The 288,358-nt window shown below is 42.4% G+C and overlaps 4 protein-coding genes and 2 pseudogenes across 7 annotated transcripts; 3 read left to right on the forward strand and 3 right to left on the reverse strand.

Annotated features, from left to right (window-relative positions):
• The first annotated feature begins 52,257 nt into the window (after positions 1-52,257).
• On the forward strand, positions 52,258-87,642 carry LOC147905171 (uncharacterized). The gene is made up of 4 exons (XM_087390810.1): positions 52,258-52,580; positions 54,393-54,616; positions 61,543-61,622; positions 87,301-87,642. The coding sequence occupies exons 1-4, from the start codon at positions 52,379-52,381 to the stop codon at positions 87,407-87,409; spliced, it is 615 nt and encodes a 204-aa protein (XP_087246936.1). The 5' UTR covers positions 52,258-52,378; the 3' UTR covers positions 87,410-87,642.
• Positions 87,643-109,554: 21,912 nt separating this feature from the next.
• LOC147905172 (uncharacterized) lies at positions 109,555-110,388 on the reverse strand (annotated as a pseudogene).
• Positions 110,389-111,213: 825 nt separating this feature from the next.
• Positions 111,214-112,242, reverse strand: LOC147905173 (uncharacterized; annotated as a pseudogene).
• An 11,726-nt stretch (positions 112,243-123,968) lies between these two features.
• On the forward strand, positions 123,969-182,942 carry LOC147905174 (protein ORANGE, chloroplastic-like). The gene is made up of 8 exons (XM_087390787.1): positions 123,969-124,402; positions 156,240-156,384; positions 156,542-156,652; positions 156,824-156,910; positions 157,034-157,110; positions 157,193-157,320; positions 182,118-182,251; positions 182,480-182,942. Exons 1-8 carry the CDS (start codon positions 124,143-124,145, stop codon positions 182,555-182,557), a joined length of 1,020 nt encoding a protein of 339 aa, XP_087246913.1. The 5' UTR covers positions 123,969-124,142; the 3' UTR covers positions 182,558-182,942.
• A 12,219-nt stretch (positions 182,943-195,161) lies between these two features.
• LOC147905175 (histone-lysine N-methyltransferase) lies at positions 195,162-207,108 on the forward strand. Of its 4 annotated transcripts, none has more exons than XM_087397027.1 (8): positions 195,162-195,176; positions 195,414-195,520; positions 201,507-201,568; positions 202,034-202,117; positions 202,243-202,297; positions 205,648-205,783; positions 205,881-205,931; positions 206,487-207,098. In XM_087397027.1, the coding sequence occupies exons 2-8, from the start codon at positions 195,439-195,441 to the stop codon at positions 206,584-206,586; spliced, it is 570 nt and encodes a 189-aa protein (XP_087253153.1). In that variant the 5' UTR covers positions 195,162-195,176; positions 195,414-195,438; the 3' UTR covers positions 206,587-207,098. The 4 variants fall into 4 exon arrangements, with proteins under 4 accessions (XP_087253153.1, XP_087253146.1, XP_087253166.1 ...); XM_087397020.1 differs by lacking the exon at positions 195,162-195,176 and adding an exon at positions 195,199-195,308; XM_087397034.1 differs by lacking the exon at positions 195,162-195,176 and having other exon boundaries at positions 195,315-195,520; positions 205,881-205,930; positions 206,494-207,108.
• A 41,781-nt stretch (positions 207,109-248,889) lies between these two features.
• Positions 248,890-251,722, reverse strand: LOC147905176 (pentatricopeptide repeat-containing protein At5g27110-like). The gene has a single exon (XM_087397050.1). It carries the CDS (start codon positions 251,466-251,468, stop codon positions 248,988-248,990), a length of 2,481 nt encoding a protein of 826 aa, XP_087253176.1. The 5' UTR covers positions 251,469-251,722; the 3' UTR covers positions 248,890-248,987.
• Positions 251,723-288,358: the final 36,636 nt, after the last annotated feature.

Consider the following 288,358-nt stretch of genomic DNA (forward strand, 5'->3'; position numbering starts at 1 on the left):
CTCCCAGGTATGTGTAGGATTGTACAATCTCAACTGGTTGGCCTCGGTATAGGAAGGGACTGGTGGGCTATGATAATCTCAATAGTGCAGCAGGGGAAGTATTGAAGACCATAATCTTGGTCTTCCCAAGATTAACAGACAGATCCTGATCGAGGCAAAACTCCTCCAAGTGTCTTTGTAAGCCCTCTGCTGAAGATGATAGGAGAATAATGTCATTTGCATATAGTAGGATCTGTATCATCACATTAGTCAAAAGTGATCCCTCACCGCCAAGCCGGTCAATGAAAGAGGTAATCTTGTCGATGTAGAGGCCAAAGAGAGTCGGTGAGAGTGGGCAGCCATGCTTAACTCTAATAGTGCTCTCTATCTAGCCTGACAGGCCTCCTGGGGCACGGACTCTACCTTAAACAGACTCATATAGGCACATGACTCCCCAAATAATACTGTATGGTATATGCATCTCTTGCAGACGTCTGATCAAGCGAGAGCGTGGGACAGTGTCGAAAGCCTTCGTGAAATCCACAAAGCAAGCATAGACCTTTTGGCGTCGCGACCTCGCCTCCTCAATGACTGCTCTGAGAGTGAAAATGTGGTCGAGGGTGGAATGTTGTCTGTGAAAGCTAGCTTGTCCAATGGCCCATAAACCGTGTGCCTTAGTGTAGGTGTTGAGCTGCCTCTCTAGAACCGATCCATATATCTTGGCCAAGGTATGACCAATTATTAGTGTGTGGGAGTTCTCTAGGGCCATGGAGTCACTTGCCTTTTATATGGGTATAATGGTGGAGGTACTCCAACTGGGTGGGAAGCCATGGCATACAACATGATTAAACATCTGTGCTAAAATCAGTGCTAGTATTGCATGTCCATGTGCAAAATGCTGTGTACGCAGTCCTTCATGATCCTGTGCTCTCTGGTTATGAAGCCGGCCAAGTGCTTCACAAACATTCTGTGTAGTGAGTAACTGACAGGTGGTGGGGCAAGGAATGGATGACATATTAGGTGGAGTCTGATATGGTACATCGTATAGTGAACATGCATATGTATACCAAACCTTTGGATCTGTGATAGGGATAGGTAGCTTTCCCTCTGACAATAGGCTCCACCCAAACGTGGGATCTCCTCCACGAAAAGAACGGATCACTCTTCTACTCTGTGTGCTGTAAAGGTTCCTCGCTTATAGCGGGTCATGCGTCGTAATCTTTTGTGCCTCCTATGTCAACATGTGGCCCAATGCTCATTGGCGTATCAAGTGAGACCTCAATTCTCTGCATTCACCATCAAACCAGGGGTGCTACAGCATAGTCCCAGTACGAGCATGTGTAGAAGACTTGGTGGTGGGAAAGGAGCTAGTGGCAGCCTCGTGTATCACTGTGACAAGGGCATCTGATGCACGGCCAAGGTCTGTCTTTGTGCTGAGCACATCAATCCCTTGGGTGAGGTGGTTGTCATAGACATGGTCAAGTGCATGATCAAAGTGGACATGTGTACGGGGCTGCATGTGGAGGGCTGCGTGTGGGGTTGGTGTAGTAAAAGATAGATAGGAATGATCAGCTCCGATAGGGGGAAGGGGGCACATAAAAATCTTGAACTCGTGACATAAATGAGAGGGGACCCATCAAGTAATCCACTGTACTACTCCCTCCACCATGTGGAAAGCATGTAAGTCCAACTTTTGTAAAGAAAGGAGTCTAGTTTTTGTGGATTGCTACAGATTGGTACAGTAGGAACTTTGTACTTGAACTTCCTTGCAATTAATACAAACCCGAAAGGGGGGATCCAGAGATGCAGTTGCCCTGGATCCTAATCGGGGTGTGGTGTACCTTTCACATGTATGCTTGAGCAGGAAACTGAGGAAATGAAACAGTAAAGAAAAAGAAATGGTCGTGCTGTAGATTGTGATGATTCCTGTCTGTAATTGATGAAATGAAGCTGACTGTGTTGTTATAATATCCTTGTTAGTAAAAGTCTCATTGAAACCACCTGGATCAGACCATAGAGTGCCATTACAATTCCACACAGCAATTCTAAATTTGTTACATGCATTTATCCCCGTGTTCTGACACTGTCATAATTCAACATTCTCTTTCTCCTCAATTATTCACTCTTGTCAAATTTTTCTGGAATGATAACTCTACCATCTCGATAAATGGCCCATTTTCTAGCTTCTCTAGCTGCCATCTTTTTCTTTAGGCCTTTCCGCTTATGTTCCTGTTGTAGTAGGGTGAGGTCATCATTGAGATAGATCTTTGTGCCCTTCAGTACAGCCCGCATGCTGAGGAGAGTAGATCTATCTGTGGCTGTCCGTAATTTCATTACTAGTGGATGGTTGGGAAGCTCTACTTTGCCCACTCTCCATGCGGATTTACACGTGAGGTTGACGCCCATTTTAGTGAAAAGGGTTTCAGTATCTGACATTGGTGTGTCTTCCATTTCCAAACCTCGTACGAGGAAATTTAGTGCCTTACTATTCCATCTTTTATCTTCTTCCAATGATTTATGGAATAATCAAATTTGCGCTTCACACCCTCGTGTGTATGAACTTTCTGTGTGTAGCAGTTGTAGAGTTGGTTTGTCGAAGGTTGCTAGAAACCGGTGTTTGTGTTTGCACAGTGAAATCTGGGAATGTCAACTCTTGAAGTCGGTGTAGTGTGGAGTTCTTGCAGGCATAATATTGTTGCACCAAGCATACTATTGCATTGAATAATGTCTTCTGGTGGCATGGAAAAGACCTTCTGTTAAGCTTTGTATCATTGTAGTGCTTCGGTAGGTTTTTTCCAAGTTGGACTGGTCGAGTAGCCATTGGTAGGTTGTGGTCAGTTGTGCAATTTCTTGGTGTTAATTTTAATATTATTTTGTTGTATTGGTGCTAAGTGTAGAGGTTTATTGGATCGCAAATGCATGATAGTGCAGTGTAAAGAAGTCCATGAGTTCTAATACCTTTAGTGTCAAATGCAAGAGAGTCCATTGAGAGTCCTTGTGATCTGTGCACCGTTCGTGCAACGGTCAGTTGTGGTGGGAATTGTTGATGGCTGACAGTCTTCAAGTGATTCTTCCCAATTTGAAATTCAGGGGTCGAAGCCATGAGGAGAGGGAACAAAGATGCAGATGGCTCAACCCAGGGAGGAGGCGATGGTGGAAGGAAAGGGGATGCTGCCCACGCTCAAGAGCCAAGTGAGACACAACTCACACTCACGATGCCCATAAAGCAACTCAAGAATGCACAGGCTCACGAGCAGGTCACGCACGAAAGCAAGGCAAAGGCGAGGCACGAACAAGCTGTGGGTGAGCATAGGGATGAGTCGCAGAAAATGTGAGCAAGTCATGTGGCTGTGTACAGGTTGCGGAGCAAGCCACGCTATAGGCGCAACAAGGAGGAAGCAAGGGGGGAGGGCGATGATGAGGAAGGTGAGGCTCTGGTGAGGTGAGCTCATGCGAGAGAGAGGGGAGGTAGATGGAAGGGGGAGCGGGAGTGAGCTCACAATAGTAGCTCATGTTAACATTATGAAGTATTGAAACTAGGTATGATAATCAAAATTTGCACTGGAAATCTCGTCACCTTTGAGGGAATAGTCAACGGTGCGGATGGAATTTTTAAAGGATCTAACATGATTGCAAAGCCTCCCTTCACCTGGATTGAGTTCAAAGACATTCAAGTTAGTGCTCAAGCTCGAGCAACAATTCGCCCCTTATACAATGTCAGCATACCGAACACATGGACACCAATTTCCCAATTTGTGTGAGCTTTTAGTTTGTCCCTTCGATATGGTGGCTTCAAGCTGGGAGCCCGTGGCCCGATAGGATCCCCTCCTCTTCAAAGCCTATCAAGTTACTTTGACAAAGCAACAGGTTATCATGTTGAGGAGAGGCACCACAGACTCCATAGGTACTTCGGTGTATGGGCGTGTCATTGGATACAGGGGATTCAGTGCCGATGACTTCGATTCTTGTTTCCACAAATCACCCTCCATTTTCCTGGCTTGGCGGCCGAGCTTCGCCCCATTGTTAGGAATTGGGGGGCACACTTTGGGTGGGTCATGTAGGATACTTTGGCAGATGTAGTGGCTGCTGCAAGTGTCCGTTGAGTTCGTTGCTTGATCCCTCTACTAGTTTGCCTTCGGAGCTAGAGATAGTGAATGCTGCGAGGGCTATTTCTCAGAGTCTTCTCATCATAAGACTTCTCGATCAGTGCTTGAGGTGCCATGGATTTGGGTGCTAGGCGCGATCATATCCTCGCTTCATTAGAAAAGAGCCCCCTCTTCCTAGCCATTCGAAGTCGATAGCACAGGGCGCAACCCGCCAAAAGACTGCCCCACCGGATGGCGAGGGATGGATGAAGGTTTTAGGAAAAAAGTAAAAGAAGAACAAATAGAAAAGCAAGCCTTTAGAGGTTGATGAGGAGGTGGAGTGTAGTAGACGTAGTCGGAGCTTCTCTCCCCGCTCCCCTTAGCCCCCTCCCCAACCACCCCCACCCCCTCCCCACCCAGCTCCCCTATAGAGGAGCCAGTGATTGCAACCCTACAAGATGTGCAAAGTACCCCCTCCACCCCACTAGTTGTCAGCACCTAAGCAGGAGAGGAGGTACCTGTCACCATTGATTGATATCCCAAGGTTAATAAAGTGGTTTAACCAAGTTTTGACTAAATTTGACTTTCGTCAAAGAATATTTTTAATGGTCAAAGTTATATTGACTTTTAATTAATGATTTAATTAAAGTCAGAGAACTCGGAGGATTCCGAAAGACTTAAAGGATTCTAAGTATAAAAGGGGAGGATTCCCAAGAAGCACATTTAATGTGCTAGTGACCCGGTCAAAGTTAATGACTTGGAGGATTCCAAGAAGTGGGGCACTGGACCCAAGTGGTTTAAATTCCAGAAAATCCCGAAGAAAAAGGAATGGAACCCGGACCCAAGTAGTTTGATTCCAGAAATCCGGAGAGGAAAATAAAAAGGGGCACTGGACCCTAGTGGTTGAAATTTCAGGAAATCCAGAAGAATAAAGAATGGGACCTGGCCCAAGTGGTTTAATCCAAAAATCCGGAAAAGTTAATGGGAACCGAAACACCCAGGTCTGTGAGAAAACAAACTAACTTATGTTAGCTGCTTTTTGCGCTTGATGCGCAACAAAAGGTATCCAAGGCCAATCGTGCCCTCTCGAGCATGCTGTCATCATCTTGCATGTAGAGAGTTGTGTCGTCTGCATACTACAAGTCAAGGAGTTCTGTCACATCTCAAACCAGAAGATGAACTCCTTGTAAACATGTAGTAGGGGCAAGGAGGGAGTAGGCCATCGCCTCCGCAAAGAACAAGGAGAGGGTGCTCCACTAGGTCTGACCCTGTTTCTGTCCACCAAACCTTCCAACAAGTGGCAAGGACACATGTGAAATTGGCCTTCAATACATTTTGGAATGAGGCTGCTGCAGCAGCACTGTGAAGGAAACATGGCAGGAGTGGCAGCAGATGAACTCTGTCAGATGATGTGTTTAAAATGACGATGGGCAGCAAAGGCCCCTCTTATAGGGCTTAAGGGAGTGGCCAATCAGCCCCTTGGTTGGCCAAGTACTACCTGGGCTGACCAGTCATGGTTGGTGAATAGGGCAGACCTGACCAGCCCTGGGGTTGACTTGGCTATCAACCAGTTTTGGCTGGCCTTTAGCTGGGGTTATAGGCCTACCTTCTATCCCCCTTTTTCTTCCTTTATGTAGGTCACTTAGGCATCTTTTCTACAAGCCTATTTCCTGGCCCCTGTGGCCTTTCTTCCCCATCCTCCTGGTCATGTGGAACGGTAAACTCAATCACGGTCTTACACCTAGTGAGTAGAGCCTCCACCTGATCCCTTGTACAAGTTTCGAGAGTTTCAATCTTGTTCTTTCAGCGGTTTTTCTGAAGTCATTAAAGAAGCAAAGCAACAGAGTATCTTTCTCTAGAGGACCTTCTGAAGTTGCACTATTAAGAGCTGCTTATTGCCTATGAAGTATTTGGGCATAAAGCTTGTTTTAAGCCCAGGTGGAGATTTTCCTCAATTGAAGTTGTGTACTTTTTCTGTAAGGTTAATTTCTTTGCATATTAGCTGATTCTTTTGTTTAATTTTACACAATTTTTTTTTGGGTTGGAATCCATTTACTATCATATTACAAGAGGCATTTGTCAGTAAAGGGAGATGTAGTTACAAAATCAGAAAATTTTCATTGTATGACAAGTAAGTAGGATACTCCAGAGGCTAGACCTTCAAAACAATCGAACAACAATTGGCATAAAGATGCCCCTGAAGAAAGGATATTTGGCAATGGGGGGATCACCAAAGACTCTATGTGGGTGCATGTACACAAATATACATGTATGCACTTAGAGATAGAGATGTATATAATAAGGTCTGCAGGGAGGGAGATGTATATAGATTCAAGTGGACCTTCATGCCACTGAAAATGGAAAACGAACTCAATACGAGATGCTGAAGGTTTATATAGTATAATGATCTTTGAGGAAGAAAGAGACATGCGTAATATTTTGGGATGAGCTCAGGAAGATGGTATACTTAGTATCATTGAAGAAATCATATTTTCTTGCTTCAGGGGTAAACAAAAGCATGGTCGGACACAATCCAGGGATGGAAAGAGGATTAAACAAGCGAACGAGCAAGACCTTGCTGATGATGATGTTGATGGCGGGTCACGATTATGAGTAATCTTCAGCATGGAGACCAATATTTACTGAAGAGTTCCCCCTCTTACATCTTGGGACTAATAAAATGTTAATTTAGGTTGTGCAAGCTAGCTCATAAGTAGTAAGTTGAGTAAAGTGTCTCGTTTACTATATCAAAGTAACCCAAAAGTAGACATTTCGGGCCCATTTATGTTGCTTATTATAGGCACATCCACCTGATGCAAAGTGTTCGGTGTTCCATTCCACCTGAACCTGGTTCATTTCTGTTTGTGTCAGCAGCTAGTATGTTTTTTGCTTTGATAACAATCTGCTTGACGTTTGTACATTTGTTTTGGCAATAGAAGGTCCTGGAGAACTTTATACAGGTGCATGCAAAGGGTGATAGAAGAATGGTTTTTATTATGAAGGGAGTAAAGGTACACTACATAATCTTTACTGTGTGTTGATCATGTGAATTTATTTGTACCATATTCTGCTCATTGTTATTGCATGGTTTCAAATGTTATGGGAATTCACAAACTTCAAGTCTATTCAGAAAGAGAGGCTGACAATCATACGAGCGACAGCGATTATATCCTAGCATGCATCACGAGATATGTGGCGCATGGAGAGTAAGATCTTATATATATATATATATATATATATATATATATATAGAGAGAGAGAGAGAGAGAGAGAGAGAGAGAGAGAGGATATTATATTATATGATATATTAAGAGTCTTTCAGGATCTATGGGACTGGCGACCGCTATCAACAAATAGTGATCTATAACTAGTACTTGTTGAGCCAGCTTGTGTGCTAGTTCAAGTACTCGGTTGTGGAGTAGCTTGTTGCTCTAATAGATTTTTCAGGTTTCCTTTTTTTCATCACAGCTTCCTTTGATGTGTGCATATGGTCAGCATCTTAGGCATTTTCCACCTCCCCTGTGGGGCAGAATCTGCATATGAAGTAAGTAAAGGTACACTGCATAATCCTTACTGTGTGTTGATCATGTGAATTTATTTGTACCATATTCTACTCATTGTTATTGCATGGTTTCAAATGTTACAGACAAGGATTATAGTCTATCTTCCTTTCCAACCCCTTTCATAGATTATGTAAAAGGCATGGTCATGAAACAAGTGGATTGTAGTGATGGTGAAGACTCTAATCAAGGAATTTTGGACTGGTTAGGTGTCTTTCCTGATGTGGGAGTTAATGTGGTGTCCTTGTTGTGAAGCTAAATTTTGGAAAATTATATACAACATTAGGTTTTGCTTGTGCAAGTCCTTAAAAGACATCCAGCTCCATCTTCTTGTCATGGGCATAAATGTTGCATCGATTCTTTTGAACTTATGTACATTACAGTACATGCTCCATGCAAGAAGGTTTTGTTATAGGAATGGTATGTGCCATTGTGGTTGTGTTCCCATTTGCACATCCGTTGGTGGAAAATTATTGGTTTGAGATTGTTTGAATCCACCTTTTTTTCTTCGAGGGTGGTTGTCCACCCAACACCACATTGTGTTGTTGATAAATTTTGTTAAGGTGTGGACATCCATAATATCAATCATTCTTAGTCCCTGTTTTTGCATCTCCCCTATCCATGTACAGAGATCTGCTTGTGACTAGAGATCCTAGAATGTATAGATAGTTTTCATACATTCTTTTGGAGGTGGTTCTGCTTGTTGCAGTGTTGAAGTTTCATCTTCATTTGCTTTTGTAGGAAAGTCCTCAAGTAGTTTAGGAAAAAATTGTTTTGGTGCAAGAGCAGCTTCAGAATTCATGACAAGGGGTTGGAGCATTTGCTATACAAAATAATGGATATCCCCTACGTCATGTGTTTGTTTGATGATGGTCATCTCTTCTTTTCCTTTTCCCTTGTCCTACTATTTGGGTGTAGAGGCCGTTGCAAGGGTGTGTTCAGCAGTTGAAGGTTGGCTAAGGAGGGAAGTGTGGCATGTGGTGGTGGAGTAAGTCTGAAGGGAACTAGGGTTTATCCTGATTGGGTGGGTGATAGGGTTATCAAGATCTTCTAGAGGAGTTTTGAGAGCTGCAAAAATTACCCATTTGGCATGTTCTTCTTCTATGGTTTGGCCCTCTGGGTAGGCTACATGCAAGGTATCATAGTTATTTGTATAGGTAGTGTACATTGTGTTGAGGCACTCATAGACTTTATTGTACAAGATAATGATGTTTAAGGGATTATATTGTGTTATTCCCTGATGCAACAAAAACTGATGAGACCTACGATCTTCTAGCCCCACCCCTAGCTCTACATCCAAAATTGGCTTGAGGTGGATCTTATAGCATGAAAGATCCTTCCTTTAGTGTGAATGAACTATAGATTCTCACCATTCAAGACAACTGTACAATAGTAACATCAGTTTGACAACCATCTTGACCTTTATTTCTATCATCTTGCTAACCTTTCCTCGACCAAACTTGCAAAATCTACAACCTTCCAGTATCCAAGGCCTCCTTATGCTGAAGCACTAGTTTTTTAATAGGGACATGGCCTTGATTTGCTCTTCAATGGCCCTAACTCCGTGCAACAGATCTCTCCAATGTGTTATCATCTATACGAGTCGGCAACTAGTGTAGTCTACTACTACAAGACCACAAAGCCCATCACGTGGATACAAGACCCATTGATTCCCAAGTGTTCAGAAGAGGGAATTCTATCAATGCACACAATTTGCCTTCCTCCAGGATCTTAAGCTAGCTGCAGCTCTGATACCATAGTAGAATTACTCATGCATGGGAGAGGAAGCAACACGAGCTCAAGGCAAGGAGATTGAGCATCAAGCTTCCCTTCACCTATGTCTCTTGCTTTGTAGATGTGCTCTTGTTGTTATCTACTCCCTTCTACATGTGCCACATCTATGATCTATTCATGATTCACCATGCTCATGCTATGGTCCTCTCTCTTCTCCTCTTCTCTCTATTCAACCTCATCTCGTGGAAGTCTAGATGAGTAAGAACTAGGAGCAAGATTGATGCTCTTGACTATTGATTGGTGTCGTTACTCTCAACAAGAGAGTTGATGCAAAGGGACCTCTTTGCAAGCCCATTGCTCATGTTCCCCAATGATAATTGATTCCCAACTTAACATTTTTGGTGTCGTTGCCGGGAACCAAGGCATGTAGCTTACTATGCATTATAATCTACTAAAGTGCCCCTAATTATTGCCTTAGCACTAAAATTGCAAAATTTCATCAAACAAGTCCCCTCCAAGATCTTCGACTGGATCATGATGGTGGTCAACCAGTGCCTGAATTTATTCTCATGGTCAATAGAATACTACTTTGAATCGAAACCATCACATAAAATCATCACAAGGTTTATTTTAGGATTATCTCATGGATCCTGAAAGGCACCTTCAAGCAAAGGAATTTTCACCCAAATTAGTAGTTTGGGTAGAAACCCTTTAAAAACTAATTTTAGGATCCTCATGAGGATCTTGAGCAGGTCCAAACAATTACAAGAGTAGTAGAACTACCTATGGGGTAATAGAAAAGCACTTAAAATACACTTGGAATATTACATGCAATTGAGGTACAGATGGGTGTTAGGGGCTGATCTTGATCCTAAAGAAAATGATTCAAATAATGGATTGTCTAGATAACTACTAATTTTTGCATCCTTAAGGTTGGGAGCTCCCATTGTAAGTTCTTCGTCTACTGGAGCATCGACAACTCCATGAGTCCAGATAGCAATATGGACAATCCTCATTAGATAAGAGTCTCGGTAGCCCTCAATCCCATGTCAGTGGAAGGGCAAACACCTACACCATCAATAGCCACTGGATTGTATTAAGGATTTTCTAACATGATGGGTTGGGATTTTCAGATTTCCAAGAGGTGGTTAACCCATTTGTAGGGAAAATGACAAATGCGATGGAACCTCATGTAGTAACTCATCCCCTCGTCATCATATAACTAATGAATAGGGACACAATTATATGGCTGCCTCATGATTGCTATCCAAATGATTCCAAGTTGATATCCTTCTAAATATGATATCATTGTATTGGAGGTTGATAGGATTTGGCACTGAAAAGCAATTGTACTCACCTTGTAGGGGCTGATTCTACTAACTTATAAATGAGTACCATGTTTAGTTCAATCACTAGTGCCTTTTTTGCTTCAACAAAAGCATAGAATTGTTTTATTCAAGTCTAATATCACAAGTACACACAGAGAGAGATGGAGAATGCATCAACATTGAGGAGCCCAAAAAATTTGCCAACCCAAAAGTTGTTGACCATGCCAACCCAAAATTTTGGTAGTATCAAGCCAATGGTCTTTCAATGCACTTCACATGTATCACAAAATATGCTTTGATGGTGTATGTGTAGGAGGAATCACTTGGAGTGCACCATATGAACACATGCATTTAGTAGAGGACTTATTTTTCGTAAATAACAAAGTGAAACTCTTAGTTTCATTGTCACAATAAGGGCACCATCCCATGCAACTAGACAAACCAAATAGGAGGATCAAAGTCATAGCCTTCAATTATGGCCACTTAGCCAGCAAGGAACATAATACATATTCTCTCATATTGTACATTGTTCCATGGGCTTAGAAAGCATTGAATAGTTGAGAATCTGAGGTAGGGGTGTTCAAAAAAATGGACCTAAGAGATTACATGGAACTTGAGAAAAATACTTTTTATTCCATAGTGGCTGTTTACTTCAAGAAGCCTTAACTTGCAAAAGGGACTCATTGTGAGAGGCTCTTACTTAAGTTATCTTCCATGAAAAGATAATATGTCTAATCACATAAGAAAAATAAGCATTTATGGAAAAATCTAATTGATGAGAGCAATAGCTATCTTCACACAACTATTATTTCAGTACAATGTGATGTTAGACTTTATTTATATTTTTATGTTCATCCTTGCTCAGTAGAGGTAACATGCATTGAAAAGACACATTATATTTTTTGCTAAACCAATGAAATAAAATTGTGTCAAAATCAAAACGATTACATGATATGTGCCATGTCCATCTATGTCATGAACTTAGCCAACAAATTCATCATGGGAATTCCATTAACCTTTTAAGTTAGCTTAATTCAAGTGTGTTGAGATATCAAGCTCCACCCCTGATGTCTTTCCTAGGTGACTCATTTATGTCACTATCTTTTCTTGGGTGCACTTGTGGCATAGTTAGATGTTTGGATTGGCTTCACATATAAACTATGTATTCTAGGGTTATACATATAGTGAATACCCATCTCTCATTGTATTGTTGTCGTGCGCTAAAGTGAAGATAGGCTTCAGCCTCCAACCTTATGTCCTCTCTCTTTTGTGAGTTGGAACAAAATTTTAGTCGAGTCTCCTCCCTCTCTCTCCCTACTTCTTTACATGGTATCAAAGCTTGGTTCATTGGTGAGGAGCTCAAGCAGCAAGAAGAGGCAAGCAGAGATCGTGAAACCTTGGTAAGAGGATCGGCATCTCCTTTCTTCCAAGCTTTTGGGAGCATACTGGTGTAGGTACATCATCATGAGTGCAAAGTGCACAGCCTCAGATTGAGGCACACTTCATTGTGAAGCACGAAAGCATTATATGGAAAATTTAAATTGCTTTGTAGTTTATATTGTCGCAAAAAATTCCATTCTAAGACAATTTCGGCCTGCATTTGGCATCGCGAAGTTTCAGTAGGCACTCGAAGAAGTGGCCATTTTTGATTGTGTATGCCCATTTTTTGCCATTGAGCGAAGTTGCAACATAAAGGTTGTTGTGTGTCCCATTAAAGCGATTCTGAGAAACATAGGCCAATTTTGGGTTGTTGTATCTATGTATTCTTCTCACTTGGTGTGACTCATGGTTGCTTACCACTAGTCTTGTTAGGTAGAATTTTTGGTGATGTAGAATTGTTGTTGTTTGCCCTTGTGAGGCAGAACTCTATTCTTCAAGATTGCAATCATAAATTTTCACTTTGCAAAATATCTGAGAATATGTCCACTATTGTTAGAGAAGCTTGAGAAGACAACTTCCAAGAATGGAAGTTCAAGATGAGAGACTTCCTTATGGGAAAGGGAGTATGGCCATTCATCAATGGTGATGAGAAACAACCAATTTTGGGTGCTACTCCTACTGCTACATATTTGATGAATGATGAGAAACAACCAATTTTGGGTGCTGCTCCTATTGTTGCATATTTGAAGAAATTTAAATAGTGGCATGAAAAGTCCAGGATGGTCATGTAGTGGTTGTCTTTGAATGTTTCAAACTCCATGATTGTTTATATATAGGATGCAGAGATGCCGAAGGAGGCATGGGATGCATAAATGAACATGTATAGCACCAATACCATTGTGTAAAAGATGCAGCTCAAATAGGAGTTGCATAATGTGTAGAGGAATAAGCTGACATAAATGAGTATTCCATGAAGGTTAAAGGCCTTGCAGATTCTCTTGGCTCAATTGGAGCACCTATTGATGATGAGGACTTAGTGTCTGTGACCTTGAATGGTCTTGGGAAAGAAAATGCACAATCTTGGACATCCATTGGAGTCTGCAAGACGTTTCTTGATTTTTAGAAACTTGTTGCTCTCTTGTTGAGTGAAGAGCAAAGGAATGGAGGTTCAGCCATAGGAAGTTCTGAAGAGTCTGCATTCTACTCAAATCAGAATAAAGGTAGAGGTAGAGGAAGAGGCTGTTTTGGTGGCCATTCACGAAATCAAAACCAATAGCAATAATAGAAGAGCTAGTTCTTTGGAGGAGGACGTGGTAAGTCTAGAGGCCGGGGGAGCCAAAGAGGATGTAGTTCATGGCAAAGGAGTTAACAAGTAGATAGCAATATAGAGTGCTATTATTGTGGGAAGCTTGGACATAAAGAGAAAACCTGTTATAAAAAGCAGAATGATATCAAAAATGAAAAGTTGCATCAAAGCAACTATGCATCATCCAGTAGGCATGGTGATGATAGAAATGAGTGCCTTTTTGTTATGCAGCACATGGTGAACATGACAAAAAATGTTGTAGATTACAAAAATGTATGGTTTGTTGACTTAGGTGCTTCTAACCACATGTAGAGTCATGGTGATTAGTTTAGTGATGAAAAGAGTTCACATGCATACATACATAAATCTCGGAAACCTTTCATAACATGATTACCAAGCAAGTGCACATTGTATCCATCCAAAGAAATACGAGCTCTCAATTGCATATCAAAGTAGTCATCCATTCATGTCAAAAATTTCAGCATAACCACAGCATAGAGATCCATAGTAAGCATGCTTTCACGTCCTTTTCGTGACAATTACCAAAGCAAATGAGTATTCCGTAAAAAAAACAAAACATGATTCAACCTCCCATACATGACAAACCCGGGGCACAGATCCAAGACTAAAAGAGGCTAAACACTTAAAACTGTGCACCAATTCTATATTCCAACCAGCACCAGATGGGGTGCATTACCATGCCAACAAGAGCCTGAAAACCACCACAAGAAGGCCATATTTCCATGCCTAGAGGCTAAAGTGCCTTCACACACAAGCTTAGGACATGAACCTTAGAAGAGGCATTAAGCAAAGTTGTAAAAATAAAAGAAATGCAAGCTTTTCTATGAATGTTCATGAACGGAGACTAGTAATGGAGAAGAAGATCGATTCATGGATTTGTAATGGTTTTACCCGCTGTCCCTTGTTTCTTGGAGCGAGCAACACATGGAGGGGGTGAAAGATAAGATCTAAACCCTCGGTTTGAGAGAGGCAACAATCAAGACATAACTTGCCAACGTGTGAAATGAGGTAGTACATGAGATGAGATAGCATATCCATCAATAGCCACAATGTAGCGACCCATTTATGATGTTCATAAGGCGACATCGCCATTTTTAAAGTCATGACTCATGGATAGCATATGGGCCTAGTGCTACAACCGTTCTCCGCGACTCATGATAACACAAGAAATGCAACACGGTAACACAGTAGTTGAGTTCAGCTCAGAGAGCAGTGATAAGCACACGCGTAATTATGGAGGAGAATCAATACTTCAACGTACATTCCCAAAGTTATGGATTAACAGAGCTCTTTTGCAAAATTAATCGATTCTAAAGTGTGGTGATCAAGTGGAGTGTCGACTCTTCTTGAGTCTAATTTTCTGTTCCAAGTTTGTTCACGACCTCCATCAATCTCACATCTCTCAGAATTTTCTTGCCCTTGTCCTCTTCTGGTCATCACTTTGCCAATACACCACCACTTGAACACTCGTCCACGCAAGCAAAACTGCAAGGAAAGCCACGAACGCTCCCCTTCTCTTGATACAGTAGCTGTGGTGTGGCATGCATAAGCATACTCACAATAGTAGCGAAATGCTTTCCACCGTCGACATCGTCAATGTGTTTTCCACTTAAAATATGCATTGATCCCATTAGACGAGATCGTCTTTCCCGCAGGCTTGCACAAGCTGTGCCACACTGGTTTGATGTGTCCACGCGATGGTCAAAAAGGTGTAGGTAGGTAAGTGTGTCTACGGGCTTCCATCTCTTTTGTGTGGTAAGTACGAGTAGTAGATTATGTGAACTTGTAATAGCGGCCTCCTCATCCTCCTGTGGCCAGCGTGCATGCCAGTCACTTCTCTCCTCCACCAAGGCTCTGATCTTCATCGCTACTGGTGCACTCCTCTCTTCAACCACCATCTCTACGTCTCTCCTAACATTTTGCAGCAGGAAGGCATTGCATCACCCTGCATCTTTGTTTTTGGCCGTTTGAACACCGCTCTGATCCATCTTTGTTTGTATTATATCAATCTGAATAGCTTGAATTGTTAAAAGTTGAGTATGGCAACTTGTCTTGTATTTCTTATCTTGACCTTCGTTTTTCCTTACAAACCATGGCTCGAGCTCTTGAAAATTTAAAGGACCTCATGCAAGCCGAAGGTTTCACATACGTTGGCCTTTCAATCGAACAACAGCACGCTCAATTCAAGCTTGATGTTTGTGGTTTGCCAGTTGGGTCTAAGTGCACTGTCACGGATCATGGCTCGCACCACTGGAAGAAGTACTACAATGGGGACGCACTTCCTCACTTTATGAAGCGAAATATTCGATCGTGCCAGGAGCGTTGCACTCACCCCCCGCCCTTGCCACCAGCCCCGGCTCCTGCTCCTGCAGGCCAGGGTGGGCGTACGTAATTAGAATTAGTTTGGAACCCATGGGCTGCACTTGAGGATTTTGTAACTTTTATCTCCCTGGAGTTTAGAAATATGGCTGGAACTTGATTTGTTTGAGTGCAATAACAATGTCATTTTAACTTTTAAAAGTTCCGGAGTCGGGTTGCTCAAGAGGTGACACTCCCATCTCTTATATGCATCCAAGAGCACCACAGACCTCCTGCACCGTTGGAAAAACTACCTGTGTTAAAAGACACTACGAATAGTTCTAAAAATTTAAATTATAGATAGAACTCAATGCGACAGAGTACCATCATCACTTACGTCATTCTTGCTAGGCTGGTTCGTCATCTTGAGTTTAGATTAGCCTCCGATTATTATTTCACGTGTACCCCAAGCACATTGTTGGATTTACATGCTCAAATGGGCACACGGTAGGAACTATTGATTGATCTTTCTGAAGGTGGGGGAGGAAACACAGAGGGTGGAAATTTCACATTGGGAATTCGAAGCCATTGACTGAACAACTTTCTAATCTTTTCCAGAAATGTTATGTTTCCATTTTTGAGTCCGTCCCTCTAACTAATGCACAAAGAAGCGTTACTGTGATTTCCATCTATAGGCTAGTGGTGCATCTTTATCCATGCACAAAGGGCTTTAAATTGTGTGGCACAACCCTTTAACATTGATAGGATCCCTTAAAACTTCCAAATACCCTTATGGATGTCGTGTTGGCTGAGGCGTTTCCAAATTTTATGCACAATATCCAACATGAGACTCAAGAGGCGTGCCACATTGCCCTAGAACCCATGTAGAGATAGATGGGGAAGAAATATAAGTTGCAATGTTCTTGTTTTGCTAATATTTGCAAAGCCTATGGAAAGGAGAAGTACGTCTGATTGACCTAGGAGATGGAGGAGTTATTTGCAGATTCGAAGGACTGATCGACAGAATTTCTCATGATTCCTCTTGTAAATTGATGCCCTGTAGAATCCACAATGTTTGATAACCTTCTAGAAGAGATGCGTATTGTTTGAGCTTACAATTTTTGTTGTGCTTTCTTACATAACTCATTTTCCAAAGAGTCCAAAGAATACAAACTAGAACCTTGAATCATGTAGTTATAACCGTATCCTTTGCTCCAAGATACTACACTTGGAAAGATTATGATGTTTTCCCTTAAATTAACCACTGAGGACAATAGACTCATTTTGACTGAAAGTAGCATTTAGTTCCATTGCATCCCTTATTGGAAATAAGACACTAAAGTCTAAAGAGACAAACAAACAATCAAATACGAAGAGCTATAGCCATTCGTAATAGTCACAAGTTGTACTACATAGTTGTAACTACTTCATTCAATAAGTGTATTCCGATTATGGCTTCTACATGAACTCTCTCTGTGTGTATTCTTGATTCCAACATGGTATCAAGCCACCCTTCCTGGTGTGCCTGTGTGTGCTCACTATTTAGATGCCTACCCCTCTACCAAATTCTCAAAAGCGACAATGATATGCAACCAGCCTAACAAGATGACACAATGGCCCTCCTCTAAGTGTGGCAAATTTTTCGGCCAAGATGTGAAGCCTGTAGTAGCATCCTCTGAGCCCCAAACTCCTAATTTTGGCCAAGATATGCACCAAATGCGATCCTTTGAGCCCCAAATTCCTAATCTCGGCCAAGATCTGCAACACAAAAATCAATCCTTAGAGCCGTGCAACACCAAGCCAGACAGAGCAAAACTGCTCAAAAAAGGCAAAGAGCCTGAAGATGAAGAACCAAGCAATGGTCAAGAAAAGGATGTTGGAATTTAGAGTCACGTATAATTGGTTATATGTATTGATCAGAATAGTTGAATACATAGATGATAGCTCGTAATGGTTAGAGGAGTTGCACCTCTTCACATCACATGCTAAGTGCATATGTAAATATGACTTTGAGTCTTACATTTCTACACTCCCCCTTAAGACGAAAAGTCTTATGAGTAATAGAGTGAGGATGCTTGACTGTTCTTTTGCAAAGAAAAATAAGAGATGCATCCCCTTTTGTGATGCTTTGCAAAGTTATTCTATATGCTATAATGTATATACAAATATGCGATACAAAGAATGTTTATCTAGAATCTAGGATAGACTGCATGAGGAAGAACACTTGTAACTCTGATTTCATTTTGAACTAAGCCTTGTGTAGTAGATTGTTTATCATCTCATGAACTTGAACTTGCAAATACTTTCCACAAGCTTGTATTAGGACATTCCCCCTCAAGATGTGTAAAAGCAAGTGAAAGGTTGTACCCATTGTGACATCTGTGTCTTTAGCTGCATCGTTTGTTTTATCATGTTCTTGTTGATCTTCATAAGGCTGTGAATTTTGATCTCTATCTTCAACATTTCCCTTGATCTTGGGTGCAGCCAGATTTTGTTCATGTTCTTGATCATTTCTAAATCGGTCTATTTCATGGCAACAACATGTATCATTTGCAAGTGGTTGGATTGCCTGAATTGGAAGCGTATTACCAACTTTCTCCTCCATATGTAGTATCACAGGCATAGTTAAAGAACCATTTTCATCATGATAATCATAACTGTAGACTATACCATGGTAATCTAGTTTGCTTGTAGGATCTTCCGCCCCTCTTTTTGCTTCTAAATTACCCATCTTTGGAACAGTGCCATCTACTACATTTTCACATTGCTTGATGTCATCGACGGATGCAAGGCAAAAATCATAGCTATTTGCAAGAGTTGTTGAACGATTATCATCTTGTTCAAGCTCATCATCTTTGTCCCATTCATTGTTTCCTTTGTGAGGGTTGATTAGCATCAGCATGGGCCTCGACATTGGCATTGAGAACGGGATTTAGAGAAACTGCATCGTCTCCTTTGTGGGTAGGGATAGCTTCATTATTAGCATTGGCATGTTCATCACCGGGATCACAACAATTATCTGCCTTCTATTTGGCATTCGCTATTGCTTCTTCAATGACTGCTTTGTCTTTCTCTCCCGGATGAAAGGATGTTTGTATAGTCGTGCACAAAAGAAGGGATTTCTTTTTCACCCTCGTATGGGGTTTGAATAGTGTTTGCATTGTAAATCTATGAGCACGATTGTAGAATGCATTCTGATTATAAAGATCAAGGATGCCGCCTCCTTTTTTTGTGGCATGTAGTATGCAACCACAAAACATTTATTTTGATGCGGTTGGCTTTTCATCCATTTCTTTGCTTGTCATCACAAATTCGCCCTACATTTCGGGCCTGATGTTGTAGAAGTTGATGTCCGCTGTTTGTGGGAAATTTTTTATCCCCAACATCTTCTCTCTTGGGTGGGAGCAGACCTGTGTTTTTCAGGGTCTCTTGTATGCCCTATGTTTCTCCTTTGTTGGTCGAGATTCCACCTTGATGCACGTCTTTGTTATCTGCGTATTGATTTTAAGGTAGTAGGTCATCGACTTGCTGTTCTCCTCTTGATGTGGGTGGGAGGGTGCCTTCACTAGGGTCTTCGTGCCCTTCTCCTCTTTTTATGGGCTATAGACCTCACTCAGCCTCTCTCCCCTCTTCAATTCACCACCCTCCTCGAAAAGCATACATATTACATCCATCCAATTTTTGCTATGTCATTTTTTCGATCTTTGATTGAAATGGCAAGGATGGCTTCTAGAAGTGGGGATGAGGTCAAGATGTTGATGGGAAAGTGCATTTGGTGCAGTTTGTGTAATCGACTGACATGGCTATCGTAGTGGTGTGAATAATGTGTCTATGAGTGGAAAATCCTTCCATTTCCCAAAATATATGCAAGACAAATTGGTGAAGCACTTTGGAGTGTTGTGAAAATGTTGGTTTTAATGAGCCAATGGCTCCACATTGTTTGCCACGTGTTGATCATCGGTTGGTCCACATGTCAAACTCACAGGCCACCACGTGTCATTTACCAATTGGTGGGCTCTTAACAAAGGTCTTGACAAAGGTTTGCAAAAAAAAAGACTAACCTTTGCGAAAGGACCGACGGACTGCATCCATCGACGGAACGCACGACGGAAAGAGGTGCCGCGATGGAATCACGCGCGTTAGATGTTGGAGATGTCGTAGATAGGACTGTTGACTAGTTGGTCGATAGTTTAGCTCACAAAATGACGGAGCTATGAGCATACGCAATTGACGGAAACGTAGGTGATGGAATTGACGAATGAGGTGACGGACGACAATGGAGTTGATGACGGACGAAACGAACTGCCGACGGAGTTGAGGATAGATTCATGGAGCTGTTAAGTGACAAGCATCGCAGATAAGCAAGAAACGAATGCTTGAGGACATGGCTAAAACTGTGATGAGATTAATGCCAAAACTACATGAAATTGATGTCAAAACTGCAATGAAATTGATGTCAGAATTGGTGATGGAAGTGCTCATGACATAATCGGCTACACTGGCATACCAAGAGCTCCCAAGACGAGCTCCAAACAATTATTACAACCTATTATCAATCGAAGTTCTATCACCACAACACGGTACTCCTCAAGAGAATCGGCATAGTTGAAGGTTGACACATGAAAGGAGTTGCTCGCAGTAATGGGGTGAGTACTTGAGTTCCAATGTTCGCAATCATCTAAGCAGGGATTACGTGGAATGCAGCAAGAATCTCTATCACCAATTCAATAGTCGTATCTGAGTTAAGGCGTCGAGACATAGAAGAGGGATTGCTGTATGTCTAAGAAACCTTGCTCACCATGGATGCTGAAAACTTCTTGTTTTGTGCCTCCACGAGAGGGGATCCTTCAAGTATGCATGAAAGAAGCCGAATGCAACAGCCATCAGACGGGTTGTTGTTGAAAAGAGAGGAAGGCACAGTCTTTTCCGATAGGCAGGTTTAGGAGAAGAAGATGAAGATGAAAATGAAGGTGCAACACTGGGCTAGTAGAGCAAAAGCATGAAGAAGAGTTGGCAATGGGAAGACAAAGAAGGTGAAGCTTCTTGTAGCAAAAGATGAAACTCATCGTGGGGCTGAAGATGAAGCTTGTTTCTAAGGTAAAAGGAGAAGGGAACTTGGAGAAGATGAAGGATCTAAATATGAAGCTATTGAAGTTACATAAGGAGGTGAAGGAAAAGCTTCTGAAGCAACAGATGGAACTGGAGAGGATGAAAAGCTTCAAAAACCCCCTCTACAATGATGCCCCCAAGTCGAAAAATTGCCTCCCCCAATGAAACAAAGACCCTTCCCCCAATGACATCTTCCCCCCATCCTCTGCCAAGTGGTGAGTGGTGGGAGGGGATTGGGGGATGGATTTTCCCCAAGATAATCCCTAATCTCCCTTATCCACACAAAACACCACACTTTTTGCTATCTTTTGAATCTCTCTCGACACTCAAAAATTGTGCCTCAATGCGTACACTTGTGGCCACCGCATCGGGTCGAGGTTACCCCAATCTGTCACGAGTACCCATAACAATATGTCGACCACGGATGCTACCGAACTTCTGTCACTCCAATGCGGCGCAATGGCATGCCCCGTGCAATCCCAAATCGGATCATAATTGTCCCACATGGGCTCGGATCGAGATCCCGTAAAAATAAAAATGTAGCCCACATCCCATCTGACAACATCGTACCAAATATCTCCACACAACATCGTACCAAATATCTCCACATCGGAACTGATTCGGTGCCCATAACGATGACATCGACTAAAAATAATCGCATCAAATGCTCGCATAAATCCTTACAAATCTCGGCACCTCAACTCGGATCCAGATGCAATAAAAAGGAAAAGTGTACACCTCAATGAGACCCACCTAAAATTTGTAAGAAAATTTGAATTTTAGTCGATTCTCGAGTTGAAAGTCTGTCAAAGAAAGAGTCACAAAGATCTTGCCAAGATCTTTGGAAAGACCTTGAAGATCATGGTGTGGATCCTATGTTCATGTACAACCTTACACCTATGTTCACATACAAGCTAACACAATGACCTATAACTTGTTCCATCCTGGCATCCACCTACCTCTCTGACATTAGTAAAAAATAGTCTAGAATTCAAGATATTCTGATAGCTTTTGATTGTATCTGAATTGTCACCAAGTTTCAATTGTGGATTTCCTAAGGCATTTTTTCATCTTTGTACTCTTTTCAGTTAAGCATTAGGCCAAGTCAAGATGCTCATGTGGATCATGACCTTGCACCAAACTACCCATTTTGTATCTTTTCTACCTCTTAACAATGTTGAGACTTTTTTTATCACTTCTAAAGCTCATCTCAAGGTCCTTGCACGGATCCTAACATAATGTTATAGCACCATTTTGATGAATTTTAGGTTTGTGCCCTCGCTCCTTTACACCTGAAAGTGATTAAGGAACCAACTAATTGGGTTGAAAACAAATTTCAAGGATCTTTCACTGAGAGTCAAAACATCACCCGCATACAACAACAAACCCAATGACCATTCCAATTCAGTATCGGTTTGGATCATTTCTAGGATCCTCACAAAGATCATGAATCCAATGCAAACTGATACCAGAGAAACCCAAGTGACCCAAAAGTGCTCCTCATTATTGCCTTAATACTAAAATTGCAAAATTTCATCAAACAAGTCCCCTCCAAGATCCTCGAGTGGGTCATGAGGGTGGTCAACCAGTGCTTGAATTTATTCTCATAGTCAATAGAATACTACTTTGAATCGGAACCATCACATAAAATCATCACAAGGTTCATCTTAGGATTATCTCGCGGATCCTAAAAGGCGCTTCCAAGCAAATGAATTTTCACCCAGATTAGTTTGGCTAGAAGCCCTCAAAAAACTAATTTTAGGATCCTCATGAGGATCTTGAGCAGGTCCAGTCAAGAACCAAACAATTATGAGAGCAGTAAAACTACCTATAGGGTAATAGAGTAGCACTTAAAATACACTTGAAATATTACATGCAACTGAGGTACATATGGGTATTAGGGGCTAATCTTGATCCTAAAGAAAATGATTCAAATAATGGATTGTCTAGTTAACTGCTGATTTTTACATCCTTAAGGTTGGGAGCTCCCATTGTAAGTTCTTCTGTTCTAGGGCCAAGACTACTAGAGCATCGACAACTCCATGAGTCTAGAGCAATATGGACAATCCTCATGAGGTAAGAGTCTCCGTAGCCCTCAATTCCATGTCAGTGGAAGGGCAAACACTTACACCATCAATGGCCACTGGATTGTATTAAGGATTGTCTAACATGATGGGTTGGGATTTTCAGATTCCCAGGAGGTGGTTAACCCATTTGTAGGAAAAATGAAAAATGCGATAGAACCTCCTGTAGTGACTCATCCCCTCGTCATCATAGAACTAATGACTAGGGACACAATTATATGGCTGTTGAATGGAGGACATTAAAGGTAATCCAAATCCATAATCCAATTATGATTTTTCAATGGTCCAAATTTCAATAGTTTGGGTGATGACTGGCTAAGTAAAAATAATTTTGAAAGCTAGAAGAATTTGAACAGTTTACCAATCAATAATATTTTTATGATCCTATTTTTCAATGTTGAATGTTCTCTTTTGACACATGGATAATGATTTGGCAAGGATAATCCAAGTGATGAAAATGATATGGGTGTTACTAAGTGCCAATCGAAGGGGTTCTTTGAACGAGTATTTTCAACCTAATTCATGATTCATGGCTATTTTTTGAATTTGTTTCAAGTGCATTGTCAAGCCAATCTTATCTTGACAAAAAAATGAAGCAAATATGCACTTTCCATTGAATCAGAGGTATTTTCTAGATCTATTTCTAATTCGGATCATCGTGGGAAAATTTTAGAAGAATTGGACCAAGCATTGTTCTATTAGGAAAATTTTGGAGTAAAAAAGGGCCTCATAAGGAATTGATTAAGGAAGTGCATTAGGACTAATTAGGCCTTGGAGAAGGTAGAACTTTTGCTTTAAACTCTGGAAAAAGAGAAGAGTGATTTGCTAAAAGAAAGAGAATTATTTCAACAATAGATTGAAGCATTGAATACAAAGCTTAACAATATGAAAGAAACATCTCTTGGTTTCAAATATAGGCATAGGGCTCTCCAACCAATGGAGAGCTTGGTGGTTGCTGGTGGTGCGAGGAAATGTAGAGTATAAGCCACACGGTATACATGTAAGAAAATAGTACGCAGTGGAAGATAACAACAAAACGCAAGTGCACGATGGAAAGCTGGAGAGAATACAAAAATTCTAATATACCAAACTGCTGATACAACTGATGGCTGGTTGTCCACCCGTGTGCTCTACAGACAGAGCTTCGATGGCGATATAGACAGATGCTGGATGGAGGACTATAAGTGTGAAGAACTGGTGATCTGATGATACTGGACAGGGGGTGCCCACTATTATATAGTGCGTGTCGGTTGACAGTCGGCCTTGTAATAGGCAGTCAGCCTGGAAGACCAGCTCACCCTTCAGAAAACATGCCGGCGGGTAGATGAAGGACCCTGCCGCTGGGGGCTTTGCCCCCAGACCTGCACCGGGGGGGCGCACCCCTCAGACCCCCTACTATCCAGGGGGCTATCGCCCCCCCGAACCCCCCCTTCACGAACGGGTATCTACGCTTGGCTCCTAAGCCATCTCATAACCATCTGGTCTACTCTACACCTTCTAATGTCTAAACTGGGGATCCCTCTCAGCATCCGATACCCATCATGGCTTCTCCTCATATGGGGGCCTTACAACATTGGATACACGGACTATTGGTGGGTTACATGAGAGGTGGACATTTGAGCTAACTCTAACAATACACCTAATAAGTTTGGTGTTTTTAATTGGTGCTTTTCTTTGTAAATTCATTTTGCAATATTTTCTAGGACTTGATGGATGTTCATGTAAATTGTTGGAAGTTTATTGGAGATGTTGTTGGAAAGAACGCATATAAAAAACTTATTGTGATCAAACATATCATTAAGAAAAGAGACTTCATTTCAATCTTAAGGGATCCAAGGTGGCATGCATTACGTCTTGCTGTTTTGCAAGAGGTGATCAACGATTTGATAAGAAACTGAATGAGATCGCCACTAAGCCTAGGGCAATGCAAGATTAGTGCAATGCTATGGAGGATCAAACCAAACTAAATAATCCATGAGAGAGATACACCAAATAAGCAACACTCAACAATGTATTCCAATGCTTTATGAACAATACAATAATAGACCTCTTATATAGAGAGTCTCAAGGCATAAGCCTACTATGTGGCATCCTCTGATCCACATCCAACTTGTGTGACCAATGTCCCACATCCATTCATGTAGTCCACATCCTCTTGTGTGGCTACCATAATTCCCACAATGATACCCCTCTAGGGTACCAATACAATATCCCAACAATTGGACATTGCACATTTCAACACCCCTCCTCAATGTACAATCATATGTGATCATCTCACCTCTCACCCCTAATGATTTGGCATTGCCAAACTCACTCTCTTAACACTCCTCCTCAATGACAAATTGGAGTGTTCAACAAATATGTGTGCGTGTCTACCAATCTAGACACCTAACATCCACTTTGCACACCATGCTGTGCGGGCGGGACACCCAAGTGCTTTTTAGACACCCCATGTGTCAGGGAGAAGGAACCAACCCAAGTAGTGCATCATCAATGTACACTACTCTTGCACACCACAATTAAATATCTTTTTGAGCACCCGTGGGCTCGGGTAGAGGGATCCTCATAAACATGGGTGAGAGAAAATTACATCTCTTTTCATGCTCTCAAGGAAAGAACAAGACATCCACAAACAAGTGGTAGCCCCATAAACCTTTTTGTGGCATACCCTATGCAGATATCTATCCTCTATTTCAGAGCTAAGAAGAGTGGTGATTAATCAACTGTGTGATACATCAAGGCGTAAGGATTTTTCATGGCATATAAGAGAAAGAGATAAGGAGTGAATCTATGACCACAAAAAATAAGCAGCTAAGGTGGCCTCACAAAGTAGGGTTTCCACCCTAAAACATGTGGAAAAAACTGGATCTTCATCTCCTTATTCTTGACAATGGATCCAAGGAAGAATTCGATGATCTGGTGTTCCTTGATGGGCAAGGAGAAGAGATAGATCTATTCTAGGGATCGGATTTTGCCATCTTTGACGAGGCGACCGAGCTTGGTGACAAGTACCCATTTCTCCTCCTCGTCACGATGAGCTCCACGACAAGGTCCTTCACGGTCTCTTCGACCTCCCCGATCTCCTCGCGAGCATCCAAAGCCTCTCCTAAAGCCTCCTCGATCCCCTCCTACTGCTCCTCTATCTGTCATAGCTACCCTCCTCAAGTAGAGCTTGAATGCTTTTGATTGCATAGAAAACTCTACTGCTTCTATGAAGAATTCAAAGAGAAGTCACAAAAACTCACCAACCATGATTGATCTTTTCTATGCAGTAATTTCTTGCATTCTTTGAACCAGCATCTTTAGTAGCAACAAGTCTTTGGCTTTCTTGAGAAGTAACTTACATAAGTATCATTTGCACACACAGCTCCTTTGTAGCAGGAGTATCTTTCCTCAGCAATAGTTCCTTCCTTGCAGCCTCATCTTTGATTAGCAACTAGGGAATTTTTTTCTGCAGCAGCAATTCTTTGATACCACCTCTTCCATGGGTAGCCCCAAAACATAATCTCTCCCTAATCAAATGATAAAGAGTGTTGCCATTTTTTTTTCTATACAAAAGATATGAAAGAAAACACACTAATCTACCTAAGCTTGTGGACTACTAGCTCTGATACCATGATAAGAAATTGAATGAGACCACCACTAAGCCTAGGGCAATGCAAGATTAGTGCAATGCTACGGAGGATCAAACCAAACTAAATAATCCATGAGAGAGATACACCAAATAAGCAACACTCAACAATGTATTCCAATGCTTTATGAACAATACAATAATAGACCTCTTATATAGAGAGTCTCAAGGCATAAGCCTACTATGTGGCATCCTCTGATCCACATCCAGCTTGTGTGACCAATGTCCCACATCCATTCATGTAGTCCACATCCTCTTGTGTGGCTACCATAATTCCCACAATGATACCCCTCTAGGGTACCAATACAATATCCCAACAATTGGACATTGCACATTTCAACACGATTTGAAGTCCATAGTCGATCCTTTCGAGGTAGTGCAAGCTTGTGACACATTGGACATTAACAAGCAAGGATACATGGCAATGTATAGTGTCTTTCTAAATGCACTTCGTACTCGTGGTTTAAAGAATCCATTGTTACCGAGACTATATCATGTTAAAGAATCAAGGAAAAGCTCAAATTCTGATGTGCAAGACTTGTTGGGGGGTCTTATTCATATAATGGATACAATGGAGATATGCAGAGCTCCACTTCCAAAGAGCATAGGATGACAAAAAAAGTATAAGAATAAACATGCCAATATATTTCAATACATAGAGTACAATAATGTTTTCTTAGATGTGCGAAAGGTTCAAAATGTCATCGTCAACTTCTATAGAATGAAAGTAGGAGGTGTGCAACATATTTGATAATGTGTTTTCACAAGAAATCTTGTTGATTTTCATATTTATACATAGAATTGATGGCTGTTTATTGTCTCTTTAGATTGCAATGGAAAATTAGTGTTTGTCATTAAGTTGGATGAGTGTGAAGTAGTGAAAGGTCATAAGTTGGAGAGAGTAAGCATCTTAACTTTTGCCTCAGCCTTTTATAGTGCTTACTAGTTGCACTTTGCTTCCACAGTTATTGAATAATACTAATCTTTCTAGATGCATGGTTAAATGGGTAACTGAATTACAGGAGCATTCATTTACCTTCTTTATTGAGGACTCTACCAGGGCATCACTAGCTGATTTGCTTACATATAAAGATGGTCCAATTTTAGTAAAGGAGATTGAAGAACATACAGCTAGGGAGGAAGAGATACTGCAAGATTCTCATGTTTTATTTTTTGATGGTTCTTTCTGGAAGAGTATAAATCAAGCAATAGGCGGCATTGTTATCTATGACCCTGGGGGTAAGCAAATTCAAAAAAGAAGTATTCAGCTAAGGGTGGGCAGCAACAATGAAGCAAAGTACTCAGCTTTGTATGAAGGACTAAGGACCTGTATTAGCTTGGGCATTAAGAGATTAGTAATCAAAGGTAATGCTTTATTAATTGTCAAGCAAATCTTAGGTGTTTGGAAGACAAAACATTTACATCTTGAGAAATGAATGAATATTATAAAAAGATTGTTGGGTCAACTTGATGCTTGGACATTGCAACATGTGATGAGGAGTCAGAATGCGAAGACTCATGATGTTGCCCAAGGATTAGAAGAGAAACATGTGAATGCAATCAAAGTGCTAGAGCCACTTTACAAAGGAAAAGACTTCTTGGTTAAAGAAGAGTATTTTTTTATGACTGACAGAGTTCCAGATGAAGTTCTGAAGCAGAAAATATATAGGTTTTTGAAATCATGCCAACCTTATTGTTTGATAGATGATGTCTTGTTTATGAAAGGGGCTGATTTAATTCTCAAGAGGATACCTTGGCATGAGGAGATTTTGCACATACTAGAGGCCAACCATGAAGGTATTTGTGGGAGACATTTTGCCTTCAAAATAATGTTAATAAAAATTTTGACAAAAGGATATGCCTTCTTTGTAGAGAGACATCTGTCATTGGTGTAAGTCTTGTTTTTAGTGTCATCAGATGGGGAAGAGGGTTTTTCATCCAGAACTTAGAAACATTATAATTGCATATAACATTTTTGATAAATGGGAAATTGATGCCATTAGGCCTTTGCCCATGATTGCTAGAGGGAATTGTTATATACTTATTGTAGTTGATTATTTGTCTCGATGGGCCGGAGTAAAAATAATGCGGGCAGCAAGTTTTCAAATGCTTTGCAGGTACAGGAAAGAGGCAGGACTCAGCAGAAGGGGAGATCTGCTAGTAAGTCCAAATCCCACAGTCAGTCCCGTGGTAAAAAGGATATTGAATGCTTTTATTGTGGCAAGAAGGGACATGTGAAGTCTAAGTGCTTCAAGTTTATACGGGATCAGAAAGCCAAGAAGGCTGAAGCAAAGGATGCAGGCAGTGGAAGCAAAGGCAAAGGCAAGGCCAAGGTAGATGACTTGGATGCAGTGAATGTTGCAGCAGAGGACAGTGACAGTGACAGACATGAGGTATTATGTTCTTCTGCTGGTTATTGATGGCCATGACATGCACACCTGGCTCTTGGATTCAGGTGCTTCTTTTCATGTTACTCCTCATAAGGAGTGGTTTACTTCTTACACAGGTACTCATGGAGTTGTTCACCTTGGGAACAACTATGCATGTCAGATTGCAGGGATTGGCAGAGATGGCTTGATAGAATCAACCACACCATGCACCAAGAAGCCTTGTCATGAGCAGACCCAATGAAACTCCAATGAGACACCCTCAACGCTGGACTTCCTCAATGTTTCCACCAAAATGCTCAATAATTTACTGACGATTCAGTAGCACAATTAAAGATAGCACAAGCTTTAGCAAACAACTTCCTCATTTCAGAAAACACCTTTTAGCTCCACAATGGTCCCTTCTCTTCATGATCGACAGAAACGTTCAGTCACCTTCATCTTGTGTACACCAATAAGCATTTCCCTCAACTATCTTCATGCGTGGATAAAATCCTAGGAAACTGTTTTACTCCTCAAACAAGATCAACAATCATTGCTTGTCTTCAATCTACATGTGATCATCTTCGTTGATATGAAACATGGATGAAGTCTTCTCTGCGCAATCACATCATCACGTCTCTTTCCTCTCGATCATTCTTGCAGGAGACTCTCTTCACACTCTACCCACTCCTCCTAGTTGCCTCCTCTGAACCCATCATTCTCCAAGAGTATTCTGTTTTTTTCAAGCACGGGCAGGCCAACAAAATAGCAGATGATCCTTTCTTACTTCCCCATGCATAGGTGCGAGTGCTCAGAATTGACTATCTCCAAAGGAAAGGAAGAAAAAAAATCACATCACTCGTCGATCAGTTGTAATTCGTATGAGACGTCTTTGTCCACGAGATTCTCCACCTTGACATTCTTCATTGCTGTAGGCCCCCACAAGCTTACTTCCATTATCCTAACATTGTACTTCTTCAACCGTAAACCATTTACCCTATTTTTGTGCATGGCTCCATCCAAATCTTCTAGTTAATATGAACCATGGGTAAACTTTTTCTTCACCTGAAATGACCCCTCCCATTTCATCATAAATCTTGTCTTGAAAGTAAAATCTAGCTTGCTATCATACCGTAGAACTAAATCTCCTTCTCTGATTTCCTTATCTTTGAACTTTTGATTTGCTCTTCATTGATTCCTCTCTTGAGGTAATGCATAATGCTCTATAGCTTTTAACCTATCCAATTGCGCTTCCTGCATATCCAACAATCTATTTTCATAAGCAACATTTGACTTCTCAGTTAACTTCATCAACATTTGAAGCGCTGGAATTTCCACCTCTAGTGGTAGTAATGCTTCTTTATCAAACACTAAATGAAATGGTGAGTACTGCATTCCTTCTTTTATTGCAACCCTATATGCCCATAAAGCCCAAGGCAAAGCCACATCCCAACTTTTCTCGTGCGTTTTCATCATTTTGCCAATTACCTTTGTCACTTCCCAACTAAAATATTCATTCATAGCATTGCATTGTGGATAATACGGACTAGCATACATGTGTTTGATTTTTAGCTTATCACACAACATGTCCATCAATTCACTTCTAAAACCAAGTCCTCTATCAGAAACCAGCTCCAAGGGTACACCAAACCGGCAACAAATATCCTCATAGATAAATTTACATATTGACTTGGCATTGGTAACCCGTACTACTTTGGCAGCTCGGTTATGGCAACAACATGATTACCCACACTGGAAACATAAAGAGGGTACAAGGTATCACTCTTATAACCCTCAGCCACTACAACCTGGCCATCAGTAATCACCCATTTGGAATCTCCAAATGTGGTGTGGTAACCACTGTCATCCAACAAGCCAGTGCTAATCAGATTTTTCTTGATTTGCGGCACATGGCGAACACCATCAAGCATAAATGACCGTCCATCAGGGAATACATGTTTTGGTCTTTTGTTACTATGGTTTTTTTGTACTAATACGAAGGTGACTTATGAGGTTATTATTTTATGATTCTCCATCAGTCTTGATCATGGGAGTCAGCGTCACAGTTATTTATGTTATGGTCTGGATACCCTGCCCCGGTCAGGAGCATGTGCTCATGCCTTATTAACCTACACTGAAGCTGATCCCTCAAAGATTTCTGACATCAATGGCTACAAAAAAAAGGTTTTCTTATTCTCTTATGTTTGGATATGATTTTATCACTTGGGCTTGACAATGAAGCAAACTTAGCAGCCTACCTCCTTGCTACCATTGCTTGCTCTTCTATTTGTTGGGCTTGCCTTCATTGCTTTAGAAGGGTACGAATGGCTAGAGAGCGTGCGTAAGCAACCTCGATAATAGTGCTATGAATTGGTCGACCTGTTTGTTTAGTTTTTGCCATCCATGATTGTGACACTGATGTGTGAGGTGTTTGTCTTATATAGGTGTTAAAGGTTAAGTCCTTAGGTTTGAGGTTTAAAATGGCCCCTATATATAAGGCTTTTTACCTAAAGGTCTACCTTTTCATTAAAATCTAACAAATTAAAAAAGCACAAGTGTAAAAATAAAAACAAGTTCATATCATTCCCAAATGTAGAAACATTGCAATATCATCACAAGGATTTCTTGCAAAATTAAAATAAATTTATCTTCAAAAAATTGGTACATATTTATAATTGCAATTGCAAAAAAACAAGTGTCAACTAGGAGCTTGAGTCCATCTTTTTCCAGAGTGAACTGTTGTTGCTACCCATTGTTTAATTCTCTCTAAAGCACGTGAAGCTTTTTAGAAAATCCGCTTCTTGTTTTGATTTGCATCATTAATGGCTCCACCTAGTTGCTCTACAAGGCTTTCTCCCTCTCAAGTGAGGAACCAATGATTACATGGTAAAACCATTCAAACATTTCATGCAGTGCATTGCTTCGAACCACACCACCACCGTGACATGTACTTCCAAAATATGCACATCTCGCGGTGTAATATGACTTTTCCATATCTTGTGCACTCCACACGTGTAAAGATCCATACTTTTCTGCAAACCATGGTGCGTGTGCAAAAAGAATATGTTGCATTGAAAAAAAGAAGACATGGGAGGTCAATACAACATTGCAACAAATAGTTTGAATTGAAGGTAAAGAGCTTGGTTTGCCTGACCATGTAATGTGTGATGTGAGTTACACCCCACTCCTCAACCATGGCTTGAGTGAACTCGACAAGAGCATCCTTAAGCAATTGCACATCATCGTTGGTGATGGAATGTTGTCTCAATGACCCCAACCTATATTCTTTCGATTTCGTTCGTGATTGGATAAAAATCTTCATGCCTTTACACCACCCATGGATACTTTGGTGGGCAAATTTCCTGAAGCGCCTGATAGCTAAGCATCTTTTTGAAACTTCACGTTCCCTACATGCAAGCCAATACTAGACAAGAGTTCTTCTACTTTTGAAACACAAGATGCTTTCATATTCCAAACATACACCATGTGCAAAAAGAGCAATTTGTCCATCAAGTGCATCTCCACATGCCACACACAAAAGTGCACTCTTTCCAATGGGATGTTGAGAATTGCATCCCATTTCTCATCCAACTTGTCTTAATTTGGAGCAACAGGCTGATCACAACTCGTGACACCATTGGCCCATTCATACATTCCATCAGCATCAAGCTTGTCAGCATGTCTCTTATTGTGCAAACATTGTGTCCACATGTAATAAATACATGGACGAGTTGCATTCGCACATGTCTCCACTCCAAACGTGCACTTCAATGTTTTCAAATCCCTTGACATGTGCCACTCAATGTTGAAGGATCCAAATCCTTCAACATGAAGTAACTCTCAGTTTAATCGAGCATTTATAATATCAGGATCAGGGACCACTCAAAAACCCACTTCAAGTTAGAGTGCGTCTCTTTGGGGACTTCAAATGCTACAAGCCACCATATGTGCTTTTTCGACTGAATGCTAAACTGCTCAACAATAGTGTTACCTTTTGTATGCTCTAAGGCCTTTATCTTCAACATGCATATACCAAGCTGGTGAGTATCAATTCAGCAGCTGTATATTTCTTCTCTCCTTCATTCTTCACTCTACTTGCATAATAAACCAGCCTCATATATCTAGAACTATTACCCTGCTGCATAAGTATGGCTCGAATGGCATCAAACCATTGAAGGGTTCACATAAAAAAGCTTTGAAAAGTCTAGAGCTTTCACACTTGACACTTGACTTAACAACTCCGTTAAAACTGTAAACATGTCCTCACACTCATTAGTCCATTTTAAAGGATCATACTTAACTACTTGTTGAAGAGGAAACAACACTTGAGACAGCATACTGATAAACCGTGACAAATACTTCACCTTCTGAAGGAAAGTATGCAATTGGTTAGTATTTGTAGGAGAAGGCAACATCACTAATGCTTTAATCTTATCAGGATCATGGTCAATTCCATTTTTAGAAACAACATGCCCTAAAACCTTAATGCTATTCCTTGCCAAATGACTTTTCGCCTGCTTGAAGTACTTTTCGCGCTGTGGTTTCTGCTGCGAATTGTCCTCCTGCTATTCCCGAGTGAGCCTTGTCTAGGATGAGAATGAACTCATCTTCCCTGACGCATCTACGCATCACTCCATCTTTTCCCTGCTTATATAATTGTCTTGCAATTAGTTGATAAGGAGCAACATCCCTAATCAACCTTCTCACTTTAGCCATATCTACAGGTGTATCTGTGGGTAACCCATTGGTTAGATAATGACATATTTGTTCCGCCCACTCTGGAACTAAATCCACTAGAAACAAAGGTGCATCTGGTAGATCGTTGTCCACACCAATTGGCTTTTCTCCGTTGGGAATTCGTGACATATGGTCGACAAGAACATGTGTTCTTCCCTTCCTGACTGCGACTGTGAAGTCAAACTCCATCAAAATCAACAGCCAACATGTAATCCTTCCCATCATGCAGGGTTTATTTACCAAGTACATAAGTGCTTGGTGATCCACAAAAAATACAAATTTGTTTGCCAATAGGTAATGCCTGAATTTCTTCACCGCATATACCATCGACAAACCCTCTCTTTCTGTAGTAGTATACTTTCTCTTTCGCCGGGTTGAGCTAACATACATCCTATTGTGAAGTTTGATGCGTCAATATGAATATGGAATATCACATCCCAGTTCGGTGATCGTAGGATTAGTGTTGATGCTAAAGCTCTTTTTAAGGCATCATATGCCTTCTGGCATTCATCTGTCCACGTAAAGTTAATTAACAATCGGTATAATGGTCAAGCTAGATCTGCGTACATATAGATGAATCTTCGGTAATACCCTGTGTGTCCGATGAATCGTTGAACACCTTTAAAGTTCGTTGGTGGGGGTAGTTTCAAGATCAACTTGATCTTATTGAAGTCTGTGGAGATTCCATTTCTGGACACCACATGACCTAGGATAACACCATGCTTTACCCAGAATTGACATTTCAGTGGCTTTTATGAAATCCTATATAATCTGCAACGATCAAAAACCATTCATAAATATTTTAAATGTTCTAGCCATCGCGAATAAATGCATAAGTCATCTAGAAAGATCTCTAGCCAAATTCGCAAGTACTCTTTGAAGGCTGTACTCATAAGTCGTTGAAACATTGCTGGGGCGTTGGTTAAACAAACGGCATCTTTCGATATGCGAATACTCCCCATGTTGTGGCAAAGGCTGTCTTATGTTGGTCCTTGGGATCAATGGACACTTGGTTGTATCCAAAGAATCCGTCCAAAAAACTATACGCTTCATGACCTGCCACCCTTTCGAGCACATGTTCTGTGAATGGCAAAGGGTAGTGATCCCTTATTGTGGCTACATTGACCTTTTTGAGGTCAACACACACTCGTATTTTTCCATTCTTCTTCGTTACGATTACAATGGGGGATACCCATTCCGTATGCTCGATTTCATGTATGAATCCCGCATCTAGGAGTTTGTCAATCTCCTCTTTCACTATCGTTTTATACTTAGGATTCATGTCATAAAGGTGTTGTTGCACTGGCTTCGCATCATCACGTATGGGAATTGTGTGTTGCACCACTTCTGGTGGCACACCCTTCATATCCTCATAAGACCAGGCAAAACAATCCTTATACTCCTTCAGTAAAGTGATCAAGTCACTTCCTTCCTCTTGTTGAGGTCCACTGACACAAAGACGGGTTTAGGCGTCTCTCTAGGCCCAGCTAGGTTGGCTTCATTGACTTTTGCAAGCCCTTCATAGACTCCATTGTCATACGTGTCTGCTATATGCTTCGCTTTCTGACAAATATGTCTCGGTCTTGAATAGTATAGGACTTGAAACATCCCGGGACATCCTTGTGATCTTCTTCTTCCAACGACTTAACCGAAGCTCATTCTAATAAAGACGGTCGAGACTTCTTATTGTTCATGGGCAGACTTTTATGTGTTGGTTTAGGCCATGTTTCACATTGTGTCTTACGTGAGGTTTCAATAGATTTCTTGGGTTTTCTAGCCTTCGGCGTTCTTTTCTCACCTCTATCTTCCTCCTCCTTTTGCTCTTTTGAAGACGAATCTTCTATCTTCAGGGACCCTACTAGAATCAGGATCTCTTCCATCCTTCTACCCAATCTTCTGTAAACTCGTGATCAGCCGTGGTCGTCTCGACATATCTTAACCATTGAAGGTCAGATTCCACATGTGCTACCCCGTCCTCACCCATTTTAGTTGTGGTGTAGGAAGGAGTTGGTATTACCTTCCTTCGCTTAACATGCTGTAAGTTTGGCTTCACTGGTAGTGCACTGCTAAGCTTCTTCTCGTGTTTGACTAGGTTGATCGTGCGGAGTGGGACTATCGTTCCCTAATGTTACAAGTTGGGGAAAAAAAAATTATAAATATTTTGCAAGGAATCTTTGATGGAAAGTGATGATAAAGCAGTGTGGTTGCATATATTACCGAGGTTAAAGGGTATCCAAAGTGACGTCAATGTGGGAATGTCGATGTGCCACTAATATTCTTTCGTCATTGTCACATCTTGTTCCCGTTTCATGGTGGATAATGTGTGCATCCATGGTGATGGTGTTAAGTTTTCTTACTTACTCTATCATTGGGTTTTTTTTATGGTCACTCATGTGTGTGCATGCAACAAAATTGTGCATGGGAATTTTGTAAAAAGGTTATGTGATGGTGTAGGGTCCTTTGTGCATTTATTGTGCCTTGGTGTACTTTTTTATGTGGATTTGGAGAGTGGCTAAATGTTTCTGAAGAGGTGGCAAGAAGGTTGTAGATTGATATGCTGGAGGGTTGCCCATGCAAGACATATGTAAAGGAAGTTCAACCTGCTTCAGGAAAGTGATTGTTGCCCATACATGAAGAAATGGTAAGGATCTTACTAGAATTTCCAGAAGGGGGTACATCGTGAGGATGGCGGAGGAAATGTGATGAATTTGGAAGGGAGATCTCTGGAGTATGGAGGAAGCTAACGACGTGTAGGAGAAGGAAGGATTCCAAGATGGGGAGAAAACGGGTCTGCAAAAGAGGAAGCAATGGGAAGAGATGAAGGGGGACAAATGCGAAGTTGCACTTGAAGAGGCTTGACGGAAGTTTGCTGAAGGGAATCGATGTTCAACAGTGAAGCGGAAGGGAGCTGTGTAGAGGGATCTTGGTGAAGAATTTGACGAGTGCTAGAAGAGCATTGTTATGCAAGTAACATAGTCCATTCATTTGTATTCCATTCAATATAGGCTATGGGCCAACAAAGAGAGAAAGGACTAGAGGGCTAGGCCCCATTTTAGGGTTGAACCTCCCTTCAAAAGGTCATTGTATAAAAGCCAAGGGTGTTGACCTTGGTCTTCATTCTTCCTTGTTGAAGGTGTGGAATAGAGAGCATTGCTTCTTTCACTCTTGTGTTGTGTCTTGCTTCCTTCCTTCCATTTGCTTTCATTTGTTGCTACACATATGATCGATTCCCATTCACCATGCTCAGGATTCTCCCCTCTACTCTTCTCATTCTCTCTCCTCCTTTGGATCGCGTAGTAGCGTGAGTTAGAATCCGAGGATGGTGCCTGTGACAATACCATGATGACTTTAAGTGAACCAGCTCTCACAAGGAAGTGGCTTGGAGGTTGAGCACTCTCAAGCGACAATCTGCAAGATCCCCATGACATGTTGGTCTCCTTCAAGAGGACTTAACAAACTTCGGTGCTGTTGCTGGGGAGGTAGGCAGCTTTGTTTAGGTTCTTGTTGTTGTTTTCCTTGCATTTACCCTTTCTAAACCGTTAGTTGGTTGCAAAGGAGAGTAGGGAAAGAAGAGTGGCCATGGGGCTAAAAAAAGCAAAAACGAGTTTTCAAGTTGTTGTTTTTTGTTGTTTTGAGTTTAGATCTGGAAAAAGTAGTTCTTCTACATGAAAAAGGACTTATCACAGTCATCTTTTGGGCAAGAAATGACCCAAGAAGAGGCTTGTGAGGTCAAAAACTCATCTTCTTCATTTTGAGTTTTTTAAGTTGTTGTTTTTTGTGTTTTTTAGCTTCAAGTAGTTAAAAGAGCACCTACACATCACTGTGCACAAATCACATATAGGAAAAAACACCAATAAATGGGTCTAACAGCCAAAACTGAGGTCGGAATCATGGACGCTGCATTAGCATTCTAGGGCACTGCATTAAGCCCCAACAGTCACTGACAGCTGTCAGCACCTGTCAGAAAATTTAATGCACCAGCCTGTCAGCATTTATTGTATCGGTGCTGCATTAACTTAAAGTTGACTTTTTTGAAATTAGTCCTGATTCGGTGAACCCGAATCTTTGAACATTTAATTCATCACCAACCTGTCAGTCAGTATGTTATTGCATCGGCGCTGCAATAATTATTGCAATGCGACCAAGTGAACTGACTTATCCTTAGGGACTGGAAGTGCTTGCATGAAGGGTTTGTAGTCAAAATCATAACAAAGGTCAACCAAGGTCAAAATTCCAAGTCGTTGCATTAATTATTGCAACACGTTGCATTAATTATTGCAACACGCTGCATTAATTCCGGAGTATGCATTGATCCTTTAGTCACTTCACCTTGTCAAAATAGATAGTTGTGATCACTCAGAAGTGTGCCAGAAGTCCAATTGATCAGGGCGCTACATTAATGTTATTGCAAAGCGCTGCATTATCTTAGTGCATCAGTCAATAGTGAACAAACCATCATTAGTTAAGATTTCCAGAGCACAAGTGCACTGACCAGTCAAAGAGAGTGAGAAACCCAGAAAAGTCAGGGCGCTGCAATAATTTCCTTCACCAAATCTGTAGAATTTGACTGTGACAACCTGAACACATTGACAGCTGAACCCAAATCCAACTCGAACCTTAGAAATATACATGCACCTTAGGTCCGGACACACATTAGGACCTGAAATCGTTCCAGAAGATAGTGCTTCAAACGTAGACTTAGAGGCTATTTTGGGCTCAAGTCTAACTGCCAGAAAAGGATCTTCATTGAACAGCACGTCATCTGTACTAGGACCATTGTTTGAATATGAGACAAGTACAGACGAGACGATGAGCATGGAGGACAACATGTCCAATCAAAATGAAATTCAATTTTCCATTGCTCCGAACACAGGGACTCAGTCCCCTACGCAGTCAACTTCCAATAGGATTTATGAAAGAATTACCAATTTCTTTGGAAGGTTTGACCCCTGAGTTCAACTGTTTGAGAATACGGATGACATTAATTTGTTGGCTCGCACAAACACAGTGACTTCAGGACTTCCTGATGTTACAAAACACACGGTGAGGGTGATGACATCACCCTTCGAACATGATCTACATTCCCAGAACCTACACGTTGACGGTGGACTAGTATTTCGATTTGATTCGGAAGCGGGACCATCTGATCCTCAGGGGAGTTATGGATCACATATGAACACACAACAGATGGATGCAAATGCCCAACAAATGCCTCAACCACTAAGACCTGTACAGCATTTCCAAGATAGGCCTCCAATGGCATGACCACCAATCACGACTATGGCTTACCAAGGGCCGACACCTAGGTTTAACCCAGTGTCGGTAGGACCAACATTCACGCAAGCTCATCCAACGGTGAATCCACCACATGAGACACCAAGCACATCTTATTTTGTGGATCAACTACAGTCGCTGCCAATGTTCTGTTGTGTAGTGGCTGTGGTATAGACCATTTCTACATAGATTGTTCAATGAGACAAGCAACTGTTGATGCTTCAAACCCAAGAACAATAAGTCTTAACTTGTTAGGGATTGAACGCAGACGCATTGCGAAGGTCAAGCTGGAACGTCACATAATCCAAAACCTCAAAGCAACCCAACTAAAAAGCAAGCAATCAAAGTGGGTAAGGGTAAGGATAAAGTGATAGTGCAGAGTGGTTCTGACGAGGACACGGCCACAGTAGCAACCTCAGAGACCACAGGAAGCTCAGAAGGCAGATCTAGCCAAAGAGGTAAAGGAGAAAAAGGTATAAGAGAAGAAGAAGCAAAAGAGCCCAAATCAAATACACCGAGTGGATTTCACGAATACCCTTAACCAATTCATGAGAAGGAAAATTTGGTGAAGGCCAAGGCTCTTGTAGAAGAATGTCAAGTGACACAGGATGAAACCAGAGTGCCAATGGACATTAAATTCCCGTCAACTCAGAAATACCCAACTAGTAGAGCACCAATCAAAGTACCTTCCATCATAGCAGAAATGAATGAAGACAGAATGTCGAATGATGAACCTCTGCTTATGGATCGTATGTTTGACGAGGATTCGGATATGAAAACATTGAGACGAGAAGGTCTACACAACTTTCATGATAACCTAGAGAGATAGTCTGACGGCATTATAGTGCCAGGTGGACCTAGGGATGTCGTAGGACTTGCTGCATTCTTATCCATGGAAGTCAAGATGCCTATCGCTTCATTGCTAAGAGGAAACCCGACATTATGGCATGACTTGTCGGACTGGATGAACGGACACCTCGACTCAATGAGACGGAAGCTCATGAGGAGAATTGGATGAAAGTGGAGTCAACCTTAGGAGACGATACGCCAATGGTACCTATCAATAAGTTAGGCCAATACTTTGAGAGTGACGACTCTAATGCTGTCATTCTGATATCTTATCATCAAAGCAAGGTGGAAGCCATCCTAGATGGTAGTGTCGGAGTGAGTATAATGACAAAACAATGTTGGGAAAAGTGGGGAAGCTCGCTCATGGAGAAAACCTCATTGGTAGTTAAGTTGGCTGAGGGAACCACTACAAGGCTGGTGGGGGTGGTAAAGGACTTAAAGGTCAAAGCCTTTGGTATCACTTATCACGTGTGGTTTGTAGTCATGGACTTTAAGAACCCAATTGACTCGTATGACATTATCCTAGGAAGACCGTTCTTGAGAACAGCAGGAGTAGTGCATGATTGGTCATCCAACACGCTCTATCTCAGGAAGGATACTTCAGTGACAAAAGTGGACTTAACGACGTGGAAATCTCGTCCACTAGGTGGTAACTTATTTGCTGCCAAATCAAAAACAACCGCTAGGACCACAACTGTCAATCAGTTTGAAGCGGCGAATGAGAAGATAACGGGAGGTGATGCAGATGAAACATGGTATGCATCTCCACCTGAGCCAGAGTACTCGCATAATTGGATGCATTTACTTGCAACCATAGATATACCAGAGAAACGAGGAACTCACATGGTTAAGAATGAGAGTGGCTCGGAGGGAACGATAGTCCCACTCCGCATGATCAACCTATTCAAACACGAGAAGAAGCTTAGCAGTGCACTATCAGTGAAGCTAAACTTACAGCATGTTAAGCGAAGGAAGGTAATACCAACTCCTTCCTACACCACAACTAAAATGGGTGACGACAGGGTAGCACATGTGGAATCTGACCTTCAATGGTTAAGATATGTCCAGGCGACCATGGCTGATCACGAGTTTACAGAAGATTGGGGTAGAAGGATGGAAGAGATCTTGATTCCAGTAGGGTCCCTGAAGATAGAAGATTCGTCTTCAAAAGAGCAAAAGGAGGAGGAAGATAGAGGTGAGAAAAGAACGCCGAAGGCTAGAAAACCCAAGAAATCTATTGAAACCTCACCTAAGACACAATGTGAAACATGGCCTAAACCAACACATAAAAGTATGCCCATGAACAATAAGAAGTCTCGACCGTCTTTATTAGAACGAGCTTCGGTTAAGTCACTGGAAGAAGAAGATCACAAGGATGTCCCGGGACGTTTCAAGTCCTATACTATTCAAGACCGAGACATATTTTGTCAGAAAGCGAAGCATATAGCAGACACGTATGACAATGGAGTCTATGAAGGGCTTGCAAAAGTCAATGAAGTCAACCTAGCTGGGCCTAGAGAGACGCCTAAACCCGTCTTTGTGTCAGTGGACCTCAACAAGAGGAAGGAAGTGACTTGATCACTTTACTGAAGGAGTATAAGGATTGTTTTGCCTAGTCTTACGAGGATATGAAGGGTGTGCCACCAGAAGTGGTGCAACACACAATTCCCATACGTGATGATGCGAAGCCAGTGCAACAACGCCTTTATGACATGAATCCTAAGTATAAAACGATAGTGAAAGAGGAGATTGACAAACTCCTAGATGCGGGATTCATACATGAAATCGAGCATACGGAATGGGTATCCCCCATTGTAATCGTAACGAAGAAGAATGGAAAAATACGAGTGTGTGTTGACCTCAAAAAGGCCAATGCAGCCACAATAAGGGATCATTACCCTTTGCCATTCACAGAACATGTGCTCGAAAGGGTGGCAGGTCATGAAGCGTATAGTTTTTTGGACGGATTCTTTGGATACAACCAAGTGTCCATTGATCCCAAGGACCACGGCCTTTGCCACAACATGGGGAGTATTCGCGTATCGAAAGATGCCGTTTGTTTAACCAACGCCCCAGCAATGTTTCAACGACTTATGAGTACAGCCTTCAAAGAGTACTTGCAAATTTGGCTAGAGATCTTTCTGGACAACTTATGCATTTATTCGCGATGGCTAGAACATTTAAAATATTTATGAATGGTTTTTGATCGTTGCAGATTATATAGGATTTCATTAAAGCCACTGAAATGTCAATTCTGGGTAAAGCATGGTGTTATCCTAGGTCATGTGGTGTCCATAAATGGAATCTCCACAGACTTCAATAAGATCAAGTTGATCTTGAAACTACCCCCACCAACGAACTTTAAAGGTGTTCAACGATTCATCGGACACACAGGGTATTACCGAAGATTCATCTATATGTACGCGGATCTAGCTTGACCATTATACCGATTGTTAATTAACTTCACGTGGACAGATGAATGCCAGAAGGCATATGATGCCTTAAAAAGAGCTTTAGCATCAACACTAATCCTACGATCACCGAACTGGGATGTGATATTCCATATTCATATTGACGCATCAAACTTCGCAATAGGATGTATGTTAGCTCAACCCGGCGAAAGAGAAACTATACTACTACAGAAAGAGAGGGTTTGTCGATGGTATATGCGGTGAAGAAATTCAGGCATTACCTATTGGCAAACAAATTTGTATTTTTTGTGGATCACCAAGCACTTCTGTACTTGGTAAATAAACCCTGCATGATGGGAAGGATTACATGTTGGCTATTGATTTTGATGGAGTTTGACTTCACAGTCGCAGTCAGGAAGGGAAGAACACATGTTCTTGTCGACCATATGTCACGAATTCCCAACGGAGAAAAGCCAATTGGTGTGGACAACGATCTACCAGATGCACCTTTGTTTCTAGTGGATTTAGTTCCAGAGTGGGCAGAACAAATATGTCATTATCTAACCAATGGGTTACCCACAGATACACCTGTAGATATGGCTAAAGCGAGAAGGTTGATTAGGGACGCTACTCCTTATCAACTAATTGCAAGACAATTATATAAGCAGGGAAAAGATGGAGTGATGCGCAGATGCGTCAGGGAAGATGAGTTCATTCTCATTCTAGACAAGGCTCACTCGGGAATAGCAGGAGGACAATTCGCAGCAGAAACCACAGCACGAAAAGTACTTCAAGCAGGCTAAAAGTCATTTGGCAAGGAATAGCATTAAGGTTTTAGGGCATGTTGTTTCTGAAAATGGAATTGACCATGATCCTGATAAGATTAAAGCATTAGTGATGTTGCCTTCTCCTACAAATACTAACCAATTGCGTACTTTCCTTCAGAAGGTGAAGTATTTGTCACGGTTTATCAGTATGCTCTCTCAAGTGTTGTTTCCTCTTCAACAAGTAGTTAAGTATGATCCTTTAAAATGGACTAATGAGTGTGAGGACATGTTTACAGTTGTAAAGGAGTTGTTAAGTCAAGTGTCAAGTGTGAAAGCTCCAGACTTTTCAAAGCTTTTTTATGTGAACCCTTCAATGGCCTGATGGCATTCGAGCCATACTTATGCAGCAGGGTAATAGTTCTAGATATATGAGGCTGGTTTATTATGCAAGTAGAGTGAAGAATGAAGGAGAGAAGAAATATACAGCTGCTGAATTGATGCTCACCAGCTTGGTATATGCATGTTGAAGATAAAGGCCTTAGAGCATACAAAAGGTAACACTATGTTGAGCAATTTAGCATTCAGTCGAAAAAGCACATATGGTGGCTTGTAGCATTTGAAGTCCCCAAAGAGACGCACTCTAACTTGAAGTGGGTTTTTGAGCGGTCCCTCTGATCCTGATATTATAAATGCTCGATTTGTGAAGATTGTGGGAGAGAGGGAAGGAGTCTCACTTGCGGCTTTCTCACATAAACAATTGGGGGAATACACACAAAGGTGGAGGCTGAAAACACTTAGTTGTGAAAGCCAAAAGAACTCTGATACAAAGAAATAGAAGAGCCCTATATGTGGGTCTCAAACCAAACTCAACTAACTAAGGTGGCATACTAACTGAGCCACGAACTAGTGTAGATAAGGATAGCTGTCATCCAGCTATTATTCGTGGGCGATGTACCAACCGCATCTCCAGCTACTAACAAGTCGGTGACATAAGTACACAACGGTCACCCTGGCATATCTCGAGTGGAGCTCGATATCTCAACACTCCCCCTCGAGCTCAATCCCAATTCCTGCACACCAAGCAGGTCTCTGAACTTGCGCAGCTTCTCTGCGCCCAATGCTTTCGTGAATATGTCAGCTACCTGATCCTCTGTGCTGACATAAACTAGATCAATAAGACCTAGTAAAACCTTCTCCCGCACATAGTGATAATGCACCTCAATGTGCTTTGTTCTCGCATGAAAGACTGTGTTCTTTGCCAAGTGTATACTGCTCATGTTGTCACAATAAATGACAACCAGCCCATCTGTAGACTGATGCATATCATAGAGTAGCTTATGCAACCAAGCTACCTCACATGCAGCCATTGCTGCACCCCTGTACTCAGCCTCTGTGCTCAACAAGGCAACTGTAGGCTGTTTCTTGCTGCTCCAAGTGACTGCAACACTCCCAAAAGAGAACATATATCCATTGGTAGATCGTCTATCTGAAATGCTACCAGCCCAATCAGCATCAGTGTATCCATGCAATTGTATCTGAACCCTAGCCTCATAAAATAGTCCATACTGCAATGTGGACTTCACATACCTGAGTATGCGTCTAGCCGCATCCAAATGCGGTTTCCTTGGAGCCTGCATAAACTGACTTACCAACCCAACAGCATAGCTCAAATCTAGCCTGGTAATAGTCATGTAAATCAAACTTCCTACTATGCGTTTGTACATAGTAGGGTCCTCCAGAAGCTCACCTGCATCTGCGCTCAGCTTCACATTCTGCTCCAAAGGAACTGAAATAGGCTTACAGCCTCTCACCCCATATTTGGACAGCATGTCCAATCCATACTGCCTCTGCAAGAGCTGTATCCCACTTGGTGATCTAATCACCTCAATGCCCAAGAAATAACGCAGCTCTCCCAAATCCTTCATGTCAAACTTCTGCCTCAATAGCATTTTCACATGAAGGATATCTTCATCACTATCACCTGTGATGATCAGATCATCAACATAAATGACCAGCAGCATAATCCCTTTCTCTGTTTTTCTCACATAGAGTGAAATCTGCCTTGGAAATCTGAAAGCCAATAGTGACAAGATACTGTCCTATCTTGTCAGACCATGCTCTAGGTGCTTGCTTCAAGCCATACAAGGCTTTCTTCAACCTGCAAACAAACTCAGGATGAATAGCATGAACATAACCTGCTGGCTGCTCCATAAAGACCTCTTCTTGCAAATCACCATGCAAGAAGGCATTCTTTACATCCATCTGATGTAAAGACCATCCCTTTGATGCAGCCATAGCAATGGCTACTCTTACGGTTGCCATCCTTGCAACCGGGCTGAAAGTTTCTTCATAATCAATGCCATATGTCTGTGCATACCCCTTGACAACTAATCTTGCCTTGTATCTATTCACAGAACCATATGCATTGTGCTTGATCTTATAAACCCACTTACAACCAATTGCATTCTTGCCTTTAGGCAAAGGCACCAATTCCCATGTAGCATTAGCATCCAAGGCATCCATTTCTTCATCCATGGCTTTCTCCCATTTTTCATTTCCCATGGCTTGCTCAAAAGAAGTGGGTTCTGGTTCCTGTATCACTTTGACCATATAGGCATAGTGAATGGCTGTAAATCCATCATATTTCAGCCTATCCACAGGATACCTATCCCTGGTAGACTTGCGCAAAATAGGCTCACTTCCAGGTGCTCTCAAAACATCCCTGGTCTTCCTTACTCCAGGTGTAACAACAGAAGGAATACCCAACTCATCATCAATGCTCTGTTTTGAGCCACTGGATTCACCATCCACACAAGAGTGACCTGCATTCACATCAAACATGGGCTGATCTACCTTCTCTTTTCCTTTTCGTGATACCTGCGTACCACTCTCTGCATTAGGGGATTCTCCTGATCTCAATCTGCCTGTCCATGGCGAAGTATGTGAACCACTGGTAGAGGACACTCCAGGTCCACTGATATTTTGTGATTGCTGCTGTACATTCTGTGCAGCATTACCATTTTGTGCATCTATATCAATCATCACATTTACTTGTTTATACCAGCTGCTCATCTCATCAAAAACAACATCTCTGCTCACTATGAACTTACGTGTAGAAGGGTTATAGCATCTATACCCTTTCTGCTGCAGAGAATAACCAATAAAGATGCACTTCTCAGCTTTTGGATCCAACTTGGACCTCAACTCATCTGCCACATGGACAAGGGCAATGCAACCAAAAATCTTCAAATGAGAAATATATGGTTTCCTACCAGTATATATCTCCTCTGGCGTCATGCCATGTATTGCTGCAGTGGGAGTCCTGTTCATTATATAGACTGCTGTAGCAACTGCTTCAGCCCAATAATAATCTGGTAGATCTTTTTCATTTAGCATAGCCCGAGATACCTCTCCAATATGCCTGTTTTTTCTTTCTGCAATTCCATTTTGCTGTGGGGTATGACTGCATGAATATTGCTGCTTTATACCATGCTCCTGCAAGAACCTTGCAAACTCATTTGAGAGGTACTCTCCCCCTCCATCTGACCTTAGGCATTTTATTTGTAGGCCTGTTTCTTTTTCAACCATAGCTTTGAAAGCTTTGAAGTGCCCAAACACTTCACTTTTCTTTTTCATAAAATACACCCACAGTTTTCTGCTGAAGTCATCAATAAATGTGACAAAATAGTGACAGCCTCCAATAGATGCAGCTTTTGTAGTCCACACATCAGAGTGGATTAATTCCAATGGCTTTTTACTCTCTTGAACATGCCTAGGAAAAGGTTTCCTTGCATGTTTCCCAAATTGACAGGCTTCACAAACCTTGTGCATTTCTGCAACCTTGAATTTAGGCAATCTTGCAACAATATTTTGGGCTTGCATTGATTTAAGTCGCTGTATATTAACATGACCAATGCGTTTGTGCCAAATATCAATATCTGCAACTACACCGGTCCCATGTGCAAACATTGCTGCACTCAATTCAGGCATGTCTGCATCCAACGTAAACATCCTGCCCTTCTTCTTTCCTTTTGCTATCAAGCGACCATTATTTTTCATATCCTCAACAAAGCATCCATGAGGATTAAATCTAACCTGCAAGCCCTACTCAACCATTTGACCAATAGAAACCAGGTTCTTGGTGATGTTCAGGACATGAAATACGTCAGACAAGTATTTCTTTTTCCCATCCTGCATAGAGAAAGGAATTTTGCCAATCTGCACAATAGGATGTGCAGTATCATCACCAGTCTCCACAAATCCTGGTTTTTCCATTTTTCTTGCATCCTGCATCCATTCAGCGTGACCTGTCATGTGGTTTGATGCACCTGAGTCAACATACCACACATCATTTTGTTCTTCTGCACTTGTCACAGAATTGGTCATATGCTACACCATAAATAGATGCTCATTTCTGTCATCACCCTGCCTGCTAGAAGATGCATAATTGCCTTGCTGCAATTTTCCATTCATAATGTCATTCTGCTTTTTGTAGCAGTCCTTAGCCATATGACCCATTTTGCCACAATAGTAGCATTCAATATTGCTGTTTGCATTTTGGCCTCTCTGCCATCCACCACGACCTCTTTGGCTCCCCCTGCCTCTAGAGTTACCACGTCCTCCTGCATAGGACTGGTTTTCTTGCGTTTGCTGCATATTCTAATTTCTACCACGGCCTGCAGATCGGCCTCCTCTACCTCTGCCTCTACCTCTGCCAGCATTTGAGTAGAAGACAGTTTCTTTTGAAGTTCCTGCTGAAGAAGATGCACCACCGTTTCTCTGCTCTTTGGAAATTAGAAAAGCAATCAACTCCTCAAAATCATGAAATTTTTCACGGGCGGCAATGGATGTCCGGAACTGTGCATAATCCTTTCCTAGACCATTCCAGGTCACAGAGACCAAATTGTCATCATCCACTGGCGACCCAATGGAAGCAAGTGCATCTGCAATTTTCTTCACTTTCATGTGGTAGTCATTTATGCTCAAATTTTCTCTCTGCACATTGTGCAACTCCTGTTTGAGTTGCATTTTCTTGGCTTGCGTATTTGTGCTGTACATTTTTGCCAAAGTATCCCATGCCTCCTTTGGCGTATTCGCATCCTGAATATGCACAATCATGGAGTCCGAAATACTGATAGACAGCCAGTACATAACTTTCCTGGCTCTCTCATGCCATCCTTTGAATGCCTGCATTTCCTGTTGACTGGGAACATTAGGAAGAACAGGTTCTTCTTCATTTCCTGTAATGAATTCCCAATAGCCTTTTCCCATCAAGAAATTCGTCATTCTAAACTTCCATGCCTGGAAGTTGTTCTTGTCAAGCTTTTCAGTGACAATCTGTGAAAGAGAATCAGATGCCATTACAGAACACTGCAAAATATTCTGTCACTGCAAAAAACACAGCTTTTGCCTCACACAGGTAGATCTGCAAAACTGACGAAAGTGGTATTTCACTACACAGTCACTTCCTAGTGACGATTTTGCATCAACAGGCAACAGGCATGAATCTGCAACTCCCAATATCTCTACACACAGGCATACAATGCAATTTCTGCGGCACCTTTCCACCGACTAGCTGTGCAGTGGTCGCACAGCAAAAAATAGGGCCTTTTTCTAAGTGCCTGCGAAGAACTCCCGCCTTCAAAACGGGCCCCGAAATGGCCTCAAATCTGAAAAATAAAGCCACACCGCGAAGGGTGTCTCAATCTGAGACAGTGCACTCTTGCACTTCCGGCTGTGCTACTTGCAGAGATTTGCTCCCAAACTCGAAAAAGGAAAGCAACACTGGTCCTCTTACCAGGACACTGCGAACTTGGTTTGCTTTCTTGAGCTCCTTACCACGAACAAGGCTCTGGTACCATGTGAAGATTGTGGGAGAGAGGGAAGGAGTCTCACTTGCGGCTTTCTCACATAAACAATTGGGGGAATACATACAAAGGTGGAGGCTGAAAACAGTTTTCCTCTTCTTAGTTGTGAAAGCCAAAAGAACTCTGATACAAAGAAATAGAAGAACCCTATATGTGGGTCTCAAACCAAACTCAACTAACTAAGGTGGCATACTAACTAAGCCACGAACTAGTGTAGATAAGGATAGCTATCATCCAGCTATTATTCGTGGGCGGTGTACCAACCGCATCTCCAGCTAACAAGTCGGTGACATAAGTACACAACGGTCACCCTGGCATATCTCGAGTGGAGCTCGATATCTCAACGCGATTAAATTGAGAGTTACTTCATGTTGAAGGATTTGGATCCTTCAACATTGAGTGGCACATGTCAAGGGATTTGAAAACATTGAAGTGCATGTTTGGAGTGGAGACATGTGCGAATGCAACTCTCCATGTATTTATTACATGTGGACACAATGTTTGCACAATAAGAGACATGCTGACAAGCTTGATGCTGATGGAATGTACGAATGGGCCAATGGTGTCACGAGTTGTGATCAGCCTGTTGCTCCAAATCAAGACAAGTTGGATGAGAAATGGATGCAATTCTCAACATCCCATTGGAAAGAGTGCACTTTTGTGTGTGGCATGTGGAGATGCACTTGATGGACAAATTGCTCTTTTTGCACATGGTGTATGTTTGGAATATGAAAGCATCTTGTGTTTCAAAAGTAGAAGAACTCTTGTCTAGTATTGGCTTGCATGTAGGGAACGTGAAGTTTCAAAAAGATGCTTAGCTATCAGGCGCTTCAGGAAATTTGCCCGCCAAAGTATCCATGAGTGGTGTAAAGGCATGAAGATTTTTATCCAATCATGAACGAAATCGAAAGAATATAGGTTGGGGTCATTGAGACAACATTCCATCACCAACGATGACGTGCAATTGCTTAAGGATGCTCTTGTCGAGTTCACTCAAGCCATGGTTGAGGAGTGGGGTGTAACTCACATCACACATTACATGGTCAGGCAAACCAAGCTCTTTACCTTCAATTCAAACTATTTGTTGCAATGTTGTATTGACCTCCCATGTCTTCTTTTTTTCAATGCAACATATTCTTTTTGGACACGCACCATGGTTTGCAGAAAAGTATAGATCTTTGAACGTGTGGAGTGCACAAGATATGGAAAAGTCATATTACACCGCGAGATGTGCATATTTTAGAAGTACATGTCATGGTGGTGGTGTGGTTCGAAGCAATGCACTGCATGAAATGTTTGAATGGTTTTACCATGTAATCATTGGTTCCTCACTTGAGAGGGAGAAAGTCTTGCAGAGCAACTAGGTCGAGCCATTAATGATGCAAATCAAAACAAGAAGCGGATTTTCTAAAAAGCTTCACGTGCTTCAGAGAGAATTAAACAATGGGTAGCAACAACAGTTCACTCTGGAAAAAGATGGACTCAAGCTCCTAGTTGACACTTGTTTTTTTGCAATTGCAATTATAAATATGTACCAATTTTTTGAAGATAAATTTATTTTAATTTTGCAAGAAATCCTTGTGATGATATTGCAATGTTTCTACATTTGGGAATGATATGAACTTGTTTTTATTATTACACTTGTGCTTTTTTAATTTGTTGGATTTTAATGAAAAGGTAGACCTTTAGGTAAAAAGCCTTATATATAGGGGCCATTTTAAACCTCAAACCTAAGGACTTAACCTTTAACACCTATATAAGACAAACACCTCACACATCAGTGTCACAATCGTGGATGGCAAGAACTAAACAAACAGGTCGACCAATTCATAGCACTATTATCGAGGTTGCTTACACACGCTCTCTAGCCATTCGTACCCTTCTAAAGCAATGAAGGCAAGCCCAACAAATAGAAGAGCAAGCAATGGTAGCAAGGAGGTAGGCTGCTAAGTTTGCACAGGCACAGGGGGCCTCACAAAATAGACCTGAGAGTATTCATGCACATGAGAGTTAGAGTAAGAAGAGAAAGAAGCATACCGAAGAGTGCCGCAAGGTGAGGAAAGAAGCAGGCCTATCTCCAAGGCCATGGGGTGCCAATCCCCACGATCTTCCCTGTGCTAGGCCCACCACAGGTGGAAAATGATTACCTCTTGAAGGCACGAGGGCCTACACAGAATAGGCTAGACTGCGGAAGCAACATGCATGAAAGAGTGTCAAATGATGTGGAGGTGGCAGCGGTGACAGTGGGAGTGGGGAAGGGAACAATCCACCCTAGAGAAGGAGGCAACATATGAAGCCTAAGCGGAGAGCACTTTTGGAAATCAGGAAGTTCTAGAAGTCCATGGATTTGTTGATTCTCAAGGCTCCTTTCACCTGACTAGTAAAAGAAATTTTGTATTCCTACAAAGATGAAGAGCTAAGTAAGGAAGGACTAAACTTAGAGGATGACACTCCAATGGTGCCTATCAATAAGTTAGACCAAAATACAACCTACCTAAGACCTTGAAGGAGACTGAGCTCTTTGAAAGGGGTATTTTTGAAACACCTAGGGATTCCCTCTATGTAAAAGCAATGTACGCCTTGAAGTGTATAGGATTTCATGGTTTTCCACGATAAGGTTTACAAAAAACAATGCTCTACCAACATGGAGGTAACGATTGCCTTTGCTAAGGCATATGCAAAGCAATTAAACCTAGTGTTATTGAGCAAGTCAAATCCATCGTGTTTGCACGGGTAGTATTTGCAAAGAAATATATGGAAGAGTTTGAGAAGAGTGGCTATTTTAATAGCCACTTCAGGAAGTGCAAGCTTGACAATGAAGGAACGAGTATGTTGCATAAGACACATGTCAAGAGGGAGACCATAGAGGATGAATCTCGACTATTTGATGACATTCTTGCCACATGGGGGCTGGCTTGAAGAAACCCCCATTTCTGCCAAACAATCTAGAAGGCATACAACATACATCAACTTTGAGCTTCGTATCAAGTAGGTTGTCGAGCTCCTAAACATGGGATCGAAGAAAGGAGCATGGTCCATCACCCAAAAATTCATGTCCATTACTGCCTCTTTTCCTTCACGAATCAAGCTAGAATCGGAATCCAACACAATTTGGCAATGATATCAACGTGCGGGTGTCTAGCAAAAATTAGTGATGAGAGCCCTGAAAAATCACAAAAATTATTTTTGTTTCTTAAAACCACTATGGCCATGCATAATGCCATGTGTGGCATCTAGAATGACAACAATCAGAGAAGTTATTTTCATTTCTTTAACACTAAGGTGGCTAAAGCACTATGGCCATGCTTTTAACAAACGTCCATAAATATTATATAAATTTCAAGGGAAGGAAAAGAGCAAGTGAAAGTGAATAAAGATGGGCCAAAGCTTAAATATGTATGGGGACTTAAATCTCACATAAAAAGAAAATACTTCACTACACCTTAAATGTAAGGCATGTTTCACAAATGTTCAGACTTCACACCCATCCGACGACCAAGGCTAAAAAAACGAGGTGGATGTTAACTCACGCCCTAGGCAACCATTTTTGCAGGCGAGTAGGAAGCGCGCGCGCGCGAGAGAGAGAGAGATGGTTGTCTTGAGATCACTGAGGATGACCGGCACTGATAACGCATTCCTTCCTTACAAGACCCGGCCACCCACTCAGCATGGGAGCCTCTGGTCCTTCTACTTCATGTGCGTGATGAGCTTGGAGCAGCAGCACGAGGAAGAAAAGAAAGAAGACCAGTGGCCTCCGTTTATGGCCCTTATCGATACCTTTAACTTTTCTGGTAAGTTTTCGTAACATGGATTGTGCTTGAAAAAGAACAGACGAGCGACGAGAATCATCCAGGCCACCGTCTATAAACATCATACGCATGCCAAAATTAGATCATATTGAACATCGCTTCATGAATCCTGGTCCGGAAACGTGCGGAATAAGCATAGGAGTGAATCCTGCCTATGCAAGTCAAAGCCAAAGGTCACGCATGATTACTCTTAATTCTCGGAGGCATAGATCACAGAGTAGTTTTTTCACACACAACATGCACATAACTGACGTTACATACGGCAGATCTCATAAGACCCTGTATATGCGAATTAGTTTGGATTATAAAAAAAACGAGCTGCACCTATTGCCACTTACAGGGCATGCCAACCATGAACTTTGATCTGTAGATCTTGGCCTGCAGGAGGCAAGAACCAGGACAACCGAGGACCAGGAGCAAGGAGCTGAAATCAGGACCAACTGGGCCTGGAACAGGTCGCCTGGGCAGCACGAGAGGCTGAACCTGGAAGCAGGAAGATTGGAGCGTTGAGAACTTAGGGCCTTCGCATTTTAGTCCCTTGTCTTCGCATTTCTTGTAGGGCCTTATCTACAGATGACTTCTGAGCCATACGTATAAGCACGGGAGGCTGAACCTGGAAGCAGGAAGAGCGTTGAGAACTTAGGGCCTTCGCATTTTAGTCCCTTGTCTTCGCATTTCTTGTAGGGCCTTATCTACAGATGACTTCTGAGCCATACGTATAATATTGGTGGATTCTAGACTTTCGACCTTATCAATGAGAACCATAATGATTCTGTTAAGATTTGCAATGACTTCCGACTCTTTGCTTTGTGGTGCACTTGTCAAGTAGGTATTCACTGCATTATCCAGTGCTTGTTTCCCCCATACATCCTCTAAAGATCCTCGTGTAGGCATTATGCTTCAGCAATTTGCCAAGTATCCAATGCATTCATACTGATTGGCATTTGTCATTTCCTCATCTAAGCTCATAGCAATTCCTGCATAGCATACATTGGTAAACAGTACTTGCTGCACCCAGTCAGCAATAGGCTATCTGGGGCAGCCTAAAAGGGGGAGGCCCGTCAAAACAAAGGGGAAGGAGCCTGCACAGAACTAAGAGAAAAGGGGAACAGTTTTGCTGTATGAAGTCTCTGAGAAGCCTCCTGTGTCAGACCGTAAAGTCCCATTGCAATTCCAGACAGCCATTTTCAATCTCGCAGTGCATCTAAACCAGGAGGCTGACACCGTCATAAACCCCCATCTGCTGACTCTTCTCGAGCTTTGCCCTCATCTGATAGATCTTCCTGATCTTTGCCTCCCTTGTTGCTTGTCTTAACTCGGATTATGATTTTCCCATTTCTGTATACAGCCCATTTCCCTGCATTTCTGGCCTCCATGACTTCGGCCATGCCTTCCTTTTTATGCTCCTGTTGCATTAAAGTGAGATCATCATCTAGGTATATTTTTGTTCCTTTTAGACTGCCTCTCATACTCATAAGAGTGACTCTATTTGCTGCTGTTCTGAATTTAATGACAAGGGGTCTTTGGGACAGCTTCATTTTGCCAGTCCTCCAAGCTGAGTCACAGTTCTCTCAATGATTGGAGTATGTCATCTCAATAAATCTGCCATCAAATGCTGTAAGACATCCCCCATGTGAGACAGAGTTTTCTATATTTTTTTCTACGCCACATGTAAGTATTTGTGTTCTTTGGCATATATATATATATATATATAGATAGAGAGAGAGAGAGAGAGAGAGAGAGAGAGAGAGAGAGAGAGAGGTTCCAATAGGTGATAAGTATTCTAATTTCTAGGAGTCGGTGACAGTGCCAGGGAAGCGATTGAAACAGCTTGCAAGCAGTTGTGGTCTTGTATCATCTTGGAGTTCCAGACGGGCAGGAGGTGTATCGGGCCGAGATGTGGAGCTAGTGAGATTGAGATGGTCAGGATGCTGGACAAGATACGGGCTGAATATTCATCCTTCAAGCCAATGGACATTCATTTGTATCATGTCTTTGCAGAGTTTGACCCTGCACATGTAAATTTTCTCTGCACATGTAAATTTTCTTATATATATATATAGAGAGAGAGAGAGAGAGAGAGAGAGAGAGAGAGAGAAAAAATGATTTAGTAACATCTACAAAAGGCCAAAATGACCTATGAGACCTAGAAACATAAGAAAGTCTAGTTACAATCCACTTCGGGGTGCCCATGGCACAAAAACAGCATCACTAAACTAAACTACTTTCAGGTGATAGGGGTGCCCACTGCATCTCCTCTCCAGCTTACTAAAAAAAAAAATCTATGATCTATGCTCATCAGTGAGTGGCCTTTTGTATATCAGTGAGGCTTAGCTTTACAATCTCTGATTAATGACTTCAAAAGCCGTTGCGGGACTAGGAGGCAAAAAGCACAACCAAAAAATCAAGGAGTGCCCATGGCAACTCAATTGGAGATTATTTATCACATAGCAAAACAACATCTACATTCTAGATCCTATCGTAGGGTGGCCTTCATTACATCAGTTTAAGATGGAGAGTCTTTAGGCTTGGATATAAAATCCCTAATCATTGCTTCTACAGTCTGGTAGGCAGCCCATTTTCCTGCTTTTCTGGCTTCTTTGACTTTGCTGAGTTCCATGTTTCTTTGTTTGAGCTGAGTCGGAGTGTTCGATTGTGGCCGAGTCTGCCCAGAACCTTCAGAGATTTGACATAAATTCAGTATGCAGACCTTTGTATGAATGTATGCTCTTGTGCGCTTGTGTGTCTGAGAGTATATATTGATAAAAAGTTCTCCCTCTACGCCTTTTCAGTTCTCTCTCTACCTCTATCTCCTACCCCTTTCTCTATACCTTTCCTCTTCTCCCTCTTCTTTCTTCTCTATGTTCCCCTCTCCCTCAGCCATCCTTGGCTTTCCTCCCCTTTCCCTTGCACTCTTCATTGCACCTTGTGGAGGCATTCAACCACCCATTTGCTTGAATATTGGCTTTGATAAGATCTCAGTTCAGTTGCAGCTTTGCTTGCATTTAGAGTTATTTCTTTCTCTTTTGCTTGCTCTGGGGATCTTCTTTTCAGGTTGCCTGTGTCGATCAGGGAAGAGTAAGAAAGATCCTTATGCATGTATTCCCTATGAGAAGGAACTATTGTGATGCGTAAGAACACAAAAGTGCAAACGATCCCGATTCTGCAAGAGAGAAAAGGATCCTGATATGCCCGCAGTTGCATGACATAGTTTTGGGTACGGCTGTTCCAATCTGCCGATTAGCCAAAAAGAAATAAATTCAGTGGTGTATGGGGTCTGCGATGTGATTTCTGGCCAGATATGTTGACTGAAGACGGAATGTTTACGGAGCTATTGAATTCCACCCTCTAAAGAGAATCGTTGATAATCCTCACAGACGACATATGAAATTGGTACAGAGCAAAGATGGATTCGACTTGGGGCAAATAACCTCGTCATTGTTGGTTTTAACGGATTTTCCCATTAGATAAGGCAAGTTCACAAATTTGTGACGTTTGGGATAATTGTCAGCATATGCGATTGTGTACGCAGCTGAAGATAATGTCGTCTGTAATTGGCATGTGGAATCATCTGTTTGATAATCACGTTACTCTTGCTGCATAGAAACTAATAGAGTGGCACCCATGATGTCAAGATTGAGATGTTCATAAAAGAACAAAACTAAATTGAGAACTTTTTGGAAAAGAGCTACAGGCTTCGGATCCATAGGCATATCAAGTTTTCTTGACTTCTGCCTACAACAGTTTGTTGAATACGCTGGGGAATTTAAGCCAATGTAAGCGAGAACGGAATAGTCCATGTCGACAAGCAGTTTGTGCAAGTATGCCTTATATAGTAAAGTTGGATCTCAGACTGAAAGAGGAGACAAAATGAGTTCCATAAGAGACAAGAGGTAATTGCAAGCCACAAATTTTAGAGAGCAACCAAGAATTAGCATTTTCGAGATCAAAAGACGCGATTTGGGTATCGCCCCTATAAATCAGCTAAAGCCGTAAATACTACATGAAATTGCTGAAGGGAGCATTACTATATGAATTAACGAATACAGAAGGGTAGCTGCACCAAAAAGAAAGAAAAAAGAAAATTTTGCTTGAGAGTAGCATAGGTGGTTCCTTGATCTATCATGTTAGAACATAAACAAAGACAATTTCTGGACAGATCAAATTGTGCATACGTTCCTACAATATTGAGAAAGGTGTAGACAATTACCAAGTTGTAAAGCACAGTTTATGCCTCTAATGGTGGACAGAGAAGTCTACACTAATGCATGCTAATGCAAACAACAACAGGGGTAGTTGAAGAAATAAAAATCTAAAATAGAATGCATATGTTGATGGGATAGATGCAACTAGTATCCCTATATAGTATATTGTTGAAAATTTGCAGACACAGTTTATGCGTAACTTGGGCGAAAATTTCACAAATGGAAATTTGAATGTCCGCTAATACGGCAAAAATATATCCCTAGATGAATTCAGGAACATGCCCAAACTCATCACATGAAAATTAAAAATTTTAAACAAGAAGTGCAATTTATAACTTCATGGTAGTCATCAAATCAATTATAAACCATCAACTCCATCATGCATAGTAGGGACTAGTTACCATGACATCCCCACTAACGTCATTAGCGCCCAGTAGTGGGTGTAGAACTCTGTATCAATATATGCTCTAACACACACACACGAGCATACATTCATACAAAAGTCTACATACTGAGTTTTTGACAAAGCTACGGAGGTTCTGGTCAGACTCAGCCATAATGAAGGCTAGCACTGAAGGGAGAAGGCTAATCAAACCATAGTCCAAACTTATTATTTCATTTTAGTCTCAACACGCCAATGTAAGCTCAATACTTCCAATTTGCAGTGCTTATCTGAATTGAGAAGCTCTTAGTAATGGACCATGCCACCTTTATGTTGGTTAGACCTCAACCAAAAGTAACAATTTCATTCTATGAAAGAGACTAAATTCATCTATTGTCGAACATTTAACCCTCTTCTATGGCTCAACCATTGCTTGTTCATACAAAGAAGAGGGACTCCACATTTCATAAAACATACTTTAATGTAGTAGTAGCACATGCAAATCTTTTGTTTACAGCAATAATTATCTTAGATACCTCGAGCAAATTTGTCCACTGATCTTCGTCCCCATTGCACTCCTCATTCCTTTTCCAAATCATCAAGCCATCAATAACATTTTTCTAGTATATTTGGTATTTGGAAGTTTTATGTTAAGGAGAGTGGTTGTGTGTAGTTGGCTTGTAGACAATGAAAATCTGGCTATTGTTTGCTTGTGGCTATTCTGGAGTTGCTCTAGCCTCCAGCCCGTGACATTGCTTAGGAAGATGATGATGTTGCCTTGCCCACGCCAAAGCTCTCACATCAATGTGACATACACGGAGGTCAAACAAGAGAGGTGAACAAGAGCAGTTTGAGAATGGAGATGTGAAAGATGATCTAGTTCCACCTTTGAAAATAAGTATACTTTCAAAACAAGATGTGTTCATTTCTCCGACATCTATTGATGCTTCACAATACAATCCTACAAATCAGCAATCCCATAGGCACTGATAATGGGAAAAGAGAAACAAGCTGGCTTTAAAAAAAACCAACATGTTCCAAGAGAACTCAGCTCACATCCCAGGGAACTCCCCATTGCCCACATGCGTGCACACAACATAAACATATATTGGTGGGTCATTCCAATTCCATTGAACAAGGTCAAATCCCTTTGACCAAGATCAATGTCTCTTGACTGAAGTCAATACTGGGTTCTCAGGTGACCGAAGCCAATCACACAACTATCTTGAGGGCACTTTTGAGACTACAACGTTACGTGTTGGTGGGTGAGATTTTGAACTTAAGACGGGTGTGCACTCGTGTCGGATTTTTTTTGGGCGTAATGATTGCCACACTTGTGCAATAATGGCATACAATTTGTTAAAATTCTTAGTTCTAAACACGACTGAGCTCGACACATGTCATTAGATGCATTTACTCCATGAGCATCCATGTCACAACCACTATGTATTTTGTCAAAAGCCTCCTTGTTCTGAACTCCACAGAGCTCTTCACCTATTAATACATGAACACTAGAGAGGTTGACACACGTCGCTACATGCATTTTGTTATTCTCATGCCAACTCTTTAAGCACCATCACCTAGTCTAACCCTTGGGCCGGTTCCCGTATTCTCCCGAGTTTTTGGAATTGCTACTGCCAATCCACTGGGCCGGTAGTCTCGTTTAATATAATCTGGTTCCTTGGACTTAATCCACTGGGGTCCGATTCCCCTTCACTTGGATTCCTCCAAATTCCTTTAGGACAAAGTCAGTGCTTTGACTAAGTCCTTTCACAAAATCTTTGGTTGATTAATTAAATTCTTAATTAACAACTACCTGGGTCTCTAATCCTGAGTCAAGTCCTTGACTGGAATCTGCCCATCTTTGACCATTAAATAATGCATTGATTCAAATCAAACTTTGATCAACTTTATTAATCCAATGATTAATTATAAGTGGTGACATCCCCTCGGCTTCTAATCTGTTGTCCTCAACAAGCTTCCTTATAGATGTCCAAGATCTCTAGATGGTTAGACAACATGTCTGCATCCATCCACTTGGCATGTAATGCCGAATAGTTCTAAAATTTTACAAGGTATCTGTAAAATTTCCTGCCTTGGGGGCCCTTATGTACAGTATGGTACACAATTTGTTTTGGTTGGAGGATCTCCTCCAAATCTTCCACCACTGGTGGGTCTTCCAGAACTGGTTCCATTGGTTTTGGTCCTGGTACTTCTTGAGAAGACTCACATGAAAGGCATTGTGAATCCTCCAGCGATCTAGCAACTCCAATCGGAAGGATACTGGATTTATCTCATGTATGACTTTGAATGGCCCATAGTACCCGGGGAATAGTTTAGCATACGCCTTTTCTTTACCCTTCATCTTGGGGAGCCTTGTCTTCTCAAACCTTAGAAGTACCCACTCTCCAACTTTGAGGTCAAGCTGCCTTCTATGTTTATCTGCAGCTTCCTTTTGCTTTAACTGAGACCTCTCTATGGCTGTCCGTACCTGGCTGAAAGCTGTCTCGAGATCTCTGACATACTCATCAGCTGCAAAAATCTCATCCTTTGTCCGAAGGATTGGGGGTAAAATTACTTTTCCTTAGATGACCTCAAATGGAGCTTTTCTTGTGGAGCTAGGCATTGTATTATTATAGGCAAACTCCACCAATGGGAGATACTTTTCCCACTTAGTTTTTGCTCAGCCAGGTAACATTTAAGCAAATCCAATATAGTGGAATTTGCTATCTCACTTTGACCATCTGTTTGAGGATGAAATGAAGAAGAAGAATTCAACTTCGTCCCCAAGTTGTCAAACAAAACTCTCTAGAATAGGCTGGTCATTTTGGGATCACGGTCACTTACAATGGACTTAGGCATCCCATGGTGCTTAAATATCTGTGCAATAAACACCCTTACCATATGATCTACCTTAATTGTCTTTTTATCTAGAATGAAATGAGCTTGCTTAATAAAGCGCTCAATAACAGTCCATATCCCATCATTCCCGTTTTTCAATCTTGGCAGATCAAACACGAAGTCCATTGCTATACTTTCCCACAGTGCCTTCTAGTACTGGGAGTGGCATCAAAAGACTAGGTGTCTTATGCCTATATACTTGACCTTTTGACAAGTTAGGCATTCTGTGACAAACTAATAGAAATCTTTTCGCATTCTTGGCCAAAAGAAGTATCTTTCCAAAGCTTGGGTGGTTGAGGCAATCCCTCTGTGTCTTGCATAGGGTGGTGCATGACATTCTTCCATGATTTTCTGCCTTAACCCTCGGGTGATGCATAGGCAATCAGCTTTCATGAGATATCCATCTTTCATGGAGTACTGACTAGAGGACTGTCCCTCAAGCATTTGCTGGAGAATTTCCCCAAAGTTTGGATCCTTTGCATATTGGGACTGCATATCTTGTAAGTCTTGATGATAGGCAATAGTGACATTATGCACTTGAGGTCTCCTAGACAGAGCATCTGTTGCCTTGTTCTCTACTCTTGGTACATACACAATCTGAAATGAAACATGGACAACAAATTTTCCCATTTAAAGTGCTTTTCAGATAGCTTTGTTTGTGTCAGAAAGTACGAGAGACTTTGGTGATCCGTCTTAACAACAAAATCAGCTCCCAAAAGGTCACGTTTCCAATTGGTGAGACCATGGATCACAGCCAATAATTCTTTTTCATAGACCCCTAAATGTAATTCCGCATCACGGGGCCTTCTGCTGTCGTATGCTACCACATGCCCATCCTACTGGAGCACTGCTCCAATGCTGTCTCCGCATGCATCACATTCAACAACAAAGGCCTTGTATAGATCAGGAACCACTAAAATGGACATCCTGAGCTATAATTGGGGCCTCCTCTTGGGCAAATAGATGCTGCAACCGAGGATCTTTCCTGAAGGCCTCCATTTGTTGCATCATTTCCCTGATAGTTTATGTCTAAAGCACCAATCCAAGATTGGCCTTCGAGTGCCAGTTCCAAGAAGGGGGCTTTACACTCGGAGAGAGAGAGACCACTTCAAGAGGGAGGAAAGGGGGATTGGGAAATGGGGCAATGCTGCATGAGAGGACTCCAATGGGGAAGAAGGGAGGTGGGGATTCTTTCACATTGCAAAACTGATTGATCAGTCGTAAACTAAGCATTCTCTATTGTTGATTAATGCAATATATGGTGCATTGAATTTGTGAATCTCAAACATCCTATGTGTAATTTGGTTTCTCCAAGTAAAGATGATTGGTAGTAGTAAAGAGAAAGTTCTTTGTGCACTTTTTGTTTTATTAGCATTAATACTTAGTAAGTCGATCATAAACTTTAGTGAAAATTATTAAGAGTATGTGATTAAAAGTTGATTATTTTGCTTATCAGGCACAGATAATTCAAGTTGGCTGGTTCGACAAAGAGAAGGGGTTTTGGTACCTGCTAAGAGAACCCAAGTTCTTGTCTTTGTGTGTACCTTCTATCCCAACGCCTCAGGATGACACACACACACACACGCAGAGAAGTAGACGTATATTATTGTCCACAGGGGGCAACAGACCCATGGGACTAGAGAGAGAGAGAGAGAGAGAGAGAGAGAGAGAGAGAGAGAGAGAGAGAGATTACTAAAATTTTAGGAGACCGTGAAGGTCTATAAGATTAAAGGTGACTGATACAATGGACATGACGGTGGTGGTCTCAAAATGGACTATCGAGACCGTGTCTACCCTATATATATATATATGTATATATGTATGTATGTATGTATGTATGATGGACGGTGGTTCTAGTCCTGATACTGATACTGATCTTGATGCAAAATACAAAATACAAAAAGTGTCTAGCAATCTCCAGATTGATCCGCAGATGATGTGGAAAAAAATGGTGCACTAGATTGATGGTACAAAAAAGGGGGGAGGGTAGGGCGCAAAGGCCAATCAGAGTGGGGCCGTCGGATGGGTTGAAAAGAATCTTGCGATGGCTGGTTGGTCTCTGACATCGTGCTGCCTGGTGGCGGTAGCACATCTGGGGCGATGGGGGGCCCTATGACGAATGTATGCAACGGTGACCCCAGTTGGGCGATCTGATATGAGAGAGAGAGAGAGAGAGAGAGAGAGAGAGAGAGATAGTTTATCAAAGTCTACGGGAGACAAAAGGCCTATGAGACAATCTTGTACAATGCACTAGGCGGGTGTGGTCTCAAGATGGACCCACAATCCCGTAGCAAAAAAAAACAAGTAATATCACGAAGGATAGAACTATCCATGTACATCCATATGTCTATAAATCTATAAAAATATATCAATAGATAGCTAGATATCAATGATTCTCTGGTGTTGAACAGGGGTGCATAAAAGCCATGATGGAGGGCTGTCCTCTAGAAGTCTGTCGTCGCTAAAGTCGGCGGGAGATGACTCAGTGTCGAACTAGTGCCACAAAGACATTGGTCGGTCAGGTGTCGGAACTAGAGAAGAAAGCAGGTATGTTAGTGCGCAGAAAAGTAAATCAGTCCGCTGTCTCATCTAGTGAGGCTTTGGCTCTTGATCCCGTGTATGACGTCGGGTCAGTTGGGGTGTTGGATTTGGTAGTCGGAAGAAGTTGGTGATGGGCCTCTAAGCAGGATCTGGCTGCCCCGACTGGTCACGCAATTGAGCACGCATGAGTGTGGCTCGATATTGAGTCATCTCATGTAGGAAGGCGGTGAGACATCGCTGGTCTGGGTAAAGTAGGAGCCAAGTAAGAGGTCCAAACCCGTCGCGGAAGAGGCAGTGGTATTGACCTCGGATGGCATAGTAGATGAGGCATATGGTAGTGAAATGCTCCTCGGACTCAATCTCGTGTAGATCACAAAAGGTACAAATGCGACTCTCTCGTGGAATGCCCTCTGCTCGTCCGCTCTCGATGCGTAGTCGATGTGAGGAGACCCTGAACTGACCAAGAGAAATCCAAAGTGCATGAGGGAAATGTAGTTGTATGTATCCTGGCGGAATGATGAATCCCTCTGGTGAGATCTGGAGACAAGGTGTGCGGTAAAACTCGAGCTTCACTGGAAGCTTAGGGGGGGCCAACCATGTCCTAAACCAATTGGAACCAATGCGGACACGTCTTGGCACCCTCTCATATAAAGCCACCACAGCCCTTATAACCCCCTGTCCATAACCCAAATCCTGGAGTTCTCTGATGAGTCGGGCGCGTGGTATTGTGTCAAATGCCTTGTGGAAGTCCACAAAACAGCAATAGACTCTCTGTCTCGTGTGTCTAGCCTCCTCAATGATGTATTAACGTCGTCAAAAGCCCTCGCGGGGCTATGCAACAAAGAGCGCGATAAGAGATCTCATACAAGCTACATGGGGCTGAAACTGAAAATTTTTTAAAAAAGGGGTAACAATAAGAGAGCAGTACCATAAGCATCTACTGTTTGCGTGGGTACAGAGAGCAATATACAAGATATCATTAGGATGTATCGTGTCGATCGGGTGCCAAAGTAGCTTGATGAGTAGAGAGGATTTCTTGTATCAATAGCTATCGAGTAGAGCTATGGCGTGGGGGTGGACGAGGTCTATGTGTATGGCGGATTTTGAGAGACATATCAGCAGTGACACCATGGCTAGAGCGATGCTCTCCAAAAAGGGAGGGGATCAGGCGAGCTCGGATAGTGTAGGCAGCAGGCTTGTGATGTCGTCTCCAATCGGCATGGAGCTCAGAGATCACCTCATCAGCTGAGTCAGAGTGACCCAGTACAATCTCAAGTGTGAAGAAGTTAGTAACATGTCGCTGTCTCCTATCTATCTAATCTGCTATGGTCTCTCGCTGCTGCTGTCTCGTTTGTCGTATGAGCATGTCTCTGTGTCTCCTCATCTCTAGTAGATAAAGACCAACACAAACTTGGTCATAGAAATGGATCAGTCATGTGAGTGGACCAAAACCAGAGTCCTCCAGGAAGAGTCAATGGTATCGTCCACGTATCTCGTAGTAGATTGGGCAAAAAACATAAGAAGTGCTCCTTTGTCTCGATCATCCCTGTGGTGCATAGTCTACAGAGTCGTCTCTCTCTAGGGATCCCTATTGCTCGCCCTGCCTCAATCTCAAGCTGATGTGACGAGACCCGCATCTGTCCGATGGCAATCCTCAAGGCGTGTAATACCCGCCGGTCCTCAAGGTACTATGGTCTAGTGATGAAGCCCTCCTCACATATCTTCGAGAATTGATCACGATAGAAGCGAGTTTTGGTAGGAAGCTCATGGGCTTCGATCTAAACTCTGGATGTATGTAGCTGGAGGAGATCTAACCGAATGATAAGGTTAATCTCATCTCGTGAGGGGAGTAGTGGGGGAGGGGCATCCAGAATGTACTGAAAAGGAGGCAGCCGATCAATATGTATACCATGTCTAGTAAGCCAAAGGGAGACACGTGCATACCACCCTGTGGTGTCGCCACTCTCTGCTAGCCGCATGGAGGAGACTAGTGCTGTCACCAACTTGTAATCAAATCGGACTGACAATGGTCATGCCTGAAACGCGGAAGAACATGGGACTACCGGCCCACAGGATTGACATTGGTCATGCCTGAAATGGGGAAGAACATGTAACTACCGTCCCACAGGATTGACATTGGTCATGCCTGAAACGCGGAAGAATATGGGAACCGGCCCAAGGGTTGTACTTCGGTCAACCAGGAATCCGGCTTTGACTTCGGTCAAAGGACATTGATCATGAGGATTCAGATCAATGAGGGTTGGATTGACCCAGCAGTATATGTTTTATGTTGTGTGTACACACATGTGGTCAGTGGGGACGCCCACACGTGACTAGGATTAGTCAAAGAAAAGAACATGCAAATGAATGGCTAACATTCAACGAGTGCCATGATTGGTGCTAGCTTAAATGTGCAGGTACCAGGTAGGGTTGGATTACCCTCTTGTACATGGAAGTTGCTGGCGATATTTAGGTGCTAGCGATGGCACCTAGCTAGGGGCCGCGCACCCCTAGGATCGAGACTAGTTAGAGACGGCTTTAATTTTTAAAGCCTAGCTAGCCTTTGAGGATAGACTTTGACTAAAGTTGAGCAATAGAGAATTGCCATGTAATATCATTCTAATTGTAATGTCTATTGCGACCTATCCTCACATAGAGAACTCTACCTGTGCATTATGGATGATCTAACTCTCCCACAGGCTACTTTGTAACTGAACTGAGTTTTCGAGTGGAATAAAAACCTTCGGGGGGGTCCAGCCAGCGTGTTGCTCTGGGCCTCAGTCGGGTGTTGAGAGAGGGAGAGAAAAATCTACATTTCAACGGTACTTTCAATTCAGCATACTGTTTCTCTAGCATGCAACTATGGATGCTTGTGCTCACAATGATGTTGCAGAGATTTCACAGGTGCAGGTATAATGGGGGCAATGATGGTGGTAGATTAGAAAGCAGGTAATATAGGGGAAAGCCTCGTCCCTCGTCTTACAGTGGTATCAGAGCAAGGTCTGCACCTTCTCTGAAAGGTGCATAGATCAAGTGTAAAATACCTGCACAAGAGATGCCTGCAAATGCTGTGGGAAAAGGGGTAAGCAATAGATGCTATCTGTGAAGCAGTAATTGCTGGGAACAAATTTCAGTAAGGCAGAAAGACTGTGAACAGTCAGCTGCACTTGAGAAAATACCCAGAGTCAAAAGGCATGAAGTACTAATTGCATAAGAGCTGCCCAGAAATCAATTGCATCAGCCTGTAAATACAGAGACTGTGGAAGATGCTTGGAAAGCAGTCGATGTGATTTCCTGTGAGGGGCAGATCAGTATGCCTGGAAGGGTTTGAGCTAAGATCAGTGAATGATTACTGTTGGAAGTGTTCTGACAGATGCTTGAGCAAGTCTGAATTCAGGTGAGGCAGACTGGGAGAGAACCTGCCATGAGCTTGTGTCCTGAATTGATAACGTAAATTGGATCTGGGATAATTCGCGAGTTGATAAAATTGGATACCCCTAGAAGAAGACTGAATACCCATGCCGGATGGAACGAAGGGAATATTGAAAAGCTTGTCGCGATGCAATAATAAATTTATGCTCGCGATTTGTAGACAGTTGGAAGGAGTTTCTAAAGAAGTGCCCACAAAGTGAAAAACTCGTCGCGACTGTCAAACAGAGATAGTGGTATCCAAGAATTGATCATCGCGATGGAGACGACAAGCGGAAATTGCTTAAATGAATAGTGCGAGCTGAAAACTCAGGCAGAAATTTGATTTGGAGTAGAATCTATCGTTTGCGACACCGATTATGTGTTGAGAATTCAGAACCCTTAACCTTTCACAAAGGGGAAAAGTGACTGTCACGATACACAGACGATATTGAAACAGCTTTGCGCTGTTGTCTTGCTTATAAAAATGCTCTTGTGATTGATTAGTTTGCGCCGGAATTCCCAACGTGGAACAGGCTGAATACTTGACGACCGAGTTTCCCCCTGTTAGAAGTTATGAAATGAAGAACTCTACTAATAGATGCTCGCGTCAGGCATGAATATCCACCGGAACGATTTGTGAAGTGGCCCGTGTTAAACTGTGACAGTCGCGAAGAAAGAAATTTGATCACGGCTTTTGGGCAGAGCAAGACTGATTCTAATTAATGATTCATTAGTAGAGAGTCGATCACAGTCTTTCACTCTGTTGGAAGAAATCTAAATTGGCTGCGTGCTGGAATTCGGTCACGAAGGAACGTCAGCTTCTATTTTAGATTTGTACCATCTTCTCCACAGAAATAAAAATCAAAATCGTGGAACTGTCACGATCCAACCAAGTCCAAGACTGATAGAAAATTCTAAAAAAAGAAGCAGAGAAAAGCTCCTCTTTGAAAGGGTGATCATAATAATCACAATCAGAAATTACTGTTAAAAAGATACCTTTGGCCAACTTAGTCCTTACCTGAACGTACCTGCTGGTACTGTGTACAGCCTGCATAGAGACACAGGGAAGACAAATAATTGTGAAATCCTGTAACGATCTTCTACTACTCGTCGCTGCTCATGTGATAATTCTCTCCCTTCACTAGTATTTGTCAAGGGCGATGGCTTTCTTGTTTTTCCTCCCAGCCAACTCTCAGGGACCTGATGCGTGATCTTACATATATCCATCGTTGTTTTTCTTCATCCTTATCCCTGAGACCCACAATTCCCTAGATAGTTCCTGGCCACATGTCTTCATTTTAGGCCCCTTCTTAGATGCATCCTTTTTCACCCCTCTCCTGGAGTTCCTTTAAAAACAATTGCCCCTTGGCAATTTGCACATTTAGATGCACCTAGGCCCTAGCCCTATTAGAGCTACCTAGTCAATGCCATTACGCCCTCACCTAGGACCTTGGCAGTTACTTCTCTTGACCATTTAATTACGCACATTAACTATTACAAAAGTTGGTCATCTAAGAGAAAATGCCCACCGATCTATCCGAGGTCATGCTATCTCGGCTAGAGCATAACATTCCTTCCCTCTTCAAGCATCAGCGTCCTCGATGATGAAATCTGGGAACGCTCTCCGTAACTGGTATACGGATTCCCAGGTAGCTTCCGATAGAGGCTGACCATGCCATGCAACCAACACCGTGGGTATCTTCCGATTTCGTATTTGCATTGTTCCTCGGTCCAGGATTGTTGTTGGTTTGCGCCTTGCAATATCCTCTATCTCCTGAAACAAAACCACACCTTCGATTAGTGAGTCACCTGTATGCAAAAATTTCTTTAAGCGCGAAACATGAAAAACCGGGTGCACCTTACACCCCTGTGGCAATTCTAATTTATAGGCTACACTGCCTATTCTCTTTAGAATTAACCACGGCCCACAGTATCGAGGTGATAACTTAGCACACTCTCCTGAAGTCAACGACTTCGAGTGCGAAGGAATTCTGAGAAAAACTTTTTCTCCTTCTTCAAATACTCTTATAGACCGATTTTCATCCGCATACACCTTGGCTCTATCCATAGCCTGGCGGATATTAGCTCTCGCAAGTGCTAGCATCTCCCGCATCTGAACTACAAAGTTCGCGGCACTAGGCACTTTCTGAGGTACTCCAACTATAGTTGGATTGGCTGGCCTATAACCATAGTTCAGCTCAAACGGACTGAACCCGGTAGAGGAATGTTTCCTATCATTGTAGGCAAACTCCAACAATTGCAACCACTTGTCCCATGTATGTTGCCTCAATGACACATATGCTCTCAGCATATCCTCCAAAGTCTGGTTGACTTTCTCCGTCTGACCATCCGTCTCAGGATGATCCCCACTACTCATTCCCAACTCAGTCCTTAGTGTCTCAAATACCGCTGTCCAAAAATGACCGGTAAATCTAACATCTCTGTCTGACACTATGGATCTAGGCAATCCATGCAGACGAAATATATGTCTGATGAATAAATCCGCCACTTGCGGGGCACTAACAGACTCTCTAGTCACAAGGATAGAATTATACCCTCCTTGTGTTGCAGGTAGCCCTACAATAAAATCCATGGAAATGCTCTCCCACTTACTTAGTGGTATTTCCAAGGGCTGTAAAAGTCCGGGTGGCTTCACCCGCTCGGCCTTACTTACCTGACACGAGAAACATCGTGTCACATACTCATGAATATGCTTTTTCATCTTTGACCAAAAGAAATCTCGCTTCACGAGATCATAGGTCTTCTCGACACCTGGATGTCCCGCACACGAGCTATCATGGCATTGTCGAATGACTCTCTGCCTGAGATCATTCTGACCAGGTACTACCACCTTGCCATTTCTAACTAGCATACCATCCCTTATGGTATATCTTGCATAAGTTTGGCCTTTCCTGGATGCCAGGTGATCCTTTTCATTTTCCCCGGGTTTTAACACATGAGCCTTAGGCCATAAGCTCTGGACAAACTCGTCCACCTTTTGAGTTTCTCTGATCTCGGTCATTAGAGCACTCTCTAATACCGTGAAACTCAGGTTGTGCATAATGCGAGACAACGCATCAGCAACCTTATTGTCTTTTCCTCTTCGGTACCGAATCGTTAGATTAAACTCCTGCATGAGCTCTGCCCACCTAGCTTGGCGGCCCCTCAAGTCAGGCTGTTTACAAAAATGTTTCAGAGTATCATGATCTACATCCACATAAAACTCTGAACCATACAAATAATGCCTCCATGTTTTCAAAGCATGGATAACAGCATACAACTCTAATTCATGAGTTGGCCAATTCCTTTGAGAGGGAGAAGGCTTCTTGCTTTCAAAGGCTACTGGCCTTCCCTCTTGAAGGAGAACTGCTCTAACCGCAATGCCACTTGCATCGGTTTCTAGGAACAACGGTTTCTGGGGATCAACTATTTTTAACACCGGTCCCGAGACCACAGCTTGTTTTATGGTGTTAAAACTTTCCTGTTGATTCTGTCCCCAAATAAAAGGTACTTTATCTGAGGTCAGATCAGTCAATGGCGATACTATTCCGGAATATCCTTTGATATGCCTTCTATAAAACTGGACAAATCCCAAGAATGATCGCAACGCGGTCAGACTCTGAGGGATTGGCCAAGTTAGTATCGCAGCCACTTTCTTCGAATCCATTTCTACCCCCTGTGGAGTAATTATGAACCCTAAGTATTCAAGCCTAACCATACACAGTATAGTTTTCTTTTTATTCACATAAAGACTGGCTTTCCTCAAAGTACTGAACACTATTCTTAAGTGTTCACGATGCTCAGTAACACTTTTACTGAATATCAAGATATCGTCAATAAAATGTACTACGAACTTTCCGATATACGGACGTAGTAAATCGTTCATAAGCATGACGAAGGTCGCTGGAGCATTGGTAAGTCCGAAGGGCATTACCAAAAACTCATAATGACCAAACCTGCTTCTAAAAGCGGTTTTATGCACATCCTCGGCTCTAATCCGGATTTGATGGTAGCCACACTTAAGATCTATCTTACTGAAAATCACGGCTCTATGTAATGCATCTAGCAAATCATCAATCCGAGCCATCGGATACCTGTGCTTAACAGTGATATTATTCAATGCTCTGTAATCTATACAAAGGCGAAACGTATCATCCTTTTTCCTCTTTAATATCACTGGCGAAGCAAAAGGTGAGAAACTTGGTTGAATCTGCCCCAACTTGAGGTATTCTTCCAGTTGTCTACGCACCTCCGCTTCTTCAGCAAAACTCATTCTATAGGGAGGTCTATTCACAGGTTCTGCCCCCGGGATCAGTTCAATCTTATGCTGAACTTTCCGCTCTGGAGGTAACCCATAAGGTAGTCCATCCCTAAAACATTCAGAGAACTCCTCTGTTATAAGATTAGCCAGCTTGGCCATCTCACCACTTTGCGTAACATCAGTGCTAGCCGAAGACTCATCCATCGGCTCTACCGACGCTGTGCAAAGGAATAAAAACTCAACTTGAGCCTTTCTGATTTCCATCACGGAAACCAACGGTCCCTGAGGTATATCTTTTTCACCTCGCAAGACATAAAGCCCATCATTCATCTTGAATTGATATACGTGCTTTTTCCAATCAATGGCTGGATTCTTCCTAGAATGCCACGCCATCCCCAGGGCTATATCTGCATGAGCAAGCTTGGTCATTTCAAAATCAAGCTTCTCAGCATAGTCCTGAATCCGAAGCTCCAATTGGGTAACCCTTTGGTCCCATACTTCAGTTGAACTTCCATCTGCCATCTTGATTGTGTACGCATAGTCAGATGGACTTGTCTTTAATTTCAGCCTCTTCACGAGCTTGGAGTTAATCACATTGTGAGTTGACGCTGAGTCAAACAACACAATGACATCATGACTGGCCACTTGCCCTTTCATTTTGATTAACTTCGTATCATTGAAGGCCGTATACCCCGTTGCTGCGGGCTTAGATAGGATGTTATCAGGTGCACTCGTCACTAACTTAGCAACAGACACACATAACAAACAAGGTACTAACCTCTGAGAAGGTCCTGCCAGTTGCATCTGCATATGTTCCGCACTGGGACTTTCCTGCATTTCTACGTCGCATTCAGATATTATCATATTAGCCGTGCGACGGTCTTTATTCAGTGGACAATCCTTCCACTGATGTCGCTGAAGGCAGTCGAAGCACAATCCTTCTTTCCTAGCTTTCTCCTTTTGTTCAGGGGTCAACGAGGACTTTGACCAAGCCCGGGCTGCCATTGGAGTTATTTTCCTTTTCACCCCAACGGTGGTACTTGTTTTTACTGGTCCCTCAACCGGCTTCACCTGCTTGGTTTGGCCACTTGGCTGCGAGACACTTGTCTTTGAAACCCATTTCCTCTGAAATCCCCCTTTTCTCGGGTGCTCATACTGAGTCCCTGCCTGCACAAATCCACCAGATCTGCCTCTGGCATCCTCATAGTTCAGGGCTACTGCTATAGATTCATCTAGTGTAGTCACATATTTAGCTCGAACTTCCATTTTGATCTTGTCGTTCAGTCCATAGATATAGTCTTTTAACTAAACCGACATAGGGAGAGGGTCTGTTATTTTCATGACACATTCCCTGAATTTGTCAGTGTACTCTGCCACTGACAAGCTCCTCTGACGAAGATTTCTATAAGCATCCCAAGCTCGGGATTCTTCATCAGGTGGGAGAAAGTGTTTCTTGAATTCAGCTTTGAACCCTTCCCAGGTGGTTGGAGCAACTTGATCCTTCTGTTGCTTTATCCACCATCTGTCCGCTGCCTCAATAAACAGGTGTGTGGCCTCGCGGATTTTCTTTAGATCGGATCTAATCTCACAAATGGCGAAGGCTTCTTCCCACTTGTGCAACCAAACCTCGATCACATCAGAGCTGCGCTCGGTCATCCGACCAGCGTACTTCTCCGGCCTATAATTAGCGATATTAGGCACTTAAGTGCGCTGCTTCTTTTTCGTCGATCTCTAACCACGTATTCGTCGATCTCTAAGCTCTGATACCAAATGTAACGATCTTCTACTACTCGTCGCTGCTCATGTGATAATTCTCTCCCTTCACTAGTATTTGTCACGGGCGATGGCTTTCTTGTTTTTCCTCCCAGCCAACTCTCAGGGACCTGATGCGTGATCTTACATATATCCATCGTTGTTTTTCTTCATCCTTATCCCTGAGACCCACAATTCCCTAGATAGTTCCTGGCCACATGTCTTCATTTTAGGCCCCTTCTTAGATGCATCCTTTTTCACCCCTCTCTTGGAGTTCCTTTAAAAACAATTGCCCCTTGGCAATTTGCACATTTAGATGCACCTAGGCCCTAGCCCTATTAGAGCTACCTAGTCAATGCCATTACGCCCTCACCTAGGACCTTGGCAGTTACTTCTCTTGACCATTTAATTACGCACATTAACTATTACAAAAGTTGGTCATTTAAGAGAAAATGCCCACCGATCTATCCGAGGTCATGCTATCTCGGCTAGAGCATAACAAATCCATAAAAGAAAACCAGTAACTGCACTACTACTGTCAGGGGTATTATCCTTGTGTTACAGCCTGCATATGCCTGTACTCAGTGGATAAACAAAGAAAGTATAGTTTATCAAAGAGAGGGAAAAAGAAACAGTTTTGTGAAATCTACACAAAAAGGTATAGTCCTTCAAAAGTAGAGTCAGAAACTATAGTTACAGTAAAAAGGATGGCTGGGAAAGACAAGGGTAAACAAATGCCTAGTTAGGGTGCTCTTGCTGCACCAGAGGTGGACCCACAGATGCCAATGGAGTTGGAACAAATAGTGAAAGAAATGATGCATTAAATGGAAACCTTCAGGAGGGATCTGAGGTTACAACACCTGTTTGTCCAAGGAGAGGCTTCAAGTACCGCCTATGATGTGCCTAGGCCACCTGTGCAAGTGGAAGCACAGCCTGAGTCCAGCAGAAAAGAGGGTCCCGTGCTCAGACCAAGAAGAGGAGGCAACAACAGGAACCATCCAGTACCTCTTCATCCTCTAGATCCAGCTCATAGTCTTCTTCTTATGATACCTCTCCGGAGCCATCGAGAAGAGAGAAGACAGTTAAAAAGAAAAAGTGTGACAAGCCCAGAGAATTCAAGGAGGGTGGAAAATCCGTGAGATTCATCACCTTCAATGGCAGATATGGGCAAGCAGAGAAAGCTGTTCAATTTGTCAGACAGTTTGATGTAGCGTTTGGAAGTGAGAACTTCTTGGAATCATCGTTGAGAATGGTTAGCCTACATCTTACAGGGATAGCCAGTGCGTGGTGGGAAGCCCAGACGCAGGATGGTACTGCACCCAAGCACTGGAAGGGGTTTAAAAAGGCCTTCTGCAAGCAGTTCTTGCCCAAGGAATTCAAAAGCCATGTAATGAATGCTTGGGACAGTCTGCACATGGAAGCAGGGGAGTCCGTGGATGACTACAACCAGAGGTTTTGGGACTATTACCTGCAGGTCTTGCCATTTAGGAAAATATCCCACAAGACTCAGATGGAGAAGTACAAGGCCGGTCTGACCCCGAAAATTCAGACCCAATTGAATACCCAACGAATAAAGGGTATTCAAAATCTGATGCATGTTGCTACAGTGGCTAGTCTAATGTACATGCAAGACCCCTCCACTTTGATGTCACGGCAAGCAGGTATGCCGACAAGAAGGAAGCCTAAATCCTACAGGCAAGAAAGATGGGGGAGCGGTTTCGGCTGGAGAGATCAGTGCGACAGGGCTGCCCGCTCGCACCATACTTGTTCCTTTTCTTCGCTGAGGCGATGGCACACTACCTCCGAGCCAGGTCGACAGGGATTCGTGGAGTCCGCCTCCCCATCAGGGAGGACTCTGAACTCCTTGACTCAGAGTATGCCGACGACACAACTCTTTATGTTCAGGACGATGAGATGACGTTGGAGAGGGTGAGGCTGGCCTTAGAGGTCTTCTGCTCCGCTACTGGTGCGAAAATCAACTGGAATAAGTCAAGTGGTTTTCTCACCGATCCTGGGGCCTACTCGCAGTGGGGGAGATTTCTCGGCTTCAGATGGATTCCCCGGGGTCAGACTACCAGATACCTTGGCTTTCAGGTGGGTCTGGACATCTCTCCTGCTCAGCAGTTCCTCCCGGTGCTAGATTCCATTTGACGGAAGCTAGCTTTTTGGAGCACGGCTAAGCTCTCTCTAGCAAGACGGGCATTGGTGGTCAACCAGGTTCTTTTGGCCACGGCCTGGTATGTGGCCTCCTGCTGGTGTTTTTCGCGGACGTGTGTGGCCCAGTTGAGGCGGATGGTCCGGAACTTCCTGTGGTTCGGAGGGGATGGGGTCAGAGATACCAGAGCCAGGGTAGCCTGGCAGACAGTCATCCTCCCGCAGGCGGAGGGAGGCCTTGGCATTATAGACCCAGATCTCTAGAGTTAGGCCCTCCTGGGCAAGCTTGTTATCCGCAGTTTGACCCCTGGGGGGCAAACGTTTAAATTGTTACTTCAGCAGGGGATCAGCTCTTGTACCCCGAGGCGAGGCGTAGAGTGGACACCTTCTTTCAGATGGATTTTTACTTCGGCCCCGCTGACCCGACCCCGCTCCCCGTTCATTCGCAGCCTGCTCACTGTGTGGAGACGTCTTTGACTTGGCCTGCACCAGATTTCGCCGAGCTGTCAGGAGGAGATTGACCGCCAGCCTCTTGTATGGAACGGCCAGGTTAGAGATACCTCTGGTCTTCAGTTGGGCGAGAGGTCGCACATTTCCTGGGTTGGTTGGTCGAGGGGGCCCGCTCAATCCCTGAGAGTGTGGAGGGACGCTTTCAGACACTTAGAGCCAGCAGCCTTAGCAGCAGCAGCAGGTGGTGTCCGAGGTGCTCAGGCGCGACGCACAGAGATAGACGGGGCGATCCCTGCCCATTGGCTACTTCCCCCGGGGGCCCAGACCCTCTTGCCCGGAGATGCTCGCTGGCTGGGTCAGTTCACCCCCCTCGGCATCCCCCTAGTTGTCGCAGGACGCTTGGTAGATACATCGGTCACCTTTTTCTGTGTCCTGGGAGATGGTCGTCTCAGGAGAGAGGGCGCTTTGATTGATCCCCTTCTTCCTTGGCAGAGGATCCGCGTTGTAGGCCTCATGGGGAAGGCCTGGCAAATCGACCCGCGCATTGAGTAGGATCAGCTTCAGTTTTGGCGTCTCTGGATTTGGGAGGGGCGGGCCCTCTCAGAACTTGACTGGGACCCAGGAGAGTGGAGATGGCCAGAGGTCGTGACAAGCCAGGGGCCGACCCCTTTCTTCGCTTACAGCGCGAGGCTTGGCCGGATCATTCTCGGGAGGATGCAGAGCAGACCGCCCACCCAGCGCCCCAGATCGTATGCTGAGGGGATCTCCAGGTTATTTCTTCAGACCTTCTGGAAGGCCTTGTGGGAGAGATGGCGGCCACGGAAGATCTCTTACTTCCTTTGGCTTCTCGCCCACAAGGGGCTTCCAGTGGGGAGCTGGCTTCGTCAGATCGGCCAGGAGGGTCTTTGTCAGTTATGTCACGAGGCTGAGGAGTCACCAAAACATTGCCTGTGGAGTTGTACACGAGCCCAGGAAGTGTGGAGGTGGACTTTCGGGATCCTCACTAGAGTTGCGCCGGAGCTTGGCCTAATCACTTGGGGCGCGTTTTGCTGGTGTAGTACTGCACCAGGTCACCACCAGATGTTCGAGGCAGGACCTCAGGACCCTGTTTTCCTCATCACTCAGGGGACCTGGGGCCCTCTCGAGGGCATTCCACAACATATGGCCGAGGTGGACACAGACTCTCGGGAGAGGCAGCCTATTTGGGAGATTATTGGCAGCATCACCAGATGGCACATTTGGACCTCGCGCTGCGCCCAGATCCTAGGAGACACCTCCCCGTCGACCGCCTAGGTCATGGCCGACATTTGGAGCGAGGTCATCCACACACTCAGCGGCCAATGGGACCAGATCCAGGGAGATTCTCGGGCCGGCCGGGAGAAGCGGAGATGCTTTCTTCACGACTGGGATGTCTAGGACCTCTTCTTCGAGCACACTTCGCAGGGCATACAGTGGCGTTACTCCCCGCCCCTCTGGTTATTCCCCCATACCCGGTTGATTCCTCCGTGAGAGGTCACTTTTAATTCTGTATAGGGCTACGTCCAATTTGTGACAACAGCCCCCCTTTTTTCAGCCGTCAGGCTGCCCTTGTATTCTTGTTCTCGAAGTAATAAAATCAGCACTGTTTTTCGCGAAAAAAATCAGCAATTTCTGCGTACATGGTTTTTGTTAGGGACACAATCCTAGATATGTCTGCTGATTTTAATGTACACAATGAAAGCAATTTTCAATTTTTAAATAAATTCAAAGATTGTTTTTCGGAGGCACTACCAGAACAGCTACCCCCAGAGAGGCCAGAGGAACACATGATAGATCTAGTGCCAGGGAGTGAGCCGCCTAATAGGCCACCATACAGGGTCAGTGCCACCCAGAGGAAGGAGATAATGAACCAGGTTCAGGACTTGCTGTCCAAAGGGTTAATACAGCCCAGCTCCTCACCTTTTTGCTCACCTGTACTGTTAGTATAGAAGAAAGATGGTTCGTTCAGGATGTGCGTGGATTATCGCGCCCCGAACAAGATGACCATCAAGAACAGGTTCCCCATTCCATGCATTGATGATGTCTTGGACAAATTGGGTGGTGCCACTATTTTTAGCAGGATAGATTCGAAAAGTGGTTATCATCAGATAAGGATACAGCCACAGGATGTGTGTAAGACAGCCTTCAGGACTACCTTTGGACTGTATGAATATCTAGTGATGCCATTTGGGTTGACAAATGCCCTTGCCACTTTCAATAGGATGATGGATCGAATATTCAGGCCGTATAGACATTTTACAGGTACCTTCTTTGACGACATCATTGTCTTCTCTACGTCACTGGAGGAACATAAACAACATCTGGCCTTGGTATTCGAAGAGCTGCATAAAAATCAGCTCTTCATCAATGGAAAGAAGAGTGAATTCTTCTTGGATGAGTTTCATTATCTGGGACACATTATTTCTAGGGAGGGAGTTAGAATGAACCCTGCTAAAATACAGGCCATCAGAGATTGGCCAGAGCTGCGTTCATTGCACGAGGTACAAAGCTTCTTGGGCTTATGCTCCTACTATCGCAGATTCATACGGCATTTCGCAGCCTTAGCTGCTCCTCTTCATGATCTGACAAAGAAGAATGCCACTTTTGTTTGGGGAGAGAGCCAGAAAGCTACTTTCAAGCAACTGAAAGAGAAGCTTATGACAGGACCAGTACTTGTGGTTCCTGATTTATATAAGCCCTTCGTGGTCGAGTGTGATGCATGTGGGGACAGCATTGGAGCAATGCTCCAACAGGATGGGCATGTGGTTGCATATGAGAGCAGAGGGCTCCGTGATGCAGAGCTTCATTTGGTGGTCTATGAGAAAGAACTATTAGCTGTGATCCACACTCTCACCAACTGGAAACATTATTTGTTGGGAACTGATTTTATTGTGAAGACGGATCACCAGAGCTTACGTTACTTCTTGACAGAGACAAAGTTATCTGAGAAGCACTTCAAGTGGGCAAATTTGCTGTCCATGTTTCACTTCCAGATTATCTATGTGCCAGGAGTGCAGAATAGGGCAGCAGATGCTCTATCTAGGAGACCCCAAGTGCATAATGTCACTATTGCCTATCACCAGGATTTATAGGACATGCAGTCCCAGTATGCACAAGATCCAGACTTTGGAGTAGTTTATCAGCAAATGCTTGATGGGCAGTCTAGCAGTCAGTATTCAATGAAAGATGGGTATCTAATGAAGGATGATTGCCTACGCATAACTAGAGGCATGAGATAGAAAATAATGGATGAATGTCATGCACCACCGTATGCAGGACATAGGGGTATTGCCTCAACTACCCAAGCTCTGGAAAGATATTTTTATTAGCCAGGAATGCGGAAAGACTTACATCAGTTTGTCACAGAATGCCTTACTTGCCAGAAAGTCAAATATGACATGCATCAAACACTTGGTCTTTTAATGCCTCTACCCGTGCCAGAAGCACCATGGGAGAGTATAGCAATGGAGTTCATTGCCAAGGTCAAGAACTGGAAATGATGGGATATGGACTATCATTGACCGCTTCAGTAAGCAGGCTCATTTCATTCTAGTCAGGAAGATGATAAAGGTAGACCACATGGCAAAGGTGTTTATTGCTCATATATTCAAGCACCATGGTATGCCTAAGTCCATTGTGAGTGACCGTGACCCAAGAATGACCAGTCTATTCTGGAGGGCCTTGTTTGACAATTTGGGGACGAAGTTGAATTTCTTTTCTTCATTTCATCCTCAGACAGACGGTCAGAGCGAGATAGCAAATTCCACAGTATTGGATTTGCTAAAATGTTATGTGGCTGAGCAGAAAACTGAGTGGGAAAGGTATCTCCCACTAGTGGAGTTTGCATACAACAATACGATACATAGCTCCACAGGAAAAGCTCCTTTTGAGGTTATATACGGAAAGGTCATTGTACCGCCAATCCTTCGAACAAAGGATGAGATTTTTGCAGCTGATGAATATGTCAGAGATCTTGAGACAGCGTTCAGCCAGGTGCGGACAGCAATAGAAAGATCTCAGCTGAAGCAAAAGCAAGCTGCAAATAAACACAGAAGGCAATTGGACCTCAAAATTGGAGAGTGGGTACTTCTGAAATTTGAAAAGACAAGACTCCGCAAGCTGAAGGGTAAGGAAAAGATTTATGTTAAACTATCTCCGAGGTACTATGGACCATTCAAAGTCATAGAGGAGATAAATCCAGTATCCTTCAGATTGGATTTGCCAGGTCATTGGACTATTCACAATGCATTCCATATGAGTCTTCTGAAGAAATACTAGGGACTAGAAGCAACAGAACCAGTTCTAGAGGATCTGCCAGAGGTGGAAGTGTTAGAGGAGGTTCTCCAACTAGAATAGATTGTGTATCATAGTGTACATAAGGGCCGCCAGGGCAAACAGATGTACAGATACCTTGTAAAATTCAAAAATTATTCGGCATTGCCTGCCAAGTGGATGGATGAAGACATGTTGTCTGATCATCCAGAGATTTTGGGCATCTACAAGCAGGCTTTTCAATTGAGGTCAACTGATTAGAAGCCGAGGAGATGTCACCAACTTGTAATCAAATCATTGATTAATAAAGTTTGACCAAGTTTGACTTTAGTCAATGCATGAAATGTATGGTCAAAGTGGGCTGATTCCAAACAAGGATTTAACTTGGGAATCCGAGAGTCCAGTGGGTTGTTTAATTATGGATTTAATTAATCAACTGGAAGAGAAACATATGGACAGGGTCAAAGTACTGGCCTAGTCAAGCAGGACTTGGAGGATTCCGAGTCAAGAGGAACCGAAACCCCTGTGGACTAAGTCCAAAGAACCGGAAGAATGGGACTACCGGCCCAGGGGACTGACAATGGTCATGCCTGAAACGCGGAAGAACATTGGACTACCGGCCCACAGGATTGACATTGGTCATGCTTGAAACGCGGTAGAAGATGGGAACCAGCCCAAGGGTTGTACTTCGGTCAACCAGGAATCCGGCGTTGACTTCGGTGAAAGGACATTGATCATGAGGATTCAGATCAATGAGGGTTGGATTGACCCAGCAGTATATGTTTTATGTTGTGTGTACACACATGTGGTCAGTGGGGACGCCCACACGTGACTAGGATTAGTCAAACAAAAGAATTGTTTTATTTGCATGCAAATGAATGGCTAACATTTAACGGGTGCCATGATTGGTGCTAGCTTAAATGTGCAGGTACCAGGTAGGGTTGGATTACCCTCTTGTACATGAAAGCTGCCGGCAATATTTAGGTGCCAAGCGACGGCGCCTAGCTAAGGGCCGCGCATCCCTAGGGTCGAGACTAGTTAGAGACGGCTTTAATTTTAAAAGCCTAGCTAGCCTTTAAGGATAGACTTTGACTAAAGTTGAGCAATAGAGAATTGCCATGTAATATCATTCTAATTGTAATGTCTATTGTGACTTATCCTCACATAGAGAAATCTACTTGTGCATTATGGATGATCTAGCTCTCCCACAGGCTACTTTGTAACTGAACTGAGTTTTCGAGTGGAATAAAAACCTTCGGGGGGGTCCAGCCAGCGCGTTGCTTTGGGCCTCAGTCGGGTGTTGAGAGAGGGAGAGAAAAATCTACATTTCAACGGTACTTTCAATTCAGCAGACTGTTTCTCTAGCATGCAACTATGGATGCTTGTGCTTACAATGATGTTGCAGAGATTTCACAGGTGCAGGTATAATGGGGGCAATGATGGTGGTAGATTAGAAGATTAGAAAGCAGCAATACAGGGGAAAGTCCCGTCCCTCGTCTTACAAGTGCTATGTTCGGGAGCCGCCATGTAGGTAGGCTGTGGACTCTGTGAAGGAAGGTAACAGTCTGAAAGAGGGCATCTATCTATAGCGGTGCCATAGCAAACTCGGCCTGAATGAATTGGTGGGGAACTGAGGGCTTACTACGAATCATCCTAGAGCCCATGATGACTTGAAGCCGCTCGAATCTGGCCCATACTGTCACTGAAATTTCACATGCCCAGAAAGGTGCTGCGTACATGGCAGTCGGTCTGACTAGGGTATCAAAAAGCCAGCCCTTCGTAGGTGGATCCTGGAAATGTGCCTGGAAACATCGTCTCTCTAGTCGTGCTAGAGCTTCCTGTCCTCAAGTGAGGCGAGCTCTAGCTGCCTGAGTCATCTTGAAGATTCCTGTCCTCAAGTGAGCCGAGCTCTAGCTGCCTGAGTCATGCTGAAAAGTGGCCCTGTGAACACTACTCCCAGGTATGTGTAGGATTGTACAATCTCAACTGGTTGGCCTCGGTATAGGAAGGGACTGGTGGGCTGTGATAATCTCAATAGTGCAGCAGGGGAAGTATTGAAGACCATAATCTTGGTCTTCCCAAGATTAACAGACAGCCCGATCGAGGCAAAACTCCTCCAAGTGTCTCTGTAAGCCCTCTGCTGAAGATGATAGGAGAATAATGTCATCTGCATATAGTAGGATCTGTATCATCACATTAGTCAAAAGTGATCCCTCACCGCCAAGCCGGTCAATGAAAGAGGTAATCTCATCGATGTAGAGGCCAAAGAGAGTCGGTGAGAGTGGGCAGCCATGCTTAACTCCAATAGTGCTCTCTATCTAGCTTGACAGGCCTCCTGGGGCACGGACTCTACCTCAAACAGACTCATATAGGCACATGACTCCCCAAATAATACTGTATGGTATATGCATCTCTTGCAGACGTCTGATCAAGCGAGAGCATGGGACAGTGTCGAAAGCCTTTGTGAAATCCACAAAGCAAGCATAGACCTTTTGATGTCGCGACCTCGCCTCCTTAATGACTGCTCTGAGAGTGAAAATGTGGTCGAGGGTGGAATGTTGTCTGTGAAAGCTAGCTTGTCCAATGGCCCGTAAACCGTGTGCCTTAGTGTAGGTGCTGAGCTGCCTGCTTATGTTCCTGTTGTAGTAGGGTGAGGTCATCATTGAGATAGATCTTTGTGCCCTTCAGTACAGCCCGCATGCTGAGGAGAGTAGATCTATCTGTGGCTGTCCGTAATTTCATTACTAGTGGACGGTTGGGAAGCTCTACTTTGCCCACTCTCCATGCGGATTCACACGTGAGGTTGACGCCCATTTTAGTGAAAAGGGTTTCAGTATCTGACATTGGTGTGTCTTCCATTTCCAAACCTCGTACGAGGAAATTTAGTGCCTTACTATTCCATCTTTTATCTTCTTCCAATGATATATGGAATAATCAAATTTGCGCTTCACACCCTCGTGTGTATGAACTTTCTGTGTGTAGCAGTTGTAGAGTTGGTTTGTCGAAGGTTGCTATGTTGAAACCAGTGTTTGTGTTTGCACAGTGAAATCTGGGAATGTCAACTCTTGAAGTCGGTGCAGTGTGGAGTTCTTGCAGGCATAATATTGTTGCGCCAAGCATACTATTGCATTGAATAATGTCTTCTGGTGGCATGGAAAAGACCTTGTGTTAAGGCTTTGTATCATTGTAGTGCTTCGGTAGGTTTTTTCCAAGTTGGACTGGTCGAGCAGCCATTGGTAGGTTGTGGTCAGTTGTGCAATTTCTTGGTGTCAATTTTAATATTATTTTGTTGTATTGGTGCTAAGTGTAGAGGTTTATTGGATCGCAAATGCGTGATAGTGCAGTGTAAAGAAGTCCATGAGTTCTAATACCTTTAGTGTCAAATGCAAGAGAGTCCATTGAGAGTCCTTGTGATCTGTGCACCGTTCGTGCAACGGTCAGTTGTGGTGGGAATTGTTGATGGCTGACAGTCTTCAAGTGATTCTTCCCAATTTGAAATTCAGGGGTCGAAGCCGTGAGGAGAGGGAACAAAGATGCAGATGGCTCAACCCAGGGAGGAGGCGATGGCGGAAGGAAAGGGGATGTGCCCACGCTCAAGAGCCAAGTGAGACACAACTCACACTCACGATGCCCATAAAGCAACTCAAGAATGCAGAGGCTCACGAGCAGGTCACGCACGAAAGCAAGGCAAAGGCGAGGCGCGAACAAGCTGTGGGTGAGCATAGGGACGAGTCGCAGAAAATGTGAGCAGGTCATGTGGCTGTGTACAGGTTGCGGAGCAAGCCGCGCTATAGGCGCAACAAGGAGGAAGCAAGGGGGGAGGGCGACGATGAGGAAGGCGAGGCTCTGGTGAGGTGAGCTCATGCGAGAGAGAGGGGAGGTAGATGGAAGGGGGAGCGGGAGCGAGCTCACAATAGCAGCTCATGTTAACATTATGAAGTATTGAAACTAGGTATGATAATCAAAATTTGCCTTGGAAATCTCGTCACCTTTGAGGGAATAGTCAACGGTGCGGATGGAATTTTTAAAGGATCTAACATGATTGCAAAGCCTCCCTTCACCTGGATTGAGTTCAAAGACATTCAAGTCAGTGCTCAAGCTCGAGCAGCAATTCGCCCCTTATACAATGTCAGCATACCGAACACATGGACACCAATTTCCCAATTTGTGTGAGCTTTTAGTTTGTCCCTTCGATATGGTGGCTTCAAGCTGGGAGCCCGTGGCCCGATAGGATCCCCTCCTCTTCCAAAGCCTATCAAGTTACTTTGACAAAGCAACAGGTTATCATGTTGAGGAGAGGCGCCACAGACTCCATAGGTACTTCGGTGTATGGGCGTGTCATTGGATACAGGGGATTCAGTGTCGATGACTTCGATTCTTGTTTCCACAAATCACCCTCCATTTTCCTGGCTTGGCGGCCGAGCTTCGCCCCATTGTTAGGAATTGGGGGGCACACTTTGGGTGGGTCATGTAGGATACTTTGGCAGATGTAGTGGCTGCCGCAAGTGTCCGTTGAGTTCGTTGCTTGATCCCTCTAGTTTGCCTTCGGAGCTAGAGATAGTGAATGCTGCGAGGGCTATTTCTTAGAGTCTTCTCGTCATAAGACTTCTCGATCAGTGCTTGAGGTGCCATGGATTTGGGCGCTAGGCGCGATCATATCCTCGCTTCATTAGAACAGAGCCCCCTCTTCCTAGCCATTCGAAGTCGACAGCACAGGGCGCAACCCGCCAAAAGATTGCCCCACCGGATGGCGAGGGATGGATGAAGGTTTTAGGAAAAAAGTAAAAGAAGAACAAATAGAAAAGCAAGCCTTTAGAGGTTGATGAGGAGGTGGAGTGTAGTAGACGTAGTCGGAGCTTCTCTCCCCGCTCCCCTCAGCCCCCTCCCCAACCACCCCCACCCCCTCCCCACCCAGCTCCCCTCTAGAGGAGCCAGTGATTGCAACCCTACAAGATGTGCAAAGTACCCCCTCCACCCCACTAGTTGTCAGCACCTAAGCAGGAGAGGAGGTACCTGTCACCATTTATTGATATCCCAAGGTTAATAAAGTGGTTTAACCAAGTTTTGACTAAATTTGACTTTCGTCAAAGAATATTTTTAATGGTCAAAGTTATATTGACTTTTAATTAATGATTTAATTAAAGTCAGAGAACTCGGAGGATTCCGAAAGACTTAGAGGATTCTAAGTATAAAAGGGGAGGATTCCCAAGAAGCACATTTAATGTGTTAGTGACCCGGTCAAAGTTAATGACTTGGAGGATTCCAAGAAGTGGGGCACTTGACCCAAGTGGTTTAAATTCCAGAAAATCCAGAAGAAAAAGGAATGGAACCCGGACCCAAGTAGTTTGATTCCAGAAATCCGGAGAGGAAAATAAAAAGGGGCACTGGACCCTAGTGGTTGAAATTTCAGGAAATCCAGAAGAATAAAGAATGGGACCCGGCCCAAGTGGTTTAATTCAAAAATCCGGAAAAGTTAATGGGAACCGGCCCAAGGGATTGATATTACATCATCCAAAAACTCGGTGTGACTTCGGTCAAAGGGATTGACCTCGGTCAAAGAGGTTTGACCTCGGTCAAAGTGGGTTGACTTTGGGTCAACCAAGTAATTAATAATAATATGTGCACATATATGTGTGTGGGGATGCCCACTATGACTAGGATTAGTCAAGTTTATTATTTTTAATGATGCATGCAAGGCTAACAATTAATGTGCGCTCGTTGTGGTGCCATTAGAATTGTTTAGGAGCAAGTACAGGGATGGATTGGCACCATGGCTAGAGAGTTACTTAGGCAACAGTTTCAGGCAGGTGATGTTCGCTTGAGGTGGCACCGCAACGCCAAGTGGTTTTGCCTTCGCTTCATTGAATATATCTACAGTATGTTTGGCCTTGTACGGGAGCGAAGCTCAGGGGCTTCAATGGCATATCCTTGGGTGAGAACTCGAGTTGGCTTGAGAAGGCGTACACTCATGGCATGAAGGGGCTTACTCCACTGCTGAAGGTTTTAGGGAACGATTTGGATGAGTCAGACCCTCCCCTCTAAACCTTCACAAAAGCGTCTTCGTTTGTTTGCAGGGATTCCATCGACGATGTCGACATGGTACCTTGGTTCCTGGGTGAGCGCTTTGGGTCGGCATAGAGACAAAGGGTTCCAGGATTGGGATCCTCATTATCTACGCACCTACAGATCTTCGGCGGAGCTCTGGCAGACATTGGCAGATTCGGCCCCTGAGGTGGATTCATGGATTATTGGAGGTGACTTCAACAATCTCTAGACATTGGAGGATCAGCAAGGCAGGGGTTCAGAGTTAGCTGGCATTGCGCACGTGGAGCAGACTACGTGGGAGTCCTTCCTCTTTGCAGTAGGAGGGAGGGACAGTTGGAGAGAGCCTTCTTTTAGCATATGGCCAGGGAGTGTAGATTTTTCTTGGGGCTTGTGGCGGGAAGGGGGTAGATTGTTGGAGCAGTTGGATCGTTATTAAGTCAACAAGTGGGCAGTTGGCAAAGGTGGATAGTCCGGGGTGGTGCGTGGGACGATAGTGTCAGATCATAGTCGTGTGATCATGACTCTAGACGAGGCAGCTCATTCCATAGCCTCGGTTCTTGCAGGATCCTGGATTCTTTCTCTTTTGGAGTGGAGGTTCATAGCCATATAGTGGATCTGTGGGATAGGGAGTGGGATGTTTGTGGTGACTTGGCGGAGCAGGTGGCACAGGCTTCAGCAGATTCGAGCAGCATTTGTCAGGAGGCAGGCCCATCCAGAGTAATGGGCCAGGGGGAGGGGTCTCCGCAAAGACTAAAATCATGTGCAAGAGTTCTGTTCAAATGCACTAATTGGACCCCCCACTTTGGGGTAACACCGAGGTCTGTGAGAAAACAAACTAACTTATGTTAGCTGCTTTTTGCGCTTGATGCGCAACAAAAGGTATCCAAGGCCAATCGTGCCCTCTCGAGCATGCTGTCATCATCTTACATGTAGAGAGTTGTGTCGTCTGCATACTACAAGTCAAGGAGTTCTGTCACATCTCAAACCAGAAGATGAACTCCTTGTAAACATGTAGTAGGGGCACGGAGGGAGTAGGCCATCGCCTCCGCAAAGAACAAGAAGAGGGTGCTCCACTAGGTCTGACCCTGTTTCTGTCCACCAAACCTTCCAACAAGTGGCAAGGACACACGTGAAATTGGCCTTCAACACATTTTGGAATGAGGCTGCTGCAGCAGCACTGTGAAGGAAACATGGCAGGAGTGGCAGCAGATGAACTCTGTCAGATGATGTGTTTAAAATGACGATGGGCAGCAAAGGCCCCTCTTATAGGGCTTAAGGGAGTGGCCAATCAGCCCCTTGGTTGGCCAAGTACTACCTGGGCTGACCAGTCATGGTTGGTGAATAGGGCAGACCTGACCAGCCCTGGGGTTGACTTGGCTATCAACCAGTTTTGGCTGGTCTTTAGCTGGGGTTATAGGCCTACCTTCTATCCCCCTTTTTCTTCCTTTATGCAGATCTTTTCTGCCAGCCTATTTCCTGGACCCTGTGGCCTTTCTTCCCCATCCTCCTGGTCACGTGGAACGGTAAACTCAATCACGGTCTTACACCTGGCGAGCAGAGCCTCCACCTGATCCCTTGTACAAGTTTCGAGAGTTTCAATCTTGTTCTTTCAGCGGTTTTTCTGAAGTCATTAAAGAAGCAAAGCAACAGAGTATCTTTCTCTAGAGGACCTTCTGAAGTTGCACTATTAAGAGCTGCTTATTGCCTGTGAAGTATTTGGGCATAAAGCCTGTTTTAAACCCAGGTGGAGATTTTCCTCAATTGGAGTTGTGTACTTTTTCTGTAAGGTTAATTTCTTTGCATATTAGCTGATTCTTTTGTTTAATTTTACACAATTTTTAATTGGGTTGGAATCCATTTGCTATCATATTACAAGAGGCATTTGTCAGTAAAGGGAGATGTAGTTACAAAATCAGAAAATTTTCGTTGTATGACAAGTAAGTAGGATACTCCAGAGGCTGGACCTTCAAAACAATCGAACAACAATTGGCATAAAGATGCCCCTGAAGAAAGGATATTTGGCAATGGGGGGATCACCAAAGACTCTATGTGGGTGCATGTACACAAATATACATGTATGCACTTAGAGATAGAGATGTATATAATAAGGTCTGCAGGGAGGGAGATGTATATAGATTCAACTGGACCTTCATGCCACTGAAAACGGAAAACGAACTCAATACGAGATGCTGAAGGTTTATATAGTATAATGATCTTTGAGGAAGAAAGAGACATTCGTAATATTTTGGGATGAGCTCAGGAAGATGGTATACTTAGTATCATTGACGAAATCATATTTTCTTGCTTCAGGGGTAAACAAAAGCGTGGTCGGACACAATCCAGGGATGGAAAGAGGATTAAACAAGCGAACGAGCAAGACCTTGCTGATGATGATGTTGATGGCGGGTCACGATTATGAGTAATCTTCAGCATAGAGACCAATATTTACTGAAGAGTTCCTCCTCTTACATCTTGGGACTAATAAAATGTTAATTTAGGTTGTGCAAGCTAGCTCATAAGTAGTAAGTTGAGTAAAGTTTCTCTTTTATTGTATCAAAGTAACCCAAAAGTAGACATTTCGAGCCCATTTATGTTGCTTATTATAGGCACATCCACCTGATGCAAAGTGTTCGGTGTTCCATTCCACCTGAACCTGGTTCATTTCTGTTTGTGTCAGCAGCTGCACAAGAAGGGGGAGTATGTTTTTTGCTTTGATAACAATCTGCTTGACGTTTGTACATCTGTTTTGGCAATAGAAGGTCCTGGAGAACTTTATACAGGTGCATGCAAAGGGTGATAGAAGAATGGTTTTTATTATGAAGTGAGTAAAGGTACACTGCATAATCTTTACTGTGTGTTGATCATGTGAATTTATTTGTACCATATTCTGCTCATTGTTATTGCATGGTTTCAAATGTTATGGGAATTCACAAACTTCAAGTCTATTCAGAAAAAGAGGCTGACAATCATACGAGCGACAGCGATTATATCCTAGCATGCATCACGAGATATGTGGCGCATGGAGAGTAAGATCTTATATATATATATATATATATAGAGAGAGAGAGAGAGAGAGAGAGAGAGAGAGGATATGATATTATATGATATATTAAGAGTCTTTCAGGATCTATGGGACTGGCGACCGCTATCAACAAATAGTGATCTATAACTAGTACTTGTTGAGCCAGCTTGTGTGCTAGTTCAAGTACTCGGTTGTGGAGTAGCTTGTTGCTTTAATAGATTTTTCAGGTTTCCTTTTTTTCATCACAGCTTCCTTTGATGTGTGCATATGGTCAGCATCTTAGGCATTTTTCACCTCCCCTGTGGGGCAGAATCTGCATATGAAGTAAGTAAAGGTACACTGCATAATCTTTACTGTGTGTTGATCATGTGAATTTATTTGTACCATATTCTGCTCATTGTTATTGCATGGTTTCAAATGTTATGGGAATTACCAATCTTCAAGTCTATTCAGAAAGAGAGGGTGACAATCATACGAGCGACAACGATTATATCCATAGTAGAATTACTCATGCATGGGAGAGGAAGCAACACGAGCTCAAGGCAAGGAGATTGAGCATCAAGCTTCCCTTCACCTATGTCTCTTGCTTTGTAGATGTGCTCTTGTTGTTATCTACTCCCTTCTACATGTGCCACATCTACGATCTATTCATGATTCACCATGCTCATGCTATGGTCCTCTCTCTTCTCCTCTTCTTTCCATTCAACCTCATCTCATGGAAGTCTAGATGAGTAAGAACTAGGAGCAAGTTTAACGCTCTTGACCATTGATTGGTGTCGTTACTCTCAACAAGAGAGTTGATGCAAAGGGACCTCTTTGCAAGCCCATTGCTCATGTTCTCCATGATAATTGAGTCCCAACTTAACATTTTTGGTATCGTTGCCGGGAACCAAGGCATGTAGCTTACTATGCATTGTAATCTAACCATTGCCCACCATTAATTTGTCTAGAAAATGATGGCTAGTTGTGGAGTTCTAGGAGCCATTTTGAGTGGATTTGTGGCTATTTTTTGTTATTTTTGTGTTGGAAACGATTGTATAGTTAGTTGGTGTGATTGCTAAGTGAATTGTACTAATTTTGTTTCATACAAATCTCCAAATATTGAACATGGAAGGTATTCAAGAGAAATGTTTGTGACATATTTGGAAAATTCATTTTGGGTTTTCTTTTTGTATTTTCTCGCTCTAGGCACTTAGTTTAGGTAGTGTAGTTGTTGAAAAAAACATTACAGATTTAAAATTTGTAAGAAAATTTGAATTTTAGTCGATTCTCGAGTTGAAAGTCTGTCAAAGAAAGAGTCACAAAGATCTTGCCAAGATCTTTGGAAAGACCTTGAAGATCATGATGTGGATCCTATGTTCATGTACAACCTTACACCTATGTTCACATACAAGCTAACACAATGACCTATAACTTGTTCCATCCTGGCATCCACCTACCTCTCTGACATTAGCAAAAAATAGTCTGGAATTCAAGATATTTTGATAGCTTTTGATTGTATCTGAATTGTCACCAAGTTTCAATTGTGGATTTCCTAAGGCATTTTTTCATCTTTGTACTCTTTTCAGTTAAGCATCAGGCCAAGTTAAGATCCTCATGTGGATCATGACCTTGCACCAAACTACTCGTTTTGTATCTTTTCTACCTCTTAACAGTGTTGAGACTTTTTTTATCACTTCTAGAGCTCACCTGAAATTTTAAGGAACCAACTAATTGGGTTGAAAACAAATTTCAAGGATCTTTAACTGAGAGTCAAAACATCACCCGCACACAACAACAAACCCAATGACCATTCCACTTCAGTATCAGTTTGGATCATTTCTAGGATACTCACAAAGATCATGAATCCAAGGCATACTGATACCAGAGAAACCCAAGTGACCCAAAAGTGCTCCTCATTATTGCCTTAACAATAAAACTGATAAATTTCATCAAACAAGTCCCCTCCAAGATCCTCGAGTGGATCATGAGGGTGGTCAACGAGTGCCTGAATTTGTTCTCATAGTCAATAGAATACTACTTTGAATCGGAACCATGACATAAAATCATCACAAGGTTCATCTTAGGATTATCCCGCGGATTCTAAGAACAGGAGGAAAAGGAAGACCAAGAGCATCAAGAGGAAGAACACCAGAATCCAACAATGGAAGTGAAGATGAAGGGGGGCTCTAAATCTCCTTCAACTTCTTTTTATGATGAACGTTTATTTTGAATAAAGATGTAACCCTGGCACATTAAACTTGTCTTGATATTTTCTATCAATCCCAAAGGTAACTCAATGTAAGTCAGGGCTAAACCTCTGACCCAAGTGTTGGTCATGGATACCAAGTCACATCATGCCTAAACTATTGTACATCCTGAGCTTGAGAGGGGGTGTTTGTAAATCAAACTCGAGGACTAAATGTAAAGGGGGATAGCATCAATTCACATGGTGAATATAGGACTAGAAGTGTGCTTGAGAGTGTGTAAGTGTGAGTGACCTAATCTATGATGTAAGGCAGTATGCCCATGTGTGTGTAAGCTAGAATCTAGGAGAGTGCGATGTGTGGCGTGGAGAGAATCACGGGAGAAATTATAGGATCTAGATTCCACTCTATGGAGTCATCGATGATGCCAAATTGTATTGCTTACCACGCCACAAGTAACCATCATCACCCTCTTTATGAATATCACCCATTATATTAATTTCAGAAAGAATGGATTCCATGGTTGCTTTGTGTGCAACTTCATCATCCTCATCTCCACTCTCATCCATATCTAACTTTTCTCATGCTTCCAACTGCGTCAATTGTGGGTTGACCCTTTGGGGAATCGGCCTCTTTTATCCTCTCTTTGGAATAGGAGTGGGACCTTCAACACTTGTTTCTCTATCTCGTTGCCTCTTCATATTTGGTTCCACTACTCCTTGCTGTCCTTTTCCTGATTGTCTTCCCATACCTGCATGCCCTCCTCTACCTATGTGCACTCGTGCCTTGGTTGGATGATCCCCATGACACGTGAGTCTCTGCTTGGAGCTTAACAACAACAATTGAAGGATTGGAACTACAAGTACCAAAATGTTCCGGATCCAGTATTTATTGCTACATGCCATTTTGATTGGCTTGTAATTTTACTCCTAAACACTATGCCTCGCCAATCACCAATCCAGGAAGAGCAGGAACTTCAACTCTGACATGAAATCACATTCAACTCGGACATAGGACTAGATTTAAAGTAAATTTGCCGCTTGTACATACGAGTCCACAATTTGCATGCTTGCCATATTCGCACATTTGAGGATATGGTCGACACTCATTTTATACTCCTAAGAACATGCCAATACCACCTAAGCCCTCAAAGTATTGCAGCAACTGCAATATGACTAATCACGACACAAATCAATGTCGAAGAAAGGCTTACAATCCACCTGCTCAACCACCATTACTTCAAACACCTCCTATACCTGTGCAAATGGTTGCTTATCGACCACCATTACAAGAATATCAAACATTATTTATGATGGCACCAATCGGAAATACTAGCTCAAAAATTCACTCAAATCAACCTCAAGTGATGGTAGTGATACCACAATCCACCTCTCAACCTGTGCACAACAACAACAAGAACAACAATAACTATCGACTACCTCGCAGAACTGTAACCTACTACCGATATGGAGAAGTGGGTCATATATCCACCAATTGTCCAAATCCTAGAAAGCAAACGGGGTATGTGCCTATGTGTGGTACATGCAAAGAGCAGGGCCATGTTAGTGAAGAGTGTCCCCGAAGGATGATGCCACCCATTCGTGACTTGGGATCAAATATAGTATCATCATCGAAACAAGACAACCTGATTGAAACTGAAATGATTGGCTTGGGTTGTTCTTACCCAATGGTTGGTGTAGTCACCCGATCTAAAGGGCTAAGTGGTGGACTAATAATACAACAATCTGACACTGAATCATCAGGTGATATCAGTGATTCTAGTGATGGCTCTGAACCAGCTAGGGATAGTTACTCTTGTGCCAGTACCACCGAAGAAGGGTCACAAGAAAGTGTCTTTCCAAGAGGTTCATCCCAATGCTCTTAGAGGCACTGATGAGACCTTCAAGGAAGCAGCAGCATCAAAAGTGGAAAAATTGCACAAAGACACAGACAAGCCTAAGAGGTAGAGAAAGAGACATAAAAGAGTATCCAAATTGGCAAAACAAACAAAAGCATGTGTTTTGCTGGGTGATCTAGGCAATGTAAAGCCTAATATTACTCTTAATCAGTTGCTCATGCTATCACATGAATGTAGGAGGGTACTATCTTCTGCTCTAGTGGCTCACAAAGAAATTGAACATCAATCAGTTGCAACTATAAAAACGCAAACCATGGACATGAGTGCACCTATAGTTGAAGTAGAAATAAATGATTATTTTATTCCAGAGGTGTTGATTGACGGAGGGTCTGGTGTTAACATCATGACATATGACACTATGCAGAAGTTAGGATTGACTCATCTAGAACCAATTCCTTTTGTCATTAGGCTCGCGGATCAACGATGTATTAAGCCAGTGGGTATCCTACGAGGAGTTAAAATAGTGATGTCCGGATTGACCTTTTCAATAGATTATGTTGTCTTGCGTATCTTGGCAACTGCCAATGCGTACCCATTGTTGCTAGGTAGACCTTGGCTATTTCAAGCTGAGGTGGTGTATAATTGGCACAAAGGGACCTTGACTGTCTCGGATGGTGCCATTCAATTCAAACTAGTAGTTCACAACTTATCTTACAATCAAAACCACTTAGACACTTATTCAGATATCACGAGTACTCAAGATGATACCTCTAGAGAGAGAGAATTTGAAAGTATGGGTGTCAATGTTATCAATGAGAATGCAGAGATCAACCCTGGTGCACTAGCAACTAGCCAACCAACCAAGCAAGAAAAGGTGGCAATGAAGAAGGAAACCAAGGGACAATTCAGTCGAAAGGATGTACAATCATCCCCAACCACAAAGAAATATACCTGGGAACAAAAGGGCAAGGCTATCGATCAAGGGTTTGGATCGAAATCTCAAAAGCCATCCAAGAGTAGTCCAGATCATGTAGTGTTACAGATTGATGCAGATAATCAAGGAGTCTTACAAGTGGATTGTAGTGATGGTGAAGACTCTACTCAAGGAATTTTGGACTGGTTAGGTGTCTTTCTTGATGTGGGAGTTAATGTGGTGTCCTTGTTGTGAAGCTAAATTTTGGAAAATTATATACAACATTAGGTTTTGCTTGCGCAAGTCCTTAAAAGACATCCAGCTCCATCTTCTTGTCATGGGCATAAATGTTGTTTGATTCTTTTGAACTTATGTACATTACAGTACATGCTCCATGCAAGAAGGTTTTGTTATAGGAATGGTATGTGCCATTGTGGTTGTGTTCCCATTTGCACATCCGTTGGTGGAAAATTATTGGTTTGAGATTGTTTGAATCCACCTTTTTGTCTTCGAGGGTGGTTGTCCACCCAACACCACATTGTGTTGTTGATAAATTTTGTTAAGGTGTGGACATCCATAATATCAATCATTCTTAGTCCCTGTTTTTGCATCTCCCCTATCCATGTACAGAGATCTGCTTGTGACTAGAGATCCTAGAATGTATAGATAGTTTTCATCCATTCTTTTGGAGGTGGTTCTGCTTGTTGCAGTGTTGAAGTTTCATCTTCATTTGCTTTTGTAGGAAAGTCCTCAAGCAGTTTAGGAAAAAATTGTTTTGGTGCAAGAGCAGCTTCAGAATTCATGACAAGGGGTTGGAGCATTTGCTATACAAAATAATGGATATCCCCTATGTCATGTGTTTGTTTGATGATGGTCATCTCTTCTTTTCCTTTTCCCTTGTCCTACTATTTGGGCGTAGAGGCCGTTGCGAGGGTGTGTTCAGCAGTTGAAGGTTGGCTAAGGAGGGAAGTGTGGCATGTGGTGGTAGAGTAAGTCTGAAGGGAACTAGGGTTTATCCTGATTGGGTGGGTGATAGGGTTATCAAGATCTTCTAGAGGAGGTTTGAGAGCTGCAAAAATTACCCATTTGGCATGTTCTTCTTCTATGGTTTGGGCCCTCTGGGTAGGCTACATGCAAGGTATCATAGTTATTTGTATAGGTAGTGTACATTGTGTTGAGGCATTCATAGACTTTATTGTACAAGATAATGATGTTTAAGGGATTATATTGTGTTATTCCCTGATCCAACAAAGACTGATGAGACCTACGATCTTCTAGCCCCACCCCTGGCTCTATATCCAAAATTGGCTTAAGGTGGATCTTATAGCATGAAAGATCCTTCCTTTAGTGTGAATGAACTATAGATTCTCACCATTCAAGACAACTGAACAATAGTAACATCAGTTTGACAACCATCTTGACCTTTATGTCTATCATCTTGCTAACCTTTCTTCGACCAAACTTGCAAAATCTGCAACCTTCTAGTATCCAAGGCCTCCTTATGCTGAAGCACTAGTTTTTTAATAGGGACATGGCCTTGATTTGCTCTTCAATGGCCCTAACTCCGTGCAACAGATCTCTCCAATGTGTTATCATCTATACGAGTCGGCAACTAGTGTAGTCTACTACTACAAGACCACAAAGCCCATCACGTGGATACAAGACCCATTGATTCCCAAGTGTTTAGAAGAGTGAATTCTATCAATGCACACAATTTGCCTTTCTCCAGGATCTTAAGCTAGCTGCAGCTCTGATACCATAGTAGAATTACTCATGCATGGGAGAGGAAGCAACACGAGCTCAAGGCAAGGAGATTGAGCATCAAGCTTCCCTTCACCTATGTCTCTTGCTTTGTAGATGTGCTCTTGTTGTTATCTACTCCCTTCTACATGTGCCACATCTATGATCTATTCATGATTCACCATGCTCATGCTATGGTCCTCTCTCTTCTCCTCTTCTCTCTATTCAACCTCATCTCGTGGAAGTCTAGATGAGTAAGAACTAGGAGGAAGATTGACGCTCTTGACCATTGATTGGTGTCGTTACTCTCAACAAGGGAGTTGATGCAAAGGGACCTCTTTGCAAGCCCATTGCTCATGTTCCCCAATGATAATTGATTCCCAACTTAACATTTTTGGTGTCGTTGTCGGGAACCAAGGCATGTAGCTTACTATGCATTATAATCTACTAAAGTGCTCCTAATTATTGCCTTAGCACTAAAATTGCAAAATTTCATCAAACAAGTCCCCTCCAAGATCCTCGAGTGGATCATGATGGTGGTTAACCAGTGCCTGAATTTATTCTCATGGTCAATAGAATACTACTTTGAATGGAAACCATCACATAAAATCATCACAAGGTTTATTTTAGGATTATCTCGTGGATCCTGAAAGGCACCTTCAAGCAAAGGAATTTTCACCCAAATTAGTAGTTTGGGTAGAAACCCTTAAAAAACTAATTTTAGGATCCTCATGAGGATCTTGAGCAGGTCCAGCCAAGAACCAAACAATTACAAGAGTAGTAGAACTACCTATGGGGTAATAGAAAAGCACTTAAAATACACTTGGAATATTACATGCAATTGAGGTACAGATGGGTGTTAGGGGCTGATCTTGATCCTAAAGAAAATGATTCAAATAATGGATTGTCTAGATAACTACTGATTTTTGCATCCTTAAGGTTGGGAGCTCCCATTGTAAGTTCTTCGTCTACTAGAGCATCGACAACTCCATGAGTCCAGATAGCAATATGGACAATCCTCATGAGATAAGAGTCTCGGTAGCCCTCAATTCCATGTCAGTGGAAGGGCAAACACCTACACCATCAATAGCCACTAGATTGTATTAAGGATTTTCTAACATGATGGGTTGGGATTTTCAGATTTCCAAGAGGTGGTTAACCCATTTGTAGGGAAAATGACAAATGCGATGGAACCTCATGTAGTAACTCATCCCCTCATCATCATATAACTAATGATGAATAGGGACACAATTATATGGCTGCCTCATGATTGCTATCCAAATGATTCCAAGTTGATATCCTTCTAAATATGATATCATTGTATTGGAGGTTGATAGGATTTGGCACTGAAAAGCAATTGTACTCACCTTGTAGGGGCTGATTCTACTAACTTATAAATGAGTACCATGTTTAGTTCAATCACTAGTGCCTTTTTTGCTTCAACAAAAGCATACAATTGTTTTATTCAAGTCTAATATCACAAGTACACACAGAGAGAGATGGAGAATGCATCAACATTGAGGAGCCCAAAAAATTTGCCAAAGGCCAACCCAAAATTTTGGTAGTATCAAGCCAATGGTCTTTCAATGCACTTCACATGTATCACAAAATATGCTTTGATGGTGTATGTGTAGGAGGAATCACTTGGAGTGCACCATATGAACACATGCATTTAGTAGAGGACTTATTTTTCGTAAATAACAAAGTGAAACTCTTAGTTTCATTGTCACAATAAGGGCACCATCCCATGCAACTAGACAAACCAAATAGGAGGATCAAAGTCATAGCCTTCAATTATGGCCACTTAGCCAGCAAGGAACATAATACATATTCTCTCATATTGTACATTGTTCCATGGGCTTAGAAAGCATTGAATAGTTGAGAATCTGAGGTAGGGGTGTTCAAAAAAATGGACCTAAGAGATTACATGGAACTTGAGAAAAATACTTTTTATTCCATAGTGGCTGTTTACTTCAAGAAGCCTTAACTTGCAAAAGGGACACATTGTGAGGGGCTCTTACTTAAGTTATCTTCCATGAAAAGATAATATGTCTAATCACATAAGAAAAATAAGCATTTATGGAAAAATCTAATTGATGAGAGCAATAGCTATCTTCACACAACTATTATTTCAGTACAATGTGATGTTAGACTTTATTTATATTTTTATGTTCATCCTTGCTCAGTAGAGGTAACATGCATTGAAAAGACACGTAATATTTTTTGCTAAACCAACGAAATAAAATTGTGTCAAAATCAAAACGATTACATGATATGTGCCATGTCCATCTATGTCATGAACTTAGCCAACAAATTCATCATGGGAATTCCATTAACCTTTTAAGTTAGCCTAATTCAAGTGTGTTGAGATATCAAGCTCCACCCCTGATGTCTTTCCTAGGTGACTCATTTATGTCACTATCTTTTCTTAGGTGCACTTGTGGCATAGTTATATGTTTGGATTGGCTTCACATATAAACTATGTATTCTAGGGTTATACATATAGTGAATACCCATCTCTCATTGTATTGTTGTCGTGCGCTAAAGTGAAGATAGGCTTCAGCCTCCAACCTTATGTCCTCTCTCTTTTGTGAGTTGGAAGAAAGTTGCAGTCGAGTCTCCTCCCTCTCTCTCCCTACTTCTTTACATGGTATCAAAGCTTGGTTCATTGGTGAGGAGCTCAAGCAGCAAGAAGAGGCAAGCAGAGATCGTGAAACCTTGGTAAGAGGATCGGCATCTCCTTTCTTCCAAGCTTTTGGGAGCATACTGGTGTAGGTACATCATCATGAGTGCAAAGTGCACAACCTCAGATTGAGGCACACTTCATTGTGAAGCACGAAAGCATTACTTGGAAAATTTAAATTGCTTTGTAGTTTATATTGTCGCAAAAAATTCCATTCTAAGACAATTTTGGCCTGCATTTGGCATCGCGAAGTTTCAGTAGGCACTCGAAGAAGTGGCCATTTTTGATTGTGTATGCCCATTTTTTGCCATTGAGCGAAGTTGCAACATAAAGGTTGTTGTGTGTCCCATTAAAGCGATTCTGAGAAACGTAGGCCAATTTTGGGTTGTTGTATCTATGTATTCTTCTCACTTGGTGTGAGTCATGGTTGCTTACCACTAGTCTTGTTAGGTAGAATTTTTGGTGATGTAGAATTGTTGTTGTTTGCCCTTGTGAGGCAGAACTCTATTCTTCAAGATTGCAATCATAAATTTTGACTTTGCAAAATATCTGAGAATATGTCCACTATTGTTAGAGAAGCTTGAGAAGACAACTTCCAAGAATGGAAGTTCAAGATGAGAGACTTCCTTATGGGAAAGGGAGTATGGCCATTCATCAATGGTGATGAGAAACAACCAATTTTGGGTGCTACTCCTACTGCTACATATTTGATGAATGATGAGAAACAACCAATTTTGGGTGCTGCTCCTATTGCTACATATTTGAAGAAATTTAAATAGTGGCATGAAAAGTCCAGGATGGTCATGTAATGGTTGTCTTTGAATATTTCAAACTCCATGATTGTTTATATATAGGATGCAGAGATGCCGAAGGAGGCATGGGATGCATAAATGAACATGTATAGCACCAATACCATTGTGTAAAAGATGCAGCTCAAATAGGAGTTGCATAATGTGTAGAGGAATAAGCTGACATAAATGAGTATTCCATGAAGGTTAAAGGCCTTGCAGATTCTCTTGGCTCAATTGGAGCACCTATTGATGATGAGGACTTAGTGTCTGTGACCTTGAATGGTCTTGGGAAAGAAAATGCACAATCTTGGACATCCATTGGAGTCTGCGAGACGTTTCTTGATTTTTAGAAACTTGTTGCTCTCTTGTTGAGTGAAGAGCAAAGGAATGGAGGTTCAGCCATAGGAAGTTCTGAAGAGTCTGCATTCTACTCAAATCAGAATAAAGGTAGAGGTAGAGGAAGAGGCCGTTTTGGTGGCCATTCACGAAATCAAAACCAATAGCAATAATAGAAGAGCCAATTCTTTGGAGGAGGACGTGGTAAGTCTAGAGGCCGGGGGAGCCAAAGAGGATGTAGTTCATGGCAAAGGAGTTAACAAGTAGATAGCAATATAGAGTGCTATTATTGTGGGAAGCTTGGACATAAAGAGAAAACCTGTTATAAAAAGCAGAATGATATCAAAAATGAAAAGTTGCATCAAAGCAACTATGCATCATCCAGTAGGCATGGTGATGATAGAAATGAGTGCCTTTTTGTTATGCAGCACATGGTGAACATGACAAAAAATGTTGTAGATTGCAAAAATGTATGGTTTGTTGACTTAGGTGCTTCTAACCACATGTAGAGTCATGGTGATTAGTTTAGTGATGAAAAGAGTTCACATGCATACATACATAAATCTCGAAAACCTTTCATAACATGATTACCAAGCAAGTGCACATTGTATCCATCCAAAGAAATACGAGCTCTCAATTGCATATCAAAGTAGTCATCCATTCATGTCAAAAATTTCAGCATAACCACGGCATAGAGATCCATAGTAAGCATGCTTTCACGTCCTTTTCGTGACAATTACCAAAGCAAATGAGTATTCCGTAAAAAAAACAAAACATGATTCAACCTCCCATACATGACAAACCCGGGGCATAGATCCAAGACTAAAAGAGGCTGAAAGTTACACTTAAAACTGTGCACCAATTCTATATTCCAACCAGCACCAGATGGGGTGCATTACCATGCCAACAAGAGCCTGAAAACCACCACAAGAAGGCCATATTTCCATGCCTAGAGGCTAAAGTGCCTTCACACACAAGCTTAGGACATGAACCTTAAAAGAGGCATTAAGCAAAGCTGTAAAAATAAAAGAAATGCAAGCTTTTCTATGAATGTTCATGAACGGAGACTACGTAATGGAGAAGAAGATTGATTCATGGATTTGTAATGGTTTTACCTGCTGTCCCTTGTTTCTTGGAGCGAGCAACACATGGAGGGGGTGAAAGATAAGATCTAAACCCTCGGTTTGAGAGAGGCAACAATCAAGACATAACTTGCCAACGTGTGAAATGAGGTAGTACATGAGATGAGATAGCATATCCATCAATAGCCACAATGTAGCGACCCATTTATGATGTTCATAAGGGGACATCGCCATTTTTAAAGTCATGACCCATGGATAGCATATGGGCCTGTTGCTACAATTGTTCTCCACGACTCATGATAACACAAGAAATGCAACACAGTAACACGGTAGTTGAGTTCAGCTCAGAGAGCAGTGATAAGCACACGCGTAATTATGGAGGAGAATCAATACTTCAACGTACATTCCCAAAGTTATGGATTAACGGAGCTCTTTCGCAAAATTAATCGATTCTAAAGTGTGGTGATCAAGTGGAGTGTCGACTCTTCTTGAGTCTAATTTTCCATTCCAAGTTTGTTCACGACCTCCATCAATCTCACATCTCTCAGAATTTTCTTGCCCTTGTCCTCTTCTGGTCATCACTTTGCCAATACACCACCACTTGAACACTCGTCCACGCAAGCAAAACTGGAAGGAAAGCCACGAACGCTCCCCTTCTCTTGATACAGTAGCTGTGGTGTGGCATGCATAAGCATACTCACAATAGTAGCGAAATGCTTTCCGCTATTGACATCGTCAATGTGTTTTCCACTTAAAATATGCATTGATCCCATTAGACAAGATCGTCTTTCCCACAGGCTTGCACAAGCTGTGCCACACTGGTTTGATGTGTCCACGCGATGGTCAAAAAGGTGTAGGTAGGTAAGTGTGTCTACGGGATTCCATCTCTTTTGTGTGGTAAGTACGAGTAGTAGATTATGTGAACTTGTAATAGTGGCCTCCTCATCCTCCTACGGCCAGCGCACATGCCAGTCACTTCTCTCCTCCACCAAGGCTCTGATCTTCGTCGCTGCTGGTGCACTCCTCTCTTTAACCACCATCTCTACGTCTCTCCTAACATTTTGCAGCAGGAAGGCATTGCATCGCCCTGCATCTTTGTTTTTGGCCGTTTGAACACCGCTCTGATCCATCTTTGTTTGTATTATATCAATCCGAACAGCTTGAATTGTTAAAAGTTGAGTATGGCAACTTGTCTTGTATTTCTTATCTTGACCTTCGTTTTTCCTTACAGACCATGGCTCGAGCTCTTGAAAATTTAAAGGACCTCATGCAAGCCGAAGGTTTCACATATGTTGGCCTTTCAATCGGACAACAGCACGCTCAATTCGAGCTTGATGTTTGCAGTTTGCCAGTTGGGTCTAAGTGCACTGTCACGGATCATGGCTCATACCACTGGAAGAAGTACTACAGTGGGGACACACTTCCTCACTTTATGAAGCGAAATATTCGATCGTGCCAGGAGCGTTGCACTCACCCCCCGCCCCCGCCACCAGCCCCAGCTCTTGCTCCCGCAGGCCAGGGTGGGCGTACGTAATTAGAATTAATTTGGAACCCATGGGCTGCACTTGAGGATTTTGTAACTTTTATCTCCCTGGAGTTTAGAAATATGGCTGGAACTTGATTTGTTTGAGTGCAATAACAACGTCATTTTAACTTTTAAAAGTTTCGGAGTCGGGTTGCTCAAGAGGTGACACTCCCATCTCTTATATGCATCCAAGAGCACCACAGACCTCCTGCACCGTTGGAAAATGCCTGTGTTAAAAGACACTATGAATAGTTCTAAAAATTTAAATTATAGATAGAACTCAATGCAACAGAGTACCATCATCACTTACGTCGTTCTTGCTAGGCTGGTTCGTCATCTTGAGTTTAGATTAGCCTCCGATTATTATTTCATGTGTACCCCAAGCACATTGTTGGATTTACATGCTCAAATGGGCACACGGTAGGAACTATTGATTGATCTTTCTGAAGGTGGGGGAGGAAACACAGAGGGTGGAAATTTCACTTAGGGAATTCGAAGCCATTGACTGAACAACTTTCTAATCTTTTCCAGAAATGTTATGTTTCCATTTTTAAGTCCGTCCCTCTAACTAATGCACAAAGAAGCGTTACTGTGATTTCCATCTATAGGCTGGTGGTGCATCTTTATCCATGCACAAAGGGCTTTAAATTGCGCGGCACAACCCTTTAACATTGATAGGATCCCTTAAAACTTCCAAATACCCTTATGGATGTCGTGTTGACTGAGGCGTTTCTAAATTTTATGCACAATATCCAACATGAGACTCAAGAGGCATGCCACATTGCCCTAGAACCCATGTAGAGATAGATGGGGAATAAATATAAGTTGCAATGTTCTTGTTTTGCTAATATTTGCAAAGCCTATGGAAAGGAGAAGTACGTCTAATTGACCTAGGAGATGGAGGAGTTATTTGCAGATTCGAAGGACTGATCGAGAGAATTTCTCATGATTCCTCTTGTAAATCGATGCCCTGTAGAATCCACAATGTTTGATAACCTTCTAGAAGAGATGCGTATTGTTTGAGCTTACAATTTTTGTTGTGCTTTCTTACATAACTCATTTTCCAAAGAGTCCAAAGAATATAAACTAGAACCTTGAATCATGTAGTTATAACCGTATCCTTTGCTCCAAGAGACTACACTTGGGAAGATTATGATGTTTTCCCTTAAATTAACCACTGAGGACAAAATAGACTCATTTTGACTGAAAGTAGCATTTAGTTCCATTACATCCCTTATTGGAAATAAGACACTAAAGTCTAAAGAGACAAACAAACAATCAAATACGAAGAGCTATAGCCATTCGTAATAGTCACAAGTTGTACTACATAGTTGTAACTACTTCATTCAATAAGTGTATTCTGATTATGGCTTCCACGTGAACTCTCTCTGTGTGTATTCTTGATTCCAACATGGTATCAAGCCACCCTTCCTGGTGTGCCTGTGTGGGCTCACTATTTAGATGCCTACCCCTCTACCAAATTCTCAAAAGCGACAATGATATGCAACCAGCCTAACAAGATGACACAATGGCCCTCCTCTAAGTGTGGCAAATTTTTCGGCCAAGATGTGAAGCCTGCAGTAGCATCCTCTGAGCCCCAAACTCCTAATTTCGGCCAAGATATGCACCAAATGCAATCCTTTGAGCCACAATTTCCTAATCTCGGCCAAGATCTGCAACAACAAAATTAATCCTTAGAGCCGTGCAACACCAAGCCAGACAGAGCAAAACTGCTCAACAAAGGCAAAGAGCCTGAAGATGAAGAACCAAGCAATGGTCAAGAAAAGGATGTTGGAATTTAGAGTCACGCATAATTGGTTATATGTATTGATCAGAATAGTTGAATACATAGATGATAGCTCGTAATGGTTAGAGGAGTTGCACCTCTTCACATCACATGCTAAGTACATATGTAAATATGACTTTGAGTCTTACATTTCTACACTCCCCCTTAAGACGAAAAGTCTTATGAGTAATAGAGTGAGGATGCTTGACTGTTCTTTTGCAAAGAAAAATAAGAGATGCATCCCCTTTTGTGATGCTTTGCAAAGTTATTCTATATGCTATAATGTATATACAAATATGCGATACAAAGAATGTTTATCTAGAATCTAGGATAGACTGCATGAGGAAGAACACTTGTAACTCTGATTTCATTTTGAACTAAGCCTTGTGTAGTAGATTGTTTATCATCTCATGAACTTGAACTTGCAAATACTTTCCACAAGCTTGTATTAGGACATTCCTCCTCAAGATGTGTAAAAGCAAGTGAAAGGTTGTACCAATTGTGACATCTGTGTCTTTAACTGCATCGTTTGTTTTATCATGTTCTTGTTGATCTTCATAAGGCTGTGAATTTTGATCTCTATCTTCAGCATTTCCCTTGATCTTGGGTGCAGCCAGATTTTGTTCATGTTCTTGATCATTTCTAAATCGGTCTATTTCATGGCAACAACATGTATCGTTTGCAAGTGGTTGGATTGCCTGAATTGGAAGCGTATTACCAACTTTCTCCTCCATATGTAGTATCACAGGCATAGTTAAAGAACCATTTTCATCATGATAATCATTACTGTAGACTATACCATGGTAATCTAGTTTGCTTGTAGGATCTTCCACCCCTCTTTTTGCTTCTAAATTACCCATCTTTGGAACAGTGCCATCTACTACATTTTCACATTGCTTGATGTCATCGACGGATGCAAGGCAAAAATCATAGCTATTTGCAAGAGTTGTTGAACGATTATCATCTTGTTCAAGCTCATCATCTTTGTCCCATTCATTGTTTCCTTTGTGAGGGTTGATTAGCATCAGCATGGGCCTCGACATTGGCATCGAGAACGGGATTTAGAGAAACTGCATTGTCTCCTTTGTGGGTAGGGATAGCTTCATTATTAGCATTGGCATGTTCATCACCGGGATCACAACAATTAGCTGCCTTCTTCTATTTGGCATTCGCTATTGCTTCTTCAATGACTGCTTTGTCTTTCTCTCCCGGATGAAAGGATGTTTGTATAGTCGTGCACAAAAGAAGGGATTTCTTTTTCACCCTCGTATGGGGTTTGAATAGTGTTTGCATTGTAAATCTATGAGCACGATTGTAGAATGCATTCTGAGTATAAAGATCAAGGATGCCGCCTCCTTTTTTTGTGGCATGCAGTATGCAACCACAAAACATTTATTTTGATGCGGTTGGCTTTTCATCCATTTCTTTGCTTGTCATCACAAATTCGCCCTACATTTCGGGCCTGATGTTGTAGAACTTGATGTCCACTGTTTGTGGGAAATTTTTTATCCCCAACATCTTCTCTCTTGGGTGGGAGCAAACCTGTGTTTTTCAGGGTCTCTTGTATGCCCTATGTTTCTCCTTTGTTGGTTGAGATTCCACCTTGATGCACGTCTTTGTTATCTGCGTATTGATTTTAAGGTAGTAGGTCATCGACTTGCTGTTCTCCTCTTGATGTGGGTGGGAGGGTGCCTTCACTAGGGTCTTCGTGCCCTTCTCCTCTTTTTATGGGCTATAGACCTCACTCAGCCTCTCTCCCCTCTTCAATTCACCACCCTCCTCGAAAAGCATACATATTACATCCATCCAATTTTTGCTATGTCATTTTTTCGAGGCGATCTATGCCTCGAGGATCAAATGAAGATATACCAATTACCTCTTCATCCCATAGTCCTTAATTTCCGTTCATGGTACCGATGTATATAGGAATCGAATGATTTTGCACCCTCTGAACCTGTCATGGAGCTATCTATTATAGATTGTGGGCCAAGAGTGTCAGATAAGGGCTAGAAAAGCTAAGCTAGGAAATTAGGGTTAAACTTCCTTCAAAAGGTCCATGTATAAAAGCCAAGATGGTTGACTTGGTCATCATTCTTTCCTATGCTTGAGTATGGAATAGAGAGCAAGTTCCCTTCATCCTTATGTTGATGTCCATTGCTTCATTTTTCTTTTACTCTTTTCTTGTTGCTACAACTACGATCAATTCCCCCTTCATGACGCTCATTCTTCTCTCTTCTCTTTTCTTCTCATTCCCTTCCCCCTTACGATCGTCTAACTACTCAGATTAAATCCAAGGATGGTGTCCGTGACAACATCGCACAACTGCATGCAAATGAGCTCCCACAGGAAGTTGTTTGGAGGACAAGCTCTCCAAAGCGGCTTGGCTAAAGATCCCCACGACATGTTAGTCTCCATCAAAGGCTTAACAAATTTGGCGCCGTTGCTGGGGAGGTAAGCAGCCTTGCTTGATTCTTTGCCGTTGTTTTCCTTGCTATTATCCTGCAAAAACCGTTAGTTGGTTGCAAAGGAGAGTAGGAGTGAAAGAGTGGCCAGAGGGCTGCAAATCTATGAAAATGTGTATTTCAAATATGGCATGACAGGTTATAAGCCCATTTCTGTTCCATTGGAGGAGAATGTGAAGCTCAGTGTAGAAAAAGAGAAGTTTCTTGAAGATGTCACTATGTATAGATGCATAGTTGGTAGTTTGATATACATGACTAACACCAAACCATATTTAAACTAGCACTATGGGGTTTGTGTGTCAGTTTATGGAGGTGCTAAGGAAGCCACATTTGGATGCGGCTAGGTGCATATTGAGATATGAGAGTGACCACATGAGACATCAAAGACAGTTGTAGGGTCCAACTTCTCCTTCCGTTTAGTTGATACGTGTATACCACTAGCTGGACTGCCATGTGAAGAGCCACTAGATCGTAGTCTCCCTATCCATGTTTTTGATCCATTTTTTGAGGACTCACTAGTTCCACTCAGACTTTGTGATTGTTGCTCTACACTTATAATAGCACTATCATTTCTTGCATCTGCATCTTCTATTATTGGTCCATTCCATACCAATAACTCATTTCATCAAAAACTACATCTTTGCTTACTTGTATCCTACTAGTGGAAGGGTTATAACAACAGTCCCCTTTTTGCTGCAGAGAATACCTGATGAAGATGCATTTTTCTGCCTTTGGATCTAGCTTAGTTCTCCTCTCAATAGAAACATGAACATAAGCTATGCAACCAAATACTTTCAAGTGTGAAAGATCTGGTTTTCTACGCATATACTTTTTTTCAGACATCATGCCATGGACAACTGCAGTGGGTCTAGCTATTGAAATCGAAGAGGGACTTTCTATTGTAGTTTTGGCACCAGGTCTAGAATCGGAGAATGATGATCAAGGAGGACCAATTTGGGTGGCAAAAGATGTTGAGGTAACACATAATGAACAATCACATAGCACATTTATAGCATAATGGTATGAACCAAAGCCAATGAAAAGTCTATTGAGAAAGTTCACGCTAAAACAATTGTATGAGAGTTGCTTGCAAACAAAATGTGAATGGGTTCCAAACAACAACAATCTAAGTCATTCAATGGAAGTGAACAGCATTGTGCATTGTTGGTAGTCAAGGAAACGAAGTCAAAAGAAAAAGCATGGATATAGTGTGGAGAAATGCATCACAATCCCTGAGAGTAGCCGAAAGCACATCAAGCATCATTTACGCATGGTCAGTTCTTTTGATATTTTAGATTCGAAGGATTCTGAAGCATGAAAGAATATTGTTTATTCACAAATGGTGTATCTCTACACCACCCATTTGTTGATAGCAACAACTCTTGAATTTTGGTTGAGACGACTTTATAATTTTTATTTAACTAGTAGTATATTGACAATATAAGTAATTTGGATACTTTTAAATTAAAATAAATTAAAATTACTTAAGTAATGATTTTTATTTAATATATTAAGTAAGAAATATATTCTTTATTTATTCAATTAATTTCAAACAATTTTATAACATCAAAAAATTATATTATTTGATTGATTCAATTAGTTTGTGACCATTTAACAATCTAAATCTTAATGAACAATTAAGTTGATGGAGAGTGAAAATAAGTTTTCTAAAATATATGATGATGCTTTCATGTATGCAACTTAAGAAATAAGGTATTGCAAATGAAAAACAACTCTTGTTTTGGTGCAAAAAATGCAGATGTGGATCAAAAATGACTTGTTTTAGTGAAAAGTATGTGAATATGGGCATATTTAATCAAGAAAAAAAGTCCAAAATTGATTGGAAAGTCCAAAAATTTCTAATATTATGTTAAAGTTAATTTGCTAAAGTTTGGGCATGATTTTATTTTCTTTGATTGAAATGGCAAGGATGGCTTCTAGAAGTGGGGATGAGGTCAAGATGTTGATGGGAAAGTGGTTGCATTTGGTGCAGTTTGTGTAATCGACTGACATGGCTATCGTAGTGGTGTGAATAATGTGTCTGTGAGTGGAAAATCCTTCCATTTCCCAAAATATATGCAACACAAATTGGTGAAGCACTTTGGAGTGTTGTGAAAATGTTGGTTTTGATGAGCCAATGGCTCAAGGTTTGTAACAATTAGCCCAAGCAACCCTATCTTCATGCAATGCCAATTTCTTCATTAGAGATTGAGAATCATGTTCGTGGATCTTAAAAGGAGAAAAAAGTTGTCCTATGGGATGACGGAATGACATAGTCGTCCATTGGGGAGGGTGTCATCTTGTATGTCTTCCCTAATGACTCTATAAACTTTGAACAATTAGGTGACACTTGTGTTGGTGTGGCTACTAAGAAGAACAAGCTACTAGTGTACCACAAGTGCCTTTGATTCTTCTAATATGCAAGATATCAATTGTCTCAGCCTATGTAAGTGGCCTATTTTGTGATGTTATTGTGATGGTTTGGTATCATCGAATTATGGTATTCGTCATGTACCTTCATGGTGATTTCACAAGGTGGCACATGTAGTGGACATGTAGTAGTGGAGTGTTACCACTTCGATCCTTATTGGTGGATCTATGTGATATGCATTACCTTGACATATGAGGGTGATGTTGAAGTGGTCATTGTGGGGTTCTTGGCTATGCCGATAGTGCTAGTTATGCTCTATGCCTTGGATCAATTAGCCATGGATGCAGTGGTTTCATGATTGTTTTATGATTCTTTTTATGACGCCTATGTCAACAAATTAGTGCCTATGTTGGTAGCATATGTGTTTATGGTTTATTCCATGAGGTTATTATGGTTGCACACTATAAGACAATGCTACCATACATGCATTGCATACATGCGATAAGTTACGGGTGCGTGTATGGTTGCACATGTATATGATAGTATCAAGTGTGTGTATATGTGCATCTAATTTTGCATGTATATCTGCTTTTAAAAATGCATATATCAAAGCGTGTATATATGCATAAACCCTGTGTTATAGATGTAAATATACATGCGTTATTACATGCAATAGCAGAGAAAATCATTTCTTTTAAAAAAATCCCATACCTTTTATTAAAAAAAACATCTCATAGTGCATTATAGTATATATCATTACACAATCGCACTTAATACATTTACAACAATTTATATTCAAAAACAAATCATGAAATGATAATTAAAAGACAACATATACAAGAGAATTGTCATCAATTTAGAATGATACAATGATGGATTGGTTAGGATTCGATCTCATCTTCAATGAGATCCATCCTTGCCAAACGATCAACATCAATATCCATTTAATCAATTTGTAAGTCTATGATTAAATTTATTCCACTATCGATATTCTATCCATTGATAATGGTACCGATGCCCCAATCATCCTCATTAACATCACCATCATCATCAATCATAGGGTCATCCTTATGATCATGAAAAATGGCACGCTCATCCTCATTATCATGAAGATCTCTTATTTCTTGATCATCGATCACAACATCTTCATTGGCATGTTCGACATTATCTTCATTGCGGCCTGCTACATCCTCCATGTGCTCCATATCAGTGAATGTATTGTACATCACTTTGGAACGTGGTGCAATAGGGATGATGTACCACCATTTAGTATCATGCATCATTGGTTGATAAATAACCTACTCAAATATACATATTGCAATTAATTAGCATATCAAAAGTCAAGGGGTACATCAACTTAGATACATATGTACATAAAACACATTGAATAAAAAATATTGCATACCTGCTCACATTGTTGTGGCAATATGAGCGTATCTTTCTTTGTTTACCAAAACTTTGTAGAGTCAATAGTGACATAGCCATTTTCATGGCATTTTATCGTTGCATTAGGTCCTTTTTCCACCACATTCATTTGCTAGTTTACATCCAAAACATACACAAAGAAGTGACGAAAGTCAAGTTTAAATATGTCTTGGATTGTGCCACAATAATCATCCACTTTTCCATTGGCTCCCTCAAAGCTAGTAATGAAAACGCAATCTTGTGTATTCCACTTACCATCAATTCTTTGTGTTCAAAAATGCTTTCCTTCACACCATATAGCATTGAACATAGTACACTATACCAAAATAGAAGCAATATTTGTGTAAGCAATGTGAATAAACATTAAAAGCAAATCACTTACAACTAATGTAAAATGGTAGTTCCATGTACCTTAATCCTTGTGCATACTCCGATTCTTCTGCTGTGATATGTAGCCCTCATCTCTCTCTGCTCTCTCCATTTCTTCATGCAACCAATCAACATGGATATCATTCGAAAGTATTGCTAGATTCTTAGGGTATGCCTTACGAGAGCCATGTTGCCTCCAAAAGAGAGCTCTTTTTGCTTGCTTTCTTGTCTTTGCATCCTCATATCTAGTAACCAATCTGCTCGTCACATCACTATTAAGGATGCAAGTGAAATTAAGATCATCAATCAATGCTTTGTTAATTACTTTACTCTGTCCTTTTCCTTGAGGCATAATAGAGGTCATCCTCAAGTCCTGTTCATTGCTCCATAGTCGTAGTAAAGAGTTGTCCACTTGACCAAGGAATTCTAAAATATATACAAGAGATTCTTGTATCAACCAACCCTCGGCCATGCTTCCTTCAGGCCTTGCACTTTGTCTCACAAAGTCTTTTAAGGTCTTCATGAAGTGCTCTAGAAAGAACATCCAATGTGCATGCACAGTGCTGCATAAAGCAATTTTGTCCACCAAATGCACAATGAGATGTAGCTAGCTTGTGAAAATGGTTCGCGGAAAAGTTTTCTCTACCAAACAAATCACCTCCACTGCCATAATGCGTGCATCATCCAACATGGCTGGATCAATTGCCTTGGAGCTAACATATCTGAAAAACAAATGAATAGTATGTTATACCTCATGCACATTCATTTTGAAAAACTATCAAATCAAAGTGCAAGGTATAATAAAGGGCAATTTGACATGGGTTTTACATACCTCACAAGCTCGCCCATCTTATAAATACATTTTTTCAAACTCTTGTTTGCACAATGGTCGATGCTAGTAGATAGTATGAATTGCACACATAAGAGCGACATGTATATATGGTTGATGGCATTACAAAGTTTAATTTCAATGTACAAGAATTGGAAAACACTTACTTGGAGCATCTTGTGCCAATCGTGGGACTTCAACCCGTATAGTTGCTCAACACTTCTTTTCTTAGTGCTTGTGAAGGCTCTTTCAATTATCAAATACAGTCTTACATAAACCGTCAGCATACTCATGTACTAATGAAAGGCCACAAACAGGACATGCATGTTTACCCAATGTTTTCAAACCTATTAAAATATAAATAAAAGTTAGAATAATAAATCCGATAGTTATAATTAATATAACCAATAGTATTAGAGTAGAGAGCTGATTTGAATTCTTACCAGAACAATCGTTGTATCCTCAAAAGTCATGCATTGTCCACATCAACACTGCTTCCTACTAACGTCCACCACTGTAACACCTCTCCATAGTTCCTCCAACTCATCAATCAACAATTCGAGGTAAACGTCCATATGCTTTAGTTTATGTTTCTCTGAAATTAGAAGGGATAACATAAGATGTCCCTTCTTGATCACCATTGATGGTGGAAGGTTATAATTCACCAATACAACTGGCCACACACTATATGCGGTACTTTTGAAACCAAATGGATTCACTCCATCCATACCTAGGCCAAGTCTCAAGTTTCTGGGCTCTGTTTTAAAGCTGGGCCACTCATTTTCAATATGCTTCCAAGCAAGAGTGTCTAAGGGAATCCTCCACATGCCATCATTCGATCGATATCATGAATGCCATGACATGAGCTCAGCTATGGATTTGCACTTGAACATGTGTTTTATGCGAGGAGTTATAGGAAAGTGTCGCAAGACTTTACGAGGTACATCAAAACTCTTCACATTTGTTCTATACCTTGCTTTGCCACAAGTGGGACAATGTTGAGCCTCCTTATGCGTCCCACAAAAGAGAATGCAATCATTGACTCATGCATGTATGTGATCATAATCCAATCCTCCAAGAGATGCCACATAGCGCCTCGCTATGTCTCTTGAGGTGGGTAGTCTATTCCCTTTGGAAGCATGTTTGATAAGAGCCTGCATTCCATATCATCAATTAACAATTAAAACATATTGAGATTTATTCATTGTGAAATCCTTAACCACTAATTCAAATTAGAATGCTTGGTTCAATAATGCATCAAGACTTGCATTGCTCCATCTATAAATTGTCTATAGATTTAGTAGTTCAAGTGAAGCATGTAAAATAGAGAATGTGCACCCTTCAAATACCGGTGTCGACAAAGCCTTGTAAAGATGCTCTTGTTCCATATCATCCTTGTCCATACCTTTGGGATCATCCCTAAAAAGATTTTGCATCATATCATCGAACGCTTCCTCTTCCACAACTTCATGGGTGTAGGGCTATTGTCTTCCCTTTCCCACTCATCTCTGACAATAGATCCCAAAGCTCCAGCATCATCTTGTCGATGCTTCGATGCTCATGTCAAGCGTAAGGCACCATGTTATTGTGTGGTACTGCATCCTACTCCAATTAGAGTATATATATTACAACTCCATTAATTTGGACACCATGAGTCATTTGGATACTATCAATTTACATCTACTCACCTCTAAACCTATTTGATTCCATTCTCCATACATGAGGATGTGATTCAAGGTAATTCGACAGGCTCACACAATGCATCCTTGACATCGATTACACATATACTTGATCCTTTGTGCAAACCACACATCACGATTATGGTGATGCATTGTCTCATATTCACCAGAACTGCTTGAGGAGGTTGGTGACATCTTGTGTACAAATCAATAAACATAAAATCATGATCAATTTTTTAATTAAAGTACAAAAAGTCTCTGTATTGCGTGTATGGATGCGTTTAGACTGTGTGAAATTGCATGTACCAGCATAGCTACACTGTGTGAAATCGTGTGTATGAATGCAGCTATGCTACGTGAAAATGCATGTATACACGTAGTTATCCTACTCGTACACTTGCAAAATTTCAAGATAGGTGACCAATGCAAGATTGAAAAATGAATATGCAAGTGCATTTTACAACCAACTACATGTAGAGATAAGTAATATTCATGGGTAGAGATACAAAAATTATACGGGATTTATAGCACAAAAGTGTATCCATTGAAACAAAGTACCCAATACAAAAGAGTATCCACTACACAAGAATATACACTACAAGAGTGTATCCATTACACAAAAGTATCTAATACAAAAGAGTATCCATAACACAAGAGATACATTAGACTAGATTTTGTCTTGCTTGTGTTTCATGATGCTAGCTACTATTGCCTTAGATATTACTAGTAAGTGCTTCAAAACTTCCATCTTTACCGAGCACTTTTGCCCTCCTTCTCCCCTCCCTCCATCCACATGCTTCTCCTCCCCCACTTTCACCCTTTCTGCTATTGCTCCTCCTCCTCCTCCTCCTCCTCCTCCTCTTACTGGATGCCCACCCCCTTATCCTCCTCCTCGTCCTCCTCTTGGACACCCACTCCTCCTCCTCCCCAGTCCCTCCCCTCCTCATAGATTCCTCCTCCTTCTTCTCCTCCACCTCCATGCGTACTCCTCCTACCTCCCTTCTCTATTCCTGTGCCTGCTCCTCCTCCTCCCACTCTACCTGCATTCTACCACTTTTCCCTCCTCCTTCCTATTGCTGGAAGCTTATCCTCCTTCCTAGATCTTCATCAAGCCCCCCCTACTTTTGTGAAAGGTAGTGTAACCAGTCATGGCACCACTTGGGGATGTCTCCAATAAGTACCATGTGAACTTACTATTGGATGCTCAATATGCAAGCACACGCAGCTTGGGAAATCGAGGAAGTTGTGAGAATACGATGCACAATCTTTGTGCATAAGGGAAGAGACACATTGATCTTTGGGTTGATGGAAACTTGTATCCCTTAGATCCTGCAACCCAAAAGAATCCCCCTTTCTGTACAATGCATGATCTTGTTCGGCATGTTGGTGATGGAATGGATGGTTTACTCGGTTATTGCAATCGACTAAACCATTTCCAAAGTGCAACTTTGCAAGCATGTGAGTTTCGAAGAGCACAATTAGAGCAACTGGCTTGTTCAGCCAATAGCACCATTGTTGCAATGCAGAGGACCATTGAAGATCTTGAGATGTAGAAAAAGGAACTACTCAAGAAATCGATTGCTTTTAACAAGGAGAGACAAGATTTGCAAGAATCTATCAAGCAGCAAGTGGAAAGTAATCAGTCATTGCAAAGGTCTCTACAAATTGCAAAAGATCAAGTGCAGAAGCTAAAAGACACTCCGTTGATATATGTGAAGAGAAAGGGGAGGAAGGTGAAAGGCACTAAATAAATTTTAAAAAGAAATAGAAAAATGCAATAAGAAAGGTAAATAAAGAGAAGGGGGAATATATAGATAAAGAGGGGAGGGAGGATAAATGCATAGAGAAGGGGGAACTTATAGATAGAGAGGGGAGAGAGGATTAAATAATAGAGAAGGGGAGTATTCCATAGAGGGGAAAAAAGAGTAGGTAACAAAGAGAGAGGGGGGGGACAATACATAAAGAGGGGGGTAAATAGATGAAAGAAAAGAGGTTGGGAAGGGGGGTAAATGATGAAGAGCCTAAAGGTTCGTGATGTGTTGATGGACTGGCATGAGGAAGGAGAGGACGTATAGGCATAGTCTATAGTAAAGGGCAAACTCAGTAGTAAAGAGGCGCATGGGGCGCTTGGAGTCAAACGCATGGGGCCATGGGCTGAGAGAGTCATCATAATTGGATAGTAGCACAAGAAAAAAAGCACCAAGATTGCAAGAAGATCGGGATCATCGCGATGCTTTTTGAGGGTAGCACAACACAATAGTCAATTCGAAGGGAGCATTGGAGGCTTGAAGCAACACTGCAACAATATTGTTACAACAACATTGAAGGCAACGGAGAGTGTAGAAGGTACGGGAGGGTCAAGGGGCGATCCAAACAGTTTGCACGGGTGAGGGGAGGAGAAACTACTTGCACGGGCGATGAGCCCTAGGTGGGGGAAGCGGCTGCGAAGGGAGAGACATGACAAGAGCTAAGGTACACTGTACTAGGGAGATGGCGAGGACGTATCATGGGGTAGAGAGTTTGTAGGATCATTAGGATATGGCACAACACAAGGCAAAAGATAGTAGGTAGGTAGGGGTTACAGGGCCAGAGGAAGCTTGAGAGACAATGAGAGGATTGTTGGGTATGTAAGGGGAGGGGGGTTTAAATAGATTTGTGGCACGTCAAGGAGGCCTAGGGGTAGTAATTGAAGCGAGGAGTCCGAGGGCGTGGTAGTCGGGGAAGCGTGGAAGATCAGGGGTCAAAAGTCCTATCAGTACCCTGGTGCGAAATGCGAAGACTTAGGGGCTTTTGGGGGTTGGTTAGTCAAAAGAGATTAATTAATAAAAATTTGGTAAATTATACTTTTTTGGATAAGAATGAATAACTAAGGGGAGGAAATTAACGATAGCCTAGGAGGAGTGAAAAAGGTAAAACCGTCTGGAAATGAAAAGGGGGGTTTTGGAGTTTCTAGCGAGAGAATTAAGAGAATTTACGAAAAAATAGAAGAGATTAGGAATAATTAGGAAAAAATAGGGAAAAATAGGAAAGATTGGGGGGGGGGGGGAGAGAGAGAGAGAGAGAGAGAGAGAGAGAGAGAGAGAGAGAGAGAGAGGAAAGGAAACTAAAAAAGATTAAAAGAATAAGAAAGAATAAAATGAGAACAAAATAGTGAAAAAGAAGGAAAATAGAGGGGAGAAAACAAAATTTTAAAGGAAATATCAAACAATAAATTAAATTAAAAAGGAAAAAAGGAAAATAAGGGAAAGAGGGTAAAAATAAAGGGGAGAAGAGAGAGAGAGAGAGAGAGAGAGAGAGAGAGAGAGAGAGAGAGAGAGAGAGAGTAGGAAAAAATAGGCAAAAATTAGGAAAATTTTAGAAAACCATTTAGGAAAATTTTGAAAAGTAAAGAAATTTAGAAATAATGGAAATAATAGGGAGAATTAGGAAATAATTCACGGAATTAGGAAAAAATATAGGAAGAACTAGGGAAAAATAGGGAAGAATAGAAAAAATTAGGAGAAAACTATGAAATTTTAAAAAGGTGCTAGAGTGGGGTAAACTGAGAGGTTTTAGGGGAGTTTAGGAGGGGAGAAAAGAGTAGAGAGAGAGTGAGGGAAAAAATCTAGAGAGAGGGAGAAAGGGGGAAAGGCAGTATAAAAGTGTTTTTAAGGGATTATAAAGGGAAGAAAAGTAATTAGTATGTTCAAGAGGAAAAAAGAGGATAGTAAGTATGTGTGTGTGTACCCACATTTGCCCTAGTAGGATACAACACACTAAGTGAGACACTAGGTCATCACCTAGTGTGATGACCTACTGTCTACCCGAAAAGAAAAAGAAGTATTGAAAAGTGCAATTTAAAGTAATGGAAAAGGAATAGAAGAGAAGTACTTGAGTGCAGTGCATAAATAGTATGGAACCAAATTGGTTTAATAGATATATGGATAAGTTATGGTTATAGTAATATTAGGAAAGCAAAGGAAGTGGACAATTCTGACAACAATCTAGGTTAGAAGAGTTTTAAAGGGAAAAACTAACAAGGTAACTGTAATAAAACAATATTGCACAAAAGAGAAATGAAAGGAGTCAAAAGGCCAAAATCCATGATGACTTAAATGTATTGTTTGGGAGGTGGGAGCCGGAATCAAGGGTGAGCGGTTGAGAGTTTTGGATTTGGAGTGTGACTTCGGATGAATAATTCTGCAAGGACAAGAGAAGGATTAGTAATTTATTAGAAAAAATAATACAAATAAAGAACAAGTTAAAGAAGGGAGTCAAGAAGCCAAAAAGGCCTTAATGACTTTAGTGTACTATGTGTAACCGTCCAGAGTTGCAGGGGAAACGACCTATGTGTGGAAGATTTGACAGCACCCCTTTGCATAGTGAAAAGACAAAAGAGCGAAGCTAGACAATGCAATAGGACTAATTGCATTAACGAAAAAGTTTGTACAAGATGGTGAATCCCTGTTTATTAAGGAAACCAGTAGTGGGCCATTTTGTAGAAATGACTTTGTGGAAACTGTATAGAAGTTGAGCTTGGATAAGCCCTAGCAAGCATCATTTTTATTGAAGAGGGGAGTCTGCCTACCTGCCACCATTGTATAGAAGTTGAAGCTTGGATAAGTCCTGGCAAGCATCACTTTTATTGAAGAGGGGAGTCTGCCTACCTACCACCATCCGACAAGAAAACATGGTAAGAACCAGCTTAACTTTGATTGGGAAGACAAGTGTCATAAACACCCCTCCCTTGTTATCGAGGTCACAATATATTAAGTGCTTAACCATGGACTGACCACACAAACTCCCCACTGAAGGTCCTAGGCATGATTGGGACCCAGAGCTAGTGGTACAACAACTCAAGCAAAAGGTTGATGCGCAGGTTATGCTTGACTACCTTACGTCCATGTCTAGAGTGGGAGTGGGACCACTGACACATATAATTGTCTCCCTTGTGACATAGAGCTGCGACTAAGAGACAACACAGGATTGCATCCTTAAGTAGTCAGCAGCACTTTCTCTCAGATTTCATGCTATCGCTCCCTCAACCCTTACAAGGGGGGACCATACTGACCTTGGAGCATATTTCATTTTGTATTATGATGACAATCACTTTAATGATGATGTTGATGATAGTGATGTTGTAGATGACTATTATTTCAATATGACTATGTAGCATGTAGTTTTTTGCTTTTGGTATGGGTGTTGATGGTCAGTTCGTAGCTCCAATGTTTGAACTGGCTTGTATCAAGTTTCTCAAAGTCTCACTTTCCATAAGATTTTAATAAACTTCCTCTCTCTCTATCTCTCTCTTTCTCTCATTAGTAATCCATCATATGTAGGCCATGCCATGGTGTTATTTGATGATTATTCCAAAGACACATAGCTATATCCAATGAAAGAGAAATCTATGCTATTTATTATCATTAGACATTTTGTCTCTATGGTTGAAAATTTGTCGAGCTGCACGATTAATACTCCATACAAATCAAGGGGAGAGTATATGTCAAAAGTGTTTCATGCTTATTTGGTAGATAGAGTTATTATTCATCATTGCATAGATCTTTGATGGAGATGTCAAGATGCTACTAGGTGTGCAACATTTGTGCTAAATAGATGCCCCACAAAAGCCTTATAGATCATAACTCTGTTTAAAGCCTATAATGGCTAAAAACCTTCGGTCACATGATTTTGATTGTTTGGATGCTTGGCATATTGTTAGTGCCAAAGAAATCAAGAAATAAGCTTAATGGAGAGGCTATAAAATGTAAATTTTGTGGGTTACAGCTCCAAAAGCAAAGGGTATAAACTCTACCATCCATCCAACATGCAAATTATAATAAGTAAGATGTTGTGTTTGTGGAAAATTTAGTTCAACCTTTGCTACCATGCTCAAAATAGCATGAAATGTGTCCACAATATGTGTTTACTTCCTTGATGCACGTGTACAATATAAGTCAGCCACACGTACAGCTTGTAGATTCACATCAAGGTATTGAAATACAACCCACTACACTAGGATAGCACCCAGTCATATCAGAAAATCAGCCTCAAATATGCCCATAGATCAGCCCATATATGAGGCAACACTCAAGAAATGATACCAATTCAAGCATCCAAACGGATTCCCAAATGTTTGTTGGATATGATATGTGACAGTCAGATGGTTAATCCATTATCTTACTTGACACGCTTCATGCATCTAGATTACTTATCAATGTACTTTTGAGAGAAAATGCAATGAGGTGGAGCCACTCTCCTTTGAAGATGCAAAGGAAGATACAAATTGAATGGTTGTTATGAAAAGAAAAGATGATTCCATCACGCTGCATATTGCATTATACATGGTATCTTATAAATTTTCCTTATGGAGAAAAGGAAATTGGCAATAAGTGAGGTCACAAGCTCAAATGGAAAAGAGATGGCACTATGAATTGATTTATGGCAAAGCTTGTTACAAAGGGTTATGCACAGTAGAAGGGTATTGACTTCAAGAAGACCTTTGCTCCCACTTTGACTTCAAGGAGACCTTCATGCTCCCATAGTAGAAGGGTATTGAAGGATACCTTTGCTCCACTTTGAGGATGACTGCTATTAGATGCATGATTGCTATGAAGCTCATCATGGCTAGAATATACATCAAGTGGACATAAAGACTACTTCTTCCATGGAGATTTGCATGAGGAGGTATACATATCTTAGCCTCGTGGTTTTGTGTAGAAGGGATAGGAACATAAGGTTTGTATATTGAAGAAAGCTATATATGAACTTAAGCAAGAACCTATATCATGGTACAAGAAGATAACAATTATTTGGTTGCACATGGATTCTACAATAGTCCAATTGAGAGTACTCTCTATGTCAAAAAGACTAGGGGTCGGCACAAATTTCGGTCATTGTACTTTAGTTGTATAATGTGCTACTCACCAAGCCCCATGAGTAGGACATTGCAACCTTTAAGGCTAAATCATATGCATTGTTTAAAATGAATGATCTGTGCTAGCTGCATTTCTATTTGGTGATATAGTTGGCACATTGAGCATATGGTATTGTCATGATGTAGATGAAGTATATATAAAAGTAGCTCTAGAGGTTTACTTTTGAGGAGTGCAAGCCAATTGCCATGCTTGTGGAGATAGGTATACAATTTAGTCTTGAGGACTCAAGAGTCAAGAGATCTATTTGATCAAACTTTATACTAGCAGGTTATGGGGTGTTAGATTGATTTATGCAACAAAGCTAGGCATATAGTATAGAGTGTCATAATTGAGTAGATTTATGCATAGCCCAGGGAGTAGGCATTGGCAAGTTGTGAAGCATATGTTTTCCTATTTGCAGGGGACTCAACACCTTCAGTTATTCTACCCCAGGGGGTTTCTATGCAGTTTACAACTTGGATTGAGTTGGTTGCTTTGACACACGTGTCAACTTCTAGTTTTTGTTTTTGGTTGGGTAGTTGATGCATTTGTTGGTTGAGCAAGAAGAAACCTTCAGTGGCGACTTCGAGTTGTGAGGCTGAGTAAAGGGCAACATTCAGAGCTATCCTTGCGTGTGTATGGCCTAGATGTTATATGCTGATTTGGGTATGGGACAATCATCCTATCCCTAAATCTTCATTGATAGTCTAAGTGCTTTGGCAGCTTCAAAGAATCTTGCCTTCCATGCTTCCACAAAGCACATAGAGTAAAGGGCAACATTCAAAGCTATCCTTGCATGTGCATGGCCCAGATGTTATATGCTGATTTGGGTATGAGATAATCGTCCTATCCCTAAATCTTCATTGACAGTCTAAGTGCTTTGGCAGTTGCAAAGAATCTTGCCTTCCATGCTTCCACAAAGAACATTGAGTTGCACTATTATATGTAAGAGAGCAATTGTTTGGCAAGTGAGATCATCATGATCTCAAACATGAGAATGACTGCCCTCTTTTAGTAAGTATTTTGAATAGACTAGCTTTGCTCATGCATTTGGCTACACTGTTTCTTCAAGTATTTTCATTGAATTTGCATATGCTCGTTTGCTATATCATTAATATCTTTCATTCAATGCTATGTGGTTCGTTGATAGTCACTTCCTAGTAGAAAAGATTGATATAAAGTACAATACATTTAATTGCAAAGTTACGGCAAACTTTTCACAAGACATCAAAGCTAGTGGCAAGGATACAAATCTCATTTCAAGCAAGGTGGATTATATTGGAAACATACACATTCTCCAGTGAGATTATAGTGGAAACATACACATTCTCCAAGTGAGATTTAAATAATTAAAGTATTCTTTTTTTCTTTCTAAAGGTTTAAGATCGTGTGTAGAGGGGTTCACTGTATAGCAAGGGGATATTTGCATGGTTTTTTTGCCATTAACTCAACAAAAATTTGCATTGGCTTTTTGGCCATTGACTCAACAAAAATTTGCAACGATCTTATAGACACATTCGTTCTAGTCATGCATTGTGAGTAAGCAAGCACTTTTAACATATGGATGCATTTGTTCTATTGTGAGCATGTGATACATTAGCTTGTTATGGAATGTTCTCTTTAACTCTCAAGTTGATTTTTAAATATATATGTATGTATGTACATATGTACTTATGTATTTACGTATGTATGTATGTACTTATGTATGCACGCATGCATGCATGTACGTATGCACGTGCGTACATATGTATATATGTATGTATGTACGTACACATACATGTATATATATGTACATACATACATATGTATGTAGTACGCACATGCATACACACACACACATGTGCGCACACGCACATATATATATGCTTGGCTTCCATGGCTCTAAATGTATATATGTATGTATAGATCGCATCAACGATAAGTGTTGGTATGTAATCAAGTTGCACCTAAAAAATGCCATGCGTTTGAAGATTTGGAAGTGGAGCAATCGATGCAAGAATGGGAAATATAGGACATTGATTCTAGCACTTCTAATACGCCTCCTACATGTGTTGTCAAAAATTAGGATAGTTTGATCTCATTTGAGGATTTTTTGGATAACTGACTTTGGGAGATCCATACAGAATTTGGTATTTCTTAAAACTAAATGGCAAGTTACATCCTCGTATTCTAAAATGACATATTATACATATGATTCCTAATGGAAGTCGTATCGATGCTTTTATCAACATTGTCATAGTGGCCTTGCTTGAGCCTAGTTTTGATGTTGATTTTTTGTTTTTTATATAGACATTTATATCATCACTTATGTTGTCCACGATACCACCGTCTATTTTGATGCTCGACAATTTAGTAAAGATTCTAACATTTTTGCATTTTCTAAGTAAGGAGCAAAAAAATTGATGTTGAAATTGACAATATGTATAGTAGTATTATGCTATGGTATCTATACTTCATTCCTACCATGTGTGACCATCTGCTTTGCTACAAGTACACAATAATATATTGGACACCATCAACGCATAATTATGGTACAAAGGTAACCGATTGGTTCTAATTATAACTTCCAAGACTTGGAAAAAAATGAAAAATTGTGCCAACTTAATTAATGGATAGCTTTATGGTATACGAGAGAGAGAGAGAGAGAGAAAGGGGGGGGGGAGGGGGGGAGAGGGGAGAGGGAGAGAGAGAGAGAGAGAGAGAGAGAGGGGGGGGGGGGGGGGGGGGAGAGGGAGAGAGAGAGAGAGAGAGAGAGAGAGAGAGAGAGAGAGAAGAGAGGGAGGGAGGGAGGGAGGGAGGGAGAGGGAGAGAGAGAGAGAGAGAGAGAGAGAGAGAGAGAGAGAGAGAGAGAGAGAGAGGAGGGAGGAGGGAGGGAGGGAGGGAGGAGGGAGAGAGAGAGAGAGAGAGAGAGAGGAGAGAGAGAGAGAGAGAGAGAGGGGGGGGGGGGGGGGGAGGGAGAGAGAGAGAGAGAGAGAGAGAGAGAGAGGGAGGGGGAGAGAGAGAGAGAGAGAGAGAGAGCACATAGGCTAGCTGTTTGGTTATAATATGCATGGATATATGCATGTATGTGTGACCATCTATTAGTTGCTACAACTACAAAATAGCATGGGCACCATCAAAGTACAGCAATGGTACAAAGGTAATATCCTGATAGCTTCCAAAGCTTAACATTCATGATTGAAAACAAAAAATAAGAAAATTGTGCTAACTTAAGTGATGGGCCCATCTTTTAGCTTTATTGTACACTAGAGAGAAAGAGTACATAAGCTCTCCTCCCACTCAATTATATAGTTATACATACATACTTATGTATGTATGGATTCATGTATGTATGTGTGTGTGCATATAGATATGTAGGCATATAGATTTATGTCTTGTAGCTTGCTCTAGATATTTATACCCCTTTTTGAAGTGTGAAACCACATTTGGTATTGATTATGTTTATAGTCTTGTGTGATTTCCAACATATTTTTTTGTTCCCACTTGAGCACCTTATTTTTTCACAAAATAACCTATACTACTCATTGGCAAGCTGGGCAACGACTATTGCTAATACGAATTTCCAAACATAGCGGGGACATATCCTATTTACGGAAGCCAGCCTAGGGAGATGTTTGGGTTTTCTCACACCCCCTTGAGCCACTTGTCATGAATCTAAGCCCTTGATTTGGTTTCATCTTATGCCCTTGATTTCGTTTGATGTAAAAGCTGAGCCTTTGACTAAAACACTAAAAGCATATAGGTGCTTTTCACAATAAAAAGACTATATAAACGTTTCAAACCTATTCGATTTGAAGAGATGGTCTACTTGATTTGCAAATTCGAGCTTATTGGCATGTGAAGCTTTGGAGAGCCTCGCAATGACCTTATGCTCTACTCTCACAAGCTCGACTTACTATAGTGATCAAAACCCCATTTTCCCGAGGTTGGAGAGGCACGTAACGCTGGCTAAGTGGAGAGTGAGAAAGCTACGTGCTCTACTTCAGACTTCCTCTAATGATAGTTGTCTTTTTGTGCTGTCTAGAGTCTATTGAACAATCTGAGAATGTTGGAATCATCCTGCTCAAGGACACACGCAGATCCTCTCAGGGTTACATTGGCAAGTTTTTTGGATATTGTCTCTCGGCATTTGACTACGATTATAACTATTGACATTCATTCAGGTAATATGCCAGTTCTTATCCATTCGCGAGACTCATCCTCAGTGCTAATATTCTCGGTGTTCTCTCGGCACCCAGGGAAGGGCCCGTTCCCTTGGATTATAACTCTTTGGGGAAGGAAGTGCGTCGCCTCCTTGCCCACACTATCTGTGGTTATAATAATTATATATTATATATTATAATATAAATATTTTCAATTACTGGTCCATTTAAAATTTCAATTCTTACAACATTCCTCTCGTTTAATGCATGTTATTGATGCGAGGGAGCAAGGAAATCCAAGATGGATGCAAGATTGAAGGATGACTACACCTTTATTCATATGGTTGTAGTCCATGTGACAATATTGTAAAAACTACAATGAGGATCAGTTATTGTATCGCCTTATTCATGTATTTGTTGGACTTCAGCTTCCAAAAGATGGACATCACAAAATCAATAATAAATCACCACCCTTGACATTTGCAGGGAGGATCGGGTCCTAACGGACCTTGTGTCGCGTCTTACGTCCACTATTTTACTCATTATCTTTTTTCCTTAATAAAGAATTGATAAAATAGAAGGAGTCAGCTTCAATTTCGAGTTAGTAGTTACTTGCTCCACAATGGAAAGATTGCCTGCCGCAAATCTAGTTAGGTAGACAGATGGTAGCTTCCATTAGATGAAGTTTTTGTCTCCCCCCAAAAAAACAAAAAAATAGATAAGTTAATGTTGTGATATATCCCACAATTGGATATCTTCCATGAGATGAAGTTTTTGTTTCTCCCCATGAATAAGTGAATGATTGTAATAAGAAATAGTCTGGATTTGTAATGTTGGAGTATTATAGAGAGAGTGCTGTGAATTTAGAGCGAATGTGTGGTGGCATAATGCCAAGGAAGCATGGAAGGATCTCACCGAGACACCAAGACAAAAACGCTTCGCCTTTTTAATAATCCTCCCGACTGCTGCTGCTTTTTCAAGTAGCTAGCTAGCTTCCTTGCATGCTTGCTCTGCGTGAGAGCTTCTTTGCTTGATTCATTGGCTTCGCCTCCATTCCGCGATGTGGCCTCGCTCTCACTCGCTCCATCAATGCCATCTTCCACACACAGTCGTCATGTTCGCTTCTCCCTCAGAGTTGGGCTTTTCTCCAGCATCAGCCTTTTCTACCAGCTTCTTTACGCGTTTGAAAGCTTGGAACCAGTCCCGGTGTTTTCGCATGGAGCAGAGACGCAAGTTTGATCGAAGACGTCGCAGATCCTTATTTGATACGGGGTTTCTTCCGCGCGCGGCTGTAGACTGCGAAGATGAGAGCGATTACAGGTATGTGTATTAGGAAGAAGAGCTTACGGGATGGTGAAACCAAAACATTGATGTTTTGTAAGTACGCACTACCTACTAGTTGTGTTTGCATGAATTTCAAATCTCCAAATACGCTGTAAAGTTTTATTTTATCGGGTAAATTATCTTCCGTCATCAGCTCCCGCACTGATTGTACGTGCATGAACTCGACTATGGTTCCCGTTGATCCTAAGACAGACTCTACAAGTTTCTTTAGAGTGACTCTGATCCGTTATTACCTTAGAGAACAATAGAGACATACCATAGTGGCTGTTCCTGAGCTATTGTAACTTCTATTCGATTACCGCCGTTATGTACTATGCAATGCCTTACTTAATATCCTTGCTGTTGCCTGTGACGAATTCATGCTGAGGCTTCGAACTGATTCTTATTGTGCATCACGTTGGCTGTGAAGGGTAAGAGATACAGCGTGTTTCGTTGTAGGAGAGCCAGAGCAACTTTAAATTTACCCTCTGCAACACCATGTCTTACACCAGTATCTTGAAGAATTTCTTGCCTTCTTATGTCAAGCTGCACCGCTCAACAAGCTTTCTTCTATCTATGATAGTCCACATCGTTTGAACTCATCTGTTTAGTTGTAAAGTAATCAATCATTTTCTTCAATCCGTCTGCAGATTTCTTCTCTCTTGTTGCCTTCATTGAAATGTAGATTGACACGGCATTATAAATAAAACTAGTTGTCTTGATGGTCAAATCTGTTACTATGTGCATCTGAGGTTCCAATCATCCTGACCATAACGTAATTGCTCAAACCTAAGATTGTGATAAAAGTTACCCCGTTGTCTGTATCAATCAAACTATACATTGTGGGTCCCAAGAAGGGTTATGAAACTGACTGTCCATAAGCCCCGAGAGCTATGTGGAGCTTGCCTAGAGGCCACATCCTGCATGGGAAGATTGAGGGCTGATGCATGCCTTGCCCAAAGGTGCACTTCGTACATTGGGTTTCTGCCCTCCTATTGGATTGCAATGAACCGAAAGACTTAGGCCATGACTAGCGAAGGAGGGAAATGTGACCAAAGTTGGGGAGCTGGCAAACCTTTAACCCAGCTCACAATGTAGCCTATGGTGAGCAGGCTTACCCAGATGTGACTGCATATGGAACTATCATGATGCTTTTTCAACATAAAATTTTGAATTCCTTGTCATGAGGTACATGATACTGTTTGATAATACAAGTGAGAGCATTTGTGTATGAATACAATAAGAAAATATTATCTTTTTAAGGAGAAGGCTGACCTTTGAAAAGAACTTGTACTACTATGCCAAAGTTCTTGTCTTGAGCATACTTGCCCGTGAAGGAGTCCATGAAGTCAATAGAAAGAGTAGTGATAACCATAGTAGAGGCTAGTAGTAACCTGCTAAGGACATCTGCAATCACATTCTGTAATCTTGGAATGTACTCAATGGTTATTTGAAAGTTGGCCGGAAATAATATGCAACATGCTTGTTGAGGATTCATGACTGGCTGCGTAAAGATTAATGTCTCCATGTGTGGTAAGCATGTAGAATTGCATGGAACGGAGTGTCAGTCATGACGTTAAGTGCAAAATTGCAATTAGCCATAACTGGTATTGTAGTGAGTGCTTGGTTCAGTTGCTAGAAAATGCACTTGATTTTGGGTAGCCATTGGAAAGCTGTAGTGACTTCAAAAGTTGGGACATAGGAGTAGCAATCTTGGAGAATTGATATACCTTCTTATGATAGAAATTTACTAAGCTAAGAAAAGAGCATGCATCAGGAATATTTCTGAGTCAGCCAGTTGCGGATAACCTTAATCTTCTTGGGGTTCACTAAGACACTATATGAAGGAATGACATGTTCCAAATTCTCGAGGTTGGTGAATGACATTTTTTCTAAGACCATTGAATACCTGTCAGAGATATTATTCGTGTCTGATCAAGGATTACGTGCAGAATGTCATCCAGCTGGATCATGGCAAACTTGTCCAAATTTAGCGAAAAGATGTCATTCATTAGGGGCATGAATATGGCCAGGGCATTGTTTAACTCAAAGGCATGACAGAACATGTGATATCCATACTTTGTTTCGAAAAGACATTTTGTACTCATTACCTTTGTGTATGTGTATCCAACGATAACTTGAATGGACATCGATTTTTCAAAAGTACTTTGCATTTAAGAGTTGATTGAAGAGGTCATTGGTATGAGGCAAGGGATACTTGTTTTTTATTGTGAGCTTGTTGAGAGCTCTGTGGTAAATACCGAGTTGGATAGACTTGCTTTTCTTTCCTATGACCACTATCCTTCCATCATTTTCGCCCTCATAGGATCCAAAACTAAAGTTGGTCGGCTCACATTCATTGCCTTGACTTTATAAATGAAGACACGGTTAGCAAGTGACAAGCTTCCACCACAATTCTATTGACCCTAGTTTTCCAAATTGGGATTGTGGATTGCCTACAAGCGCCCAACGTAGGACGGGTAAAGTGGCCGTGGGAGATAATTGCAAATGTGTTGTTAAGGGCTTAGGGAATAGTCTTTTCATCATCAACTCAAGAATTGAGAAGGTAATATGTACTCTACGTGCCTGATCTTTGTAAGAACTTGCTTTCTATGAGTCATTGACTAGGACTAAGATAAAGGTGGAGTTCAACAATCAGGGGGTCTTGTTCAAATCAAAGGAAACTGGAGAGATCTTGGAACGAGGAGTTGAAGAAGATGGAACTTATGGTTCATGAAACAGAGACAGCTCTAGACTATGGCACGAGAGCTTTGGACGTGTCAACTATGGTACCTTGTCAAAGATGCAGAAGGCAGGTCTGGTGAATGGACTTCCACCAATAGTAGACAATAGAGGAGTCCACAACACTTGCATAGAGGTCAAGCAGCATCGAGAGCCATTCCCAATGGAGGCCACATGCAAGGCCAAGGCGTGCCGCTACTTCGCTACCTTCATTGATGATTTCAAGTGTATGATTTGGGTTCATTGCCTAGCTAAGAAGTCCCAAGCCTTTGACAAGCTCATGGAATGGAGGGCCAAGGTTAAAAAGGAGTCAAGGAGAGAAGGAAAACGTTCTACGCCTGTGAAGATCCACACTTTTCGAAAATGCAAATGTGTGCAATGCATGCAGAATTTGAATGCTGATTGGCCCTCCAATGGGGAAGAGCGCCCTCGTGAGAGTACTTGTTTCTTTTTCGACCTACATGCAAGGTGGGAGAGAGATGACAGATGAATGCAATGTGGTAGAAAGAATGCTACGTGAGATTCACAATGAAAGGGTGATACCCTTTCATTAATGTCCCTTGAGATCACTCAAGTTCCATCTTCCCATTTACACCTACCCTTAGCCTATGACCCATGCACCTACCATTCAATGCACTCTAATGCATCCTTTCCCTTTCCTATTGCCCCTAGGACCTAGACACGTGTGTGCACATCTTTATTACTAATCATTGGCCAATGTTACATAGTTTTGGCGGTACTATTTACACCGCTTGATCGATCATAAATACAAACATATAACCGCACCATCAAATTGGCGCCTAACAATAATAAAGTTCTAATGACTATTAATTAACTAAATAATCATTTCTTTTGTCATGACACTCCCTCCTGCTTGAATGAGCAGAAGTCCTCTTCTGGATTATTGCTTGTCTCTTCCTCTTATGTGCACTTTCTCTTGTTACTTCTGCCATTGCATCGCCTCTTTGTAATCTGCGAGTATCTGTGGAAAACCTGTAAAGAACTCTTCTTCCATCCATTGTGCATCACTAGCTGGCTGGTTTTTAAACTTCAGTAAATACATATATCTCTTCTTTCCACGAGTACTCTTCTCTTTATGGTACACGATCTGTTCCGGAGTAAGAACTTCAGTCCCATCTTCAAGTTCAGGTTCTTCTTGATGCTGAGTAGTATCGCCATGGTATCTCTTCAAATTGCTCACATGAAAGATGTTCTTCATACGCGAGTGGGCTGGTAACTTCAGCTCATACGCTCTGGATCCTTCTTCTGGATATAAAGCTGCTGAAATCTGAAATGGACCATAAAACTTCGGTGCTAGCTTGACATGTTTGGTACTTCCTCTCACTGACTTGGTTCTTCTTTTATCAATCTTCAATAAAACCCAATCATCCTCCTAGTAATAAACTTCTTTTCTTTTTTTATTGGCTGCCTTGGATTGTTGAACCTGGGCCTTCTTAATATGTTCTTTTACCTGCTCAATAACCTGTGACATATCCTCAGCAAACTGGTCAGCAGCAAAAATTCGCTCCCCCAAGTGTGTTATTGGAGTGGGTAAACATTGCCCATAGATGATTTCAAATGGGGCTTTCTTGGTGGAAGTATGTACAGTGTTATTATAAGCAAGCTCTAACATGGGTAAGAACTCTGGCCACCTTCTAGGTTGGTCATGGACATAAGCTCGAAGTAAAGTAATTGGCATTCTCACTTTGTCCATCCTCAAGGAGGATGGAAGGCTGTAGTAAATTTCAGTTTGGTTCCGAGATTCTCTAATAGAGCTGTCCAAAAGTTGCTAATGAAACGGCCATCATTATCGGATACAATGGATTTTGGAAACCCATGTGACCTGAAGCTTTCCCTAATGAATAACCTTGCTGTTTCAGGAGCAGACAACTCTTTTTTACAGGGAATAAAATGAGCTTGTTTACTCAGCCTATCTATAACAGTGAAAATCTGCTCAAACTGACCAACCTTGGGGAAACCAGACACAAAATCCATTGTAATGTGTTTCCACCTTTCCGAAGGAATAGGCAAAGGCTGCAAAAGACCAGCAGTCTTACTTGTGTCAGATTTAATGCGCTGACATACGTCACATTGTTGAACAAAGGTCGAAACTTCTTTGCGAAGTTTAGGCCAATGGAAGTATCTCTCAATATTGTCAATGGTCCCTCTAATGCCTCTATGTTTAGAATATGGACTCGCATGTAACTCACTCATGACTAGATACCGAAATGTTTTGGGTACACATATGGCACGTCCCAAAAATAAGTATCCCTCCACGATGGAATAAGCCTCTAAATCCCCGACCTCATTACGCTGAATCTTCCCATAAATGTCAGCGAAGTCCTCATCTAAAGGATAAGCTTCAACGATTGCTCCTAATGATTTCTCCTTAATCACAGAAACGTGATTAACTTGGGGCCGTCTACTCAAAGCATCAGCTACTAAATTCTCCTTTCCTGGCTGATATTCGATATTTGGTTGCCCAAAGGATTGAATATATTCAGCCCATTTGATTTGCCTTGAAGAGACAATGGGTTGAGAGAACAAGTGCTTGATACTTTGATGGTCAGTCTTAATCTTGAAAGCAGAACCATATAAATAATGCTTCCATAACTTTAGAGCATGAATGACTGCCAATAACTCCTTCTTATACGTGATATATTTCAATTCAGCCCCTTGAAGTTTTCTACTCTCATAAGCAATGGGATGCATCTCCTTGCATCAACACTGCCCCAATCGAGGTACCACTTGCATCTGTACATACAACAAAGAACTCTTTGTCCATGTCCGGAAGTGTTAACACTGGTGCAGTCACCAATGTTCTCTTAAGCTCCTCAAAAGCTACTTGGTGAACCTCTCCCCACTCATACAAGGAATGCTTCTTCAACAAATCTGTTAGTGGGGAAGCAAGACGTGCAAAATTCTTAATGAATCTGCGATAATAACTACACATCCCTAGGAAGGATCTCAGCTCATGTATGTTTTTGGGTATTGGCCATTCAATTATGGCCTTGACCTTTTTAGGGTCAACCCGAATTCCCTCGGCAGACACAATGTGTCCCAAATACTCTATTTCTGTCTTGAAGAACTCACTCTTCTTGGTATTTAGGAACAATCGATCCTTCCTTAGGAGCTCCATCACCTTAGCAAGGTGATTCTTATGCTCTTCCTCATTCTGGCTGAACACTAAAATGTCATCGAAAAAGACTATGACAAATTTTCCCAAGTAGGGTCGCAAAACCCTTCTCATCAGCCTACTAAAAGTGGATGGAGCATTAGTTAGGCCAAAAGGCATGACCAAAAACTCATAATGTCCAGTGAGAGTGCGAAAAGCAGTCTTATGTTCATGCCCAGCTTTCATAAAAAGTTGATGATAACCAGATTTCAAATCCAATTTGCTAAAAACTTTAGCACCTTTAAGCATATCCAATAAATCATCCACTCTTGGAATCGGATACCGGTTCTTAATCGTAAGTTTATTCAAAGCACGGTAATCTATACACATACGATATGATTCATCCTTCTTCTTAACCAATAATACAGGTGCTCCAAATGGAGAACTGCTTGGTCGAATTAGGCCTTTTTCCAACATATCTTCAATTTGTTTTTCTACCTCCTCCATTTCTATCTTGTTCATCCTATATGGGGCTCTACATGGAGGAGAAGCTCCTGGCTCTAAGTCTATGGCATGATCATCTTCTCTCTCCATAGGCAATTCGAATGAGTCATCTCTTGAAAATCGATCCTCATAAGCTCTAAGGAACTCATTTCTCTTCCGATCTTCTTTTGAGATATGAAGATCTCGTGAATCCCGTATATACACAAGATTACAATCTACCCCTCTTTTTACCAATCTTTTCGCTTGGGTAGGAGTAATCAATGGAATTGTATACACGTCCCGATCCTTTACGATCCTTATGTTTTCATCCTTATGTACAAAGCAACAATGATGAGTATGAAAATGAATAGCAGGGTTAAAATCATACCGCCATGGTTTACCTAGAATCATGTCAACGTCTTGTAAAGGGGCTACTAGAAAATCCCTTCGATCTCTATATTTTTGTATACGAAAAGGAATATTTTGTACTATGGATGTGTCTTCTTCATTGTGTCCCCTAAAAGCTCCTGAAAGCAACATGTTTTTTATAGGTTCTGGTTTAAGATGGAGTAATTTTGCCAATCTATCACTTACTAAGTCATAATTACATCCATCATCTAGGAGAACCACTATTCTCTGTCCATTCACGAATCCATACACCTTAAAAAGATCATGAGGCCCAAAGGTATTGGCTGAATGGACAGCATTCACTATTGGCTCAATAGTCACACTAGATTTCGAGGGTGACAAGGTAGAAGCCTCACCCTCCTGCTTGGATGCCTTGGCTTTCCCTTTTATTGAATTCGTCTTGGCAATCTTAGCCAAGAGAACGGGACACTTATGCCATACGTGCCCTGGCTTATGTTTCTTACAACCGAAACATTTTCCTTCCTTAATCAACTTCCTCTTCTCTTCGTCAGTCATAGAAGGAAATGGCACCCATCCAGGACATGATTGGCTGTTCACATTCCTTACAAGAGCTTTACCCTTCCCTTTATTATTCTTAAACCGGTTTGGTTTCCTAAAAGTGGGTATATTATTGGTCTTAGATGATGACCCATACTCCTTATTGAAGGGTTTACGAGGATTCAATTTTCTCTCGGCTATTTCAGCCAGCTTAGTGAGGTCCTTAAGCGTGGTCGGGTTAAACATTTCAACCTCGTACCTTACTTTTGGGCTTAAAGCTGCTAAATACTTCTTTCTCCTATCTTCCTCACTCTTTTCGGGTAACTCTAGAGAGAGTTTCCAAAATCTGGCTGTAAAATCTGCATTACTCTCATTATCGAATTGCCTAAACCTCTCCCAACGAAAGGTTAGGTTCTCTTCATGCCTCGGTGGCATGAAAGTGGTTTTCAGTTGCTCCACAAATTTAGCCCATTCATGAATAGGCTCTTTTCCTGTTTGTGACAAGGACCACCACATTAGAGCATCTTTCTGCAAATGCAATGTGGCAAGAGCAAGCTTCTCTTGCTCGGTCTTGTCTTGATGGGCAAAGTATAGCTCAAAATGACGAATCCAATTGAGGATTTTGTTCGCCTCCCTTGCCCCATCATATTTGGGGAACTCAATTCTCTCTCGCGGTTGGAATTTGGACCTCTTAGAAGGGTTACTCAACTCTTCATTCCCGAAGTTTAAAGTCCTCTTAGTCCCTAATCTTGTCATAATGGACTGCTCAATCATATTGCTAAGCTGGAAAACCAGCTTATCAACAAGAGTCTCCTCTCTTCCTCTTGCACTTGGATTAGAATCCATGTGTATTGGGTTTTGAGTTGAAGGCGTGAACTCATCACCTTGTTCTTGGCTGGTCTCATTTCTTCTTTCATTACGAAAGGAGAACTCCCTATCAGGAGGTTCTTGAAGGAGAGACTGCTGTAAATCTATTTGTGGGTTATCATACTCAAGATGTGTATAACTCTCACCTAATCCATCCTCTTCAAGAGGGGGTGAAGGTGTTCTTTCTCTCTCTCCTTGGGGTAATGGAGGAAAAGGAATAAGTTCATTGTTATATGTCCCTTCCCCTTGCATTCTTTCCTTTTAGTAATACAAGAGAGAAAATGTCTTGCTGTAATTTCAAAAAAAGAAGGTTTATTTTACAGCAAACTTCAAGTGTTGTAGAGGTGGTGGTACTTATCCGACTCCCGCTTCGTTTGTGTTGAGAAGACACTTAAAATCACCTCCTTTCCCTTCTCTTTCAAGCTTTTCTTCTTGTATTTCTGCTGTAAACTGGTACGCTCCGTTTGGGCTACTTGTTTTGAGCGGATTGGAACTCTAGATACCGTTATAGGGGTTACTTGATGGGTGGATCACTCCCTTAAAATCTTATTCCGATCCGACTTCCGGTTAGGTAGAACGGGAATCCCTTTTTCTCATGGTTTAAGGGTACATTCACATTTGGGGGGGGGCAAAAGAGAACACCCCGTTCGCCGTTCGCCGTTGAAGGCCAAAAATTTTCAGAAAAATCCCTTGTCTCAGAACCTCGAGATCGGTCAGTCGTGATCCTTTTCCGCCAACCTCTCTTGCGACTTCCGTCGTTCGCAACTGTCGCCCTCTTCTCGTCCCGCTCGTGGATCGTCGCTGCTCTGATACCAAATGTGAAGATCCACACTTTTCGAAAATGCAAATGTGTGCAATGCATGCAGAATTTGAATGCCGATTGGCCCTCCAATGGGGAAGAGCGCCCTCGTGAGAGTACTTGTTTCTTTTTCGACCTACATGCAAGGTGGGAGAGAGATGACGGATGAATGCAATGTGGTAGAAAGAATGCTACGTGAGATTCACAATGAAAGGGTGATACCCTTTCATTAATGTCCCTTGAGATCACTCAAGTTCCATCTTCCCATTTACACCTACCCTTAGCCTATGACCCATGCACCTACCATTCAATGCACTCTAATGCACCCTTTCCCTTTCCTATTGCCCCTAGGACCTAGACACGTGTGTGCACATCTTTATTACTAATCATTGGCCAATGTTACATAGTTTTGGCGGTACTATTTACACCGCTTGATCGATCATAAATACAAACATATAACCGCACCATCAAATTGGCGCCTAACAATAATAAAGTTCTAATGACTATTAATTAACTTAATAATCATTTCTCTTGTCATGACAACGCCAACTTAGGGAGAGAGTTCACGTGGAAGGTTTTGATGCTTTTGCAAGAGGAATGGAAGCAAGAGACAACTCACCACAGCTCACACATGCCAGCAAAACAAGGTTGCAAAAAGAAAGAACCGTGTGATCGTGGAAATGGGGCTAACTATGCTAATTGGGAAGAACCTTCTAAATGCCTATTGGGGTGAGACGGTTCATACAGCCGCACACGTTCTGAAGAGGATGAAGACCAAGGTAGTCAAGGATAAGACCCTACATGACGCTTATAATTTCCATTTGAAAGTTTTCAGTCCTAAAGCGATGAGAGGAAGAGGCTAGATTCTGGGAGCATGAAGTGCATATTTGTCGGGTATAATGAGAAGTCAAAAGCATATCTACTCTTTGAACTAGAAAAGAAGCAGAACCTCATGAACCAGGACATTGTCTTTGAGGAGACGGAGCCCCATCTGGAGGCTATAGCACCTAGGGTGGCCAATTACTTATCATGTTGGTGTGTTGCAATGTAAGAATCCTAGATTTACTATTATTACAAATGTGCTAAGGAGCAGAAAGGAGACTGAAATAGTAGAGTGTGTCATCTATACAGTTGGGCCTCTCTTATATAGAGAGTGAAGAGCCACACATGAAAAGGTGTGTCTCCAAAAGGTATGTGCATGAAGATGTGTGTACCCCTTGTGAAGGGTGTGACCCTTGATGAGAGGGTACATTACAATAATACAAGTAGTAGTAGTCCTCTTCATATGAATGTGTCTCTTGTGAAGAGTTGTGCCTCAAGAGAAGTGTCCTGTCGAAATGGCATACCTGTTAGAAATCACTGACCCCACCTTGTGAGCCCCCGATAGAGGGGACAAAGGGGTAGTTGTCATGCACCCTTGCACTTGGGTGCAATGTGACACACTGGCTATATGGACAAGTGTGTAATAGTTCTCTAACAAGAGATTTTGTCGTATGCTGTGACCCCTTTGTGAGCCCTTGTCCAAGGATAGTCAGGCACAAGCTACGTAAGTCAGTCTCTAAGCCTTAGGTCAAGTCAGACAGCCAGTCTTGTTCACTGGTACCTATTAAGCAACTAACAATCCCCAATTTCTGGGGCAATCTAACAGCTCACAGGCCAGCCACCTCAGCCAAACAAGTGGCCAGAAAGACCAGCTGGTCTGGCCGACCAGAACTGGCCGACCAGCTGGCCGACCAGCTGGCAGGCCCACCGACCAGCTGGCCAACCAGCTAGCAGGCCCACCGACCAGCTGGCCGACCAGCTAGGTCTGGCCTATAAAGGCACAAGCCTCCACACTCCTACCTCATGACAGGACCTGCAGCTGCTCCTCTTCTCCTCCATGCTTTGCTGCAGCCCCGCCTGCTCCACTTCTACCTCTCCTCTTCAGATCTGCTCCTCTCCTTCCTACCTCCTGGCTGCTCCATCTTCTCCTCCAGATTCTACAGTTTCTCTACATGGAATCATCTTTCTGATTCACCTCAGCCACGGTCCTTGAGACACGACAGCTTGAGGTTCTTGTATTCAGTTTTTCATATTACCGACAGGCACTATGTTTTTTGAGTTCCGTTCTTCAGTTGTGTCTGAGTATTGTCTATTTATGATCGCTCCACTGCAAACCCTATCGTTTCTCTATAGTACCCACTGGAGAACATTAGGGAGTTAGTGTTTTAGGTTAGGTTTAGGTCATAGCCTAGGATAGGAGCTCCAGAGGGCCCCCAAAAGGCTGATCTGTGGACCTAGGGAAGCAAGCAAGGCAGCCTGCAAAAGCTGCCCACAAAGCTCCCTGGCAAATGAGCTAGGGGAGGGCTTTTATAGGCCAAGAGGCCAGCAACCAGTCGGCTCAGCCAGGCTGGTTGGCTGGCTCCCCAGCCCCTATAAATAGGCCCTTGCTGCCCTCTCATTTCTCACTCAGCCCTCCTACCTCTGACCAGCCTCAGCTCTTGGCCTTAGCTCAGCCCCCTCCTGGAAGGTGTTTACACAGTGCATCAATCAGGGATTCGGATCAGCAAGCGGAGTAAGGTTTGGGGTACTGTTTCAGCAGCTCGTTTCAGTTATCTTTTATAGTGAAACACAGCTCGTTTCTCAGCTCTTTATTTCAGTCATCTCTTAGCTCTCTTTAGGATCTATTACTCCTATCTCTCACTCACACAGTAACCCTGCATTCCGGTGGACAGCACAAGCCTCTTCCTTGCTTGCAGAAGTGCCCTACATTGTCAGTGTGGACAGCATCAAGGTCTCGGTATTGTTCGGCGAAGCTAGAAGAAAGCAGAAGACAGCTGGACGAGTCTAGAGGAAAAAGAAGCAGAAAAGCCGCTAGAAGAAAGGGGAACCACATATTTCGAAAAACTGCTCTTAGTGATGCGTGAGGAACGCAGGAATGAGGAGGCACTGTGACGCGCAAAGCTCGGCAGAGATGCAACAAAAGCTAGACCAAGAGGTGATGCTTCTCCAACACAAATAGATGTTAGCCACTATGCAGGTAAGTTTGAGCACAGCAACAGTCACCGCCACAGCTTCGTCATCGACAAAGGTAACACCACTCACTCGGTCCACGCCAAATTTTGTCAAGTATGATGGTAAGTGTGACCATTAAGCTATTCATCAATTCATTCATCAGCTCGTAGCTCATTTTCCCTTAGCGCGGATCCAAGATGAGCAAGACAGTCCATCTAGCAGCCCCTCATCTTACCGGTGAGGCAGTTACCTGGTGGAAACATTGGGCAAGTAAGTATAAGAACAATAACTTTAAGACGAATTTCGTTTGGGCAACATTTGTTACCTACCTCAAAGCCCGTTTTCTATTGCCACAGTATATGCTTAACCTGGAGGATGAGTTTTCTCGTCTCTCCAAGAATGGTTTGCTTGTGTCGGCGTACAGTAACAAGGTCATCACTATGGCGCGATAGTTGGGCGTGTCTGAGAGCGACAAGATGAAGCAATTCATTCAAGGATTGGACACTAATATTTGTTTTACCACCCGGAACTTCGACCCGCCCGATTACGAGCGAGCGCTGACTCTCGCCTAGAATCAGGAGATGATGTTGAACAAGGGAAAGCCCAAGCAGGTCCAAAAGGATTCCCAAGCCCCGCAATAGTCAAATAACACAGCGGGTAAGGATCAAAAGAAGGACAAACGGTACCAAAAGAAAGACGGCCAGGCTTCTGGTCAAAAGGAGTCCTCAGATGAGAAGGCTAAAGCGGGTCTTATGGGAGGCTATCTACAGCCCGACGAACAGAAGTGATACCACCAAGAACATCGTTGCTTTCATTGCCACCACATCGCTGGACACGAAGTGGTCCGAAGTGGCTTGCAGAAAAGGCGGCGAAAGCGCCTACTTCGTCTGTCGCCAATGTATTGGCTCTTTCAGCCCCGCCACCATCCTCAGCTACGAATGCCCTCTTCCTTGCTTTGAACGCCGTTCCCACGGTGGTCTTTTAAGATAATAAGGAGGGCGACTTCTCAAATCAAGAGAAGGCACTCATTCGAGTGTATGGCACTGCTAATGGGCATCAGTTTATTGTCCTGTTCGATATGGGGAGTTCAGAAGATGCCATCTCCCCTCAGCTTGCCAAGACAGTGGGGTGCACTTTGGTGCCTCACGAGCTTGCAGTGGATGGGTTCACACCTGGCTTGTGCACACATATCACGCATAAGGCCAGCCACTTTACATTTTCAGTTTAGAAGGCCATTTTGACGCAGGATTTCATTCTGACACCTTTGATGGGGTGTGACATGATCCTTGGGATTCAATGGTTTCGTTAGCATGTATTGATGCGTGATTGGCGGCAGGAGATCTTTACTATTGTGGAAGGTTTATATGAGCCCGCCGTAATACGCGGTGATTGGAGCATACCAAGGATTTTGTTAATCTCTCATATCCAAGCAGGTCGTGCGGCTTGCAAGGGTGCCATGTGTGCACTTGTTTACGTCCAATGCCAGATCACTGCAGTTCAAGCTGCTCCTCTCTCTGATGGAGCAAGTTATGGTGGATCTACTCCAAGAGTTCCAAGACATCATGCTATGGGATGATTTGCCACCCTAGCCCCCTCCCAACAGACCGGAAGACCATCGCATTGATTTGCTTTCGGACTCGTCTAAGTTTCCGTATCGAATTTCCAAGTCTATGGAGGGGGAGTTAGAGCAGCAGTTGTGTCAATTACTGCGCGCAGGGTTTATCAGGCCATCTTCTTCGTCTTTGCTACACCCATTCTTTTTGTGGCGAAGAAGGATAAGTCCGCACGATCATGTGTCGACTATAGAGCACTCAACAAGCTTACTGTAAGTAACAAGTTTCCTATGCCCTGCATCAAGTATATCTTGGAAAGACTCAATGTTGCATTTTTTTCTCTCTCCAAAAATCGACCTCAAGAGTGGCTACCACAAAGTCCGGTTTTTTGAAGCTGGCATCCCAAAGATGGCTTTCCGGACAGAGCAAGGTCATTACGAGTTCGTCGTACTGCCTTTTGGTCTGAAGAATGCACCACAGACGTTCAACAAGATGATGTCTCGGGTATTTGCAGAGTATATTGAGCAGTGCATGTTCATCTTTCTCGATGATATCCTTATCTTTTCCCCTATAGCCGAGCAGCATATTAGGGATGTGCAATGTGCCCTGCCCTACAGTTAATGCGGGATAACCAGCTATACCTCAATGCAAAGTGAGTTTGGGTTGGTGAAAATTCAATATCTGGGATACATCATTAGTGCTCAAGGGATTCGATTAGATCAAGAGAAGATTCGAGCTATCACCAGTTGGGCTGTCCCCACGACGGCTCAGGAGTTTTGGTTCTTTGTGGGCTTGTGTCAAGCCTGCAGCTCACACATGGATGGATTCTCAACACATGCAGCCCCTCTTACAGATTTATTAAAGGGGGTAAAGACACGCAGACAAAAAGTTCAAGTTACAGGCAAAGCTTATGGATTTCGTGGGACCACTTCCAGCATCCGCAAGTACATGTAACACTCAATGTCTTACTATTGTTTGTCGCTTGCTTATTCCCTGTAAACAGACGGCCAACACTGAAGATGTAGCTCGTTTGTTTATCAAGCATTGGTATCCCATTGCCAAGGACCATCACATCCGACAAGGACTCCAAATTCATGTCTAATTTTTTGGCGAGCCTTGTTGGTACTAAGCTACAAATGTCCAGCGTTTTTTATACGCAATCGAATGAAGAGACGGAAAAGTATAATGGTTTGGTTTTTGATATTTTAAAATCATATTGTCATGATGCTCAGGGAAAGTGGGAGCAGTTTCTTCCGCTTGTGCGGACCATTTTGAACGATACCTATTCTTCAAGCATTGGTTGCACACCTTTTGAAGCGGCATTTGGATAGCAGTTTACATCACTCCTCACCCGGATGGTGTCTCCATCTCTTGAAGCCAACAAAACCACCGAATCAATGGTAGAGATTACGGAGTCCATGAAAACCCGCATCGCCAAAGCTCACGCATCGTACACGCACCAGGCTAACAAATCCAAACGAGATGTCCGATATAAAGAGGGTCAATGGGTGTATCTATGCATTATCAAGCAAAGATTAAAGAAGGTGGGCAAGCGATGCCCTAAGATGTCCTTCAAGAGCTTCGGATCATTCCCTATCATTCAAATGATCAATGATGTCTCAATGAAGTTATGCCTTCCGGACAGTTGGACTATGCACAGTGTGTTCTATGTAGCTTGGTTGAAGCCATATTTTGGATCTCCTCTTATAGAGATTACCGACAAGCAATAACCTAAAGTTCTTGGTGAAGATGACGTTTTGCAACTAGAGCACATCCTTCTTCATAAATTCAAGCATGGTAGGTCTTCTGACCTGCTTGTACCAAACTTACCTAGGCCATGCCAGGCCTATAGATAAACTTGCTACTGCTGTAAAATCTGCTAGTGCCAGGCCTATAGATAAACCTGCTACTGCTGTAATATCTGTTGCAGATCTGCCAATGCCTTGCACAATATTCCAAACATGTGCACTGTTCCAGGGAGCCAGTCCATACTGCAGGTAATAAACCATGCCGTACAGTCCGGGTATGACCCTATCCTAAACAGGTCCATTGAACCCACATCCTCATACGGGGGCTCACAGATGGGTCAGTGACCTATTCTAACACTCCCTCTCAATGACTCACCGTGGGCCTATACCTATGCATTGTATGAGGTGCTCCACCTGGTCTCTGGGAACACATTTGAGATGTTATCGAAAGTCGGACAGTAACCTTTGACCGCTAGCTTGGCTTTGTATTCCTCCCAAACTGCTGAACTTTGCCTCATACGCCCACTTGGTACTGATCACCTTCCGCTTGATAGGTCTATCCACCAAGTCCCAAGTGTGATACTTTGATGTAAGAGATTCATTATTATTTCATAACTATTGATTGACAAACTACTAAGATAGTACATTAATATGCCTAGACTTAAGCCAAAATGAGATTGGGGGCACTGCTCTTGCAAGCAACAAAGTGTGCCATTTTGGACAATCGATCAACATATAGACCCTATAGTATGGCCCACTCCTCTACAGATGTCTCCGCCATCTGGATATGGGGAGTTACTGCATCTGCCGCCGTCCCTATCAGCATGGCTAGGGCCAGGGCACCTTTCTCTTCCCATACTGCGAGATCTTCCACATCTACTGGAATCAAAAGTCTTTCCTTCTTGTCCAGTACATCCTCCGGCCTTTTGTCAACGCCCGTCACAAGCTTCCATAGTTTCCCAGCCACGAGATGGCTCCGGATCTTCACCTTCCATATGGGATAGTTAGTCCCATCCAGCTTCCTAGACTGCCAAAGTTCGGGATAAATGAGGAAGGAAGATGAGAAGAGGAGGAGGAAGGACGAGCAATGGTTGAAGAGGCTATAGATGGTTCTTTCTCTTCCATCTTTGCTGTAATAGCACACAACAAACTGAAAAATGGACTTGTAGTACAAAACTTGACCACACACAAACCTGAATGTTAGTCGGAGTTGCCTTCTCGCTGAGGAACTCCCTTCTAGAGCTGGAAACCTCGCTCTAATACCATGTTGGAAATAGGAGGATAGAATCTCTCACACCTCTCTTCGACCTTCAGCTCAAAGTACACTGAGAAATACTTCATGAAACACTTACAGATAGAGATCTATGTAGGCAGCAAGAGAGAGAAAGAAAGAAAGAAGGAAAGAAAGAAAGAAAGAAAGAAAGAAAGATATATTAACGTCCACGGGAGGCCTTGCGGGCCTATGGGACAAAGCACACAGGAAAGCGAACTCATACAAGCCTTAGCGGGCTGAAGCAAAGGGCACGCTAGGACCCTTGCTGAGTACTAATCTATGCTAACAAAGTCATAATTCTGAATAGAAATAGTCAAGTGCAACTGCATAGTGGGCCAGATCAATCTGTCTAGTATGAGGAACAAACTGAAAAACAAGTCAGTATCAGTACTGGGACTCAGAGTAGAATCAGAAACCGAAGCCTCGTAGAGTGATGGCTCTCTGGTGGGCTGTGAAGATGTCTTGTATCTGTGTCTGTGAAGCTGTCTCGCGTTGCGGTGGGGGACGTGGTCTCCTCGCTCTTTGGACTCTTTGAGCTATGTCCAGAGTGACCCCTCGTCCCTGTAGCCCCCCCTGAGGAAAGCGGTGATAGGTCGGACCTCAATAGAGTGTACTCTGGGGACTCTCTGTCGCGCATGTGGTCTTTGCGTCCCTCTCTCGGTGGTATTGTGCCGGCGGCTCATCCAGGCTACTCTCATGTCGGCTAGCTCCTCCTCCTCCACTCCACTGTGTCCTGGGGCTGACTCAAATGTATAGAAGTCTGTGACGCGTCGCTGTGCCGGATCATCCTCTATATCCTATGGTGCTCTGGCCATCCCCTGCTGCTCTCTGATCTGTCGCAGAAGTGTCTCCTTGTGCCGACGCATCTCCATCAGATAAAGTCCGATACAGACCTGGTCATGGAAATGGATCAATCGTGACAGAGAGAAACTGAGAGTATATTCATCCACTAATTGTGGGAAAACTGAGCTCAAGGTGAGCTCAAAAAACCCCTCAAATCTGAGGTGAAACTCTATTGCAAAACTCTCCTCACAAGACTCCTTGGATGCGCTGTCTTCTGGTAGACTTGAGTGGATTGGAGTGAGTGAGGGATTTGGGGGGGGGGGGGGTATATGAGGCCATTTTATAGCCCTGGCTTGGGGCATATGAACCGACCAGCAGGGGCCGACTCAGCCCCCTGCACTGACCTCATGAGGCCCTGTGTAGTCGTTTGTTTGGCTGACTAGGCAGGGCCAAAACTTGGCCTATATAAGGCCCTGCTGTAGGGCCTTTGCTGCCCTACAGCCAGCCCTCTACCAGGTCTTTTGCAAGCCCTATATGCAAGCCCCTTTGTTGTTGTAGTTCCTACCCAGCCTCCCCATCAACATGCAATGGTAAGCTGATCGTGTAATCACAGCAAGTCCTTCTTTACACCTTTAGCGAGGAATTAGCTTCATGCACCATAGACAGAGAAAGGAGATAAGGGTAGAGAGAGAATGGTGTCGACAACTGATTGGGTCCTTGTACCCAGTGAGGGCCCCCCTCCCCCAATCAGGGGAGAATTTGTGTTATACTAGGAGAACTGAGAAATACAAATGACACTCTTTGAGAGAGCACGGAAACGCGCTTCTGATGAGTACAGTGTGCACACGTATAGCAGACCCAAAGACCTAAGAGGCAACGCTGACCAATACCAAGACCTTGATGCTGTCCACACTGACAATGTAGGGCACTTCTGCAAGGCAAGGAAGAGGCTTGTGCTGTCCACTGGAATGCAGGGTTACTGCGTGAGGAGTAATAGATCCTAAAGAGAGCTGAGAGATGACTGAAATAAAGAGCAGAGAAATGAGCTGTGCAAACTGTAAAAGATAACTGAAATTGCTGCTGAAACAGTACCCCAAACCTTACTCCATTTGCTGATCCGAATCTCCGACTGATGTGCTGTGTAAACACCTTCCAAAACGGCTGAACTGAGGCCAAGAGCTGAGGCTGGTCAGAGGCCAACTACTGGAGGTGTCAGGCTGCTCAAGAGGGGCTGGAGTGGAGCTCTAGGAGTGCTGAAGGTAGGCGGTCTGAGTGAGAAATGAGAGGGCAGCAAGGGCCTATTTTATAGGGGCTGGGGAGCCAGCCAACCAGCCTGGCTGAGCCGACTGGTTGCTGGCCCCTTGGAGTATAAAAGCCCTTCCTTAGACATCACTCAGGGAACTTTGTGGGCAGCCTTTGCAGGCTGCCTTGCTTGCTTCCCTAGGTCCACTGGTCAGCCTTTTGGGCCCCCTCTGAGGCTCCTATTCTAGGCTATGACCTAGACCTAACCTAACCTAAGATGGAAACACTAACTCTGTTCTCCAGTGGGTACCAGTGAACAAGACTGACTGTCTGACTTGACCTAAGGCTTAGAGACTGACTAACGTAGTTTGTGCCTGATTGTTCCTGGACTCACATACTAAGCTCCGATTCTTCCCTTCTCATGGAGCTTCTTCCAAGGAGCAGCCCAGCCTTGCACAGCATTATGGTACAATCTAGAGCACAAGCATAAAACTCTATCTATAGGGGAACACAGCTGAGTGGTCATCACAAGCTTTTTGCAAACAGTATTGCTTTGGCATGCACCAAGCGACCCCAACATATTCATGAATGCTTCCGATCCTCGGTGTTAGGAAGGTCAACTGTGCTGAAATACAAGTACATCTTTGTGAGCCATTAGTCCGGGTTTTGTTGTTCTTGTGACTAGCATAGGCTTCCAAAAGTTTGAAGGAGACGATAAGGGCATGTAATTCTTGGTTTAGGGCAACTATGGTCTCTTGTAGTTGATGCATTTGCTGCACAGCTGCTTCACTTTTGAAAGACTATGCCTTCTACACAATAACAGAACCTCAACTCAGCTAGCAATAAGGATGGCTACCGATTCCAGCAAATGAAATGGAAACCATCATGTTTGCAATAATTGAGATCCAAGCCGGTTTCTAAAGCCATACTCGCGCCAACAACAAAAGCATCAACTCGAAAACCTTGCTTTTTCTTCTTCGAATTAACCTCAATGCAGCAACATCGAAAGGCACATCTGCCGAAATTACCCAAACTAAATTCCAATATGAAATGGTCCTACAGAAAAGACTCCTCCTCAACAGTATGAAAAGGACAAGTTGGCTCAAGTAGCCTACACTAAGCCTCATCAACAACCCAAAACCTTCCTCAACAACACAAGCTCTTCCTTACTAGTTCATTCTCACACAGAGTCTTGGAGGAATAAAGGGTTGTGAATTGGCCAAATGTGATCTTTGTTGAGTAAATTTGGTATATGTTCTTGAATTTCTTGGAGCTGAGAAAAAAAAGCTGATGTGGAGGCCGCGAACCTGAAGTAGTTTATGGAATGAGATTGATTGCATGGCCTACTAGGTGTCAAGGTGCAAGCTGATGTGGTAACTCCTTTCAAAAAATATTGAGGCAAGGCTAAAAAAGGGCTGCTTTGAATCAAGGGGATCCAGTTTAGTAGGTTTGTCTTCGACTGAGTTAACAGGGTTGACCGGTCAAATCTGGTAGGCTAGTCGGTTGGTCAAAGGTTGACCAATCAAAGTCGAAATTGGTGGGCTGGCAAAGGTCAACTGGTCAAACTTTGACCCAACTGGGCAGCTGGCTGATTGATCTGCCACACCTGAGTCCCTCCTCCTGCCCTATAAAAGTAGGGCTCTTGCCCTCTACACTCCCACTGAAGACCTCCTTCACTGAGGCATGTAGTATCAGAGAGAACAGCAGCAAGCCGCCTTCACCATCTTCCTCAGCACCAGCAGAGTCTTCCATGTTTTGGCCTCCATATGAAGCCTATTTTCCCACGATTTGTGGACTTACTGAGTATTATTTGGCACATCTTTGCTATTCTTTATCTATTGTTTATTCATTCGACATTGTCTGTGCTGTGAGTATTGGAGAGAGTTGTTTCCATCATATTCTGCTGCATACAGGTGTTACAGCAAGCATCTCGAATTCAATGATCCTCCATGAGTTGTGTGTCTCATAATGATCCTTCATAATGGTCCATGCCTCACTGGACATATCTGCATTCTTGTTGTGTGGAATGACAGAATCCATTGTGTACCCTATGACCATTGACAGGGCTAGTGCGCCTTTGTCCTCCCACCTTCAACATCGCCCGGATGTACAGCCATTGCTACCTTTCTGGAAGTGTCCTTGACGTCCTTGGGCTTGAGTTCCATTCCTGTCGTGACCTTCCAGAGTTGCCTAGCCACAAGGTGGCTCTGGATCTTGATCGTCCAGATGGGATAGTTAGTCCCATCCTACTTTCCTGCTTCTCTCCGAAGTTGGGATGGGCATGTGAGTGGCCATAGCTTCTGAAATCACAGAAACAGAGAATAGACTTTACTATAGCAACCGAACAGACACTTGCACCTTAGTTCGAATGGGTTGCCTTCGAGCTTGGATGGACATCTTCCTACAAAGTGAATACAAGAGTCACACTGATGGTTCTGATACTATGCTAGAAATAGAGGCCTAATGCTTGAACCTCCAATGCAGTGGACAGATCTAGGTGACTCTTTCCAACAACTAGAGATGCACAAAGAATTCTGAACCAAACTATAAAAGAACTGAGAATTAGAGCACCACATATACTTCCAACAATACTCAAATTATACCAACCGCCAGAGTAGCAAAAGGACAGCCAGAGGAAGGCCAGCACGAAGGAAGGTGGCTATGTTCTGCTCCTGCATGAGTTCTGTGAAGGGCTTTCTGGGCCACATATGGCTCCTTTTATAGGCAGCCAACACCCTGATCAGGCGGGCCTGGTCAGTAAACTGACCTGACCAGATCCAGGCTGACATCGGTCTGTCAAAATTACCTCAACTGCAGGTCTGCTGCCCTGCTTGTACCCACATGTTTCCAGGCTATGCCAGGCCTATAAATAGTCCTCTTACTGCTGCAAAATCTGCTGCAGTGTGCCACCGCCCTTGGCACCATTCCAGACCTGCGCACTTTTCCAAGGTACTGCAGACCATAAACCAGGCCGTACAGTAGGCACATGCTCCAGGTAACGACCCTACCCTAACCAGGTCCACTGAACCCACGTTCTCGTATAGGGGCTCACAGATGGGTCAGTGACTTATTCTAACAGGTACACCCGGGAGAACCTGCTCTCTAGAATATCTCTCAGATGCCAAAAACTCAGCCAAATGAGCAGGCTGAAATCGAAGTCCTTATGCTTTCTTCATCCTCCTACCACGAAGATAATGTCGCTGTTCTGATGTAAAACCGTCAACTTAGGAATTAAAATTTGTCTCTCAGAAGTGAAAAAGTCAACCAGAACAAAGAATTGTAATACCAGATTGTACCTGGAAGTGGTAGATGGCTCTGGATCAGCGTGATTTATCTGGGGCAGTCTGTAGCAAATCACAATTTTCCCAGATGCTATTTCTGTAAATTTCTTGGATGAAGGAAGTGCTAGATGCCTGGCTGCTTGATGAATTCTCACTTTTCTTTCCAGGGTGCCAAAAATAAAAACGAAATTGATTCTAGATGGTGTGAAAGATCAAAGACTAAAACCTGGAAAGAGTATAAGTTGCAAAATCTGCAATTAAAGAAGCTCCTAGATTAAATCACAATTGATCCTGGAGCAAGATTTCAACTTGCAGAGGCAGTGTCCAGTATGTTTGCTTCCAGTTTGTGGTGAATTGAGGCACCAAAACAGCAGCAAAAGGCTGGAATTTCAATCGCTTAGAGGTATTCAGGGTAGGAAATTGGAGAAGGCTAAGTGAGTTTGCTGTTTTAGAATGCAGCAGCTTGAAAAACAAGGGAGCAGCCAAGATCTCAACAGCAAGCATGCAAGAATGAGGCAGGAAAAGCAATTGGCACTTCATATGGCTGGTTCTAATCCTAGCAAGCTGTAAAAAGTAGTTAAAAAACGAAATTAGACTTAAAATACAAGTATATTCCATCAACCAAAGATTTTGACCCTAAATAGTAGGAAATAGCTTTAGTAATTTAAAGAAATAAGAGCCAGAAATAAGGGCTGTCGCCCCTTGAAGGTCTTTATTGCAATAAAAATCTCTTTGTACAAGGTGGCTCACGAGGGAGGGTTGTCTGGGTACAATTCTCAATACAACTGAGAGCCTAGAGACCCTTAATTTATAGACTAGGCCAGCCATCTAGAAAGCATGTGCTTTCCAAAACCCGGGCCTGCTTTTCTTGCCTAGAATAGGTGATTTCTCTAGAAATCTAGCTTTCTCTAACACCAGCACTTTCTCCATAAGGGGAGGTGCTTTTGCTGCTTTCAACACATCATTCCATGCCGCTTGTCTTGTGCTTTTTCCCTTAAAAAGTGGTGGAATTAAGGCTTAACCACTCTCCGAATTCCTGCACCTTGCACAAACAATATCCAACATTTTAACCCCAATAGAGGCTAGCTAGATGCATGCATTCTAGTTCTTTGGACTAATCCTAATCCCTTGTGGGCATCCCCAAAGTGTTCTTTTAACCAATGCAAAACTTGTTCTAGTTAACCGCAGTTAATTTGCTTTGACCAAGGTCAGTAAAAGATTTCTCTTCATTTCTTGGAAGAAGTACAAATCGTTCTTTTCCTTTCATCTTTTTGGGTCTTGGTTTCTCAAACTTTAGGACTACCCAATCACCCTCTTGGAGATTCATCTCCCTTTTGTGCTTAGTATGCAAATTCCACTAAAGGAAGGTACTTTTTCCACTCATCTTTTTGCTCAGACACATAACATTTCAAGAGATTTAGCACGTGGAATTTGCTCTCTCACTTTGACTGTCTGACTTGGGGTGACAAGAAGAACAAAATTCCAACTTTGTCCCCATGTTGTCAAAACAAGCTTGTCATCCTGGGGTCTCAGTCACTTACTATTGATTTGGGAAGCCCATGGTGCTTGAAGATCTGTGCCATAAACAACTTTACCATGTGATATGCTTTGATGGTCTTCTTGATAGGAATTAAATGAGCTTGCTTGCCTGAACCTGCCAATGATAGTCCAAATCCTGTCATTTTTATTCTTTGATCTCAGCAGATCAAAGATGAAATCCATGGCTATGCTTTCCTAGGGGGCTTGAGGTACTAGAAGTGGCATTAACAGGCCTAGGGTCTTTTGTGTATCATACTTTACTTTTTGACAAGTGAGACATTCTGTCACAAACTTATGCATGTCTTTCTATATACTCAATTGAGTCGTGATGGAGGTACATCGATGACCTGCAATGGGGTGGTGCATGAGACTCCTCCATTACTTTCATCTGCATGTAATCAGTCACACAAGATGATAGTCCTTCAAGAGGTACCCATCTTTGAGTCTGGCCTTGCTGAATATTCTCCATGATTTTTTTGAAGTGTGTGTCCTGTAAGTAGTGTTCTTTCATCTCTTCAAGGTCATTAGGATAGGCTATAGTGATGTTATTTGCTTGAGGTCTCTGAAAGAGCATCCGCCACTCTATTATGTGCTCTTGGGGTTGAAGAATCTGAAAATGGAATATGGACAGAAAATTGTCCCATTTCATATGCTTCCCTGAGAGCTTCGTTTGGGTCAAGAAGTACTTGAGACTTCGTGATCCGTCTTGATCGTGAAATCAGACCCTAAAAGATCGTGTTTCCAGATAATAAGAGTATGAATTACAGCCAACATCTCTTTCTCATACGTCCCCATATATCTCTCGGCCTCCCGCAATCTCTAACTCTTGTAGACGACCACATGTCCATTTTGATTAAGAGCGGCTCCAAGACACTCTCCGCAATTGCGGTCCACATTAAAAGGCTGGTATAAATCGGGAACAGTAAGAATCGGTCCCATGGTTAGCTTCTCCTTTAGTGCTAGCCTTCGTCATGGCTGAGTTTGCCCTTCACCTCCGCAGTGCCGACAGAAACTCAGTACGAAGACTTTGTGTAAATGGATGCTCAAGTATGTGTGGGTGTGTGGATTTGTATGTGTGAGAGCATACTTTTATACTATGGTCTATACCCATGGTTGGGCGTTGATGACGTCAGTGGGGATGTCATAGTAGCTAGTCCCTGCTATGCATGATGGAGTTTATGGTTTTCAATCTTGTGAGTGACTATCGTGAGATTGAAACTGCACTATGTTGTAGGATGAGTTTGGAAATGTTCTTGGATTCATCTACTTATATGCTTCTGCCGTATTAGCGGACATGCAAATTTCACCTTGTGAAGTTTTCGTCCAAGTTGCGGCCTGCTGGTATTGCGATAATTCTTTCTATCTTAAATGGTGCGTTGCCCTATCAGCTAGATTTAGATTTAGATGCTCGTTTGGGAGAGACTAAAATGAAATAGTTTAGACTTCACAAGCAGTTGTAGCTTGAATGAAGAGATTTGGACTACTTTTTGATTAGCCTTCTCCTTTAGTGCTAGCCTTCGTCATGGCTGAGTTTGCCCTTCACCTCCGGAGTGCCGACAGAAACTCAGTACGAAGACTTTGTATAAATGGATGCGCAAGTATGTGTGGGTGTGTTTTGTATGTGTGAGAGCATACTTTTATACTATGGTCTACACCCACTGTTGGGCGTTGATGACGTCAATGGGGATGTCATAGTAGCTAGTCCCTCCTATGCGTGATGGAGTTTATGGTTTTCAATCTTATGAGTGACTATCGTGAGATTGAAACTGCACTATGTTGTGTTTTTAGAGGATGAGTTTGGGAATGTTCCTGGATTCATCTAGGTATATGCCCTTTGTCGCTCTCCCCATCGGAATACTGCAATTTTCTTGGTCAAGTTGTGTAACGGGGCTGCAATATGAGTGAAGTGTCTGATGAACCTTATGTATTAGGAGAAAAGCCATATAAAACTTGTGCACTTCATGCGCTGTTCTCAATTCAGGCTATTCTTGGATGGCTTTGATTTTGGCGGGATCCATCCATATGCCATCCTTGAAAATAATGCATCCAAGGTAATGGATTTTATCCATAAAGAATTCGATTTTCTTACCAATGATGAAAAGCTTATTATCTTTGAGTTCTTGAAAGACAATGGCTAGATGTCTTTTTGCTCCTCTTCCGATTAAGAGAACACAAGAATGTCATCAAAGAAAGTACCTGTAAAGTGTCTATGTGGTCGGAAAATCGGGTCCATGATCATGTTGCAAGTAGCTGTAGCATTCGTTAAACCAAAGGGCATGACCAAGAACTCATATAACCCAAAAGTCATCTGGAAAGCTGTCTTATGGATGTTCTGAGGATGAATTCTGATTTGATGGTAACCACTCTTCAAGTCAATCTTAATGAAAATAGTGACTCCTTTCAATCAGTCTAACACATCATCAATGCGTGGGATCGGAAATCTATTCTTGACGGTCATCTTGTTGAAGGGCTTTATAGTCCACACACATTTGATAAGACCCATCCTTCTTTTGAACCAATAACACAAGTGAGGAAAAGGGAGATAAACTAGGTCAAATAACTCCTTGGAAAGAAATTCTTGTATCTGGGTCATGATTTCCTTGATTTGGGCTGCACTCACCCGATAAGGTGGATGATTTGGGGACTCACTTCCTGGAATGAGTTTGTTATGATCCTCCGGTCGCTTTGATTTCCTCGATCTATGCTGCACTCACCCGATAAGGTGGATGATTTGGGGACTCACTTCCTAGAATGAGTTTGATAGCATGATCGTCCGGTCGCTTTGGAGGTAGCTGTCTTGGCAACGAATCTGGAAAAAAATCTTGAAAAGCATCTAAGAACTGAAAATTTTCTTGATCTGGAGGGTCCACTTCATTTTCTTTTTCCTTGATATAAATCAGTTTAGCTGAAATCAAGGATCTTATTAACTTTCCAACGGGAACACTAGATACAACACTCCTTTCCCTTTAGCAACAATGCGATGTTATTTTCCTCTATGACTATAAACAAGTGTCTTTTTAGGCATCATGAGATGCACTTGTTTTCGATAGAACCAAGGCATCCCCAAAACTACATCGTATTGTTCCAAAGATGAAACCATGAAGCCCTTATGATCCACATAGTCTTGAATATGAATGAGGTGTGTCACGGGTATTGACTCTTCTTGGAAATTTTTTAGGCATCAAGGGACAGCCCTAACCCTTGAGTCTTAATCTCTAGCCGCATGGCTAGATCATGAGAGAAATAAAGTTATTTGTTGCTTTGATATCAAACAAAATGAGAACATTTTGATCTCTTACTTTGTCCCATGAGAGATAAAGTTCTCTAGTGGATCCATAGGATGCGAGGGACTCCTCCTGGCAAAGCTTTGGCGGTTGTTTGGGCTTTTTTTGATCCTTAGTTCTTGGATCTTTTGGTACCAAGTGTCCTATTGTCCCGCATCCAAAACACTTCCCCTCCTTTCAGAAGGTCTTGATCTGTTCTAGTGTGAATCTAGACTTTCTTTTATAGGGAATTGGTTCACCCCTCAACTTTTGTGGCTGAAACTCCTCCTTTTGGCTTGTGCAGATACCACATTTCTTGCTTTTTGATGCCGATACTGCCTGTATCAAATCTTCTTTCATTTACTCAACCATTGAATGGGAATGCATCAAGTCTTGAAGTTTTGTTGTGGAGTCAATACTTACTTGGGCACGAATACTAGGTTGTAAACTAGCCCTATACTTCTGAAGCTTCGTCTTTTCTAAGATATATTTGAAGGGGATAATCTGAAGATAAGCTGACCAAAACTTCTTATTATAGGTCTTGACAGTGTGATGTATATGAGGCTATCATGCTTAAGCTCTCCCATGTTGTATAAACATCATCATAGAAATCTTTGGGAAAAATTGCTCATGAACTATCTCTTGAAGTCTTTCCACCGGTCTGGTGCTTCATTTGCAGCAAGGAGAGCTCCCCACCTTGCACTTGCGCTGCTTGTAAGATGTAAACTTGCTATCTTCAGCTTTGACTTCTCTCGATAATGGCTTGTCTTAAAAGCTATGTCAAATAAGCAAATGAAAAGTAAAGCTTTTTCACTTTCGGTATACATAACATCAAAAGTGGTAAAATGAATGGACTTGCCACCTTCTTTAAAATCTCTACTTTTACATCTGGATCTCCTTCTTTTTTGACCATCTAGAGATCATTCCTTGGATGCTGAGAAGGAAGAGTTGCTAGAAGATGATGAGCTGGATCTTGGAGATCTTCTTCTTCGCTTCCTTCTCCGCCCCCCTATGGCAAGAGTTGAGAGATCTCTTTGAAGAAGATGAAGAGTTGTACATATATGCTGCTTCGGACTCCTTTCCCTTTTCTTTGAACTGTGCCACCAGGAAGATATTGGACTTAGGAAACGGGACTGGCTTACTTCCTTAGGAACAATCACTTACTTAGTAAAGTGTGGGCCCTCAAAAAGATGCTGAAATCGTGGGATCTTCTTCAAAACTGCCAATTCTTGGATTTAAGTCTTTACAGAATCTTCATCAAGATCATCATACATAGGCCCCTTCTGATTGGGCTGTCAAGAAGCAGAACTGCCATGTTTTGAAAAAGGAGATGAGAAATCAAACCCGAACTGATTAAACCTTTTGCTGAGCCAAAAATAGCCAATTGCAAAGTCCCACTCCTTTCAAGGAGGTAAACGCGTGACGGGTGAAGAGAGGAGTGAAGTTTTGGGTGGGAGTGGCTTTTGGTTGTATGGTTCAACTAGTAGTCCCAAAACTTCGGGGCCAAAACTAGTAAATATAGCAACCCAACTACTCCAATCGAAATTCGCTGCAATTTAAGGGCTGATTGCAAGCCAAGCAAGATTCGAGGAGGCCAACGCTAGTAAAAAATTAGTAAAGAGAGCAAAGTAAGTAGTTCAATAGATCAATGTGCGTGTTCACATATAAATGGTCAAGGGCCTAGGGGCAGGAAATGACTATGGGACATCACTATGACCTGCCTAGAGAGCGTGAAAAGGTAGCCCATATTCATGACAAGCAGCAAGCAAAGCCACTTTGATAATAGAACCATCTAGGGAATTGGCGGCAATGTGTATCTATCCATGCGGTGAATTAATGAATATGTGAATGCATAGTTTGGTCGTTGACGTGTTGTCAATCGTGCAAGTTGGAGGAGAGAGTCTCAAACACTGATGCATTTTATGACATGAACATCTAAGAACATGTGGAGAAGCTAGATTTTGAAATGTCCAAGCTAAAGCTAGCTCACATAGATAGAGATTTGGTATGGCGTGGCATTCTAAGAAGAATCAATTCATCAATTGGCACAAACACATATATAAATTCATATTTAATGTATGCCATATGTATTACAAGGAGAAATGGAGTTATTTCACAACCCATAGGGTTGTTCAAGTCCTTATGACTTGATGATTGCTTACCAGATCACTGTCGCGAGCTTGTACTTCTCTCAAGAAATAAAGATAAATCTTTTATTGCCTGGTCAAAGAAAGTTAATTTGGTTAACTAGAACAAGTTTAGTTTTCCTTTGCATTGCATTGCATTGCATTGGTTAAAAGACCACTTCGCCCACAAGGGACTAGGATTAATCCAAAGAACTAGAATGCATGCATTTGGCTAACCTCTAATGGGTTAAAGTGTTGGATATTGTTTGCGCAAGGTGTAGGACTTCGGAGAGTGCATAATTCCTCCACTTTTTAAGGGGAAAAGCACAAGACAAGTGGCGCCTCATGGAATGAAGGGCCCACTTGAGTAAAAAAACAGTCAAAGCGCGTCCTTTTATGGAGAAAGCACTAGCTTTCTAGAGAAAATCGCCTATTCTAGGCAAGAAAAGCAGGCCCAGGTTTTGCAAAGCACATGCTTTCTAGTTGGCTGGCCTAGTGTATAAATTAAGGGTCTCTAGGCTCTCAGTTGTATTGAGAATTGTACCCAAACACTCCTCCCTCGTGAGCCACCTTGTACAAAGGGATTTCAATTCCAATGAAGACCTTCCGGGGGGGGCAGTTTCTGGCCCCTAGTGCCGTGTTCTTCTCCTCTTTCTTCCTCTCCTACATTCTCTTTGTAGCACAGTGATTTACTTTTCAGCCCCATTGTTGAGTTTCTATTGCACTGTTCGAAGTCTCCAACTACGAGTCAGAGTCCGTGATTTATCCAAGCATGCAACAATGAAATTCCCTTGAGGCGATTTGAGTTCCTTTTATGGCATGTTTCATGGTCGAGAATTAACTAGACAGCAGCAATTTGACTATGAGGGCTAGTTTGTGGTTTGGTTAAGGTTTCAATGGTATCGGAGTGTGGTCTTGCCACTTTTCTTGGTGGCAGCAATCCAAAGAATTGTCAAATTGACTACAGGCATTAGTGATTTGCAAGAGTCAGAGGATATTGAGCCCGAAAGAGAACTTTTTGATGCCGAGATCTTGACAAGGAGCCCTCAATTTGATCACAACTCAGTTCAGCCTTGTTCATCCAAGCTCAACGAGACCATTACACTCTGAATTCGTGCAATTTGGCTTGGCTTGCAATCAGCCCTTAAATAGCAGCGAATTTTGACTGGAGAAGTTGGGTTGCTTAACCCCCATATTGAAGATCCTGATCGTTAACCCCTTGACCACACTTATGGAAAAATACATTACAACAAGTTACACCTTTACATTTATATACATTTTCGGTCTCTCTAAGGACTTAGTGTCCACCAATCCATCCAGTGTCATATTACATTCTAACTAGAACGTAATAACAACTAGATCATGTGAGGTAGTGGGGGAGAAAATTCATGCCTTCTTTGCATCTCTTCCATGCGCAAAGTGGAAGCCTTCTAGTGTAGGGTTGGTATTAGGTGTAAGCATAGAATCATTTGCGGGAGAAGGTGCAACTGTTTATGAAAGGGCACGTTAGAATAAGTGTTCTCTTCATAAAATGTGTGCCACTTTGGAAGAATTGTAGCTCTTCTCATTGGGTGACTCGTGATGGGTTGCGTCTCGTGGGAAGTGTTTTTTCAACGGGCATACCCTTCCACAAGTGTCCATCCATCGACCAACCATCATGGATAATGAATGCAATTAGAGAACCCAGAGGAGATTGAGGCTCATTGGAACATATTTGAATTGAAGATCATTGCTGCCTTGCGTTTTGAATTTCTGCAAAATACACCTAACATAGTTTGCTTATGACATGCAAATACCATTTGATGTTTGCCTCAAGGTGGTACCTATGGCATGAGTATGGATATGTGTGCTGTATCGAAATTTTTTTAGAGATACATGAAGTACAGCCCCTTTTGTAAATTATTAATTTTTTTCTAGAGGGAGGCGTCACTGCCTTGGTACATCATGACCTTGTCCAATCTGATATGTCTCATGTTGGAAAACAGACCTACACTTGACTAAAGCACAGCACAGCATAGCTAATACAACATATAGGTAAACCAATGTCCTTGTATCATCAAGTGAGAACACAGACATCTAGTGTGGAAGACATCCCAAGCTACAACTCTCACTGTAATTCATGTCAACACAACAGAAGTAGGAATTACTGTTGGATCAAACGATTGTGCTTAACCCGTTCTTTGCAATATTGGTCTTGCTATGAATACTCGGTCTTTGAATTTTTCAAGAGAGCCTCACATGATGAAGACATTGTGATTTGACAAGGACTCAAGGCATTGTAAATGGCAGCCTGGAACACAAGATTATCTTTGTACCTAACTCTTGATCAGCTCTGGACTTGGTTCTCTCTAAACGCTTGGAACCCCTTTTCTATATCGCAGGGAGGACCTGTTACTTGCATCCCAGGGTGAATTTGAAATGGTCTCTACAAAGCCAGAATTCACTGAAGGCCATGAAATCAAGGGAGCAGAGACAGTTATAATATGTGTTTAAAGGACTACTACCTTACAAAGTTCATCATAGCTAGTTGTTTTAACGTACAAGGTTGTAGATCATCTCTTAACGCCCTTGGTGGGCTGCAATTTTGTCACCGTTCATATTATTGGAAGATGCATGGAAGATTTCACAGATATTATTGTTAGCTCCAATCTGGTTTTAATCTATAGACACTTTGGGCCTCTTTACTTTTTAGACACTTTGGGCCCTCTCTACTTTTTAACGATATTTGTAGAGCTCTTATACAGTGATTTTGTCTATTCATTGCTTCTCATGTGTGGTCCCATCTCCTTGCTTCTTGCTGAGAAGATCTTTGCGTAAGACGTGCTATTTCATTGTTTTTAGTTGTCTTATATCTTTTATGCAGTATAGTACCATCTTTTGTGCAGGTTTGATGCACAGTTTTGCTTCCCCTATACTAGTTCAGATGCATGGAAATAGAGGCTTTGACATCTTTAGACTGACTTCATCTTTTCTAAGCTCATTGCCCTGTGCTTATTGAATCTGATCAGGATGGTTTATCTTCAGTTTCTGTTGTGGAGAAAGTAGAATGATTACCTGTTTCATTCACTAGGTTCATGAGTTTAAATCTGTCAGTAAATTGTCATCCTGTTTGAATTCTAGTAATGGGAGCCGTCCAATTAGTAATGAGGTCTTCTGCATCATCGAGGGGCCTGAAACAGTCATGGATTTTGCACGCTTACAGTTGCAAGAAATTCAAGATAACATAAAGAGTCGCAGGAATGCTATATTTCTTCTCCTGGAAGAGGTAAACTGCTTTACCTTAGCTAGCTGCTGATTTCTGATTGCATCTAGCTGATTTCTGACTGCATCGGAGTCATGTAAAGTGTGCTTGGGCAGTGTGAAATAGATGCATGCTATATTATTGCACCCATGCCTGCACCACCTTATGCATTTCCTGACAGGTAAGAAGGCTGCGCATTCAACAGAGGATAAAAGGTTTGGAAGAGAATTTTATTGAAGATGAAAATGAAATGCCAGAGTTCTCATCGTTTATCCCTTTTCTTCCCCCCTTGGTAAGAAAGGCTTACAGTGAGATTATTTATTTGGTACTCCTGGCTTATATAGAGTTGCTCATTAAGGTCGTTCAACAATGTACAGAAACTGGTTGAGTCTTGTTAATGCCCTCACCAACAAATATGAACCTGCAGACTCACGATCTTCTTTTTGTGATGGCTTGGGTTTAGACTTCAAAGACCTTAAGACAATACTATGCAACTTGTTTGCTGCTAATGACTGGCATCATTCTGTTTGGTGGGCTGATTGCTCCTATGGTGAAATATCTAATGCCTACTTTCAAAACATTCTCTTTTTTTTCTTGGATTAAAAACGTAGTCGTAATTTTGTCAGGGTTTTTGTTATCAGTTGGATAACTGTCAGGTTATATTTATACGCAGCTTGAAGTGAAGCTTGGTCCTGGTGGCACATCTTACAGGGATTTCATTCGCAGTGCTCATCTTCCTCTCCAATTGAGGTGATAGTCTAAGAATATCTTTTGTCTGTCTCAAAAATAAGTGGTGTCCTGTATAACATTGGATTTTGACATGTATATGCAGTGAGGTGGATCCTATAGTTGCTTCATTCTCTGGAGGTGCTGTTGGGGTTATCTCTTCTTTGATTGTAGTGGAGATAAATAATGTGAAACGACAAGAGCAAAAGACGTGCAAGTACTGCCATGGAACAGGTGTGCACTCCCAGTGCTCTTCTCTCTCTCTTACATGTGTTATTTATGTCCATCAGTGAAATAAGATCTATGGGATGAGCGATATCAGCATCATGTATCACAAGTTTCAGCAACTGACTATTGCATGTTTGCACCAAAGATAAATCGGGCTAGCACGGGAGCTCAGTCAAAGACCTGCGTGTGGCAATTTAAATGTTCCTTTATTTAGTAACCCATTTCTTTGTCTGGATCCTCTACTTAATCTCTTAGTGCTGTATGTTGTACTTCTCTATAATGAGTTGCTATCCATACTCTATGTCGTCCCCTTGGCACACCCTACACTTTATTTCGTCTCGGAGTGTCCATTCGAATATCTGCGGATTTCCACCTTGAGATCACGTGATCTGATTCTCATCTTGCACAATAGGTGTGTCTTGCAAAAGGAAACATCCTTATTAATGCATATATGTCTCCCATAGATCAGCATGAAGGTGATTTTAAACAGATCTTATGTGTTTCTCACCAAGCCTGTCCAAGAAAGGGTATAACCAGGAATTTGGCTCCTCATTGACTGTAAAGATGCCAAAAAGTGTTGGGGGGAGAGGGCATTCCTGTTTGACTTTGATACACGTGTTGATAGGTCACTCTCATGTAATTGACCTCCCTTTGTTTCTCTTGAGTTTGCAGCTTCATATTTTATCCATAGCTCTCTAGAAGTCTTTAAAGCAACATTATAATGCATTATTCTTGCCTTTTGCTCCTCCTGTCATTGCCCATATTGTAAGCAAAATGATTTATGATGCTAGTTTGAAGCTTGCCTGAGATGGAGACGCGACTCGGCTTGCTTTCAAGTTTCACACATTTCTGCTCTTTTTGTTGGGTGTAGGAAGCAATGGAACGGGAGTGGAGTGCGGGAAGCAAACAACAACTAGAGCAAAACGTAGTATTACTCAAATGGATAAGATTGAAATACAAAGGGTGGCCTATATGGCCCCCAAGTCAACCATATGGTTGACCAAAGAAGTTAAGTCATAGAGTTGACCTGACCTACAAGGCTCATACCAGGGCTAATTGCTAACAAGCCCCCCTCCATGGTATGGCTGAAGTATCCTGGAAATATCTCAGGAATACCTGGAAACTACATCATGGTTGCACATATTCGTCCTAGAGGGATATAGCAACCTATGATATGTACAGAGTATTCCCTCATGTAACAAAAGGAGCCAAGTGTAAAGCATGTCGAAATGCCTCAAACTTGGGCTGTAGTAAAGCTTTCGTGAAAAGATTTGCCAAGTCTCAAACATTGTGATAGTGGACTTCAATATGCTTTGTGTGCGCATGAAACACTAGGTTTCTAGCAACCGCCAAAGCACTCTGGCTGTCGGTGTAGATCGTAGTAGAGTCGGGCTGAATGATATCAAGATCTGCAAGTAACTTGCGAAGCCAAACACACTCTACTATAGCTGTGAAAGCTGCTCTGTACTCAGCCTCACAACTGGATGTGGCAATTGTAGGCTGCTTCTTGTTGAACCAAGAGATGCATGAAGCTCCAAGCATAAAACAGTTGCTGCTGTCTGACATTCTCGTGTTGTAACATCTTGCCCAGTCACTGTCCGTGAATGCGTGCAAAACAAGTGGGGCCTCTAAACCATAGAGTAAACCCAAATGCTGCGTGGCCTTCAAGTATCGAAATACCCGCTTCACTACTTGCCAATGCTGCGTACTAGGCTTGTGCACGTACCTACTGAGCTGGGAAATGGCATACAGAAGATCAGGCCGGGTATGACAAAGGTATATGAGGCAACCAACAACATGCTGATAAAGGGATACATCAAATGGCGGATTTCCATCCTCGGAGGAGAAACGAAAGCCAAGCTCCAATGGAGTAGAAATTGGCTTGCAATCCTCGAACTGGAAGCGATCAAGGAGCTGTCCAATATACTTGGACTGACTCATCATTATACCCCCCTCAACATATGCAAACTGTATGCCCAATTAATAGTGCAACGGCCCCATATCTGTCATGGCAAAAGACTGCTGTAAATCAGCCTTGAAATCTCTAATTTGTTCCATATCTGGCCCAGTGATAAGCATGTCATCCACATATAAAATCAGAATTAAAATTCTGATGCACTCTTTCGGACATAAAGAGTGGCCTCGGTTGGGCTATTCTGAAAGCCACGGGCTGTCAAAAATGCATGTATCTTCGCATACCATGCTCGGGGTGCCTACTTCAAGCCATAGAGGGATTTTCTGAGCCGGCAAACCATATTTTCAGAACCTAATTGTTCAAAACCAGGTGGCTGAGTGACATAGACCTCTTCCTGAAGATCACCATGAAGGAAGGCAGTCTTGATGTCCAGCTGATGAACCTCCCGATGCCGATGAGATGCCATAGCAATAACACACCTGATAGTAGTAATGCGTGAGGTGGGAGCAAAGGTCTCCTCAAAGTCAATGTCGTGCTGTTGTGCATATCCCTTTGCAACCAAGTGGGCTGGCCAACACTAACATCAGCTTTTCTTTTTACCTTGTAGACCCTTTTTGTGCCAATGGCACGCTTGCTTGTTGGCAAGTCACACAACTCCCAAGTGTTGTTTGCATGAATGGATTCAAGCTCAGCCTTCATGGCATCCATCCATTCCTTGTTGTCAAAGGCATCCTTGTGACATAAAGGTTCCTCATTGCAAGCAGTAGCAACCAAAGCTACAGCCAAATAGTTGCCATGCATATGTTTATGCGCACCTCTAGTGCGGGCTGGCAAAGGCTCAGCTTGTTTGCTGTCTCTGAGTGTGTCCAAAAGCCATCTCGGGACTGATTTTTGCTGTTTAATGACATCACTCTCCTGTGCAACTGCTTGCTCAATAGCATGATCATCAACTAAAGGCATATCAGCCTGAGCAAGAACTATTGGAGGAGGATGTGCACTGGTAGAAGTGTATGGCACAACACTCTGCACTAGCTGCTCTGGATCTGTGGGCGACTGAAAGAGAGGCAACAATGTATCAAAGACATCTGAGGAATCACCAGTAGGCTGTTTTTGCATTCTAGCCAAGGTAAAGGCACATTTTCAGCAAATACAACATCCCTATTGACAATCACATTGCCCGTGTTGGCCTGTTACAACTTGTATCCCTTGCTCTCTACGCTATATGCATTTTACAGCTTTGTCTTCAAGCTTGTGCCTCAGCTGAGATGGCACATGAGCATAAGCCAATGACCCGAACACCCGCATATGAGAAATTTCAGGTTTGCGACCGTACCATGCCTCGTAAGGTGTGATAGTCTTCAAAGCCTTTGTGGGTGCCCGATTGAGCACATACTTGGAGCACATGACAGCATCCAACCAAAACTTATTGGGCAAAGACTTTCCTTTGAGCATGCACTTGCCCATTTCCATCTTTGACCGATTTTTCCTCTTTGCCAGCCCGTTCTACTGAGGAGTATAAGGCACTATACATTGATGAATAACTGAGCTGCCAAAAAATCAGAGAATTCAGGGGACATGTACTCTCTCCCCCTGTCAGTGCGTAGAGTAAGGAGCTTGTTCCTTGATTCATTTTCAGCCATGGCAAGCCAATGTCTGAAGCATGGGAACACATCAGATTTGGCCTTCATGCCATATATCCAAGCAAATCTGGTGTAGTAATCCACAAAGGTAGAAAAGTAAAGGTAGTCCCCAAGAGATGCTGTCCGCATCGGCCCACACACATCACTATGCACAAGGTGAAGCTTCCTGGATGCACCAACTGTCCCATCCTTTGGAAATGAGAAACGGTGCATTTTGCCCAACAAGCATCCCTCACAAACATTGTTAACCGGTGCATGCATGGGTGGGAGAGCAACCACCATGTTTTGTGAATGCATTTTAACCAAGCTTCTGTAGTTGAGGTGACCCAACCTCGCATGCCATAAGTGGGAATCTGAAATTACAGATTCAGCCATTAAATTTGCCTCTATAGCAGGCTGTTTATCATAAACATCAACATGATATAGCCTAGAAGAAAGTGACCCAGTAAGTACTATGAACCCAGTAAGTACTATGATGTCATCGTACCAGTTGTCATACACGGCACATCGATAACCATCAAAGAGAACCTGAAAGCCATTCAAGGATATGGCTGCAATGGAGATGAGGTTCTTCTTGATACCTAGGACAAACAAAACGTCCATGAGCATGCTCGTATCACTTGAAATTGAAGTGACCTCGACCTAGCCAATCCCTCTCACATCTGAAAAAATCTCATCCACGTTAATGAGCTGCTCTTGAAAATTTTTGATTTTTGTGATGTATGCATCCATGTCCCCCTCTTCCATTTTGACATTCTCCAATTGCTTGTGTACGAAAGCAACACGTGCCTCATTGTGAACCTGGTAAAGGTGAGCCCAGATGCCCCACGTAGCCTTTGATGTTTTGCAAGACTGAATGTGAGGAATGATACGTCTCTTGACTGAAAGCATGTGCTTGGGCATCTTGCATCTCTACCATCCCATTTGGCCTGTTCGGGTGTAGGAGGTGTGGCTGGAGTAGTAGTAGATCCAAAGGTGGCTATAACAGTTGCACCAACGGTGGCAGTAGATCCAGAAGTGGCTGTAGCAGCTGCACCAGCTGTAGCAATAGCAGAAGTGGATGCCACAAAGGAAGGTCGAAGATCCGATCCTGAGACAATACCCCAAAATTTTTTGGCAACCAGCATGTATGACCACATGGGATAATTGGGTCCATCGAGCTTGTCCTCAGCTGAGAACATACCCATCCAATCGTTGCTTCCCATGGCAAAAATAAATCCCTGACGGAAAAATGTGCGCTCAAGAGTAGCCTCAAGGCTTTCACTGCAAAATGAGCTGCCTGTCCAAAAATGACAGCAAATGTCAGGCAGTGACCAACCAAAAATTGACTGCTCAAACAATGAGCTAAATGCAGGTGCTGTCCCCAAAAATATGATCTACAAAACAATATCTGTCCGGTCAAAGGAACCCCTTGCCAAAGATAGCTGTCCTGCAAAAATACCAGCCCAAAAAGAGGGGCAAATGTATGCAAATGTATCCAATGATCAATTGAGCTGTAAATGTCCTAGATGGAGGCTGTGTGTCTCAAATCTGACAAGACAACAAGCCCAAATCAAGGGGCAAATGCATAATCGAATAAAGCACATGCCACTGCAATGGACAACAAATCTAGCAAAAGCCCCAAAATCTAAGAGGGCAAATATGTCAAAAAGAGGACAAATTGGGAAAAGCCCCAAATTGTGCTGCAAGTTACAAATGTGATTCAATGTGCTGCAATTCCAAGCCAATGACAATGTTCCTGCATGTCAATGTCTACCAAATGCCCATGCCCAAAATTGGCTATACCAATTGGGCCAATTTCACTGCAAATTTCAACAAAATTGACAAAACCCCCAATTTTTGGAAGGGCAAAACTGGCAAATTTGGGGCAAATGACCAAAAGCCCCCAAATTTTGCTGAAATAAAACAAATGTGACAAAATAACCTGCAAATCTAAAAATATCCTGCAATCTGTCAGCAATAGATCCAAAATTCCCAGTGTTGGAGTGGAAATAAAGTCAAAATAGGGCAAATACTGCAAAAGCCCCAAAATGTGACCAAAAGGAGCAAAATCTGCAAATGTTACACAAAAGCTTCAATCCCTAGAGCAAAATCACCTCAATGTCACTGCAATGTGTGCAAACGTGACATAAAAGAGGGTGAAAAGCTTCAAATCCAACTGTACCAGGCATATCTGAGTCAAGAGGGTGAGAATTGCAGCCAAATGGTGCTAGAGCAGGTTGGAGCACCTGGAGGAAATCCTGAATGACTGAAAAGACTTCAGATCTGAGCAAAAAACCTCCAAAAACAGTTCAAAGATGCTCGAAATCAACTTCTGCCAAGTCGTACGGATTTCTGGCAGCACCATGAACCTGTCCGCATGGCCATACGGACATCTGTACAACTGTACAGAAATTTCCCCCAACCAAAATGGTGCGGGACAAGGTCGTTTGTATGCGGGCAGCTCAAAAATTTCAAAAAACATTGAAATCAGACTTCAAAAAGTCAAAAAACAGTCGTCGCTGGATTGTTTTTCTGCTAAAAAAATAGGTTTCTGGCGATGAAATGAGGCACCGGACTGAGTTGGAGCAAAATGGCAAGTAGGAGCAATGGGACAGCACGAGGGAAGGCAGGTAGGAGCAAGAGAACCTGCTCTAATACCATTGTTGGGTGCAGGAAGCAATTTAACGGGAGTGGAGTGCGGAAAACAAACAGCAAGCTAGATCAAAACGTAGTACTGCTCAAATGGATAAGAGGAAAATACAAAGGGTGGCCTATATGGCCCCCAAGTCAACCATATAGTTGACCAAAGAAGTCAACTCATATGACCTACAAGGCTCATACCAGAGCTAAGTGCTTACACTTTTGCTGACGTATACTAGGATTCTCATGTGGGTCTTTTCATCCTTCTAGTCAACATTGCTCTGTTATGTCAGAGTGCCTTTCAGTTGGGAACACTTGCTCCACTCTTGGTTTGCTATGCATGCAAGAACTTCCTTGGTTTTCTGGCTCTTTCATATAAACTATGCCACAAGGGCTTTAGCTTTGGTGCCTTGCTGTTACTTATTTTTCGAATTTGCTCTTGGCTTTTTGTATTATAGCTTGGATGGATATCAATTCATCCCCTTTGTTCCTTGCTTTCCCTCTTTCACTAAGCTCTTCGATGAGTTTTACCTTGTTCACCATCTAACCTCTCCTAACTTCCTTGTAGGTAGTTTCCCAAAGATCTTTTAGACTCCTTTTCGATCTGCCTGCAGTATTTTGATGAAGTTTCTCTTTTTTCTCCTCTTACCTGCCTTGTGTTCTCTCACCTTTATTTACTTTTCTCCCCCTGCTGCTCTCTTGCATGTATGCCTGGTTCTGTGCATTTCTTAGCATACCAGCTATTACATGGCACTCTACTGCTTCTCCCTTGGTACACATTTTGAAGGAGATGCGAGTCGTTTTGTTTGGAATCCTTGTGATTTGGTTACTCGTCTCCATGCAGCTGTAGTGAATTTAGTGCTTTCTCTAGCTCGTCTTAGTGTCAGTGGGACCTGAGTACTCCGTCCTCAAGTAAGGTTGAAATTTTCTTCCCTTGTCTATTGTCCTTGCGTTTACCTGGCTTTCAAGAGGGGAAAGGCTCTATGGTGAGTCCATCATTGTGCCATAAATTTTGTTGGAAGTGATTATGAGATAATCTGCAAAACGTCTATGTCAGTGCCGCTATAGACACAAAACAATGGGAGAGTGATTTGACATGGTTGTGCATGCAAAGTTGCTTCACCATATCCCAATCTCCAACATTGAAGGGGTCTTGCCTCTCTAACAGCTGATCGTGTTGACACTATGTGAAGGAATGTATATAGAAGGGGCTAGTCGCCAGCCATTTCATACCAAGCATGTTAGAGGGAAGGCCTCCCATGTGTGGCTTGCAATAAGTACCTGAAGTTGCTGTATGGTGCCTTTTGGGAAGGCCCAATTCACTTCTTGAAATTCCAATGGAAGGATGGCAAGGGGCTAAGTCTCTTGGGGAGCCCCATTAATGGCCTCTAAGTAAGTGGAAATTTTGTTCGAGATGCTCCATTCCGGAACAAAGCCAAGCTGCATATCATGGATGATTTCAAGGAAAATGAAACATAGGCATAGGCTCAAGACATTCAGTGATTGATCTCCATTGGCAAATGTCGTTCCTATCCCCCCTCTTTGGAGGTCAGGGAGGGCATTTGTCTCGTATCAAAGATTAAATGCAAAGCAAGCATCTTATTTTGTGTAAAGGGGAGCTCCTACTGGCTCATCATTGGTTGTGCGATGACCACTAAGGCATGGCCTAAACCTCCTCTCAAGCAGATGCTACTTGAGGTATGGGTTCCTGATCTTGGAACAAGTGGTAGGCATCTCCTAGATTTCAAGGATACGAATGCATCTGGCTGTCTCATTCTTCAAAAGTTGGAGTTGTGCTTTCAAGGTTTTGGAAGAAGTGTCTCCACATCCTATTACCTTGTTGTCCCCATCTGTCCGTGAAGAATGGTATGAGTACTCTACATAGCCAGCCTTTACGTCTAGCTTGGTGCACTCATACTAATCAGCCAACCATGGGGAAGTTGAGTGCCACTCCTTAAGCCTTCCGATGGAGGTGAGGTTTGTTGGTGTTCTCTCTCTCTCTCTCTCTCTCTCTCTCTCTCTCTCCAAAGGGTTGCTTTTTGACTCCTTGGTCCGTCCAACGGGGATGTATGGCAATCCATGCTGGGGGCCAGACTTGTCGGATATAGAGTGGGCCAGGGTGGAGCGGCTACAGGTTCTCATGTTATCACGGATGATCAGTGGTAAGCTCACCAGATCATTCAGGGTCACCCCCATTACAGCTAGATGCTGTGTTTTAGGTCATCACGTCTCTGTACCAAGTCAGGGAGTATGGGGATCACACCTCTGGGCGTAGTAGGCTACTATGGCTAGCACTGTCCTCTTCTATCGCACTTGCAGCAGGAGGAGACCAGAGGTGCTGGTATGCACACATAGAGAGATGGTTTGAGGGACCTCCACATGTACAGACTACCTTCATTCCAGTATAGCATGGATGCTCCGTTTTCTCCCCTGCTATCGCACGAGGTCAACCAGGTTATTCGTGAGTGAGGATCTATTGCAGCTACACACATTTCGGACTTGGCTGGACCCGAGTGATCCTCCAGTGAAGCTGGACTTCTACAGAGATCACTTCTTACATATCATAGCGGAGGGTTTCATTGATCCACCAGGGTACACTTAGATTTACTTAACCCCCTCACTGAGGATCTCTCTTGGGCAGTTCCGGGTCTCTTCACATAGACTTCGTATTGAGAGCAGCAGAGCAGAGCGACTACCCAAGGAAAGGTGCATATGCACTTTGTGTGACATGCTTCCGTTGAGACAGAGGGGCACTTCATCTTCAGGTGCCCTGTTTACTATGAGATCCAAGGACGTTTCTATTGCCTCTTCAGAGACAGCTATGGGGTTTTGGCCCGATTCATCTCCTACACAGACTAGCGATGTTTGGCAAGTTTCGTTCATCAGGCACTCAGACACCGCGAAAGGATACTTCGAGCACGGAGACAGGAGCATACTTTTTTCTTGGCTGATCCCTCTCAGAGCTCTATCACGGAGTTTTTCGAGCCAGATCACATGGACACCCACGGGACGAGGCCTCGACATGACCGTGACCCGGAGCCTATGACCCGACAGCTCAGATAGAGGGTTGACACAGATCACACTTGGGGACATCCCCTCCATGTTTAGAGTCTGGTCCCACCCGACGGGGGTCATAGTAGCCCTGGTTAGACGCAGAGCTATGACCAGGAGACATGCCAGGGCTGCACCTTTGAGTGGCCGACATCACTCTATGGCTGATTTCATGCCCCCATTGCCTCATCCACCCTGATGTCTTGATGGTGATGATGATAATGATGAGATAGTCGACTACCGACATGACATGACTATGTTGTCCTTAGGATTTAGTACTGACATTCTGCATTTTTTGCATTTGCATTGGTGTGGATGCTCGTTTAGTAGCTCCACCACCACAGCTCGTTTGTACCAGGTTTTTCATAGTCTCATAGACTGATCGGTCTTCTGAAGACTTGAATAAACTTTCTTTCTTTCTTTCTTTCTTTCTCTCTCAGAGGTTCTTCAGATGACTAATTGCCAGTTTGCTGCATTGCTCCTCTGGTGGACTTTGCTGTCCAATGGGCCCATTGGTCCCCTCCAAGGTCCAGGTATGGAAGATAGCCTATCTCACATCCTCCTCCTAGTAACAGTCATTTAGGGATCCTCACATCTGTCTGGGGGAGTTCTGTTGAAGCTGCTCCAAATGTTAAACAATGGGAGAGTAATCTGACATCGTGATGCCCACTAAGATGCTTATAAATCCTTCTATGCGCCTAGCCCAATCTCCAACATAGAAGTGGTCTAGCGTCTCTAACAACCTGTTTTGTTGGTGATGTTTGAAGGGATATCTAGGCTTCTATGTAATGTAGTGAACCTTGTCTCTTGATAAGGAGAGCTACCTTTAATGGAGAATATGAGCAGCTCCTAGGGGACTCTCTTCACATGAGGGATTTATACAGAGGAGGTATCACCCAACTTGATCTCAATAAACTCTAGGTTGTTGAAGTCGCCTCCAACAACTCAACAGTCTACATTCAGCAAGCAATTGATAAGCTCACACCATAAGGGTCCTCTCTTATGTGTATAAACAGAAGTGTATACATTCAGGGTCCCAATCACATGATTTTGAATCCATCCAAAGAATTCATCCACAGATGAGCTCTCGTTGGTCAAATACATCAAGGTGCAGGGGGCAGATTAATCGAGATACGAACCCGATCGCTGTCCCATTGCGGATTCATATCCCTGGGCCTCAGCATAAGAATGTCTTCGCGACACTGTCGAACACCCTACTATGGTTCTTTGGAGTCCTTGCAAAGGATTAGGATTGCTGCGGCTGCTGCCTAGAGTAATCATGAAATCCACGTTCCAGCTCACCATGGTCCAACACATGGGGAAGATGGAGACTTGGTTAACAGCGCAAGGGGGTCAAGGCTTGTGTAGCAACCTGATAAGGACTTTGCTCTTGGAGGCGGCATGCAAGTGGCATCATTGACTTCAAACCCATAGTGTAGGTGCAGGCATCAAGGTCAAAACAATCACACCGACCTATGATAGAACTACTTTAGCAGCCTAAGAGTGACTCCATGCAATGACATGTCAATCTCTAGCCACATCACAACTAAGGCTTTTGCGTCTTGGAAAACATTGAAGGATCGTTTGAAAAGAGAGAGTGCAGGTTGCAAAAGAGTCGATGGATTAGCCGTCACGTCAAACTAGGATAATGAAAAAAGGAGTACAAGGTACAAGTACCTGGACCTAGGACTAAGTGTCCTAGGTGTCACATAGGACTAAGTGTCCTATGTGGCCTAAAAGGCACTAGCACTACAAGTGCCTATATTTATGCCTACAAGGCACATACCATGGTTTATAGGCATCACTAGAACCACCAGGAGATGGCCTACAAACCCCCCTCCATGGGATGGGCTGAAGTACTCTGGAAACGTCTCAGAATACCTGGTATTTTCTAGTTATGGTGGCACATGTTCATCCAAAAGGATATAGCCACCTATGAATGTACAAGGGATGTCAGATCATGTAACAAAGGGAACCAAGTGTAAAGCCTGTTGAAAGACTTCGAACTTGGGACGAGGAAGTGCCTTTGTAAACATATCTGCTATGTTGTCCTCTGTGGGAAGATAGGACAACTCTATGTCTCCTGCTGACAACCGCTTCCGAACATAATGATAGTGAACTTCAATATGCTTGGTACGCGCATGAAACACTGGGTTACGCGCAATGGCCAAAGCACTCTGGTTGTCAGTGTAGACCATGGTGGAGGATGTCCGGCGAATACCAGAAGCTAGATACACTCTACTGTAGCGGTGAAAGCTGCCGTGTACTCAGCCTCACAGCTAGATGTGGCAACTGTTGGTTGCTTCTTGCTGAGCCAAGAGATACATGAATTGCCAAGCAAAAAACAATTGCCAGTATGTGACACTCTAGTGTCGGAACATCCTGCCCAGTCACTATTCGTATAAGCATGCATGGTAAGTGAACCCTGATCACCATAGAAGAGGGCTAAATCCTGAGTGCCTCTGAGATATCTGAAGACTCTCTTCACTGCCTACCAATGCTATGAACTGGGCATGTGCATGAATCTGCTGAGGTGAGATACTGCATACTGTAAGTCAGGTCTGGTGTGACATAAATAAATAAGGCATCCAACAGCCTGCTGATAAAGAGTAGAATTTGAAGCCAGGGTCCACTGGAGTAGAGATTGGCTTGCAATCCTCGAACTGAAAACGATCAAGGAGCTGTCCAATATACTTGGACTGAGACATCATGATACCCCCCTCAACATGAGCAAACTGAATGCCCAAATAATAATGGAGCTGTCCCATGTCTGACATTCAAAAATCTGCTGCAAATCAGCCTTGAAAGCTGCAATTTGCTGAGTATCTGGGCCCGTGATGAGCATATCATCCACATATAAAATCAACACAAAAAAATCAGATCCACTCCTGCAGATCCCCATGAAGAAAAGCAGTCTTGATGTCAAGTTGGTGCACTTGCCAATGATGATGGGCTGCAATGGCAATGACACATCTAATGGTAGTAATCCCGGATGTGGGAGCAATTGTCTCCTCAAAGTCAATGCCTTGTTGTTGGGCATACCCTTTTGCAACAAGACGGGCTTTGTATCGATCTATGCTGCCATCAGATTTCCTTTTTAATTTGTAGACCCACCGGGTACCAATGGCATGCTTGCCGGGAGGGAGATCTACTAATTCCCGTGTGTCATTTTTGGCAATGGATTGTAACTCAGCTCTCATTGCATCCATCCACTCTTTGCTGTCAAAAGCATCTTTATGGCACAAGGGCTCTTCATTGCAAGCTGTAGCAAGGAGTGCAAATTCAAGAAAGTGACCATGCCTCTGTCTATTCCCTGATCTTGTCCGGGCAGCAAAAGGCTGATCTTGTTTGCTGTCCCTCAATGTATCAAGAAGCCATCTGGGAACTTGCCTTTGCTGTCTATTGACAACTCTTTCTTCAATGACTGCATCATGAATAGTGGGATCATTTTGTGCTGGAAGAGAAACCTGCAAATCAGTATGGGGTTGTGGCTGATTATTGCTTGGTGGAGGGCCTGCAGGAGGCTCATGTTGCTGGTCGAAGTCCTCTTCTGAGGATGGCAGAGGTAACCAAGATTCAAAGGCATCAAACATGTCAACATCTGGCTTAGCTTTGCAGTCCACAAGAGGAGAAGCTGAATGTTCAGCAAAGATTACATCTCTATTGACAATAATCTTCCCAGTATTTGGTTGATATAACCGATACCCTCTGCTCTCTTGGCTGTAACTAATAAATATGCATTTGATTGCCTTGTCATCAAGCTTATGTCTCAGCTGAGATGGTACATGAACATATGCAAGAGACCCAAAAACTCTCATGTGTGAAAGTGAAGGCTTCCTGCCTTTCCATGCTTCATAAGGTGTAACAGTCTTCAATGCCCGTGTAGGTGATCTATTCAGCACATAGTTGGCACACATCACTGCATCAAGCCAAAATTTATTGGGCAAAGACTTGGCCTTAAGCAAGCATCTGGCCATCTCCATTGTGGACCTGTTTTTCCTTTCAAAAATAGGATTCTGCTGAGGAGTGTAAGGAGTAGTGCATGCGTGAATAATGCCCCGTGAAGACAGAAATGCATCAAACTCCTTAGACATATACTCTCCCCCCAGGGTGACAAGCTTGCATCTTGATTCATTCTCAACCATATTCAGCCACCTCTGAAAGCATAAGAAAACTTCAGATTTGGCTTTTAAAGGATATACCCAGCAATATCTTGTGAAATCATCAATGAGAGTCATGAAATATTTGTACCCTCCAATGGCATTTGTCCTCATTGGGCCACAGACATCACTGTGCACTAGTTGTAATTTCCTTTGTGAGAGTGTTGGGCAATTCTTTTGAAAAGGAAACCGATGCATCTTACCCAAAAGACAACCCTCACACACATGTTTGGAAACTGTGTGAGTTTGAGATACATCATTTGCCATCTGTTGTGAATGTAACAAGAGAGAAATTCCTTACTCTTAGCAGACCCAGCGCTCCTGCGAGCTTCCCCTCCCCCCCTCGCCGTTAGCCCCTACCTCCCCCTAGCTCCCCCCCCGCCGCGACCACCTCCACCCCTCCCCTCCGCCCTCGACCCCCGTCCCCTCTCCCCCCCCCCGCCGGCCACCTCGCTGCCCCTCGCCTCACCTCCGCTCCACTCCGCCCCCTCGCTCCAACCCGCCCCCTTGCCTCCGCTCCATTCCGCCCCCTCGCTCCAACCCGCCCCCTCGTCGCCACTCCAACCCGCCCCTCGCCCCCGCTCCAACCCGCCCCTCGCCGCCGCTCCAACCCGCCCCTCGCTGCCGCTCCAACCCGCCCCCTCCGGTCCAACCCGCCTCGCCCTCGCCTCGCCCCTTCTCTCCAGCCCGCCTCGCCCTCGCCTCGCCTCCGCTCCAACCCGCCCCTCGCTGCTCCCTCGCCATCCACCCCGCTCCAACCCGCCCCCTCGCTGCTCTTTCACCCCCCCGCTTCACCCGCCCCCGCCTCATTCCGCTCCCCCCGCCCCCCGCTTCACCCCTCCACCCCCGCCATTCCAACCTCGCCCCCCCCCGCTCTCCCGCGCCCTTCCGTACTCCCCGCACCCCGCAGCCTTCACCCCGCCCTCCGCTTCGACCCCCCCGCCCCCTCACTTCGCCTCGCCCGCCTCACCCCCAGGCTCCACCTCCCGCTTCATCCCCTTCTTGGGTGGCAGCCTGTTTTTCCTCATCGGAAGCTTGCAGTTAGTCTTGGCGGTATGGCGGTCCCCAGCCCGGATCCGGAGGCCCAGTCGGACCCTCCCTCTCCAGATGCCTACCGCGTTATCCTGACAGAGCAACAATCATCCCGTGTTCAGGAGGTAGCCATTGACTTTGCTCGTACCTCTGTTTACGGTAGAGTCATTGGACACTCCCCCTCCAGGTCTACCATCAGGGACTGGCTCCAGTCCACTCTCCTGCTAGAGGATGGCCATATTGAGGAGGTGGCCCTTATGGGAAGGGGCATCTTCTGGCTCAAACTCTCCAGTGAGAAAGCTGCGAGCAATCTGATTGCCGGTTCCCCCACATCGGTGGATGGGAAGATCATCATGATAGTCCCGTGGTACCGTGGTTTCAGCGCAGCGGATTTCGATGTTCGGTTCCGTATACCTCGCCACCCAGTGACACTAGTTTTTCCAGGGCTTGCTACTGAGCTGCGGCCGATTGTCAGGGACTTGGGCTCCCATTTTGGCTGGGTTATGCACGACACCTTTGCCGACGCGGTGACCACGGCAGGAGCTCCCCGAGTCCGTGTGGCTGTGGCGGATCCTGCGACTCTCCCTGCAGTGATCGAGATTGTGACAGGTGCCGGCAGCATCACCCAGAGCATGATAGTCACCGGACAGCCAGGTCAGTGCCTGTGGTGCCACGGCTTTGGGCACTTGGCGGCTGCTTGTCCACGTTTCGCCAGCTCGTCTCGACCCTCCCCGCCCCCGCCCCCTCCGCCCCCACCTCCCCCCCCCGGACAGCCACGTCAGGAGGAGCCGAGGCAGTCGGAGCCTGGGCCAGAGGTAGTGGGCGGTTGGACCGAGGTTCGAAGGAAAATAGGAAAGAATAAGAAGATTTCGGATAAAGGCAAGGAGGCAGAGGTTACCCTTCCTGCAGCAGCACTCTAAAGACCTGACAGGCAGATGCCCCAGGGACCTGGGAGAGCTTCTTCTTCGACGGCAGGCACACACACACACACACACACACATACACACATGTGGGAAAGCATAGACATACATATGCAAATGTGTACACCGCCCGACCCGCAGTTTCAGCCCCCGCCTCCTCTTCCTCAGTCTCCTCCCCCCCCTCCCCCTCAGCCCCAGTTCCAGATGCATCCCCATCCCCATCCCCCTCCCTCCCCGGTCCCCCTCGCCTCTCCTACAGAGTTAGCTGCACCGTCGGCTTTCCAGCCGAGTGCAGCCCCCGCTCCACCTCCTCCACTTTCTCCGCCAGTCGCCTCCGTGGAGCCCGAGTCGCCTATCCCGCAGCCTCCTCCCCCTCCCCCCCCGATGGCAGGACACCCGGAGTCTATACCACCAGTGGAGCAGGCTTCCCTCTCCGGTAGCCCCTCAGTGGCAGACTCAGCGGGGTCTCAGCTCCAGGAGAGAGAGCTTCCTCGAGACTTTTACAGATCCGGCCCCTGGGACTACCTGGATGTGGCTGACCTTGGGACCTTTCCGGCTTGTCTCGACATTAGTATCTTCCTGCTCCGCAAAGGGGCGGATGGGAAGATTGCTGCCGTGGCTCCCAGGGATGGCCCTAGCTTCGCCTTCACGTTCCTCAGCGATGGCACCGAGACCTGGACAGACGACTCGGTGTGGGAGGCTCTCAGAGAGCAGACACACGCCCAGATTTGCTCCTGGATAGGCCCGTCCGGTGGGCAGCTCCTCGAGACTCAGTGGTCCGAGGGCGATGTGCGCTTGCGGTGGCGTTGCGCTGCCAAACGTTTCCGACTGATTGTGATCCTCAGACCCCCCCTGTCATGGCCTCTTCCCCAGGATGTCAGAGCCTGGTCCCAACAGAAACTCCGAACCTTCTACGGGATGACCACTTCAGAGATCTCGAGCTGGCTCGAGAAAGCATTTGCTCATGGCACCAGAGGCCTCTCGCCATTGCTGAAGGTGTTGAAGAACGGGCAGGACGACCCCGTCTCCCCCTCCAAACCTTCTCATAAGCGGCAGCGCCTCCATTCCGATATGTCTGATTCTTCTTCGACTTCGACCGCGAGCAGACAGCTGTTCGCAGCCCCCCATCCCTCTCCATGAGCCTACACCTCGTATCCTGGAATGTGAACGGGTTTCACTCTTCGGGCACCCGTGGTCCCAGGAAGCTCATTTTGCGACAGGAACTTCAGCCTGCAGTGATTGGTCGATTGGATGTATTGTTGCTCCAGGAGCACAAGCTTTCTGCGGCTCATTCCCGTAGCTGCGGGAAGGTTCTCCCTGGACGCTCCTACACTTACTGGGAGCCTTCGATCGGCGCACAGGGGAGGAGCGGGGGTATCTGTACCTCCGTGTGCGAGCAGTTAGCCCAGGTAGTTTTCGGTCACGGCACGTTGATCCCAGGCCGAGCCCTTTGGGTAGGCCTGAATTTGGAGGGATCCAAAATAGGAATCCTCAACATTTATGCTCCCACAGACCTCCGATGCAGAGCCACCTTCTGGAGGACACTTACAGGGATTCTTCCAGACATGGATTCCTGGATTGTTGGAGGAGACTTCAACAACCTGGAGACCTTGGAGGACCAGCAGGGTAGAGATCCGGAGTTCACAGGTATGGCTCAGGCAGAGCAGTCAGCTTGGGACTCTTTCATCTTCGCGACAGGAGGGAGGGACAGTTGGAGAGACCCGTCCTTCCGGCGTTGGCACGGGAGCCTGGACTTCTCTTGGGGCTTCCGCAAGGAGGGAGGCAGACTCCTGGAGAGGCTTGATAGATTTTATGTCAGTGATTGGGCCATCAGCAGAGGCGGCCAGGCGGGTATAGTTCCAGGGACGACACTCTCCGACCATGCGCCTGTGCTCCTATCATTAGATTCGGCAGCCCAGACTCTCCCCCCCCGATCATGCAGGATTCCCGACTCCATCTTCTCGAGGGTGGACGTGCGCAGCAGCATTTGCAGTCTTTGGGACAGAGACTGGGGGGAGGGCTTGGATCTGGTAGACTCGGTCGCGCAGGCTCTACAGGAGTCCAGCCAGATCTGCCAGCTCGCAGCCCTACAGGTTCGACAGGATTGGTGGGGCAGAGAGAGAGCTCTTCGGAGGGACCTCGCCTCCATTCAGCGACTTCAGCAGTCTTCCCCGGGCTCGGAGGAGCTTCGGATCCAGGCCCTTCGAGCCAGAGCCCTCTTGGAGGAGACTCTCCAGCGTCGCTCCGAGTTCTCCTATCACGCCTCTCTCTCCTTCTGGGCCCGGAAGGGTGACCGGATGTGCAGGGAGTTCTTCAGGACGCACGGCCAGAGAGCTGCAGGTGATCAGCTTCGGAGTCTCAGGACAGCGGATGGTCACATCGTTACGGATCCGGGGGAGGTCCTGGGGTTGGCCACTGACTTCTACAGGACCCTCTTCCAGCAGGAGCCGCTTGCCCCTCATGCTAGTCGTGCCCGTGAGGAGGTGTGGAGGCACATTCCATCCCTGGTCCAGCCTAGCATGCAGGCGACGTTGTTGGCGCCGTTCACCTCGGATGAGATGTTGGAGGCCTTGATGGCTATCGACGGACAGAAATGCCCAGGTGAGGATGGGCTATCCCGAGCATTTTTCACCTCCTTTTGGGACCAGATCCATCAGCCCCTCCTTGCAGCTCTGCAGGGGATCTTCAGCAGCGGTCAGATGCCAGAGAGCCTTTCCTCAGGACTGATTTGCCTCATCCCGAAGGGAGGAGATAGACAGGAGATCCGCCAGTGGCGTCCGATCACTCTCCTTACCACTGCCTACAAAATCCTCGCCAAGATGATCAGTGCCAGAGTTCGTCCTCTACTTCCAGACATCGTCCATGACACTCAGACAGGCTTTGTCCAGGATCGCAGCATCCTGGATAATGTCTTCACCTTTTCGGAGGCGGCGGAGTGGGCTCAGTACAGCGGATCACACCTTGCCATTTTACTTCTCGACTTCGAGAAGGCCTACGATCGCGTGGACTGGTCCTTTTTGGAGGGGACTCTGGAGCGGCTAGGTTTCCCGGCAGGTTGGATTCAGGGTATCTCAGCTTTGTACAGGACAGCGTCTAGCAGAGTCATCATTGGAGGCAGGATGGGTGAGCGCTTTAGCTTGGAGAGATCAGTACGTCAGGGCTGTCCCCTGGCTCCTTACCTGTTTCTCTTCTTCGCCGAGGCCATGACTTACTACCTTCGGGCGAGGTCCACAGGGCTCAGGGGTGTTCGCCTTCCACTCCGGGAGGACACGGAGCTTCTGGACTCGGAGTACGCAGATGATACAGCCCTTTATGTCCAGGACGATGAGAGGATGCTAGAGAGGGTGCGGATGGCCCTGGAGGTTTTCTGCTCGGCCGCTGGTGCGAAAATCAACTGGAACAAATCAGTTGGTTTTCTCACAGACCCGGGGGCGTGTTCTCAGTGGGGGCGATTTCTGGGCTTCAGATGGATTCCACGTGGACAGACAGCTAGATACCTTGGCTTCCAGGTTGGCCTAGACATCACGCCAGCTCAGCAGTTTCTCCCGGTGCTAGATTCCATCCGACTGGAGCACTGCTAAGCTTTCCCTTGCAGGTCGTGCCTTGGTAGTTAACCAGGTCCTTCTAGCCACGGCTTGGTATGTGGCTTCCTGCTGGTGCTTCTCGAGATCCAGCGTGGCACAGCTCAGGAGGTTGGTTCGGAACTTCCTTTGGTCTGGGGAGGATGGGCATAGAGATACCAGAGCCAGGGTTGCTTGGCAGACAGTCATTCTTCCGCAGGCTGAGGGTGGTCTGGGGGTCATTGATCCAGAGCTTCAGAGTCAGGCCTTGTTAGGCAAGCTTATCGTTCGTGGCTTGACCCCAGGGGGACAGACGTGGAAGATGTTACTTCAGCAGGGAGTCGGCTCTTGTGTCCCGCGCCGAGGTGGAGAGTGGCTAACGTCCCTCAGGTGGATCTTCACTTCCGCCCCGCTCACTCAGCCCCGCTCCCCACTCGTTCGTAGCCTCCTCATGGTTTGGAGGCGGCTCCGTCTCAGTCTCATTCAGTCCCCTCCCAGCTGTCAGGAGGAGATCGATCGACAGCCGCTTATCTGGAACGGTCAGGTCAGAGATGCCGAGGGTCTTCAGTTGGGGGAGAGATCACATATCAGGTGGGACGGCTGGATGAGGGGGCCAGCCCGATCCCTCCGTGTCTGGAGGGATACATACAGACATCTGGAGATGACTGATTTGGCAGACGCAGCTGGAGGTGCACGTGGAGCCCAGGCGAGACGTACGGAGATCGACGGTGCGATCCCAGCTGCTTGGTTGGTTCCACCTGAGCATCAGATTCTCATGCCTGGTGACACCCGCTGGCTGGGACAGTTCACCCCCCGCGGCATTCCACTGGTGATCGCAGGACGCTTGGATGACTCTTCTATTTCCTTCTTCGCGGTCTCTGGGGATGGCCGACTCAGGAGAGAGGGTGTGCTCATCGACCCCCTACTCCCGTGGCAGAGGGTTCGGATCGTAGGCCTCTTGGGGAAGGTCTGGTGTACCGACCCTAGCATCGAGCAGGACCAGGTGCAGCTTTGGCGCCTTTGGCTCTGGGAGGGGCGGGCCTTGTCAGAGCTTGAGTGGGACCCAGGAGAGTGGTGGTGGCCAGAGATTGTGACAGGACAGGGGCCGACCTCCTTCTTCGCCTACAGTACGACTCTGGGCAGGCGAGTTCTCGGGAGGATGCAGTGCCGCCCCCCCACCCAGCGACCCAGCTGGTACGCACAGGGTATTTCCAGGTTCTTTTTGCAGGCATTCTGGAAGGCCTTGTGGGAGAGCTGGCGGCCGCGGAAGATCTCATACTTCCTGTGGCTTCTTGCCCACAAAGGTCTTCCAGTGGGGAGCTGGTTGAGGCAGATAGGCCAGGACGGTTGCTGCCAGATTTGCCATGCGGATGAGGAGACACCAAAACACTGCCTGTGGAGTTGCACGCGCGCCCAGGAAGTGTGGAGGTGGACTTTTGGGATTCTTACTCGCGCAGCGCCAGAGCTAGGATTGATCACTTGGGGCGCGTTCTGTTGGTGCAGCACCGCACCTGGTCTTCATCACCTATTCGAGGCATGCCAGCGGGACCCCACTTTCTTTATTACACAGGGGACGTGGGGACCGCTCGAGGGCATCCCACAGCACCTAGCAGAGGCTGATACAGGAGTCCGGGAGAGGCAGCCAGTCTGGGAGATTATTAGCAGCATCACAGGGTGGCACATCTGGACCTCGCGCTGCGCGCAGATCCTAGGTGGCACCTCCTTACCTACTGCCCAGATCATGGCGGAGATTTGGAGTGACATTATTCATACTCTCAGAGGCCAGTGGGACCAGATTCAGGGAGACTCCCGGGCCGGTCAGGAGAAGCGGAGACGCTTCCTCCGGGCTTGGGACACACAGGGCCTCTTCTTCGCGCAGACTACGCAGGGCCTTCGGTGGCATTACTCACCACCCCGTTGGCTGTTCATTCATACTCGTCTTATCCCTCCGTGAGAGGATGGTTTATTTTTTGCTACCTTTTAGGGCTGCGTCCGATTTGTGAACGCAGCCGTCAGCTATAAGCTGACCTCTTGTATCTTGTTCTCGAAGTAATATAATTAGCACTGTTTTTTCGGCAAAAAAAAAATCTGTTGTGAATGTAGCTTTGCAAGAGCTCTATAATTGAGATGGCCCATTCTCTCATGCCAAAGATGAGTTTTAGCAAGCTGTGAATCTGAAATAGCAAATGCTTCAATAGAAAGTGCAGCTGAGTGATGATCAAGGTGATAAAGCCCCTTTTGCAAAGTGCTAGTGAGAACTATGGCATTGTCATCATGAAGATTATAAAGTAGGCATATGTAGCCTTAAAAAATCACTTTGAAACCTGAAGTGGCAATTGCTGAAATTGAAATCAAGTTGACTTCAATTCTAGGCACAAAAAGAACATTTGTCAGAGTGACAGGATGGCTTGAAATGGATGTGAGCTGCACATCTCCGATTCCTTTTACAGCATAGGAAGCATTATTAGCACATGTGACAATCCCCCCTCGAGGTGCATCAGCTAAAGAATGAAACAACTGTCTGCAAGATGTGACATGCTTGGAAGCACCACTATCAAAGTACCAGGACTGAGCATCATCAGCAGTAAAGAATGCATCAGCTTTGGAGGGATCAAATGAGCAATGGACAGTCCATGCCCAATCATTCTGAAGAGCATGTGCATGTGAAGCATCTTCTGGCTCATGGGATTCAATAGCATGAGAGGCATTAACTGCCAATCCTGCTTTCTTTTTCTCCGAAGCAATGCGCTTCCTGCATTCTGAAATGTCATGTCTAGGCTTGCGACAATAGTTGCATCTTTTCTTCTTTGACTGATCTACTGTATTTTTAGATGCATGGGAGGAATTGCAGCTGCTATGCGCAGATTTTGGGTTACCCATAGGCTTGGAAGCCTTGCCTCTTCCTGTCTGCAGTGAAGCAAATGCATGATCAGGAATAATGGCTTGTCTATTAGCTCTACTTTGCTCTTCTTGCAAAAGCAAAGTAACTAGCTGATCAAAAGAATAGTGGTCTGGATTACCCATGGCCACTAATCGAAGGGTTGTAGCAAACCCTTGATATGTATCTGGCAGTCCATTCAATGTGGTACTGACAAGCTGTGAATTTGGCACCACCTCATCAATGTTGGCAAGAGGTCCTTGACCTTTGTCAGGTATGCATCCATAGAGCCACCTTCATTCATGCTGACTTCTTGTAATTGCCTTCTCAAATATGCAACACGTGCCTCATTGCGAATCTGATAGAGAGAAGCCAATTTATCCCAAGCATCCTTTGCTGTCCTGCAAGACCGGATGTGTGGAATAATGATTCTCTTGCATGATAAAGCAATACATGAATGTGCATTTGCATCTCTTGCATCCCATCTTGTCTGTTCCTAAGTTGGAAGAGTAGTAGCAGGAGTGCTAGAAGATGAGGCATTAGGAGTAGTACCCCCTGCAGAGGGACCAGCAGTAGAGGCAACCACTGTAGCATTGGCTGGCCTCAGATCAACCCCAGAAACAATATTCCACAAATGCTTTGCAACAAGAATATGTTTCATGAGATAAGACCACATCGGATAGTTGGTGCCATCCAACTTATCATCTTCACGAAGAACGCCAAATAGATCTTGATTGTTCCCAGCCATAGCAAATGTGATACCCTGAAAGAGACCTGAAAACCCAAAAGCCTCAAGGCGATCACTGCAAAAGCTGGCTGTCCAAAAAATGACAGCAAATATCTGCAAATTTCCAACCCAAATCAAAGGGCAAACCCAAATGTGACTGTGGCAGGCAATGTTCACTGCAAAAACAGCAAATCTGGCAAAAGCCCCAAATTTAATGAGGGCAAATAGGCCAAAAAGAGGGCAAATTGATGCTTGACTTCTAGCTTATCAAACAATGAGCTAGGGGTTGCAGGGCATCAGAGCTAAGCTGCAATCAGTCAAGTGATTTAAAATATCATTGTCTTACATATTGTGATTTTCATGGGGATTATATAATGGCTTGGCCTTTATGCTTGACTTCTAGCTTTTGAATGAGCTAGGAGTTGCGGGGCATTAGGGTAAAGTTACAATCCTTCTATTTTGCTGAAATTTTGCAAATGTAACCCAATGTATGCGAATCTGACTTAATGTCTTGTAGAAAAGACAGAAAAGACTCAATGTCTGAAAATCTGACTCAATGTCCTGCAGATGTGATTCAATGTTCTCCAATCAGTCCCAATGTATTGCAATCAAAAGAGCAATTGCAGACAAAATCCGAAAAAATTATAGCCTCAAGGCTTGCAACTGCAGAATTAGGACTTGCTGTCCACAAAATGACTGCAAAATTGCACCTGTCCCAAGGTATGGACCTAAAAAATGTAGGCTTTCCAATCTGTTGAAATGTCTTGAAATGATTTCAAACAATAGAAGGAAGAAAAATCCTCAAAAGCCCCAAATTTTGATAATGTACTGTAAAGTACAAGCTGTACGGACTGCAGGTACAACGTGCTGAGCAGGTACGGACTGCTTTGTATGGAACAAGTACGTGCAGTGTACGGATGCAAGTACCTGACTGTACGAATACAGATACACTGTACGGATGCATGTACTATGCTGTACGGCTGTACGGCGATGTAGATTCAAATCTGTACGGGGCTGTACGAAATGCAAATTCGAATCTGTACGGTGATTGAAGTACGGAACTGTATGGAGTAGGTACGACGGTCAGTACGGACATTACGGCGATGCAAGTACTGATCTGTATGGTAGTGCAAGTACGGTGGCTCTAGTACGGGACGGACAAGTACGGCGCAGGTACATAACAAGTACTGTGTACGGAGTCCAACGTACGGTGGCACAAATATGGAAGTTGTACTACGTAAGTACGATGTAGGTACAAATCTGTACGACGCAGGTACAAAACCCAGTACGGATAGGTACAGCAGGGAGTCCAGGGGCAGGAAGACGAGTCAAGCCTAGCTCTGATACCACTGAAGGATTGTTTGAAAAGAGAGAGTGCAGGTTGCAAAAGAGTCGATTGATTAGCCGTCACGTCAAACTAGGATAATGAAAAAAGGAGTACAAGGTACAAGTACCTAGACCTAGGACTAAGTGTCCTAGGTGTCACATAGGACTAAGTGTCCTATGTGGCCTAAAAGGCACTAGCACTACAAGTGCCTATATTTATGCCTACAAGGCACATACCATGGTTTATAGGGCATCACTAGAACCACCAGGAGATGGCCTACAAACATAGCCAAGAATTGATCCTATTCCCATAGTTAATCTTTAGGGTACCTTGATGGCCCAACCCATCAATCATCTGACCTTTCATCTATGGATAAAGAACACTGGATCCCACTGCTTCATTTTGGAGGCTATGAAATCAAATCCTTTTGATGTGGAGCTTTGAATTTTGAGCCATTTGAATGGATTATTATTAGGTATAGTGTAAAATTTCTCTCTACCTTGGTCGTTTGGCCAATGCTAACCACTTGGAAAACTTAGCGTACAAAGATCCAATCCTCAATCTGCTAGGGACATTCAATCTGGAAGGAAAAAGTGACTGCATATGTTCTTTCTTTCCCCCTGTTCACTCGGGTGTGCATCTTTTATGTGTTTTTGCAAGCTCCATGCGATAAGGAGAATTGGACAAATACCTGGTTAAGTTTCATACTTGCTCCTATAATTATTTTAACTCATGCACTTGCTCACCTAGGCAGCTTACCATTGCCCGTGCATCCACCTTATGTGAGTGTAGCTAGGAGAGGGCAAGCCAACATTACAAATTATATATGGTTGGAGCTAATAAGATAGAGAAAATATGGAAATGTGAGTCTTTATTTAACTGGAGTCTGAAGGCAGTAAACATGTTTGTTTGCAAAGTTGAAATTGGAGTGTCAATTGACGTCTAGCTTGACTCAACTGTCTCCTCCGTAGGTTATTTGGCCTGTGCTCGTTGCTCAGCAACAGGGATTTCTTCTTCCAACATGATTACCATGAATCATGGTGCTGGCCAGCAGTATCCTTTAGATTCATCACAAAGATGCCCGAATTGCTCAGGGACAGCAAAGGTACTGTTATATGTAAACTCAACTTGTAGGAAGGTACTGAGATTGTAGCTTTTGGTTTGCTCATCACAGTGACTCGCACTGCTAGACCCCCAGCCCCTTTGCTGCCTGCAATTTTCTTCTCCAATCGTATGCATTCTTGGCGTATATAAAGTTTGTTGTTGTAAAACTACCACATTTTTTTCTGGTTTTACAAGATATTTGAGTAATTTTTATTGGCTTTTGTTTTAGGTAATGTGCCCAACATGTTTGTGCACTGGAATGGCCATGGCAAATGAAAACAACCCCCGCATCGATCCATTTGATTAATAAAGCAAGTTGAATGTTTGATCTTTGGCACTCACTGGGTTGAAGGAAGATGAGCTCATAGTCAATTGTGAAGATATCAAATCGTAAGATTGTGCTTCTATTTACATTTCCATGGCACGCAAACTTTGTAACCAGACTTTCTCATAACGGTCTAGCAATTGAAGAGGAGATTGAGCAGTGACACTTCCCCTGTATAAGCTGGGGCTGACATGGCTAAACACTAGACATCTATGTCTCGCTACCATCAAGTAAAATCAGGATATGTGCACTGATGAGTCAGTCATTGTTGTACCCTAACTAAATAATAATGATGTAATTTTTTCTTTTTGACTCTCTTGGGTAGACGTATTTAAGCATGGTTGTGCATTCAAAAGATTGACATTAGCTTATGTGGACCAAGTGGTGAAATCTTATAAGTAGTAGGGGTTGATGGCATCATGTCCAGTTGCTTTGATAGTCTTTTGAAATGCATGCATAAACCTCTGGAACTGTGAGTGTAATGCACAAATCATAACTCTATTTTCTTTTAAAAAAATATCAACTTAAGTTCAGTTGAAGGAAAAGCAGCATTGCAAATGGATAGACTTTATGAAAAGCAATTGACGAGAATAAGTGATAGACTTTTATGAATACTAGTGGGAAACCTGTGGCAAGCCACGGAGTAAAAAGTTTCCTGTTTTTTATTTTATAATTTCCTTTTTAAAAGAAATAGCTATTGACCTTAAAGTATCAAACATAACAAATCTCATATTATTTAAATCATCTAAATTCACAAAATATTAAAGATAGCAATTGATTTCAAAACTATTATTGAAAAATGTATTTAATTTGAGAATGATAATTTTCTAATAAATAGGAGGGAAAGTGTTTCTCTCATGGCACTCAAATAATAAAAAAACAATAGAAATTGAAAGTACCTTTGGCTATTGAGTTGTAGTATCTTGTTGCCCTAGAGTTTTCACTTCCTATTCTGCGTGTAGTGAGACAACATTGAGCTGCGGTTGGCTAGAGTATATGTCAGGGAAGGGGGGCATCGAGTGACTCGAGTTGAAGATATCAATGTCTTCCTCTTTCCAATTGGCCAATGTTTCCATATTGTTCTCGCAACCTTGCAGCCCTAAGTTGAATGCTTTTACATCATTGTGTTGGAATGCCCCTACCTTTTTGGAGGTTGTAAAGTTTTGCTTCATGCTTGGTAAAATCGTGTTCTCAAAAGCTTGGTCTAGCCCATTTGAATTCGCATTTGCCATTTGAATTTGCATTTGCATGGCATACGTCAACCCTTGATAATTTTCATACATATGGCTATGTCTAATCTTTCACGGTGCATCAATAGCATTAGAAGAGGGATTTGTTTTTGCCTCAGATAGTCTTCATTGGGTTTCTGTAGCTCATGAAATCCTTCATGATGTACGGTGGCCCTCTTTTGGTTGCCCTTGTATCTCTTTTTAATAAGCTCGCAGGCTTTGTCCTTATCCTTGGATGTAACTCTGAAGTTGTGTGTGTGTAAACGTTTGCCTTTGTGTATGAGAGAGCAAATGGTCAAGCTTCATCAATGCGTCACCACTCCCTCCAGTGCTCTGCATTCCCATGTGACCGGATTTTATCCTCTTTTCCACAAGAACAATACTGCAACACCATGAATTAAAGCCCGATGGAGGAATCCTCACTTTTCAATAGGAACCTAATTTTGGAAAGGCCGTGGTTTATGGACGGTCTCCAGTGAAGAGGTTGTTGTTTGATGTACAAACAATGCATCTATGATCGCTTTCGATCAATAGATGCGTCTATTTTTTAGATCATCCATCAATCCATATGTTGACTAAAGTGGGATTTTGGAATGCGGATAGCTTTAAGGTAATGAGATTTGGTATACCAATGTGTTAGTGATAAGAGTGGTGATTGGTGAAACTTGCTTTGTAAGTTTGTTACCAATAGGAGTGTTGGTTGGGAGAAAGTTGTAGCCTTTTACACACCAGTCGATAGAAAATTTAAGAACGTCTTAAAATATATATGATTTTTTATCTGAGATTATGTTAAATTCATAGAATTCATAAAATTGTGTTTTTTTGTGCTCCTTAATTTGATTGCAATCTAGCTGGTGGTTTGCTTTCCCTAGTAGACCGTATGAGTTGCTGTGGCTTTGCTTGGGGTATTTCTGGCAATTCTTGCTCTTCTTCATCAACCTTTTCTATAGATGATTGTGAAATCGGTACGTCTATCTCGTGTGTGTTTGAGGTCTTTCATTCTGATTCCTCATCGAAGATTACATCTCTAGAGATAATGACCTTGCGGTTGATGGGATCATACAACTTGTATGCTTTGCTTTCTTCACTGTAGCCAACCATCATGCATTTGCGTGACTTTGCATCCAATTTCCTATGATGATAATCATGTATGTGGGCATATGCTATGCAACCAAATATGTGGAGATGCCCAATGTGTGGCTTGTGTCCAGTGAATGCTTCATAAGGTGTCATACCCTGAATCGGTTCGGTAGGAAGCTGATTAAGCAAGTAGTTTGCAGTGGCTATTGCTTCTGCTCAATATTGATTTGGAAGATGCTTCTGGCTAAGCATTGCTCTAGCACTGTTTACTAAAGTACCATTCTTCCTTTCAGCTATTGCATTTCGCTGAGGAGTATATGCACAAGTGAATTGTCTTCGAATGCTGTGACTTCTGCAAAAGTTCATGAATGCTGAAGACATGTATTCATCTCCTCTATCTGATCTCATGACTTTGATCTTTCTGCTTGTCTGTTTTTCTACCATGGCTTTGAATTCTTGAAATCTGAAAAACATCTGAGATTTTTCTTTCAGAAAGTAGATCCAACAAAATCTGTTGTAGTCGTCGATGAAAGTCAAGTAGTAAAGTGAACCATTGATGCTGCGGGTCTGGGCATAACCCCATACATCTCTATGTATCAAATCAAGAATACCTCTTGCTCGAGAGGTGCTTCTGCCGAAGTTGGTTTGCTTTTGTTTGTCGAAACAGCATGCTTCGCAAACTTTTTCAAGAAATTGTAGCTTTGGAATCCCAATTGCCATATTCTGATTCCTGAGATCTAGCAAGCTCTTGAAACTAACATGACCATATCTCTTGTGCCATTTTGCTAATAGTGGCATCTGTTGCGGTTGATCTGACATGGCATGCTTCTCTGGTATTGTAGCTAGCATTCTGTACAAGTGTCCTTCCTTGACACCTTTTCCTACTAGAGCTGAAATCCATCAAAGATGACTCGGTAGTTGTGTTTCGTTATTTGACCTACTGACAAGAGGTTCTTGGTGAGCTTCAAAACATAGAGTACATCTTTCACCAATCCTTTTGTACCAGTGAAATTGTTCATAGGGATAATGCCTGTCCCTTGAACTGGATTTGGTGTATTATCTGTTGTGTAGATGACATTCTTTTGACCTTCTACAACTCTGTTCCTCTTTTGGATTGCAATCAGTGTCTAGGTACACTGTATCAATCTTCTGCATTTCCTTGTTTGCAAGAAACGTATTCCCATGTTTATTTGGAAAATGACCGTGAACCACGATGATTTCCTCTACCATAGAAATTCCCTCGATTACTACTGGATTGACTGCCTTGGTCGTCCTACTTCTTGCAGCAATCTCTTTCATAGTGTCCAAACTTATGATAGTAGTTGCACTAAATGTTTGACACGTTGGTGGATGCATTCGCTCGTCGTTGGAATCTTCCTTGATTGGAATGATTTCCTCTTTGTTGATTCTAATGTTGCTGAGGATGATGCTGATGCTGACTTTGCTGATGATTTTGTTGTTCATGATGATCACTTCTCTGGAATGATCTACCTCTGCCTCGGCTTCTCTTTGAAGCTGTGAATTCCTGATCATTAGAATGACCTTTGCGTGCATGAATGGCTTGCGTCTTGAGTTCTTCACCAAGTAAGACTGACTGAAGTCCAGAATTTGCCGTTGAATGGCAATACTTTGGACTAGATTCTTGTATCCCTCTCCTAGTCCATTCAGGATGACTTGAACCATTTCTGTTGTATTCATGGTCTCTCCTACTACTGCGAGTTGATTGTTATAGTCTTTGATCCGGAGTACATAAGCATGACCGGTTTCGCTACTGTTGTGAAAACTCTGGTTGATTTGGTTTCTTAGTGTGAGAATCTTGGAAGTGTCGTAGAAAGCTGCGAACATATCCCATGCTTTTTTTGATGTCTTGATGGTGTTGAGCTGTCCTAGCATGACATCTTGCACATTCTGCTTGATCAGATGATATGCATACTTATCTTTCTTATCCCATTCTGCTTGTACTCGGGCAATGGCAGGATCTGCTATAGGTGCAGAAACTGTTTGTGTAGCTGGAGATCCCGCTGCTAGTGTTGTGACAACAAGGAGGGTAGAGCTACTGCTGGTTGGATCGTCCAATGGTCTAGGTGTAGATCCATCGACATACTCCCATTTGTCCTGAAGTACAAGAATGGTCTCCATTCGATATTTCCATGTGCCGTAATTGGACTTGTCTAGCTTAGTAGATGCCTGTAGATTGAGGTTGCTAGTCGCAGACATGGTGCAAGAAATGTACTCAAAGTGTGACAACAAGGAGGGTAGAGCTACTGCTGGTTGGATCGTCCAATGGTCTAGGTGTAGATCCATCGACATACTCCCATTTGTCCTGAAGTACAAGAATGGTCTCCATTCGATATTTCCATGTGCCGTAATTGGACTTGTCTAGCTTAGTAGATGCCTGTAGATTGAGGTTGCTAGTCGCAGACATGGTGCAAGAAATGTACTCAAAGTGTCGTGAAAATCACTGTCTGAATCAATTGCAAAAAACACCAATTGTGACAAGTGAAATCTAGACTATCAGTGAAGGTAGAACTGTAATATATAGTGTGATTTGAATTATAAGGCTTGTGGCAAATGATGCCAGGAATAGCCAAGAGGCTTTACAAGGCTGAAATAAAGTGCACAATGTCGTGAAATAGCCGAATAGGCTTTACCATGATGGCATGTGTGTGAAATCAAATCATGTGCTGTCTGTCCATTGAACACTCGGCAATGCCTCTGAACACTAAGTCTGCTAACTAAACTGATGAACGTCAAGTTTTAGGTAATGTGAACTTCGAAAAAGAACTAGTTAGGAATTTTGGGCATGGCTTAGATTGGCAACTTGGAAAAATTCAAAGCGTCCCTTTCTATGGCGATCTAGTCGACTCTGATCTAGATCTATACCAACCGTTGATTGATGAAAGAATGGCAAATAGTTTCTTTTCTTTGGTTCTTTTTATGTATTGGGTCAAATGCGTCGATGTAGAGGCTGATGTGCATGTAAGAAGTGGATTTGTCGGCGAAGCTCAAAAGTGAGTGTAACTTGTGCCAAAATGTGCATGTGATGTGATGAGCACGTAGAGCACGAAAAAATGATTGTTTCACCTTTTTGTAGCACCCTCAAATTCCTTATGGATCAAGAGATACAGCTTGATCTAGGTGGAGGGGCAAAAAAGAGTGAAAATGCACAGTGATGATGTGGCACTGTGAGTCACATGTAATGATGATGTGGCACTGTGCTTAGCAAGAGGTGTGCCTGTGGAGCCCTGTGATGATGTGGCAGTTGTGTGCACATGTAGTGACTGTGTGTGCTTGCCAGGGGGTAAGAGTGCCTGTCAAGGGATTAGAGTGCCACGTGGCACTCATGAGGTGGCAGTTGATTGGTATGATGATGTGGCACTACTGACTAGGATGCTGATGTGTTAGTGTTGATTGGACCTGCCTATGTGGTAGGTGATGACATGGATGAGGCTGCCACATGGTAGAAAACTGACCAATCGGTTAACCCTAGGTCTCCTTCACTTAACCAACCCTATCCACTTTCTAACTAGGGTTATTGTACTCGGGTTACCTTGACCCAAGGTGGGTGATGTGGCACATGGATAAGTGTTTTGCCACGTGGCAAACTTTGACCAAGGGTTAGCCTTCACCTAACCAAGGTAAAAGGTTATCCTCCACGTGTTTTACAGAGAGGAGTTGTGAAGTCTGTTGCACCTCCAAGGAAAGGCTATGGCATTGCATCGGAGGCATTGCTAGAGGTCGCTTAATCAATGGAGCTGTGGGCTGGATGTCGATGAAGCACTGTTGTCTTAAGCCTATGAGGCGCTGCTGTCTTGAGCCCATGCGTGGAAGGAGGCTTGGAGCCAAAGCGGGTCATTGAGGAGGCTATATAGTCGTTAAACTTGGAGGTGCTGGCGTGATACCGAGAGGTCGCCCGTCACTGCTGGAGAGGCTGGCCGTAGGAGAAGTGGTGCAGTGGAGTGGCCGTTGGAGCTTGCTGCTAGCAATAGAGAGGAAGTCGTAGCTGGAGGAGCTTTGGACCTTTGGAAGTCCCATTTGGGAGGCCAATCGGTAGCGTGTTGTGGAAGGGCCCTTGCTAGGGTCGCCTCTATGACTGGGGCAGTCTGGATGCAGCCTCCGTGAACGTTGTTGTAGGAGCTTCTGGCGACGAGGAGCCGTCTCGGAGGTGCTTCAGTGCGCTAGCTATAGGTTGGTATAGTATAAGAGTCGTTGTAGGTGCCGCCGCACAAAGATGGAGGTGGCCGGTTGCATTGAGGTGGCCGATGGTGCTGTGGGAGGTGGAGCAATGAAGCTAATGGGCATGCAGTAGATTTGAGTTGTGTATGGAGTCTTATGCGCTATAGAGAGCTAGGAGTCGGATGCTACAACAAGGAAAAGGATGTGTTGATACCTTGATGTGCATGTTGCCTTAGCCTGTGAGCCGTTCGATTGCTGAGTCTTGCTACTCATTAGGTCGGATGTGATGCTGTGTGACAAAGGTCCTGTAGCTCATTGAGGATGGAGCTGGCCGCAAATAGAGACTCTCTCTCATTCTCAATGCAATAGATCTCTCAAGCTTTCTCAATGAGCATCTCTCTCTTTTCCTCTCAATGAATCCTACAAAGATCTCTTTCTTTCAACTAAAATCTCTCAAGAAGAAAGTGATCTCTCTTGGAATGGAAGTGAAGTTCACTCTAGAAGAAACTCAAATCTCTCAATGAAACCTCACAAAATGAATGGAAATATCTCTTTCAAGTGACGAAGATTTTCTCTAATGAGTGAACGGAAATCCTCTTTTATCAACGGAATGAAAGAACTCTCAATCGCTCTTGATCTCTCACGCTCTCACACAAGGATCACCATGTCTCAGCAGAAGATAAGGGAGCTCTGATACCATGACAAAATATGAAGAGGGGAGAGGAGAAGAGTGGAGATAAGGAGAGAGGGCACATCTAGAGAGCACACCACAAATGACTAACTGTACACTAGATTTTGTTGAAAATGTAGAATATATACAAACCCATTTAGGGTTAGGTTTAGGGCATTTAACCCTTTCCTTTATAGCACTCTATTGGATTAGTGCTATGCACATATGGTCACATGATGGTGCTATGCACATATGATCACATGATGTTGAGCATGAACTCTCAACAGTGAGGACATGGCCAAGGGTAAAGTCAAGCTAACATGTAGCCATGTCTAAGTGTGTCACCAAGCGTCGACCTTGAATGGAAGCGATGGAGCCTCAGCCAAACACCGGTTTTGTAGCAGAGGTGCATAAGATTGCAGTGTCACCACGAATCAGTCAATGAAGGTTGGTGCACCAAGTGCATATCTTTTTGGAAGGTGGTTTTCTTAGGTAGTATGATATGGTTGTAATAGGCAAAGAAGAGAACAAGAGAGAATAGTTTGCCGAGTTCTCTTCATCTGACTTGATCCTACTAGGATAGGAAGTGCTCACTGCAAGCTGAGGCATCCTGGTTGTAATCAAGATAGTTTGATTCAATATAAGTGAATGATGATTATCTATTCGACTCCATTGATGTTATGCACTCCATATTCTACTAAGTGTTTTAGTGTATATGCAACTCGGTATTTTCTCAGATGATTCTTCTACGATAGCTAATCTCAACCTCTGAGTGTATATATGTGCCATCTATTCTATACCCAAGAACATCTACTCTAGGACTACAAGAGAAAGCATCTTTACTAAGCACATCATCAAGTTGAGAGCACCTATCTGAGTTAGTCTAGGATGAGGGAACCGGACTGTTAACAATACCTATTGCCTCATTGGGATTGGGTCTCTTTGGCACCCACTTCTCCCTAGGGACCATAAAATGCTTAGGATTTATAGTTAGAGGCTTGGGATTTTCCTTTTTTGGGGGCAATTTTTAACAATATTGTTGGACAAACCACAAAGCAAGTAGGAATTAGGGAGGTTCTTCTACACTAGCTACTATTCTTTGAAAATGCTCCGATTTCTATTGAGGATGACAAGAGATTTGGGAAGTTCTTTTGTAAGGCCCATCTGAATGCAAACCTAGAGATTGGCCCTTCTCTACCCCTAACGCTTTGCCCAAACCACTAGAAAGGGAAGGCACCTAGTTACGTTAAGCTAAAGGGACATTAAGGAGTTCAACCCAGATCAAGGTCTTATTTTATCTCTCGGTGGTGGGAGAAAAGCCTTGGGACCACCATTCTAGGTATAGAGGCTCATCCTTAATAGTACAAAGGCATAGTTGTAAAGCCTAAGTAATCATTTTAGTCCAAATGCATAGTTATAGAGCCTTGGTATTCATTTTAGTCCTCTCAAAATTCAAAACAAAGTATCCCTTCCTCAAGAACCTTACATTGGTAACATTCATCCCTTTACAAACCCTATTCATTCTAAGACAAGTTTCTAGCATTGATTTTGGGGTGGGTGCCAGAAAGGAGACCAACTAATATGCATGCTAAGCGATTCAATAGAGTCATGAAAGAGCTCATCATCAAGGATCATAGACTCACACATACTTGCATGAGAAGATGCTGGTGTCTCTTCAAATTCTTCCCAAACTCTTTATGAAATTTTTGTGCTCTTGCATGAGCATCTCTTTTGTCACCTTGGCTTGAGGGGGATGCTACAACATTCATAGCTTGAGGCTTCTTCTGCATTTGTGGCATGAGGAATGTTTGGGGCCCACTTGTGTGTCATTCTCTTAGCCTTGCCTTTATCCTTGGTCTCTCTTGAGTGCATGCTTTGCTCTCCATCTTGTCAGCTTGCAAGATCTCTTGTATGCATAGTTTGTTATTTGTCTTGCCTCCTTGAGATGTTCCTAGAGCTAGAATTGTCAATATCATCCATGTTTTGTTTGCTAGGTATTGAAAGAAACCCTCCTTTAGAAGCATTGATCACCCTTGAGTAACTAGGCCTAGAGGAGAAAAGGGGGACCTCCTTTAGGTTTGCCCAAAAAGTGTGGATTTCTAGGTTTGCTCAAAAAGTGTGGATTTCTTGGTTTGCTCAAAAATGGCACAAAAGAGATGTTCCAAAAGTTTGGATTGCTAGGTTTGATAGAATTTGGGCAAAATCAACACCAAAAAGACACTTCTATCTGCTATGGCTACTACTACACAAAATAGTGTGGAGAACAAGTAGGACATGGGTTACTAGGCAGGGGGTGGACAATGCAGGAGATGCCTTAGGAGTCAAGAAGATGTTCCCCACCTTTGTATGAACTATCCTCAGTTATTGTAGATCTGGCACATTAGTAAAAAAGGGAACTCATTTTGGGGCCTTGCAAAAATGGATTTTAATTAGAGTTTCCTATAAGTTTCTCTATTTAAAGTGGATTTCACCTCCGTCCTGACTCGTGCTGCAATAGATACGTTTAGCTCCCATTTCAAGACTCCATAATTAACCTCCACACATCTTTGTTTTTCATTTCTTAAAGGCTTACCACCATCACTAACACTTTGTTTTATAAAATGTTAATGAGGATGTGAAGCAATCGTACAATGTTGCTCAAAAAAATGGTAGCATGTAACCATGCCACTGAAGAAATATTGATTTAGAAGAAGAGTATGCACCTGTGCAAAAATGACAAAAGGGTCCACATGTAGATGCCATGCAAAGAGAGAACATGAGGGTAGAAGTCTTACATCTTATCGATGTATGGTGTGATGGAGGCATTTATCCAAAATTTGCAATCAGAAACTCTACTCCTCCATTTTCAATGCGACAACACTACTGAAGTTTGTGGGTTATGACAATAAGGGATTGCGTGGATACATTAGAATTTAGTCTACTATTTGGAAAAATGTACAAAGGCTTATACCAACAAGAGATACAATGGATAGCAAATAGCTCTAGATTGAAAGAGCAACTACCAAGGGAAATTGAAGAATATTCAAAGAGAAGGGGGAAGCTAAGGAAAGCCAGAATAAAAGCCACTCCATTGGGAGATAGACTCATAAATATAAAAATTCACAACATTGTGAAATTGAAATCTAGAAATAGATATGCAAGCGTAGAGTTCATAAAGCAAGACAAGTTTTCTTTTGCTTTGCTATTTAACATGCAACACAAAGACAACAATCACGTTATGATAATATCAGTTGAGCATAGAAAAACTCTTATGTGTGTGCTTGTTATAGGAAAGTCCAAGAACCTGAAAAGGAGAATTTTGATCCTAATGCTTTTTTAGTTAAACAAAGGTTTACTTTCAACTACTAGTGCAAAAGGTATGCTAGAGGGAAAAACTTTAACACTGTCAAATGCAATGTTGTGCAACAATTTGTAAATAGCAACAAAGTTGATGTGGATGTAATCCAAGAGTCACTTGATGAGAGTAGAGTGAGAAAGATTACACCTCTATTTTCAAATTAGTGTCATCAATCGTGAAAGATCAGAGGATAAAACGTGTGCTCTTACCGAAGTCCATAGAAGTGTGGAAGTTAAGAGGCATACTCAACTAGCAAGTAGATGATTATTTTGAACATTGTTTGCATATTGAGGGGGTGTAGAAAGGTGAGAAGGGAAGCATTGTGTATTATCCTTTGAAGGAAAAATTTATTGATCTTCAACAAGGCTGGAGATGAGTGATATTCTGTTGGTGCCACCAACAAGGAAGCCAAAAGATGAAGGAATAAAATACATGAGGTAACACACAATAATGACACAAGCGAGGTTGCTTATGAAGAGGCCATGAGAAGCCAAAGGGAAGCATCCATTAGAGACCTCATTCAAGAGACTACCATAAGGGATTTTTGAAATTCACAAAGGTTGATTGAGCTATTGGGGGTCTAGGATTGTCATCAAGTTAGAAGATATCACAAGATTCCTTTGCCCAAAGAGTGTCTACTAGCCTTGAAGTCACAGACAAAGTGCGTAAAAGATACAATTATTTGTCTTTTCTTAGGTAAGTGTCTTCTTGTTTAGGTGATTATATGGAGTCAATGCACCGACAATGGTATTTTTATCAGCATCCACAAAGTAGAGTTAAAAGAGAATTATCAGATTGAAGTTCATCTATTTGATCTCTGCTTCTCTGTCTTACGAAGATACTGCAGCTTCTGCTTGATCACTAGCATCCTCTTGCCTTATTACTCAGAGTAAGTGAGCAAGGCATTTTACTTTAGAGCATCTATCATTTGTTGTTGTAATCTTTATTAATGTATGAGTCTTGTTTTGCAGCACAACCATTGGAGCCTAGTCTATATTGACCTTCAAGAAGACAATGTTTTCATTTCAACTCCCTCTATGGATCACATAGGGAGCTTGATCTGTATGTGTTTTTTACTATACCCTATTGAACACCTTAATGATTACTTAAGCATTACTAACAATAGGATTATATTTGCAGATGCCTGAAAAGGCTATTGGATGTCTTGGATCATTGTCCTCTAGATGTAAATCTACTAGATTTATTAAAATCTATGACTTGAAAGTAATTACTTTCTAGTTGTTCAACATGTTTGTTCCCTCCTGCATAAACACCACAACACGAATATCCTTACTCATGTGGGCGGAGGACAAGAATATGTTAGATACCTTCTTTCTAGAAGTTCAACCAGAGAGGGTAAGTATATAAATCAATATCTTCATAATGAATCTTGTACAAATGCCAGTAGGAGACAAAATATAATCGAGTCTTTGCTACTCTTGTTCTTCCTTATATATTACAAAGGATAGTTAAACATCATTTTATGTGGATGGATATAGATCTATTGCCTTGGAAAAGCTACTTAGTTATACTCATAGAGCACCTAGACAAAGATCCATAGTTAGTGTCTCTGACGTGAAGGTGCCCCTTTATGAGGAGCCTGCTATCATGGTTGGGCCCTCGGGTGGTGTAAAGGAGTACATGAATGAGGAAACCAGTTAGTTGAGGAGAGTCTCAATGCGGAGGAGCAACTTCCTCAGAAGGACCCCAACCTATGGCTCCATCGAAGGATCAACCTATGGAGGATCAGTATCCACCAAGTGGTCAGATAGTACATGAGGAGGATCCACCAACACAAAGGAGTTGCAACCTCTATTTGATTGAACAACCTCCAACTTGTATCTAATGTAACACGCCTTAATGGGGAATGATCTAACCACATAAGCTTACTTGTTTCTTCACCACCTTTAAAGTACACCCTAGATTTGTGGCTCATGCAAGATCATAATTGGGGTGTCAAGCCTTAAGTTAAACCATCGCCACTACATAAAATTATGGCTACACTATAACACAAATGTCTCCGCTGCAAGGCATGTATCTTTTCTTAGAGAGTATGAAAGGATACTCAAATTGCCATGCCATCAGCCTACTTTGAAATCATTCACAAGAGTAAGATTTTATCAATACTTTATTTGCAGGCACTATGTCCACCCATACATTGGGGGCATAATATAGTCTTGTGAACTTTATTTGAGAGGCAAATTGCCATGCCATGAGCCTACTCCCAAATCATTCATAAGAGTAAGATTTCATCCACAAGTGTATTTGGTAGGCATAATATAGTTTTGTGAGATGGGGTGGGAAACACATACCTTTCTTCAATAGTTCTACCATGTTTCATAACAGACGAGGGCCCCCAATTTGAGTTGCCATGAAGCCGTGGAGGCGGATGACTCTTAGAGAGTCGGACTCTCTTCCGATCGTTGACAGTACAGAGTTTCTGAACACTGAAGGTCATTTCTATCATTATCTTGGCTTCAAGCGACGAGTCAGTTAGGAGTATGTCGAAGATTCCAAATCTCGATGCGTAGAATTTGTATGGAGCAAATGAACGCTTCTTTATCGCAATCACGTTGAAAGTTTTCTACTCATGCTGGTGGTTTTATCTTTTAGTCTAGTCCATATAGTCAAGGAGGCAGATTTTACTATGTTTATTCTTTTACTTAGCCTGGGCATCCTGAACGTTCTTTTTGGCCAATTGCTATAGACACATCTCACCAAGGAAGGCATCCTAACTTTGCATCCATGGATGCCTAAAACGGGCTGAAATATTTGTGGAGTATCTGAGGTAATTCTGCCATGACACTTTGATGCCAAAAGTGACCCATAACTTTAAACTCTGCATCCATGTCACTCATGATGTTCAAACACGTTATCAATAAACTCCCGTGCAATATGAGAGACTGAAAGTGTGTCGGTCACGACGTAAATGATAAAAAACTCATGGCAGCATCTGTCCATTTGCCTTCTGGGATGGCTAATGGCTGCAACAAGTCAGTTGGAAGCTTGATGTCTACTTTGTTTTACTGGCATGGCAAACTCTCTGAGACATATTAACTCTTTTCATCATTCCTACTTTCAGAAGCTATGGTTCCATGCTGCTTCTGCCATACAAAGCTCCCAATTGCATAGATGCGGGAGGTGCCATGTGGGCACAACTTAGAAGTGTCGCAATGGGCACGAGTATGCACAAGGACAACCAAGTGGGCAGCATGAATAGCAGCAAATAGATCTGCCACATAGGCAACATAGGAGGAGATAGATGGGTTGTTTGAACAGCCATGTGGGCTGCATCAGCAGCCATCTGGGTTGCAACGTGAAGAGCAGCATATAAGCCGGATCTAGCCCCGTGGTGCAAGAGGGCCATGGGGATGGGGTAGGTAGCAAAGGGCCAAAGAATGGCTTTTGTATAGGGCTTGTTGGAGATTTAACAATTAATGGAACTTGCTTTCTAAGGCAAGCTCAAACATGAGCAACGGAAAATATGTGAATCCACATCCTATTCTCACACTTTTTTTTGGGGGGGGGGGGGTTGAAATCTATTAAGGATTATATTACAAGAATCAATACCGAGAGGGGGGGACCTCTAGCTACAAGGCTCAAAAGATATCATTATATGACAGGAAAGCAATATAATCTAAATCGCGTGCACGGAGACAATCATAAAACGATTGCCGTAGAGATGCTTGGAAGAACTGATAATACTTAGCAAAAGCGGGATCAGCAAAGACCCGATGGTTGCAGTCCTTCCATAGGGTCCATAGAGTGCCCAAGAAAAAATGATCAAAACCGTGCTTGTCTGGATGAAAGCCAAACAACCAAAAATGCTTTTCAAAAGAAGCACTGGGGAAACGAGCCCTATGCTGTTGTTGCAATACCCGCAGTCTTTTCCTCCACCACTTAGCTGGCCGTTTCAATCGCCAAATAGAATTACCTTTCTGAAACCCAGGGTTGAGGCAAAAGGATTTTGTATAATGCAGGCACAGTAATCTGAGATAGCCTCAAAGGACGAGAGGAGGACCCAAGGGAAGTCAGAGTCCAATCCTCTGATCTATCCTGGAGTTCCAAAGGGGGAATCGGGACCAAAGGTGAAAGCATACAAGTGATTTGCTGCCACAAAGTACGAGAATGAGAACCCAAACCATACTGTGTGGTTGCCAGAGAAAAGGGAAGCATAGAGGCATCCTCATGAATAACATCAGCAACAGTATTGATCCTTTAAAAGAAATAACGTAAGAACGGCGAGGCTCTTGTAAAGCAAGCGGAGGCTGAAAAACTTTTGACCAGTGAATGCTTTCAGCCCGCAAAGAATTACCCATCAGAGACTGTCAACCATGCCATTCCAGGTGAGACAGAATATGCTTCCAGTCAAGAAGCAATTTGGAGACCATAGGGCAGCCATGCAAAGTGCCATCAATGCACCCAAACAAGAAATCCCACTGAGTGGGTTGCCAATGACCAAAAGCAAGAGTACTGATATGTATGAGCAGTGATTGAATCATGAGAGCCCAGGGCTGATCACCTTTCAGAAATTGCAGCAACATTTTTCCCCTGTGAGCAAGGATGTGCACGTGGATATTAGTGATATTCAAACCGCCATGCATCTTAGGGGAACAAATTCGATGCACCGAAAGCAGTCTGAGACTTTTTCTGCCATGTTTAGAACGCCAAAAGATCTCTAGCCTTTATCGTGGACAGCAAAAAACTGGGCAGCGCTGTCGAATCAATGCCTGATAATCCCTAGTAAGAGACCAGGGCAAGACATGGACCATCTGTTGGCCATAGAAGAGTGGAGAGTGCTCCAGCAAAACCTGTCTATGCTCTTCATCAGCCATGATGAACTCAAAAAAACCTCTCGCTGCATAGTGGACTTTTTTGACATAACACCCACCCAGGGTTCTAGTCAACCAATTGCCCACATCCGTAGCAACAGGCATACGTCTAGGAAAGAAAATAATACATGCTTGGCGTATTCCTTGACAGGATCAAAGATGTCATCTACCTCAACCATGATATCTGTAGTGGGAAGTGGACCTTTCCAACCCTTGCGGGTATCCTCAAAACCTTCATGCTTCACTTCGTAGACAAGCTGAGCCTCTGCAGAGGCATAAAAGGGGTCATCTTGACCCATCAACTGCTTCTGTTTTTTGTTGGAAACCGACCTGTCTTTTTGAAAAGTCTTCTCATAAGGACAGTCCGCCATTTGATCCAAGGAAAAGGAAACGAAATGAAACTGAGACACACACACACACACACACACACACTTTTTTTTTGTTGGTGAAATCCATTTGTTGTCATATTACAAAGAAAAGTCCCAAAGAAAGGGACAACCAGTTACAAATATCCTCTGATTACGGTCCTTCCATGTTGGAGGTAGTGGCCTTCACCATCGTGTATGTGGAAATGGGGCCATGGAAAATACAAAGGATTCGAGGAGATCTGCACTATTGACACATGTATAGAGGGGAATTTCCATCCCATATGCACAAATACCCTTGGGGGGACCTTGAATATAATGACCTTCTTAGCCCTCCACAGCCACCCCCTCTCGGGGCTTTTTGAGGCTCTGGAGCACCTACGCGTGGCTATGGGGCAGGCTTGGGGACCCCATGCCTGGCGTGATTCCCGGACCACATGGCGCTTGCTGCGTGGCCCAACAGTGGTATCAGAGCCTATTCGGCGCTCACTTGCGGTTGACAGGTGTAGGTAGCGGTTACTGTGTGCTAAGGGGTGCTGGTTCTGCTCTGTTGGCTAGTGCCTTTGCTGCACTGCTGTGACCAAAGTCTGCCTCTCCAAGTGCCGGAGGTGCGCCCGTGAGGCTAAAATCACTATATCTCTGCCCCTGTGGGGGGGGCAGAGATATAGTGATGAATGCTCCTTTTCTGGCTGACCAGGCCCGTTTTCAGACGCTCATACCTGGTGGTCTGTCAACTATAGACAGCCCTACTGGCTAACCAGATCTGGCCGACCAGCAGCTGCTGTTATGGTCTATATAATTCTGTTGGCCTGGCTTCATTTCTGCCCAGTTATTGGGCGACTCAGTGGGCTTAACCCCAGCTCATTGACTCCTTATAGAGAAGTAGCTAGCTCCGCACAGCTGAATAATGGCCATATCTGAGCAAAATGGGGATATTGGTCCACAAGTGAAGATGGCTGCCATGATGATTCCAGTAATCCTCTTGTGTATACACTGTATATGGGCCCCCTTCATCCATGGGAGGAAGCTCTTCCAAAACCTGATCTGCAGGCCCCAATATTTCCTCAAAAGTGAAACATGGAATGCATCATGAATCCTTGATGATAGGGGCATCTCCACCTATAGGCCACATTCCCAATTTTCTGCAACACCTTATAAGATCCATAATATCTGTGCCGAGCTTAATATTGGTGTCCCCTTTCAATGAAGCATATCTAGATTTATGGAGGCTGAGGAAGACATAATCCCTTTCTTCAAATAAAAGCTCCCTACGATGATCATCTGCATATACCTCCATACGTGCTTGGCTTTCATCATGTGATCCTTACATTTCTCTAGTAAGGCAGTCATATACACCAAGTCATCAATTGTTTGTTGGTTAGACATAGCCCCATCAAAAACAGTGGAGGGAACATGGACTTTATAACCATACATGGCCTCAAATGGGCTCATCCCTATAGATGTGCGCTTGGTGTTGTTATAGCAAAACTCAGCCAAGTGCAACCACTTGTCCCACGTGGTCTGGGTATCAAAACAAAAATGCATAAGGTACTCCTCCAACCACCTATTCACCATCTCAAACTGACCATCAGTTTGTGAGTGGTCAGCTGTACTTGGAGCGAGATGTGTACCCATTGCCTTGAACAACTCTTGCCAAGACTGGCCCATGAACTTGGTATTACTTACTATTTCTGTGGCAGTCCATGTAGTTTGAATACATTCTTCATGAATTGAGCAGCAACCATAGAGGCTGAATAAAATGTGCTGCCTTAGTGAGCCTATCCACAACAGCAAAGATGCTATTCTAGCCCTTAGCTGTCACAGGCAGACCGGTTATGAAATCCATGGAGACATGGGTCCACTTATCCTCTGGAATGGGCAAAGGCTGAAGTAAAACTGCTAGTCTGAGGTTCAATTCCCTATTTTTCTGGCAGGGCTGGCAACTTTGGGCATATTTGTAGATATCTTTCTGAAGCCCTTTCCACTTCACAGTTTCATTGAGAAAGCCAGTATGAACTCTGACAACAGGAACCTTACCCGATAAATGTCTTTCATTTTTCCATCAACTGGCAAACTTGATCCGACATGGACACCACTTCCTTGAGAACTTTCTCCCTCTTCATTGCTGGCTCCAAACCAGGAGTGGACCTTGGGTAGGAGTTCAGCAGATGGCGCACCTTTCTTTCCAGTCAGTCCTTTGAAGAACGAATGGGACGCTTGCAAGGCTCCCCCATAACTGGGGTGAGTCGACTGCGGAGGCACGTCTTGCATGGGGAGCTCCCCACTCCCATTTCTCTCTTTCTTCCTGCAACTTTCCAACATGGCGTGGAAGAGGATGAGGCAGGCTAGATGACGAGGAAACTTTCGCATGCAGAACAACTGGTTAAGATTGAAGAAATCTTTGTCAAATCTATCACAGCCTCCAAGTTGGTCAAAACCGGGCAGTACAGAGTCAGCTGTCTTTACCATCAGTTCAAGTGAGGGAGTACCCCCCCTCTCTCTTGCATCATGCAATCTGCAGTCACATCAGTAGCAGAAGACAATAGGACTGCTGGATGAGGCCGAGATTCACTCGACCGTGCAGGCATCCACCCCTCTCAGTTCAAACAATCCTTCTCTGCCCGTGGCCTTTCAACATGTGCAGGAATTTTTTGATTATGATTATTTTTGCCACTATTTATTTGGAATTATCGTGCTCTTTTTGCTGACTGGAGGGAAGTAGAGGAGCGGAATGCTTCAGCTGTGCTTGAGCCATTTGTGTCATGTCTGTTGGGAAACTGGCTTGAAGTGTGCTTAGTACCATGAGCATGGTGATGGTGTAGAAAGGATTGTGGGAGAAAGGAGCGTAACATGGAGACTTGGCAGCAAGAGGGCTCAATACCAACGTAAGGAAGGGGTTGATCTAGAAGAGGGTAAGGTCGTGGGGAGAGGGGGAGTGAATTGCCAAAATAGATTAGAGTATGATTGAGTGGGGGTGAGGCTTCTGTAGTCCTATGACCACATCCTCATTAGCCCTCTGTTACTAAAAAGATCTTTAGTGCCAACTCCAGGAACTTAGCTAGGAATTTATTCTTCTATGTAAGGAGAGGTTTACCTGCCGTTGCTATGTGCAAAATTTATGGCTCAAAGCTTGTCCTTGTGTTTTGCACTTTTGTTTTTGTTAATTTCAAGGGTATTTTTGTATATGCATCTGTATCTTGGTACATCAAAGTAACACTCTTCCAATGTTTTTTGTATTGTAGAGCAGGAGAAGATTGTGCAGTCGTTAGAGGCCAGCCATTTGCAACAAAGTTTGTTCTGGCGGGTTTGCAGCGGCTCTCTCAGTTGTGTCTATTAAAATAATCATCCAGCTAGACCTTAAACTAGTAACCATAATATAATGGCCTCCTCGTTATATACAAAGACTTAAAAGAAAGGAACAGATCCTGTGTTAATGGGAAAATACAAGAGATATATATTAAAAAAGAGAAGGAAATTTGTCTTGGATTTTTTCTGATGTTGTTTCAGCTGTCCTTTTGATTAAACTCATTCTAGCACCCCTGAACCCACAGCGTCCAAGTTGGCAAACATGCAGGCTTTCTCTTGGAAAGGAAGGTTTTAAAGTGCAGGCTATATTTGCGAATACTGTTAAGAAAACATAATCTGCCTTCCAACGAACTGCACAGACTAGATTTACATTATTTGCGGGGGGGAAAAACAAAAAACAAAACAGCCTGGTTGTCTGATTCATGTACTGGATTTTACTTGTTGGATGTATGCCTTTTTCCAGGTTACTTTTGCATCAATTGGTGGAGCTTTTAGCCTTTTTTTTGCAATTTCAGCTTATTCGCAAGCTATATCTCCTTGGGAAAGGGTACATCCCAAATGTTTTACCTTGATGACTGTCTGGATTCCTTTTGGTTACCTGCAGATCTTTTAACGCCATGCTCTATACACCTAAGTTTGGCATTAGTAAGTGAGCTTCATATTTTTATACAGAGATATCATGCCTACTTCATGGAGAATTTGAATGCTATGACCGTGGTATTTGCAGGTTTGACTACTACTCCTTTGCACGAATATTTACTATTTGAAGGCTATTGTTCATGCAACCATATATTCCACAGTCTGTATGTTGATTTTTGAGCATTATTGTTGCTTAGCAACAGGGTTCAACTTATAACTGCTTTATCAGTAATATTCATATCGATGAGGTCCTTCAAACTATGAGAACCAGAAGCTTATCCATGTTATTAATCAGTATTCAAGAAGGAATCCATTCTGAAATGAAGAAATCTTTGATATGATTTGGCTTTTGTTCTTTCGTCTGCAGTCACAAGGCTGTCTAAGGAGGATTCAGTAACCCATAGAGATATCTACATCTACCAAATAGGATCCAATGACTGCTTGAGGCCCGCCGATGACAGTGTGGATGAAACAACAGTGGTAAAAAAAAATGGGGATATAGATAGAAGCGGAAGAATTTTTAAGGCAAAATTCTTGGAACAAGTGGTTGTCATTGTTAGAATTTTCCTATAATGATAGAAAGCATTCATCCATTGGGATCATTCCTTAAACAAGCTAATCCAACTACAGTGGGAGTTCCACAAAAGGTACCTGGCACCATGGATTATATAATCGAGGTGCTGAGGATGTTGGAACTGAATAAATCAGACTCTACCAAGCTATGGATAGAGCTATTCTCAAGATTCCTTCACATGCTAAATCCCTAGCTACAGGATAATGCATGAGGTTATCACCACGATAATGTGGGTCATGGTTAATTCTAAAGAGAATAGGCACGGTTGCCTATCGGTGAGATTTACCACGAGGTTGCAAGGTGCATCTAGTGTTTCATGTGTCTTTATTAAAACGAAATTTGCAACCAATGGATTCATTAATTAATGGAATTGTGACGTTATAGTAACTAGAGGAAAATGCAGAGCGCAAGCCAGCTAGAGTCCTAGATAGGGGAGAAATGACTGTTCGAAACCGGAAGATACCTCTTGCTTGGCATGGTCTTGCTTGAAGAGGGAGTGAATGGTACTTTCCAGTTAGAATGTAGCATTGCCTCAGATGGGATCGGTGATAGAAAGTGCTTAGAGAGGCCAATGGTGATGCATATAAATGTAAATAATTGTTTGTTTTGATGGGTTATTAGAATTTGGTCAAGGACTTAGCGGTCGAGGTCTTTGATGATAGGGGTCCAAGACGACTAGAAGGCTTAAGTCTTCCATGCACATGACTGGTTAATTCATTAACCATGCTCCTAGGTAATCGCCTAGGGTTAAGAGTATGGTTAGTGAATTAATGGAAGACTCAAAAGGGACTTTAATGATTAAATGCATGGGAAGGGTCTTAAACCTGAGCAAGCAGCTAATTAAAGAAATGGGCCTTCTAGGGACATGGGGGCATGAATTCACACATTATGAATGAGATATATGTGTGTGGTTTTGAAACGTGTGCCTAAGCTGGGTGTTCATCAAGGTAGCAGACGTGCTTGATTCATGCATTTGGCTGGGTGGAGATTTTGTACTCAAGACGCTTGCGACTTTGCCCGGCAGAGAATGAACAAGTCGTTACAGACAGGCTCATGAAACAAGCCCCATTTCATCCCTATCGAAACACAATATTCAGCACTCAGGTTGCCTAGCGGCTCATTGATCATGTATTTAGGAATCGTGGATTTTCTTAGGAGATTATCAGTGACAAGGATGCAAAATTTATGGGTCACTTTTGGCAGGAATCTTTCTCAGTAGTGGGCACCATACTTACTCCCTGCACACCATACCATCCTTAAGACTGATCGCCAGTGTCAGAAGGTGAACAAATGGGTGGACGAATATCTGAGGTACTTCTGCCATGAGACTAGGTCTTGGGATAAAGGGCTTGGACTTACTGAATTTTGTTACAACAACACCAAGCATTTATTTATTGGGATGAGCTCGCTTGAAGCATTGTATGAATGCAAAGTAAGGATGCCTTCCACAATTTCAGACATGGCTGTGAAAAATCAATAAGCACAAGATGACTTTTAAAGGATGGAGGCTCTTCTGCAATTCGCGAAAAAGACTGCAAGATGTCCAAGCCAAGCAAAAGAAGTATGCAGATGAACACAGTAGGTACTTGGTTTTCAAAGAAGGGGATTTTGTGCATCTACATCTCCACAAAATTCGACATGCCTCTCTAAAGGGTAACACCAACACTAAGCTAGCTCAATCATATTATTAACCTTACAGGATCATCCACAGGGTTGGGGAACTAGCTTGTCAATTGGAGCTACCACTCTCCTCCAAGATCCACAATGTGTTCCATGTATCATCACTGAAACTACACGTGAGAGCCAGAACTTGCATGCCATCTCAGAATTGCCACCTATGAGAGGGGAATGCCATATCCTCTACATCCCTAAGCACATTGTGGATTTCACAGATAAGATAGAGTACTTTGCAACAAGATATGAAATTTCAATTGAGTGCATCATCTAGTGGAAGGGACTACTGGAGGATGAACAATCATCATGACAGCCAGAAAGCATTGTGCTTCTAGGAGCACCATCATCTTTTTGCAAGGCTGATCAACAGCATTTTCTTCTTGTGGCACCCCTGTATAACAGCCTTAACATGAAATTTTGTGGGCAATTTGTATGGGAAGAGATGGCTGTAATAAAGGGGGGGAAGAGGCCTAGTTAAGGGTAGCTCTAGGGGCAAAAAAGGGAGTTGAGAAGGCTATAAGTCCTATTTCCCTCTTCTGTGGGTAGGCTTGATGTTGACATCTCCTCTGCTCCCTACCTCCATCAACTTTGTGCCTAAATCTCATGCTCTCCCCTTGGGAGTCGCTTTTTGGGAGCTGCCTTGTGCCCTCCCTGAGCAGATGTATTAACTGGTTTTCTGATGTCCCATTGACCTATTGGTCTCCCGTGGACAGTATTATGTATTATATTTCATTCTCTACATCTGCCCCACCCCCTTTTCTATATGGTCAGTTGTGTCGATTTGTAAAATCAGGTGGTGGTTGATTATGGTACGTGTCTTCTGTTGTTGTAAAGAAGACCTTTTATCAATTTCACTGGGGCCATCAAGATTTATGTCTTTCAATAGCACCTTCAACTGTATGACAGAGCGAGATGGAGGCAGACTGAAATTTGCTTTCACTTTCCCGTGCATGGTCTTCTGTGTGAAACAAAATCTTTTCGTAATGCTATATGATAAAGCAAGTCAAATATGTCTGTGTAATATCAGATTTAATTTGTTTAAAAGCCTGCCCTCAACATAATTATTAAAATCTGTTGCTTGTTTAAGTAATGCAATATCACGCATACTAATCTGCTATTCTAAGGATTGTTAATTCCTAAGAGTCAAAGTTGCTTGGTATTGCTTAAATAATGTTGAAACTTACATGCAGATATTTGTGAAGCAGCAATATATGCTTTCACTGCATGGTTGATACTATTGGGATCTTCGAGTCCATATCGTTTGCGTTGGATTCCCCTTGCAGCAGGGTGTGCGTTGACATATTTCTGGCTTTATCATATGCTAAGGTACTCGCCTTTACCTTCTCTGGCAAGGCTTCCTTGGTGTTGTAGTAGTAGCGGAGTCAAGTCAAGAAACGTTTGACTGGCTTTTGTCTTAATGCAGATTATCAACCATGCACTGGAATGTACTGTGGTTGCCGCTTGGCTCTCCCTGGTATGTTTTCTATTCCATCCCCCTTATTTAAACTGCTGTGGGGAGTAATGCAGATGCTTGAAGGAAATTTGTTGCTCTCTACTATTAATTATCGTACGTCTCAGTGCAGATATGCTAAAAATTAACCTTTATAAATTTGGATACATGCATGACGAAATTAAAAGCTTCAAGTCTGTTCAGCTTGTAAATCTGAAGTACTTATGAATGTAACAATTGGGAACACAATAATGGTAGCATGGACTCCTTCTCAATATATGAGGTCAACACAGATGTGTTTATCCTTTCTAATGTACATTGCCTACGATCAAGGAAAGTTTCACCAGTAGGCTCTGCAGTAAATTATTGAGACAGGCACTCTTTTGCGATTCAACCAGTTGCTTGTAAACCCCCACAGCCTTTTCTTTGCTGGGATCTCTTCTTTTCTTGTCCATTTCTTTTGCCGAGTTCCTTTCCCAAGCTGCAGGTAGTTTTGGATACACTTTCGTTTTCTTCAAGATGGAGGAGAGGTGTATTGTTCTTTTTAGTTCTAATTTTGTATGACAAAATCATTCACAGTTTTGCGGTTCTCTGCCTATATGTGGATCATTTGATGGTGGAAACTGAGAAGGAGGTCCAAGCACTTCGATCTTCTATCTATCATTTTAAGAAAACCTGACATCTCTTAGAGCACGGGTCAATGATTTGTAAGTCAAAGTGATTCCCATCTTGCAACTCAGTTGTATGTCAAGGATTACGTTCTGGACTTGGTCATTCAAAAATATACATCGACAGAAATTAGAATGGGGCTGTTATAAATATTCAAGGTGTTCCTGAATGAACAGGAACTACTACTGGGAAATGTAGCTGCTCAAGGCTATGAGCATTTGAGGTTATGATTTGAAAAGACAAGGTATTCCTACATAAATCTGGGCAGTCTATGAGCAACATACTGTAGGTGAGGTGGCAATTGATTCCTGTATTGAAAGCCTATACATGTGGGTAGATTTTATACAAATAGGATGTATAAATGGAAGTTTCCATAATGCTGTTGCCCGTGTACTATTAGAGTCCAATTCGAGTAAATAAACACTGGATCAGGGATACTTCTGTGTGCTGCTCTAGAGCTTGTAAGTGCCTGAAGCATCATCAACTTCTAGCTGTAAGATTATTTTTCTTTTTGAGGAACTTTGTTATAGCTTAAAACACAATAAAGAAATGGTTTGTATTCAATTCTTGGGTCGCTGGGTTTCTAAATAGTGAAACAATACTTCTAACAACTCCAAAAAATTCAAGCACCTTGCAGAAGCGTTTTGTTGCTTCAGGTATGATTTGTGTTGTAAGTAAATGGGCCACAGGCATGAAAACAGTAATCTATCGAAGGCGAATATACAACAGTTGATGTGAATATAGAATACATGCATTATGAAGCTATGACAAAGTGCTATTTGTATCCTAGCTCAAGTAAGCATAGAAGGCAATGTATTTCTGCATTCAACCAGCCAGAATTCCTCATGAGGATCTGATTGCAAAACATCTCTCATAGCATGCCCTTCAGTAGACAAGGAATTGAACTGGTTGCTGGAAACATTGTAATTGACGTCATAGCACTACAAAGATGTCTGCATAGTCCTAACTGATGCATAGCACTTTTAGCGGCGCCTCAGTTTTCAAGACTTGTGGCACTTGGCTAAAACACCCTGATGTACTGAGATCTCATTTCCATATCTCCTTAAGAACATAACCAATTAATCTTCAAGTTTGCAACACCTCTTTGAATACAAGGTTGAAAGCCCATCAATTTTATTTAGAAACTTAAGATTTGCAAGAACTAATTATTTTTTAAATATGGAAGTGCTTGATGTGTTCACGTCTCTGCTTGGATTTTAATAAAAACAAAAATGCCACAATGAACAATAGGTGGGCACCTACTCTTGAAGGATACTTTGAATTTGGTCCTTAAGTAGGCACCTGATACATGCTCACTGACATCACTGATGACCTCAGAGCTCCACAATCATCTCCTCAATCTGCTCCTAGATTCTCTTAATCATCAAACTGTTGAATAATGTCTTAAAAGACAACACAATTGACAAAATTCCATTGAATGGACATGATATAATGCAAAAACTTGAAGAGGGTAGTCCATAGCATTGGTGGAAGATATCCAAGTGAGAAGCAAAACATTAGCCTTGATTTGCATCTTGATGGGTCTTTTTGCTGGATTTAAAGCTTTCACTCTGGTTCCTCTTGATTTGCATATGCTAACTTGAAGGCAAGTTCCTATTCCTATTCACAGAACTTTATGGGCACAACCATTTTTCGAGCGAAGGAAAAAAAGAGCTTCTAACTATGTAAAAATATAGTAAAAATGGATCAAAAGAGACAGTTTCACCTAAAAATTATGCAAACTATTATAGCAATGTCTATTTTATACACAAACCTTTACATGAATCTTTGGGAATGGTGAGTAACATAATGGGATGGCTTTTGAAGAAATCCACATATAGAGTAGACTTTTCTATGAAAATTTCCTTGTGATCCTTCTTACAACTTTTACTTAATAGGGGGTGACATTGAAAACCCTCTTTTAACCTATCTTCATGAAAGGGTTTTTCCAAAGAAAACTCATTGAAGCATTGGACAACACTTTTAAAAGTGACAACTTTCATATCCAATGTTCAAATATAGTCATTCAACCACTCAAATTGATCGGAAAGTCTCATTTGAGTATATTTATGGAGTTATATTTTAGAAAATCTTGCATATATATTATTAAATATTACATGTATTTTATGAGAGTGATATATAAGCCCATATAAGCCCAAGTTAATACTTACTTATACTAATTTAAACTTCTTTAAGAACATATCCATAAATATCTTGTTATTTATGCTATAAAAACACTAGAAAGCTTGTCATATTGATATAAATGTGTTTAATAAGTAATTATATATGTATAATATTATTACATTGAAATTGATTATGAGGGATGTTTCTTAAAGGTATTACTTTTCAACACATTTTTAAGATAATAATAGGGGCACAAAGGGATGTCTATGAATAAGAAAATTTTTGTTATATAAAAATGAATGAGTCACTAGTATGTGTATTTTTATGATAAAGGGATCTAGCTTTAGTAAAAATAAAAGTATAAAAACCATGTTTCTTAAAGAAATACAATTTTTTAAATCTCTTGAAAAACACTCTCGGATAAATCTGCTCATAGGCTTTGCTTGTAAAATTGACACATCCGAACTTTGTAGGCTCCCATGAACCATCTCCATGAGCCTCATGCCTCAGTCAACCATGTATACAAAACATAAGAGGTATTAGTAACAATATCATTAAACTTAGACTCATTTCCTAAAACCACAATGACTACAAAACTTAAGCTGTAATTTTGACTCAATTCATTCTCAACGTGCCACATGCAACCCTAAGAAGTATAGTTGCATTTCTCATTAGTGAGTCATATTAGTAGGCAACTGGTGTTGCCCTTGTGAATTGCTATTAACTGGTAGCCCTTCAAATACTTTTTGTGAAACTATAGAAAGCTATTTTTAAAACTTTGTCATGGGCTGATCTGCATCTTTAGCAAAGATTATATCTATGGTAACAAAAACCTTCTTGACTATGAGGATTGTAGAGACAGTATCCCTTGCTTTCATTGCTATAGCCAACAACAATGCATTTCATGGCGTTATCATTCAGTTTACCTCTCATGTGTTGAGGCACATGCGCACCTACTATGCAGCAAAACAACCTAAGGGAATCCACCTTGGGTTTCTCATCATGCAAGGTCTCAAGGATGTGATTGTTTTCAGGGCTTGCTTGGGCATCTATTCAAAACACATGCAATACACATAATGGCTTTCATCCAACACTTATGGGGCAAATTTCTACCCTTGATCATACATATACTCCCTTTCTCTATCTGTTTTCACTGTTTATAGCTTACAACCGGTCTGGTTTTGTTAGTCATAGTAACAAACTACTAAAAATACATAAATACACTAGAATCCTTCAAAAGGCATACCTGAGTAAATCTGAGAAACTCATCTATAAAGGTCACAAAATATTTTACCATGGATGGTGTCCTCTTGGAACCACAAACATCAACATGTTTAAGTTGCAATTTCCTTACAGCCCGAATAGATTCATCGCTTGGAAAGGCATTCCTATGTATCTTTCATAGACATGTTTTGGAGAAGTCTCCAACATAGGCATATTCAAAACCATATTGTGTATTTGTAGAAGTTGCAAACTGTCGTAGTTCACATCTGGCATGCCATTATTTTGCATCTTTTATTATAGATGTTACTATTACCGCACAAGCGTTTTTCTTGCTACCTTCATGTGTATCCGATTGGTACAAGCCATGATTTAAAGTGCTTCTAGTGCTATTTGGTACTATGTTCCTCTATCTCTAACAATATGTGTTGATCATTGTAAAAAATGATAGCATATTCTCTTTTGCCAAAAGTGGAAACATAAAGCAAATTCTTCTTTATTTGTGGACGATAAGGACGTCTGAAAGACATCAGTCAGTTCCATGTATGACAATAATCTTCCAAATTCCTCTAAATTTCTTTGTGGAAAAAAAAACTCCCTCTACAAGATATGAAGAATTATTTGCATGTGATATTATTTTGCTAATAGGAGTACGTTGCAAATTAATAAACAAGTGTTACTTGGAGGTCATATGCCTTCATGAACCACCATCAAAATACCAAACTGCATTTGAAGTGTCACTCACAATGAGTGAAATATCCTCAAGATTGGGATTATGGCTGCATAGAAGAAAAGACCACTCTTTAACCACATAGTTTACTTAAGCACCATCTTTGCCAGCATTTGAAGCATTGGAAACTAAGACAGAGATTCTACCTTTCTTCTTCTTCTCTCTTTCGCCAATCTTTTCCTACATTCATTGATATGATAACTTGGCTTATAATAATGGCATCTTCCATTCTTCTTTGCTTTAAAGTGAGAGAGCTATGAAAACTCAAGTGCAATGTTCTAGGGATCAAATCTTTTTAAAAAATAATCTCATCAATATTCAGGAGTCGCTCTCTACAATCTTCGATCTTAGATGGATGCTTTGACATACTATCGCATATTCAAATTCTCAAGCTCCTTCTTGAAAAATAAGACGCATGTCTCATTCTTATTCTAGCACATTATCTGCAAGACACGTCATGCATGCAAAAGAGGTCTTGCAAGGCCTAATGTGAGGTATAATTAACCTATTGGTTGACAAAAAAATCAAGGCAAGAGCTTGTGCATCACGGGCATCCCATCTTCTATGCTTAATTGCTATTGCAATTCTGCCTAGCCCACAGTTGTAGCTTGGTTTCTATCAAGTGTGGCTAGTACATTGGGAGTATAATCTATGGGGTTCGTCCCCCTTTACAAGTCCCCATAAACCAATAGATCTTTAACCATGAAACTCCATATAAAATAATTGGCGCCTATAAGCTTGTCCTCCTTAGACAAAGCTCCATCAAACAGGCTATTATTTTGAGCCATATATCATTGTACAATTGAATACAATCTCTGATTGCAAAGGGAAAAACAAAGCAATAACTGAAAGGTCTCAACAAAACCCCCAGATACTAACTACAAGTGCCAATTGAATGCACCATTGTCTAGGTGCAAGTACTTGCAAATGACAATCTCGTGGCACAATGGCTTGCAATGTAATTGAGCTAGAGCAAAAGAAGACTCCAAATTTAACAAAAAATAATGCAATTTTGTATGAAAATATATTAACAGATCATAAACACTACATACTGAACAACCATTGCGTGGGTTTGGGTTAGTGGTCAACCACCAAGCAGCCATAAGGAAACATCATGCAACTATCAAGAAATCACCACGAAACCACTGGGCAACTACCAAGAACCAATATGCTTGTTTGGATCAATAGTCAACCATAATGCTAGTTTTCAATCACCATGCTCATTTGGATCAATCATTGTGTTTATTTGCAACCATTGTGCTTGTTAGGGAAAAAATCTCAAAAATAGAGATTTTGACTACTTTTTCTAATATAGTTTAACTTGAAGTGAAATGACTTTGTATGGAAGACTTAAAACTACATAAACACTCATATGCAGTTGTAGATCAATTCGTTCCATTTAATTTCAATGGTGCAATGACGTCGTTTTGAACTCTGGGTCAAAAGGTACATCATTTTGAACTTTGGACTGTCCTAAGCATGCAAGATTTTGTCTATTGATGTAGGGATTTTGGGAATGAATTTTCTTATCTTATACAATCAGACCTAAAAAAACAAGCTTTAGGTGTTGCAAAATAGGTTGGGTCTATGTAAGAAACAAAATAACCTTAGAGGTATGAAAATTCACTCACAAATGCCCACATTATCTAAAACTAAAAGCGGGTTAAGTTTGAAGACGAGCTAATTAGAAGTGAGTCTAATCTTGGGAATTGAGTAGCCTTCTCCCAACAAAATGATGGCAAGCACAAAAGTGTAGACGTCGAATTTGGAAGGTATGTTGTGATACCAAATGTTGGAAACAATGGAGAACACATGGAGACACAAATGATGTTGCAAGAGTATGTTAAATGAGAAAGACCAAAATAAAGATATATATCCTCTATAATGATACCTTAACCCAATATAATCCTAATTGAATGCTAACCTTAGGAGAAAACCTCCTAATTGGAGGAATGAGACTCCCAAGGGTACGTTCACACCAACCCAATACTAACCTTAGGGGAAAAAACCCTATAATGATACCCTAATGTGACACTAACCGTAGAGTAAAACCCCTTAATTGGAGGGAAAAGTGCCTAAAGGGTAGGTTCACACCGCAATACTAATAATCTAACCAATGCCGATGAAATCTAGATCATCAGATCCAACTCATTGTTGATGAAGGCTTCTTGGTGAATGTCAATCTCCCCAAGGCCTCCCAAGTGCTTACCCATTGTGCATAAGAACCACTTGATGAATGAAATATTTATACTATTTTGGTCTTCTCCCCATCATAATTTATGACAAAGAGATGATTTGAGATAGAGCTTTCCTCAAAGGCAACCAACACGAGAGGTAGAAACTTGAAACTGCATAAGGAAAATGATTGAGGACTTGGCTTTACCCTGCAAGATTGAGTTGATGGCTTGTCCACCTTGAAGCTTCTTCTCAAACTTGTTAAGGAACCAATCCCATCTAGCTTGCATGAACACCTTGAAACCCATACCCATTGAGATACCCAAAAATCTTTTAAAAATTCCCTTTGGAATCTTCTTGCATCTCATTTGCTCCAAACAGGGGACATCATTTGTAATGACAAGACAACCTCGTTTTTGCATGGTTGATGATAGATCCAGAAGCCTCACAAAAGGTATACAAGACATTACATTTAACCACCTACCTATCATTGAATAGAACAATGCCTACTAAGCTCCCTACCGTAGTTGAGGGTTTTGTGCTCTCCCACGTATTGATAATATAATAGAATATGTTGGCCTTTAATGAGCCTTTTTTGCTCTTTCTGAATCCAAAGTTGCATTTTAGACCTCAGCCTAGTGCAAAAGCTTTAGCAAGAACCTTGTAATAGTAGTTTAGCATAGTTAATGGCATCCAATTTTACCAAAGTCGATCTCACAAAGAATTGCCAAAATCCAAAGGCCATTAGAAGTGGCAAAGGCAATTAAAATGCACTCTACATCGACTGTTGAAATCACAACAGTGGGCTATTTCTTGGAGAGCCAAGTGATGAATTTTGCTGCTATGAGATGAAAAACATATCTAGAAGTTGACTTTCATGTATCGGAATCATCGCTCCAATCTGAGTCGTACCAGTCTATCAAAGAAATTGGGACATTGGACTAATATGTGATGCCTAAATATTGGGTGTAATTTAAGTATATGAACAGCCGCTTGACCACATCCTAGTGGATCGGCTAGGGTTCTGCATGTGTTGGCTAACTTGTGAAGCCAAAGGTGATTTTCGGGTGGGTACTAGTGACAAGGTACCAAATTGACCCAAATGCTCAAAGATATGGTTATTTTATGAATCATTGCAACATCAATGGGAGACATCATCTTGGTTAGCTTGAGATTTGCTTCCATTGGAGTCAATTGAGGCTTCACATCATTCATCTAAAACTTGCAAAGAATATCTTATACATATCTCGCTTGAAGTAGTGTAGTTGGAGCATTAAACAAGGAGTGTTCAATTTGAATGCCTAAATAGTATTGTGCTGGACCATTGTTGGTCATTTCAAATTCCATGAGAGTTGCATTTTGGTTTGAAGAAGAAAGTCGTGGTCATTACTTGCCAAGATAAAACGTTGATGTACAAACCAAGAATAGAAAAGGACCAAGAATACAAAAGGAATGAGATGATCCTTAATTGTAGACAATAGTGTTAGACATGGTCCGCGTGAAGCCTAGGTCGAGTAAAAATTTGTTCAGTTATTGATACCACACTTGTGGTGACTACTTCAGACCATAAAGACTCTTTAAAAGTAGACACACTTTGTGCTCTTAGTGAGACTGCTTGTAACTTGGAGAAAGCACAATGACATCTACTACCATTTCATATGACATAAGATGGAAGGAGGAACTGTCTAGGCATATCGTGGGACATATTTGTAAATGTTCTGTACATGGGGTAGATGGTTCAACTAGCTCACTATTTCGGAGGACCGGGTCATTGGTATGGCCATCCATGTACATATTATGGTACATATGTGTATATCTTATATACATGGAGGAACAGTCCATCCAGTTCACTGTTTCTTGGGGGACTAGCCGAGAACTAGGTAATAGATTAAAAACCTTGCCTCATGAAAGGTTGTCTCTTATAGATTGGTTGAGGGTGCGAAAGAATTCCATTAAAAAAAGTTGTCTTCACATCCATTTGATAGAGATGAAGGTCACAACCAACAGATAGAGCTATTATGATTTGAATGGATTGGATGGTTAAGGAAAATTTAAGAAGAAACTAGGAAATAATTAGGAGAAAATAGAAAATAATTAGGGGAAAATAAAGAATAAAAAAAAAAAAGAAAACTAGGAAAAAAAGGGGAAAAAGAGGTAAAATATAAAAAATTAAGAGAAAAAATTAGATAGAAAATTGGAAAAAAGGTAGGAAAAAATATGGAGAAATTTAGGAAAAAAATAGAAAAAAACTGGGGGGAATTAGGAAAAAGTAGAAGGGAGAAAATAAGGGAACTTAGGGAGAGGGGTATAAGGAAAAATTTAGGGAATTAAGGAAAAATTAGGAAAATGAGGGTAAACAAGGAATTTAGGAGAAAGAGAGGGGAGAGAAGGGTAGAGAAAGAGTGAGGGAACAATTCTAGATAGATAGATAAATAGAGAGAGAGAGAGAGAGAGAGAGAGGGGGGGGGGGGGGGGGAGGTAGTTTAAAAGGGTTTTTCGAAGGATTATAAAGGGAAGAAAATTAATTAGTACGGTCAAAAGGAAAAAGGGATTGTGTGTGTGTGTGTTACAAAAAGAGAGAGAAGATAAACCATACCACAAATTTATGAATTCCCAAGAACATAAAACCCTCTCATGGAAGAAACAGAAAGAAAATGGAACAAAAGAAACAGAAGAGAGCGACTCAGCGTGGGGTTCAATCTACTCCCTCTATTTCTTTCTTTCTTGTTTTGTTCTTCTCATTTTGAGTTGAGAAATGAATTTATTAAATATTCATGTCTACAATTTTTAAAAATATGTTGATAATGATCCTCTCATATAATTTCTAATTCTACTCGACAAGCAAGAGTCAAAATATTTAAAAAAACAAAGGGAATAAGAAGAAATCCTATTTGCTCATGAGTAGTTGTGATGCTTGTTGATGATCTCCCTCAAGTTGGATCTTGCTCACCTTCCAAATCAAGTGATTTTCTCTATTGGTTGTTATAGACTCTCTGTAGAAGCACCAAAAACCAACTCAGCAAATTACCGCACACATACAATGTTGTGCCCTTGTAGATCGGTTGTTCGAAGCATCAATGAGCTATTCTATTGTCCATTAGCTATATCTTTCAAGGACATAGATCCTTTCACACTCCTTGTGAGTAGAAAAGCCAAGGATTCTAAGCATAGCTAGTGTTGGACATGGAGGCTTTTGTTGAGTTATTTTGACAAGGCAACCGCTCGAAGACAATCAAAGCTCAAAAGATTCCATTGGAATTTATTTAGCCTCAATTAACCACCGCTCAAATTCTTCCCATGTCACAAGTTTTGTCTTTAACTCTAGCATCAATGCTTGCCAATGATCCTCCATGCTTTTTAGTACACAATCACGTTTCTCTCTCGCAAATGACTTAGGAGTGCCAAGGGCACACTAGATCCATTCCCCATAGAAAAGCTTGATATTGTGGCTAAGGGACTTGCACGACAGCACGTATTTGTTGCTGCGCTTGTTGACATATATCAATCGTGGCAATAAGTTTCCTAATCTCTTCTCAAATATTTTGTAGATGCATCTTGAAATCATCCAATTGCTTCACCAAACTTTGTGGTCATGTAGCTCGCTAAGGTCTCATGTCAAATGTCTTACACACGTAATGGAAGAAATAGAATAGTCACAAGATAAAGAAAGTTATTGCAAACAGGCTGCCAATAGGAGAGGTGAAAGAGAAGGAAAGAGCTAGTTGAAAACACATTGGATAGGAGACATTAGGAAGGTTAAAAACTGGCTGACCTAGTGGGAGACATGGATCACAAGATCTAACTAGCTATATGTATCTCTTTGATATTGTTTGAAGCACATCAGATGCAATTTGATTGCACATATTTGTGCCTTGTGTCTTCGGGATCTAGACAAAAGGCCTGCTATGAGTAGTTCACACAAACTCTCACTCTGCACAACTACACGTGGATGTTTTGCTACCTGCAAAGTTTTGCCATGGGTAGACTATGTGGTGTATGATTTGGGCCACTTGGGGCACGCTACTTCAACACGTTCTTCAAGGCACTTCATTCTTCCTTTGTGGGTAGCCCTTTCTTGAGATGGCCTATAGCTGCTACAGAGTGTAGTCTTTCTATTGGAGTGGGTCATTGTTGTAGTCTCTACACATAGCTTATGTGATAGCTGATGAGCATGAAATCTATAGGATATCTAGCCTTTACTGTAGGAACAGGATGGCCGCAAGACATACGCATGATGGACCATTTGTAGAAATATTGTTACAGAACTGAGAAGCCCCTTTTTGTTGCGAACTATTTGTACATGGGCCAAGCAATTGTGTATTGTTACATATATAGACATCCTTGATTATTTCAGAATAAAGAGCACATATGAATGAGTTTTTCGTAACCTTTGATAAGAGAGTCTTCTTTCTCACAACACTCACATGTCATGAAGTCTCAAACCCCGATCTCTTTACTTAGAGACTGGGCACATAGGTTTCTTGAAGTAAGTTATGATGGACGGCTTAATTTATTGCAAATCTTTCAAGGGTTGTACCAATGCTTCGATACCACTGTTACAAAAAGAGATAGATTAACCATACCCTAAATTCATGAAGAATTACCTAGAACATAAAAACCATGATCAAACAGATGGGAACAAAATAAACAAAAGAGAGTGACAACATGGTCTGCCCCCTCTAAATGGTGGCTCTTTCTTCCTATCTACAGTCTTTAGAATTCTATATGCAAAAAGCAAAGAGCCAATAATAGTACATCTAGAAGTACCCCTTGTCCACACTTGGAGGGACTTCTCAACATAGCTCAAAATTATGCCCTTATCCACAATTAATGAAATTACTTAGCCCATGTCTTACTATCCATTATTTTACATATTGGCCCATGGCCTTTGTCAACCATTTGATCCTTCAATCAACCAAAATCAACTTCACCATCTCCATTCCTCATTATCCAACTCATCATTTATACTCAACCACCAATTGTGTCAGTTGTCAACAATCAAATTGATGAATCATCACACCAACTAATCCCAACACAATAATGCTTCATATACAAACATAAAAAATGTATAGTGATCTAGCTGCAAGAACACCAATAACACTTGTGATGTTAGTATCAACATGGAATCACCCCTATACTAACCATCTAGCTAGTCAAAACACAGGTCCATTTAGGTGGCCCCAACCAAACCATGCAAAGCATCCACTAAGACCTCACCACGTCTAGTATGTTCTTATGGAATACTTTGCATAGGCAACATGACTATGATATAGAATAATATCCCTAGCAAGTGATGTAAGAAATCTAATTTCTGTAACTCTCTCTCTCTCTCTCTCTCTCTCTCTCAATTTCTCAATTGTTTGGCTATCCAGATGTAGTAAGTCACTTTTTGGTGTTGGTACTTTGTTTGATAGACCCATGAGGTCTTCTACAGACATTAATAGATCTTCCTTTCTTTCTCTCTCTCTGTATCTCTTTGTGGTAGACATCCATATGCATTGATATTTTTAACTCTCGAATCTCTCATGCTTATGACATCTCTCTCTCTCTCTCTCTCTCTCTCTCTCTCTCTCTCTCTCAGTGCATATATAATATTTCTCTCTCCATCACACATCCACGTATGCTCCCTCTCCTTGAGTGTCTTCCTAACATGAATACAATACAAACACTCAAACATACGAGACCCGTCCCCTACCCCTTCTCTTTCTCATGTACACTTGCTCACACATACATGCATGCCTCATGATTCCCCTCACACACATAGACACGCATGCGTGCATGCACACATACACACACAAACACTTAAAATTAGGAGACATGCACACATACACATACAAACACTCAAACTTAGGAGACATACACACACAAACACTCAAATTTAGGCTCACTCTCTTCTTTGGCTACCACATGACAACTCTTCCCTAGTTAAAGAATAGAAGTAAATATGGATGCGTCTATATGTGTGTACGTGGCCTTGATTTTGCAACACACGTGTACGTTTCCTTTTTAGCTTTTCTTTGTAAACATGCATAAAACCTTTTTCCAACTAAAAGCAATGCTTAGGCTTAACAGAGCTCTAATTCCGAAAATTCCTAAAAATAATTCAAATATTGAGATCCATGATAAAAGCTAAAATGTTATTCCTTGAAATGAAAGGAAAACATGCAAGAAATCGTTTGAACTCATTGAGGGGATGATTCAAATTAAATGACTAGCTATCGAAAAAGCCACAGTGAGGCCAAAGAAAATCACAAACAAAAAGCCCAAAAAAACTAGAGAGAGAGAGATAGAGAGAGAGAGGGGGGGGGGCTTGTCATGGTGTATCATGGCTGAAGAAGGTGTTATTGGAAAGACTTGTATGCCCATCTCCTACACTAGTAACGCATTCACAATTGTAGGTGCGTTCATCATTTGGGCATACTAAATTTCCATAATTTTTGTACAGTTCGTACATATTTAGAATATCACATCCATAGAAATAAAAGGGTCCCCTTGGAGCGACTTTGAGCTCAATAAATTTTCTAAATCCTTTTTGGTTTCTTATTAACAATATGTCCTACATGACTTTGGTTGTTTTATACAAGATTATGTGCCTACCTTATTTGATAACTTCACTTCTAATCTTGGCCTAGGGCATACTATAGGTGATGTATGGATTGTAAATTTTCAATTTTGGATAGATAGGATTTTGATCTTTATATGCCATTTGTGTTTCACTAAATGGACAATTTTTAAAGAGATGGCTTTTGAATTTACAACCCAAGCCAAGAGTAAGCAGAAGGCCAACACACCTACACACACTATAGATGGTCAACCTTCAATTAAGATCGATGGTATTTCCATATTTGTATGGCATCCATCTTCAACCTATAGGTGATGTATAGATGGTCAACCTTCAATTTAGATTGATGGGATTTCCATATTTGTATGCCATCCATGTTCCAATTTAATGAGCACATTTTATGACATGGATTTCTAATTTACCACTTAGGCCAAGAGGAGACGATGAACACACATGCGCGCGCACACACACACACTGACATTCTTCCCACATCACCAAATTCACCAATTGTGCCATGATCGGAGCTAGTGTTGTTGGCAAGGCTTGTATGCTAACCTCATACACCAATAACACTTTCCCAATTGTAAGTGCCTTCACCATCTTGCATAGTACGTTTTCATAAATTTTCATATAGATCTTGTATTTTCACTCCCTTACCATGCTTTATTTAGGCTAGCCTATCAATGTTGGCTTACTCCTTGGGGAAGGGAAAATTTGAGTTCAAATCCATTAGTATTGTGGCTGTTTTGTTGTAATGCCTTCGAGTGAAACCTAAACACACCTGGGGCAGGTATTGACTCAAGCAATTAAGTAATGATTTACTCCTTGGCAATATTTCTTAGTGTTAGACTTTCTTGAGGCACAATGGGTTCTGTTTAATTCAACCAAGTGTTATTTTCCCCCCCAGTTGCTATATGCACATTTCAACAATCCAAATAACATGTATTTCATTAATTTTGGACTAGTGGACTCTCCAAATTCATTCTTATATGTACTTTTTAATAAAAACTGAAAAAAAAGGACTCTTCAAAGGTAAAAATAAAACAAAAAAGTAAGCTAAGTTTGTAGGTTTTTCCAAGCAAATGAAATTAAAATTATGAAGGAAAAATCCTAAAATAAAGTTGTAATCTTTAAGAAGAATCGTTTAGAAATTTAACATTTTTTAACTTGTAAATAAAAAAATAATTAAAATCCATGAAAAAATTAACCTTGCAATAGTTATAAAGGTTTTTAAAGAAAATTAAATAGATCAATTAAAATATTTATTTATTTATTAAATAATTAAGTAATTAATTTATTTATATAATTGATTAATTAATATTTATTTATATTAATTGATTAATAATCAAATCAATCCAATGTGCCCCAAGGATGCAATCGCCCTCCTCCCATCCCCCCCCCTCTCTCTCTCCTCAACCCTGGTAAGTCCCCCCTCCCCCACCTTACCTCTCTCCCCCCTACCCCTTCCCTATACCTCTCTCTAAAACTCTGCCCACCTTATCTCTCCACTTACCTCTCTCCTAATCTTATCTCTCTCCCCCAAGTATCTTTCTCCTTTCCCTCTCTCCTGGCGGCCATGGTGGTCGTGGCCATCATGCACCTACCTCCTGTGAAGATTGTGGGAGAGAGGGAAGGAGTCTCACTTGAGGCTTTCTCACATGCACAATGGGGGAATACACACGAAGGTGGAGGCTGAAAAACAGTTTTCCTCTTCTTAGTTGTGTAAGCCAAAAGAACTCTAGTACAAAGAAAAATAGAAGAACCCTATATGTGGGTCTCAAACCAAACTCAACTAACTAAGGTGGCATACTAACTGAGCCACAAACTATAGTAGATAAGGATAGCTGTCATCCAGCTATTATTCGTGGGCGGTGTACCAACCGCATCTCCAGCTAACAAGTCGGTGACATAAGTACACAACGGTCACCCTGGCATATCTCGAGTGGAGCTCGATATCTCAACACTCCCCCTCGAGCTCAATCCCAAATCCTGCACACCAAGCAGGTCTCTGAACTTGCGCAGCTTCTCTGCGCCCAATGCTTTCGTGAATATGTCAGCTACCTGATCCTCTGTGCTGACATAAACTAGATCAATAAGACCTAGTAAAACCTTCTCCCGCACATAGTGATAATGCACCTCAATGTGCTTTGTTCTGGCATGAAAGACTGGGTTCTTTGCCAAGTGTATACTGCTCATGTTGTCACAATAAATGACAACCGGCCCATCTGTAGACTGATGCATATCATAGAGTAGCTTATGCAACCAAGCTACCTCACATGCAGCCATTGCTGCACCCCTGTACTCAGCCTCTGTGCTCGACAAGGCAACTGTAGGTTGTTTCTTGCTGCTCCAAGTGACTGCAGCACTCCCAAAAGAGAACACATATCCACTGGTAGATCGTCTATCAGAAATGCTACCAGCCCAATCAGCATCAGTGTATCCATGCAACTGTATCTGAACCCCAGCCTCATAAAATAGTCCATACTGCAATGTGGACTTCACATACCTGAGTATGCGTCTAGCCGCATCCAAATGCGGTTTCCTTGGAGCCTGCATAAACTGACTTACCAACCCAACATCATAGCTCAAATCTGGCCTGGTAATAGTCATGTAAATCAAACTTCCTACTATGCGTCTGTACATAGTAGGGTCTTCCAGAAGCTCACCTGCATCTGTGCTCAGCTTCACATTCTGCTCCAAAGGAACTGAAATAGGCTTACAGCCTGTCATCCCATATTTGGACAGCATGTCCAATCCATACTGCCTCTGCAAGAGCTGTATCCCACTTGGTGATCTAATCACCTCAATGCCCAAGAAATAATGCAGCTCTCCCAAATCCTTCATCTCAAACTTCTGCCTCAATAGCATTTTCACATGAAGGATATCTTCATCACTATCACCTGTGATGATCAAATCATCAACATAAATGACCAGCAGCATAATCCCTTTCTCTGTTTTTCTCACATAGAGTGAGAAATCTGCCTTGGAAATCTGAAAGCCAATAGTGGCAAGATACTGTCCTATCTTGTCAGACCATGCTCTAGGTGCTTGCTTCAAGCCATACAAGGCTTTCTTCAACCTGCAAACAAACTCAAGATGAGTAGCATGATATAACCTGCTGGCTGCTCCATAAAGACCTCTTCTTGCAAATCACCATGCAAGAAGGCATTCTTTACATCCATCTGATGTAAAGACCATCCCTTTGATGCAGCCATAGCAATGGCTGCTCTTACGGTTGCCATCCTTGCAACCGGGCTGAAAGTTTCTTCATAATCAATGCCATATGTCTGTGCATACCCCTTGACAATTAATCTTGCCTTGTATCTATTCACAGAACCATCTGCATTGTGCTTGATCTTATAAACCCACTTACAACCAATTGCATTCTTGCCTTTAGGCAAAGGCACCAATTCCCATGTAGCATTAGCATCCAAGGCATCCATTTCTTCATCCATGGCTTTCTCCCATTTTTCATTTCCCATGGCTTGCTCAAAAGAAGTGGGTTCTGGTTCCTGTATCACTTTGACCATATAGGCATAGTGAATGGTTGTAAATCCATCATATTTCAGCCTATCCACAAGATACCTAACCCTGGTAGACCTGCGCAAAATAGGCTCACTTCCAGGTGCTCTCAAAACATCCCTGGTCTTCCTTACTCCAGGTGTAACAATAGAAGGAATACCCAACTCATCATCAATGCTCTGTTCTGAGCCACTAGATTCACCATCCACATAAGAGTGACCTGCATTCACATCAAACATGGGCTGATCTACCTTCTCTTTTCCTTTTCGTGATACCTGCGTACCACTATCTGCATTGCTTTGAGGAGATTCTCCTGATCTCAATCTACCTGTCCATGGTGAAGTATGTGAACCACTGCTAGAGGACACTGTAGGTCCACTGATATTTTGTGATTGCTGCTGTGAATTCTGTGCAGCAATACCATTTTGTGCATCTACATCAATCATCACATTTACTGGTTTATACCAGCTGCTCATCTCATAAAAAAGAACATCTCTGCTCACTGTGAACTTACGTGTAGAAGGGTTATAGCATCTATACCCTTTCTGCTGCAGAGAATAACCAATAAAGACGCACTTCTCAGCTTTTGGATCCAACTTGGACCTCAACTCATCTGGCACATGGACATAGGCAATGCAACCAAAAATCTTCAAATGAGAAATATCTGGTTTCCTACCAGTATACATCTCCTCTGGCGTCATGCCATGTATTGCTGCAGTGGGAGTCCTGTTCATTATATAGACGGCTGTAGCAACTGCTTCAGCCCAATAATAATCTGGTAGATCTTTTTCATTTAGCATAGCCCGAGATACCTCTCCAATATGCCTGTTTTTTCTTTCTGCAATTCCATTTTGCTGTGGGGTATGACTGCATGAATATTGCTGCTTTATACCATGCTCCTGCAAGAACCTTGCAAACTCATCTGAGAGGTACTCTCCCCCACCATCTAACCTTAGGCATTTTATTTGCAGGCCTATTTCTTTTTCAACCATAGTTTTGAAAGCTTTGAAGTGCCCAAACACTTCACTTTTCTTTTTCATAAAATACACCCACAGTTTTTTGCTGAAGTCATCAATAAATGTGACAAAATAGTGACAGCCTCCAATAGATGTAGCTTTTGTAGTCCACACATCAGAGTGGATTAATTCCAATGGCTTTTTACTCTCTTGAACATGCCTAGGAAAAGGTTTCCTTGCCTGTTTCCCAAATTGACAGGCTTCACAAACCTTGTGCATTTCTGCAACCTTGAATTTAGGCAATCCTGCAATAATATTTTGGGCTTGCATTGATTTTAGTCGCTGTATATTGCGTTTGTGCCAGATATCAATATCTGCAACTACACCGGTCCCATGTGCAAACATTGCTGCACTCAATTCACGCATGTCTGCATCCAACGTAAACATCCTGCCCTTCTTCTTTCCTTTTGCTATCAAGCGACAATTATTTTTCATATCCTCAACAAAGCATCCATGAGGATTAAATCTAACCTGCAAGCCCTGCTCAACCGTTTGACCAACAGAAACCAGGTTCTTGGTGATGTTCGGGACATGAAATACATTAGACAAGTATTTCTTTTTCCCATCCTGCATAGACAAAGGAATTTTGCCAATCTGCACAATAGGATGTGCAGTATCATCACCAGTCTCCACAAATCCTGGTTTTTCCATTTTTCTTGCATCCTGCATCCATTCAGCGTGACCTGTCATGTGGTTTGACGCACCCGAGTCAACATACCACACATCATTGCTTTCTTCTGCACTTGTTACAGAATTTGTCATATGCTGCACCATAAACAAATGCTCATTTCTGTCATCGCCCTGTCTACTAGAGGATGCATAATTGCCTTGCTGCAATTTTCCACTCATAATGTCATTCTGCTTTTTGTAGCAGTCTTTAGCCATATGACCCATTTTGCCACAATAGTAGCATTCAACATTGCTGTTGCCATTTTGGCTTCTCTGCCATCCACCACGGCCTCTTTGGCTCCCCTTGCCTCTAGAGTTACCACGTCCTCCTGCATAGGACTGGTTTTCTTGCGTTTGCTGCATATTCTGATTTCTACCACGGCCTGCAGATCGGCCTCCTCTACCTCTGCCTCTACCTCTGCCAGCATTTGAGTAGAAGACAGTTTCTTTTGAAGTTCCTGCTGAAGAAGATGCACCCCCATTTCTCTGCTCTTTAGAAATTAGAAGAGCAATCAACTCCTCAAAATCAGGAAAGTTTTCACGGACGGCAATGGATGTCCGGAACTGTGCATAATCCTTTCCTAGACCATTCAAGGTCACAGAAACCAAATCATCATCATCCACTGGCGACCCAATGGAAGCAAGTGCATCTGCAATTTTCTTCACTTTCATGTGGTAGTCATTTATGCTCAAATTTTCTCTCTACACATTGTGCAACTCCTGTTTGAGTTGCATTTTCCTGGCTTGCGTATTTGTGCTATACATTTTTGCCAAAGTATCCCATGCCTCCTTTGGCGTATTTGCATCCTGAATATGCACAATCATGGAGTCCGAAATACTGATAGACAGCCAGTACATAACTTTCCTGGCTCTCTCATGCCATCCTTTGAATGCCTGCATTTCCTGTTGACTGGGAACATTAGGAAGAACAGGTTCTTCTTCATTTCCTGTAATGAATTCCCAATAGCCTTTTCCCATCAAGAAATTCGTCATTCTAAACGTCCATGCCTGGAAGTTGTTCTTGTCAAGCTTTTCAGTGACAATCTGTGAAAGAGAATCAGATGCCATTACAGAACACTGCAAAATATTCTGTCACTGCAAAAAACACAGCTTTTGCCTCACACGGGCAGATCTGCAAAACCAACGAGAGTGGTATTTCACCACACAGTCACTTCCTAGTGACGATTTTGCATCAACAGGCAATAGGCATGAATCTGCAACTCCCAATATCTCTGCACACAGGCATACGATGCAATTTCTGCGGCACCTTTCCACCGACTAGCCGCGCAGTGGTCACACAGCAAAAAGTAGGGCCTTTTTCTGAGTGCCTGCGAAGAACTTCCGCCTTCAAAACGGACCCCGAAATGGCCTCAAACCGCAAAGGGCGTCTCAATCTGAAACAGTGCACTCCTGCACTTCTGGCTGTGCTACCTGCAGAGATTTGCTCCCAAACTCGAAATAGGAAAGCAACACTGGTCCTCTTACCAGGACACCACGAACTTGGCTTGCTTTCTTGAGCTCCTTACCACGAACAAGGCTCTGATACCATGTGAAGATTGTGGGAGAGAGGGAAGGAGTCTCACTTGAGGCTTTCTCACATGCACAATGAGGGAATACACACGAAGGTGGAGGCTGAAAAATAGTTTTCCTCTTCTTAGTTGTGTAAGCCAAAAGAACTCTAGTACAAAGAAAAATAGAAGAACCCTATATGTGGGTCTCAAACCAAACTCAACTAACTAAGGTGGCATACTAACTGAGCCACAAACTATAGTAGATAAGGATAGCTGTCATCCAGCTATTATTCGTGGGCGGTGTACCAACCGCATCTCCAGCTAACAAGTCGGTGACATAAGTACACAACGGTCACCCTGGCATATCTCGAGTGGAGCTCGATATCTCAACACCTCCCTCTCCTACCCTTCCTCTCTCCTCCCTCCCCTCCCCCTACCTCTCTTCTCCCCCATCCCCACCTTATCCCTCTCATAAACCTTCCCCCGCGCTCTCTCTCTCTCTCTTACCTCTCTCCATGACCTTACTCCCACCCTACCCCTTGCTCCTCCCACCCTACCTCTCTCCAGCTTCCCACCTCACTAACCTCTCTCTTGCACTCTCACTTACCTCTCTCCTAAACCCTCCCCCTCCTACCCTTCTCCTCCCTCCCCCCCCACCCCCCACCTAGATTATCTCTCCCCTTCCTCCCCGATCTCCCTACCTCTCCTTACCCTCTCCCCCTATCTCTACCTCTCTCATATCCTGTTGGCCACCACCACCATGCGGCAGTGGCAGCAAGACCCTTTCTTTTTAATACACTTACCCCACCCCACCCTCCCTCCCCCTTCCTTATACCTCTCTTAACACTCAGTAATGCCCCAAGATTTTTTTTTTGGTGACACATGTCATCACTACCATATTCCATTGTGCCAAGTAATCCTCGTGTCCATATTGCCACATCATCTCTCTACCACATGTACAATCTACCACATCATCAACTCAAATAACCATTTTTCTCATATAGAGCAAAATGGGCAACAAAACCTGTGATCTCTTCGTTGGCAAAAGAACACTAGTCTATCACACATTACTTGTAACTATTGGGTGAAATATTAGTCTTAAGCTAAAAATCAAGCCCTTTTTCAAAAGCGCAGAACTTTCTGTGTATAAGGAATTCTTGAAAGGTGTAAAAAGTAAGGTGTTCCATTTTCTGTGCTCTACCTCTTTCTCACAAAAGATTCAGCAAACGCAGCTCCCATCTTGTGGTCATAGTTAAAAACCGATCATGGTCACTAGAAGGTTCGAGTTGCATTGTTGTAACTTTTGACTACAACAAATCAAGATGCCAAGGAAAAGGACTCCATAATATTAGGATGAGGGGCTTTTTATATAATTTGGCATTCGATATACACACATATGAATGAGGTACCTTGCAGTGTGTTTTTTGACCCTCACGCATGACCAGTGGTGAAAAACAAGGAAAAATGCCTCCCCGACCATGCAAATGAGATCCAATGGCTAATATTCTTTGAACGTGCCTTGAAGACCCGTGTAAAGTGTTGTCCCCATTGGATTCTCCCAGATTCAAATGTGGAACCTCAAAGTGTGTTTTTTTACATTCGATCATGACGAGAGGTGAAAAACAAGGAAGAAGATGGTCGACCATGCAAATGAATCCAATGGGCATGATACTTTGCAACGTCCATGAAATGGGTGAGACTAAGTACCGTGCAAAGTAGCATACCCATCTAAGATGCATGTTCATATGAGGCATTCCAATGCATGTTTTTTTTCACACTCATGCATGATGTGTGGTGAAAAACAAACAAGAATGTGTCCCCAACCATGCAAATGAGATTTGATGGCCATAATACTTTGCATGGGCCTTGAAGGGAATGATATCAAGGCTCAAGAAAAGGAGTGTCCCCATCAAAGGATCCAACATTCGAATGTGGCACCCCGATGCATGTTTTTTGTCCCTTATGCATGACTCATGGGGTGAAAAACAAGGAAGAATGCAACCCCGACCATGCAAATGAGGCTCGATGGCCATGATACTTTGCGCAAGTATTGAAGTTGGTGAGATTAAGGCCTGTTAAAAGTAGCCTATGCAAAGTATCATGCCCATTGGATCTCATTTACATGACTGGGGATCGATTCTTTCTTATTTTTCACCACTCGTCATGCACGAGGGTTAAAAAACATGCATCGGGCTATTGTATTCAAATGTGCGAGTCTTCGATGGGGACAATTCTTTGCACAATGCAAAGCATGGTGGCCATAAAATCTCATTTGCATGGTTGGGGACGCATTCTTCCTTGTTTTTCACCATTTGTCACGTGTAGGAGCATCAAAAAACATACATCGGGGTGTCTCATTCGAATGTGTGAGTCTTCGATGGGTATACTACTTTTCATGGGCCTCAATCTCACCCACTTAAATGCATGCGTATAGTATAGTGTCCATCGGATCTCATTTACATGATTGGGGACAAATTCGTCCTTATTTTCTCCACGTGTCATGCATGGTGGGTATTAAAATAAAACACGCATCAGTGTGTTGTATTCGAACATGTGACACTCTGATGGGGATGACAATTTGCACGGGTCTTAATATCACCCAATTCAAGGCATGTGCAAAGTAGTGTGTCCATTGGATATCATTTGCATGGTTGTGGATGCAATCTTCCTTGTTTTTCACCATCCGCCATGGATGAGGGTCAAAAAACATGCAGTGGTGTGCCTCATTTGAATGTGTAAGGCCCCGATGGGTATGCTACTTTTCACTTATCTTAATATCACCCAATTCAAGGCCTATATAAAGTAAAGTGACCCTCAAATCTCATTTGCATGGTCGTGGATGCGGTCTCCCTTGTTTTTCACCAATCGTCATGCATGAGGATCAAAATACACACATCGGGGTGCCTCATTCGAATGTGCGAGTCTCCGATGGATATGCTACTTTGTCCGGGCCTTAATCTCACCCACTTCAATGCCCATGCAAAGTATCATGGCCATCGAATCTCATTTGCATGGTCAGGGATGGATTCTATTTTATTTTTCACTACCATCATGCATGAATGTCAAAAAAGCACGCATCGGGGTGCCTCATTCAAATGTTCAAGACTCCGATGGGTATGACACTTTGCACGTACCTTGAGTCACCCACTCAATGCCTGTGCAAAGTATCATAGCCATTAGATCACATTTGCATGGTCAAGGATGGAGTCTTCCTTATTTTCGTCATGCCTCATGCATTGTTGCTAGGCAACCACGTGTCACTAGATGTGCCGAGTGCGGGGGTCCCAATCCATAACCCATAGCCACATAGAGCTCTCTCTCTCTCTCTCTCTCTCCCCTGAAAGTCCCAAGAGGGATGAGATAGAGAGGGGTTAATGGACCAATATACACATATGTATAAGGGATTACTCCCAATCCTTTTAGCCATGATGTGTTAGCTGCGTGTGAGCCCCCTCTCACAGACCACATGCTCCACTAACCAAATGAGGGGTAAAGGCCACCACCTATAACACCCCCCTGTTGACAAACCCCGAGACAAACCAACGTGCGACTTGACCAAACCTGGTCATAGCCAAACACAAAGACCAAACCAATCAACAAAGGCCAGTCCACAAAATGATGAGTAGCAGATGCCAAAGCCCACAGGATGTATGCAATATAGGGAGTCATCCAAAGCAGACATCACTGCCGCACGAGCCATCAAGTTGCACTTTAGACTGCCCGACATCTCCATAGTAGGAAGTCACAATGGCGACTGCCATGTGTCGGGCATGTGACGCCTACGCCAAATCTACACAGGACAAATCTGCTCTGATACCATGTTGGGCCAAAGAGAGGCTACCATGTGTCATGGGATGCCTGAGGTGTAGGGGTCCCAATCCCCCCCATAGCCACGTAGATCTCTCTTTCTCCCCCAAAAAGGTCTTGGGAGGGATGAGAGAGGCAAGGGTTAATGGGCCAATATACACATATGCCTATGGAATTACTCCCAAGCCTTATGGCCACATGTCAACTACGTGTGCAAGCCCATTCCAACAAACCACATTCTCCACTAACCAAACGATGGTGAAGGCCACCACGACCAACATGCATGAGGGTAAAAAAACACGGAGTGAGGTATCGCATTCAATGAGACGCTAATGGGGATGACACTTTGCTGGAGTCTTATTATCACCCACTTCAAGTCTTGTGCAAAGTATTACAACCATCGGATCTCATTTGCATGGTCGAGGACACATTCTTTCTTGTTTTTGCCACATGTCATGCATAAGGGTCAAAAAGCACGTGTCGAGGTGCGGCATTCAAATGTGTGAGACTCGAATGGGGATGTTACTTTGCACAAGCCTTAATATGCAAAGTTTCATGGCCATCGAATCTCATTTGCATGTCGGGGACGCAGTCTCCCTTGTTTTTCACCACTCATCATGTATGTGTGTAAAAGAAAACATGCATGGGGTGCCTCATTCGAATGTACAAGACTTTGATGGGTATGACACTCTACACGGGCCTTAATCACACCCACTTCAATGCCCATGCAAAGTATCGTGGTCATTGGATCTCATTTGCATAGTCGGGGGCGCAATCTTCCTTGTTTTCACCACCTAACATGCATGAAGGCTTTAAACAGCACACATTAGGATACTACATTCGAACATGTGACACTCCAATGGGGACAACACTTTGTAGGAGTCTTAATATCACCCAATTCAGGGCCTATGCAAAGTATCATGACCATGGTTGAGGATGCATTCTTCATGTTTTTCACCATGCATCATGCATGAGTGTTAAAAAAAAGACGCATTGGGGTGCCGCATTCGAACGGGCAAGTCTCGAAAGTTACAATGCAACCCAAACCTTCTATAGCAGCCATGATCGGTTTTAAACTACGACCATAAGATGGGGGCTTCTCATTCAATCTTTTATGATAAAGAGGTAGAGCATAGAAAATGGAACAACGTACTCTTAATATCTTTCAAAAATTCTTTATCCATAAAAAGTTATGCCCTTTTGAAAAAAGGCTTGGCTTTTAGCTTAATAATATTATTTCACCCAATGTGTGATAGCCTAGTGGTACTAAAGACTTTTGCCAATGAAGTGATCGTACGCTCCATTTCCCATTTTTCCCTGGTCATTTGAGTTGATAATGTGGCAGATTGTACACATGGCAGAGAGATGATGTGGCATAGGTGGTTGGATGATGTGGCGACACGGGGATGACTTGGCACTATGACACGGGGAGCGAGGTAAGAGGGGAAGGAGAGAGGTAAGGAACATCTTGTCCAGCAATGCCCTCCAGTTTTGGACAGTAGCAGCAAGCAGGTGATGAGGTGAACACGATTTGCTTGATTGTGGGTGCTTTAAAACATGCCTTCAGGAAGCTTCGGTTGGATGCTATCTTTCTGCGCATATAAAGGAAAGGCACCTTATGCTTAATTCCGTGGAAATATACTAACGAGAAGGAGAAAAGACTTATTTTCAAGCACACATCCAAGAAGACGAACGTAGGCACCGGCGAATAAAAACTCTTTGGGTGAGCGGCCTGGAGCAAAAGAACTCCTTCAAGATGGAAGCTTTGATGATGCTGCGAAGGAGTTTTTCAGCACAAATCTCTTCGTCTTCCTCTTCCTTGATCGTTCCATCCGACGGCGCTGGAAGCCTCTTCAATCTCCAGAGTCCATAGTAGATACATCATACAGCTCGCGGGAGGGCCTCTCCAACAACCTTATCAGTTCGGCTGCCTCACACCCAAATCTTATTAACTAGGTGGCAGTGCCGACCCAAACCTTGCAGGGTCTGTCTCTCTCTCTCTCTGCCCTTTCGTAGTTTAAGAATAAGCAGGTCACTCATCTTTGCTGCGCATCAAGTACACTTAAGGCCAATTGGCGTTTCCTGTTCACTCGCATCGTTCTTTTAGACCTCGTAGTTATCAGCCTCGCCTTCACCTCCGGAATCCTTGCCAAAACGTGGTCTCTCCCAGCACCCTTAGTATTACCTTGCAAAATCATCCCATTTCCTAGCCACTCAAGGTTGGGATTTTCGCTCCACTCTATCAATTATCCATCCAGCCTGCAAATTCTTCCCAAATGTCACAACATTTACCGCCATTGCGTAAGAAAGCTGGACTGATTCACATTCTTGGCTAACTTACCGCCATTTCGTAGGAAAGCTAGACTGATTCACATTCTTGGCTAACTTACCGCCATTGCCTAGGAAAGCTCACATTCTTGGCTAGCAACCTTGTTGATGAGCAAAACAAAAAAAACCCTTGTTGATGAGCAGGTTTCATTACATGCATTGCAAGACTTGTCAAGCACACCAAGTGTTGAATATTCAAAGATGCTACAATTTACAACCACAAACCTACAAACGTATCAAGAAGTGTTGACTTTCCTGCTCACACTACTCGAGGACGTCTACTCAGGTTGCTGCCCTAAGCCCTTTGTGGTCTTCTTCCACAACACTTTTACTTGGCTTTTCCCATGTGTATCTGTGTATTTTGTGGAGAGGATGGATATGGCATTAGCAATCGAAATTCTACTCATTTGCGCAATGCGAGAGATGGCATTCTCCCTAGAATATCCCCATTATGAGCATATATTATTCTACAAGATGCCTGCAAACTTCATTCCGATTGTTTTCTATTCTCTAGTCAAAGCCCTAAGGAGATTCGGGACCTGTTCGACACTATGGAAAACTGGTCATACATGTCTGTGGGCATGGTTACTTTGTTGTGTAGATGTGACATGGCATATGTCTCAGCCCTCTCTAATTCACCTCATCTTGCCACATGGCATAGCCCAACTCAGCACGTGGCACAGTCCAACTCCTACCGCATGGCAACCTTCTTTTATAAATAGAGAGAGATCAACAAAGATAGAGAAGAGAGCCTTGGAGTCCATTGTCAGCCACATTTGTATTGGGATCAGCAGGATTAGGTAGAAGACAGAGCCATAGTGGAGCCTGTGATGCACACTATAGGTGCAGTTGCTAGTCTAAAAGCAATAGGAAAAGGACACGTTCGAGTACCTAAGACCGTCTCGGAGCTCAGAGCGTCATACTAGCAGCACTCCCATCTCTATAGCCCAAGTGAGATAATTCATATTGGACATCTTTTTAAGCTTGTACGTATGGGAAGTAGTGATGGAAGTCATGGAGAATGAAGGGCACAAGAGGAAAAGGGTCAACCAAAGATCCGATGGTTTCAAGGAGGCAGTTTGTTCACAAACTAGGAACTAAGACTTATGATACTATGTAAGCGAATGAAAGAGATAAAGAAGAATGTGCTTGAGCAGAACATGATGGCAAGGAAGAAAGATGAAGTGCAAGTAAGGCCTATAAAGAACTTGTATATTATGTAGCCATCCTATAAAAGAACTTGTATATTATGTAGCCAAAAAGGGCACCTTATATAAAACTTAGAAAGCGTAATACACTAACGAAAGTGGCGGGTTGAGTACAACCATAATGGTACTAATTAAGCGTAAATCTACGTTGGAGTTACAAGCATAATGTTTGACTAATTTGGAGTAACAAGCATAATATAAGGCATGTCCATCTTTGCTCTGTTTGAACATTGGATAGCATGAGTGCTTAATCGAGTTGACTAGCTTCTTGCTTTTAGATAAGAGAGGCTTGTGGCTATAAATAAGAGAGAGAGAGAGAGAGAGAGAGAGAGAGAGAGAGAGACTTTTCCTATTGTATATAGTATAATTTTTGTAGCTTCGGTATTGCTCTTGAACTAGCATTGCCAAAGCTATTACTTTGCTACATCTCTTTGGTGCATCATGTCTACTCATTGTCTGCAAGGCTACAACCTTGGACAATAGGATACAAGGTAGTACAAATTAATGCAGCAAATAAGCGCATGATGAAAGTAGGCTACAAAAGCCAACAATTTGGGGGATATCCTATGATAAAATAAATGATTTTAATGTGCACATAGGAGCATCTAGGTGAAGACAATTGTAGATATCTTGAAGCAAAGCCAAAGTGCAAATGCCAAAGACTATGACCCCCCTTTCCTACCCTACAATATCAGAATTGGTAAGGCAACCTTTGGCCAAGGCAAAAGGCCATTTCAACCTAGACAAGATGGATTTTAGGCTGGGTGAAGCCTATTCTAGCGTGAATAGCACAGACTTTTAGAGAGAGAGACAAATTCTTGACTGCTGGTTTACAACAAGTGGGAGGCATGTTTCATAAGCCCCCCCACGTTTTTCTCATTTCAGAGCTCCTTAATGGGTTGGCAAAGCCTACAAAAGGGGATGGTATATAGAACAGTAGCCTTGGGCTACAAATGACACCTGAGCCTCCCCTCTTGGTAGGAAAAATAGAGTAGCCCAAACCCACAGACATCCAAACAGAGGCCCTTGGGTTTTTCATAGATAGCTAGGGATTGGGCAACTGCCCATGTAAGGCCTAGGTACCCCCTTTTCCTACCCAAACAAAACTTGCTTTTATATAGGTGCAGAGGGTTTTTGCTCAAAAAACCATTTTGCTCCCCCCTTATGCATAGGATTTTAGTGGGAGAGTGAGGAATGCTCCCCATGTTCCTTAGAATAAAGGGGCAAGAGGGCGCCATCTTGGCCTCCATGGCAGCTCACCCACTCCATTAAACAAGAATTTTGTACCCACAGAAGCTCTTTTGCCCTAGCATGGTTCCCAAGGAAGGGGAAAATTTTTGGTAGGATGTCCCAAGTTTCTTCAACCCTTCTCAAAGATGAATAATCACCCCTTAAGGGATTGTTTTTGGCTCCATTGATCAATGTAGAGCTCTATTCACTTGTCTTGGGCATGAAAATCGCCCTCTCAAATCTGTTGCAAAGACTTGACTTGCCATATACTTGCCTTTCAAGTTAGGCTCCCACTTTTTTTGAGAATTAAACTTTGGGATTGGGGCTCAATTGTCTTATGCCACCTAAGCCTTGGTCTAATGATGCCATCATCTCAAACTTCAAGTGAATTTTTGTGAAGCATAAGTACTTAGATTGTGTAAATTTAAACACAATGGTAGAATGATATTGAGAAAGACCATTATTTAGACCAATCACATTTTGTGTTGCTTAAGATCTCTATAGTGTTGCTCATCATATTGTGAACACCTCACAATTCTCTTGTACAGGGCTTTAGTCCCTATTCCAAATTCACATAGCACTCTTACTTTTGGGCATGTGAAGATAAATCCAAACACCAAAAGTAGCCTTGGTGCGATAAACACCGAAGAATAGGACCCACCTATCCCATCTTGGAAAATCCTCTTCAAAAGACTTATCAGCCAAGAATCGGCTTTAGAGACTTCTACCAAATAATGTCTACCATTGCAAATGCTCGTCTTTCTAACTTGAAGAAAAGACTTCTTGAGCTCCATGAAGGCACAAATAAGCCTTTTGCCCTCATTGCTTTATGTGACCTTTCCAGGTCCCCTTTTAAAAGAAAATCTCCATTTCTCTTTTTGCTTGCCATTACTTCAAACCCAAGCCAATTAGCTCCTCCCCATGCATGCTTGTCAAAAGAGAGAACCCCATCTCAAAATCAAGCAAACCCACCCCACCCCCGACATTGATTCTGGTCCATGGTGCATCTATACTAAACTATTCCTCTTGTTTTTATCACTTCTTACTAGATTGGTGTGTCATGAACTTTCAAACCCATTGGGGGATGCCTTACATACCAATCACATCTTTCTTTTCAAATAGTGTGGCTACTTTTACATTAGGGGGTCTTATTGTTCTACCTTCAAGATTGGCTAGTTGACATCTTGTTGTTCAACTCCCTCAATTAAACGTCACACTAAAAAATAATGGTTTAGTCATCATATTTTCCACTTGAATGGAAAAAAAAATGAATTGGGGGCTAGGAAACATTTTACTTTCCTTCTTTTGATTACTAGGCCTCCTATATGGGGCTGGTTGTGAAGACAAACAACAAGGGGGCATTGCCCCTCTACCCTATCGACCAATCTAAAAACAAGGGGGGGCTATTGAAAGTGCCTTTATCCTATTATCTTGCACAACCTCTCCAAAAATCGTCAAAGGCCAAGACAAAGAGCAAAACAAATCTCTAGTGTTAAACTTAAAATTTCTTTTGTCTGGCTTGAATGCTCTCCCCTTGCATTACAAGTTGATTGCAAGGCACATATTTCTCCTTTGTTACTTCAACTTTCTTGAAAAAGATTATGTAATGTACCTCTAGGCATGAAAATCCAATGTGGTCAAATAAATACATTGTGCTTTACTTGCACGATTGATTCTTTCATGAAAGCTGATAGTTTCATCTCTACATTCCTTCTAACAAATTTGGCCACATAGTACCTGATTACTTTCTACCAAGAACACCTTATATATTTGCAAGAAACGATTGCCCTTCAAGGTGAGCACCAACTTTCTTATCGATATATACCTAATATGCATCTTTCTATAGCTAAGAAATGTTGCTAATAGTTGGAAATTTTGTAACAACAATATCTTTCTCTCAAAACATTGTTTGATGTTTTGATTATGGCTTGTGCATATTTCTTGATTGCTTTTGACGCAACCTTCTGCTTAGCTATTGTGCAAAAATTTAATCGTATTTCTCAAAGCAAACATCATTTAACAATACCAACTCATTTACACAACTTGCGTGATAGCTGATGTTTCCTATAATGATTGTGATGTGGCTTTGTAACTCATCTAAGTAGCTTTCATTTGTCGTACGCTTTTGTTGATATCGTATGTTTAATATGCCTTTGCTTAAATTATTCACTCTCAGCATGACGCTATCTTTGAATATATTATCTAATAAGGTATGTCCAAGTTTTTGAATCATTCTTTGATCCATGTGTAAAACTATAGAGAATAGTCGTCTTTAAGTATAACTAAATAACTTCTTTCATTCCTTCAAATCTTCATTCATTTCCATGTCTGTAGGTAGGATATGTCTAGATCTTATTATAGATACATTAGTTTAATATTGTTATCACATCTATGTTTTAAAAACATATACTGTACAACTAACCAATCATCTTGACATTAACCTATGACAATTACAAACTTTTAAGAAACAAATATTCATGGTCAATTGATATACCATCTAGGGAAATCCCTCTAGAAATACTCTCATTTCATCAATATGCAGTTGACTAGTATACCTATATGACTGGATATAGTCAAAGGTTTATAAGAAAGAAGTTATATGAATTCTTTTCAAAGAACATATCAATATGTAGAATTTCCAAGTTCTTCAATGGATTGGAGAATGGTATTCCATGATTCAAGTTTGGAAACAGTTGGAAAAACTATAAGGTTGAGAATGTATACTAAATCTTGCATTATCATGTGATTATATCAAGGATGTTTAGAGACTTGGTGCAAAGTTAGAGAATCTCCCATTGAAAAATATTTGCTAACCTTATAGTTCCAGACCTCGATATGAATAATATTTCTAGCTAATTATAACTTACGAGGAATGCTCAAGTATACTGGTGATTGTCCATCTATTAGTACTCACATCTCATAGTAAACAACCTTAATTCTACAAAGATATACAGAGTTAGCATGCCTAGGAGTGCGAGAGAATGTCATTTTGTAGATATTATTAGTAGTATTTGATACTAGGTCACCCATAGCATTACTATACCTTCTTCATCTATTATATGTTAGTTATTTGCCAATATAGGGAAGTCCTTGCTTGAATGAATATTTTATAGCGAGTTGACCAAAAGTTCCATAGTAACTAGACACTTTGATTTTATAGAACAAGTTGATGCATTTCCTAGATCTCATGAGGTACCAATGACCCCAGATAGAACTTGTTCGAGTCCACTATTAGGTGGCTATCCATTCACAGACTAGATATACCTATAATTTTTTTCTTCAGGATCCATATCGACAATGCAATTGATTCAGCAATAATCCATATATAAGCTAAAATCCACAACAACAAAACTTGAATACATAGAATATGGAATTGAACTGTGCAAGCCTTTATTTGGGACTTTTATTGATCTTTGTACTCTCTATTTCATTCTCCAACTACTTCTTCAATTAGAAATTGAAAAAATTTGCTAACTCCTATTGAGAGAGGTTGAAATGAAGCTCCTCTCCAAGGAATTTGCTTTCCATATTAGCCTCCCAATATGCAAACAATTAAATCCAATCATGATTTGCTAGAGATGATACAATCATACTTGACCTTACATAGTTTGAAAAGAAACAAAAAAAAGTGACACAACTATAGAAAATGATAACATGGTACAAAACTTACTTGAGAATTAATTCACATAGATTAATATAGATACAAAATTTTGAAATGTCAAATAATTTCAATAGAACTCTCAATCTCAAAAATAGGAAGACAAAAATCACAAAACTATAAAGTCTACCAAAAATCATATTCATGATGCCAATCTGCATAATAGTGCAACTCAATATACATATTTCTTTTGAATGGATGAGTCCAAATACATTGAAAAATGTGCTCTTGCATCAACAATAGTATTGTTGTGTGGGAAATTGCTCCAGGTGACTGGTTATTTGATACAATAAAATACTTGATATAAAAAAATATAACATCTAAGCAACTTGTTATTTTCAAAGAACATCTGAGAAACTTTGGGCTACAATAGTATAAAATCTGATTTGTATTACAAGGCTTGTGGCGCAATGATGCCGGGAATAGCCAAGAGGCTTTACAAGGCTGAAATGATGTACACAATGCCATGAGATAGCCAAATAGGCTTTACAATGGTGGCATGTGTGTGTGAAATCAAGTGCTATCTGCAATGCCTCTGTACTCTCTGAAGTTTGCTCACTGAATTAATGAATGTAATACGACTTGATCTAGGTGGAGGGGCAAAAGGAGTGCAAATGAGCTCAATGATGATGTGTCACTATGGGTCACATGCAATCATGATGTGGCACTGTGCCTAGCAAGAGATGTGCCAATACTCCCCATTCAGTGACAAATGTTGTCTTGTCTTTATCTTCAGGTGCCATTCTTATTTGGTTGTACACACTTAAACCATCAAGAAAACTATAGATTTCATGTCCAGCTACAACATCTAATAAAGAATCACAAAATGGTAGAGGGAAAGGATTAGTAATGGTGGCAGCATTGAGCTTTTTGTAGTCCACACATATTATGAGTTTTCCATTCTTTTTTGGCACAATCGCAATAGGTGAAAGCCATGTAACATGTGTGAGAGATAAAACCAACTCTTAATAGTTTATCAATTTCCTCTTAACTGTTTGGCATAGTTGGGATTCATTCTATATCTTCCCTGTATCACTGGTACAGCATCCTGCTTTAGGTTGATTCTGTGCTGACAAAACTTGGGTTCTACTCCTTTCATATCAGTATAATGCCAAGCAAAGACATCCTTATACTCTGTTAATAAGTCTTTTAAAGCCATTTTGAAAGGTGGAGGGAGACCTGTTTACCAAAACTGTCTTGGGGTTGTGGGGGTCTCCAAGGTTCATCTCTTCTAAGTCATCTTGTCGGACTCTAGCACTCTTTTGCATATGTTCTTCAAAGTGAGCTTCAGCTTCTAGGATGGCCTGTGCAATTGATTTTTGAGTATCCTCATGTAGTGGGTCATCTGACTGGGCCTGCTTGTCACTTTGGATGCTCGTGCTAATAGAATCTGGTTTCGACTGTTTTTCAACTATGTGCGGTTCTACCAATAAGACGTAGGTCGGATGGCTCTGTTTATTGATTTGAGCATGTATACTGATCAATAATTTTGATTACATCAATTTCAAATATGGGGAAAACTGTAGGATTTCTCCTAAGGAAAATTTCTTCCCCATCCTCCTAAATTTTGCTATCATATTAATGCCCTCTACTTGTAGTGGTTGAGCTTGTTTTGGGATGCTTCTTCTTGAAGAGAGATTGATTTTGAACTTCTTTTTACCTTTCCTGATTGTAATTCTTTCTGAACCCCAGTATTGTTTCACTTTGGTGGCTCTCAACCACAGCATGCCCACCAATAACATGGAATATGCACAATCTTTTTTCTCCATCCTGAGTACCATAAATGTAACTATGAAGGAGAGTCCCATAATAGTTATTTCCTCTCCTCATAGTATTCCAAGAGGTTGTATCCTCCTTTGGTCATCCATTGTGACCTGAAATGGTGCTAGTGCAAGTTCATTGCAACAAAAAATTTTTAATAGATCCTCAGAGAGGATGTTCACTTTTGACCCCCCGTCAACTAGTGCCTCAAGGATCCTTTGCCTCTTATAATCCACATCTATGAGTGGGACTTGATAATTCACATCTTCAATAGTGGATGTGTAGATGTCAAGGGTTTCCTCTTCATCATCACTCTGCGGCTGATTTGTGAGTAAAGGATTGTCAATAAAATGCAAATTCTAACATAATTGATGCTTAAAAGCTGGAACAAGATTCAGAAGTTGATCCAATGTTATTTGAACTTTGTACTTTAAAAGCTCTTTAAAGAAGAGTGTGGGATCTTCCTTTTCATGCTTGTCCTTTTCCTGTATCTGACTTCTATTTTTGATCGTGGTGTATGGAATTGGAACTGTCTATTTCTCATTGATTCCTATCATCTTGATTCTGTCACCACTGTTTCGCTGTTGTGTTGAGTCCGAGCTAGGTCCGGCGACTACCAAATCTTGTCTATCTTTTGGAATATATCTTTGGTTGGAGGATGCTTGTACTCTTGTTTGTGTGGCTAGAGGCTTATTAAAGTGTTGTATATTGCCATGCTAAAGTTGACTAGCTATAGCTTGATGTCGAATGTTTTCTATCGGAATGTGTTTGGAGTTGTCCGAGGTCGAGCTTACCCTTACCCTTGTTTTGGAGTTGTGATCTTTGTGCTGTTGATGCTGCATTATTCTCCAATATTTGCTATAGAGCTTGATTTCTGACTTGTGCCTGATTGGGCCCGTTCATTGGCTTTACTGCCATACTTGGTGCATCTCCAAGGCCGAGCATGGGCTTTGTACTTTTAGATTTGGTCACTGCCAGTGCTTGTATATTACTATGACTTCTTTGAGTTTGTTGATTGTAATCCTCATTTATAGGATCCAAGTACACCATATGAACACCTGGTGGTGGCTGCTGTTGTTGATTCTGATTACCTCGTGCATTATAGCTGATAATGGGGATTCCTTTTTCTCCTCGGTGCTTGCACCAAAGTTCACACTAAGGACCCTGTCTGTGCATGGTTGATTTTGGTTTTGCTCTTGTTGATTTCCCCAATTCTACTGATTGGGTCTTCTTGGTTGTGGATTGTTGAATCTGTGTGGTCCTTGGCTACCTACTGCAATATGATTGGCTGCCACATGTGGGGCTTGATTGTTTGAGTTTTGTACATGAGGGGTAACTCTTCCCCTATAATTTGGATTATACCAGCATCTTTCTTTCTCATGATTATCCTTCCCACAAAATGCACAAGTAATTTTAGGTGGAGGTGGGGGCGTTTTCAAAGTTTCCAATTGCTCTTTGATCATTTGGTCTAACTTAGAGAGCTTGTCTATTTTCTTCTTGCCTTTTGATTTTTCTTCGCCCTTGCTCTATCTTTTCTTTTTCTTGGAGGTCTCTTCCTCTTCACTCTCTTCGTCTGATGTGTCATCTGCTATTGCATCACTTTCCTCTTCTTCTACATTAGTATCTGCTTCTGTCTTAGAATCTATGTTAGAGTTGGAATGTATTTTCTTCTTTTGTTTTTTGGACCTTGACTTAGTGCCAAGTCTTCTTTTTGCTCTTTGTGCAGCATCAACCATGTCCTCCAAGCTGATCTCTGCCAGCGATTGCTATCCATAATTCCTTGTTGAGTCCTTTACAAAAATAATCTCCCAACTACTCATCAGTGGGTTGTTGATTGTTTGTCAACCTCCTATTTAGATTTTTGAACATCTGTGCATAGTCTTCAACTAACAGATGTTTTTGCTTCATATTTCAAAGCTTCTTGAGTATGTCTTCTAGAGTTTTTTCTCTATGAAAATAACTTAAAAAGGCAGTTTTCAATTCATCATAAGATTGAAAATGAGCTACACCGTATTGCATAAGCCAATTCATTGCCTTACCATTAAATGTTGCTGCAAAGAGCTCTTTTTTGGTGAGGTCTGGTAGTTGTCCAAATCTACTTGCAGCCCATCTTGTATCAAATTGTCCGACATGACTATCGGGATCTTGTATTTTCTTGCCAGTGAATTTAGCTGATTTCACCAAGGGATTCTGCATTGGTGGAACTTGTTGTCTTCTTTTTTGGAAGTGGAGGCAGTGGATTGAAGTCGAGTTTCCTTTGAGCTCGTACAAATAAGTATGCTGCAAAATTTGTCGCAATACTCCTCTTGATTAATTCTTCAGCAGGTGATTGCACCATCAATTGGGTAAGTTCAAGCTATACTTCACTTACTTCTATGCCATGCATAGAATTGTCGGAAGAACTTGTTTCACTCGGTGTGTAATCTAGATCATGGAAAATGTCATCTTGATCATCCGTCTATGTGCTCGTTCTCAGTCTAGCACGGTTTCTGGTGAAGTAGGTGTAGCCAATCCAACAAAGCAACGTTTTCTCCTAAGAGTTATCCGCCGACATGGACCAAGGTACTCGCCATGTAAGGTAAAAATAAAGTACTTTAATCACTGGCTACTCTAGAGTTGCGTCTAGTGCATTTTCATGAGTAGTCTGCTGGCACTTTTTCGATCTTTTGGTCTTCAATAGTTGATTGTGCTTTGTGCATAGTAGGATGTCGGTCCACTTGGTCCTCCCTTGTATTGTCAGACAGGAGTTAGACCGGGCTCTTCTTGATGCTGATTACGGATTTCTAGCTACAGCTACGTCTGCTGGTCTAATTTTCGTGTGGCATTGTAGATCTTACGGTTTGCTCTCTTTTTGTAGAATTGCTATGTAGTAGCAACTGGTAGTCAGAGTTCGAACACAGTAGAGGATCGCCAATAGTGTTAATGGTGTCTCCAAAAACCTAGAAAATGCCTACACATATCCACACCTAGCAATGGTAGTGCCAGGGTGGACTTATGTCTAACTAATGTTGGAAAGATGCAAAGATAACTCAAAACATAGAAAGAAGTAAGATCAATGTGTATACAGTAGAAATGTTACTAGTAGTTTACATTCCAACAGATCACAACAACAACCCTCATACAGGAGGTGAAGATCAGCTTATGACATCATCCGACTTCAGTCGGATGACATCATCCGACTTCAGTCGGGTAGTAACAGGAGGTGAAGATCAGCTTATGACATCATCCGACTTCAGTCGGGTAGTAACAGTCAAAAACAAAAAATAGTTCAAAACATGATGTGGTGGATAAGGCCACTACTACTGGCTGTTAGGGACAATTATAACTGTCCCTACAGTGACAAAATTATCCACTACCCCCTAATGTAACTTCCCATTACTAAGGGTGTACTAACCCTCCTTGGGTGAAGCTTGCGTGAAGCCCACGTGGGTGGAGAGGTCATCCTCAACAGCTACATTTAATGGCCAATATGGTCAATCAAAAAAAGCCATGCAGTTCATTAAGCAGTTTGATGCAGCTTTTGGCACGGAGAATCTTTATGAGTCCTCCAAGCTACGCATGGTTAGTTTACACCTGACTGCAAGATAGCAAGAGCATGGTGGAGCACACAGAATATAGCTGGTACTGCTCCAAATAAGTGGAAGGGTTTCAAGAAATCCTTTTACAAACAACTCATGCCCAAGCAGTTTAGAGACCATGTCCCCGTTGCTTGGGACAGTTTGCATATGGATGTAGGAGATACATTAGAGGCCATAACAAGAAATATTGGGATGTATACTTGCAGATTACTCCCCTTAAGGAGTTTTCAAAGAAGACCCATGTAAGAAAGTACAAGTCTAGTCTCACTCCAAAGATACAGGCTGTGGTTAATACCCAGCAACATAAGGGCATACAAGATATCATGCATGCAGCCGATGTGGAAAGCTATTAGCATATGCAGGATCCCACCATAGTGCCTTCTCTTTTTGCCAGGACAAGAGATAAGAAAAATCCAACCACACCTCAATCTGAGAAAAAAGAGTTTCCCAAGGCTCAAAAGTGGGAATTTCAGCCTTAGAAGGTGAGGGGGAATCAAGCACCGAAAGCTTTCAAGGTAAGCATCAGTTTTCCCCTGAGCAGATAGCCATTTTTGGCAAGGAGGGGAAACGTTTTAGGTGTGGAAAAGAAGGGCATGTGGCTGCCTAGTGCCCTAAGAAACCTTCAGGTTTTAAGGAGCAAAGAAAGCCACCAAGACAGCAAAAGCCAATGGCAGGAGGGATTCCAAATGTGTTGGGCAGAGTGGGAAATCCAAGGGAAAGAGAGTTGTTGCTTTCTTGGGACAAGATAAGAGACTAGCAGGCACTCATATTATTTGATCTAGGGGCTACAAATAACTTTGTCATACAATATCTAGCCCCCCTGAGGCTGGGGATAAAGATGGAAGGGCTCTTAATGTTGATCAGATGTTTTGTGGGAACCTTGTGCCAGTTACTCCCTTGATAGGGAATCTCCGTCTTCATGTACAAAACTATGTTGATCAGGAGGATTTTTTCCTTTGCACTTAAACATCATGATGTAGTTCTGGGAATGCATTGGTTCCATCGCAAGGCGATGAAGTTAACCCTTTCTGAAAGAGTGCTTGCCTTTGTATATAGGGGTAAAATCTAGTGTGTGGTTGCTAGGAATAGAGGGGAGACCATCCCCATTGTATCTAATGTTTCAATTGGAAAAGCAATAAAGTATGCAGTTTCAGCATATATGGTTTTTCTAAAAGAAAGAGATGTTGAAATACAAGTTGAAATGAACTAGGCAAATAAAGATAAATTCTAGTTCCTTGTAAACTTTAAAGATTGTTTTTTTAATGCTGTACCAGGGGAGTTACCCCCTGAGAGACCTAAAGACCATCACATAGAGCTTATTCTTGGTAGTGAGACACCTAATAGGCCCCCATCCAAAGTTAGTGCAGCTTAGCGAGAAGAAATCATGGCCCAAGTATAGGACTTGTTGTCCAAAGGTCTGATTTGGCTCAGTTCCTCTCCATTTTGTTCCCCTATACTTCTTGTACAGAAAAAAGATGGTTCATCTTGTATGTGCATTGGTCATATCACACACTAAACAAGATGACCAACAAGAATAGATTCCCAATTTTGTGCATCGATGATGTGCTGGACCAACTTAATGGAGCCTCAATTTTCAGCAGGATAGACTTGAGTGGTTATCACCAAGTCAAGATACAGCCACAGGATGTGCACAAGACATCGTTTCACACTACATTTGAGTTGTATGAGTATTTGGTGATGCTTTTTGGATTAATGAATTCCCCAACTGCATTCAACAGGATGATGGATCATATCTTTCGCCCTTATAGATAGTTCATAGGTACCGTCTTTGATGGCATCATTGTCTCCTCTAAGTGCGAAGAAGAGTACAAGGACTCAAGAGCATCTTGCTACTATTTTCCAAGAGCTGCGAAATCACCAGCTCTATGCAAATAGCAAGAAAAGTGAATTCTTTTTGGAAGAGATCCACTATTTGGGGCATATAATATCAAGACATGGGATACGGATGGATCTAACAAAGATCCAAGCCATCCAAGAATGGCCAAAGATGCATGAAGTCCGTAGTTTCCTAGGCATGTGTTCATACTACAGAAGAATCATTAGGCATTTTACAGATATAACAGCTCTACTTCACGATTTAACTAAGAAAAATGCAACCGATACTCCATAGAAGAAAGCATTCGCTACACTCAAATGACCACAGAGCCAATTCTGATAGTTCTTGATTTGTATCAGCCTTTTGATGTGGATTGTGATGCCTGTGGAGAGTGTTGGGGCTGTATTGCACCAGAATGGTCATGTAGTGGCCTATGAAAGCCGGAGACTTTGGGATGCTGAAAGATGTTTGGGAATCTACAAGAAAGAGTTGTTGGCTGTGATTCATGCCCTCCATAGATGAAAGCATTATCTTTCGGGTGCAAACTTTACAATAAAGACTAATCATCAAAGTCTGAGGTATTTCTTGACTCAGACTAAGATCTCCGAGAAGCACATGAAATGGGAAAAAAAGCTATCAATGTATCATTTTCAGATTGTCCATACCCCAGGAGCTCAAAATAGAGTGGCAGATGCTTTGTCTCGGAGACCCTAGGTCAATAATGTAACTATTGGCTATCATAGAGATTTGGAAGACATGAGAGAGCAATATGCCAATGATGCAAATCTTGGTGAGATTTTATAGCAAGTGCAAGAGGGGCAGTCCACCAGTCACTATTCCCTGAAAGATGCCTGCTTATGCATTACTTGAGAGACGAGGCCAAAGATTCTGGAGGAATGCCATGCACCTCCATATGCTGGGCATAGAGGGATTGCAACTACCACTCAGGCATTAGAGAGGTATTTCTATTGGCGAGTGATGCGAAAAGATGTACATCCGTTTGTTACAGAATGACTCACTTGTCAGAAGGTCAAACATGATAGGCAAAAGGCACCTGGCCTACTTATGCCCCTTCCCGTGCCCTAGGCACCATGGGAAAGTATCACAATGGACTTCATTTTTTATTTGCCAAGATCCAAAACAGGAAATAATAGGATTTGGAATATCATTGAAGATTCGGCAAGCAAGCTCATTTCATTCCAGTACGCCAAAACTATAAAGACAGATCATATGGGTAAGATTTTCATGGCAGAGATCTTTAAGCACCACGGTATGCCTAAGTCCATTGTCAATGACTGAGATCCCAGAATGACTATTCTATTCTAGAGAGCCCTTTTTGATAATGTGGGGACGAATCTGAATTTTTCTTCTTTCCATCCCCAGACAGATGGTCAAAGCAAAGTAGCAAATTCCACAGTGTTGGATTTATTGAAATGCTATGTGGCTGACCAAAATTCCGACTGGGAAAAGTACCTTCCACTGGTGGAGTTCACATATAACACTACAATTCACAGCTCCATAGGGAAAGCCCCTTTGAGGTCATCCATGGGAAGGTGATTCTACCACCTATCCTGACAACCAAAGATGAGATTTTTGCAGCTGATCAGTTTGTCATAGACCTCTAGTCAGCTTTCAGCCAAGTCCGAATAGCAATAGAAAGGTCTCAAGAAAAACATAAGAAGATCCTGCAAACAAGCACAAGAGACGGTTAGATCTCAAGCAAGGGGATTGGGTGCTTTTGAAGTTCGAAAAAGCTAGGCTCCGCAAGCTTAAGGGCAAGGAAAAAGTATATGCAAAGTTATCCCCCCAGGTATTATGGCCCTTTCAGGGTTACAGATGAGATTAATGAAGTTGCATACGAATTGGCACTACCAGAGCATTGGAGGATTCACAATGCCTTTGATGTGAGTGTCCTCAGGGACTGGAGCCTACAGAGCCAGTAACAAAGGATCCACTGAAAGTGGATGAGCTAGGGGAGGTCCTTCAACTACAATAAATTGTGTATAATATTATACACAAAGACCCCCAAGGTAAAGAATTTTACAGGTACCTTCTAAAATTCAAGAGCTATTTGGCATTGGATGCCAAGTGGATGGCTGAAGACATGTTGTCTGATCATCCACAGCTTTGGGATATTTACAAGGAAGCTTTTCAATTGAGGTTAACTGAATAGAAGCCAAGGGGATGTCACCAAGTTGTAAATACTCCAAGTCAAAGTTTCAGCTGACTATTATTTAATCATAACTAAAGAGTCTCTCATTTATTTAATTATGTTCAAAAAGTTATCTTTTATTGGTCAAAGTATTTACTTCGGTCAAAGATACATAACTCCGGTTGAGTAAGCCTAACCCCGATTAGGAAGACTTGGCTTAGGCCAAGATGGTTAACTAGAGTTAACCAAAGAACCACTATGTTGACTTCGATCTGAGAGTGTTGACTTCGATCAATGAGACTTGGCTTCGGTTAGCCAAGATGTACCAACTTCAGTTGAAGCGTCTTGGCCATAATTAAGGCGCTTCAACTGTCAACCAAGCCCCTTAATTATGATCAAGAGGATTGACCTCGGTTGATCATAGAAATTATTCTATGTTATGTGCACATGTTTTGCTTGGTGGGGATGCCCACAGAGACTAGGATTAGTCTAGAATTGGCTTTGGTTAGCCAAGGTGTACCAACTTCGACTGGAGAGCCTTGGCCATAATTAAGGTGCTTCGACTGTCGACCAAGCCCCTTAATTATGATAAACAAGATTGACCTTGATCGATTAGAGAAATCATTCTATGTTATGTGCACATGTTTTGCTTGGTGGGGACACCCACATGGACTAGGATTAGTGTAACGATTAATGGGTGCCATGGCTAAGTGCACTTTAATTAATTGTTACAGGTACCAAGAGGGGTTGACCACCCAAGCCATATGGAGCCTAACAAGTGACCAAGAGTTGTTCGTGTGACCCAATGCTACAAAGACCCCAGAATTTGCCCTATGAGACATGTAATTAAAGTTAATCTAGGATTTGGACAAGTGGCATGTTGCCAAGAAAGAATGAGCTTGTGAGCTCTTTCGTAAAATGGATTCACATAGGAATGGATGTAAGCAAACAGCCTGTGTGCTGAATTGTACTCTTGTACTTAATGCATAAAGACCTTTAGGGGGGTCCAATCCGACAAGTTGTCCTGGGCCCTAATGTTTTGCAGAGAGAGAGAGAGAGAGAGAGAGAGAGAGAGAGAGAGAGAGAGTTTGAAAAGAATCTACCTACGCTGATTTCCGAGGAGATTGTGAGAAAAAGAGGATTCAAATTTCAATGATTTCATCAAGAAGCTTAAATCCACCCCTAGTCTTAATTGATTTATTGCGGTTTATTGTCTTAATTATGTAGATACCTTATAATGACTCGGAGTTGCTTCATGCACTCCTTGGGAGCTGCTTTGTGCCCTCCCTGAATGGATGTATTAGCTGGGTTTTTCTGTTGTCCTACAGACCTATTGGTCTCCCCTGGGCATTGATAGACTTTTGTTCTTTCTTTCTCTCTCTCATGCTTATTCTTTCACTCATTTCCTTAACCTTCTTCTCTTCCTCTTGCATGTGAGCGTCTGCATAGATGTTAGACATCAGCACATAAGCTGCAGCATCGTTTTCATCTAATTGCACTGCATGTTCAAAGGCCAGTCTTCCAAACTCCACATTTCCCCACTTGTGACAAGCACCCAATACCGTACGCCATACCACAAGATTAGGATGGAAAGGCATTTTCTTCACCATTGCTACTGCCTCATCTAACTGGCCTGTACGACCAAGGAGATCAATCATACCAATGTGGTGGTCCATAGTTGGAGTGATGCCATAGTCCTTGCTCATGGCTTCAAAGTACTTGTAGCCCTTGTCCACTAGACCCAAGTGACTGCATACAGTAAGAATAATAGAGAACGTGACCCTGTCTGGCTTTATCCCTTCTCCTCTCATGGTCTCAAGCATATGGAAAACAATACCACTTTCTCCTAGCTGGGCGTATCCTGCTATTATTGCATTCCACGACACTACGTCTTGAACTGGGAGCTTGTCGAATGCTTCCCACGCTTTTTCCAGTGAGCTACATTTGGCATACATATCTACCAAGGTGCTGCCAACAAAAAGATCTCTTTCTAGCCCCTTTCTGGCAATCTCGGCATGTATTTCTTGGCCCTTGTCTATGGCTCCTATGCTACCACAAGCTTTCAAGCTGCAAACCAATGTGACCACATTTGGTGAGAGACCTTCTAGTTTCATCTGTTCTAAACAATTCAGTGCTTCCTCACCAAGCCCGTGCTCAGCATATCCTCCAATCACTGCATTCCACGAGACCTCATTTCGAACTGGCAGCTTGTCAAACTCTCTCCATGCTTCTGCAAGCGAGCCACATTTGGCATACATATCGACCAAGGCACTGCCAACAAAAAGATCTCCTTCCAGCCCCTTTCTGGCGATCTCAGCGTGTATTTCCCGGCCCTTGTCTATAGTTCCTATGCTGCCACAAGCTTTCAAGCTGCAAACAAATGTGGCAGCATTTGGAGAGAGGCCATCCAGTTGCATCTGTTTGAGGCAGTTCAGTGCTTCCTCACCAAGCCCATGCTCAGCATATCCTGCAATTATCGTATTCCATGAGACCTCGTTTCGGACTGGTAGCTTTTCAAAAGCTTCCAGTGCTTTTGAAAGTGAGCCACATTTGGCATACATATCCACCAAGCTGTTGCCAACAAAAAGATCTCTTTCCAACCCCTTTTTAGTAACATTAGCATGTATTTCTCTTCCCTTTTTAATGGCTCCTATGCTGCCACAAGCTTTCAAGCTGCAAATGAATGTGACAGCATTTGGAGAGACAGCCTCCAGTTGCATCTGTTTCAAACAGTTCAGCGCTTCCTCACCAAGCCCCTGCTCGGCATATCCTGCGATTAGTGCATTCCATGAGACTACATCTCGAACTGGAAGCTTCTCAAATGCTTCCCGTGCTTCTGTGATTGAGCCACATTTGGCATACATATCCACAAGGGTGCTGCCAACAAAAAGATCTCTTTCCAACCCTTTTCTAGCAATCTCAGCATGCATTTCTTGGCCCTTGTCAATGGCTCCTATGCTGCCACAAGCTTTCAAGCTGCAAACAAATGTGACAGTGTCTGGAGAGAGACCCTCAAATTGCATTCGTTGGAAACAGTTCAGCGCCTCTTTACCAAGCCCCTGCTCAGCTAATCCTGCAATGAGGGAATTCCATGACACCACATCTCGAACTAGCAGCTTGTCAAACGCTACTAGTGCTTTTTCAAGCGAGCCACATTTGGCATACATATCTACCAAGGTGCTGCCAACAAAAAGATCTCTTTCCAACCCCTTACTGGCAATCTCTGCGTGTATTTCTCGGCCTCTTTCTGCATCTTTCAGCCTAGCACAAGCCTTCAACAGCGCCACAAAGGTGTACTTCCTGGGATGTACACAAGCTTCTTGCATTTTGTGGTATAGGTTAAGTGCATGCCGTGATTCCCCACATTCAATATAACCTATGATTAGAGAAGTCCAAGAATGTACATTCCGATCAACCAGCTTGTTAAAGACCTGCTGGGCATCACAGGTGCTTCCAACTTGGACCAACATTGGGACGAGATAGTTCCCAAAAGTTCTATGATCTTCCAGCCCCCTTTCGCACATGTAAGCATACAAGCGCTTCGTGTAACCTAGAGTTTTCTTTGTTCTGCACTTATGCAAGATGCATGCAAGGTTCTGATCTGTAGGTAGCTGGGGCATCCGTTCCATTAGTGTGAGACCCTCCTCTAAGCTGAGCATTTCCCATCCACTGTTCCCTTGCCGTTCTTGTGCTTTAGATGTATTCACCTCTACCCCAACCCTGAAGCCAGCGTTGCCACAATCCTCCTTGAAGCTATGGTGTGGAGCCTGACCAGTGGATGTTATGGCCTTTTTCTCCAGCATGTCTGTAACCAAGCCCGGATTATACCATCCGTCTATCCGTAGCGACTCCTCGGTAATCTTATGCTTGAAATCTTAAGATTCAGCCGTCAGACTAGCCGATGTACAACTTTATGTGCGCAACTGATACTGGTAAGACACACACTTGTCTCTCTCGGTTGTGCTACTACTGGGAGGGATCCGTGAAATACTCCTACAATAAAAGAGCCAGTGGGTGTCACCACATAGAACAGATCTCCTTATCCCGTTTTATGTTTTATAAGTAAACTCAATTTCGATCGTTTAGAGTACCTAAACGCAAGGCGCAGATATATAACTTCCTCTTCCTCGTGTATATAATATGTTCATCATTATCATCTCCAACCGGGGGAGCTTTGCTATTTTGGACTCATTCCTTTTGGGGGGGTCTTTTTGACAACTTCGTGTGGACACGCTTTAACATTTATGGGCTTCAAACACTCTTGCATGCGAGTGAGCACTCAAGGCCATGAGAAGTAGGACACACCACTTGCTACAAATCTACAATACTCCATAAGGTTTTTTGGGCTTCATCGTCAAGTTTTGCAAGGCAGCTTGCAAGGCTTTGGCCTAGTGGTTCGAGTGGTTCGAGTGTTGGGGTGCCACCCCTCAGATCATGGGTTCGAGTCTTGGTGGCTGGGGCATGGAGTCCTAGCTTCTCGTTGGGTGCATGTGTGGTGTGTTTGTGAGTGCCACAACTGTGGACCCATTGCCCACCCGTCCAAGGCAGGGTGCCCCTCGATAGGACCACGAGTGCGTGAGTGTGGTGTGGGTGTGTTCAAAAAAATAAAATAAAATAAAATTGCAAGGCCTTTTAATCGATCCCACAAGCTCACCTCATTTTTTATAAAACAATTTTGTGTTTCAATTAGTGCTTTTCAAAAACTTATGCATGGTTAGTTCTTTTCATAAAGCAATAAAGTGTTGCTTTAATTGGCATCAAATAGGACCACCTAAACTATTCAAGTCTTCAAATTCCAAGTGATTTTAATCATTATATGAAAATTGACGTGTTTGGAGTATTGCATTTAAAGTTGCCATTCAATTGTTAAACAAAAATTTAAGCAATATCTTGATCGCGAGCATCTGTAGAATTGGCTGTCATTGTTACTCGAAGCTGACTTGCTTGGGAAATTTTGCTTAAGGAATGGACATCCTCATTTTATATTAAGTAGAAAAGAAAACATTCTAGAAGCAAAACCAAAATTGGTAATAGTAATGAAATTTCAAACCTTAGCCATGAAAACATGAAAACCAAAAAGGAAAATTAGAACATGAAGGAACGAAAACCATAATCAAAACCCAAAAGAAAAATGGACATGGCAAGGTAGAGGCGAAGTTCACATGCTTACATAAAATATGCCAACAAAGTAGCTATGAAGAGCATTACAAGGGAGATTCGTAATTGCTCCAACTAAGTATAGTAGCCTCTTTGGAGATTGACTATAAAGAAGGTAATAAGCAAGAAGGTTATGCATCATCGCCATCAAATCTTCATTATTCGAAAGCGATCTTCACCTATGATCAAGTAAGCTGATTTGAAATAGTTGTTGAGAGATATGGTACAATGTGCACATAATTAGAGGCAAAGGTATGATCTTATAAGTTATGGTGTTGTGTGAATTAAAACAGCCACCCAAGTATGTGGACTACATGAGAAGATGATGTGGAGCAAGGGCTACCAATAGATGATATGTGGATCAGAGGATACCACAAGTATTGACATTTCCAAAGTCTCTCTCTATATAAGAAGCCTTCTGTTGGAATACATTGAGTGTTTCCTACCTTATATCTCTCTTGTGGTGTTTCTAGTCTACTTTGATCCTCCTTAAGTTCATACATTCTCATTGTGTGTACTAGGCTTAACATGATCCTACTATTTTGACATGGTATGAGAGTAGGTATAGCAAAGCCTAGGGTTGTTTAGTAGTTTCTATTTCATTTTAGTTGATGAGAGAGATTTTTGTCCATAGCTTTTTGATCAGTTCATTTCTTAGCGTGATAGATTTTGGCAAAGTTTCTACTGTGTGTGAGAGATCTCTTCCATTCGAGTGTTCTGAGAGAGAAATAGGAGAGACTCTCAGCGAGAGTTTTCTTTATAGAGGAAAAGAACACCCTCAGGGATAGCCCAAGTGAATTCAATGGACTATTCAAGCAAGACAACACAAGTAGCACTCACACAGCCACAACACACAACCAGGAGTACAAGATGGAGCATAGGGGACAACAACATGTTTAGAGCAACTACTTCGCAATTGAAAGGAAGACGCTCTTTGGCTGAAGAAGAACTTGCAAACAAAAGCAAGAAAGGCATCACAAAGGTCGAGACAATAGGAGCGGCAAAATGGCATCAAGCACATGCAAACCATGACCTACAACTACTACAACCAAACGGTAGCAAGTCCACAATAACAATGCTAATGACACACATATACAAGAGGAACTGCACCAAAGCAAGGCAAAGATGCCAATTAGCTTCAATGCAACGAACAAGAAACACAAACGATAAGCAGCATTCAACAGTCACACAAAAGCCAAGTGAAACACACAACTCAATGCAACTTTAACAACAAATGGCAACAACAATTAAGCAATGCCATGCACATAGCAACAAAATCAATGGAGTCTCTCCACCTCCCGCATGGTACAACATCTTTTAAAGGATTACAAAATTTAACAAGGAGTGAAATGATGCTCGGTCGAGCTTGAGCATGAGCAACCCGTGTTGGAAACTGAACAGTGCCAAGCAGTAGACTCTAAGGATCATGCCAAAGATGCATGGGATAAGTTGAACACAGTGTTTGGAGCAGAAGCAAAGAACCAAGAAATTCATCTTAAGATTGAATTCTATGGCTTGCACATGAGCTTCCATTAATCCATGGTACAATTTGTCAACAAGATAAACAGCATTAGGACCCAGTTAGAAGGCATAAATGCGAAAGTAGGGGGAAATGATGCACTTGCAATCCTCCTTAAAAGCATGCTTGAAGAGTATAATGCATTGACAACAACCTTGAAGAATCTTCCAGATCCAAAATTTGAGGAATGTGTGTCATCTCTTCTTGAGAAAGAAAGAGAGTTAAAGGCATCTACATCAACGCACATCAACATTGTTCAGCAAAGCATCAAAGAAGTGTTACCATTTGTAGAAGGATGGGGCACTATCAAAGTGATTGCATATTGAAGAACAAACCAAAGTGTCACCATTGCAAGAATTTGGGACACAAAGAAGAAGACTACAAATTGAAGCAGCAAGAGATCAACTAGGCAGAGTCATCATCAAGCAATGAGCAGAATGGCGATAAGAACAAAATGTACTAACATGCAAACCTTGCCCACCTTTAGCCCATGTTTTGTAAAGGTCACCAAAATGAGTAGACTTTGGTTTCTACTACCACACTTGACCACTTTAAGTAGCAGGTATGCACTAAGGGGAGGTGATGGAATTATAAACGCACATCTAACCACCTTGCAGTAGCCAAATGGATCATGGTAAGTGTTGAGAAGTTATGGTGTTGTGTAAATTAAAGTAGCCACCCAAGTATGTGGACTACGTGAGAAGATGATGTGGAGCAAGGGCTACCAATAGATGATATGTGGATCAAAGGATACCACAACTGTTGACTATTCTAAAGGCTTTGTCTATATAAGAAGCCTTCTTGTATTGTTGATTAGGATAGTGTTGGAATACATTGAGTATTTCCTACCTTATATCTCTCTCATGATATTTCTAGTGTACTTTTATCCTCCTTAGGCTCATAGTACATTCTCATTGTGTGATCCCACTATTTTGACAATGGTTCAATAAAATTTAGGCATAAGTGTTGCCAACCCTTTCAAAAGGACCAATAGATACAGAAATTCTACATATGACATTTATTCCAAAAGGTGAAGAGGATCATAGCCAGCCACTTTAAAAGGTGAAACGATCATAAACCTCCATTTTGAACAATATGTCGTAGAAGGATATCTACCTTTTGCCCCCTTCTAAAGATGGCAATAGCAAGTAGTGAAAAAAAAAGGGAAGAAAATAAGTGTACTGATCTATATTTTTAACACTCATGCACCATGTATGATTGAAAATGAGGACCAAGCCATTGTTGACTAAAAGACAAGAATTCTACCCCATGCATAGGGAGGCATGTGTACCATAGATCAAGCATAGATCCAAAGATGTAGAGCAAAGCCATACTGGGGGAGCTCAAATTCTCCCTTAGAGGCATCATAGTTTGTTGTAGTTCATGTAAGATACATGATATTCCAAAGGCAGCCTTTTATAGATACAAGCATCAACATGGGCTTGGTGCTTGGAAAGATATGCATGGGAATATGTATTTGCTGCTAGGTGGTAGGGATCATCTACTATTGAAACAAAATGGCACATAGTTTACAACAAATGTATGACACTTATCTTCTAAGTAGACTTAGCCCAAAATTTATGTATCTTACATGACAATATGGACTAGTAATGAAGAGACGCATTTTGAGATTGACAAAAATTATTTAACCATGTTGTGCAATTGTCAGGGATGTTGACTCATTAGATATTCAATTAATAGGACAAAGAACATGAGTATCAAAGGGGAACAATACATGAATTGGAAGAACAAAAGGAATAAATAATATCCCTACAATGAACGTAAATGAGTTGGAAATCGAGAATGAGTCCCTAAGGACAAAGAAATAGGAGCTATAGGAAGAGACAAAAGAGGCAATAAGGGAGCTATCACTTGCAAAATAGCAATATATGCCCTGAACATGTTTTGAATTGTTGAAACTTTCAAACCCCTTGTTCAAATTTGCAAGCATGAAATAATGAATTGCATGCAACATATATACAACTCGAATCTTTTACATGCGATATAGTATAGAATGATAGACTCATCATTGGAAATTCAATGCATGAAACCTGAACATAAATCTCAAACATACTTATGTACCGATTTTCACCACGCTTATAATCTACTTGAATGCTTATGGATTATCACAATCCAGAGCATTATCAGAACAACACAAAGAATGAACCAAAACACTTTATTGATATCGATTCAAAACCTCATGACTGGCGCACTTCTACAGAGTTTGTAGCGGCTTACAAGAGAGGACTCTTTGGACTCTTTGTAGCTACTTACAAGAGAGGACTCTTTGGACTTTGACACTAACTCTAGAGACTATGAGTAGTTGCTCTTTCATTAAACACTACTAAGAGACCATGAAAGACTCTCATTAGAACTGTGTAGATGCCTCAGATCCCGAGACCTCAACAAAAACAACATGCTACTCATCACTATGCTCCTAAATAGTCACCTCTGCTCACCGCCATGCATACTCGTGGCCTGCTAACTTCCAATGTGTAGATCATGACACTTAGTACCCATGCTAAAGTCTACCAATCACAAGCATGTGTGTGCATGGACCAATCACCATGAGCTAACTAGCTCGTAAGCACCAACCAACATGAAGCCTTCATAAACCTTGGGATAGCTGAGCCCCCCCCCTCCCCCCAAATGAGGATGTGCTCTAGTAGCCATAACTCCTACACCCCCTAGACCTTGGATATTACAGGGTCTCTTTCTAGACCTTGATCCAAAACCTATTCTGTCAAATAATAACATGTACATATTAGAACACAAAACTATCCCAGATTTGACCCACTACGACCTTATGTCAGATTTCTCGTTTGGGTTTTGAATTGTTCTAGTATTGATCACCCATAGATCAGCATGGTGCCAAATCTAGATCTTTGAACTTATTAAATCATGATTATAGTTTAGGCTTTGATCGTTGGAACTTGCCTCTTGGTTCATGGGATGATTAAACTTTGCAAAAACCTAGATATTGAGACATGTTCTTAAATCTAAAACTTTGCCAAACAATTGGATCTCGAAAGTGAATGTGAATATATTTGCCAAAAAGTAAATTGGCAGGTGAACATGCATATGAACTAAGCAACCCACCCTATATGTGCCAAAGAAAATAACCTTAACTAAGTTATACAAGTGAGTACAAGTACTCGTAAGCATCCCTTCCAATTGGTTATGTCAAAGGAAACAATTGTCAAGATGAATAAATGATTAATTTGCAACACCTGTGATGGAAGCCCGTGTATTCCTAGGAAAGTTCGAATGATTTGCAAACTCCGTGTGTGTGTGTGTGTGTGTGTGTGTGTGTGTGTGTGTGTGTGTGTGTGTGTGAGAGAGAGAGAGAGAGAGAGAGAGATATTTCTTTAAAAAAGAAAGTGTCTGTGAGTGAGTATGTGTGAGAGAGAAAGAACCAAAATAGAAGGGGGCCAAGTTGCAACAAAGTGTGTGGGACACTTTTTAACAAAAGTGTACCTAGAGCGCTACTTGGAAGGCAGTGCTATGCCTGCATTCCTTCTCTCTTAAGATCTAAAACAATTACCCTTGATTTGCATTCCATTCAAACTTTGAATCCTACCTTAGGAGCTAATATAGGGATTTGGCTATGCCCCACACACTCATACTTACACACTCAAAATCCTATTGAGCCTTCCTATGCTATTGTCACTAAACAAATTTCACCCCTTTCCTTATGTTTAACTTTCCCTTGTCCCTTACCCCTTTTTCCCTCCTCCCCCTTATGAGGAGCCCTTTTTGGAAGCATATACTTCCGAGTTTAAGCTTGAATGAAAGACAGATCACGTTGAGGGCCCTCTTAGAAAGCACTCCTTGAATAAAATGTTTTTTCCACATTACGGGAAATCCAAAAGCTTAATTGGGATTGGATCTTGAAATTTCCCAAAAGTTAGTGTAAATGCCAAGATTTTCAATAAAACACTACCATTACAAAACTTTTGTTCTCAAAAAGGGGCCCTTTGGAGAATTACTAAAATATTAGAGGCTTGGATAAGGGAATATGGTATCCATGGAGGAGATTATGCCATGTGGACTTCTTTGTAACAGAGGCTCCCCAAATCTAGGGAAAGTTTTAGATTTTTTTCAAAATACCCCAAAAAACATCATTGGTGGTTCACAATAAAAAATTATCTTTGTCAGGCCTGCCTTGACCATGTTAGGCCTCCTTGTTTTCCTCCCAGGGAAAACTATCCCCTAGCTAAAACTATGCTCACGTTTTCCATTTGGTTCAACCATTTGGTCCAAACTTTGACTTCCTAACCAGCTCTCCCCCTATTCTCTCTCTTACAAAACGTTTCAAACATTCATTCCCGCCACTTTCTAGCAGCTGGTTTCAAAATATCTTCTTTCCACTCTTGCTTAGTCATTCTCTCTCGTCTTTGCTCACGTTTTTCTTCCACAATCGAAAATCTCTCAAAGAAACTTCTGTCAAAGCTCTGTTCATCCCTCTTCTCTTCCATTCATTCTCTACTTATTTCACTCTCTCTTAAAAAACCAAAGTTGCGACCTGCTTTGGAAGGAGAGAGAAAAACGGGTGTTCTCTCATTTTTGGTTCTTTTCTCACCTTTTTGCAGTATAGAGAGTCACCTCCTGAAGTTGCGACCTAAATCTACTTGGAAGGAATGAGAAAAGCAGGTGTTCTATCATTTTCGACTCTTCCTCTACCTTTTTGGAGTATATGGAGTCAACTCCAGAAGAAGAAACACATACTGTTAGATATCAATGCTCCACTCTCATGTAACTATGCGGGAACCAGCTAACTCTATTTGTAAGCCCCCATATGAGGAGAAGGCATTTGAGTAGCTCGGTTATCCGGTAGGTCCTGGTTTGGACACTAGATGGGGGCCATGTGTGGCCTAATGGCTAGACGGCAGATAGAGTTGGCACACTGCCAACTAGGCTACATGCAAGTATAGGAAGGCATCCCTTGACTGACTACACTGAGGGTAGACGAAGCATTTCTCGGGGCAGCCCACTCTCGGGTTGCGGGGCCCGTTTGGAGCCTCAGATGATCCCGGATGGCTCTAGGCTAAACGGTAATCATAGGTTAGTCGCTCTGTTTTGCGCATCGGTTCTATCGTATGGTTGGTGGCCTATTTCGGGACTGACCCCCAGTCGATTATTTTGGGCGGACTGGGTCGGTCACCCAATTGAGCCTAACTAACTACCACTGGTGGCTATATAAGAGCAAGCCCGTGAAGCCCATTTCATCACTCGCTACAACAATCCTGATTCCTTAGCATCCAGCCTCCGTCTTCTACTATTTCCAGCACGCCATCAAAGATTCTTTCACAGAAGAGCGCATGGTTGGGAGGTAGCGCCATCTATTATATCAGTTCTATAGTAATCAAAATTTTGATTCTCCATACTATCTTGTTTTCTCTCTTACGTACGAGATCTTGTTATCTGTTGAGCACAAACGTGTTATTTTCTTACATGGTATCAGAGCTTGGACTCTAGCAAGAAGATTTGGTAGTGTGTTTCTGTTTGCAAGCAGATTGTGAGAGATGGCCCAGCCTGCAAGACTGCGAATCCCACCGTTCGGCGAAAGCGGAAAGTTGGACAGCTCTAACTATCCACTCTAGAAGTTCAAGATGGAGACCATCCTAAGCACATACGAGCTTTGGGACACTGCTATTGGGGTGGACGTGAGGCCGGTTACAAGACCGGATCAATGCAGGACAACAGATAGTACCAACTACGGATAAGATTCTCGTGTGGACAAGAAGAAATGCAGATGCATTGTGTTCTATTGTCTGTAGTGTTAGTGATTCCGTCGTAGCGTTAATTCAACATGTCACCACAGCGGAGGAGGCATGGACGGTCTTGAAAAATCAATATGAGACCACGAATCAGACGCGGATTCAGAATCTAGAGACTCAACTCGTGAACAAGAAGTTGTCTGAGTCTGAAGCAGCAGAGAAGTTCATCACCAGAGTGAAGAATCTACGCGATTAGATGAATGCGATTGGCATCACCATCACCAGCGAGAATCTAGCACGAAGGTGCATACGGATTCTCCCACCAAAGTACGACGGTCTTGTTACAACGCTGAATACACAAAACAGAAATCCGCCCCTCAACTTTGAGGATTTTAGTGCGATGCTTCTGGAGGAGGAGATGCGTCAAAAGACGAGGACTGGAGAAGATTCGGCTTTCTGAATCTGATCAAAGAAAGGTAAGGGTAAGGACTCTAGTAACCCATCTTCTTCTGATGATAAAAAGAGAAAGAAGAAGATCAAGTGCTTCTATTGCAACAAGGCAGGGCACAAGCAGAATGAGTACCAAAAGAAGATTGCAGATGAGAAGAACGGAGTAAAGAAAGAGTCTAGCAACAGCGCGCAGGCAGTACCAATAGAGCTGTTCGTAGCAATTGAGGAGATTTGCACGGAGGCAGTTCATGTACCTATGGATGAACCATGGATCATTGACAGTTGTGCATCGCGCCACATGACTAGTCAGAAGGATTGGTATACCTCTCTACAGCTGGTAGGGAATGACATCCTGGTAGCAGTCGGCAATGATGCAAAATGTCCAGCAAAAGGAAAAGGTATGATTGCTCTCAAGTCAGATGGAGTTGTAAAACAGTTGTCTGATGTTCTTTATGTGCCAAATATCAAGAGGAACTTGTTGTCCATTTCCGCGATCACGGATCGGGACATGGTGCACAGATTCTAGATCTTCAAGGGAAGGTCGTTGGTAAAGGTACACGGCGCAACAACATTTATGAACTCTCAACTTTCAGTGCTTGAGCGGATGTGAAGAACACTAAGCTATGGCATGAGAGGTTTGGTCATCTAAACCTTAGTTCTTTAAAGGAGATGCATAAAAGTGGAATGATTGCAGACCTACTAGAAATTTCAGATTTGCCCGATGTATGTGAAGCTTGCATGATGGGCAAGTAGCATCGGCATCCCTTTCCTAAAGAGGCCAGTAGGGCAAAGGCTCCTCTAGAGCTTGTTCACACAGACCTCTGCGGAAAGATGGAGATGGAAGCTTTGGGTGGTTCCTACTACTTCATGACGCTGATCGACGACTAAAGACGAGGCTTTTAGTAGGTTCAAGGAATGGCATGTAATGGTCGAGAAAGAAACGGGGAGGAAGGTGAAGAAGTTGAGATCAGACAGAGGTGGAGAGTTTGAGAGTGCTCTCAACGGAAGCAAGAACGGAAGAGGGAGAGAGAGAGACAGAGAGCCACACAAGTTTTGGTGGGTGCAGAACACCCTAATCTTCTTTTTTATTCATTTATATATGTGTTTGAGTATTGTACATAACCGGGGTAAAGGCACAGTGACCTTTAACCCCCACAACCTCCCACTTAAAGGACAATGTGCCTTTAAGGGAGAACAACCAATGAACATACTATCCAATGCCCATCAATACATGACAATACTCAAACCGCTGACTAGGTAGATCTTCGTCAGCATATCTATAGGGTTATCATCTATATGAACCTTGATAAGCTCTATGCGCTTGTCCTCAAGTACCTCCTTGATGAAATGGTACCTGACCTCAATGTGTTTGGTCTTTGCATGAAAGACCAGATTCCGTGCTAGCTAAATAGCACTCATGGAATCACTATGCAATGTCGGTACACTTGTATGAATCCCCAAATCTCCCACTAACCGATCAAGCCATATAGCCTCCTTGCAACCCTCTGTGGCTACAACATACTCAGCCTAACATACTCAGCCTCTGTGGTAGACAAAGCAACGCACTTCTGTGTGCGAGACATCCACGACACTGCACCACGTGCAAAGGTGAACACATAACTAGAAGTGGATCTCCTACTATCCACATGCCCTACATAGTCTGAATCTATGTACCCAAGTACATGCATGTCTCCTCTACCAAAGCAGATGCACATCTCCTTGGTACCCTTCATGTACCTCATGATGCATTTAACTGCCTCCCAATGCCTCTTTCCTGGATTAGCCATATACCGGCTAACAACTCCCACTGCAAATGCAATGTCTGGTCTAGTAGCTATCATAGCATACATAAGACTCCCAACTGCTGATGCATAAGGAACCTTGGCCATCATGGCCCTTTCCTCATCTGATTTGGGACTATCTGTATGACTCAGTTTCACATATGGAGGCAATGCACTTCTGTGCACGAGACATCCACGACACTGCACCACCTGCAAAGATGAACACATAACCAGAAGTGGATCTCCTACTATCCACATGCCCTGCATAGTCTGAATCTATGTACCCAAGTACGCATGTCTCCTCTACCAAAGCAGATGCACATCTCCTTGGTACCCTTCATGTACCTCATGATGCACTTAACTGCCTCCCAATGCCTCTTTCCTGGATTAGCCATATACCGGCTAACAACTCCCACTGCAAATGCAATGTCTGGTCTAGTAGCTATCATAGCATACATAAGACTCCCAACTGCTGATGCATAAGGAACCTTGGCCATCATGGCCCTTTCCTCATCTGATTTGGGACTATCTGTATGACTCAGTTTCACATATGGAGGCAATGCACTTCTATGCGTGAGACATCCACGACAATGCACCACCTACAAAGGTGAACACATAACCAGAAGTGGATCTCCTACTATCCACATGCCTTACATAGTCTGAATCTGTGTACCCAAGTACACGCATGTCTCTCTACCAAAGCAGATGCACATCTCCTTGGTACCCTTCATGTGCCTCATGATGCACTTAACTGCCTCCCAATGCCTCTTTCCTGGATTAGCCATATACCGGCTAACAACTCCCACTGCAAATGCAATGTCTGGTCTAGTAGCTATCATAGCATACATAAGACTCCCAACTGCTGATGCATAAGGAACCTTGGCCATCATGGCCCTTTCCTCATCTGATTTGGGACTATCTATATGACTCAGTTTCACATATGGAGGGAATGGAGTACTCACTGCCTTCCCCCCCTCCATATTGAAACACTGTAATACTTTTGTAACATACTCTTTTTGTGAAAGCCAAAGGAGTTTCCTACTCCGATCACACGTGATGCGCATACCAAGAATATGACCTGCAAGTCCCAAATCCTTCATATCAAAGGCCTCATGCAACTTGGCCTTTAATGCATCTAGCTCATAAGTATTCTTGCTAGCCAATAGCATATCATCCACATATAGTGCCAAGATTATCAGGCTATTATCCTTAGCCCTTTTAGTGTAGAGGCAGTGATCAATTTCACTCCTTCTTAAACCCTGGGACCGAATGAAAGCATCAAACTTCTGATACCATTCTCTAGGCGCTTGCTTAAGACCATAGAGACTCTTCTTCAGCTTGCAAACTAAATGCTCTTTGCTCCTTTCTTCAAAGCCTTCCGGCTGCACCATGTAAATTTCCTCATGCAAATCCCCATGCAAGAAAGCTGTCTTGACATCCATCTGCATAAGCTCCATATCCTCTAATGCCACTAGTCCAAGCATGCATCTAAGTGTGGTCATCTTCACAACCGGAGAGAATATCTCATCAAAGTCCACACCCTTCTCTTGCTTGAGCCCTTTAGCAACCAAACGGGCCTTGTACCTAGGCACATCATCACCCGTGACCTTCATTTTGTAGACCCATTTACATGGCAATGCTTTCTTTCCATGTGGCAAAGAAACCAAGTCCCAAGTCTTATTCTTCATAAGTGAACTCATCTCTGATTGCATAGCATACTCCCACTTGCATTGATCCTCGTGCATCATAGCCTTTCTGTAGCAAGAAGGCTCCCCGTAATTAGTAAGCATCACATAGTCTACCCCTGGAACAAACCTATCAGGCGGTCTAGACACTCTAGATGATCTTCTCAAGGGCATTTCATCTTGCTGTCCCACCTGCATATCAGCCACATTTGGCTCATCATTTCCACCAATAGATGATCCATCATCTACCCTTGGTTGTATACCTGTGGGAGTACTTGGTGGTACCATTTCTTACACATTTGGTGCATGGACAGCTTGCTGTCTATCAACATATGTAGGTGGATTCACATCCTGGAAAGTGATTCTCCTCATTTCCACATCCCTCATGGGTGCCTTAAGCATCTTCTTCTCATTGAAGACTACATCATGGCTGCGTATGATCTTCTTTGCTTCTAGATCCCAGAGACGATAGCCCATCTCTCCACTTTCACCATAACCCAAAAAGATGCATTTCCTAGACTTAGGATCTAGCTTCTTTCGAAGCTCTTTTGGCACATGTGCATATGCCTCACACCCAAATATATGCAAATGAGAGTAAGAGGGCTTCTTGCCACTCCATGCCCCTTCAGGAATACCACCATCCAAACTCTTACTAGGTGATCTATTGATCACATGTACTACAGTCTTCATTGCCTCAACCCAAAAACCACCAGAAAGACTTGCATTGGAAAGCATGCATTGCAACCTTTCTTGAATGGTACGGTTCATCTTTTCTGCAACTAGCTTTTGCTTTGGAGTACGAGGGGATGTGAGCTCCCTCTTAATCCCACGTGTATCACAGAAATGCTGAAAGTTATGAGAGAGATACTCTCCACCATTGTCAGTCCGTAGGCATTTAAGCATCCTACCTGACTGATTCTCAACCAAGGCCAGCCATTTCTGAAATACCTAGAACACATCACTCTTCCGAGCTATAGCATAAGCCCACACTTTCCTAGTTGCATCATCAATGAATGTCACATAGTATTCAGCCCCGCCTAATGACCATGTAGGCATGGGACCACATACGTCTGAATGCACCAAATCAAGCTTTTCAAACTCTTTCTTTCCCCTTCTTTTATGGGCTGATTTAGTCTGCTTCGCATAGAGACAGTGCTCACAAAATTCAAAATTAGAGAAACTCAAATGCGGTACATAACCCAAACAGCATAAGAGTTTCATTCCATTCTGGCTCATGTGCCCCAACCTGCAATGCCACAAAGAAGTGATTGGCTGCTCGGTTATTGCAACAACATTATCAAATACCCCTGATACATGTAAGGGATACAAAGTCCCACACTTGGCACCCCTGGCCAAAAGCATAGAGCCCTTCTGAATTTTCCAACTCTGAAAGCCAAAAGTGGTGTGAAAACCAGCATCATCTAGTTGACCCACTGAAATAAGACTCTTGGTCAACTTAGGCACATGTGAGAAAATAAATGCAGACCCATTTGCAAAAGAAAACTTTATGTCACCTACTCCCACTATGTCATATGCATAGTCATTTCCAAGATGCACACAACATGTCTTTCCACTATCATAAGTGGAGAACCATTCCTGTGGGGGTTAAAGGTCACTGTGCCTTAACCCCGGTTATGTACAATACTTAAATACATATATAAATGAATGAAAAAGAAGATTAGGGTGGTTCTGCACCCACCAAAACTTGTGTGGCTCTCTGTCTCTCTCTCTCGCTCTCTCTCCCTCTTCCGTTCTTGCTTCCGTTGAGAGCACTCTCAACTGGTATCAGAGCCCGGGTGATCTAGCTGAGCGTGCGTGAATGCTTGAAGCTCAGCAGCTCTGTGGGAGGAAGGAGAAGCTCTGTGGGAAGCTTTGTGGGTGACTTTACTTGCATCCGGCTGTGCAGAGACCTTGGAGGAACCTTTGGAAAAGTCACTTTGGCTTTGCGAAGTGGTTTTGAGAGCCTCTTAAGAGCTTTCAAAGAAAAAGTCGTTTTTTGAGCTTTTTCCTGTTCCGTTCGATGACAGAGACTCCGTATTGACTTGTAGAGGCAACTATTGCTTGCTTTTGGTGTCCACATTACTTCAGGAGCCTGGAAACACCTTCATTCTTGAATCTGGGATCATTTCAGTGGATTTCTGACTCACTGTGTCAGTTCCTGCGTTTTTTGCCCGGGTGTTGGAACTCAAGTTTGGAGCAACTATTTGCAGATCTGTCAGTTCCGGTGGACTCAGGAGGTCCTAAAACTTCTGTGTTGCTCATCATTCGCACTCCGGTGGAGTTTACAAACAGCTCTGTTTCCAAAAACGTTTTTCAGCCCGTGTGTTGGACCCAGTGATTGAGACCACGGTTTCCAAAACCGTCTGTCCCATTGCGTTCCGGACGCCCAAAAACCCCTACCTGTCAGTTCTTGCGCAATTCGGTGGAGGATTTTCAGAGTTATAAATCTCTGTGTATTCGATTTCGTCTCTCTGTTATGCATTTTTCATACTAAGGTTTTGAAACCTTAGATTTATGCCACATGGCAGTGGATAAGTGTTGACTCCCATTTCTCACTCATCGGTTGGGATTTTGGAGTTCTGGCAGAAGAGAGATATTTGCAGATTTTCTTGCTGAGTCCGATTATGCAATGGCGCCCATGTTTTGAAGCATCTCAGGTTCTATTTTCAGTAGCGCTCATTACCGTGGGACTATGATTTCTTGAGCATACCTTATGCAGATCACTCTGGTTGCAGTGTTTGAGCAGTGTGCGCTCATTCGTGGTATGCATTGGGTTGCAGTGGATGATTTATAGGCCATTTGGATGCATTGCGGTCCTTGTTGGATGCGCTGATAGGCCCAAATTGCCTTGTGGGATGCTATTTTTTATGGACGCTTTGCACATGGATGCTATTTTAAGCTGAGGGACAGCTTTGACACATTGCAGGTGATGCACTGATAGTGCTATGCTCTCTTGGATGAGACATTATTGATGCATATGCCAGTGGACAGTGTTTATGCTTGAGTCATTTGGCACTTATTGGCATTTTCTTTTGGGCCAGATTTGCTCATATGGATGCATAGTATATGCACATGAGTCAGATGCATCTTTTGATGCTTTGAGATTTGAATTTTGGTGATATTTCACTCTATTGTGGCATACACATTTGGGTGCACCTGGTATTTGGTGTGATTCTCTCTTGCAGGCACTAGCATTTGGGATTTTGCTTTATTTGCATCATGGCATCCTCTTCCATGCCTGAAAAGGAGTTTTTCAGCATTAAAAAGTTTGATGGGACAAACTTTTCTTTGTGGAAAGAACAGATAAGGGATGTGCTTATTCAAAAGAAGCAGATTAAACCCTTGGCAGGGATTGAAGCTAAGCCTGCAAATATGTCTGAGGATGATTGGAATGAGTTGGATGCATTAGCAAAGTCTACTATTAGACTTCATCTTGCAGAGTCAGTTTATTTCACAGTAGTAAATGAGCAGACTACGGAAGATTTGTGGAAGAAACTGTGTGCCACTTATGAAAAGGAAACTGCCTCTAATAAAGTTTACCTCATGAAGAGGTTGTTTGAGCTGCAGATGAAGGAAGGGGTCTCCATTGCTTCTCACTTGAATGAATTCAATATTATTTTCAGCCAGCTTCAGGCTCAGAAAATGAATTTTGATGCGGAGATTAAGGCAATATTTCTCTTATGTTCATTGCCATCCTCATGGGATACCTTCCGTACAGCTGTCAGTAACTCTGCACCTGGTGGAGTACTGAAATTTGATGATGTTGTGGGTAGCTTGTTGGCTGAGGAGATTAGACGGAAGTCTATGGATGGCAACAAGCAGGATGCAGCCTTAAATGTGCAAAGGGGCAGATCACAGTTCAGGGGGAAGTCCCAAGAAAGAGGGAAGTCTCGTAGCAAATCCAGGGCACGGAACATTGAGTGTTACCATTGTGGCAAGAAGGGCCATATGAAAAAGGATTGCTACAAGCTGAAAAGAGAGCAAAAGGATAAGAAAAAGAATGCAAATTGGGGTGCAAATCAAAAGGAAGAGAGTCCAAGGGAGGACAAAGGAAAAGTGAAGATCGAGGAGATCAATGCAGTCACACGTGATAGTGACAATGATGTTCTCTTCATGTCTAGTTTATCTGCAGAGTTGCTTACCACTTCAGATGATGCATATTCCCAGGATTGGATTTTGGATTCTGGTGCTTCATTCCATGTTACTCCCCATAGGGAATGGTTCTCCACTTATGATAGTGGAAAGACAGGTTGTGTGCATCTTGGAAATGACTATGCATGTGACATAGTGGGAGCAGGTGACATAAAGTTTTCTTTTGCAAATGGGTCTGCATTTGTTTTGAAACATGTGAGACATGTGCCTAAGCTGACCAAGAGTCTTATTTCAGTGGGTCAGCTAGATGATGCTGGTTTTCACACCACTTTTGGCTTTCAAAGTTGGAAAATTCAGAAGGGCTCTATGCTTTTGGCCAGGGGTGCCAAGTGTGGGACTTTGTATCCCTTACATGTATTAGGGGTATTTGATCATGTTGTTGCAATAACCGAGCAGCCAAGCACTTCTTTGTGGCATTGCAGGTTGGGGCACATGAGCCAGAATGGAATGAAACTCTTATGCCATTTGGGTTATGTACCGCATTTGAGTTTCTCTGATTTTGAATTTTGTGAGCACTGTCTCTATGGGAAGCAGACTAAATCAGCCCATAAAAGAAGGGGAAAGAAAGAGTTTGAAATGCTTGATTTGGTGCATTCAGACGTATGTGGTCCCATGCCTACACGGTCATTAGGCGGGGCTGAATACTATGTGACATTCATTGATGATGCAACTAGGAAAGTGTGGGCTTATGCTATAGCTCGGAAGAGTGATGTGTTCCAGGTATTTCAGAAATGGCTGGCCTTGGTTGAGAATCAGTCAGGTAGAACGCTTAAATGCCTACGGACTGACAATGGTGGAGAGTATCTCTCTCATGACTTTCAGCATTTCTGTGATACACGTGGGATTAAGAGGGAGCTCACATCCCCTCGTACTCCAGAGCAAAATCTAGTTGCAGAAAAGATGAACCGTACCATTCAAGAAAGGTTGCAATGCATGCTTTCCAATGCAAGTCTTTCTGGTGGTTTTTGGGCTGAGGCAATGAAGACTGCAGTGCATGTGATCAATAGATCACCTAGTAAGAGTTTGGATGGTGGTATTCCTGAAGAGGCATGGAGTGGCAAGAAGCCCTCTTACTCTCATTTGCGTATATTTGGGTGTGAGGCATATGCACATGTGCCAAAAGAGCTTCGAAAGAAGCTAGATCCTAAGTTTAGGAAATGCATCTTTTTGGGTTATGGTGAAAGTGGAGAGATGGGCTATCGTCTCTGGGATCCAGAAGCAAAGAAGATCATACGCAGCCATGATGTGGTCTTCAATGAGAAGAAGATGCATAAGGCACCCATGAGGGATGTGGAAATGAGGAGAATCACTTTCCAGGATGTGAATCCACCTGCATATGTTGATAGGCAGCAAGCTGTCCATGCACCAAATGTGCAAGAAATGGTACCACCAAGTACTCCCACAGGTATACAATCAAGGGTAGATGATGGATCATCTATTGGTGGAAATGATGAGCCAAATGTGGCTGATATGCAAGTGGGACAGCAAGCTGAAATGCCCTTGAGAAGATCATCTAGAGTGTCTAGACCGCCTGATAGGTTTGTTCCAGGGGTAGACTATGTGATGCTTACTGATTGCGGGGAGCCTTCTTGCTACAGAGAGGCTATGATGCGTGAGGATCAACGCAAGTGGGAGTATGCTATGCAATCAGAGATGAGTTCACTTATGAAGAATAAGACTTGGGACTTGGTTTCTTTGCCACATGGAAAGAAAGCATTGCCATGTAAATGGGTCTACAAAATGAAGGTCACAGGTGATGATGTGCCTAGATACAAGGCCCGTTTGGTTGCTAAAGGGTTCAAGCAAGAGAAGGGTGTGGACTTTGATGAGATATTCTCTCCGGTTGTGAAGATGACCACACTTAGATGCATGCTTGGACTAGTGGCAAAGAGGATATGGAGCTTATGCAAATGGATGTCAAGACAGCTTTCTTGCATGGGGATTTGCACGAGGACATCTACATGGTGCAGCCGGAAGGCTTTGAAGAAAAGGGCAAAGAGCATTTAGTTTGCAAGCTGAAAAAGAGTCTCTATGGTCTTAAGCAAGCACCTAGAGAATGGTATCAGAAGTTTGATGCTTTCATTCGGTCCCAGGGTTTTAGAAGGAGTGAAATTGATCACTGCCTCTACACTAAAAGGGCTAAGGATAGTAGCCTGATAATCCTGGCACTATATGTGGATGATATGCTATTGGCTAGCAAGAATACTTATGAGCTAGATGCATTAAAGGCCAAGTTGCATGAGGCCTTTGATATGAAGGATTTGGGATTTGCAGGTCATATTCTTGGTATGCGCATCACGCGTGATCGGAGTAGGAAACTCCTTTGGCTTTCACAAAAAGAGTATGTTACAAAAGTATTACAGCGTTTCAATATGGAGGGGGGGAAGGCAATGAGTACTCCATTGCCTCCATATGTGAAACTGAGTCATACAGATAGTCCCAAATTAGATGAGGAGAGGGCCATGATGGCCAAGGTTCCTTATGCATCAGCAGTTGGGAGTCTTATGTATGCTATGATAGCTACTAGACCAAACATTGCATTTGCAGTGGGAGTTGTTAGCCGGTATATGGCTAATCCAGGAAAGAGGCATTGGGAGGCAGTTAAGTGCATCATGAGGTACATGAAGGGTACCAAGGAGATGTGCATTTGCTTTGGTAAAGGAGACATGCGTGTACTTGGGTACACAGATTCAGACTATGCAGGGCATGTGGATAGTAGGAGATCCACTTCTGGTTATGTGTTCACCTTTGCAGGTGGTGCAGTGTCGTGGATGTCTCGTGCACAGAAGTGCGTTGCTTTGTCTACCACAGAGGCTGAGTATGTTGCAGCCACAGAGGGTTGCAAGGAGGCTATATGGCTTGATCGGCTAGTGGGAGATTTGGGGATTCATACAGGTGTACCGACATTGCATAGTGATTCCATGAGTGCTATTCAGCTAGCACGAAATCCGGTCTTTCATGCAAAGACCAAACACATTGAGGTCAGGTACCATTTCATCAGGGAGGTACTTGAGGACAAGCGCATAGAGCTTTTCAAGGTTCATACAGATGATAACCCTGCAGATATGCTGACGAAGAGTCTACCTAGTCAGCGGTTTGAGTATTGTCGTGTATTGATGGGCATTGGATAGTATGCTCACTGGTTGTTCTCCCTTAAAGGCACATTGTCCTTTAAGTGGGAGGTTGTGGGGGTTAAAGGTCACTGTGCCTTAACCCCGGTTATGTACAATACTTAAATACATATATAAATGAATGAAAAAGAAGATTAGGGTGGTTCTGCACCCACCAAAACTTGTGTGGCTCTCTGTCTCTCTCTCTCGCTCTCTCTCCCTCTTCCGTTCTTGCTTCCGTTGAGAGCACTCTCAATTCCCTATGGGGAGTAACATGGAATGAAGCACCAGAATCCAAAATCCAATCCTGGGAATATGCATAATCTAAAGTGGTAAGCAACTCTACAGATAAACTAGACATGAAGAGAACGTCATTGTCACTATCATGTGTGACTACATTGATCTCCTCGATCTTCACTTTTCCTTTGTCCTCCCTTGGACTCTCTTCCTTTTGATTTGCACCCCAATTTGCATTCTTTTTCTTATCCTTTTGCTCTCTTTTCAGCTTGTAGCAATCCTTTTTCATATGGCCCTTCTTGCCACAGTGGTAACACTCAATGTTCCTTGCCCTGGATTTGCTATGAGACTTCCCTCTTTCTTGGGACTTCCCCTTGAACTGTGATTTGCCCCTTTGCACATTTAAGGCTGCATCCTACTTGTTGCCATCCATAGACTTCCGTCTAATTTCCTCGGCCAACAAGCTACCCACAACATCATCAAATTTCAGTACTCCACCAGGTGCAGAGTTACTGACAGCTGTACGGAAGGTATCCCATGAGGATGGCAATGAAATAAGAGAAATATTGCCTTAGTCTCCGCATCAAAATTCATCTTCTGAGCCTGAAGCTGGCTGAAAATAATATTGAATTCATTCAAGTGAGAAGCAATGGAGACCCCTTCCTTCATCTGCAGCTCAAACAACCTCTTCATGAGGTAAACTTTATTAGAGGCAATTTCCTTCTCATAAGTGGCACACAGTTTCTTCCACAAATCTTCCGTAGTCTGCTCATTTACTACTGTGAAATAAACTGACTCTGCAAGATGAAGTCTAATAGTAGATTTTTCTAATGCATCCAACTCATTCCAATCATCCTCAGACATATTTGCAGGCTTAGCTTCAATCCTACCAAGGGTTTAATTTGCTTCTTTTGAATAAGCACATCCCTTATTTGTTCTTTCCACAAAGAAAAGTTTGTCCCATCAAACTTTTTAATGCTAAAAAACTCCTTTTCAGACATGGAAGAGGAGCCCATCTGATGCAAATTTGTATATCTTCAGAGAAGGAGGCAGGTGTATGATCGTGGTCCTTTATATGGATGACCTTGTCATAACAGGGAACCATGAAGAGAAGATCTCGCAGACAAAGCATTTGCTAGGAAGAGAGTTTGAAATGACAAACCTCAGACTGATGCATTTATGTTTGGGGATTGAAGTTTGGCAGGAGCCGAAATAGATCTTCATTTCGCAGCTGAAGTATGCTGGAGAGATACTGAAGGCATTTGGCATGGCTGAGTGCAAGACAGTTGGTACCCCTATGGAGGTTGACACGAAGCTCTCAAACGAGGATTCATAACCACTGGTGGACGAAGCGAAGTACAGAAGGCTTGTGGGCAGCCTGATTTACCTGTGCAACACACGGTCAGACATCAGTTTTGCAACTGGTGTACTAAGTAGGTTTTCCAATAAGCCCCAGGAGAACCACTGGAGGGCAGGGATGCGGGTGCTGAAATACATCAAAGGCACACTTGATTATGGCATCACCTATACCAAGGGCAACATCTTGATCGGATTCTGTGACTCAGATTGGGCAGGAGACGTGGACAGCAGGAGATCAGTGACAGGGTACTGTTTCTCACTTGGATCTAGGGTTGTGTCATGGGTCAGCAAAAAGCAACCCATAGTTGCTCTTTCTTCTACCGAGACCGAGTACAAATCTGCATGCTTTGCTTCTTGCGAGGCAGTGTGGTTGAGGAGGATTTTAGGGGACATGGGTGCAGTGCAAAACAAGCCTATGCAGTGATCATATGACAATCAGAGTTGCATGGCGATTGCAAAGAACCCGGTGTTCCACGCTCACACAAAACACATTGAGATTCAATATCACTTTGTACGCGAGCTCATCATGGATGAAGAGGTCGACTTGGTGTACTGTCCGACTACAGAGAATGCTGCGGACATCTTCACGAAGGCTCTTGGAAGAGACTTGCTAGAGAGGCATCTTCATCGACTTGGCATTGGGCCGAACATTCAGGAGCGGTGTTAGATATCAATGCTCCACTCTCGTGTAACTACGCGGGAACCAGCTAACTCTACTTGTAAGCCTCCATATGAGGAGAAGGAATTTGAGTAGCTCGGTTATATAGTAGGTCCTGGTTTGGACACCAAATGGGAGCCATGTGTGGCCTGATGGCTGGACGGCTTCAGATAGAGTTGGCACACCGCCAACTAGGCTACATGCAAGTGCAGAAAGGCATCCCTTGACTGACTGCACTGAGGGTAGACGGAGCATTTCCTGAGGCAGCCCACTCTCGGGTTGCGGGGCCCGTTTGGAGCCTCAGATGATCTCGGATGGCTCTGGGCCGAACGGCAACTGTAGGCTAGTTGCTCTATTTTGCGCACCGGTTCTATCGTATGGTCGATGGCCTTTTTCGGGACCAACCCCCAGTCGACCGTTTTGGGCGGACTGGGTCGGTCACCCAATTGAGCCTAACCGACTACGGTTGGTGGCTATATAAGAGCAAGCCCGTGAAGCCCATTTCATCACTCGCTATAGCAACCCTGATTCCTTAGCATCCAGCCTCCGTCTTCTACTGTTTCCAGCATGCCATCGAAGCTTCTTTCACAGGAGCACACGGTTGAGAGGTAGCGCCATCTATTGTATCAATTCCTATAGTAATCAAAATTTTGATTCTCCATACTATCTTGTTTTCTCTCTTGCGTACGAGATCCTGTTATCTGTTGAGCATAGACGTTGTATTATTTTCTTACACATACTTTCCAGGTAATGAAGTGATTTCATCTTGAAAGTTTTGTTTGTATTAAGTAGATAAGTTTTTGTATCACACTTTGTCTATATGTTTGTTACAAGAGACAGGGAAGAGGGAGAGATTGAGGTGTATGATATATGAAACTACAAGATGATTTTTGACATTTTTTTCTTCACTGGTATAGGAGGGATAGATAGAGGAAGGGAGAGAGAGAGAGAGAGAGAGAGAGAGATTATTTCGAACTGCTATGTTGTTTTCTATTTGAGGGGATGAGTGAGGGAGAGAGAGACATAAAATAGTCATTTTTTTCTTCAGTAGTATAGAAGGGATAGATATAGGAAGGGACAGAGAGAGAGAGAGAGAGAGAGAGAGAGAGAGAGAGAGAGAGAGAGATTATATTTGAAACTGCTGTGTTTTTTTATCTGTTTGAGGAGATGAGTGAGGGAGAGAGATAGAAATAGTCGTTTTCTTCTTTGCTTGTATAGGAGGGGTAGATAGAGGAAGGGAAAAGAGAGACAAAGATTATATTTCGAACTGCTATGTTTTCTTTTGTTGAGGGGATGATTGAGGGAGAGACACAGAGATTCTATTTCAAACTGCTAGGTTTGAGAAGTATTTGAGAAAGAAGGAAGAAAAAGAGATCCTAATCAAAGAGTTTTGGGAGGGAGAGAGAGAATGACATGATATTGATAATGTTTTCTTTGTTTGTGGAGAAACAGAGCAGGAAGAGAGCATATCGTAACTAAGTATTTCAAAAAAAATTTATGTTTGTTTGTGTGAGGGGTACCTTGGAAGACAGATTGAGAGAGAGAGGTATTCTATGTTTTTTGTAATAATATTTTGCTTGTTTTTGTGAGAGGTTTAGTTAATGGAGAGAGGGAAGGAGGGGGAGAGAGAGAGAGAGAGAGAGAGAGAGAGAGAGAGAGAGAGAGAGACTTGCAAAGAAAGAGAAAGAGAGGGATAGAGAAAGAGAGAATAGAAGACATAAGTTTAGAGGGTCTTTGGAAGTAGAAAGAGCTAATTTTAATCATAGGGTACAGGAGTAGAAACTATGGAAGTAGAAAATGATAGATACAGAAGTAGTTTACAGTCTGTTGTATTGGTCCTGCATCCACAATGGTGGAGCAGGTCCATCAGTGGTGCAGGAGATGACCTAAACCTAGACTTGGAGCCTGAGGAGCATACTATTAGCCTAGCTGAGGAGCAAGTTGAAAGCGAGGTCATCTTATCTTCATATCCGACTCGTGCATATCCATCCTCTACCTATAATCCAGATGAGGCAGCAAGCAAGCCACACCTTGCTTCGGTTGATCCAATCAAGATTAAGGGTGAGGAATACCTTACACTATTGGAAGTGATGGAAGAAATTGGTCTTTGAGAGGATGAGGTGCTCTGTCGGCTCTCGAATGACACTTTTGATGATGTCATTGACTTTGATGCTCTAGTGAATCTAGCAATCGATGAGATTGCACGCTTTGATGACTCGAGCCTCACCAATTTGGAGGCAATCCAACTAACATAGAAGGCAATCGAGGATGCCACACTAGAGTATGACATGTCCGATGAGCAGTTCATGAATTTGAAGAGGGGATAGGACAGAGATGAAGAAGCTAGCACCTCAAGCCAACGAAGTTCAAGATCAACCACAAAAGGGAGTCCAGTTGGACACTGTAGCTGACGCACTCCGCGATGAGGTAGAAAAGGTATGTAGCTTTGCGATTCAAAATCATCAATATAATTCTAGGTTCCATTTTAGGAACAAAAATCATTGCTTTTTCTTCAACTGGTAGGGAATAAAAAATAGGGTTTAGGGTTTAGAGTAGAAAACCCAAGAAAATTTTATGACTTTTAAACCCAAGACATCCACATCTTATTTTTTATTCCCTAAATCAAATTTGGGAGGCCTCTGACACCCTAGAAACCATGTCCATCATTTTCAAGCCAAAAACCCCCTGTAAACCCTAAATTCAACATCATGTGACCAGAGCTCCCAAATTTGATTTAGGGAATGAAAAATAAGATTGAGGGTTTAGGTTACAAAACCCAACCAAATGTTATGATTTTGAACTCGGGACATCCTGCCACTGTCACACTTACCTTGCCACTTGCCCCTTATACATGCCCTGCCACTTGCCTCTCCCATTCCATTTGTGTAAATAGGGTTATGGTTTTTTCACAGATTAAAATCATATCTTTAAGAAATATTTTTTGGGAGGCCACTGGGACCCTAGCAACCATGCTCATAAATTCTGGTTTTTTGGGCGTGGTTGCTAGGGTCCCAATGGCCTCCCAAATAAGATTTCTTAAAGATATGATTTTTACTTGGAAAAAAACCCTTATTCTTATTAATTCTTGAAAGATGATATTTTATTAATTTATATAATCTTTGGATTTTGATGTAATATGTTGGTTGCAGGATATTTTATGGGTTGATGAGTATGCCAGACGCAAGGGTGGAACCAGAGGGTCTTCTGGTGGGGGGATGGCATCGATCGGCCACTACATCAACAGAGTGGCTCAACACATTTTGGTGTTCCATCGACAATTATCACCAGATGGAAAGATAAACATCATGAAGTTCAGGGTCCTTAGTCGGATGGTGAAGATGAGGCCCATCCATCTTACTGCCGATCGTGTTGTTCTGATTAGGCGTAGTGTAGCTTTATTTTTGTTCTCAAACACACAATCTGGTCCACTTCATAGTATTATAGCTATTGCAGGGCTAGCTGGTATTATAGATCCCTTGGCTATAGAGAATGAAATTGTGCAGCCCTCTCTGCTTCAGCAAGCAAAAAAGGGATCTGAGCCAAGCAGGAAGAAGTGTAGACTAGAGTAGCTTAGGCATTCAAGCTTTGATGATCTTTGTGATACTACTTAATGTAAATAAAGAATACCATTTTCAAATAATTTTCTCTTCCCATTTACATAACATTGTTTCCTTTTCTATGTTAAGTAAAGTTGAGTATTATTTCCTTTTGCATGTTCTATTAAGATTTGATGTTTATTATTTCATTTTGCTTTTGTATACATTAAGAGTGCATGTAAGTAAATTAATAGATTGCACATGCAAAGACAATTCTAAAAAAGACATTTTATTATATTGATGCCCATAGGCAGAGTACAAGGTAGATGCCCGTAGGCAGAGTACAAGATAGATGCCTGTAGGCAGAGTACAAGGTGGAGCATACAAAATCCCTAAGTGCCCTTGGGCTTCCTAAGATGTATAATAAATTGCATGTCTGCAGCAGTCACCGTGACCCTTTTCCTATGGATGACAGCGAGCTAGGTGTCATCTCATGAGGTCTACTAGGTAGGCCTAGATGCATGCTGCAGTGCAAGCAAGGCATCTTTAGAAATACACCAGGGAGCCTCCATAACTCTGCACCTGTAAAACTGAGACATTGCACTAAGGTTGACGTCTTGCATGACCTTGCGTACCACCCTTATGAAGCTGGCATTCAGGATCAGCAGATCAATGGAACTTTTTGATCTCCTGTAGTGCCACTGTCCCTGGCTTGAATCTGTAGCGCCTCACTGGAGGAGAGCCTCTTTGCCCTCGATGTGGAGGGCCTCTTCTTGGATGTTAAGGGCCTCTTTAACGTGCACTTGGAGCTTGGGCACCTCTACCCTGTTGGTGTGGACCGTGATTGTCTGTTCTTCTCTTGGTCCTCTACTCTGTCCTTCATTGTTCCTCTTCCACATACTCCTCCTCTATGCTCTTCGAGTCATCCGTCTCTATTAGAGGATCTTCTTGTGCCTTCCTTTGTTGTCCCTCCTCTTGTGCCTTCCTCTGTCCCTCTTGGTCCCTATTTGGCTTCCAGATTGTCAGTTTCTCCCTTCGACAAGGATCATCGAGGGGAGAGGGGGGGGGCTATCACTCTCTGTCTCTAAGTTTGGAAATGGGTCTGGCTGTTCCAGTCTCTGTGGTGCCTTGATCTTGGACCTGGCCATGGGGGATGGAGAGAGTGTGCATGAGAAAGGGTGAGGGTGCAAGAGATAGGGTGGAAATCTCAGGTGCAAGTGGGAGGTGGTGTGGGAGTGGAAAGCTCTTTAAATAGTGAAATGAAAATGAGGGCACATTCTCTTATATAGGGACAAAAACCCTAATTTTTTAAAAATACTTGTTTCAATAAAAACCCTAAAAAGGTAAAATTAGTGCAACCTTGAGCTAAATACTTATAATTAACATCGCATAACACAAAATTTCTCATTTATACTGCAACTCACATCCATTATACGTTGGCTTTACTGCAAATCACATAACTAAAATTACAAATAAATTTTGAAACTTATGCATGGGCATCCTGACACTACCAAAGCTTGGCTTACAAAAGGAACATTGCTTCTTTTTCCAGATCTTTTCTCATCTTTTGTAATCTTTACTTGCCCAGAGTGTAGTCCCATATCTTGAATGAATATAGAGGTCACTTTATAGCATCCTCGACAACATCTTTACGTTTTGGGAGGCACTGGATTGGGCTAGAAAGGAGTCTCAGCCTCTCGCGATTTTGCTTTTGGATTTCGAGAAGGCCTATGATAGAGTGGAGTGGTCTTTCTTGGTTCGACAGGGATGCCCCCTTGCCCCTTTCTTATTCCTCTTTGTGGCCGAGGCCCTAGAGTATTTTTTTCAGTCTCAATCGACGGGACTCACGGGGATGAGACTCCCAATTCGGCAAGAGATTTTGGACTCAGAGTTTGCAGATGACACAACCCCTTGGTAGCGTATTGTCTAGCCTCAGGCTCCAGGATCAACTGGACCAAATGAGTCGGGTTTCTCGCAACGACATAGGTGGTATAGAAGATCCAAGATTGGAGCTTAGCACTAGGCTTCCGGTGGATTCCAAGGGGTAGACAACGAGATACCTCAAGGAAAAACTTATTTACGTTCTATCCCTCAACATTTAAAGGCAGCCTTGAATTCCAACCATGATGTCTGAATGTAAGCAGGGAAAATACTATTTATCTGAGCATTGTTGATAACTTCAAGCATGTACAACTTGAATGAAACACAAAGGTTTTGTTTTCAAAGAAAAACAAAGAGGTATTTTCATTCCCCAATTAAAAGTCATGGGGCACCTACTGATTTCAAAGAAAAACAAGTGAGTACAAGTACTCGTGAGCACTGTCTTCAAATTGGTTCTGTCAAAGGAAAACAATTGTCAAGATGAATAAACAATTAATTTGCAACGCCTGTGATGGAAGCCCGTGTATTCCTAGGAAAGTTCGAATGATTTGCAAACTCTGTGTGTGTGTGTATGTGCGCGTGAGAGAGAGAGAGAGAGAGAGAGAGAGAGAGAGAGAGAGAGAGAGTGTGTGTGTGTGTGTGTGAGAAGAAGAAGAAGAAGAAGAATATATTGTCGTCCTCTGAAGACCAAAAAATCGGCCTATGGGACTTGAGCAATACAAAATCCTCGTACACAAAGACTCCTCCCTTGGAGGGGAGGGTATTAAGAGAAACTACCTTTATGTCTTAGGTGAGTTCCTGTGCTTGAAAAGCTTATAGAAAAACATTCCTAAAGCTGGGGGTGACCCGCTATGTAGCATATCGGCCAGTCTGTTATGTCCCTCGAGAAGAGAGCTAAATGCTTTCCGGATGTGAGTATAGTAAGGGCATATCATTACCATGTGTTCTTCAGTTTCTGCCATTCCCTGGTCACATAATTGGCATATTCTGCTCTCTTTTGGCATATCTTTCCATCCTCCTATTTCAATCTGCAGTTGGTGTGATTGGCTGCGAAGTGAGGCCAAAGCTCTTCGCTTATGTATTGCCATAGGTGTGCAAATGTACTTCTGTGTGGCTGTTTCTCTTCCTGTATAAGTAGCCCAATATTCGGGGTTAATAAATGTACGGTAGTACTCAAACTTATCTCTGTTTTCAATTGTTTGCCATTTCCTATGTAGTGCATTCAGCAGGTCATGATGAAAGGCATCCTCATCTACCTCCTCTGGAGAGTAGTCCAAGTACCTCTCTACCTCCCATTTTTCCATTTTTTTAAATCTAGTGCCCATCCAGATGCCAAAATCTTACCCTTATTCGTCTTTTGGGACTTTTGACTTTCTACCCATGCCCTCTTTGGCAGACATTAATTATTCATGCGCTTGACCTTTGTGATGTATCTGAGTACTCTCTTCAAGGCATGCAACTCTATGGGTATGCATCCTGTCTCTAGGAGTAGGAGAGAGTAGGGTGTGGTAGCCTCCAAGGTGTCTTCTAATGAAAGATTTCTGCATTTTTTCTACATCATTCCATTTTGATGATGGTATACTCCCCCCCCACACCTCTACCCCATAGAGCACTGTTTGTACCACATATGCCCCAAAAATCATGTTTCGTACTTGCCACCTTCTTGTGTTGGTATTGCTGCAGTCATTTTCAAATTGATAATACTTTCCCCATCCTGCATCAATTCTCTGTTGCACACAGCTGCTCCATTTGTTATTGGCTGGAATTTCAATGCCTAAGTATTTGAATGAGTGCACTGTATCAACAAGTTGACCCATATATGAGATTGAAGGGGGATTACTTGGCTGTATAGTCTTGACTATCATGAGTTTAGTTTTGGAAACATTCACAGCCAGCCCACTTTCCGAATAGAACATGCTGAGGATATCCATCATTTGTTGCATCTTACCCTCACTATTAGTGAAAACAACCACATCATCCGCATAAAGAAGCAAGTGAATCTCAAAATCTGCTAGGTAGAGGCTGGACAACCCTCTTTTACCTGCTTCTGTGTGCATCAGTTCCTCAAGTCTATCAATGCATAAACCAAACAAGGTGGGTGAGAGTGGGCATCCTTGTTTGACCCCCATATTGCTATAAAATTCTTGTGACATCCCATCCTTACATTTTAATTGACATTTTACTTTCTCATAAAGTCTAAAGACAGCAAACCTTATTTCCTGAGGCACTTCTATGCATTCCATTCTCTCCCATAGCACATCCCTAGGCACCGTATCGAATGCCTTCTTAAAATCAATGAAGCAACAAAAGAGTGCCTTCCCCTTAAGGTGGCTGTCCTCCATCAACACTCAGAGAGTAACTAGATGATCCACAGTGGAGTGTTTGGGTCTGAAACCCACTTGTCCCATTGCCCTCTTCCTTTCTTTCTCTGCCCAAGCACTCAGCTTTGCCTCTACTATTGTACTATATAGCTTGGCTAGAGTAGAGCATACCATAATGGTTCTATAGTTTGACACTTGATTGCGGTCACCTCCCTTGTAAATTGGCTTGATCCAGTTCTCTTGCCAATCGGTTGGGGAACCATACACGAATGCTTAGTTTAGTGCCATTACTATGTGCCTTTGCGTGTGTTCATTGGACCACTTAATGAGTTCTACTGTGAAGTGTATAGTGTCTGCTGCCTTCCCATTTGCCATTTTCTTTAGGCCATCTTGCACATCTTCCAATGAGAAAATACCTTGAGTATTACCACTGAGAGACATGCTTGCCATGGGCCGAGCCTTGGGATGCATGTAGAGTTGTTGAACATACTCAAGCATCTCTATTTCTGTAAAATCTCCCATGATGTCATTTGGCCTTTGTTTAACTCCTTTCCATGCTCTTCTAGGGTTCTTGACAAAATCAATTGCATTTGACCATTCCTTTTTCTCAATATAAACACTCCTCTTTTTACGTGTGAGAGCATGGAACTGCTTCTCGGCTGCTCTTCTTTCATCTCCCATTGGAATCCCCTTTAGTGCACTCCTAACTGCCTTGCATTCAGCATCAAACCAGTCATTACATGGCAGCCCTTTCTTATGCTCTTTACTATTCTTTTTGCACCCTAAAACTGTCTTAGCTGTGGTGAGAATGGCATTCTTCAATTGTGCCCAGCCAAATTTCTATTTTCTCAGCAGACATGCTTCTAAACTTTCAGCATATTCCACCTTTTTTGCCTGATAGCCACACTCTGCTGCTTTATGCTCCTCCAAAGTTGCCTTGGCCAGCAATATATTAAGCTCTACATAGAGTGTAGGTGATCCGAATCAAGAGATTTTGGGCCAAGTGAGAAATTGTGTATAAGATTGCAAGCTTCCATATGAATCAATGCATAGTCAATTACACTAGCCCCCCCACTGGCAGGGAAACAAGTAGGGGAATTAGATTTTGGGAAAAGGGCTGTGCCATTTACCACCAACATGTGCATACCATTCATCAAATGCTCCAATTCTGTACCATGTGCATTCACCACTTTATCCTTGGAGCATCTACACTAGCTGGGGTCAATGTCTATCTCATGCTCCTTTATGTATTCTTGCTATGTGGGATATTGAAATTGTGAGTCTCCTATGCGTGCATTTAGGTCCCCAATAAGCATAACATTTCCTTGTTTGCTGAACATAGCAATATCTAAGCATAGGTCCCCAAATGGCTGGGATGGGTCAATCTCATGCCTCTAGTAGAAGGGGGATTCTCTATGAGGAATGTAGCATCCTGCAATATACAATGGCAAAGGGCTTCCTTTTACCATAACCCATATGTAGCGCTTATGGATGTCATCTTTGACCATAGAGATCTTGTCGTGTATATGGTCTTTGTATATGCATGCTACCCCTCCCTACCCTCGTAGGCCTGATTGCTTTTGCCAGACGGAGTGCACCAAATAGCCATCCATTTTAGGAATCCTGCGTATATCCCTTTTCCAAGTCTCTGCAAGAAAGATAATGTCTGCATCATGTAACACTTCATTCAGACCAGCTCCTTTATGCCAAGGAAAGCCTCTACAATTCCAAAACATGACTTTCAGCTTCTTCTGGGTCCCATAGGCTTATCAGAGAGAGAGAGAGAGAGAGAGAGAGAGAGAGAGAGAGAGAGAGAGAGAGAGAGAGTTCTTAAAAAAAGAAAGTGTGTGTGAGTGAGTGTGTGTGTGAGAGAGAAAGAACCAAAATAGAAGGGGGCCAAGTGGCAACAAAGTGTGTGGGACACTTTTTAACAAAATTGTACCTAGAGTGCTGCCTGGAAGGCAGTGCTAATAACTGACCCTACTCCATCCAAACTCACAGACATGACAACTCTAAGAAATTTTGAAAAACATGAGGGCTCCTCAATCCCATCATGCATGAAATCTCACATGCAATAAGGTACCATGTTGGTAAGTCCCTTCCCCATTGGGATTCCTCTTCACCATTAATGTACCCCCTTTGTGAGTTATCTTCACCATTGGTGGGAAATGGTAGGTTATGTCTTCTTCAATTGATATCTTTAACCCATCAAAGAAAGGCTTTAATTCTACCACAAACAAGGAAGTCTTTCCTCAGCATGCATAGAATATAGACATGAAGTTGCAGTAAGAAATAATATGTAAATTCCATATTAAATCCTTAGCCCACCTTTAGGAGACAAAGTAGACTATCAAATAAACAATTGTATCATGTGATCAAAAATTACGCACCATCATGAACCCCACTATCTCAAAGCCTTGTCCCATGGAAAGATGCTCTACATGTCCCACATCTACAAAATAAATAAATACTAACATTACAGTAATAGGTCCCCCCAATTGAAACATTTTGGAAAATGTCTTTATACTAGTGGAAAAGGTAGGAGGGAGGGGTGGAGAGGCCAGAGGAGGGTACTGATGATGTCCCTCTATTTATGAGAAGAGGGCCCCCATCCCCTCTTATTCATGAGGGTGAGAATTTATAGCCCTTATACTCTACTTCTCAAACAATATCTTCATGTAGCCTTGTGGTACAACCTTGAGAATGATTAATACATGGTTGATGGCCCCACTTTTCATCTAAGAAATCAATTGAAGTTATACGGAATAATTTGTCATTGGGAAATTCAATTGATTCCGTATAACTTCAGCTAATTTCTCATTTTCGCGTTAGCTTAAGTTATACGAAATAATTTGTTGATATTAAGGGCCTTTAAAATAGATAGATAGGAAGTACAAATGAGAACATTAATGGAGGAATAAGATGAGAGGCGTTCGAGGGGTTCTTAAAGATAAGGAAACTAATACATGTGGTTGTAGTTTTGAGAAAAAATGCATAGTCAACAATACCTTGCATAGAGGTGATCACAAGCACATATCCCAAACTTTGAAGCAATATTAATCCCATTTTGTACATGACCCTCAGTTAATGAATTTTATGGTGGAGGTTCATCCCTCAAGATGCTTCCTATTGGGAGATCCAAAAGGACCATGCTTTCCATGCAATGTTGGGAGATCCTAAATCACAATGGCATAAAGGAGGCTCTATGGACATTTTTAAGAGTGTGCTATCAAAAAGTTATGAGAAGATCTTACCTATGCCCATAAAAAGAAGCAATCAAAGGAAAAATACCCATTGAATCTCTCATAGTTAATTATAGCATCTCTCTAGGCATAATTCCATGGGTGAGAGAAGTCAATCACTGCCATTTCAATGGCTCTTGCCTATAAAAGCAAAACAATAAGTGTAGCAGTACACCCCTTCAAGCGATTAAGCTATGCTTGATTCAACTATGGGTCCAAATTCCAAGGTAGAGTGAATTTGAACAACAAAAGGGAAGACCTATTGGAGAAACCTATAACACCTCTAATCAAATTGTAGAATGGCAATCTAGAAAGGTACACACACACACAATCCTCTCTTACCTTTTGCATTTACCTTTCTCCAATTCTCCCTTATTCCCACCCACCCCCCCCCTCCCTCCACCCTAACCCTTATTTCCCTTATCTTTCCTCCCTAAAATTCCCCTAATTAGCCTTATTTTTCCTAAATTTCCCCTAAATTTTCTAAAGTTTTTTCTTAACCCCCTCTTCTTCTTAATTTTTCCAATATTTTCCCTTATATTCCCCTATAACTTTCTCCCAATTCCCCTTGTTCCAAAAAGTTCTTTCCTTATATATTTCTCTAAATTCTTCTAAAACTTTTAATCATTTATCCCCCTTTTTTAACCTTAAATCTCCTTACCACAAGCTCCCACTTAAAGGGCAATGTGCCTTTAAGGGAGAACAACCAGTGAGCATACTATACAATGCCCATCAATACACGACAATACTCAAATGGCTGACTAGGTAGACTCTTTGTTAGCATATCTGCAAGGTTATCATCTGTATGAACCTTAACAAGCTCTATACGCTTGTCCTCAAGTACCTCCCTGATGAAATGGTACCTGACCTGAATGTGTTTGTTCTTTGTATCAAAGACTGGATTCTGTGCTAGCTGAATGGAATCACTATGCAATGTCGGTACACCTATATAAATCCCTGAATCTCCCACTAGCCGATCAAGCCATATAGCATCCTTGCAACCCTCTGTGGCTGCAACATACTCATCCTCTATGGCAGACAAAGCAACACAATTCTGTGCGTGAGACATCCATGACACTGCACTATCTGCAAAGGTGAACACATAACCAAAAGTGGATCTCCTACTATCCACGCCCTACATAGTTTGATTATGTGTATTTAAGTACACACATCTCTCCTCTGCCAAAGCATATGCACATCTCCTTGGTATACTTCATGTACCTCATGATGCACTTAACTACCTCCAATTGCCTCTTTCCTGGATTAGCCATATACCAACTAACAACTCCCGGTGCAAATAGCACAAATGCAATGTCCGGTCTAGTAGCTATCATAGCATACATATGACTCCCAACCGCTAATGCATAAGGAACCTTGACTATCATGGCCCTCTCTTCATCTGATTTGGGACTATCTTCCTAACTGAGTTTCACATATGAAGGCAATGGAGTACTTATAGCCTTCCCTCCCTCCATATTGAAACACTACAATACTTTTGTAGCATACTCCTGTGAAAGCCAAAGGAGTTTCCTACTCTGGTCATGCATGATGTGCATACCAAAAATATGACCTGTAGGTCCCAAATCCTTCATGTCAAAGGCCTCATGCAGCTTGAAATTTAATGTATCCAACTCATAAGTGTTCTTGCTAGCCAATACCATATCATCCACATAAAGTGCCAAGAGTATCAGGCTATTATCCTTAGCATTTCTAGTCTAGAGGTAGTGATCAATCTCACTTATTTTGAAACCCTAGGATCGAATAAAAGCATCAAACTTCTGATACCTTTGTCTAGGCGCTTGCTTAAGGCCAGAGAGACTATTTTTTAGCTTGCAAACCAAATGCTCCCCCTTTTCTTCAAAGCCTTCCCACTGTACCACGTAAACTTCCTCATGCAAGAAAGCTATCTTGACATCCATCTGCATAAGTTTCATATCCTCTGCTGCCACAAGTCCAAGTATGCATCTCAGTGTGGTCATCTTCACAACCGGATAGAAGATCTCATCAAAGTCCATACCCTTCTCTTTCTTGAACCCTTTAGCAACCAAACGGGTCTTATATTTGGGCACATCATCACCTGTGACCTTCATCTTGTAGAACCATTTAGATGGCAATGCTTTCTTTCCATGTGGTGAAGAAACCAAGTCCCAAGTCTTATTCTTCATGAGTGAATTTATCTCTGATTACATAGCATACTCCCACTTGCACTGATCCTCATGCATCATGGCCTCCCTATAGCAATAAGGCTCCCTGCAATCAGTAAGCATCACATAGTCTACCCCTGGAACAAATCTCTTAGGCGGTCTAGACACTCTAGCTAATCTTCTCAAGGGCATTTTAGGTTGCTGTCCTGCTTGCATATCAGCCTCATTGGGCTCATTATTTCCATCAATAGATGATCCATCATCTTCCCTTGATTGTGTATGTATGGGAGTGGCACTATTTCTTGCACATTCAATGCATTTCTAGCTTGCTATCTATCAAAATATGGTTCATCTCGCTCAAAAATCTTGAAATTTTGAAAGAATGAAGATGAAATGGGAGGGAAACAAATGTAGAAAAGGGGAATGATGAGAGTTTGATGTGAAAGTACCTCCCATGATAGGGAGAACAAAGAAAGAATCTTCTTAGTCAAAAGAAATGATGAGTTTCAAAAATAGGGCTTGGGCAAGAAAGATGTGAAATGGCACTCAGAGACAAGGTAGAAGAAAGACAAAAATGAGAGAATGAGAGAAGTGTGGTAGTTGGATGGGAGGATTTGGTGCCAAGACAAATGGTGCAACTTTGGTTGAGAAATTGGTTTTCTAGGTTGGCTATAGTTCAAAAATATGATGGGAGAGTTGTGGCAGCAAGTGGAAGTTCTACATCAAACTTTGGTCCATTGATAAAGAAACAGGCCATTTCTAATAGTATATTTCCCTGAACTAGCCAATATTATGCTAAGATTTATTCACCTTATCCTTCCATGTCAATAGCTAAAGGTCTCTCTTATAAGGCCCTTTTTTAGGTTGACTTTTTTTGTAATGAGATGGACTATATTGGCTAAGGATTCTTCAAATGTAAGAAGTCACGTATTTGAATTTCCAATACATCAACTTTATAGACTAAATAAGAAACTTGAATAAAACTTACATCTCATTCAATTGGTCCTATGGTGAACATAAGGATATAAAACATTATATGCTCAACACTTTTGATCGAGAAAATCTAGTTATTTACACAATATAATATGTGATAATCTCAACAAAATTGAGGAGAATACAACTATTAGATGTAATATTTTGAATATCAATTTGATTTGAAAGACCCTTCTACCATCAACAAGTCAAAAGGGCTATGTAGATTGCTTTGAAAAATAGAGATTGCCAAATGCATTGTATGTTTATTAAATTTCATTTTCTTGATCGATGACATATTACTTACAAAAGCCTATTTCAAACTGTAGTTTTTGACACATTTAAATGATTGGATAATCTAACTTTTAAAAGTTTGATTTTTTGGATAGGTTTATGGGGTAAACTAAATTTTGATTACCTTACTCGAGCATAATATTACTTTTGCTCAACTTTTAGAAATCAAAAAATCATACATAAAGAATTACATAACACTTACACTTGTACATGGTCTCAAAACCATGCCAAAGCGAAAACAATCAATTTGTTGTTGGTAGAAACATAAGTTATTGAATGTAAACAATGGAAAGTGAAACTAAATGGTCCTCAGATCAAGTTGGTACTAGGAAAAGATATTCCAATAAATGAAATTTTGAAAAAGAGAGAGAAATTTATCAAATAGTCAAGAAGTTGTGCATGAAAGGAGAATTTATATCGAAGCATAGGTAATCTAGTGACTTACATCAATCAAATGGGGAAATCAATATGATTT

This window comes from Dipteris shenzhenensis, chromosome 2 (assembly GCF_047967505.1).
Source record: "Dipteris shenzhenensis isolate YYH24624 ecotype China chromosome 2, Dip_SZ_1.0, whole genome shotgun sequence".
NCBI lineage: Eukaryota > Viridiplantae > Streptophyta > Polypodiopsida > Gleicheniales > Dipteridaceae > Dipteris > Dipteris shenzhenensis.

What these genes read in the sequence shown, in the direction of transcription:
- LOC147905175 (XM_087397027.1), top strand. Translation starts at nt 195,439, where the DNA reads ATGAAGCCGTGGAGGCGGATGACTCTTAGAGAGTCGGACTCTCTTCCG. An exon ending in TATGACCGTGGTATTTGCAG is followed by an intron (nt 202,298 to 205,647) that starts GTTTGACTACTA and finishes ACTTACATGCAG; the next exon opens with ATATTTGTGAAGCAGCAATA. An exon ending in TGGCTTTATCATATGCTAAG is followed by an intron (nt 205,784 to 205,880) that starts GTACTCGCCTTT and finishes GTCTTAATGCAG; the next exon opens with ATTATCAACCATGCACTGGA.
- LOC147905171 (XM_087390810.1), top strand. Translation starts at nt 52,379, where the DNA reads ATGGTTGTCTTGAGATCACTGAGGATGACCGGCACTGATAACGCATTC. An exon ending in CAGAGTTTGACCCTGCACAT is followed by an intron (nt 54,617 to 61,542) that starts GTAAATTTTCTC and finishes TTTGCTTATCAG; the next exon opens with GCACAGATAATTCAAGTTGG. An exon ending in GAACCCAAGTTCTTGTCTTT is followed by an intron (nt 61,623 to 87,300) that starts GTGTGTACCTTC and finishes TTCTTGCTTCAG; the next exon opens with GGGTAAACAAAAGCGTGGTC.
- LOC147905174 (XM_087390787.1), top strand. Translation starts at nt 124,143, where the DNA reads ATGTGGCCTCGCTCTCACTCGCTCCATCAATGCCATCTTCCACACACA. An exon ending in GTGGGCTGATTGCTCCTATG is followed by an intron (nt 156,911 to 157,033) that starts GTGAAATATCTA and finishes ATTTATACGCAG; the next exon opens with CTTGAAGTGAAGCTTGGTCC. An exon ending in CATCTTCCTCTCCAATTGAG is followed by an intron (nt 157,111 to 157,192) that starts GTGATAGTCTAA and finishes ATGTATATGCAG; the next exon opens with TGAGGTGGATCCTATAGTTG.
- LOC147905176 (XM_087397050.1), bottom strand. Translation starts at nt 251,468, where the DNA reads ATGCTGGAGAAAAAGGCCATAACATCCACTGGTCAGGCTCCACACCAT.